The sequence below is a fragment of the Cervus canadensis genome, chromosome 29 (genome assembly GCF_019320065.1).
Source record: "Cervus canadensis isolate Bull #8, Minnesota chromosome 29, ASM1932006v1, whole genome shotgun sequence".
Taxonomy (NCBI): Eukaryota; Metazoa; Chordata; class Mammalia; order Artiodactyla; family Cervidae; genus Cervus; species Cervus canadensis.
Genome location: NC_057414.1, coordinates 377,279 through 608,192, shown reverse-complemented (window position 1 = coordinate 608,192; position 230,914 = coordinate 377,279). Strand labels below are relative to the sequence as shown.

At 38.2% G+C, this 230,914-nt stretch overlaps 1 protein-coding gene across 2 annotated transcripts; it reads right to left on the bottom strand.

The window, feature by feature from the left end:
- Window positions 1-25,453: 25,453 nt before the first annotated feature.
- NOX4 (NADPH oxidase 4) lies at window positions 25,454-199,390 on the bottom strand. Of its 2 annotated transcripts, XM_043452306.1 has the most exons (18): window positions 199,255-199,390; window positions 198,441-198,536; window positions 164,276-164,386; window positions 162,398-162,482; window positions 158,003-158,100; window positions 152,783-152,810; window positions 143,445-143,517; window positions 141,258-141,338; window positions 125,664-125,880; window positions 123,323-123,487; window positions 123,144-123,206; window positions 102,525-102,585; window positions 74,931-75,012; window positions 50,053-50,172; window positions 48,309-48,417; window positions 43,830-43,898; window positions 42,347-42,447; window positions 25,454-27,583 (listed from the first exon to the last, which is right to left on the bottom strand). In XM_043452306.1, the coding sequence occupies exons 1-18, from the start codon at window positions 199,309-199,311 to the stop codon at window positions 27,463-27,465; spliced, it is 1,737 nt and encodes a 578-aa protein (XP_043308241.1). In that variant the 5' UTR covers window positions 199,312-199,390; the 3' UTR covers window positions 25,454-27,462. The 2 variants fall into 2 exon arrangements, with proteins under 2 accessions (XP_043308241.1, XP_043308242.1); XM_043452307.1 differs by lacking the exon at window positions 199,255-199,390 and having other exon boundaries at window positions 164,276-164,382.
- Window positions 199,391-230,914: the final 31,524 nt, after the last annotated feature.

Genomic DNA, 230,914 nt, shown 5'->3' with positions numbered 1-230,914 from the left:
TCATCCCTAAACGCTGTCTTTTCATTCTCTCTCTCTTGAGATGGCCATGCTTTTAAAACAGAATTATCCAATCCAAGCTCCAGAAATCCACCTGAGTCTGACACCTAAACCTCTACATCTCTGGAATGGTATTTAAGAGAGGACCCACTGACCTGTATGGTACCTTTCAGTTAAAATGTCCTACAATTCCTATAAAGCCTGCCATGTAGTGTTCAGATTGTTTATGAATGCACATAGAAATTCAGAGAAAAGTAAAAATCATCTTGCTATATACATTGGTCAGATGATTTTGGCTAATTTTCATCTAGAACAAATAAAAATTTACAATTATTGATGTAATGCCATCAACTCTCAGAGATTACTAATAGTTAATAAACTCAGTTTATATAGCAACATTCATCTTCTAACTCACTTTAGCTGTCAGTCATCATTTGCTGGCTTATCTAATTTCTGATGCCCAGAGGAGAAAATCAGGCCAGGGATGGGTAGCAGCATGTTTATTTATCAACACAGAGGAAGGTCTGTGGGATTAGAGGGCAAATACTACAGTTTATGTCCTCCACTTGGTACAGAACCAGAACTACAAGATTTAAAATAAATTAGCAATAACATTTGAGGAGGAATTTTGCTGTTGTTGCTCAGTTGCTAATCTGTGTCCAACTCTTTGTGACCCCATGGACTGCAGCATGCCAGGCTCCCCTGTCCTTCTCCATCTCCTGGAGGTGCTCAAACTCATGTCCGTTGAGTCGGTGATGCCATCCAACCATCTCATCCTCTGTCATCCCCTTCTCCTCCCACCTTCAATCTTCCCCAGCATCAGAGTCTTTTCTAATGAGTCAGTTCTTCGCATCAGGTGGCCAAAGTATTGGAGTTTCAGCTTCAGTATCAGTCCTTCCAATGAATATTAAGGATTGATTTCCTTTAGGATGGACTGGTTGGATCTCCTTGCAGTCCAAGGGACTCTCAAGAATCTTCTCTAACAACAAAATTTGAAAGAACAGAAACTAGTAAAACAGAGCAAAGAGTGGCAAAATAAATTTTGATGAGGTCTGAAGAAAATTCTTGAGAAACAGGAATAGTGATTTTGGTTGTCTTTAGTCTGATCTCAGAATGCAAAATAATTATTTAGCTAAATTTGATTTGAAAGAAATTTTCAGTCCAGGTGACATTTTAAATCATTTTTACAAAGCATCTTGAATCAAAATCTACCCAAGGAATTTTCATTGCTGCTGAAGGGATCTGTACGAATTCATTCTCTTCCTTATCACAAGGCAATTCCCTCTTTTATCACTGAACTTCAGCATAGAATATCATTTTGTTTCTCTAGAGGCTCAGGTTATCCACTTGTGTAGCAACAACATCTGTGATAAAACCACCACCACACTGACTCCGTGGTTTTCTCAATAAGACACCAAAATTACATAACTGATATTTTAAGATACTTGGCAGTTTCATTAAATGCTAATCAGCATTGTATTCTGTGGCTTTATTTTATAGTGTGGATTTTATAAATTGCTTCGTTTGGGGCTCTGCTGTTTTCCCATCACTACATTAGAAGTCACATTTTGTTACAGAGAAAGAAATAAGCAGCTGCCTCTCCTTTTGTTCCTCTCTCTGTGCCTTAGTTTTTTCAAAGACTATTTTTAGTACCCAACCTTTCCAACAAGTCAAATGTATAATTCTCCATCTGTAGAAATAAATATGTGATGGGTACGAGTCATTTCAACAGTGTCTCTTGCTGGCTGACAACTGGCTTTGATTGTGAATGTTTTAAAATAGCCTTTCCCTTGTTTATATGGGCTTTGATTTGTAGGAACAGTTTTCTTTGTCATCATAAAAAAAGGCCTCATTGGGGCCACCTATTGTGAGCTTGTGTTATTTTGGAGGGCATGTCAGTAGAACAAAGGTCCACTGGCCTTCTGATTAGACTCCTTCTGAAAGCTGCTAAAATGCAAGTAAGAGTTTTTTAACTTTGTGTTGCTTATTTTCAAAAGCATTTGCCAGTTTGTAGAATATATTGAATATAAAATTGCCTTTGGCAACCACTGGAGGACTTAAGGGCTTTCAAATCCTTCAGCTATTTAAAATTGTAAGAAATCTTTTAAGTATTTTCTTTTAAATCAAAACCTTATTAAAACTCTAGATAGCCTACGTTTATCTAATTGTTTCATGAGTTCTTTTCTTAATAGCAATATTCTTATAACTTCATGTTAATCTACCAATTCTTGTTATGTTTTTTAATCATTTTTAATGGTGATTTCTTTTTTTTTTTCCTTTCTTTTTTTTTTTATTAGTTGGAGGCTAATTACTTCACAACATTTCAGTGGGTTTTGTCATACATTGATATGAATCAGCCATAGATTTACATGTATTCCCCATCCCGATCCCCCCTCCCACCTCCCTCTCCACCCGATTCCTCTGGGTCTTCCCAGTGCACCAGGCCCGAGCACTTGTCTCATGCATCCCACCTGGGCTGGTGATCTGTTTCACCATAGATAGCATAAATAATTTCTTCTTTTAAAATGAATAGTAAAGATGTTAATGCAGTGAGTGGTTATGATGTTCCAAGAACTGTGATAAACACAGCATATTAACATATGTTAATTCATCTAATCTTCATGTTGTCAGTATGAGAGTATTATTCATATTTTTAAATGAGGAGACTGTGGCTTAAGCAGAAGATTTGAGACTGTGGCTTAAGCAGAAGACTTGCCTTCCCTATTTACATATGCGTTCAGTATTTTAGGTAATTTAGTTGGGATTTGAATCCAGTTCTTCTTCATGATTATAAATTTCATTATTTGTTATCAGTTATGTTGACATGTCATACTTTATCAACTGTCTTTCATGAATATTTAGACTTCCTCTAGCTCTAAATTATTGCTATAATGAATATCCTGATGCATTTTGTATCTTATTTCACTTCATTTGTTTTCCAGGAGTAGAATCTCTGGGTCAAAGCATTTGAATGAATTGTCATATGCTTTTGAAAAGGGTTGCGTTGATCAAAAAATGCAAAGAGATGGAGTCTAAAAATAAGAGATCAAAAGGAATGAAGAAGAAAATGCAAAGGTGAGGAACTTAGAAGAAGAAAGAAGTGTTGCAAGTCTCTCTGAGAGGAACTGAAGACTTAATTGCCACTTCACTTGGTGCTTCTTCTCATGAAACTTTTTCAAATAATAACATTTATGTAATGAGTATTTTCTCTCATTAAAATCAGAAGAAAATACAGACTGAGGCCATTTCAGAAAGGTAGGGAGAAAGGTGCATGTAAATTGGTTCTCAGGTAAGATATTTTTAGAAATGAGTACATCTTGGCTAGGTAGAAACATGTGCGTACCTTTCAGAATCATATAGGAATGAAAACAGCAAAACCAGGAATCCATACTTGGAAGAGTAAGCCCAAGGCATCAAAATAGTCTGAATCAAAACAGAGTCAAGGTCAGTGATTATGATAGACAGGAGATCATGTGACAGGGTAGGGAAGGCTGGAAAGGACCTGAAAATCAAGCCCAAGACAAGTTTGAACCCTTGTTTTTACTGCTCTTTGAGAAAGTTCTGCATTCTGCCTGGAATTTGGTCATGCGTGCTTAGTTGCTTCAGCCACGTCCGACTCTTTGTGACTCCCATGGACTGTAGCCTGCCCGACTCCTCTGTCATGGGATTCTCCAGGCAAGAATACTGGAGTGGGTTGCCAGGCCCTCCTCCAGGGGATCTTCCTGACCTGACCAAGGGATCGAACCCCAGTGTCTTATGTCTCCTGCATTGATAGGCAGGTTGTTTACCATTAGCACCACCTGAATTTGGTCAGTCTTCCTTATTAAATCATGTCATTTTAAAATATTCTTACCAGAGGAATTATAAAGATAGATGTGTCTGTGTGAGTGTTCACATATGTGTGGAGAGAAAGAGGGAGAAAGGGAGACAGAGAGAAAATACAGAAGGAATGAAAACATTTCTCCTCTCTCTAATACTGGAGAGAACTTTGTTGCTGATTATATGGTTTCTATTGCTACTGCAGGGGGCTCCCTGTGGCTCAGTGGTAAAGAACCCGCTTGCCAATGAAGGAGATATGGTTTGATCCCTGGGTTGGGAAGATCCCCTGGAGAAAGAAATGGCAACCCACTCCAATATTCTTGCTTCAGAAATCCCATGGACAGAGGAGCCTGGCAGGCTGCCGTCCATAGGTCACAAAAGGCAGATATGACTTAGCAACTGAGCAGCAACATTGCTAGTGCAGTAAACAACCACAAACACAGTGGCTTAAAATGCCGCAGGTTTATTATCCTGTGATTCAGTAGACCAGAACTGCGGGTTCTACTGTTACAGGTTTCAAAGGGCTGAAATCAAAAGGGCAGTGAGGTTACGGTCTTTATGAAGACACCAGGAAATAGCTCATTTCCTTGCCTTTTTCAGCATTCTGAAGCCACCTGCATGCCTCGTCACACGGCCCCCTCCCTCCCTCTCTAAAGACAGATAGCATTGCCTCACTTTGATCCTTATTCTGTAATCACATCTCTCTCTCTCTGACTGACTGCAACAAGGAAAAGTGTTCTGCTTTTAAGCAATCAAAATAGTTTGGGTCAACCTGGTACTCCTAGAGACTCCTTCAAGGTCCTTCACTTTAATCATATCCCCAAAGCCCTTTTTGCTATGTTAGTAACATGTACCTAGGTTCTGGGGATTAGGGCAGGGACATTTGAGGGGAGATGGAAAAAAGCATTATTCTGTCTACAATATTACCTAAAAACTAACAAGAATTGGTCAGATGATAAATTGTTCTTCGCATGTGATTAACATGGCACAGGCTGTGATTTTCAATACATTAAAGATACAGGAAAATCCTTAAAATGCATGGGATCTGAAGTCAGATTCTATGAATTTGAGTCCTGGCTCAGTCTCATTAACTGTATGACCTTGTATGAATCATTTTACCTCTACACTCCTTGGTTTTTGCATTTTTAAAATGTAGATTATAATAGAATGCTCCTTAACATAGTCTGGAGAATAACACAAGCATTTATTAACAGCAGGAAAAGGATGACAAACCTAGACAGTGTGTTGAAAAGCAGAGACATTACTCTGCTGACAAAGGTCCGTATAGTCAAGGCTATGGCCTCCCCAGTGGTCATGTACGGTTGTGAGGGTTGGACCATAAAGAAGGCAGAATGCCAAAGAATTGATGCCTTTGAATTGTGGTGCTGGAGATGACTCCTGGATCAAACCAGTCAATCTTAAGTATATTCACTGAAATATCGCTGAATATTCACTGAAACAAATGATTCTGAAGAGGAAGCTCCAGGATTTTGGTCATCTGATGCAGACGGCTCATTGGAAAAGTCCCTGATGCTGGGAGAGATTGAGGGCAGAAGAAGAAGAGGGCTTCAAGGGATGAGATGGCTGAATGGCATCACCAATGCAATGAACATGAACTTGGGCAAACCCCAGGAGATGGTGAGGGACAGGGAAGTCTGATGTGCTGCAGTCCATGGGGTCACAAAAAGTTGGACATGACTGGGCAACTGAATAACAGCTTAAGTACTCAATAAGTGTTATTTATCAAATTCTCATAGAGCACATTAACTTAGCACAAATTAACTGTCTTTAAAAAAAGAGAGACAATATATAATCATACATTTTGTTTCTGCAAAATCATTTTGCATAATATGAATGTAGTAAATCTATTTAATGAAATGATATCATGATAAATGGTCTTCCCCAGGTGGCACTAGTGGTAAAGAATCTGCCTACTAATGAAGGAGATGCAAGAGATGTGGGTTCAATCCCTGGATTGGGAAGATCCCTTGGAGTAGGAAATGGCAACTGCCTGGAAAATTCCATGAACAGAAGACCCTGGCAGGCTACAGTCCACAGGACCATAAAGAGTTGAACATGACTGAGCACACACATGCATCATGATAAATAGAAGTGTATACCTTAAGACAGAGAAGCATTTGGGATATAGAAATATATATCATGCCAGTAACAAGCTCACAGTTCATAAAACACTTGTGGCTATTAAAACAACCTGTGAGTGTGGTACTGAACTTGAATCTAATAAACATCTCAACTGCCCCAGCAGGAAGGACTTCTATTTGAGTTGGACAGTAACGGTTCATACTTTGCTTATTCATTCATTCAATGAACAATCATTTGTAGGACTTCTACTCTATTTTGTTACTGTGCTAGGGATACAAAGGTTAATAAGATTTGATCTCCATTCTCAGTGAAATCAGAATAAAATACATAAATTATTACATAATAAGTATTTCATAGATATTGTAGGTATTTTAAGAATACTATAATAATACCATTTGCTGCTGTTGTTTCATTGCAAAGTTGTGTCCGACTCTTTTGTGACCTCTTGAACTGAAGCCCACCAGTCTCCTCTGACCATGGGATTTCCCAGGCAAGAATACTAGAGTGGGTTGCCATTTCCTTCTTCAGGGGATCTTCCTGACCCAGGGATGGAACCCGCGTCTCCTGCATTGGCAGGTGGGTTCTTCACCATTGAGCCACCAGGGAGAAGATACAGTTAATATGATCTTGGGAGATATAGAAGACTTCAAAGATAAACTGATCATTGAATTGAACTCATCAAAATCACCCGTGAGATGAGATGGTTGATGGTCTCAACAAAATCATGGCATGGATAAAAGCACGTGTGGACAAGTGATGGCCCATGGCCTAAATCCTGCCTGCCATCTGTTTTTGTTTGTTAAATATTATTGGAACACAGCTGTACTCATTCACTTATGTTACATACTGTCTATGGCTGTTTTCATGATACAGTGATAGAATTGGATAGGTGCAGAAGAAACCATATGGCTCACAAACCTACAGTATTTACTATTAGGCCCTTTATTGAAAAAAGTTAGCTGTCCCTGGCCTTAAACCAAATCAAGAAATTCAGAGTAGCTGAAGAGAAGGTAGTTATAAAATCATGAAAGAGTTCCACCTTAACAATTGTGACAATAGTTCATAAGCGCTCTTGCTAATTTCACTTTTTTGCCAGTTTATTAAGATATAAAGATCTTTGGTAGTGATATAAATATAAACATACTTATAGATATAGTTACAGGTATGTATATGATATTAATATCATACTCAATATTAAATTTTGTGAATAAAGTATATGAAACTCTTGTTGTTTTTGTTGTTTGTACATGAAACTGCCAAATAGGAAATCCTCTATTCTTTTGCCAGAAACTCTATAAACGTCCTATATCTCAGTTTTACTCTTTTTTTTTTTAACCCCTGCTGTTTCTATGTACGTGATCTTCCTATCCCATGTCTCTATAATCTTGAGATCTCAACCCTTCTGAACTTCCCAGGGCCTTTGCTTCATCAGTTTTCCTCACCCTTCCCTGCATCTTCAGCTCTTCCCACTCTGTAGGATCCTTATCCCTTCCGTATTTAGACATGTTCATCTTAAGAAGAAAGTTGCTCTCCACTGGTATCATTTCCACTCAACTTTCCCCCTATTTCTTATGTACAGTCAAGCTTCTTAGCTGTTTTAAATTTGTGTTCTCTTTGTCTCTTATGTACTACTCGACCCACCCCAGCTTATTTTCTGTCCCCATCTCTCCATGAAGCTTCTTACCAAGGTCACTAATGGTCTCAACATTGCCATATCAGAGGGCTTTTCATGATGCATTTGCTTGATATTTGGGCACCATTATAACTTTTTATTGCTCTCCTCTTGAACCATTTTCTTGTGGTTTCTGGGAGACAATCTGCTTGTGATTTTCTTTCTTACTTCCCAGCTTTTCTTTCAAGAAAAGAAGGTTCAACTCTTCTTCCTCTAAATATGGGGGGATTCTTAGTTGGGGTTCTCTGACAAATGGACTAAGACAAGTTTTCATGCAGGAGTTTTGCTAGGGGGTACTTGTAGGATTACCACCTCTAAGAGAGAAAGGGAAGTAGGATGTGGAAATAAGAGAAAATGTAATACAACAGAGTGCTCAGTCAACCTTGCAGGGAGCTCTGCAGCTAAGATGAATACCTATTATCTCTCCATCTATCTATCTATTTGTTTATTATAAGGGATTGTCTTATACAGCAACACAAGACTGATGAAATAAATCTGAAATCCTTATGGCAAGCAGTTAGAAAGAGAAGATAAGCAAGCTGGAACCCAAACAGCATGAGGTGAAACTTGTTCACAAAGGGGAATCTATTACTCAGCAAAGTCCAAAACCCTATAGAAAAAGGCTTTACAACTGATTGCCAGAATAATCTCCTTCTTGATTAACACAAAATCAACTGATTAGAAAGTTTAATCATATCTGCAAAATCCCTTCACAGCGGTACTCAGATGAACATTTGACTGACTAACTGGAGAGAATGTATGAATGCTACAAAATACTCCCTCCAGTTCTCTGAGAGAACATCCCTTTTGTTCCCTCTCCTAGACAGGGCACTTGGAACTGTGGCTCATCATAGCCAAGTTGACAGGGCAAACGCCATCACACCTGGTAGGACTAAGCCCTTCATGCTCAGGACCATTCTCAGGCCACAGCTACTGGACTTGCTCATTCACCATCAAATTGTCAAGCCAGAGGCTTCTTGATGGCGGACCACTGGATCCCATGGTCATATGCCCCTGTTCCATCCTTTTTTGAATACAGTGTTAGTATCCTATGATTCCCCTCTGGATTCAGTGATACCAGTTCTAAAACTACATCTCCTACAATTAGCCTTGACTTCCAGAGCACAGACACCCCTGAGCATCTCAAAAATATGAGTGTCCTTCTCATCAGCAATTCTTTATCATCTTGGCAAACAGATTTCTGGAAGCCTTGCCATGCAATGAAACCAGAGGTGGTTTTCTCAGCCTCATCTGTGACATCCATTCTGACCTGCTCTGTGATCGTCCCTTCACCAACAGCCATCGAAGTTCTGACATTGCTCTTTCATCTAGTGTAGGCCATAAATCTCTGCTTTAGTTCTGGTCTAAGCCATCATCATCTGTTGCTGAAACTACTACAATCACCTCTTGACTGGATTCTGCCTTCTTCATCCACCTTTTCCTAATACACATAGTGACTGAAGTGACTGTTGTCAGCATGCTTATAACCCTTTAGGAGGTTAACAATTTCCTCCAGTTAAATTCCAAATACTCAACAAAGAGCTCCCTGATGTGGCCCCTGCCAGTCTTTCCAGTCTATCTCATGCAAGTCTGCACATTACCTGCAGTGCTCTAACCACATAGCATGTTTTTAGCTAATTAAACATGTGATTTGTTCTGCCACTTTAGGACTGCCCTCTCACTTCTCCCCACACTTTTCTCAAATTCCTACTCATATTTTTAGATCTCTTCTTTAATGCCACTTTCTCCAAATTGCCTTCCCAATCTAATTCCAATCTTTCTTTCCTAACCTCTTATCACATATTTTACTTTGCTCTCATAGAATTTATCATACTTTTCATTATATATCTATTTGTGTGCATTAAGTTTAATGTATTTTCTTCCACCAAACTATAAACTCCGTGATGACAGGCCTGCAGTGACTTTCAGACATGATATTTCTAGTGCCTGACCCCTGGTAAGCATGTGATGGAGGGTAAATGGAAGAATAAGAGTGCAACTCACAAAAGGTTGGATTTCAGCAAGTAGAGAAAAATAAAAATAGAAGAAACAGTTTATCCTTAGAAAGTAAGATCAGCTTCACTTCAGCATACTGAGAAGTTCCATAAAGTAAGGGCTGCTGATAGCTCTAGAAAAAGTCATGCCTGACTAAAATGAAGAAATACTCCTAATAAAAGAAGATGGAGAACTGAACTTGGTGAAAAGAGTGACCCTGAGAAGATAGAAATGCTTGCAGAAAAGATTCTCGGCAGGAACTGAAAGCATAACAATGTGATAAATCTGCTAGTGGTTCTAGAAGACCACATTCTAAGATATAGATGGTGAACATTCCTATTGGAGATTCTATTGCATGACAAGTTATGATGAAAAGGCCATTAATGACAGACAATAGTGGAATCATGTATTTAAAAAAAAACACTTTAATTCAGAACAATTTTTGATAGAAAGAAATGGATGAAAGCTTGAGCTGAAATTAGGCATCCCCAAGGTTGGATTTGTGCAGATACAGAAATGAATAGACAGAAGTTCTGCGCTTCAGATGCTTAGAGTCCATGAAGAAATGTAAGAAATATACATACAAGCTATACACATATAGCAGATTTGACTTATGGTCAATGGAAAAGAATTAACAAGTTGAAAGATTTTATGGACTTAATATTTAGATAGAGTTTTATCATATGATATGTCAGCATCTGGTGTTTAATGCATTTGATCTCATTCCGCTGTCACTAAAATTCTGAGTTTAGTATTATCTTTACTTTCCTTGAAAGATAAGGAAACTAGAATGCCAAGAGGCTACGCCCAAGATAGTACTGCTAGTATGAAGTTGTGATCCAAACCCACATCTGACTCCAAAGTTCATGTACTTTCTAATGTTCCATGTTGGCATAGCTTATTGCCATTTGGGTTACTGTGTGTTGTGCATGTGTGTGCGTCTGTGTGTGTGTTAGCATCTGTTAGTATCTGTTGCATCATGTGTAGTATCTGCTGTGTATGTGTTAGCATCAAGAAAAATTCAAGGAATAAAATGTATTTAAGCTAATCTTTCTGGTTATTTAATGACTAGTGTGTCTTGAATCAAGGTTTGAAAACAAAACAGAAAGGAGTGTGTTTGAGAATGTTGAATTTGTTTCCTTTGATAAGAAGAGGTATTTCCAGCACAGCAACAGTAAACAATACTCTCCTGATCCTCAAACAGCCATAGATCACTGCGATGAGCATCCTGGAAAACTCTCATTAAGATGTATCTCGTGAGTGCCCAGTTCCTCTGTTGTGTTCGACTCTGCGACCCTACTGGCTGTAGCCCTCCAGGCTTCTCTGTCCATGGTATTTTTCAGGCAAGAATACTAGCGTGGGATACCATTTACTTCTCCAGGGAATCTTCCTGACCCTGTGATGGAACCCATGTCTCCTGAGTTTCCTACATTGGCAGGCAGCTTCTTTACCACTGAGGCACCTGGGAAGCCCGATACGTCTCAGGTGCTGCCTAAAAGAATTTTGAGTGTAGTTGTTGGTATTAAGTAACAGAGAAGGAAGAGAGATAGTGATATTAATATTTTAATAAAATGCTTTCACATACACATGGAAAAATCATTTCTGTTATGTGAGCAGTCTCAAATTTAATGCTGTTTTATATTTTGACCACTGAGTCAGTGAGCTGGTGTTGAGGTTGTATCTACAATTAAGATGGTGGATATGGAACAAGAAAAGGACAGAGGCAAGAAATTCCAAAGAAGGAAAAAAAACCTAAGAGGACCTGGTGCCATAAGGAAGAGAGAAAACTAATCAAAATTAATATTCAAGTTTTTAAGTCTGATACGATCTTTTTCTTCATTACTCAAAAAATTAATGTGTAAGTGCTAAAAACATAATCTTTTGATCATATAAATTTTTAACTGATTCCTTCTAGCTTTTCTTTATAATAGCTTTCTTTCTTGAGGACATCCAGTTTAGAATTCTTTCTGTGCTTATGAATATGTCCTAACAGTACCCAATATTTCCTATTAGTTATGCTTCTTAGTTGTAATAACACAATGAGAATTAGATTTAATTTAGCAAACAGTTACTGAGAACGTATTGAGGATCAGATATTTTGCTAAGACCTAGAATACAAAGATGATTAAGACCCTAAGATTGTGCACTTCATTGGAGAAATGAACAATTAGTGGAGCTGACAGGGAAGCTGACAAATAACTACAAAATTGCAATGGAAATGTAATCACCTCAGAGCAATATTTTAAAGCACATTTTCATAAATAAGATAATACAGAAAAGGCATGAATTATCAGTGGTCTACTACCTGATTTCTTCATATTATTTATTTTCTCCCATAATAATTACAATAGTTACCTCTTTATCTATTTTATGCTAGACATAATTCTAAACAATATTATTTTATAATTTCTGGTTCTCACATACCCTAAAAGTGGATTTTCACCTTAATTTTAATAAGGAAAAAGCGTGAACAAAATACACTGCCCAAAAGTCACAAATCTAGTAAGTGTGTGGAACTGGGAATTTTAATTCATACCTTCTTGCTTCCAGACTTTCATACTTATCTTTCTGTACTTATTAAAATTATTGCTATTATTAATAGCAATGAGTGCCTACTCAGTGTCCCTAAATACTTCACCTCTCTTAACTTATCTAACCTTCATTCTACAAATAGGAAAACTAAAGCTGATAAAAGCTTTCTTAAAAAACGGCCCACATTACAGAGCTCACATTAGTGGAGGTAAGATTTTAACTTAAGCAGTAAGAGTCTAAAATTCAGGGGGTTTGTCTCAAAAGGAATTCTAACTCCATATTGCATTATATGGCCAATGCTGGAATTCTGTAGGTCCAGAAAGACACCAATCTATGAAGTCAGCTGAAACGAATCATCAGCCTTCCTCTTGATAGGAACCTAAAGGCTCCTTGGTAAGGTATAATGCCAAAAATACAACATCTGATAAGCAAGCAAAACAGATCACCGTGTTGTGTAATGACTAAAACTACTGTCTCAGGTATAGTGAGTCTTCTGCATTGAAATAAGTCAAATATTGGTGGGAAAACTGGTAAGTAGTGGTTTTCAGAAGTGTAATAAAGAGTGGCTAATGGGGTAGAACCTGTTTTTCTTGGGAATGTAACCTCTTCTGTAAGTCACAGTTGGATTTAAGAGATCTGACTTAATCTTAAATCAAAAAAGAGATTTGACTTAATCACTTAAAGTGATGGGCTGCAGGCTGGATGCATGAGACAAGTGCTCGGGCCTGGTGCACTGGGGAGACCCAGAGGGATTGGGTGGAGAGGGAGGTGGGAGGGGGGCTCGGGATGGGGAATACATGTAAATCCATGGCTGATTCATGTCAATGTATGACAAAAACCACTACAATATTGTAAAGTAATTAGCCTCCAACTAATAAAAATAAATGGGAAGAAAAAAATAAAGTGATGGGCTGGAGAATACAGGGAAGATAACAAAAAGAAAAAGGAATATCTTAAAGAATAGCTAATTCTACCAACACAGATTACATTCACCACAGTCCACTCAAAGGAAATATGAAAACAAACAGGTTGAAGAAGAGGATGAGAAGAAAAAGGAGGGAAACAGACAAGGAGTATTAGTGCTTTGGGGAGTATTTTAATACTTTTCAAAGAGGATCAATCAAAAAATGGCTGGAATCCCACATTGCCTCTGCTTTGCATCCCTTATTTTTGTATGTCAGTTTTTGTTCAGTTCTGTTCAGTCACTCAGTCATGTCCGACTCTTTGCAACCCCACGGACTGCAGCACGCCAGGCCTCCCTGTCCATCACCAACTCCCGGAGTTTACTCAAACTCATGTCCATTGAGTCGGTGATGCCATCCAATCATCTCATCCTCTGTCGTCCCCTTCTCCTCCCGCCTTCTATCTTTCCCAGCATCAGGGTCTTTTCCAATGAGTCAGCTCTACACATCAGGTGGCCAAAGTATTGGAGTTTCAGCTTCAACATCAGTCCCTCCAATGAACACTCAGGACTGATCTCTTTTAGGATGGATTGGTTGGATGTCCTTGCAGTCCAAGGGACTCTCAAGAGTCTTCTCCAACACCACAGTTCAAAAGCATCAACTCTTTGGTGCTCAGCTTTCTTTATAGTCCAACTCTCACATCCATACATGACTACTGGAAAAACCAGAGATTTGACGGACAGACCTTTGTTGGCAAAGTAATGTCTCTACTTTTTAATATGCTGTCTAGGTTGGTCATAGCTTTCCTCCCAAGGCATAAGAGGTCCATACAGTACACAATATTAGAAGAGGAGAGAAAGTGGTATTAGTAACTGGGCCAGTGTCTAAGTCCAATTTGGAGTTTACTGGTAAACCTCGTTTGGTACATGAGGCTTAAGAAACAGTCCCAAATGGAGCCTTCAACTGTTAGTAAAGGATGAGTCCAAACCTGGGGCACTTACTGCTCTTAATCTGTCAGATGGAAAAAAAGAAAGTAAACAGAGAAAAGAGATAAAACAAAGAAGACAGCAAGGGGGTCAGCTCTATGAATGGAAGGGAGACCTGAGGGTGGGGGAAAGGTCCTACATCCACTTCCCTCTCAGGCACATAGAACAGTGAGAATACAAGGTATAATGGTCTCAGTGTGCATGGGAGATTGATTCCAAGAGCCCCCATGGACGCCAAAACCTGCAGATGCTCAAGGTCCTTATGTACAATGTGGCACAGGAACAGAGTCAGCCCTCCAAATCCATGGGATTCACACCCACTGTTTCAGCCTAACTTGTATCGAAGTAATCTGTTTAGTTAACGCCTCAGTTACAAAACCAGTGGGCACCCACCGTACCAAGAGTCAGGCAGGTTGTGGCAGAGGAGCCCAGCGTGACTTAGGTTTCATGATCCTTATTTAGAACTCACAAGCCTCGGCACGTAAGTGCACTCACAGGTAAAAATTATTACAGCAAAAGGATGCAGAGCAAAATCAGCCAAGGGAAAAGGTGAAGTCCAGAGGAAACCAGGCACTTGCTTCCAAGAGTCGTCTCCCAGCAAGATCATATAAGACACACATAAGTTCTCCAACAATAAGTTGTGACAAACTTTGTGGAATGTTATGAGCCAGTGAAGGTCATTAGAGAGTGTCCAAGGTTTTATAGAGGGTTGATCACATAAGACCTCTGCCCAGTACTCACCAAAATTCCGGGCCCTCGGAAGGAAAGCAAGTGTTCACTACAAACCTCATTGTTTGCACAGAAGTTTAGTTACACTGAGTTCCTCTTAGCAGTTAGGGTAGTGGGAATGCTCCTGAAATTTAGGTTCCCAGATGGCCAATACTGCAAGAAGGACTTCATATGAAAAACAGCAGCCTCAGGCCGGCCAAGTTAACCTTTGCTGAACATAAATTATGCACACTTTTTACACATAATAACATATCTATTGGGGTCACGAAGAGTTGGAACATGACCGAGCAATTATGCACAAGAACTAATAATAAATGAGGCTTAATAAAACCTTCGTAATCTATCCATGATGTGCCTTCTGGAGAATATACATGTGTTAGACAACCTTCATTCAGGCAAGAGTTATAGTGCTGCTGGCTGTGAATTCAACACTAATGAATCAATGATATATATCAAAGTGTCTTTAACCAGAAAGACACAAACATACAGGTCATGTATTGACTGGTTGATAAAAATATTGGGATCAGATGCTCACAAGAACTAAATTGGGAGCAAAGGTTTGGTATTCACGAATTCAGCGTGTGTGCTTGTGTGATCTTTATAGAACAGAACTAGCAGGGAAAGAAAAGAAGACTGGATTGTACTTGCAGCATCACTTCCTATGTAAATAAACTACTGAACAGCCTGACATAAAGACACCTGATTCTGTAGTACACTGGTATGTGTACTTAGAACTACTGCAACGACAGACAACAGCTGCAACCCGGGGCGCAGAGGGGCTGTTGCTGAGCAGAGCCAGTGCATGGATGATTTGCCCAAGCACAAGGGAAAGGAAAACTTGGAACCGAGGATAATAGGCTAATTCAGAAGGTGACTGGGAAACATACAGAAGCAGAGCCTGGACCCAGGTAGTGCAGTGGTAGAGAATCTGCCAGCAATGCAGGAGACACAAGAGACGTGGGTTCAATCCCTGGGTCAGGAAGATCCCCTGGAGTAGGAAATGACAATCCTTTCTAGTACTCTTGTCTGGAGAATCCCATGGAGAGAGGAGCCTGGCGGGCTACAGTCCAAGTGGCCACAAAGAGTCAAACACGACTGGGTGACTGAGAACACAGAGCATGTGCTGAGTATAGCATAGAACGCCAAGGTTCTAAAGTCTATAGCTGAGCTGAGGAACCAACAGAAAAAAACGAATGAAGGATTCTTTTTTTAACTTTTTATAAATTTATTTATTAACTGAAGGATAATTGCTTTACAGAATTTTGTTGTTTTCTGTCAAACATCGACATGAATCAGCCATAGGCACATATCCCCTCCCTCTTGAACCTCCATCCCATCTCCCTCCCCACCCCACCCCTCTAGGTTGGTACAGAGCCCGTTTGAGCTCCCTGAGACACACGGCGAATTCCCGGTGGGCATCTATTTTACACATGGTGTAAGTATCCACGCTACTCTCCATACATCTCACCCTCCCCTCCCCTCTCCCCAGGTCTGTAAGTCTGTTCTCTATGTCTTGTTCTCCATTGCTGCCTTGCAAAAAAAATTCGTCAGTACCATCTTTCTAGATCCCATAAACATGCATTATATACAATATTTATCTTTTTCTTTCTGACTTTTGGCTCAGCTGGTAAAGAATCAGCCTGCAATGTGGGAGACCCGGGTTTGATCCCTGGGTTGGGAAGATCCCCTGGAGAAGGAAATGGCAACTCTCTCCAGTATTGTGGCCTGGAGAACTCCATGGACTCTATAGTCCACGGGGTTGCAGAATTGGACACAGCTGAGCAACTTTCACTTTCACTTTTTCACTCTGTATAATAGGCTCTATTTTCATCCACCCCATTAGAACTGACTCAAATGCTTTCCTTTTTATGGCTAAGTAATATTCCATTGTGTATATGTACCACAACTTCTTTATCTATTCAGTTGTTGATGGACATCTAGGTTGCTTGCATATTCTAGCTATTGTAAACAACGCTGCAATGAACATCAGGGTACATGTGTCTCTTTCAATTTTGGTTTCCTCAGGGCATATGCCTAGGAGTGGGATTGCTGGGTCATATGGTGGTTTTATTCCTAGTTTTTTAAGGAATCTCCATACTGTTTTCCATAGTGGCTGTATTAATTTACATTCCCACCAACAGTGCAGGAGTGTTCCCTTTTCTCCATACCCTCTCCAGCATTTATTGTTCATAGACTTTTTGATGATGGTCATTCTGATCAGTGTGAGGTAATATCTTTGTAGTTCTGATTTGCATTTCTCTAATAATGAGTGATGCTGAGCATCTTTTCATATGTTTGTTAGCCATCTGTATGTCTTCTTTAGAGAAATGTCTGTTTAGATATTTTTCCAATTTTTTGATTGGGTTGTTTGTTTTTCTGATATTGAGTTGTATGAGGAGCTTGTATATTTTGGAAATTAATCCTTTGTCAGTTGTTTCATTTGCTATTATTTTCTCCCATTCTGAGGGCTGTCTTTCACCTTGTTAACAGTTTCTTTGCTGTGCAAAAGCTTTTAAGTTTAATGTTTCAGGCTAAAGCTGGATTCAATGAAACAGGCGAGGAACGGACTTTATATTAGACAACTGAGAAGAGAAGTTGTAGTCACAGTTCAACCTCAGAGAATGGTCAGGGCTCCCAGGGCTCGTCTGCCAGCTTATCTAATGTGGGATATGCTTCCTGTCACTAACAGACAAGGGTTAAAGGGTACAAGCAACTACTCCAAAGGCAAAGCTCAACAGAAGCCACACAGTTGTAGAACATTGCTGGAAATGTTATCTCCATCTGCTTTGGGAGATGAAAATGTATTTTTCCCCAAGTATCCTATTACAGATTTAAGTAAATAACTAACCATTTCTCACCACCACCATAAAAGAAACCCCAAAGTGAAAGTGTTAGTCGTTCATTGGTGTCTGACTCTTTGGGACCCCATGGATTATAGCCTGCCAGGCTCCTCTGTCCATGAATTCTCCAGGCAAGAATGCTGGAGTGGATTGCCATCCCTTCTCCAGGGGATTTCCCTGACTCAGGGATTGAACCCAGGTCTCCTGCACTGCAGGCAGATTCTTTACCATCTGAGCCACCAAGGAATCAAAAGAAACCCAAGGCAGAGAGCTATTCTAAAACTTGAAGTCTAAATCTGCCTACTAATCAATACCTCCTATAGAAGTCTTCTGTCAGCACAAACCTGGAATTAAATTTCAGAAATCATCTTGTCAAAATGTATATCAGGTGACTTGGAAATCTGTCACAATTAACAGTCATTCTAAGTAAAAAATATTATTTATACAATACCATGGGGTCTATATCTGAGATGCAAAAACAGATTTGGATATTGGCTTACATCACCCAGTAGATGACATATTTACCACCAAGCTGCAAACAGGGTCTCTGCAACACAAGCCACTTAAAAAGATTTCTTGTATATTTCATTGCCTAATAAAAAGCCTGATGAGAAACTTTTATTGTCACACATTTTCATATTTTTGAGCTCTGGCAAACACATTCCTGACAGCAAGGTAATCAATATGAATAAGGAAAGGCATTTTAAAGGAACTTTTAATCTTCAGAATTGAGGTTTGCATCAAAGTCTCCTTGATTTGCACACCCTCCCAAAGCATTTTTTCCCAATTATCTTTTGTGTTCTTTCTGGCCGCTGCTGATGAGTAATTTTACAACACGAATGCTATTAAAACATGCACTCATGACCCCATTGTGATACAAAGCAAATAATGCGCATGGGGAATGCAAGCACAAAACTGCTAATCTTGCTTTTTAAATGCGTCTGAACTTGACCTATTGGAATGCTCATTATAGAATGCATGACCGCTTGGCAAAACACAGGAGGCAAGACACCATCTCAGGAAGGCAGATACCCTGAAAATAAATCCCTTGAAGGATTGTAATGTGGTAGGAATTGATTGAGAAAAATGCAGTTCCACGTAGTGAAGTAGCCTGCTTAAATCTTACAAACAAGTCGCTACTCTTAAAAGCTCTATAAATGAGGGCACTGTGGCAGCTGATTTGATGCACAAATGACTTTTAGGTGAAAGAAAACAATGAATAACAATGGAACATCAAGAACACACACTTAGAGATGCAGACAGCATAACGTCTTTTGTTGTCGTTGTTGTTTAGTTGCTAAGTCATGTCCCATTCTTTGCGACCTCATGGACTGTAGCCCACCAGGCTCCTCCGTCCATGGGATTTTCCAGGCAAGAATACTGGAGTGAGTTTCCATTTCCTTCTCCAGGACATCTTCCAGACCCAGGGATTGAACTCTCGTCTCCCGCACAGACAGGCGGATTCTTTACCACTGAGCCACCAGAAAATCCTTTACTCTGAAGCAAATATTTTTTATCCTAATGCAAGAAGGTTTTCCAATTTTGCATGCCTTAGAACCTAAACGTGACCATAATCATGCATGCTGAAGCATTTTTACTCATTCTGTCCACTCTAAAATGACAGGCTCACAGCCAGCACAGAAACACGAGATGGAATAAATCTTAGAGAAAATTCTGGTCTGCATTTTTCTGATGGGGAAATCACACAACTAGTTTTCAAATGTCACTGGAACACAGGTGTCTACAACAAAGCAAACCACTCATATTCCACCTACGTAAACGTCAGACATACCTGTGAGCTTTTATCCTGTTATTCTTTATTTCGTGTAATGCGTAAATTAAAAAAAAAAAAAAACGGAAATGATGACATATTGGGGAAAATAAACCAAATTCGTTAAGCAGAACTTTCTGTATGGGTGTAAATATTTACAGTACAGTCAGTGTTTAGGCAAATAGAAATTGTCAATAATCAAGTATGAAAACTCATCATTAGAATTCATAATGAACATATATTTTATTAATTTTTCTGAAGAGAAATATGCATAGTTTCAACATCTCAAAATTATATAAATATTTCAGTGTTTAATGAGCATAATTATGAGCTTGGAGAATAATGCCAAAACACAAAGAAACCTAAAATAAAATCCAAACTGCAAACCCAGCATAGTAGGTTTAGAGACTAGAATTCCATAATCCCCAATTATACATCCTGCTGAACTGAAAGTTACAAGAGTGGTGAGAAGCTTGGAATTATCCTACATTCAAAATCTTTCAAAGGAACATTTCTTAAATATCACTCATTTAATATCTTCACAAGTAAGACTAGTGTGATCATTTGGTTTTTCATAGGATGAGAACACACTAACATACTCAAAATCCTGGGAAAAAATTCTTGATTATTACTGCCAAAGGCATGAAATTCGTTTACAATTAAAGGAATTTTAGGAATATTTACCCAACCTTTATTTGTTTAGCAAAACAATGAAGGTTTTCTACAATGTACCAGAATTCTATACCAATAAACTTACATATATAAATAATTGTATTTTTTGCCAATTCTTTCAGTGTTGAATCTGACGTAGTGCTTCCTCTCCAGCACCGCATAAAATCACACTTCCGTTCAGCTCAACAAGAATCAAGCGCTTAGACTTATGAGTATCTCACATTGTCATAAGTGAACTATGTTTTCTTCAATTGTGAACCTGCCACTACTGAATGCTTATTAATGGAAGTTGAAAAGTATCATTACACATTATTGTAGAATGTCATTTCACATAGGCAATTTTTCCTTAAATCCATCATAAAAATATTCTCTCACATACATATGCATATACATAATTTAAATACAAATATCTACAAAGCTTTGATGAAAATATATAATACGATGTCTTTGTTGAGCATAAGGAAAAAGATAATTTTATTTCCATCCAGGAAAAAATAGCTACAATGCAGGTGCTTTGTATAATTATTCCTACAAAGCTTTTTTAGAATTATTTCTAGTTCTAAGATTAAGGCCTTGTTTTAATTCACTAGGATGTCTCAAAAGCACCTGATTTTTCTCCATCAAACCTTAAATAAGCAAGTAACTGGTATCACCCTCCAACAATTCCTAGTTCAACTCTCATAGATAAATACAGCTGTCTCCAGCCACACTGGGCCTGATCTAAAATACTCAAGAGGAATTCAGAAGACAGTTACACAGGATAAAGAGGTGGCTTTGTTTATAGAAATCTCAGGAGAGACAGTGGTGCCAATCTGCTTGTGGGTACTTCTTTACATGCCCAGAAAATATAAATTCTTTCAGTTAACAATGGCTGTAACTCAGAAAAGCCTGTGTTTTTACATAGAGATGTGTTTTATTTTGACTGTACTATCAAAACACCTATTAAGGAAGATTTGCCCGGAATGTATCCTTCTTCACCACCCTCTCCTCCTCTCCTCCGCATGCTTGCCATAGTGCGTCCTTGTGAGTTTAGCAGAGGCAGATATTATTTCTATTTTTATGCACGTGGTCGAATACTGTTCAGGGCTAAAGGCTACAAGTCTTCTGGTTTCTAACCCAGGATCCTGTTCACTCTTCACACTGGAGGCGGCTGAATAAAATGATAAAATTAGCAGTCTCAGGGAAGAACAGAACTGCTGCCAATTATCCCCACTTTTTAAAGTGATGTTTACTTTTCCCAACTCTGAACTTAAATTTTAATGAAAAGAACAAGACCATAAAGACACTTTTCTCCTAATGTCATCTGGTGAGCAAATATTGGCCACCTTTAAATAAGAATATAATTGTACCTAGTGGGTACCCAGGTATGTGATTCATGATGCCAAGCTGACTCAAGAGCTGGTATTTTCCTGAGCTGGACAGTCTCTGGGGGTTTGCAGCTTAAACTGTGTAGCACATCTAATCACTGAACCTGGCGTGCAACCCAGGTCAGTTCCAGCACGTGTGTCAGAAGGCATTTTGCCTTCCTTAAGGCTCAGCTTCCCAGGTGGTGCTAGTGGTGAAGAACCCACCTGCCAATGCAGGAGACTTAAGAAACACGGGTCAGATCCCTGAGTCAGGAAGATCCTCCAGAAGAGGGCATGGCAGTCCACTTTGGTATTCTTGATTGGTAAACCCCCATGGACAGAGGGGCCTGGTGGGCTACTGTCCATGGGGTCACAAAGAGTCGGACACGACTGAAGCAGCTTAGCACGCAAGGTTCAGCTGGAGAGCTGAGTATGTATATAGCAGCCAATCCATTGGCTAAGGAGAAAGTGGTTAAATATTCCAAGGTATCCACTCCAGCTGAACCTTATGTGTATATATATACACACATACACATACATATGGGCTTCCTGGTGGCTTAGATGGTAAAGACTCTGCTGGCAGTGCCAGAGACCTGGGTTTGATCCCTGGGTTGGGGAGATCCCCTGGAGAAGGGCATGGCAACCCACTCCAGTGTTCCTGCCTGGAGAATTCCCATGGACAGAGGAGCCTGGCAGGTTACAGTCCATGGGATCACAAAGAGTCAGACATGACTGAGAGCATTGTGCTTGTGTATATATAAATATATTCTGCACTGTATATATACAGTAGACAAGCTTGCCTCCCATATCATGCCTTGTGGATATTTCTCACCACTAAGATGAATTTTATAGTTATCATAAAATGATAACTATCTTCAGATGAATGTGTGATGTAGGTGAACAGATACACTGTTGACACAGCAGAATGTCTTTCTCAGCATCTGCCTTTTTAGGAAGATTTCACTCTCTGGGTAGAAGGATAAGCGCTGAGAAATATGACCTTGCAGTGACAGAATGTCAATGCGCAGCATGGGCAGCTGAAGCAGTGCGTGGCAGCCTCCCTTTATTGCCACATATATACTAAAGCATTTATGTGGCGCTGGTCCTCATCAAAATATCGGGGTTGTCTCCAGGTCAACTGGCAGCTCATCAAAGCTCTAATTCTTATAGAAGCCAAACAGAATTCTGATCAAAAGTAAAGCTTCTACAAAAATTCAAGTAACAATGAAAATGAGAGGATTCTTAAAGATGAACCAAACACAACATTCTTTACATTTTTCCAACAGAGTAATAGCTAGTTTCGCCACACATCTGAGCATCTATGCTATGAAAATAAAGCATTAACATGTCCTGATCTGTTAAACAGTTTTTCTTTCTTTGATTCCCTTTTTCCTCCCTTCCAGTTTTGCTCCTATGAGGCATTTCCTGCACTTACCAATTCTTAAATTGCAGTACTAAGACTACTGGGGATTCTGCACCAGTGTAAAATACAATAAAAATCTATTTTTAGATTCTATAAACAAGAACATCAAGCTTTTGTATAGGAGAAAATAAAAATTCTGTGTATTAGCCTCAGAAACATTACTGGTGTCTGTTCTAAAACAATGCTGCTTAACTCTGCTAATTTTAAATGATTCACATGACCTTTTTTCCTCTTTTCCCTTATTGGACATTTCTTTGCTAAGTATTGGAAATCTGCTTTTTTTCTTTGGAAAACCTCACCTAGCTAGCTAGCTCTTGCAACTCTGTCCTTTGAGAATACTACAGAATGAAATAAAGAAGTTGGGGGTAATGGAGGGGAGATTTAGACAGAAGGAAAAAGAGTTCTCATTGTTCTGTGGTAGTAGAACTAAATGTCCATCTCATTATGCTTGATTTCATTTATTTCCTGTCTCAGGAGTTTACAAAAAGCTGACTCTCTTCTCCTGAACAAGAAGTGTGTTATGGTCATGTGAATAGAGAACCAAAGTCATTTGTTTTAATATCAACATTTCCCTGGGTGGTTAGAAAGCTGCTGAAGTTATGACTTTGGTCTATGACTTTAAATTTAAAATTACAATATTAGCATTTCCTAGAAACTATACTACTATGTATTTCTCCATTACAAACTCCTGGAAAACATAATCCCTTTACCACTGACATATTTTAAAACTGCTCTCTGGAAGTAGGCTCTAATCAGCAAAACATATAAGACTAAGTAAGAAATTAGAAGAGACTTAGGGGAAAAGACTGATTTTCTGTATCTGAATGTGGAATTAACACTCATACATTATTTTCCACCTAACACTAAATAGAGTTTATGGGGAGGTCCAAGCCAACAGATGTGACTTATTAAATGTATATGTCACAGGGAGGGGGGAAGCCCCTTTCAGTAGCAGGGATTACTAAAGTCTAGTCTATGACAAACTCAATGGATGACTTGAAGTAAGTTTTCATCTCCCTTTGGGTCTCAGATTCTTCAACTGCACAATCAGAGTAGTTCTAGCTTCAGCAATCAGTTGCTCAGTCGTGTCTGACTTTTTGTGACCCCATGAACTGCAGCATGCCAGGCTTCCCTGTTACTCTCTCCCAGAGTTTGCTCAAACTCATGTCCATTGAGTCAGTGATGCCATCCAACCATCTCATCACTTTATGTTTCTATAATATATTAAAGTATCCTGGATAACACAAGAAAAGGAATCTGCTTATCAGAGAAGCACTTTAAAATGTGTCTCATGGGGTGTTTAGAAAAATCACTGTTCCACTGAGTTTACCATCCTTAAAGAAAAAAGAAACATATTTTTTTTTACTTAAAATTTTTTCTTCTTAATATAATAAATATTGTTTATCACCAACTTGATCTATTGATGACAATCCTGGCCCATTTGCTTCCAGCAAGCCTCTTTAATGATGACTTATAATTTAAATCCAGTACCTGCTGTTAACGCTTTAAACAAACTCTGATTTGGGGGTTATGAGTAACATGGATCCATTGATTAAATCAATTCAGCCTATGCTTTGTTTACATTGCTTTATTTGTTTGTTTTAAATATTTATACTATCACAATGCCCGAGTGGTGTTTAAAGTCAGTAATTAAAAAAAAGAAAAACAAAAAACTATCAATCATCTAAACTTTAACTTGAATTTAAAAAAACAACAAACAATAAAGACAAAAATGAAAAAACACCCCAAGACAAAAACAGCAAGCTCTAAATGTATGTGAGTGGGGTCTGTGTGTGTATGTGTGTATGAATCTGAGTTTAGTATTATAAAATAATTGATATGTAAAAATCACAGCATTCCCTTACACAAAACAGGAAATCCAAAAAAGATTAAAAACTGAGTGGAAAATTCCATTGGATTCATGGTCTGGGGGCATATAGAGAGAATTTCCTTTCCTTTGTCTACATAGTTCATTTCTTAGAACAACCCTGTAAAAAAACTGATAGTTTCTTCCAAAAAAAATCAGAGAACTGAAAGGTATAGGTTAAAAAAAAAACCGTAAAGATGATTCTTCTGTTTGTGCGTGTGTGCTCAGTAGCTCAGTCATGTCCGACTTTCTGCTACCCTGGGGACTGTAGCCCGCCAGGCTCCTCTTTCATGGCTTTCGCCAGCTGAGAATACTGGATTGGGTTGCCATGATCTCCTCCAGGGGATCTTCTGACCCGGGGATCAAAGCCGTGTCTCCTGTGTCTCCTGTGTTCCCCGCATTGCAGGTGGATTCTTAACCCACTGAACTCCCCGGGAAGCCCTTATTTTGTTCAGAGTTTCTCAAACAGGAGCCGTTGCTTTCGGAGATTGTGGGCCCACCAAAATTAAATGTAATGTTTTGTAGGTGTGTCATAATATTCATTTTAATCAAGTTCTCAAAAATATACATTGCTAAAAAGACTAATAACTACAGATCTGATACAAATGAGAAATCTTCATCCCAGAGTGAAGAGCAATTTTCCGTAGTCACACCATTAGCCAGGGACATTAACGCCCCAGAACCCAAATGCCTAAGTTTACGCTGCTGCACACTCAACTTCATGCCATCTTGTGAATAAACTCTGCTGCTTTATCTTTTGCAAACCTAAAGTCAGCTTACAGAGATTTCAAGGATACCATTTCAATTTTAACATTTATTGCCATTAAAATTACTTTTTAAAGATCAGTCTGACAAGAATTAGCCCCAGAGAAAGAATTCCTCTAAACAAAACAAAGCTCTCATACACACAGGATGAAGTCCTAGTTTCTTTCCTACTTACAGAAGCAAAAATTACCTATGTCTAACACTCAGTGTTTGAACATCCACTGGAATTTAAATAAAATAGGCAAAGAGTTTCATCTAGTATAGCTGACCTACTTGGAAAGATCATTCTTCTTCTTCCACCAGTTTTACTGAGATGAGGTTTATTAACATAATCACATAAATTATAATTAGTAAAGAATATTGCATACAAGCCTGTTCTAACTCATTTCTTTTTACCAGTTTTCTCCTGTTATGTGTTTTTATGAAAATTATTTTTATTTTAGGAAGTTGCCAAGATGTACTGGTTATTAAATATGCCTTCAGAGCTAAATCTGCAGGAACATTGCACATTTCCCATATCTTTTTCTGACTCACTTTCCTTCCAGAGAGAACAAAAAGAGTTCCAAGGAGAGGAAGAAATAGCTGTAATATGTTTATGGGCATTTAATGCTAGATGGTTTAGCATGCTTGATTGCTATTGGTAAGTCAGAGCAAAAAGATGACAGCAGAATCTATCATGTTATGTTATATCATGCAAAATTTTAACAAAGGCAAGACAAGCTATGTTGCTGATTTCAGCAATGTGCTATATTTGATAGCAATTCTACAAAAGAAAACCACTAAATTGTAAAAATGCCTTAATTCTTAAGGTAGTGAAATATATTTTCTGAGCTGAGAATATAATGGGCAGGGAGCATAACCTGATAGGATCACACAGCACAGTCCCTACAGGGACTTTAAACTCAGTAATTCTTTATCAAGACCCAGAATGCCAGACAGTGCAACACTAATATTCTTGACTCAGAACTTAAATTTCCATAACTGATTAAGTATTTCCTCTTGTATAAAGAGTAAAATACAGGTTTCCTATTCAAGGAAGTGACCACACTTTGTCTTCATCATAAACCAATGTGTGAAAAAGAGAAAGAATTTATATTTCAGTGACCATTGGCAGACACAATACCCTTTGGTCTTCAAAATGCAGACTAAGAGACTAAAACCTAAAGATAAAGTACACTGGGAAAAAAGGAAATAATAATGGAGGTCAAAATGCTGAAAAAGGAAAAAAGTTATCAGTCTGTATGTCCCTTTATAATTTACATTAATGACATTTCCTCATTAAAATGCAATAGTGATAGATTAAATAAACTGGGAATGGAAAGGAGTGATTAAATCATCGTGTCTAACACATGACAAGGGAGGGCAGATTTCCCTAGACAAAGGAACAAAGATGAAAGAAAAATATTTTAAAAAATCAATAGATATTATATCAGCATCTGCAAAAGGTTCATTGAGCATAAAGCCTACAGATATCAAGTAGAGGTATTAGCATCAGTAGTGAGCAAGCAACACAAAGTACCCGTATCAACTCAGAATCCTGTGCTGTATTTTCAGACACCTAATATATTGGCCTGGAGCTTCTCTAAATCAATGCTTCTCTGTTTATACTCATGTAGAAAATGTAATCTGAGTTTCTAAGCATTTTTAATTTTGTTCAATCTCGCATTTGTTCAACCAAAAACAATTTAAAAGAGAACCAAGGCTACCAGCCTCACAATGAGCAAGTGCAACTCCTCGCTAGGGAGTTCTTAAATCTGCCATAAAAATCAACAGTGTGCACCTAATAGTTTTCTTTTAATCTGAGCAGTGAAAAGTGAATAATCACATCAGATATCCTTCAGGGCCTCTTTGGTTTCCAGATTAAACATGTAATGTGACCTGTCATCCTGCCACATTCTCTCCGCATTTCCATTTTAAATAATCATAAATAAGAAAACCTTGCTACTGTTTGGCATGACACAGCTGTTTGATTCAGCTGCATTTCAAAGCCTTAGAAATTGCACTCATTCCTTCTTTAGAGACCTTGTTCATCTCAGAGGTTTTTCAACTGAAAGATTCTTTATTGTACTCAAATCTTGTCCCATAGGAATTGTTTTGATTACTCAGCTTATGAAGAGTCTTAGAAATCGAATTGGGTCCACAGCAAAAAACACCAACTGTTTTCCTGGAAAGACAAAGAGAGAAAATGGAAAATCAGATGGAAAATTAGGCAGAACATGACAAGAAGTATGTTTCAGCAGTGTGTTTAAAGTGTTAATAAAGTTAATTTGTTGATGTATACATCTTTGTATATGAATAATTTTCCAACCACTGTATTACCAAATGTAAGAGAATATATTTTATTTACCTCATGCTTTTTATGCTAGAAATCAAGATAATTCAAAAAATAAAACACATATTTGTTAATTATCAGAGAGACTGAGCAGTCTGCATGTCACTGATGAGGGCAGAAATCAAGTCAAGAGCAGCAACTGATAGATGTCAACTGCCTCACATGTGACATATGAACAGATTCCCATCCACCCTGGACCATATCAGTTCTTCTCATATTAGATGCTTTACAGACATTTTTTTTCCTCTAAAGATCTCATGGATTTTCACCAGACATGGTGAATAAGACAAAAGACAAGGAAGCTATTACCAATTTGGAAGAATAATTTTAAGTGACTAATTTATGTCCACATTAAAACAATAAGAATATTAATCTGGATACATTTTCTTTTATTTATGTTCCACAATAATTGTAACAAATGCCAAGCAGGTTTTATTATTCCCCAACATTTCAGGAGACAAATTATACATATTTCTAACAAATAGAATAAATACATTCCATGAAATGACTACTATTTCACATTGATTCCTTTCAAAGTTTGTTGATTTGTATTGAATTCTTCCTAGGATATCAAAATGATTAACAATTGTAATCATAGCTTGGATAAATACTGTATGTATTCATTATCTGAGAATAATTGTTGCTGAACAGAAAGAGAATCCATTTAAACGGGTACATAAATTTATAATAAATACTGAAAATACAGGTTTATTGAAAACTTTTAACCTTGAAAAATGAAACAAAGAACCACAAAATAAATTTCTACTTGCACCCATGATGGAGTAATAGGGACTAGATTTTCCCTCTTGCACTTAAAAAATAGGACAAAACAAAGAACATATAAAACTATTATTTCAGATACTGGCCAATAGGCAGCACAGAACTGTTCATCCCTAAGAAAAATAAAAAAAAATAAGGTGAGCCCCAAAATTGTTTCTACTTGTTGCCTGAAGGTGATTTAAAAGATGGAAGGGGGTGGAAGGGGGGGAGCTCAAGAGGGAGAGGATATATACGTAATTATGACTGATTCACACTGATGTACAGCAGAGACCACCACAACATTGTAAATCAATTATCTTTCAATTATAAAGAAAATTTAAAAATAATGTAAAAAATGATTAAAAAAAGAAGCTGAAGCTCATAAGAGGGAAACTCATGCAGAGGCTGGTGGTCTTACTGAGTTAAAGAGAAAGGAATGGAGTTCATGAAGACTAAAGCAGCTATACGGAAAGTGCTGCTGCTAAGTCACTTCAGTCATGTTCGACTCTATGCGACCCCACAGATGGCAGCCCACCAGGCTCCCCCGTCCCTGGGATTCTCCAGGCAAGAACACTGGAGTGGGTTGCCATTTCCTTCTCCAATGCATTAAAGTGTAAAACGAAAGTGAAGTCGCTCAGTCGTGTCCGACTCTTAGTGACACCATGGACTGCAGCCTACCGGGCTCCCCCGTCCATGGGATTTTCCAGGCAAGAATACTGGAGTGGGGTGCCATTGCCTTCTCTGATATAGAAAGTGAGAAGATATCAAAAGAAAGAAGCTCTGGAGATCTGCAGGGAAGTATCTTCAAGTCTTTGGCTCAGTGCTAATCTCCTTGTGAAGCTGGGTAAAGAACTACCAGGAAGAAGGCCAAAAAATTCTGAGTTTATACAAGGTTATCAACAATTCATATTACCACAAGCTAAAGTGGAAATACGTACATGTAATATATTGGCAATGGATAGGAGACTTTAAAAGGTATTACCTCATTTGCAAAGTGTAGGCAGGATTTGCTAAAATTAGCCTTAGACTGGGCTTCTCTGGTGGCTCAGAGGGTAAACCGTCTGCCTGCAATGCGGGAAACCCGGGTTTGATCCCTGGGTTGGGAGGATCCCCCGGAGAAGGAAATGGCAACCCACTGCAGTGTTCTTGCCTGGAGAATCCCATGGATGGAGCAGCCTGGTAGGCTACAGTCCACGGGGTCGCAAAGAATTGGACATGACTGAGGGACTTCACTTACTCACCTTACATTTAGCCTTAGACTGCAGGGTGTTCTGGATTCATACTGTGTGTGCAGGTGTGCTCAGCTGCATCCAGCTCTTTGCAACCCAAAAGACTAGTCCATCATGCTCCTCTGTCCATTGGATTTACCAAGCAAGAGTACTGGAGTGGGTTGCCATTTCCTCCTTCCTGACATTACTAACACAGCTTAAAAGCAAGCTCTGGAAAGATCAAACTAAATCCAAGTAACAAAAGTGTTTGCCAGAAACAAGTGCAACAGTATTGAAAAGAATAAATAAATGTTGGCATTAGACATCTAAAAGTACAAAATTGTTGTCGTTGAGTCGCTCAGTTGTGTCCTGCTCTTTGTGACCTCCATTAACTGCAGCACACCAGGCTTCCCTGTTCTTCACCATCTCACAGACTTTGTTCAAACTTGTGTCCATTGAGTCAGTGATGACATCGAACCATCTCATCCACTGTTGTCCCCTTCTCCTCTTTGCCTCAATCTTTCCTAGCATCAGGGTCTTTTCCAGTGAGCTGGCTGTTTGCATCATGTGGCCAAAGTTTTGGAGCTTCTTCAGCAACAGTCCTTCCAATGACCATTCAGGGTTGGTTTCCTTTAGGACTGAGTGGTTTGATCTCCTTGCTAGTCAAGGGACTCTCAAGAGTCTTCTCCAGCACCACAGTTTGAAAGCATAAATTCTCTGGTGCTCAGCCTTTTTTAATTGTTCAGATCTCACATCCATACATGACTACTGGAAAAAACATAGCTTTGACTGTATGGACCTTTGTAGGCAAAGTAATGTCTCTGCTTTTTAATACACGGTTTAGGTTTGCCATTGCTTTTCTTCTAAGGAGCAACTATCTTTTAATTTCTTGGTTGCAGTCACCATCTGTGGTGATTCTGAAGCCCAAGAAAATAAAATCTGTCATTGTCTAGTCTTCCCCCACCTATTTGCCATGGGACTGGAGGCCATGATCTTCATTTTTTGAATGTTGAGTTTTAAGCCAGCTCTTTCACTCTCCTCTTTCACACTCATGAAGAAGTTCTCTAGTTCCTCTTTGCTTTCTGCCATTAAAGTTATCTGCATATCTGAGGTTGTTGATATTCCTCCCTGCAATCCTGATTCCAGTTTGTGAGTCATTCAGCCCAAATCAAAAAATTACCAGGAATGTATATAGCAAGAAATTATGAATTGTAACTAAAAGTGTTAGGGGTTGAATCTTGCCCCCTCCCCCAAATTCACAGGTTGAAACTCTAACCCTCAGTACCCCAGAATGTGGCTATATTGGGACATAGGGCCTTTAAAGACATAATTAGCTAGAATGATGTTATTAGGTCAATGTTATTGCAATCCGACTGGGGTCCTTACGAGAGAAGGCATTAAAGGTACACTAGAGATGCACATACACAGATAAAAGAATGACCACATGAAGAGACAGCAAGAGGGTGGTCCTCTGCAAGGCAAGGAGGGTCTCAGAGGAAATCCACCCTTGTTTTTGTTGTTCAGTTGCTCAGTCACGTCTGACTCTTTGCGACTCCATGTATTGCAGCACGCCAGGCCTCCCTGTCCCTCACCATCTCCTGGAGCCTGCCCAAACTCATGTCCATTGAGTCAATGATGCTATTCAACCATCTCATCCTCTGTCATCCCCTTCTCCTTCTGCCTTCAATCTTTCCCAGCATCAGGGTCTTTTCCAATGAGTCAGCTCTTCGCATCAGGAGGCTAAAGTATTGAAGCTTCAACTTCAGCATCAGTCCTTCCAATTAATATTCAGGATTGATTTCCTTTACAATTGACTGGTTTGATCTCCTTGCAGTCCAAGGGACTCTCAAGAGTCTTCTCCAACACCACAGTTCAAAAGCATCAATTCTTTGGTGTTCAGCCTTCTTTATGGTCCAACTCTCACATCCATATGTGACTACTGGAAAAACCATAGCTTTGACTATATGGACCTTTGTTGGCAAAGCAATGTCTCTGCTTTTTAATATGCTATGTTTCTCATAGCCTTTCTTCCAAGGAGCAAGCGTCTTTTAATTTCTTGTCTGCAGTCATCACCTGCAGTGATTTTGGAGCTCAAGAAAATAAAGTCTGTCACTGTTTCCTGCTAGCACCTTAAATTTCAGTCTTCAGAATGGTGAGAAAGGAAACTAATTTAATCCATCAATCCTGTGGAATTTTATTATGGAAGGCCTAGCAAACTAATAAAGAAGAAAAGATCAGTCAAAAATGACAGAAATGATGGAATTACCAGATATGGTCATTGAAACAGTGACGAGAAACATGCTTCATATGTTTAAGGTTAAGCATCAGCTTGATGAGAAAGGAAAAAGATTTTTTAAAGGCCTAAATGGAAATGCTAGAGATTAAATGTAAATTTAAAATGATAAATATACTATGGGTTAACTAATGGGTTAACAGAAGAATATGCACTGAAGGAGAAAAGATAAGCAAACTTGAAGATAGAGAAGCAGAATCTATCTAAATGGAAGCACAGAAAGAGCAAAAATTGGGCAGAGAAGTAAATGGAGCCTCAAGGTCAAAAGGGACAATACCAGGCAATCTTTCATATATGTAATCATAGTCTCAAGTAAGACAGAAAGGAAAGAAAAAATGAAGAAATAATTGCCAAAAGTTTTGCAAATTTGATAAAACAAACAGATCCAAGATCTAATGAACCCTAAGGAGGATATCCACACACACACATGCACATACACATAACATTAGAGGCAACAAACGAAACTCTGAAAATCAGTTACAAAGAGAACAACACAAAAGCAGCTGGCAGGGGTAGGGGTGGAGACACATTTACAAATAATAAGTAGAAGGTGAAGGAGATGAAGGATAGACTTCTTGTCACAAACTGTGTAAGTCAGAGGCAATGAAGTGAAATCTTCAAAGTGCTGAAAGATCAAATAAGGTCAACTATTCTATCTCAAGCAAATTCTATACCAAACAAAAATATTGTAATTTTCAAAATTAAAGATAGAATACAAACTTTTCTATCAGAAGGTGAGGGAATTTATCACCAGTGAATGAGCCCTTTAAGGTATATAAATGGAATTCATCAGAAATCAGATAGAAATGTAAATCTATAGCAGAAAGTAGCACAACATTGTAAATCAACTACACTGCAATAAAAATAAATTTAAAAAAATGAATTGTAATAAAAAACTATTGTAGGTATGACATTTTAGAGTAAATATATTATGAAATAAAACAATTTGTATGTAGCTAGAAAAAAAAGAAATGTAAATCTACCCAAAGCTATGAAGGACACCATAAATGGTGAATCTGTAAATAAGTATACTGAATATTTTGTCTAATTTTTAATCTCTTTAAAATATAATTGATATTTAAAACAAAAGTAGTAATAAATTATGGCATTTATAGTATATGTAGAAGAAAGATGAATAAGAACAAAAGCCAAAGAGATGTAGGGGGATGGAAGTACATGAGGTGGGATAATATTGTTTGAAATACACTGTGATAAGCTAATGCTATACAATATAAAGCTAGAGAAATGCTTCTCCAATCTCAACTTCATTAGCATCACCTAAGATATTTCACAGACCACAGATAGCAAGGCCCTATTCCTAGATGCTCTGATTCAGCAGATCTTGGATAGAGCTCTAAGAATTTGTTTTTCCAACAAGTTTCCAAGTTATGTTAGTTCAAGGATTGCACTTTGGGAAAAAATTCCTTAAGAAAGTAACTAAAGTCAAACAGAAAAGTAAGGCTAGTGTGCCACTACAGGAGAAAAAAATGGAATCATAAAACAGTAATACATTGAAAAGAAAGTAAAGAAAGGAGGAAAGAACAAATGAGATAAATAGAAAGCAAAGGTAAACTGTTGGAAAGTGAAAGTTGCTCAGTCATGTCCCACTCTTTGCGACCCCATGGGCTATACAGTCCATGGAATTCTCCAGGCCAGAATACTGGAGTGGGTAGCCGTTCCCTTCTCCAGGGGATTTTATAAACCCAGGAATTGAAGCTGGTTCTCCTACACTGCAGGCAGATTCTTTACCAGCTGAGCTACCTGTGAAGCCCTGACTGTAACTCAATTCATGGAAGCCAGAATACTCAAAGAGGAAAAGACAGTCTCTTCAATACACAGTGTTGGGAAGACTGGATATTCACATGTAAAAGAATGGAATTGCACCCTATCTCATACTACCCCAAAAATTAACTCTCAAGAAATCAAAGACTAGACTCCAGGACCTTCAGTTCAGTCACTCAGTCGTGTCTGACTCTGTGACCCCATGGACTGCAGCACGCCAGGCCTCCCTGTCCATCACCAACTCCCGGAGCCTGCTCAAACTCATGTCCATCATGTCGGTGATGCCATCCAAGCATCTCATTCTCTGTCGTACCCTTCTCCTCCTGCCTTTAATCTTTCCCAGCATCAGGGTGTTTTTCAATGAGTCAGCTCTTTGTATCAGGTGGCCAAAGTATTGGAGTTTCAGCTTCAGCATAAGTCCTTCCAATGAATATTCAGGACTGATTTCTTTAGGATTGACAGGTTGGATCTCCTTGCAGTCCAAGGGACTCTCAAGAGTCTTCTCCAACACCACAGTTCAAAAGTATCAATTCTTTGGTGCTCAACTTTCTTTATAGTCAACTCTCACATCCATACATGACTACTGGAAAAACCATAGCTTTGACTAGATGGACCTTTGTTGGTAAAGTGATGTCTCTGTTTTTTAATATGCTGTTTAGGTTGATCATAGCTTTTCTTTCAAGGAGCAAGTGTCCTTTAATTTCATGGCTGCAATCACCATCTGCAGTGATTCTGCAGCCCCCAAAAATAAAGTTTGTCACTGTTTCCATTGTCTCCCCATCTATTTGCCATGAAGTGATGGGACTGGATGCCATGATCTTAGTTTTCTGAATGTTGAGTTTTAAGCCAACATTTTCATTCTCCTCTTTCACTTTCATCAAGACCTTAAACCATTAAATGTTTGAAGGAACACAGGGGAAAAACTCATTGATAGGGGTATTGGCAATAATTTCTGACACCAAATAATTTCTGGTGAAACTGACAACAAAATACAAGCAATAAAACCAAAAATAAACAAGTGGGATTACATCAAATTGAAAAGCTTTGCATATAGTAAAACAAATGACCAACAAAATGAAAAGGCAAGGTAGGGGATGGGAGACATATTTGCAAGCTACATATCTGAAATATATAAAATATAGAAGAAATTAATATAATTTACTAGAATAAAATAAATAATAATCATAATCCAAGAAGAGGAAATGCTTTCAGCTTTGCACCACTGAGTAAGATATTAGCTGCAGGATAATCATATAGGGTTAGAGTGTTGAATTATGTTCCCTCTTTATCCACTTTTTGGAGATTTTATCTTTTGCAGAGAATGTTGAATGATACTAAATTCACTGAATGATGCTGAATTTTGTCAAAAGGTTTTTCTGCATCTATTGAGATGATCATATGATTTTTATTCTTCAATTTTCTAATGTAGTATCACATTGGTTTATGATATACCAACCATACAAGATATAAAGTTATTGAACCATCCTTGTATCCCTCAGATAAATCCCACTTGGTGATGGGGCATACTCCTTTTAATGTATTGCTGAATTTGGTTTGTGGTGTTCAGAAAACTGTCCAGTTACATGTAAAAAGAATGAAATTAGAGCCATTCTCAAACCACACACAAAAATAATCTCAGATGAAAGACCTAAATATAAGACTGGAAACCATAAAACTCCTAGAAAAAATAAGCAGTACATTCTTTGATATAAATCATAGTAATATGTTTTTGGATCTGTATCCTAAGGCAAAGGAAACAAAAGTAAAAATAAATGGGGCCATATACTAGCAAACACATGAAAAGATGCTCAACTTCACTCATTATCAGAGAAATGCAAATCAAAACCACAATGAGGTACAATCTCACGTGGGTCAGAATGGCTGCTAACCAAAAGTCTACAAACAATAAATGCTGGAGAGGGCATAGAGAAAAGGGAACCCTCTTACACTGTTGGTGGGAATGCAAACTAGTACAGCCACTATGGAGAACAGTGTGAAGATTCCTTAAAAACTGGAAATAGAACTGCCATATGACCCAGCAATCCCACTCCTGGGCGTACACACCGAGGAAACCAGATCTGAAAGAGACACGTGCACCCCAATATTCATCGCAGCACTGTTTACAATAGCCAGGACATGGAAGCAACCTAGATGCCCATCAGCAGACGAATGGATAAGGAAGCTATGGTACATACACACTATGGAATATTACTCAGCCATTAAAAAGAATTCATTTGAATCATTTCTAATGAGATGGATGAAACTGGAGCCCCTTATACAGAGTGAAGTAAGCCAGAAAGATAAAGACCAATACAGCATACTAACGCATATATATGGAATTTAGAAAGATGTAATGATAACCCTATATGGAAGACAGCAAAAGAGACACAGAGATAAGAACAGACTTGGACTCTGTGGAAGAAGGCGAGGGTAGGATGATTTGAGAGAATAGCATTGAAACACGTATATTACCATATGTGAAACAGATCACCAGGCCAGGTTCCACACATGAGACAGCAGGGCTGGTGCACTGGGATGACCCTGAGGGATGGGATGGGGTGAGAGGTGGGTGGAGGGTTTGGGATGGGAGGACACAGGTACACCCATGGCTGATTCATGCCAATGTATGGCGAAAACCACTACAATATTGTAAAGTAATTAGCCTCGAATCAAAATAAATTAATTAATTAAAAAAATAAATGGGGCCATATAAAGTTAAATACTTCTGCACAGCAAAGGATACTATTGACAAAATGAAAAGACAGCCTACTGCATGGGAGAAAATAATTGCAAATGATGTGACTGATAAAAGGTCAATATTTAAAATATATTAACAGCTCATAAAATGTCAAAAAACAAATAACACAATTAAAAAATAGGTATAAGAACTGAATAGACATTTTTACAAAGGCAAATGTTGGCCTGGATGTGGAGAAAAGCAAATCCTTGTACACTTCTGAGAATGTAAATTGATATAACCCATATGGAAAATCATATGGAGGTTTCTCAAAAAAATTAAAAATAAAACTGTCATATGATACAACAGCCCCTCTACTGTGTATATATTCATGGAAAATGAAATCACTTGTATTGAAGTGTTATCTGCATCCCTGGGTTTATGGCAGTATTATCTAGAATAGTCAAGACACGGAAACAGCTTTAGTGTCCACAGATGGATGAATGGACAATGAAAAATGTGATGTGATGTGATACACACACACACACTGAAATAAAATCCAGCTATAAAAAACAAGAAAATCTTACTATTTGCAACAGTATGGATGAAACTTGAGGGCATCATGATGAGTAAAATAACTCAGACAAAGAAAGACAAACACTGTATGATCTCACTCATCTGTGGAATTTAAAAACCCCAAACTGATAGAAAGCAGGTTGGAGGTTGCCAGAGGCAGGTGGGGGAGGTCGGGGCTGAGTGAAGACAGACAAAGGGTTACAAACTTATCGCTACAAGAGGAGTAAGTTCTAGATGTAATGGACAGCATGGTGACTATAGTTAGTAATACTATACTGTATGTTTGAAAGTTAGGAAGATAGATCTTAAAAGTTCTCACCACACAAACACAAACTTATGTGAGGTGATATGTTAACTAACTTTATTTGGGTAGTCATTTTGCAACAGACAGATATCTAATTGTTACACTGTACACAACTGTATGTCAGTTATTTCTCAATAAAGCTGGACAAATGAACAATTTTTTAATCCAGAGCCAGAACTACCGAGCCCACATGTCGAAACGACTGAAGCCTGAGTGTGCTAGAGCCCATGCTTGCAACAGGAGAAGCCACCGCAAAGAAAAACGCATACACAACAACCAGAGAAAAGCCCATGCAGCGGAAGACCCAGCACGGCCAAAAATAAACAAACAAATGCAAATTTTAAAAATAAATAAACAACCAGTGGGACAGAATGAAATCACATGAAAAATTTAGAAACATTTTGATGTATGTAAAGATAAAAATAAAACACATCAAAATCTGTGGTATGTCACTAAAGTGATGTTTAGAGGGAAATTTATAGTACTAAACATTTTTATTATAAAAAGACAAAGATCTAAAATCAGTGAGCTATGGTTCCATCTTAAAGTGACTAGTAAAAGAAGAGCTAATTAAACCCAAAGGAGCAGAAGAAAATAAGAAAAAAAAAAAGTATGAAAATAAATTCTTACACTTGATAAAATGTAGGTTACTATTAAAACCAGGGCTAGACACAATAGATTACTTAAAATGAATAAAACTGTACTACTGAAAAAAATATAATCATCAAAAAAACAGTAATAGTATATTTGTCATTAAGATGAAAAGGGAATGAGACATTTTGTTTCATTTTTGAGACAGTATCTGTTTGTATACAGAGACATCTATTTCTGCTTTATTGACTATGCCAAAGCCTTTGACTGTGTAGATCACAATAAACTGTGGAAAATTCTGAAAGAGATGGGAATACCAGACCACCTGACCTGCCTCTTGAGAAACCTGTATGTAGGTCAGAAAGCAACAGTTAGAACTGGACATGGAACAACAGACTGGTTCCAACTAGGAAAAGAAGTACATCAAGGCTGTATATTGTCACCACGCTTATTTAACTTATATGCAGAGAACATCATGAGAAACGCTGAGCTAGAAAAAGCACAAGCTGGAATCAAGATTGCTGGGAGAAATATCAATAACCTCAGATATGCAGATGAAACCACCCTTATGGCAGAAAGTGAAGAGGAACTAAAGAGCCTCCTGAAAGTTGGCCTGTGAAGAAAGCTGAGTGACGAAAAACTGATGCTTTTGAACTGTGGTGTTGCAGAAGACTCTTGAGAGTCCCCTGGACTGCAAGGCTATCCAACCAGTCCATCCTGAAGGAGATAAGTCCTGGGTGTTCATTGGAAGGATTGATGCTGAGGCTGAAACTCCAGTACTTTGGCCACCTCATGCTAAGAGTTGACTCATTGGAAAAGACCCTGATGCTGGGAGGGATTGGGGGCAGGAGGAGAAGGGGACGACAGAGGATGAGATGGATGGATGGCATCACCAACTCGATGGACATGAGTTTGAGTAAACTCTGGGAGTTGGTGATGGACAGGGAGGCCCTGTGTGCTGCGATTCATGGGGTTGCAAAGAGTCGGGCACGACTGAGCAACTGAACTGAACTGTTTTTATACAATTTGTATACAGTCTCTATCAACACTGCATTATGACGAGAAGATACCATTTGCTTTCTTGGCTTTCATAGGCAAATGTAGATTCACATTTTCAAATTTTGCAGATTTCCTAAAGGCTTATCTTGAATACTTCACAATAAAACATTATTTTTAAAGCACCATATATGATTTAAAAAAAAAAAATTTTGTCATCCAATTGTTAAGTAGTTTAACTCTAGGAGATCTTTATGTTATTTGAAGGGTTTTCCCATGTCACTTTCACTAACAGTGACATCCTACAACTTTTCAAGATCTACAATCTATCTTTGTAATTCATTTGCACAAATTTTCATTAGGTTACTGCAGTCCAACAACGATTTAGAGATTTACCTACAAAAACTTTGTAGAGATGGGTAGAGACAAACTTAGGCGCCAGGAGACAATGTTGTTTGGGGACAGATGTTGGCAACTAGTTCCATAAATGTTCAACGTATTTGTAAATATTTTCCTATCATACCAACCGTTGTTTTTCCATGCATTATTAAAGTATATGGTCTCATTTAATGAAAGTTTATTCACTCCTAGAGATTGTTCACTCCTTGTATTATAGATTCAGAAGGTTTGAGGGACATGACTCAGGGACACAGGAGCAAACGTCAGAGACCAAACCTAGGTATACTTAATTTGTTTTGTTTTCAAAATATCATTAAGTAGTAAAATACAGATATGTCTCAGACATTTCATCCAATCACAGAAGAGTTTTCTCTACTCCAAAGGTCACATAAAGTTAACTATTTATCTCCCCCTTTGCATGATGTGTACATGCAACTAAGTTAAGATATGACATATATTTTTATTATAAATGATAGGAAACTGAATCTCTTGTGTAATAAATTATTTTAAAAAAGACATACAAGGAAGTAACCACTCTCAAACATTTGTGCAAATTTCTATGCCTCTCTTCTCTATTTTTACTCCTTTATATTCTCTCAGGAATTTAAGTCTATGAAGTTAACCAAAATTTTACATCTAAAATGGAGACTTCTATTTAAATAGTGCCTTTTCCCAGTTAATGAACCCTTAAAATATTGATCCATTCTTATCCTAGTAATGCTACATAAAAATCTTTCAAAAAATAATGCATTTTAGGTGCCTGTCCCAAGCAAAAACACAACGTGAAAGTGTTGTACTAATACAAAATGTCAACAGTACATGGTACACACCTGCTCTTCTTAAATCAGCTTTGTTTTTTTAAGAAAATGAACAAACAACCAAACAAACACAAAATCCCTCACAATATGAACAGTGAAACAAAGCAGAACTCTGGAGAACTAACCAAAGAAACCAAAAATCCCACTGTAATTTCTCGCTGAGCACTGAAGAATTGCTGCTTTTGAACTGTGGTGTTGGAGAAGACTCTTGAGAGTCCCTTGGACAGGCGGAGAATCCCAACCTGTCAATACTAAAGGAACTCAGTCCTGAATATTCACTGGAAGGACTGATGCTGAAGCTGAAACTCCAGTACTTTGGCCACCTGATGCGAAGAGCTGACTCATTAGAAATGACCCTGATGCTGGGAAAGATTGAAGGCAGGAGGAGAAGGGGATGACAGAGAATGAGATGGTTGGATGGCATTGCCAACTCAATGGACATGAGTTTGAGCAAGCTCCGGGAATTGGTGATGGACAGGGAAGCCTGGTATGCTGCAGTCCATGGGGCCAGAAAGAGTCAGACATGACTAAGCAATTAAACTGAACTGAACTGAAATGTCATTAGGGAAGAAGGAGTCTGTGGTACATGGGAAGACTCAGGTGAGTATGAGAAGATTATCACATCTAAGGTGGATGATTTTGAAGAAAGAATGGAAAGAATATTACCCAAAACTGAGTTGACTTTTTTCTTTATCCAATACTTCACCTTTAACTAGAACCCTGTATATTACAAAGGACCTCTGCTTTCTAAAATATGCTTTCATCTTTAACCCACAGTTATTTCATGAAGGGAAGGAAATGCAGAAGTGCTTTCAAACATGGATGCAGTTTGAATTACATGGGTCACTATTTTCCTTTATAGATTTTGCTTAAGGGGTTTCAAACCATGATTCCTAAAGCAAAGTCTCTGAAGATGACCCCAAAACACCATGACGAATCAGAGATTATTTCAATACATCATATTCATCCATAAATTTATAAACTGGAGTTAAAAAAAAAAAACTTTTCATCTAACAGACTGCCTCATTCAATTAAAATCAAATATCCTTTTATATTTATCAAAATATACCTTCAAAATTATGAATTAATCAGCTATATATTAATAATTGTAAAAAAATGATCTGATTCCTTAGAGTCACAGGAAATTTTAAAAATTAAATCTTCCATTTATATACATTCTTATTGTGTAAGTGTGTTTAGTTTATCAGCAAAAGTATGATTCATTAAAGTGCAAAATTATACTGAATTTGGTAAAATTCTGCAGGTTAGACAGGGTAGAAGTTCTAGTTCCAGTAGACAAAAGAGTGATATAAAATTTCCAACTGACCATGAAAGTTACAAAAGACACAAATATATGAGGTTGGTTTCAAGAAACTATGATATTTAGATTCCAGCAGATATGTTTAAAAGTTACATTAATTTTAAAATGTCAATATCTGCAATATGTTAGAAATTGCAGCCTTTGGAACTATTTAAAGTTCTGATAAAACTTTTTCAATGCCAGCTTTAAAATGTGTGAGTGGGTATATGGTTTTCAAAATGCTTTTAGAATTTGTATAGATCATTGCCCTGCACTATGGTAATTTTACAGGTTACCAAACAGGCTCCCTATTCTGTACCCCAAAATGAATGCTTTCTTTCAACAGTAATCTCTTCAGAGCATAGACATACAGCCCATAACTCTAAGATTTTTTTATTGAATTATAGCTTTCAAGAAAAAATGTTTGGAAATATTTCTGATTTAGAGAAATATTAAAATTTCTAAGAGTTTTAAAAACTAACAGTTTTTTAAAAATGTATTCATTCTGGTAAAAATGTACCAAAAATCTAATCTTTAAGTGCCCCAGAACTATTTGAAGAGCTCCCTTGTTTGCTAATGTGATTTACAAAAACTTCCCCAATGATGACCTAATTTGTGCTAAGGGAATGAACACTCTTTTTAATATGGATCTATACAAATTTAAAAGTAGGTATGACAGTTTGGCTCATAAATACTTTATAGACTATTTTTAAGCCAAATTTTAATTATTTGGCATTACAGATACTTGTGGTTCTTGCTTTGCTTCCATCTTCAGTAGTGATAATTGAGTATTTAAGTGACTCTGTAATTTGCAAACCCATTACTAAGTAATCTTTAATATTTTAATTTGATCATTAGCCACATGTCAAATTTTTTGAGGAATAGTACTTACCCTCTGTTACATTTTGCTATTTCATCAAACAGAAGTTTCCACCGAGGACGTCCAATAAAAAGTCTTGAATTCAGTGCTTGATATTTTTCTCCAATTATCTTCTGCCAAAAAGAAAGCACTGTTTTATATGATACAGAATTGGGCAAATAATTCATTTCTATAACATCATCTTTCCTGGTGCTGTGGCTTCCTACTAAATTGCCATGACATAAAGAATATAAGTGTCAAATGGCAACCTATTAAGTATAATCATTTAGAAGTACCATTTCCTCCCTCTTTCCCTTTAAAATCCATTATCTTCTTGAATATCATTAGTACAAATGACTGACTTTCCTAGACTTCAGTTAGTTGCTTGAAGCAACTGCAGCATTAAAGAATGCATTCTAATTGCCTACTCTCAAAGAGCACGCAACACATAAGCTTTGTTGAAGCATTTTTGTACTGCAAAGTTGTCATATTTGGCTCATTATATGAGTAAGATACTGCAAATTGTCATCATAAATTTGGGGAAATGATCCTGAACATGACAGTCTATTACAGCAGAGTTCCAAATTTGGAATCTATCAAAAAACAACTTCTAATGGACTGCTGTTTGCAATTAACAAGAGTATTAGATCTGAATAGATGGTAAAGAGAGTCAAGTAAGAAAGAAAAATGTCCGAGTCCCAGGGAGACAAACTGAGAACAAGATGTAATTTATGCTTCATATCTTAATCACTGCAAAACCATGAGGCATAATGATACTGATTTGCTTCATGACAGTATGAAATAAAATGTTTTTACATACCAAGTAGGGTAGAAATCTGACTAAAAAAATAGGCTTAGATTAGTTTTGAAGTAACAGATAAGCATTCATATTTTGCATTCAAAGAATTACAGAAAATATAAGATGGAAAATACAACAATAAAACTTGTGAAAGCATTCATGCCCAGGTTTATATGGCTATACATCTCCTCAAAGTTGTCTCTATACAGTTTCCTCATCTATGATATGGGGATCACAATATCATTTACCTCTTGTATCTGTTGGAATTACATGAGATAATGTGTATGAGATGTTCAATACAGCATCTAGCAGTGAAGTAAATAATGCATGATGGATGTTTCGTTTTTTAGTTTCCTTTGAAGAGAAACAAGCTTAATTGTGTATGACCTTATCTTCTCTTGCCACAGAAAACCTCCCCTCGATGAACACGATCACAAGACTATTCACTTGTGTTCTCATCTCTAGGGAGGTGACGGTGAAAAGGAGAAACATGAGCTCAGAGGTCCACTTCAGTCCCAGGTGAGGACAGATGAAAGGCAGAAAACGGTTGACTTCAAGGATGAGCCATGAGTTTGCTGGATACATTCCAAAAGTGGCTTTCCTCTGGGAATCGTCTCTTCAAACCACCTGCAGAAATTTTCTTCCAGCACAGCCCCTACAGTAAATCTTCTGTTCTCAGGAGGCTTGTTTAATTTACAATAACATCCAGGCACATACCTGTATCCCATCTGTCTGACTAAGGTACAGCTGAATGTTGACATAATCAGGTCTGTTCTCTTGCCAAAACTGAGAGGACATAAAAGTAAATAGACATTAAACTGTGTTCTATATTCACAGACTCTCTCCTAACCTAACGTATGTGATTCTGCAATCTGTTAAGATGCATCTGGTCTTACCACAGCCAACATCTACGAGCAAATGTGGATACATACACACATATACGTGCACCACATACATGGCATTCTAACATTAATAACCTGTCCCTGACAGATTTAATCAGTTATGATGAAGGAAATGGATGGGATTAGTTCTGCTATCTTCAGAGACACAAAATCAAATATGCTAAATACTATAGTAATATTCCTGTAAATCCTCTCATTTATTTCTTGTTTTATTTGCTGAGCCTCTAAATTTTACTCAAGATTTCACTCAGAAAGAACATGTTTTTCTTTATAAAAAAGTCAAAAGTGATACACAAAATGCATGCTAGGCATCACAGAAACCAAAACAAATGAAAATAAGGTAGGAATGGAGCCATTCCCACCTTCCTCCTATGCAGCACTGATTTTTCCCTTATGTAACAATGTATGAGGCAGAGAGTGTTTCTGCCAAAATAAAAGCATCTAGGAAAGCTCTCAAATACTTTGATATCTTGAAAAATAAATGGACCAAGAAAAATATCTGAAGAAAAGTGAATTCAACAAAGTGGGTAAAAGGGTTTTGACCCAGATGCTTCTTTCATCCAGAAGGCAAAATGAATCTGCTCATGACCCTGGCCTTGCTCTGGCTGAATCCTGACTTGTGAAATCTACATTTAAAAAAATATTCTTCTTCTCAGGGTCTCCTTTCACCACCCTAAAACAAAGAAATGCTGAAGGAGAAGGAAAAGAAATCAGTATCAGAAGAGAAGGAAGGAACACAACCACCATGGTGCATCCTGGAGAACAGAGATGAGCGTCTGATGTGTAGACCCTGAGGAAAGGCCTAGAAGAGACCCTCATGTTTGCAGCAGCCAAATTATTTCCTGAGCATCAGTGTGCACAGTAGGTTTGCTGGCGATGGGACGGTTTTGCTGGACCTTATTGCAGCAAATGAACCAACTGATTGCAAGTGCTGTTTCTATTATTCATTGGAAAGACTTGCTGAAGCTCCAATACTTTGGCCACCTGATGTGAAGAGGTGGCTTATTGGAAAAGACACTGATTCGGGGAAAGATTGAGGGCAAGAGGAGAAGAGGGCAAAAGAGGGTGAGGTGGTTGGATGTCATCACAGACTCAACACGAATTTGAGTAAACTCCAGGAAATAGTGGAGGACAGAGGAGACGGGTGTGCTACCATCCATGGGGTTGCAAAGAGTTGGACGTGACTTAGTAACTCAACAACAACAACAATTGTTTCTATACAGCGTGAAAATAATGATTTTTAAGGGATATACTTGGACTCAAACTGAAAGTTTTAGGAATGCAAAGAAGTTATTTTGCAAATACAGAGTGGCCAAGTGAGGTTACAGCACCCCTCTGGCACCCTTTACAGTAGTAAGGGCACCTGGCAGGGGACTACGAGACTTGTTTGTATTGCCATCACTGTCTGACCTTGAGACTTCTAGAGAGGTACCCAACTTACATAGGTCCCTGTTTCTTCATTAGGACAATGACCTCATCTCACAGGTTTTCTCCAGAACTAAAACTACACATTCTCTGATAGGTGGCAATGCTAAATTATAAAATCCCAATAAAAACCTATTTTACTTTGAAAGTAGTAAGTGATGATTCTCAGAACCCACAATATTCTTAAAATATAATCATTATGTTCCATGCCACAGATGCCTCAAATTATATCCAAAAACTAAAGTCATTCTAAAGTTAACTCGAGTTTTTTTTTAAAAAAAAAAGCCCTTTAGGAATTGAATCAGGGTGCACAAATCTTAACTGTGAGGGGCTGGAGGAATTTCCAAGTACCGGTAATGGACAGCCCCTCACAAAACACATGACTTGCATTTATTTTTGTCTTAAATGTCTCCTGGGATGCTGCTCTGAGATCACACCAATAACTGCTGCATCAATAACGTGTTCAGTGCCCACAGAGGGAAGAATGCAAATTTAAAGAACACATTTAAAGAATGCAAATTTAAAGAACACATTTTTAATATCAATGTCTCCACTTTAGCTTATCCCTCATTGTAGACAAAAAATAGTATCTACTAAAACACACACACACATACTAAATTTGGTAACTTTGGTAACTTTGGTAAATTTAGTAAATTTGGTAAATTACTAACTTTGGTAAACTTAAAGAACACATTTAAAGAATGCAAATTTAAAGAACACATTTTTAATATCAATGTCTCCACTTTAGCTTATCCCTCATTGTAGACAAAAAATAGTATCTACTAAAACACACACACACATACTAAATTTGGTAACTCATTTGCAAATGCAGAAAATAATAAAAGCCTTTTCTTTTTAACATCATCCTCAGAGGATCGAAGGACCAGTGTCCATCCTCTTGACGTGAAAAATCAAAACAGGTGTGCAGAGGTGTGTGCAGAAGATAATCAACACCACACTGTTTACACTAGTTTTAAGCATTTATATTATTTATTCCATGGACTCCTAAGGATTAAACATATCCACCAAAAAACTTGAGAAAAAAATTTAAGATTCAGCTACTTTGACTATCCAGCCATTTATATATTATTTCTTTTATTCCTTTCCTGCTCTGCTACTTGCCCCATAAAGCATCTATTATTTAAATGTGCTCTTGGATCCAATTATAAGCTCTATACTTTTTCAAGAAAGAAAATTTCAATCTAGAAAAACAGACAAAGGTAGAAATGGGAACTCCAACAGAAATACAAGTGGTTGACAAGCATAGGAAGAGAGGTCCAATCTCATTTGTTTCGAGGAAAAATACAGTGAGACCCCCTAGTTTAAGAAATGGCTAGATATGTAAAAGATCAGTAATATAACGTTTGGAGTAAATTTCTCTTATATCCTTTGGTGGAAATGTAAATTATTTTAGCATCTTTGGGGGCATTTTGTCAGTATCTATTATAAATTTAAATTCTTTCCTGAAGTCCTCACAGCCTCCAACTCAGGAAGTCCAGTTAGACATTAATCTAGAGAAAACACACTTGAAAGTGGTGACGATGCTCTTCTTGAAAGATTTTCCCCTCTTAACCTTAAGTACAGAACTACTACCTCTTGGTTTCCTACCACCTCACTGGCCACTCTGATTAATCTCCTTTCCTGACTTATTACTCATTTTCTGCTTCTCTGGAAGCTGCAGTATCCCGAGAATTGTATTTTCACATTCACTCTCAAGATGACCTACAATCATATCAGTCTGCTCAAATCCTTTCAGTGGCTTCTCATCTCTCTGCTTTTTTTCTCCTGACTTAGCAGGCCCTTGGTGAGTCCCAGGAATCGGCACTTTTTTTTTTTAATTGTGGTAAAATACACATAGCATAAGATTGATCATTTTAGCTGTTTTTAAGTATATAGTTGATTAGCATTAAATATATTCACATTGTTGTGCAACCATCATCACCAATCTGTTTCCAGAATTTTTTCATCTTCGCAAACTGAAACTCTATATCCATTAAACAGTAACTCCCCATTTGCCCTCTGGGAAACCTCTGGCAACCACCATTCTATTGTCTGTCTCTATGAATTAGACTACTCCAGGTCCCTTATATAAAAGGAATCACAATATTTGCCCTTTTGTGTCTGGTTAGATAGAAATACACTTTAAAAAAGCAATCTGCAGAACAATACAAATAGTATGATAGAATTTTCAGAATGCTCATGAGTAACATCTGGCTACGTGGATTGGACGTTGTTGCTTCATGTAGATTATTACAAAAATCTGTAGCAACAATGCATATATGTACTACCTGAATAACTTAAAAAATAGATATATTAACAGAGAAGTAAAAGTTGCAGGTAAGACAGATGAAAATGCCTGCTTTCATCTCTGAAAGGAATACAGCTTAGAATTCGGGATTTTTGAAATTCTGTATACTGGGCCAAAAGTTGGCTGATGATCCACTTGGAATGTTGAAGTTGGAGATATGAACTATGAGAATAAAGGCTGAAAAGTGTAACAGTAATTGTCTGCAGATGTTTTCTTCCATCTGTCCTCAGTCACAATCCCATTTGCATTCACATTTGCATAATATGTTTCCGATATGCATGTATTACCAACCATATGCATTCATTTCCATGTTAAAACATTCTATGTTAAAACATGTCCTAGATATACAAATTCACAGATACCAATATCTGGAAAGATGTGCTCCAAATTATTAAAAGATTGTATCTCTGTTTTTTTTTAAGCTTAAGGAATATTTTCCCTCTTCACTACTCCTCTGCATATTATTCTATAGTGAGCACCTATTACTTTTATAATTTGAAATAAAATGGCTACTTTTAAAATTAAAAAAGACTGCAAAAGTAAAAACAAACCTAATTTTACCTTGTTATACAACACACAGAGTAAGTCTGCAAACCAGCGGAAGGACTGGATATCTCTGCATACCCAAATAAAATACAATCTTCTAAGCTTGTATGGTTTCCAGTCATCCCTTTAAAAATGAAATAACACAGGACTGATTATGATGGCAAAAGAATTAAGAATCCCTATATCCTTGAAATTTTGCTTCTCATTAGTAAGTAATCTACAGAGAAAACAGTCATTTATATTCTAGTATCTGATACACCACTTACTCTAACTCTCAAATTAATTTAAAATGTAATATACTGAGTCAGAGACATAATCCATGAATTAAAGTGTTCATGATTGTGGATACTATATGCATATTACCTATTTCCAATTGAAGGCAATAAACTAAACTCTTGGATCAGCTCTGCATCTCAGGAAAAAAGTTTACTTATTTTTCTGTTAATTCTATCACTCAGAAGGGCGCCAATGGTCATCTTGCCCTGGGTTCCAGGCAAAATGAGCCAAAACCATTCCAGAAAGCTGGTTGTTTATCCCCTTCTTAATAATCATTAAAGAAAGAGATTTCACAACCACCTACTATGTAATGCATTCCAGCAATTCACAATTCCAAGTCTGGATTCCTCCTTATAATTATGAAGTAAGCTTGAGGTTAACAAAATATTATTCCCTTGTTTAAACTTTAGGTGTCCAAATAACTTGCAGTATGTTTTCAGAAACAACTAATTTCTGGTTTGGAATATAGTTAATTTTTTGAGAACCTCCCAAAAGTCCCAAATTTATATCAAGTTTTTAAAATTGAAATATCATTCAAACACATCACTTGAAATTATTATTTCTTTTTTCATACTTCATAAAACAAGCTTTTAATGAAAACTGTGTTTTCTTGAAAAGTGAATGGAACAGATTTTGTTTGTGGTTTCATGAGAATCCCTGTCAATTAAGTTTTGCTTGTAAACCAAAACTAAAATAACTGAATAAGTATATCCTGCTTAAGCAATCTTACCTCTGAAATTTCTATTCTTCAGTCTGTTATAAATCTGCTGAGTAACAGACTCAGGAATGATGTGCTCATTTGTCATCTCCTCAGAGAGGATTTCCTGACGATACCTCTACAATAACCCTGACCCTTTATTTCTATATTCCATTAATCTTTCTTCTCTTCACCACACTTCTAATATTTTCTGAAATGCTGTTGTTTGTGAATTTTTCACTGGTTTATTTTTCGCCTGCCCTATTTGAAAGTAAACTTTTCAAGGGCAGAGACACTACTCACTCATTGCTACATTAGCAGTAACTACAAGATCAATTGCACATAAATGCTCAAAAATATTTGTTGACTAAATGAATTAGTAATGCCACTTACCCCTGATGAGAAAGCAGAGAAATAGGGGCCGGTGGAATGACTTTAATAGAGGAAAAAGACAGAGTAAGGCATAATTGTGGTACGGATATATTTTACAAGAGAACATGCTGAAAGCCATAGACCACGTATTGAGAAGTACTCATTTATTCCCCTTATCAACCTGTAATAGGGTTTTTGAACAAGTAGAAGAATTCTGTAAGGAGTTACGTCTCACTAATAGAGATGTCTGAAATAGACAGCTCTCTGTGTGGACTAATATAATGGATCAAAACAACATACAGCAGAGTGTTAAAAAAAACAAAAAAAACAAAAACAACATACAGCAGAGTGTTAAAAAAAACAAAAAAAACAACATACAGCAGAGTGTTAAAAAAAACAAAAAAAACAACTTACAGCAGAGTGTTGAGGACTGATGCAAACGGAGTGACTCCAATGCCTCCAGCCACGCAGAGGCTAACCTCGTAGTTCAGTGCCTCTTCAAATGGACTTCCAAAGGGACCATCAATATACAGCCTGTGCAGAAGGCAGTCAAGGAGGGAGAAAAATGAAAATGAGTTAAATTAAGTGGCTACAATATGTGGCAAGCATGCTAAATCTAGTGTCTAAGCTTTGTGATGGCCCAGGCCTCATTTCATTGTTTCTCATAGAGATAAATCTAAAGGAACAAAAAGTGTTGCTTATGAACTATCAATATAAAAACAAGTACACCGGCTTCAAAGCATTCCTATTTTGAGGGAAATATCAATTAATGTGAAGGGAAATGTAGATAGGACCATGAGGGTGAGCCAAGGACTAGTTAAAGCTTTGATTTATTTTATTACTATATATTGGACTAAATTAAAATATCTTTTTTTATTGTGTCTAAATTCAATAATGCTATTGAATAATGCTGTAAGTCAAAAGCAAAAATATTTCTTGAAACCTTTATTATGTAAACAGAAAAGAAGCTGACCCTGTTTCCCTTCTTGCTCTGGTCAGGTTTTAGTACAGAGCCTACAACAATCTCAAAGGAATCTCTTATTACTTTGTATATTCAAATATATGTGTGTGTGTGCATGTGTATGTCTATGTGTGTGAAATCCTTCTTAACCACAATGAAACTTGCTAACTGCTCACTCAATATTCATCCTTCCATTCTTTCTTATTTTTTTAAATTGACATATAGTTGATTTACACTGTTCTGTTAGTTTGTGTGTTTGTGTGTATAGCAGTGATTCAGTTATACATATCCATATATCTATTATTTTTCAGATTATTTCCCTTTATACATTATTGTAGAATACTGATTAGAGTTCCCTAGGCTGTATAGTGTAGGTCCTTGCTGGTTATCTATTTTATACACAGCAGCGGGTATGTATTATTCTAAATTCCTAATTTGTACCTTCTCCCCCTCTTTGGTAATCATAAGTTTGTTTTTTATGTCTGTGAGTCTATTTCTGTTTTGTAAATAAGTTCATTTGTATCATTTTTTTTAGATTCCACATATAAGCATTATTATACAATATTTGTCTTTCTCATTTCGCTTTAGCATGATAATCTCTAGGTCCATACACATTGCTGTAAATGGCACGATTTCATTCTTTTATGGCTGAGTAACATTCCATTGTATATGTATATATGTAATTATATAAAATATTACATATATGTATACCACATCTTCTTTATCCCTCTATCTGTTGATGGACATTTAAGTGTTATTGCTTAGTAATAAAACATTAATGTTACTCAGGGAAGCAAAGTGCTCAGCTAAAATATTACACGTCCAAGACTGACTTGCATCAATTTTGGCTGCATAACTATGTTCAGCCTAATGTGATTTAAATGGAAGTACAGTTAGAAAAAGTGCAGCCCTGTTTACAACAGCCAAGACATGAAAGCAATCTAAATGTCCACTGACAGAGGAATGGATAAAAAAGATATAGTACATACATACAATGGACTATCACCCAGCCATTAGAAATAATGAAATAATGCCATTTGCAGCAACATAGACGGACCTAGAGATTGTCATACTGAATGAAGTAAGTCAGACAGAGAAGGAGAAATATTGTATAATATCCTTTATATGTGGAATCTAAAAATAAATGATACAAATGAACTTATTTATGAAACAGACTTAAAGAATGAGCTTATGGTTGCCAGGGGGGAAGAACAGAGGGAAGGGATAGTTAGGGAGTTTGAAATCAACATGTACACACTGCTATATTTGAAATGGATAACCAACAAGGACCTACTCTATAGCACAGTGAACTCTGCTCCATGTTATGTGGCAGCCTGGATGGGAGGGGGCTTTGGGAGAGAACGGATACATCTCCATGTATGGCTGAGTTCCTTTGCTGTCCACCTTAAACTATCACAAGATTGTTAATCAGTTATACTCCAACAAAAAATAAAAAGTTAAAAAAATACCAATCACTCCATCCCTCCTTTTTTTTCTTCTTTTCTATTGAAATGTCCAGGTGGCAATTTCAATTTCAATAAAATAACTGCTGTGCTCCTTGATGAAAGTATAACCTCATAGCTAAGACCTATAAACCGGCTAACCAAAATTTCTATAAATGGATTTTAGTGTAACAATAAAAAGAGGTATTTGCAGATGCCAAACAAAAGAAAAATTGGAAGGCTCCTTGAAGGAAGCTGTCTGCATCTCTTTATCCCTGTCCCCTTCTTCCCTCCTTCTTGGTGCCTGAATACATGTTGACTTGATGGCCTAAACACTTATCTTTGATGACTGTAAAATTGCCATACCCTCTATGGACTGCCTAGTTCTAGATACCTTTATGTTTAAAAAGCCACATATATATATAAAACACTGCCATTTTAAAGTTGCTTTCTTAGTAAAAATAACTTTCTTAAAAAATAATAACGGTCCAAAAAAGCAAATTTGTGTAGTCAGCCTAATGATATAAACATCTTTATTGTTAATATTGTTAATCTATCTCATTATTGTGGGGGGTTTCAGCCAAGAACGTAGAAAGGTAAAGAAAAATTATTTTTCATTTTCAACACTTCTTAAAAGGTACAACAAAGGACATTTTATTTGACCAACAAAGAACAGAGTAAGAAATCATGAAGTTACCTCTTTCCTACTTAGCTGCTTTCCAGCACACACACGCACCCTCCCCATACCCTAAATAACTACTCTCTGATATTCTGAAATAACTCTGGGCAAGAAGACAGGAACATGGGGTTCTAGTCATTCACTAGCATTGGGATCACAGGCAAGTTACTTATCCTAACTCTGATTTTCTTCAACAACAAAAAAAAAAAAAAACAACGAACCAGTACCAATTAGTAGACAGAAAAGCCTATTAAGAATTGCACAGGGCCGCAAATAGCAGACATGCTTCAATTTAATGGCATCAGCGAGGGCCTCCAGAGTACCATCAAGCCCTTGGAGAGTCCAACATCAACATAAGAAATGAACTAAGTTCAGTGTGAGATGAGAGACGCACATAGGAATTTGATCTGAAGGAGAGTAAATAAATGGGGGGAAATGAATGTGCTCTTATGTAATTCAACATATAAAAATGGAAGGTTTACTCTGAGTAAGGCACATTACTATCTGCTGCAGCAAAAAAAGAAATAGGAAAAAGGAGAAAAAACAGAGATTAGCAACTGAGTAATCACAACTTCAGTCTTTAAGAAGGTTATAAAGAGGGAAGTGGTCAAGACAAAAACACACACAAGTATGAAATAAAGCACAATTTTAGAAGCGTGTTATATAGCCATATTACATACATTCAATGCTTTGTACTTTTCACATATAATGCTATACCTGTAACATTTTGTGATGTGAGTACAATATTATTATCTCCATTCAATAAATGAGGCACTTGAGACCACAAGGGGCCATGACCAGTCTGAAGTTTATGCCTCCTAGATGGAATGTTGGGGTGGGGATGGGGGACAGGGTGTAAGAAGACTAAAAAGTGAAGAAAGATGGACCGTATCTAGTTTGTAAAGAGAACCTGTTAGGTTGTGCAACTCAGATCTAAATACAACTTTCCGCTCGGAAACAAGAGGTGCTTTGGTGACAGTCATGGGTCATATGTGAGAATTTTCTGGAACTAACCCTGCCTGTGTCCAAGGAGCAACGCAGGCGGACCACTGCACCCAGCTGCTTTGAGCAGCCTGCGCTCCATCAGGCAGGGGATAAATGTGAAAAAACACACAGACACTCTCTCAACGAGTGTGTGAAGCAGAGGGTGTCACCCAGCACCCAGTTCTCCAGGAACCAAGCCATAGCCACCGCCGTTGCTGACGACGGTGCACCCTGAAAGGAGCTCAGGGTCAAGATGGAGATGAGGAGCACTGTGCTCTGGGGAAACAGGCCAAAAGGAAAGAAATCCTTCATATGTAGTTAGAAGTATTTCAGGAGAGATTTTTATGAACCTGGATTCTTGCATCTTCCTACACTAGAAAAAGCACTAAAATCATTCATTGGTATATCTGTTCCTCAGGCCTAATGGCAAGCTTCTACTGAGATGTGTGCTCGATTACACCGACCTCTTCACCAAAATCACAGGCATACTGGCCTCCACCCCTACCTCTCTGAAATAGTTTCTCAGAGCTACCTTAAAGGCTGTTTGCTGGGCTACTTTCCTCACTAAGGTACTGAATTAACTCAATTCCCAGCTCTTACGTTGTACGATTTTTGTTTTTTTCCCAGTTGACAACAGTCTTCGCAGGGATATGAAAAGGAGTCTGTTTTTCTCAGCAAAAGTGATCTGGGGTTGAATTTTGGAATTGTTCAGGGATGTTTAAGTTTTGTAGCCATGCACTTACAAGTTAAAAAAAAAAATTATTATTATGGAAATTCCAGCAAGGGATGAGGATGGGGGTGGGGAGGCTGAATAGTTTTGTTGTTATGATTCTGAAATGCTCCGTCCCCAGTTTCTCTGTGAACATAAAATTACTGTTTAATTACACATTTTGAAATGTGCAAGTTTCTTAGTAACTAAAATTTCACATTAGAGAACAGACTGAATATTGAAAATATATTCAATAAATATATTTTATGTGATGTGTTAGCCTTAAGCATAAAAGACCTGGTGACTATTAGCTGTGCCCAATGAAAGAGAAGGCTGAGAGGACAGTATATAAGGGTCAAAGCATATATGTTTTTTCTTAATAGGCATTAGGTAGATAATAACACTGAACAACTTTATAGCTCCTTGAAGATTATGAAACACATCTCTATAAAGCTCTGGTTTGATCTCAGATCAATCCTGAGTTTGGCAAAAATGAGCATTTCTCCCTATATTCTCTTGGTTGTTGTGAAAGGAAATGTTATTTTTTTAATGAAATTTCAGAGTATAACAAACCTCTGGGGCAGTGAAGTTTCTATAAGAGAATAGCTATCACTGAAGTAAATTAGACGTCCCAAGGATTATTCTTCTAACCAAAATAAATGTATAGGCCTGATCTTTCTGCTTATGTAAAGATACTGCAGTATAAAACCAATAGCCTTTTCCTTGACTTTTCTGACAGTAAAGCTATGTAACTGGCACAGTGTTGCATGCCTTAGATGAATTATTTGTGATTATTAAACAGGAGTTAAATGGTATTATTCTACTTCACTGAGTAGGAAGCTGAGGTTCTAGAAGTTTAAATAATTCCTCCAGGGCACACATTTAATAAGCGGTTTACGTCTACCACCAGAATAAACTCCATCTCTGTTTATGAAATCCAACAAACCAAACTATCTTCCTAAAGGGACATTATTCTAATTCTGTCAACCAGAGAAATAATAAACTGAACCTTTTTCTATCAAATATTAACTTTCTTTATGCCTGAGAATATTTTTACCTTAAAGTCTACTATATCTGAAACATTATTTCTTTGGTTAGAATGTCTCTGCAGTATTCTTCACCTTCTTCAGCTTTTCAGCCTGTCTTTTATCTTCATGTTCTGAGTGGAGCTCTTGCAAATAGCTTATCGCGCCTCTTTGATTTTCTCATTTCAATCTGACAGTCTCTCCCTTTGAACTGTTGAATTTGGTTCAATGATGCTGAATTACCACACTACCCCCTTGTACTGTTTGTCTAACTTTTTGTTTCTTCTCCTCTCCTTTCTTTTCTTGATTACTTTTATGTTAAATGTTGGTCTCTGCTTTTACTTTTCTGTAAGTAAATAATGACTTTTCCTAGAGTGAATTTATTTTTATTATGTTGCTTGGGATTTATTGATAGCCCCAGATTTGAACTATTATTTCTTAAAATATTACATCTCCTTTCACTATCTCTTTTTTTATCTTTTAAACCTCTAATGTAAAGTGAACTTCTCACTCTATCTCCCACATCTCAACCTTTCTTTCATATTCCCCATATCTTTGTCTCTGTGTACCACATTCTGGATAATTACTTCAGTTCTATTTGCCAATTCATTTATTCCCTCCATGGCTGCGATAAACTGCTCAAGTTTATGATATTGTTATCTCTCACTTCTAGAAGTACTATTGGCTCTTTTTCAAAAATGTCTTGAGAAATTCGATTATCCTTTGTCTCAATCATTAGTTTATTTTTTATGGAGGAGAAAGAGTGGCTTTATTACTTTCCCAGGCAAAGGGGGAACATGGTAGGTTAGCACAGGAAGAACTGTGCCCCTCAATTATTATTTTAATACTATTTTATTCTTTAGACATATTAAACATTTGCTTCATACTTTTTAAATATACAACTTTACTAACAAGTACTCATGGTGATTTGTTTCCACATTTTCTAAAAATATGAGCTTCTTGGTGCCTCATGTGTAGGAATCCTTTGAGGATTAAAATGTAACCCCCCAAAAGAGGATTTCCATTTTCCTCTTCCAGGCCACAAGAGAATGCCATGAATCTGGAATCACTTTAAACTAAATTTTTGTCTCTGTTTTCATTGAGCTATGCACGCATTGTGAACTCACTGTTCTAACCCAAGTGAGATGGAGCTTGTGTTTATTAAGTATCAGGGGAGATTTCTTTTCCAGTTCCTCTCAGAATCAAGGACAAAATAAGTCAATTGTCTTCACTACCTCCTTCTGCAGAGCCAACTATCTAATTTCTACTTTATTCACTGAAGATGTTTTACTTGAGGAGTCTGGGCCATTTGCAGGAATCTCTGACCTGCCCTCCAACCCGATTCAGAAGCCACACATTAGCTCCTGTCTACCACATGCATGGCCTAACCTTTGAGGGATAAGCTATGAGTTACAGCATTCACTTCACTTATTCATCTAGATAGGATATTCTTTGTGGCTTATGACCATAAGCAATTATTTTTATCTCTTACCATATTAAACATGTATTAAAGTTATTAATGTGTGGGTGCTTAGATTTGTAGGCTTTCTATATACTAGTCAGATTATTATTGAGCATAAACTATGTTATATAATGTTTATTTTTTACTCTTAAATTCACACATACATATACATAAGGGGCTTCCCAGGTGGTGCTGGTGATCAGGAACACGCCTGCCAATGCAGAAGACATAAGAGATGTGGGTTGGATCCCTGGGTGGGGAAGATCCCCTGGAGGAGGGCATGGCAACCCACTCTAGTATTCTTGCCTGGAGAATGCCATGAACAGAGGAGTCTAGCAGGCTACAGTCCATGGGGTAACAAAGTGTCGGACAGGCCTGAAGTGACTTAGCATGCATGCATAGACACAGACATATAGCTGGATCCCCACTGATAGACTTAGCTCTTGTAGAAAGTAAAGGAGAATTTTTTTTTGCCCTTTGTTTTTTGTGCTGGTTAATGTAGCCTTGATCTGCTAATATGTGACTTGAAATGTTTATTAATAATGAGGAAATTAGTTTCAATAATATAAAATAAAAGCTATAAAACTCTTCAAACTGTCCACACACTAGGCAGTTACCTGGAAGCATGAATCATAAGCTGACAGTTCCTAGTGAATTTTCAAGTAAAGCACCTAACCAAATTTCACACCCCAGTCCAATGTATATTTAAACCCAGCTGCAAGCCATATTAAAATAAAATTACTTCTGAAAGCTTTTGGAAAGAAGATATTCAGTTAAAATCAACACTTTATGATTGAATTTAGATCTTTAGACTTGAATACTACATCAGCCTTTCCAACAAAGAGTGCTATTTTAAAATTTATATTTAATATGAACTGTTATTTATTAAGATGATATCGAATCTTTTTACTTGTCTGCCCACTTACATGCCTTTAGGCGCAAATATTTTGCAATTTCTTTTTCTCAAACAAATCATCCCATCCCTTTCCTAGCTCTCCTCTTTTTTCCATATGGCAACTTTATGTTTCTGCTGAAAGCAAGGTGTACAGAAGGTCTTTATCTTAGTTGCTGGCTAATTTTAGTTTGAATAAACTTTTAAACCTCAAATTTATTTGTACTGTATTTTGCTTTGCCATTTCTTTTCTATTAGTGCAGAAAGCTCAATCCAGTTAAGAAGTAGACCATAGTTTCTATCATTATTATACATGTTGTCTTCACAGCCAAAAAAAAAAAAAAAGAGAGAGAGAGAGTGGAACAGAAAATATGGGACAAATAATCAGTATAAAATAATGCTATAAAATGTAATTCAAAGTAAATTAACTAAAATCTCAAGTCCAGTAAACTACTGACCATAGTTAATAAGACAATAGAATAAGACAATAAAATAGTGCAATGGGTCTTTCAAGAGGTTCACCTAAAACATAAGGGTACAAAAAGTTGAAAATTAAAGAATAAAGACATAAGAGGGAAATGTATTCAAAAGCAAAAGATCTGTAGTTAATATTTAGTTCAGATGAAACAGACTTTAAGGAAAAAAAAAACATTGCAGATATGGTGTTAGTAATCACTGATAACTCAGCTGGGTGGAGCGGACTTTCGCATTTTCTTTTGCTATCAAAGATGGTGACCATGAGGAGAGAGACTTCTTTATTCTCTTCTCTTCTTTTCTGTTCAGTAAGCAGAGCATTTCTCTTTTCCCTGGTCACAGCTATGATAAAACTTGATCTTGAAAGGAATGAAAAGCCCTTCATTAGCCTTGGACTAATATGTGGTATGTTTCCATTAAAAGTGTGGTTCTTGGGCCCAAAGTATCAATTCTACATGAGAACTTGGTAGAAAGAGACTCAGATCCAACTTCAGACTTACTGAATCAGAATCCGTGTTTTATGAGGGCTCCTGGGTGGTCTGTAACCACATCAATGTCTGCGATGCATTGCTCTTGTGCTTCCCCGGTGGCTCAGATGATAAAGAATCTGCCCACAATGCAGAAGACTCGGGTTTGATCCCTGGGTTGGGAAGAGAAGGGCTACCCACTCTGGTATTCTTGCCTGGAGAACTCCATAGACAGAGGAGCCTGGCGGGCTACAGTCCGTGGGGTCGCAAGAGTCAAACATGACTGACTGACAAAGCACAGACACTGCATCTTTCCAGAGAACTCTGTTAATGTTGATAATAAAGTGGGATTTTCCATCTATTTGTCTTTTGTATTCTGTGAATCTTCTTTGAGACTTTGTAGAAAGTGATGAACTAGTTCTTTCAAGATCTGGAGAGTAATGTCTGCTATCTGAATGTGAATCTTCCCCAAAATTGAATGGTTAATAAAGAATGCAAATAAAATCCAACATAATTCACATTAGCATTACCAGGAGCAGAGAATAACTGTCGTAGAAAAATGAGCACTAAATACCAACCGAAAAAAATGTGGGTGAAAAGGAAGACAGGCAAGTAATGTTACATATATATCACTGTAGACTCTGAAACAAAACCAAACCAAAACAATGAACATAGAACTATATTTAAAAATAAAATCCAAGAAAGAATTCAGAAATACCATCAATAAAATCTCAGCCTATAAAGTTAGACAGCTTTTGGGAATTAAGTGTAAAATCATCATATTTTGTGAGTATATGGACTTTAATGTTTGGCTCATTTCCTCTGCCATCATTTTTCTCTTCCTTAGATGATTCTGAAATACAGAATCCCAAAATATTGAATTTCAGTGCAGGACACAATTTACCAGCTGCAACATTTTTCAGACGGAAAAAAATAATCACTGTACTATATGTTTCTATCATTCTATCTTCTATGCTTACTCTTTGATTGATTAGAAGCTATCAATTAGAAACACGAGGAAAATTTTATTGGGTTGGCCAAAATGTTTGGGGTTTTCCAAAAGCTGTTGTAGAAAAACCTGAACAAAATTTTGGCTTACCCAGTATAAGTAGTATAAATAGGTATAACAAAGTACTGGACATGAAAGTGCTTTGAAAACAACAAAACACCACAAAATAAAACATATTTTTATAAGTACAGCTAGCCTTATTGTCTAGGAATCACCATGTTTTCTCCTTGGGCTTTACCACTAACTCAAAAACCCAGGAAAACCAGGATGTTGTGCTAAAACAGCTTAGCTGAGTTGCTATCTCCAGTTGCTGGCACACAATAGGTACCAAAAATTTTTGGTTGAAAGAAGTACTGAACAAACGAAATATGCTCCACATCTTCATTTGCCTTTAACCTTAGAGACTTAATACACTTGTGACCTCATTCACTAGAAGGGAGAATGCTCACTGCGGGGTAAAATTCTCGGTTCTCAAAACGTTCACAGCAATTTCTTTCAGTACAGAGATTTCAACAGCAAAAATTAGTCTTTTAAAATCTGAGTAGGAGGGAAAATGCAGCTTAAAAGACTTATTTAAAAAAAAACTTAAGGAAGTGAATAAAACTTGTTTAATATATAGAAATATAGTAAATTAGAATGTAGGCTCTAAATCAAGTTTCAATTATAGCTACACCAGCTAGTAGCTGCAACCTTCAGCAAGTCATCTATCACTTGGTACCTAAATTACACTCTGTAAATAGAAGGCGATGTGAATAATACACGCCCCACTGATCATTATAAGGCTTAAATGGGGTAACTGAGGTAAGGTAAAGACCACTGCTTGTCTGCCCTTTATCCATTTTCCTGTCCTCATTCCCAATTGGTGGTGGTGTTACCGTAATGCATCCACTTAAGACAAAAATGACTATATTAATATTTTCCACCTTTTCTTAAAAGACATAAGACCCACTTTAGGCTAATAAGATATAAGATGTTTGAGGCTGGGGTCCTGAGAAGTTCCTTGGAAAGGAGGACGCTGACTCAACTTGCCTGAATCTTTCATGCTTTTCTTTCTCTGTCTGGAAAGAGAATATGATGGTGGACACTGAATGAAGCATCTTACAATCAAGAGAAGGAAAGGGGAAAGGAGTTGCAGACACCTGAGATGTAATATGCTGACTCTGAATCAATATAAACCACCACTTACCTTTTTATCTCAATTTTTTTGTTTCTTTTCTGGCCTCACCGCCCAGCTTGTGGGATTTTAGTTCCCCAACCAGGGACTGAAACTGGGCCCTCAGCAGGGAGAATGTAGAGTCCAAGCCACTGGACTGCAAGGGATTTCCCTAAGCCACCAGTTATCTTGGCACTTCTTGTCACATGAGAAAAATAAGCCCCCATCATTTTAGCTATATTTTTGTTTTATGTAGCTGAATGTAAATGTACGTGACAAAAGTTTTAACATGGTGCCTGGACATAGTAAGCATGTGATAAATATTAGGTATTATCATTGATAATAAAAATCTATAATTTATATCCATTTAATGCTGATGCAGATGTACATTTTGGAAAATAATTTTCCTTTTTATCTTCATCTGATTAGGTTTTACTTTAAAAGTTATTCCAATTTAGAAAAAGTCAATAACTATCTGAGACCCTTACCTCTTGAAACCTAAAATACAGTATTATAATAATAGATACTCCACATTGAACATTTATTTGGAATTTTCCAGGCCAGAATACCGGAGTGGGTAGCCTTTCTCTTCTCCAGGGGATCTTCCCAATCCAGGGCTTGAATCCAAGTCTCCCACATTGCAGGTGGATTCTTTACCAGCTGAGCCACAAGGGAAGCCCAAGAATACTGGTGTGGGTAGCCTATCCCTCCTCTAGCAGATCTTCCTGACCCAGGAATAGAACCAGGGTCTCCTGCAGTGCAGGCAGATTCTTTACCAACTGAGCTATGAGGGAAGCCCTTACTTTAATTCAGGGACTATTTAAATGTTCTATATATACCTTCACTCCTAATCCACATCACAACTTTCACAGTAAGGTATAATCTCCCTTTTACTAGAGAGGGACTGCTACTGCTAAGTCACTTCAGTCGTGTCCGACTCTGTGCGACCCCATAGACAGCAGCCCACCAGGCTCCCCCATCCCTGGGATTCTCCAGGCAAGAACACTGGAGTGGGCTGCCATTTCCTTTTCCAATGCATGAAAGTGAAAAGTGAAAGTGAAGTCGCTCAGTCGTGTCCAACTCTCAGTGACCCCATGGACCACAGCCCATCAGGCTCCTCTGTCCATGGGATTTTCCAGGCAAGAGTAACAGAGTGGGGTGCCATTGCCTTCTCTGACTACAGAGGGAACCAAAACTCAAAAATCTTGAGCAATTTCCTCTAAGCCACACATCTATTAAAAAGAAAGATTGTCACTCAATCTCACTCTTGAGCACATATCTGGAAAAAGACATAATCTGAAAGAATATATGCCCCCAGTGTTCACTCACTCTTCACAATAGCCACGACATGGAAGCAACATAAATGTCCATCAACAGCAGAATGGATAAAGAATATGTGGTACATACATAAAATGGAATACTACTCACTCATTAAAAAGAAACTAAATCATGCCATTTGCAGCAACATGAATGAACCTAGAGATTGTCATACTGAGTGAAATAAGTCAGACAGAGAAAGAGAATATCATATGACATCCCTTATACGTGGAATCTAAAAAAAGAAATGATACAAATGAACTTATTTAAGAAACGGAAACAGAATCAAGACTTAGAGAATGAATATATGATTGCTGACGCTAAGGGATAATTAGGGAGTTTGGGATGGACATGTACACACTGACATATTTAAAATAAATAACCTACAAGGACATACTGTGTAGCACTGAGAACTCTATGTTCTCATAGAGTTATGAGAGTTATGTTCACATAACTCGATGTTATGTGGCAGCCTGGACGGGAGGGGAGTTTGTAGATATACAGCTGCGTCCCTTTGTTGGCCACCTGAAACTCTCACAGCACTGTTAATCTGCTACACTCTAATACAGAATAAAAAGTTTTAATTAGAAACTTAAAAAATTATCTATCAACATTTTTCTTAATAACATTTTTAAACAAAAAAAAAGGAAGAAAGATTATTATTCAATTTCTGATAAGACTGACTCCAAAGCTCCTCTTCTTAATGATCGCATATTAATGATTACAATAAATTTTAAATTATTTTGATTAGGGATAAGACATAAAGTGTTAGTCGCTTGGTCGTGTTGATTCTTTGTGACCCCCTGGACTGTGGCCCACCAGGCTCCTCAGTCCACGGAATTCTCCAGGCAAGAATACTGGAGTGGGTTGCTGTTCCCTTCTCCAGGGGATCTTCCTGACCCAGAGACTGTACAGGCAAAACAAAATATGAAAAGGGCACATTGTGTCAAGGAACTCCTGGAAAATCCTGCTTCGCAGGATGGAAGAGTTTGGAGCCATCCCTCATATGACAGTTTTTTTCTGGGGAAATGATGAATGTGATTAACTGTTTCCCTGAAGAGGATAGGTGTCATTTTAGAGCATACATTCCCAGGAAGTAATCATATCCATAAAAACAACAAGAAGTGGGAGGGAGTTAAAAAAATTGAGAAAGTCCTTGAAATCTTTCTTTCTCTCTCTCTTTTTTTAAATTAATTAATTTATTTTACAACACTGTATTGGTTTTGCCATACACTGACTTGAATCTGCCAAGGGTGTACATGTGTTCCCCATCCTGAACCCCCTTCCCACCTTCCTCCCCATCCCATCCCTCTGGGTCATCTATCTTTCTCTAATGGTCCTCAAATATTAGTTTGCATCAGAAATTTTTGAAGGGCTTGCTAAAACAGAGTGCTGGACTCCATGACCAGATTTCCTGGGTCAATAAGTCTGGGGTGAAATCTGAGAACCTGTATTTCTAACAATTGCCCAGGTTACATTGATGGTGCTAGTAAAGCAGGTGAGAAGGGTACAGAGTGAGCTTGTGCAGGTGGGAATTTTAAATATGGTGACCTGGGCAGACCCTTAACATTTAAGTGAAGGCTTGGTAGGAGGTGGCGGGTGGTGGCCCACATTGTTTAGACATTAGGAACAGCTTAAGGAAGGAAATTTCACCAGTAGAGGGCTAAGAAATCTCTGTAATTAATGAGTGATGAATACTAATGCAATCTCATGCATAAATAAAGGCAACATTTTTTGAAAAACTGCTTTGATTGATATCTGTTTCTTGGAGTTCTGAATTATACAAGCAAGGTTTTCCAAACAGAAAAATTAATTACTTTAATGGCTCCAAGGAGAAAAATTCTTTGGCAAGAAATTCCCATAAAACAAGCATATTATCAAAATTATATGACCATAAACATTAAGAATTGATTAATTTTTAACTGCTTTTAAACTCTTCATTTACACTGTAGGTTCAGAAGGAAAAAAGGAGAAGTGGGCAGTAGAGGATGAGACGGTTAGATAGCATCACTGACTCAAGAGACATGAATTTGAGCAAACTCCATTTTGGGACAGGGAATGCTGGCGTGCTGCAGTCCACGGAGTCACAAAGAGTCGGACACAGCTCAGAGACTGACCAACAAATAGGTCATAAACTGGTCCTAAAATCATGGTTTAACTCTGATAACTCTGCCAATACCCTTGAGGAGCTACATATACATCACCTTATGCAAAAAGGGCTTCCCTGTTGGCTCAGATGGTGAAGAATCTGCCTGCATTGCAGGAGACCCAGGTTCGATTCCTGGGTCGGGAAGATCCTCTGGTGAAGCGAATGGCAACCCACTCCAGTATTCTTGCCTGGAGGATCCCATGGACAGAGGAGCTGGCGGGCTACCAGTCCTTGGAGTCGCAGTTAGTGGGAGACAACTGGGCAGCTGATACTTTCACCGTTTGCAAAAGGCAGGCTGTTTCTATCCAAGGGTATTAAGATAGGATTCTAAGATTTTTCACAAAGGAAGAACTTCAGGCCACCTTCTCTCTCAGCTGATAAGCAATTTCTGCGTAAAACACAAACAGGGCTTCCCAGGTAAAGAATCCGCCTGCCAATGCAGGAGATGCAGCAGACAAGGGTTTGCTCCCTGGTCCGGAAGATTCCATACGCTGTGAAGCAACTAGGCCCTGAGCCAGCGCCCCGCAACTCCGGGGCTCCAGGGCCCCTGCTCGGCACGAGACGGCGTCCCCGGGAGCAGCCAGCGCACCGCACCTAGAGCGCTAACCCGCTCCTACACCCGGAGAAGAGCCAGGGCAGCGACCAAGGCCCAGCACAGCCACAGACAGACAGACGCGCAGATTATGAGAAAGAGACAAAACCTGCAAACAACTGAAGCCCTAGGAGACGTCTGACAGCCGAGAACGCAGACGAGGCCGAGCAAAGAAAGCAAAGAACTCTCACAGGCGCGAGAAGGGGACTCCAGGGTACTTCATCTCCCAGAAGGTGTTTACTGCCTCAGCCTGCTCTAAGATTTCAGCTGCCTGACCTCCCAGCGACAGCTCATCTTGGCTCCGTCCTTGAACCGGTTCTGACTGGAGTCCAGAATGAGTTCCTCTCACTCAACACAGAGGCGTCCTTATTCCTTGTCCGTTGGTCTTGCAGGAATAGCGTTCCTTGACTTATCAAATGTGCGTGGAATCTTTACAACTGCAGCAGTGCCTCACTTCTTGTAGAATTTTTTTTTTTTTTTTTAGGTCCAGGTGATTTTGCAGTCTTGACGGCAGCGTTTTTACTTATGAATCCCAGCCCAGGGGCTGGGATCTCCTATTTATGGATAGTTTAAGTCCAACAATGTGCTCACCTAGATTTGAAAATACTCAAGAATTAAGAATCCTTATTGCTGCATTCTACACTCTAGCTAGAATATCCTTTTTTTTTAGATCTGCTGCCAGCCAGGTTGGAATATCATCTACTATATAAAAGAAAAAACTAAGTTTAAGGATGAGAAAATGAAAGACAATAATCCTTTAATATTATGGATATTATGAACAAAGGATCCTTTATCACCTCCCGACTGAATATGAAACATCATCTCTCAATGAAACACCCACTTTCGTGGTTCCATATGCTGTTATGCTCTTTGTTCAAGCCAAAAAGCCTCTTCATCTGGTTCCATAACACTTGTCGAGATTTCACTCAAAGGGAAAATTAAACTTTACACGAATTATCTAGCCAGGAAACTACTTTATCTTCTCTTCTCTCATTGAATTTGGTGTACTTTTCTATCATTACAGGACTTATCATATTGCTATCATTAATTTCTCCATTAAACTCTGATTTCTGCTTTTCTCCCACTGGACTTCAGGTTCCTCAAAACTATTTACTACATCCTAATCACTTTTGTATTTTCAGTAATTCTGAGTGCTTCTGATGCATGTAATTTGTCAATAAATATTTGAAGAATGGAGACATGAACTGTTGCATAAATGAGAGGCAGTATAACACAATTAGTTACAATTTGGGGGGCAGACAGACCTGGGTTTGAGATCCAGCTTTGCTGTGTGATTTTGGGTAAATCACTTAACCCCTATAAATTTTAGTCCCTTAAGCTGTGAAATCTGTATAATTGGGGAAATGGTCCTACTTAACTCATGAGTGAGTGAGTGAAGTCGCTCAGTTGTGTCCAACTCTTTGCGACCCCCATGGACCTACCAAGCTCCTCGGTCCATGGGATTCTCCAGGCAAGAATACTGGAGTGGGTTGCCATTTCCTTCTCCAGGGGATCTTGCCGACCCAGGGATCGAACCCAGGTCTCCCACACTGCAGGCAGACCCTTTAACCTCTGAGCCACCAGGGAAGCCCAACTTAACTCATAGGGGGATGGTAAAGATTAAATGAAATAAGACATATAAAGCTCATAACACAATCCTGGCAAGTAGAAAGCATTAAATGTTGTTATTTTTATTATGAATGAGCATAACTTAGTTCAGGTGACAAAAATATTACAGATGTGCAGACTGAACAAAAATTACTAAAGAGGGAGAGAGGGTCTTTGGAAGAAGAGGAACTCAAAACTTTCTTTGGGAAGAAAAAGGAAGGCAACCTGGAGAATAGATGACATCCAGAAAGGTCATCTGAAGCTCTGCAATTTAACTGTAGTACTCTATATCACTATTTTAAGCCATTTATAAGCAGCCCATTGGAAATTACATTGGGTTAGGAGATTGCTTTCATTGTCCAAATAATCAAAGTTGTCCTTTGGTGGCAAACCATGCCAAAAAGAGCTTTGAATTTTGTCATAAATAATATTCCCCTCTCTAAGCACTTCTGACATTAAGAATTCCATAGAATTTGATATTTATGAGAACCAAATAGAGATATGCAACATTTAATTCCTATTTTTCACCATATTTTTATATATATTATGATTAAACTTTCAGTCATTGAAATATGTTTTGCTAGCCCAATTGTTAAAATGGCTGCAGGTCATTTACAAGTAAAATTCTGCCTAATGACCTCAACCATCTACATGCCCAGCTGTATTTGCAAGGATAAGAATATTTATAGCTACCCTCTATTCTAAATACATTATAAACCTAGATCCTAAACAACGATGCCAGCTAAGAAATGAGCAACCAAACTTAAGCTTCACTATCTTCATTTCTTTCCTCTAAGCTATGAATCAACATTTATTTTGTATTAAGTATGCATTCATTTCCTTCTTGTCACTCATCTACGTCTGACACATCTATCCTACTCTGAGAATTTTCATGGTGCAATGTCTTCTCTGACATTCTGAAGAGAATGGATGTGTCTAGCTTTGGCAATGGGTCAAATTTGAGTTCAAGAATGTAAGAATGTGATTAATTAGCATTGTTATATTTTAGAACAATGGTCTCCAGCATTATTGTGGGTAATTTTTTTTTTAAGTGACTTTTCCTTAGAAAATGTACACACACATTTCAAGAGCTAGTTAGTTCTTCCATGATTTTTTTCTCCTAAATAAAGGACACCCTTTTCCATGTTTTATTATCCATTAGGTGACTCTTGATAAGATGTTTAAATTACAGGGACACTATACTCACTAGAGACCCATCCCCCCAATCCAAACTACACAGTCCCTTTATCAGTCTATATTAACCAATGCAAAGTGAGTCTCACTCAAAGTAGTCAGCTACATTATCCTCTATAAATATCTCTCTGTGAGATCACATAATATAAGGCAAGTAGGTCACTTCTTAACCATATTTTAGCTCTTAAAACGTATCTCTCACTAATGGAGTCTATATTCAGTGAGTCAGTAAAAGAATCAGAAAAATCATACTGTAAATAGGTATACTGCACTGTGAATAAAAGCAAGAAATACTAATGGTTTGATTAAACTTTCAGCATTCGAGAAATTTTTCTTTGACAGAAAATTACAAATTCCTTGATTTTAATTATCTTCAATAATGAATAACGAGAGTATATTTGAGATTGAGCATAAATGAGAGAACAAATCACAGTATTGAAAACCATGAATAATGCAAAATTGATTTAAATTAGGCCTAGACATACACACATTCTCTGCCCACTTGTATTTACTAACTGGCTCTTACCACAACTTTCTCTTCTTCTGCCCCAACATTCTTTTTACTTTTTAAAAAGTCTTTATTAAATTTTTTACAATTTTGCTTCTGTTTTACAGTTTGGTTTTTGGCCACGAGGCATGTAGGATCTTAGTTCCCCAACCAGGGATCAAACCTGTACTTTCTGCATTGGAAGGTGAATTCTTAACCACAGAACCACCAGGGAAGTCCAGACCCCAACCTTCTTTACATGGGTATTGTTCACATGTCTGGAGCTTTTGTTCCTATGCCCTTCTCTGGACCATCTCTACACTCCCTAGGACAGCACAAACTGAATTATATTATTCCTTCTGTGTCCTCCAGCACCTGCTAGAATTCGGCCAAAGGAGACATTAAATCAAACCAGCTATGGGAAGATGAAAATGCTTAATATTCTGTAACTTAAAATAAATGAATTGTATTTAATACAGACTTTTTATATAAATATTTCCAGGTGCAGAAACCTTTAATTAGCATGTTTTCATTGATAGTTCAGAAAACAGAATCTCATAAAGGCGTTAAGTGGTCACCTAAGAGGTATCTCAACTGGAATTCCATTATCTCCACTAGCTTTGTTCGTAGAGATGCTTTCTAAGGCCCACTTGACTTCGCATTCCAAGATGTCTGGCTCTAGGTGAATAATCACACCATCGTGGTTATCTGGGTCATGAAGATCTTTTTCATATAGTACTTCTGTGTATTCTTGCCACCTCTTCTTAACATCTTGTGTTTCTCCTAGGTCCATACCATTTCTGTCCTTTATTGTGCCCATCTTTGCATGAAATGTTCCCTTGGTATCTCTAAATTTCTTGAAGAGATCTCTAGTCTTTCCCACTCTATTGTTTTCCTATATTTCTTTGCACTGATCCCTGAGGAAGGCTCTCTTATCTCTCCTTGCTATTCTTTGGAACTTTGCATTCAAATGGGTATATCTTTCCTTTTCTCCTTTGCCTTTCGCTTCTCTTTGTTTCTCAGCTATTTGAAAGGCCTCCTCAGACAACCATTTTGCCATTTTGCATTTCTTTTTCTTGGGGATGGTCTTGATCAGTGCCCCTGTACAGTGTCACGAACCTCCATTCACAGTTCTTCAGGCACTCTGTCTAATCAGATCTAATCCCTTGAATCTATTTGTCACTTCCACTGTATAATCGTAAGGGGTTTGATTTAGGTTATACCTGAATGGTCCACTGGTTTTTCCCTACTTTTCTTCAATTTAAGTCTGAATTTGGCAATAAGGAGTCATGATCTGAGCCACAGTCAGCTCCCGGTCTTGTTTTTGCTGACTGTATAGAGCTTCTCCATTCTTGGGTGCAAAGAATATAATCAATCTGATTTCAGTATTGACTATCTGGTGATGTCCATGTGAAGAGTCTTCTCTTGTGTTGTTGGAAGAGAGTGCTTGCTATGACCAGTGAGTTCTCTTGGCAAAACTCCATTAGCCTTTGCCCTGCTTCATTCTGTACTCCAAGGACAAATTTGCCTGTTACTCCAGGCATCTCTTGACTTCCTACTTTTGCATTCCAGTCCCCTATAATGAAAAGGACATCTTTTTTGGGTGTTAATTCTAGAAGGTCTTGTAGGTCTTCTTAGAACCATTCAATTTCAGCTTCTTCAGCATTACTGTTGGGGCACAGACTTGGATTACTGTGATAGTGTTGTGAAGATCCCCTGGAGAAGGGAAAGGCTACCACTACAGCATTGTGGCCTAGAGTATTCCAGGGGGATATAGTCCATGTATAGTCCACGGGGTTGCAAAGAGTTGGACACGAGTGAGCGAATTTGACTTTCACTGTGATACTGAATGGTTTGCCCCGGAAATGAACAAAGATCATTCTGTCGTTTCTGAGATTGCATCCAAGTACTGCATTTCAGACTCTTTTGTTGACTATGATGGCTACTCCCCAAAGCTAGTGGAGGTGATGGAATTCCAGCAGAGCTATTTCCAATCCTAAAAGATGATGCTGTGAAAGTGCTGCACTCAATATGCCAGAAAATCTGGAAGAATCAGCAGTGGCCACAGGACTGGAAAAGGTCAATTTTCATTCCAATCCCAAACAAAGGCAATGCCAAAGAATGCTCAAACTACCAAACAGTTGTACTCATCTCACACGCTAGCAAAGTAATGCTCAAAATTCTTCAAACCAGATTTCAACAGTATGAACCATGAACTTCCAGATGTTCTAGCTGGATTTAGAAAAGGCAGAGGAACCAGAGATCAAATTGCCAACATATGTTGGATCATCGAAAAAGCAAGAGAATTCCAGAAAAATATCTAATTCTGCTTTATTAACTACTCCAAAGCCTTTGACTGTGTAGATCACAACAAACTGTGGAAAATTCTGAAAGAGATGGGAATACCAAACCACCTGACCTGCCTCTTGAGAAACCTGTATGCAGGTCAAGAAGCAGCAGTTAGAACTGGATATGGAACAGACTGGATCCAAATCAGGAAAGGAGTATGTCAAGGCTGTATATTGTCACTCTGCTTATTTAACTTATATGCAGAGTACATCAGCCAGTATGCTGGGCTGGATGAAGCACAAGCAGGAATCAAGATTGCGAGGATAAATATCAGTAACCTCAGATATGCAGATGACACCACCCTTATGGCAGAAAGCAAAGAAGAACTAAACAGCCTCTTGATGAAAGGGAAAGAGGAGAGTGAAAAAGTTGACTTAAAACTCAACACTCAGAAAACTAAGATCATGGCATCTGGTCCCATCACTTCATGGCAAATAGATGGGGAAACAATGGAAACAGTGACAGACTTTATTTTTTTGGGTTCCAAAATCACTGCATGTGATGACTGCAGCCATGAAACTAAAAGATGCTTGCTCCTTGGAAGAAAAGCTATGACCAAACTAGACAGCATATCAAAAAGCAGAGATATTACTTTGCTGACAAAGGTCATCTAGTCAAAGCTATGATTTTTCCAGTAGTCATGTACGGATGTAAGGGTTGGACTATAACAATAGCTGAGTGCTGAACAACTGATGCTTTTGAACTGTGGTGTTTGAAAAGACTCTTGAGAGTCCCTTGGACTGCAAAGAGATCCAACTAGTCCATCCTAAAGGAAATCAGTCCTGAATATTCATTGGAAGGACTGATGCTGAAGCTGAAACTCTAATACTTTGGCCACCTGATGCAGAGAACTGACTCATTGGAAAAGACCCTGATGCTGGGAAAGATTGAAGGCGGGAGGAGAAGGGAACAAAAGAGGATGAGATGGTTGGATGGCATCACCAACTCAATGGACATGAGTTTGAATAGGACTCAGGAGTTGGTGATGGACAGGAAGCTTGGCATGCGGCAGTCCATGGGGCTGCAAACAGTTGGACACGACTGAGCTATTGAACTGAACTGAAGCAGTACATCGCGTCAACATCTACCAGTAATTCAGAAATCCTGAACAAATTGTACTTCTCTAAATATTAACAAGGTTGTGTTGTTGAAAGCATCTTGACATCAAAGCTATCCTGCAAGACAAATGAATAATCTATTTTCTACAGTATTTGAAAGCATGTAAATCTAGGTAATTTTATATGCAATTTTAAACAACTGCAGCTAAAATGCAGTATTTACTATGTATCAAGCTCAGTTCAAAATATTTTTCCACTACTTCATTTGATCTTTGTACCACGCTTGAATGGTAAGTATGTTTATCTTCCTCCTTTCCCACAGGTGGAACTGAGGCATAGAGGATCAGGTCACCCAGGCCACCAAGTCAGCAGGTCAAGCAATATGTTTGAGTTTGCACACTTAAATGCCGTAATATGGTGTGTGTGGCATCCATGGATGATTTTTATTCTTTTAATCTACAGATATCAAAAAGAATCTCTACTCCAAGGGTTAGACACTGAGAAAGCACTGTCACATGATGTCTGCTAAACAGTAGAATGGATGACATCACTGTCAGAAAAGTAATCTAAGAATAAGCAGAATACATGTAAAATGATGTAGCTGAGGACACCTAGGGAAACAGCTGCAGACAGACTACCAGCTGAGAAATCGCTGTGAGCCCCTCTTTATACAATGGCATCAGGCAGACAGTAAGCCTAAGAGGCAGCAAAACAAGCATCATTGGTCTTCGCAAATAGTAGCTGTGGGCGAAAATATGGATGGATGTGCATGGACCACTTCGGGCACCTCCATGCTCCCTGCCAACATGCACGTGAAGAGCCCTGTGCCCATACGAGGCGGGCACCTCCATGCCCCTGCCAACATGCGTGTGAAGAGCAGTGTGCCCATGCGAGGCGGGTACCTCCATGCCCCTGCCAACATGCACGTGAAGAGCCCTGTGCCCATGCGAGGTGGGGCACCTCCATGCCCCTGCCAACATGCATGTGAAGAGCAGAGTGCCCATGCGAGGCGGGCACCTCCATGCCCCTGCCAACATGCACGTGAAGAGCCCTGTGCCCATGTGAGGCGGGCACCTCCATGCCCCTGCCAACATGCACGTGAAGAGCAGAGTGCCCATGTGAGGCGGGCACCTCCATGCCCCTGCCAACATGCATGTGAAGAGCCCTGTGCCCATGCGAGGCAGGTACCTCCATGCCCCTGCCAACATGCATGTGAAGAGCAGTGTGCCCATGCGAGGCAGGTACCTCCATGCCCCTGCCAACATGCACGTGAAGAGCAGTGTGCCCATGCGAGGCGGGTACCTCCATGCCCCTGCCAACATGCACGTGAAGAGCAGAGTGCCCATGCGAGGCGGGTACCTCCATGACCCTGCCAACATGCACGTGAAGAGCAGAGTGCCCATGCGAGGCGGGTACCTCCATGCCCCTGCCAACATGCACGTGAAGAGCCCTGTGCCCATGCGAGGCGGGTACCTCCATGCCCCTGCCAACATGCACGTGAAGAGCCCTGTGCCCATGCGAGGTGGGTACCTCCATGCCCCTGCCAACATGCACATGAAGAGCCCTGTGCCCATGCAAGACGGGTACCTCCATGCCCCTGCCAACATGCATGTGAGGAGCAGTGTGCCCATGCGAGGCGGGTACCTCCATGCCCCTGCCAACAGGCACATGAAGAGCAGTGTGCCCATGCGAGGTGGGTACCTCCATGCCCCTGCCAACATGCATGTGAAGAGCAGAGTGCCCATGCGAGGCGGGTACCTCCATGCCCCTGCCAACATGCACGTGAAGAGCCCTGTGCCCATGCGAGGCGGGGCACCTCCATGCCCCTGCCAACAGGCACATGAAGAGCAGTGTGCCCATGCGAGGCGGGGCACCTCCATGCCCCTGCCAACAGGCACATGAAGAGCCCTATGCCCATGCGAGGCGGGGCACCTCCATGCCCCTGCCAACATGCACGTGAAGAGCCCTGTGTCCATGCGAGGCGGGGTACCTCCATGCCCCTGCCAACATGCATGTGAAGAGCAGTGTGCCCATTCGAGGCTGGCACATGTATGTCCAGGCACATGTATGTCCCCATGTGTACTGGGAGGAGATTGGAAGATTATTCCCAGAGATTAAACCTGAATTAATATCTGAAACAATGAAACAATAATTCAGATTCTATATTTATTTTGTGATCAGAATTAAGTAAATATTATCATATCTAAGTAAACAGGGAAAAATTATCCTAAAGGTGAAGTTCAGCAAATTCTTGAATAAACTGCCAAGCTGATCAAAGAATGAATCACTTAGCATCATCATGAGGTTTGATTATGTGCAAACCAAGCTCTAATTCTTTAACTTGGTGACCTTTTTTTTTTTTAGTTCAGATAATAGTTTGTTGATTCTTAGCCTGTTGCATACTAGCTAGTAAAGAGAGTCAGATTATTAAAAAATTAGAGGGTACTGCAAGCTTCCGCAGGAAGGATCAAGATGCCAGCACACATCAGCTTTTAGGGAGGAAACAAAACAAAAACCTGGTACTTTATTCTCTGGGAAGATGAGGCACATTAAGAAAAAGTCTGACCCATTTAAGAAAGAATTACCAAGATGTCGCTCAGTCGTGTCCAACTCTTTGTGACCTCATGGACTGTAGCCTACCAGGCTCCTCCATCCATGGAATTTCCCAGGCCAGAATACTGGAGTGGGTTGCCATTTCCTTCTCCAGGGGATCTTCCCGACCCAGGGATCAAACCTGGGTCTCCCGCATCACAGGCAGACGCTTTACTGTCTGAGCCACCAGGGAAGCCCCAAAGAATATGTAGAAATTTTAAAAATAATATCTAGCATGTTTCATTTTAAAAACCATTTATTAAATATAAATAAATCGTTACATTAATGGATAGAAAACAGGAAACTGATGAGGGACTATCCACAAAGTATCTAACTCTGTTGATGCAGAAACCAGATGAGGGATCATTCCAAACTATCTGACTCTGTTGGTACAGCATCAAGCAAAAAGAAACATAAGCAGACACTGATGCAGATCCCTTGTGGCATGCACTTGGCAACAGCTCCCAACCACAGCTGGGATACATGGGCAGCAAGCTTTTATCTCTGACCCACCTGTAAGGACCCTGAGACATTACAGTGCTGGAGAATGCCCTAGTTAGTTAGGTTAGGTTATTCATGCTTTTTCAGAAATCCTAAAAAAGGAAACATTTTGTTTTTGCCCTCCCAAAGCTTGCCCATCATTATATCCATTCCCTTCACAATATCTAGGGGGCTCTTATTGTACTTACTTGGGATAATTTCTAGATTGAATGAAGGGCAGAATCTCGGAGTCTTGACTAGATGGTGGAAGTAGTAAGTCTCGAAATCGTTCTGTCAAAAGAAAAATAAATATCAAGTTATAAAAAAAAGTCATAAAATAATCTCAAAATAAAATTATTTCCTATTCTTTAAGTTTGCCATTCTGACTTCATTTCTTGTATTAGAAATTTACTCACCATTTTATGTACTACTAAAATAGGTCTTTATTTCACTTTAATGATTGCATATTTCTCTGAATAAGATATCATAACAACTGTGCATATAAGTATAGCAAGTATTCATTAATATAAACTAGTACTAAAATTTTATAATTGAAAGGTTAAATAACCTTTATAAAATAAAGATTATTTATTATATATGACTAATAAATATACAAAGAGATGTAAAAATTCATTAGTAACCTGGGAAATGAGAATTAAAACCATACACCATAAGAGAGCATTCACATTGTGCGGCATTCGATTGATAGAAATTTATCTCACAGGACCAAATGTTAGGACTGTATCAACATAAGCTCTTACATATTTCTGGAGGATATGCAAGTTGATGCAATAGTTTTGGAAAACAAATTGGTATTATCTTTTAAGCTTAAATTTTGCATAACCTATTCAGTTCAGTTCAGTTCGGTCGCTCAGTCATCTCCGACTCTTTGCGACCCCATGAATCGTAGCACGTCAGGCCTCCCTGTCCATCACCAACTCCCGGAGTTTACTCAAAACTCATGTCCATCGAGTCGGTGATGCCATCCAGCCATCTCATCCTCTGTCGTCCCCTTCTCCTCCCGCCTTCAATCTTTCCCAGCATCAGGGGCTTTTCCAATGAGTCAACTCTTCGCATGAGGTGGCCAAAGTATGGGAGTTTCAGCTTCAGCATCAGTCCTTCCAATGAACACCCAGGACTGATCTCGTGTACAATGGACTGGTTGGATCTCCTTGCAGTCCAAGGGACTCTCAAGAATCTTCTCCAACACCATAGCTCAAAAGCATCAATTTTTCGGTGCTCAGCTTTCTTCACAGTCCAACTCTCACATCCATACATGACCACTGGAAAAACCATAGCCTTGACTAGATGGACCTTTGTTGGCAAAGTAATGTCTCTGCTTTTTAATATGCTATCTAGGTTAGTCATAACTTTCCTTCCAAGGAGTAAGCGTCTTTTAATTTCATGGCTGCAATCACCATGTGCATTGATTTTGGAGCCCCAAAAAACAAAGTCAGCCACTGTTTCCCCATCTATTTGCCATGAAGTGATGGGATCAGATGCCATGATCTTAGTTTTCTGAATGTTGAGCTTTAAGCCAACTTATTAACCTGGTAAATATTCTGCAGAAACTTTCAAATATGTCTCAGCAAGAAAAATAACATTCATGGCAGCTCTGTTCAGGACACCATAAATGGAAACAACTCAACTGTTTATGAACAGAAGAAAGGATAATTTGTAGCATATTCACACAATGGAATATTCTTTGAAATAAGACAATGAATTCAGTTACAAATAAAAACACAGTAAATCATATTAGTAGGATCTTGAGTGAAAAATAGTATCAGCAGATTACACACAGAAGAATATTATTTTTTGAGTTAAAAGTAACTATGCAATGTGTTGTTTGGATATGTTACCCAACAAAGCAAACCTGGCAAATCTGGGAAAAAAGGTATAATATACCCAATTTGGGATAATGATTACATTTTAGAAGGAGTAAGGGGAGAAATAGGAGAAAGCAAAAAGAAAAGTGTATGCAATTGTTAATAATGCCATATGTATTTGTTATAGCATCATAAATCAGTGGATGAGTGCATGAGAGCCAGGAATTATCCAGTGACAACATTGGGTCATGAACCAAGAATGTGATTAATATATTTCTGTGCTCATGAATTCATAATAAAGGAAAGAGGGAGAAAGGGAGGAAAAGAAAGAGGAAGAGAAAGAGACAGGTAGAGAGAAAGGAAACAGAAAAGAAGAGAAGGAAATAAAAGAGGGCAAAGAAAAGAAGATTCCTCAGTTCCATCTTGAGAAACATTTATAACAAAAAGCTATCTGTATTGACAGAGTAACCTATCACTCTAATACTGATCCCACATTTCTAGGATTAAATGGTCATTATCTCTAGAGTCATCCATAGGGAAGACTTTCTTGATCCCTCCTCTTTCTCTCTTTCTGCCAAATCTGGAACAGATGGCCCTACTGGGTACTCATAGGACACTCTGTGCTTACATGCTCATGGAATCTATCACATTACATTTTTATTAGTATATATATTTGTCTATCCACCCTTGAAATTAAAAGATGCTTACTCTGGAAGAAAAGCTATGACCAACCTAGAGAGCATATTAAAAAGCAGAGACATTACTTTGCCGACAAAGGTCCATCTAGTCAAAGCTATGGTTTTTCCAGTAGTCATGTATGGATGTGAGAGTTGGATTATAAAGAAAGTTGAGCGCCTAAGAATTGATGCTTTTGAACCGTAGTGCTGGAGAAGACTCTTGAGGGTCCCTTGGACTGCAAGGAAATCAAACCAGTCAATCATAAAGGAAGTCAGTTCTGAACATTTTGGAAGGACTGATGCTGAAGCTGAAACTGCAATGCTTTGGCCACCTGATGCGAAGAATTGACTCATCTGAAAAGACCCTGAGGCTGAGAAAGATTGAAGGCAGGAGGAGAAGGGGACGACAGAGGATGAAATGGTTGGATGGCATCACCAGCTCAATGGACATGAGTTTGAGCAAGCTCTGGGAGTTAGTGATGGACAGGGAGGCTTGACATGCTGCAGCCCAGGGGGTTGCAAAGAGTCAGACACGACTGAGCGACTGAACTGACTGACTGATCACCCCCCTCCTAGTAGATGGGTATTGTACCACCAGGATACAGAACATTACTTGATATATATTAAGTTGCTGGATATATATTAGTTGGAAGGCTATTTTCAACTTCCATTCTTACTGGATACATAAAATTATTTGTTCATGTTTATCTTAATGTTTTTTCGAACAGCTGCCTTGGTCATCATTCATCAATCATAAAAAGCCAGAGACCTCTTCTCTAGCCTTGACAGAGTCACGCCATCAGGCCGAGACAGAGTACAAAGCTGAAACTCCACACTGCAGTAAATCCATCACTAACTGAAGGTGAGCAATTTCAACAAAGTGCTTAAAATCGACAATTGATGACAGTCAGTGTTTCCAGGCTACTAAATAACTCGATGGTAAACATTTGTGAGCAATGAATAAACATTTGTAAACTTATGTGAGCAGTGGTTACCAAGTATGGCTAAGAAGCAGGATATGGATTATATCTTCATATTTATTAAAATATATGGAATCAGATGTGACTTCTACTCTGCATTTTGTTTCCACTGCTCTGACAGTTCTTATAATACACTTGGGGAGGAGCTAAGAAAATTTAAACAGAGGCGGCTATAACCCTATAGGCCACAGATCCAAGAAAGTATACTTTATTTTTCTCCTTCAGGTACACTTACTCTTTGAGTGTATATTTTTTAAATTAAAGTCTATCATTAACTGATATGCTACCATCTTTATCAACAAAATCAGTGCTTATTTCAGTGAAATGACTACTAAATTTTTCTGATGACATGACCTTTGCTTTTCAGTCTACTACTCAATTTATGTGGCATCCCATTTAATGAATGATTTGCAGTGTTTTTTGCCCTCCAATTATGCCTTTCCTAAAATAGGTCTTGAAAAATAAAACCAAAACCCAACAGCAGACATGAACTTTACACATCAAGTGAAGAATTGTTCAAACAACAATATTAAGTATGATTTATTCCTGGGTGCTAAAAACTAATATAAGTTAAAGTTTGCTGAGTGATTCCCCAGCTGAGTTACATGCAAAGAAAAAAAAGATAATTAATCCAAAGAAGTATAATATAACACAGCTATAGATTATCCTTGTTTACGTAAGCACAAAGCCCATTTGATTATAAATCTGGAAGAACATGTCTGGAGATGACATTATATTAATAGAATGAAAAAAACAGAAAATCACCACCCTAGATACACAGCAAAAGTAGCATATAAGAGATCATTTATAAAGCTACCCAAATTATGAAGTCTATAGTTAATATTCCTATATCTGAAGCGCCCTTTAATCTGAGTATCATAAATGTAAGGGATACCAAGTGAACATGCAGATCCTTGAGTAACTAGGTAAAAAAAATTCACATACACACAAATAGAAAATATACAGAGTACCTGAAAATTATCCTTTTAAAATTTCTATTTTTATCACTATATGTATAAATTCTAAATGTGAATAATTAACTTTTCCCCATAAAAGTATGATGACAATTTTCCTTTATGAGAATAAAAATAAATGATAGTTGTCCTCAGCAAAGTTCAAGTATATGAAAAATTGTTTCTAATGCTTACACTGATGCTTCTTTAGTCTCCTAGATTTCAACTATTTAATTAGTATTCCATCAGTTATCTAATGCTAAGGAAAAGACAAAAGTAAACTCATGTTGCTTTGCTTAAATAGCAAAAATTTTAAAATAATACTTCTTCCCTTGGAGCAAAATATCATACCAGCTGAACTGCTTTCTCAGTAGGCCCAAAGTCTATTTCTTAAGAAAATGGCAATTATCCAAAAACTAGCGCTCAGTTCCTTCACAGGGCTTCTTAGAACAATTTCATTAAAGCCACTGAAAAGAACTACAGGATTTTCTGCAAAGTGATATTTTGATGAGCTGATTAATGATCTGATAATGTCTGACCATGATTTTCTACCAGTGGGGGACATATCTTAATTAACACAAGCTTTCTTAGCCTTTCACCCACTCTTTCTTTCTCTCATTCAATCAACAAAGGAATTCTGAGGAGATTAGGCTTGGATGACATGCTGCACACAGCTAAGGTAATTTGGATTCACTGGACAATCAATCGTGAGACAGTGTACATATTTACTCGTAAACAAAGACGAGAAAAAATAATCTTTCCAATTCTAATTTAAATTTTTTTGTACACTTACAGTGACTCAAATTCTTTATTTTCCTTCTGGTGGAAAATAAGCAATCTGCAATCCTCCCCAACGTGCAAAAAGGAACAAACGTTCCTTTTTGACAGCAAACTTTGACAAAAGTTTGCATGACAACAAAACAATATGAAAATATATCCTGGAATGAGAAAAAAAAAAAAAAAGTCTTCTCCCTACCACTGCAAAAAACAAAAAAAAAAGGAAAAAAAAAACAAAGGAAAAAACAGAGTCAGCTGGTAGCCTCCAGCTATCAGTTACATCCGAGTCAGCTTCAGGTGCCAAGGAAATGCTTTTTACAAAGCAGCTCAGAGCCGGGACTGAAGAAGGCAGGGTTGGCCGCGCCATACACAGCAACGCTGATGGGTTAACATTCGTGGCAGAGCTTCCCCCGACTCTGGCTGAGGCTTTGTAGAGACGACATGCTGATTCAGCTGCGTGCTCCACCCAATCCCACTGCCTTCTTCCTTTCACAGGTGTTGATCCCTACTAAGCATTTTGCTTCACAAATTACTTCTCCGAGTCCGTTTCTGGTGAAGCCAACCTCTCCAGGTGGGCTTGACAGTCTTCCGCTTTGGACACAGTGTTAGTTGCTCAGTTGTGGCTGACTCTATCCCACCAGGCTCCTCTGTCCATGGAATTCTCCAAGCAAGAGTACTGGAGTGGGTTGCCATTCCCTTCTCCGGGCTGTCTCCCTGACCCAAGGAGGGAACCAGCATCTCCTGCATTTCCTGCATTGCAGGTGGATTGCTTACTGCTGAGCCACCGAGGAAGTCCCTCGTACTTAGAGCCTCTGCCATGCTCTTGGCTACTACAGGGTGAGACGGATGTATGTACAGTTAAGTCAAAGTAAGTCATTTCTTTTCCAGAGGTGATGTAACTAATGTAACCTTCACTGCAATACAGGTGCTCACTGTTAAGAAGACATGCTGTCAGATAAGCCCTCAAACACACATATCCTGTGACAAGTAATACCATCTAATCTGCTGGTGGGAGAAATGAACAAGTGGCCTTTCAGGTCACATGGTGTACTAGCCAGTTGCACCATGCCCCACGCTGTAGTCCCTAAGATGCACATAACCATCGAGCGTTCATGTGCCAGTGGGCAATGCATAAAATTATAATTAGATTGATATGAAAAATGTATAGGAAATAGAGATTAAACACTCTAATACAGCCTGAAAACTTTTTTAAAAGATTTTTTTCATGTGGACCAGTTTTTAAGGCTTTATTGAAATTGTTACAATATTGCTTCTGTTTTATATTCGTCTTTTGGCCGTGAGGCATGTGCTAGGTCAGGTCAGCTCCCTGACCGGGGATTGAACCCACAACCCCTGCAGTGGAAGATGAAGTCTTAGCCACTGGATCACCAGGGAAGTCCCTGAACACGCATAGAGTGGTTTTGTCCTTTATCATGAAACGTAGCAACTCATTTCAACAGTAATAAGCTAAGAAAATATAATGATTAATTTAAAAGTAAATATTAAATTTGTCTTTTTCAAGAAAGTTGGTGATGAACATGTAACCAGAACAAAATGTTTATATTTTACCATCCATCCTGAAAACCACAATGATTTCACTGAACACATGAAAACACTCAAGTTTCTGGATGAATCAACATCTCATTCCAAAGTTATTTATTATTTTATGTCCAATGATAATAATTTAACACAGAAATATGTAGAAAGTACAGTAGGTGATCAATGTTAGGGAAAAAAAAGGACTTTACAATAACTGGGATCCAGGTGGTCTGCTCTTTGTGCATTGTGTCAAGCTATTCATCAACAGATAATGAGGCTGTTCTAATTTTATAGAATTGCTCAAAAACTCATCATGAGTACATGAGGTGAGTAGGACTGAGAAGGTGCATTCTGAGTGTCCCCAAACAGCGTAAGCTCTTTTACATTCCTTCCACTGTCTATCTCAACATTCTCTGCCTGAAGGCAAAGTTTATCTCCCAAGAGTCTCTAGCTTGCATTCTCCTGTTAGGAAGACTAGGTACTGGTTTCCTTTCCCCCATCCTCTCCTATCTTTCCTTTCTACACTCAACTTCCTGTTGTGTCTTCTTCCTCTTGCTTGTGTTTTAAAAATGAAACTCAATCCCTCCCCATGAAAATTCTTCTCTCTCACTTGTCTAGTCACTCACCCCCTTTCTCACTCACCCCCTTTACTACATCACAAAAATCCAGTAATAGTTCCCAAAGACATCCTTCTCTTGAGTAAGCTGGTCAAGTCCTTGTTCTGGTTAATGAGGTACGGACTTGGGGTGAGGTCTTCAAACACACACACTTTAACAATTTTTATGCAAATAGAAAAAGAATGCGGTCTACCTGTTAAAGAAGAAACAATGGCATGAATGAAGAGGTAAATTTAAGACTAACAATAAGACAGGAGAAATGTTCGTTTTTTTACCTGAAAGTACAAAACACCAAGAGCAAATTAAGAAAAAATAACACAAAAGAGGGGGAAAATATTGTTAAAATATGGACAAGAAGATTCTGACAGTGGCTAAGTATAGTTATTTAATTCATGCATTCTGAAATTAGCGTGGATTCAAAGACCCACTGGCCTATGATGACAGAGACTAAAGCCAAAACCCTATTAACTTCCTATAAGACCTTACTGGTTTACTGCAGTAAGTTTTTTGCTTCCTCAGAAAATGGGGTCACCTTAGAGTTAACGTTTAGTTCCCCCAAAGTTGAATATTTCTCTTTCACCCACGCACATTCACCTGTCAAATGGTTATGGAGTAAGAGGATCATTTTACAGTTTAATTTTTGACATGTAGAAGGCTGTCCTTTTCCTCAAAGGAACTTGACCATCACTTTATCAAGAGGTTCAGAATCTATGAAGCGACTGAGATCTAGGAAATGGATGAAGGGTTGTGACTCCCTCTGCAGATGACTCGGGTTATACCTTTGTTTGCAAATCCTTGAGTTTTCATTCGTACAAACCAAGTACAACTTTCTAGGCTGCCCATCTATTTGAGTCCTAAGAGAACCATGGTCAGTTAGTCAGCTCCATAGGTCTCACCAGGTGAGTCCATTCTGACCATGGTTCCAGACAAGCTGCCCATAATGGTAACCACACCCATCCTGACTCTATCAGTTAAGGGCTATCTCCTAACTCCTGCCTCTCTGGGACCTCACCATCTCCATCAAGTTCAAGAGCACACTTTAATGACAGCCTCTCCTGCTTGCCATTCTTGGCCTGCAAACTGTCACCACAGACACTATCAAGGGTCATAGAATGCCTATCATCAATGTATTTCTCAAAGCTGTAGTAAAATAATCCTTCATGGGAATGTCATTAAGGAGTTGATAGTCATCATATAATATGTTCCCTCCAGTTTTCCAGTCTCTCCAAGGTGTTGGATAACTTCATCTATAATATACTTAGGAAGTCTAGAAGTATATATACTGAAGAATCAAGGATAAATATTGCTAACGATTTGAGATGGAAGTCGAAAAAGGCATTAACTTTTAATTTATCTATATCTGGTTTGTATTTTAAAGAGAATTTATATCAGAATAATAATTTTTTTAAAAGATAGATGTGTATACTATCACATACACATACCTTCAAGGGTATTTGTCATTCACACTCCCTCCGTTACAACTTTTGTAACACTCTCCACCCCACTACCCGCTGAGGAAGACGTAACACTGATGCAGAAGCAGCACAGATGCATGCACACACACACACACACACATGCTTCTTAAAAGAGAAGATACAAGTTGATTTTCCCATAATATTTAAGATGGACTATATAAATACACAAGCAAAATTTGCACATCTAACCTTATTTTTAGAGCAAACATTTATGATCACGTAGTAAAAATCAGGCACCAAGTTAGATCCTCAATATACTAAAGGTCTAGTAAGGAAGATATATGCCTTATCAAAAGAGATGTACACTGCAAAGAAGTGAGTGACAAATGTGTACTCTAATGGTCTAGAAGAACAGAACCACCAACTTTGCCCAGATACCCTGGGAATAAAAAGCAAAAGAGGCAGGGAGGTTTTATAAAAAAGTGAAATAGGCCAGCAAGAAGTCCTTCTTATTTATATTAGATGAAGTGAATAATTTTGCTAGCATTTTTTTCTGTCTTACATATAATCAGTTACAGCATCCTTTATTCATTTATTCACTCACTCAACAAACTTCCATTAAGTACCTATTATTTGTCACACACACAGGAAAAAAAAAACAAATTCTACTTCTCAAGGGCAGCCTTGTTTTTTCACAAGGAAATGCCAGGACAACAAAAGAACTGCAAGGCAATTATAGCCACAATGGGGCTCAGGGCAGGCCAACCCAAAATGTGCCACTTAGGCATGTGGATTATTTCAAACCAGAACAATCAAGGATGAACAGACTCAGGAAGAGCTTTTTACCTCCCCCCTAACCACGTAAAAGAATTTAGATACGGGGCCTTACCAGGAAGAGAGGTATTACCAGAGATACACTCTTACATGTGACAATCATCTGCATGGCATGGAAATCATTTATTTACCAAACATTTGTTCTTCCCATCTTCCTATAAATTTTCTCCCTCCCCTTTAAAGACGCTACACTTCCTTTAGTTCAGCATGGAATTTAAGCCTCAATTCCTGACTGCCAGGAACTGAGCTTCATTCTTTCTTTCATACATATGAAATAAAAAAAATTCTTTTCTCATTAATCTGGCTTAGGTTAATTTAAATATTCGGCCAGCCAAAGAATCTCTAAGGGAGTAAGAAAAAGTTTTCCTCTCCCTATCTACTTGAAAAAGAATTTAGAATATAATTACAAAATTCCTTAGAGAGGGTAAGAAAAAAGCTGTTCTCCTAGGGATTCAAAGAAATTAATGGTTTGTTAAAATCTGGTGTTTTATTTTCTTAGGAAAACAAATATGCACACTAATCTTAGAAGAAACAAATTACTTCAAAAATGAGAATTAAAGGGCAAATTCAGAAGTACATCCAAACTAACTAGAAAGATACAGAGTATACATTTTCCTTTTTTGAAAAGTTTAAATCAAGTGAATGTTCTTTATTACCATAGTAACTCAGAATTGAATAACAATAGTTGCTATTTAAAATATTGCTCTCAAAGCAACATCAAAGGCATCAAATTAATACTATTTTAGATAAATCAGAAAGTCTACTTGCAGAGCAAGAATATTTTTCAATTAAAGATATAGACGAATCTTCTATTGATAAAAGACTCAAATTGAAATGGACTGCAATTCTAGAAGTAAAAAATAATTAGCTGCATGCTCTGGTTATATAAAACTACCTTCTTCACAAATATTAAGGCCAATGTCAAAGGAACACACAAAAAAACAGAATCTATACTTGTGTTACTCAAGGAGGGAAAAAAGCAAGTCTGCACTTGTAACCTTAGAAGATAAGAACATAGGGCACAGTACATACAACCAGAGCTAATAAACAAATAAATACCCTAATAGGAGCTATAAAGAAAACAAACACGAAACTCCCATACTTGGCATTTATTCTCCACAATATTCCCTGGGAGATTTTTCTCAACTATATCTCAGTGACTCTGTTATCATTTTTACTCAATGTAGAATTTTATCTGCATTTTAGGATATATTTCTCTGCAAAGAATTATACAGCTTTACATCAGCAATGAGCTGGGAAATGAGAAAATTATATCAATGCAACACGTTCAAGGTGAGCAACCTAAAAACCAGACTGGTGACTAGCTGGTCCAGGGCCAAATGACTAGCAAAAGGCAAAGAGATTTATTTTATTATTATTTTTTTAAACTTTTTATTTTGTATTGGAGTATAGCCTACTAACAAACAATGTTGTGATAGCTTCAGGTGAACAATGAAGGGACTCAGCCATACATACACGTGTATCCATTCTCCCCTAAACTCCAGGCTGTCACATAAAATTGAGCAGAGTTACATATGCTATACAGTAGGTCCTTGTTGGTTATCCCTTTTAAAGCAGTGTGTTCGTGTCCATTTCTTCCCTCCATCCAAAAGAAGCAACTCTTTAGCAAATTGACAAGTGAGGAGTATCCTCCAAGGAGAAAATGAAGAGGGTCATGTAACATATGCAAAGAGCAGAGTATATTCTAGCAATTTCCAGCCAGCAAGAATTTCAATGTTCATTTAAAGCAAATAATTAATTCTTAAGTTAAAAAAATTTTCTTTTACTTAATGTTTTCTTATTTCTCTATTTCTGGCTTTTAAGAACCTAATTATTTATGTGTTTATTCCATTTTAGGAAGTTCTTAAATTGTTTGATCCTAAAAGAATAAATGAAATGAACTTGGCTTAATAAGGTGTTCTTGTAACTACTTGTGTCTCAGTGACATTCTTTTTCTCTTGCTTTGAATTTATTAGCTTAGAAATTATGGCTGTAGATTCATAAGGAGATTGAAAGATAGAATAGACAAAGAGTATGTAGGTCAAATTATCTGAATGTTTCATGTTGTTAGTAATGCTTCAAAATGTGATCAAGAGCACTGTGCACATCAGTTGGTCTTAGCATTGGAAAAGCCTTCAGCTGTATACCCTGAGACTTCAGATAAAGTGGGTTAATAGTAGAAAGGAACCAGAGAGTTAGACTAAATAGATATGTTGTAAGAGAGCCATAATAATCTTATTTAAATATTTTCCACATTAAGATAAGGCATATAGTACTGCTGTGTTACTAAGGCAAAGAGATTTAAAAAACAGAAACAAACAACAAAAAAAAAACAGAAACAGAAGCAAACCTTAAAAACTCACAGTCAAGTGTTCTTTCTACCATATGCCTCTGCCTCATTCTCCACAGAGAAAATACTGCATTCCCTTTCTGCCCCCACCTCCCCCATTTTCTTCTTGCCTGAGGATTACATAAGAGAAAAACGCAGCAGGGTCATATATACAATCTGTGTGTCTACACATCTGGTACTTTCAGCACTGTAGTCTGAAGGTAGGCAATGCAAAAACAAAGAAAAACTATTTAATGGACACCTTTATTTTCAGAGCAAGCCCAGTAATAAAAGTCTATTCCTTTTTAACGTTCATTATTCTAGCTCCCATTTGTTAAACATACTATTTAAAAAAAAAATCAAAAGCAGCCTTTGAAAGAACTGCAAACAGACTTGCTGGCCTCTAAACACATCAATGAAGCCACGTCTATTACTGGCCTTCTTACAGAATGTGTATTCTCTTCTATTGCCACTGAGGCTAAACTACAAAAATTGACAGGGTGGGGAAAAAAAAGAATGGAGGTTCAAGGAAAGTGAAAGCAAGTAACAGAGGCATTTTTAGATGCACACATTATTGCTACTAAGCTTTCCACAATCTTCCTCTCAAGAAAAATGTTTTCTTTTCATTTGTCACAGCAAATGCACTTTTTTGACAATGTTGGCATTCAACAAAAGAAACACCTCAAAGTGATCAAGGCTCAGCTTGATACTAATTCAGTCCTTGCTTTCTGGGTGCATATTCAAAAAAGAATAGGCAATTTTACCCAAGATCCAAAGAAACTGGAGGGTTCTTTTTTATGAAGTCCTACCCTAAAACCTGGGGCACACAAAATTAATGGTGTGAAATATATGGGCCTTTGAAACCTATCAAAACCAACTGTTCTTAAACACAGGATCTCCCGGTCAAAGACCAAGCCTATGAAATGATAGATTAGTGAAGAGCAACAAGCAATTATATAAATTCACTTCCTTCATTAGGCTCTTTCCTTGGACAAATTTGGGATTCCCCCATCTCCCTGTTTTTTGTTTTTTTTGTTTTTCTCCTGCATTCCCGATCCCAGCACTTCTCCTTCCTTTAACCAAACCTTGACCAAGATTTCAGGGCCAATTTGGATTCCTATCCCTTGAAGAGGCCTTCACAAAATATGCCTACCAGTAAAAACTTTGTTTTTATTTTTATTTTGTGCATAATAAGGTTAGGTACTGAAGCAGGCAGGCTAGAGTACATGGGGTCGCAAAGAGTCGGACATGACTGAGCGATTGGGCACACGTGCACTTAACATATCTGGAGATAATTTTTGGTCATCGGAGAAAAAGATTTAATTATTTAAGATGCTTTAATTATTTACAAACTAACACTTCACATTGATTTATGGAGCTTCTTTTATCATGTGATATGTATTTCCACGGATTAAATTCTGTTCTAAATTATTTTCCTTTTTTAATATATTTCTTGTCTTTTTTGCTCTAGTGGCACAGTGCTTAAACTAACTGAACTATATTGGAGACAGTGTAGTAAATTATAAAAAGCACGTTCTTTAGCATAATATGAGCCTGAGTTAAAATCTCAGCTCATCCACTTAACAGCTTCAAGTTCCTAGACATATGGGGCTTCCCTGGTGGCTCAGATGGTAAAAAACCTACCTGCAAGGCAGGAGACCCGGGTTCGATCTCTTTGCCAGGAAGATCCCCTGAAGTAAGAAATGGCAACCCCCTTCAGTCTTCTTGCCAGGAGAATTATATGGACAGAGGAGAGTGGCGGGCTATAGTCCATGGGATCGTAAAGAGTCAGACACTACTGAGCGACTAACACTTTTTTCCTAGGCATATGATTTTGCTTTGTAAATTCTTGGCTTGTTTCTAAAATCAATTTCACTTTATAACATGTTTTAATAGAGCCAGTTCTATGCTGCTACTCAAATTTTTCTAGACTTTCTTGTTACTCATTTTTTATTGTTTTTGTGGGTTTTCTTCAAATAATTAATATTATTTTTTATCTTGAGTTCTCATTTTAACTGAAATTATATTAAGGTTGTAAATTATTTGGGGAAGAATTAAGAGTTTTAAATATCTTACCTTTATATCTAGAGAAACTGCATGCCCCTTTCAACTATTTTATTCTTCTAAAAGTCTTTAATTTTCTTTATGTCACTTGATTCTCAATTCTCATTTAAGTTATATCAGTTTTTTTTCCTCTTGATTTCCTTTTAATATGAAAAAACAGTGAACACAAAATGGCTGCCTTCAGAAGACTCAGGAAATTTTTTTATTGGAAGTTTACATAATAAAGACCAACTCCTCTAGCTACATAAACAATTAATACAATATGTAATAAATACAATTAAGGACTTTTTAAAGGATGACTGAAAACTGTTGCCTCTGTTTCTGCCCTGTGGAAGAAGCAAGAATAGGAGTATCTATTCATATAAAGGGATTCCTAGGCCTAAAAAAGGAAACAGATACATTATGATTTCCTTTCAGTTTGCTTCTTAACCCTGGTTGTCTTTTTTACTGTGCTCTCTGCCAACTCTGAAAGTCTATAAGGTTGAGTACTACATCTCAACCAGCAAAGACACAATATACCAAACCACCACGGAAAAGTCCACCATTCCAGCAGCAGCAAAAGCTTCTCACTGTCATTGTGCAAGTCCAATGTCAGACAAATACATCACAAATGAGGGAAAGGAGCTGGGGGGAGAAAGGATGACAGATCAGTTGACGATTCCTGAAGGACAATCTTAAAATGTATTTTCTTATTTGCTCCAGTCAGCGGCATAACTCTCTGCTAGGTAATGTCTAGGACATACACACTTTTCTGCATGGACCTTCTAGCCTTTCCCTTCCTTCTAATTATTTGGTAGCTCCATCTCAAGACATTTTACTAGTTTCTTAATAGAGTGCCAACAAAAAATAAGATCGCCTTCTCTTTTTCAGTACTCTGTGACAGATCCTATCTTAACTCTTCTTCCCTAACTCTATTACCTACTCAAACTATATTTCTTGGTGTTCCTTAGCATTCCATGTCCATAATTTGTCACCCCCAAATTGTCTCAAAATCTCATTTCATGGAAGTATTTAGTTTTTCCATTCTATTTATATTTGTTTATGAAATCCTGAACCTTCCTCCCTTTGTTAAAGTTCAAAAATCATAATAAGAGCAATAGTATTTTTACCAGACTCTATTCCCAAAGTTCCCTGACTCAATTGCCTTTGAATCACTGGAAGATAAGTATCTTCTTTTGGCATTAACGTACTTAATGTCTTAGGTGTGTTCATTTGGATGACTTAAAGAACACTGTCTGCATGATTATAATCCATTAAGTTACAATTTTGCTTTAAAAATTACAGTTTTACAAATAGGAAACAGGAACCATATTCATTTAGCGTCCTTTATAAAGTGCTTAACAATTACATCAAACAAATGAGTACTTAAAAATGTTCCTCATGATAATGAAAATGTAACAAAATTTTTGTCTTTTTGGCTTTTAAATTATTTAGTCCGTTACCACCAGACTAGCTTGGCAAAATGACATATTCTTTCTTGACCACCCAGGACATTATTGTCATATTTTTGACATTGCTTAAGAAATTATGTTACCAAGAAAATTTCTTATTATTCTTTTCTTTGGCTGCGCTGTATAGCATGCAGGATCTTAATTCCCTGAACTGGGATCCAACTGTGCCCCCTTAGTGGAGCAGAGTCTTAAACACTGGGCTCTGGGGAAGCCCATCACTATTCTTATTTTCCTTAATACTATATAGTAAAATCAAGCAGAAAATAGTAGATAAAAGAGAAGCCAAACTTAGGAACCGAACAGTTCATAATAAAAACATAACAATCCATGCAAACAAACCACTTTGCTATAATAATTCTACTTCCAGGTCCAGAAATTGAATAATTTGCTTATTTTCAAAAATAAAAAGTAATATTTTTATTGGATTAAAGAGGGAAAAATTTTGTATTTTTCCCTATCTTTGGAGTTATAAAATAACTGAACTAGAATGGAACTTAATGAGTAGTGAATTCCAGTCATTTACTAAGCAATCTCTATATTTTCTGTGGCATTATAAGAGAGCTGTCATCTACTAAAAAATGACAGCATAGATTTCATGTTCATAAACTGAGAAACCAAGGGGAAAACAATTTATCCTCTCTCCTGAGCACAGATGGGCATTTAAATGGTAATACAAATTTCTCATTTCCCTGACAGAAAAACTTCCTTGAATTCTCAGACTATGAAATATGGGATTTAAGTGCAGCTCATATTTATTGAATGATTTACTATATTATGATGGCAAATGAGTTATGTTAAATTACATCATATTAACTAATTGTCCTCAGTGATTTCTACATAGATTCACATGAGGCTAGAGTTATAATGTGTTTCATAATACAAATAATACATACCTCAAGACAGATATTTACCCAGACAGATAGATATAGAAGTAATTGCCAATGCATTTGCTACTTATCACCCACCACTAATAAAAGGCCAGACCAATATAAATTCAATCCCTCTCAGAGTTCTGGGGCAATTTAGAAATAGGAAGAATTCAGAAATAGGCCCATTTGCTATGTGCTTCTCTTTGAACACAGATTCTCTCTACTTACTGGCCTCCACTTTACTCAGTAATTCACAGCAATTTCTACCATCCCCAAACTTCTCTGCATTTTCTCCCAAAGATGATTTTTATAAGGTTAGCAATAATGCCTTCCTACAGCTACTGTTCAGTCCGACTTCTTTGGTCACAAAACAGCATTCTTATCTCCTCGTTTTGCTTGACGGGCTTCCCAGGTTCTTTACTTCCCAGCAGTAAAGAACCTGCCCACCAACACAGGAGGAAAAAGAAACATGAGTTTGATCCCTGGATCAGGAAGATGCCCTGAGGGAGGGCATGGGAACCCACTCCAGTATTCTTGCCTGGAGAATCTCACGGACAGAGGAGCCTGGTGGGCTTCAGACCACAGAGTCACAAAGAACAGGCCAAGCTGAGGTGACTTACCATGTACGCACAGCTTGCTTGACACCATGACAGATCTTGGTATCTTCGTTTCTAACCTAGTCTTTCTCCTTTCCAATCTGTATAATACCAGTAGGGTGACACATACAAGTACAAATCTGATTTCCATTCCTGTTTTAAACCCTTCGGTTTTTCCCCAACATCTTTAGAAAAAAAGGCCACACTTTTTAGTAATTTCTACAAGCTCCTCCATGACATGACCTCTGGATGCCATCCCAGTCTGCTTTCCAATGGCATGATACTGTCCTGGATTTCCATGATAATTCACCCTTCTGAGCTGTCATTCAAGCTGTTTCTCCCCCTGGAACAATCTCTCACTCTCAGACAAGTCCTGTTTTTTTTCCATTACACTCATTTTGGTGCCAAAAGCCTCCCAAATCTCCCTCCCAAGGCACCTTATTGTTGTTATTTGGTTGCTAAGTTGTGTCCAACTCTTGGAGACCCCATGAACTGCAGCACACCAAACTTCTTGTCCTTTACTATCTCCATTGCTCGCACTCACGTCCATGGAGTCAGTGATGCCATCTCATCCTCTGCCGCCTTCATCTGGGTGGCCACAGTATTACCTTTACATCTCTGACCACTGCCCCACCGCTGGTGATTTTTCAGGAAGCAGAGGATACACCTTCCTGCTTGCTTACCTGATCTCCCCTCCCTTCCTCCTCCCTCCCTTCCTCCCTCTTCCTTCCTTCCTTCCTCCTTCTCTCTCCTTCCTTTCCTTCCACCTTCCCTTCCTCTCATCCCTTATCAAATATTCACATTTATTTAAAACAACCATTTTAATGGGTCCTTGAGTACAACGGTGAGCAAAAAGAGACACAGGTCCCTACTATGATAATGATTTCAGTATACTGGAGAAAACTTGTTCTACCAATGATCACACTTTGAATATACAGTTACCAGTGGAGATAAGCACTCTCAAGAAAAGAAATATAGTTGACAGCAGCATATAAGAAACAACAAACCAAGACGTCTAGAAGGCTTCGTAGAAGAAGTGGCTCCTGAGCTATGATTTAAAGATACTAGGTGCCTACGTGGGTAGGGGTGGGAGAGGGTGGTGGAGACTACTGTGGCCATATGGATCAGAATTACGTAAAGGGGGGAGGCAGCAAGGGAAGCAAGAGGGACAGAAAAGCCAAGGGTACTGTTGTGCAAAGAAGAAAAAATCTCAATCAAGATGAAAGGTAGGTCAGGGACTGTGCAAGGAGGCCTTTCCAGGCCATTGGAAGGATTTTTTTTTTTTTTTTTTTGCTTTATCCTAGGAGCAAGGGAAGCTATTAATGTGTTTAAAGTAAAAGCAGGGATTTAATTGGATTCATGCTTTGAAGTTTCTCTGGTTACAGTGCAGAGACTGGATTGGAGGTGACAGCTATAGTGAATTTAATCAGGAATGGACCAATGCCGGTGAAATCTAACTCCCCACCTGCTCAATAGCTAATCTGAAGAACTGGACCATGCCTGGAAAAAACTCACAATTATTCTGACTTGTCTCACTTTAAATTTTGAACCACATATCTCAGTAGGCTGCTCAGAAGGACCATCATGCTTCACTCATTGATTTACTACTTCAAATGACACATTACACTTTCTTCCTTCTCCACAAAATTCAAAATTCAAAAAATTCCCCATTCTCAGAAACAACCTTACTATTTATTTCACCAAGAACACGGAAGGAATCAGAAGAGAAATCCCATTCCACTCACTTCAATCAGAAGAGATGCTCTATAACCATCTTCTCTGTCTTCCTGTAAAGCATGAACTTGCCCAGCTGCCTTGTCAGAGATCAGCTCTTCACTTGTACATTGGAATCCAGTTCTCCTAGAATCCATTAGGAGACCCTTATGGACTTTGCTCCTGTAATTATACCCTCTAACTCTCCAGCACTATCATTATTTACATCTCTCAGTTCAGTTCAGTTCAGTCAGTTAGTTGAGCCCAACTCTGCAACCCCAAGGAACATGCCAGGCTTCTCTGTCCATCACCAACTCCCAGAGCTTGTTCAAACTCATGTCCATTGAGTTGATGATGCCATCCAATCATCTCATCCTCTGTCGTCCCCTTCTCCTCCTGCCTTCATTCTTTCCCAGTGTCAGGGTCTTTTCTAATGAGTCAGGCCTTCGCATCAGGTGGCCAAAGTATTGGAGCTTCAGCATCAGTCCTTCCAAAGAATATTCAGGGCTGATTTCCTTTAGGATTGACTGGTTTGATCTCCTGGCAGTCCAAGGGACTCTCAAGAGTCTTCTCCAACACCACAGTTAAAAAGCATCAATCAGGAAGTTTCCACAAGACTCTTATCCTTATATTGCCATCTCTACTTCAATCTTATTTTTCAAATTGTCCTCAGGCATATATAAATATAATTGTTCACATTCAGTATATGTACATATATATAAAAATATATAAATTGGGCTTCCCAGGTGGTGCTAGTGGTAAAAGAAACTGCCTTTCAATGCAGGATACATAAGAGATGTGGGTTTGATTCCTGGGTCAGGAAGATCCCTTGGAGAGGAAATGGCAACCCATTGCAGTATTCTTGTCTGGGCAATCCCATGGACAGAGGAGACTGGCGGGCTACAACCGTATAGGGTCACAAAGAGTCGGACACAACTGAAAAGACTTAGCATGCATATATATAAACAGATAAAAATGCATACATTTATTTTCTACTCACTCTAAACTTATATCTGCCTTCTCCCTATGTCTTCCTCCCATTCAACTACTGCCCTATTTCTTTACTTCATTTTACATCCAAACTCCTTAGAATTTGTCCAGGGATATGCTGACAAATATTTAATAGCCAGGTCTTAAAAATTCTTCTAACCCTACTTTACGGTGTTTGTCAATTTCTATGGAATGAAGAGTCACATTGTGGATGACTTAAAGCTATGAAACTTGACTTCACGGAATGCAGAGCTGGAAAAGAAGCACCCAATAACCCAGTAAGCTCATAGGAGCTGACTCCAACACACCAGATCTGTCTCTATTTACCATCTCCAGTTCTTCTCTTACTGTTATTGTCTTTTGTTCCCAGAACTCCATTAAATCACGATTCCTAAGGTCCTTACTTCGGCCCTCATTTTACTCCACTTTTCAGCAGCATTTGTCCCAACACCGTCCCGTGGTGCCCAGGACTCAGACTTGCCTCAGGTTCCTCTTTTTCTTCAGTGACCACTCTTTCTTAATCACCTATGCTGAGCTCAATGTGTTGATATGTCTCAGGGCTTAGTTAGATTTCTTCTCTGTCTATACACATTTCTTAAACTAGTTGCTCTTGATCAAGAATACCACTCTTACAGGCAGTTTTGAGACCTCATGGAGGCAACTTGGCTTTCACAGTTATGATATATTACTGACATTTACAGAGTAGAGATCAGAAACAGCAAACATCTTATAATTTGTGGAGAATACTGTGCAAAAAGAAACTGTCAACCCCACATACGCTTTTCAAATGACTTTCTGGACTTTCTTGTAAATGAAAAACTCGTTTATAATTATAAAGACTTTGCGTGATTTAAATATACACTGGAATTTCTAGCACTGTAACCACACTGAAAAATAAGTAATATTGTACCCAATTGTGCTTAGAACTTAACCAAAATATGTTTACCATTTTGAAAGCACACCACATAAAGAAGCTGGGCCTCAACAGTATTTGGCATTGGGAGCCTGCATTTGGAACTGTCTTATTCATACTCATTTTGTATGTGGCTATAAATCACCTATTTCATTTTGACTTCCAGTGTAGTCATGCCTAAAAATTTAAATACTGAATGTAAATCATTTACTATAAGTTATTTACACAGCTCCTTTATACTGTTAGAACATTTTATTGATTTTTTATAAATCATTTGTGTATATAATATCTGTACATTTAATTTTAAGAATGTAAAGAAGCATATAAAATGTTACAAAACACGATGCTGGATCGTACATAATTGAGAATTACTGCCCTAGGTGATCCTGACCAGAGTCAAGGATTTAAATCCATGAAGGTACTAATGGTTCCCAAGTTTAGATCGCTCACTTAGAGCTCTCAAATTTAAGATGTATGAAACTGAACTCTCAATGTCCACTCTTATCCTCCTAATACGCCACAGTGTTCTTTATCTTAACAAGCAGCAACACAGTCCACTTAAGGAAACTGAAAACCTTGACGTTATATACAATTCATAGCTTTTTTATAACCCACCCCCAAAGGATCCACAAAATTTGAAAGATACATCTTCAAGATCCATCCACTTCTCAAGCTCCAGTCTCTATCACCCTGTGCGTAACTAGCATTTCTTCTCGTTTAGAAGTCAGCAAGAGCTTCTCTCTTATCTCCTGACTTCCACTCATGCCCACCCCATCATATTCTTTTTCACCACTTTATTTTTTATTTATTTATTTATTTTTTTTAGCCTGAATTTCAGCCAGTTTATTTGTGCAGGTATAGGCATGATCTAAGAAAAAGTGATTCCACATATAATTAAGTGGATGAGGGCTGCTTAATATATATATATATTTTTTTATTTTTTATTTTTTATTTTTTTTATTAGTTGGAGCTAAAGACTCTACCAGAAACTAGAGCTAATCAATGAATATAGTAAAGTTGCAGGATATAAAATTAACACACAGAAATCCCTTGCATTCCTATATACTAACAATGAAAAAACAGAAAGAGAAATTAAGGAAACAATACCATTCACCATTGCAACAAAAAGAATAAAATACTTAGGAGTATATCTACCTAAAGAAACAAAAGACCTATACATAGAAAACTATAAAACACTGATGAAAGAAATCAAAGAGGACACAAACAGATGGAGAAACATACCGTGTTCATGGATTGGAAGAATCAATATTGTTAAAATGGCTATTCTACCCAAAGCAATCTATAGATTCAATGCAATCCCTATCAAGCTACCAACGGTATTTTTCACAGAACTAGAACAAATAATTTCACAGTTTGTATGGAAATTTCACCACTTTAAAATATGAGTCATACCCTAATCAGAATCCTCCAATGAGTCTCCATAACATTTATAATAAAAACCGAAGCCTGCAAATGCCTATCATATCCAGTTTTGGGGCACTTCTTAGACTTTATTCCCTAAAACATTTCCACTTAGTTCCAGCAACACTGCACTTCTCACCAGTCCTTGGACACGAACGTTTGAGTGCTTAAAGCCGTTCTCACTCCCTCTCCTCTCTCCCATATATCTGTCTCTCCCCTCAGTGATTCAGGGCTCTGTTCAGAGAGGATCTGCTGACCTCCTGTAATAGTCTGGGTCCAGCCCAATCCAGGAACGGTTCTGTATCATTTAAATGGAAGGAATCTGAGAGAGGGAACGAGTGACTCAGATGAGTAAGAACTGGGAAGCTGTATTAAAGCAAGGGGAAAAATCCAAAGGGTAACAGGAAGCTATTACCATCCGTATATGAGCTGGTGGGACACGGTGGATAGGTGAGGCTACCAGAGACCATAAACCAGGGCCATGTGGCAGGAGACAGAATCTCCACTGAGGCATCTCAAAATGATGTTATACTTCCTCCTCCGTCAAAAAAGTTTGACCTGTTTTTTTTCAACCTGTTTTCTACAATGCTCAGAGGTATCACCATTTGCTTCTTCCTCCCTAAACTAACAACAAAAAATTTTGGCTTGCCAAACACTAGGTAAAGTGACTAGAACAAAATAATCATTCAGATGTAGGCTTCAAAATCATGCTTTTAATTTAATCAGATTAAAATCCAAGTCCTTCTGTAGCCCATAGAGTCTGACCACCCCCACTATCCTCTCTGATCTCACTTCCCACCACCATCATTCACTGACTGTATTCCAGTCCCACTGGGATCCCTGCCTTCCCTGAATATCCAAAGTTACCCCCACCTCAGGGACTTTGCACTTACTGTTTCCTTTGCCTAAAGGTACTTTTCCCTGAAATCCACCTGATGTATTTCCATCTACTTACCTGTCTATTCAGAAAGTCTGTATCTAAAAGAGTACTACCCCTATCTAAAATAGCACTACCACCCTTCACCATTCTTACACCCTTACCTTTATTTTTCTCATAGCACTTATCATTATCTAACACACTACATATTGATTTGCTGTCTTGTTTCTGGGAGGTCTCTGTTGACTAGAACACAGTCTCAATGAGAGCAGGGACCTTGTCTATTTCGGTCAATGTTGTATCTATAGAACCTAGTGCAGCGTCTGGCATAAAGTAAATGTTTAATAAATACTTATTAGCTAAGATTTACAAATAGTTTAAATGCTGTCTTCCACAAATGACTAACCATTATAATTTGCTAGTCGTAGAAACAACAAAAGCATATTTCTAGTCACTATAGATAGCTTTTTTTGGCATATCCTTCAACAGGAGTACTTTTATTGTTTTGCATTTTGCAGCAACCAAAGCTATTCATAGATATATTTAGGGTAGGGTAGATGTCATAATTTTTCCAGAACATGTCATTATAAAACACTATAAAACATTATTATAATTTAGAGTAGTCATAATCTGTCAAGAGGCTCCCCCAAATGAAAAAAAATACTTAGAATATATTACACATATTCTGTTTTAATCTTTTCAAAAGCAATGATCTAGATGAAGAAGTATAAAACATGCCTGGCTAATATGAGTGGAAGAAAACAGAGACAGACAGTTACCACCTCTTTCTTGGACCAGTCTCTAACGAGACCGCTATCTACTTACAGTAGCGTAAGTGTCAATGTGTCATGTGAACAAGGCAAATCCAAAATGTTACATGGCCCTGTTTTCCCGCTTTCAATTCTCAGGTTAATCATATCTTTAGATCACAGCAAGATTTACAAATAGACAGGATGGGAATTGATAACCAAGATTCAAGGAAAAACCATTATGTGATACACACAACTGGCCTTATGTTGAATGTCCATCCAATTATCATCAATCCATTAATTACTTAATGGAACAATGACAAGATTTTCAGATTAATTACATATTGATATTAGGTATATAATGTTTTATAGTAAAAGTCAAATCTCTCTAGAGTAACCTGCTACTTAAACCATTAAAATAACCAATGGTGAGGTATTATCCAGTAGTAATGATACCTAACGAAGAAAGTAAAAAGATATTTGGGACTATGAGAATGATAATCATGGCAACTGGCAATCAAAATGTAACCATACATTTGAAATTGGAAAGCAGGACTGATTCTAGAAAAACAGCAGGTATTAATTCAGTTCAAAGAGAAATCTCCTCAGATAATTCACTCCACCCCTCTATCATCATCATTGCAAGGAAAAACCTGAATTGCAGAATTAAAGAGGTTTGAAGAGTCTTCTACATGTGATGAGTCTCTCACGTACTTAGGAGATGCAACCAGCGTGCACGCTCAGTCGCTTCAGTCCTGTCTGACTCTTTGCGATCCCACGGACTGTAGCCCACCAGGCTCCTCTGTCCATGGATTCTCCAGGCAAGAATACTGCAGTGGGTTGCCATGCCCTCCTCCACAGGATCTTCCCAACCCAGGGACTGACCCTGCCTCTCTGTGTCTCCTGCACTGCAGGCAGATTCTTTACCACCCAGCTACTGGGGAAGCCCCAAAGGCTGGACAACAAAACGGAAACTTTGCTGCCTCTTTGCCCTGTGCCATATAGCTGCTTCATTTACTTCTTGGGTTCTCTCACAGCTGGGCATAGCAGATTAGACTCAGATTAGACCCATGAGGTGGTACCAAACCTGTCCTTTAGAGATGCCTAGGCGGGACATATAGGACTTCCCTGATAGTTCAGTTGGTAAAGAATCCACCTGCAATGCAGGAGACCCTGGTTCGATTCCTGGGTCGGGAAGATGTGCTGGAGAAGAGACAGGTTACCCAGTCCAGTATTCTTGGGCTTCCCTTGAGGCTCAGCAGGCAGAACATATTTCAGGGAAGAACTAGTCACAGTAAAACATTTCTCAGTCAGTTTAAAAAGTAAACCTCTGTTATTCAACTTCTTAAGCATCTCTTTGGTATATTTGCTATACCTACTGCTTTTAATATGGAGTAATACATAATAATCAATTCTTTTAGAATAAAAATCAATAATCCTTGATTTCAGCAATGCTATTTCCATTTTTCCTTCCATAATTATTTATATAAGACAGCTAAAACATTTTCTGAACTAAAGTGGCAGTGGCAGAATTATTTAGTGGTTCTCTGCATGAATGCCTGACATTTTCCCCCAAACCAACAAATATTTAAAGTCAACAACCAATAAAGTCTGTTAATTGAAAAGCATTTAACTGGAACTGAACTCTCTGAAGAGAATGAGCATGTTTCCCCCTCCATGGCACTGTACATTGAAAAAGAGGATAAAATTAAAACTATTAAGAACTCCTAATTGAAAAAATTAAAATAAATGATGAGATAATGACAATAGAAAATAACTTTATGAAGAAACTCAGTAATAATAGCTAGTAATAAGCCATGATAAACTTCCTCTTACCCTGATGAATTAAATTATGACTTCATTGTGCTTGTTTCCCCTCAGATATAGAATTCTATCGGTTATCATTCATTGCAAAAGTTAATTCTTACTATATTGGGATTCTTACCAGAAAAGAACTTCACTCATTTTTTATTTGTCAAACAGTGCAAAAAAACCTCTTTACTTATATCAACTAGTTCTGGGATTATGGGAATTACTATTTCTATACAATATCACTATCCTTCTCACAATGAACTACCATACTCTCTTTCGAAAGCTATCAAATAAATAATATGAACTGAAGCTTGATTTTTTTTCATTGATTCCAAATAGGTCATCACTGCTCAAATATCTTTGGATTAGTTTCGTCGTCTGCCCATTAAATTCTATGTTGCATATTTTCCCCATTCTCTTCTCATCTCCAAGTTGAGTGCTCTTTCTATAGACAAAGAATTTTATACACACTATTATTTTTAAGTGTATCACACAAACTTTTTCAACTTACTTTTCTAAAATATCCCTTCCTTGATACAAAACATCTTGTCTTTTCCTGATTTTTACAATAACTAGTCCCCCTTTATAATACTAATTTCTTAAACTGCGCTTGCAAATACATCCTCAGTTTCCAGCCTCACTCCTCCACTGATTCCTTCTCCTCTACCTTCCAGGACCAATAAGTCTTCCCTTGATCCTAACCCTGTCCACTAGCAAGTCATCAGCCCCACTTTCCCTATGATGCTTCCAATCCTTCAAATGTTTCCTAACACCTCTAAGCTGTTCTAACACCTTGTCAAGGCATTCAAGATCTGCATCAGGTTGACTCTAAATGGTTTTACCATACTACTCCCCAAAACATTATTTTTACTTCTGATAGCCTTATTTAAGAAACTTACCTTTCTTGAATAAGGGCAAATTTACCTTGCCTGATTTTTGACAGTGCTATGGGTCACCTTCTTTCTTCACCTGCCTGATTTTCAAGTTGGGCTTACACTCTATCTTCACTGTGAAGCTTCTCTTATGGCCCTAGATCACACAGACTCTGCCTTTTTCTGATTCCCTATAGTTTTCACAAACCAACTCCTAGTTCAGGACTCAATTAAAAAATTACTCTTCATTTACACTGGCATCCTCTCCTTTGAGAAACCAAAATAAACGATCAGCCAACAAGTTACCATTTACTGATCACTCACTTTTCAGTCACTCTGTTGGGCCAAGGGAATATAAGAATGAATAATATTTCTTTTATTTACTCACAGCTGTTAATACAACGCACCTCTCAGATAATAAAAATAAATCAATAGAAGAGCAAATTATCACCAACAGATTGACTATTATAAATGACCACCATTCCAAAGACACTGTAGAGTTGTTATATATATATATATATATATATATATACATACACACACACACACACACACAGATAGTACCATGCAAAAGGTCATCCAGGAACCAGATGTGTGTGATTGCAAATTAAAAGATGCTTGCTCCTTGGAAGAAAAGTTATTACCAACCTAGAGAGCATATTAAAAAGCAGAGACATTACTTTGCTGACAAAGGTCCATCTAGTCAAAGCTATGGTTTTTCCAGTAGTCATGTGTGGATGTGAGTTGGACTATAAATAAAGCTGAGCGCTGAAGAATTGATGCTTCTGAACTGTGGTGTTGGAGACGACTCTTGAGAGTCCCTTGGACTGCAAAGAGATCCAACCAGTCTATCCTAAAGGAAATCAGTCCTGAATATTCATTGGAAGAACTGATGCTGAAGCTGAAACTCCAATACTTTGGCCACCTGATGTGAAGAACTGACTCACTGGAAAAGACCCTGATGCTGGGAAAGATTGAAGGTGGGAGAAGGGGATGACAGAGGATGAGATGGTTGGATGGCATCACCAACTCAATGGACATGAGTTTGAGTAAACTCCAGGAGTTGGTGATGGACAGGGAGGCCGGGCGTTTTGCAGCCCATGGGGTCACAAAGAGTCAGACACGACTGAGCCACTGAACTGAACTGAACTGAATCCTAGGAGTTGAATATTTTGAAAGTAAATACACTAATTTTAAAAGCACATTTACTAAAACATACATTTCAATGTTCTCACTGTTGCCAGTACATCTGACAAGCAGATAGAAATCTATGATTTACAATCACATGAACAACACACTATTAACAATTACCAATATCCAAGGTATTCCAATTCCAAAAATACATCTTACAAGAAAAAAAAACACTTGAATATCAAACATGTACAAGCAAAGAAGGAAAACAAAACAACAGCTTGAGAACATACATACATTCCTAAACATGTTGGTTGTTCCATTAGTTAAACATTAAAATTATTGTATAACCTACTATTTTCAAAGCATATATTTTAAAACTCTATGTTCTACATACCTGTCCAGTCTCCTACTATCTTAAGGTGAACACCAAATGTTGCTTTGGTTTCAGTAGGACACTAAAAAAAAACAAATAAATACTGGAATCAATTCTGAATAATAATTATGTATTACCAGACTGTGATTCAATTACTACTTTTATTCTCATAGCATATCTCCAAAATCAATAGAAAATAGAAAGGAATGGACTAAAAATCTATACAGATCCTTATTAGTGGGGGAAAAATAAAGCAATGCCAAGCAGTCAATAAGACAATACCCATTTCTCTAAAAACCCATACATATTTATATAAAACAAACAATACACATAGCCTAAAACTGCTAGTGTATCTAATCACAATCTTGCTTAAGTATCCTCTGAGTTGAAATATTTATGAGGACACAGCTTTTAACCATGAAGGAAGAAATGGAGACTAATGATTTTGATGTCTTTTTCTTCACAGATATTATTATACATTTCACATCCTGATAAATTCCAGTGAAATGAAAAAAAAAATTATCAGCATGACCTGAATTCGTTATGTCCAGTGAAGGAACTCCTACGGAAAGAGTTTTATTTCACTCTCTCCCTTAATTCTCAAAAAAATCTAGAGTAAAATGGTAAGGGTACCTGGAAAAGGGAGTGAACTGTGGTACTGGAGGTAAGACAAAGTATCTGTGGTCCCATGTTTAGGAAATATAGAAAATAGCCACATAGCAAAAATGAGAGAATAATTTTCAGTTCACAATAAGAAAATGCAGAATCTCCTTTTAAGAATCCCAATCTCTTTCCACAATTCTAAAATTCAAAATTTCTCAAAAATGAGTTTTTTTAATGGCCCATTTGGTGGTACTATCCAACTGAATTGATGGGAAGGTAATGATGTGAGGTTAATGAACTTTATACAGAAGTAATTTCCTAATGAAATACCCATTTGTTTAAGATCCTGTTAAAGATCTTATGTAATATATTAAATACGTATACTTTTTATTTTTTAAAAAGCCTCATATCCTGTTAAAGATCTTATGTAATATATTAAATAAGTATACTTTTTATTTTTTAAAAAGCCTTGAAATTCTGAATTCTGAAAATACATCTAATGTAAGAGTTATGGGTAAGGGATCATGTGCATGTGACTACACAGTGTTCGTTGAGTACCATGGGCCAAAGGCACTGCCAAGTTCACTTCTAAAAGCTCATGATAACCCGGGTGAGTTGTCTTTTATAGTTAAGAAAACTGAGTAGAGTAGATCCAAGACCGAGTTTGGATCCAGGTGTGTCTGACTATACACTTAACTGTGGCAGACCACTGTCTCCACTAAAGCAAAGATATGGAAAATGGGTAAGGATTGCATGAGAAATCAAATGGAGTAGAAGGAAAAAAAGGATTTGTTGAAGATGAGTAGAATCAATATGTTGTTTAGTCAATAAGTCCTGCTCAACTGTGACCCCACGGACTGTAGTCTGCCAGGCTCCTCTGTCCATGGGATTCCCAGGCAAGAATACTGGAGTGGGTTGCCATTTCCTTCTCCAGGGCATTTTCCCAACCCTGGGACTAAACCCTGGTCTCCTGCGCTTCTCCTGCATTGCAGGTGAATTCTTTACAGCTGAGCTACTGGAGAAGCCCTTAGAATTAATGTACAACAATATAAATTAAAGAAAAATATGGGCCGAAGTTAAAGCACAGATAAAAGAAAATGGCAGAGGCTCTGAGGGCCCCGTAATACAGAATGGGTTACATGAAGCAAGTTGAAGATCCTCAAGCTCACTGTGCTGACCAATTAATAGGTCTCACAGGGATGCTCTAGGGAAAGAAATAAAGGAAGGCGAAGACACCATGGAGATATGTAAAAACTCATCAAAGAACGATAGACTGGAAGTCAGTGAAAACATTAAATAAATAGTCAGGTATTAATCATCTGTTCATGACAAATTATAAACTAAAAAGCACATGTCCAGGGTTGAGATCTACTGTAACATGGAATTTCCAAGCCACAATTTGACAGTTGGTGTTTCTAATAGGATTATTACTATGAATGGTAGTTTAAAATATCGAAACACATCAAAATATTATAAAAATTATACTATTTAAACATTATTGATACTATTAAAATGATCTTATTCTATTTATAATTTTGAATCTAAAATTTAATTATTTAAATTACATTCTAGTTTTTAATAACTCCAATCAGTTTTGTCATTAGTAAATCTCCAAACAAAATGATGTGATCTGTAAAGACCACCCACCACTTTGGCTTCACACTACTTAATGCTGGCCAGAGCCTCTATGGAGTAAAAGCTGTAGCCGCCAGAAAGCAAGGCTCTCAGCAGAGTTCTAGGCTACCAATCTGACTGTCCACATGTCTCCTGATGTTTCCCCTGCTGTGAATTAAATCTCAGGTTATGAAAAGAAGACCTAAGCCAAGAAGACAGAACAGGGAGCAACATAGTTAGTCTTTGTATGTCTGAGTGCGCATCTGGCTTGATTTAAGCTTATAATGTATTCTAAAGGAAATGTGCATTTTGCCAAATATTCACTATCTCTGTTCTATTCTTTCAGTGCAGACCCTGTGAATGATAACTACATATGATTTTAACATTCCCTCATGTCTTGTAGTAGCCTTTAAACCTCCCTCTTCTAATTGCTGGCCAAATGCATCAGGATAGCTTTAAAAGCTGATCTAGTTGTAAATAGAGGAAACTCAATATTGTTTCTCCCAAACTCTTGGGAATAATGCCTTTATAAATCACTGATACTTCCTCAAATTTGCTAGGAATTAAGAAGATAGATTTTAACAGTCTTTTCCCAATTACATCACCCCAAATTTGAAGGAGGCCAGAACAGAATAGCACACAGAATGACTTCAGCATGTGTGTTTTGAAACAATGACTGAAAATCTTAGAATCACATGTTAGTAGCTTTCCATAAATAATGTTCAGATTCATTGATGTTGTCTAAAGCAGTGTAGAGATTCCTTAATGTTGTTTAACCGTCTTTTTAAAGCTGCTTAGAAAACTTCTGAAAGGGAATAAATAATATTCATATCTATGGTTGTCTTCTCTTAGAACATTATAAAGAAATACGGTAATGACAAATTTTTAGTTAAAAACATTGAAGGAAAATATGTGTAATAAAGTTCACACTATTAAAATAAAAACAGACATTACTATTCTTCCTCAATACACAGAAATACACTGATGAGAATATACAACACATTTTAAGAATATTAACTCCTGGGAGGTAAAATTGAAGACAGAGAAAATAACTCATTTCATACACATTTATTTAAAAATTATGCCTTCTAATGTTTATGATTTTAAATATTTTAAAAGTTTAATTTAAAATATAAACATCAAAGCATTGCTGAGCCTTACTTTAGTCTCACTTAAGTTTCCTAGGTGAAGAGAATGGAGTATGGCTGATGTTGACCTTAATGTAAGTAGCAGAATAGTCATCACCTAGTTTAAGGAGAAGCAGATAAAGTGACAGAATTTGCAACAACAGCCCTGAGGAATGTGTGCTTTGATATCCTGGAGAAAAACAACCCTTTTCTTCAAATTATTTGTTCAAAATGGCATTGGGTTTCTAATGTGCTCAAATGACTAATGATTTTATAATTGTCCCACAAAAATATAAACTGATATTACATAATCATCTTACATTTGAGAACAAAATGTAAAAATGATGTCACTGCAGAAGAATTTATCCAACATGGAAAAGAAATTTAAAAGCCACAATGGGGTTTCTTTTTAAATCAAGAGATTTGCAATAAAAAATAAAAATAATTCTAAAATACATATTATAGTAAGCATTAAATTTTCAATGTAACAAATATCTTAAACCAGAGAAAATGATCAGAGAATATGATGTTCTTTAATCATTACTGTCACATCTTTATTTTTAAATCTCTTTTCCAAAGCTCGAGCTTCACATTTTCTATGCCTGCTAGATAATTTCCACCTGAAATTCATTCTAAATTGTAATACATCCAAAATCACTATTATCTTATTTTCCAAATTATCTTTTTCTAATTCCCATAAAGCTGGACACAGAACCTACATCCTACCAGAAAAGAGGTTCAAATCTCAGAGTAATGCTAGGTATCTCTCTTCCTGCCAGAATTCTTAAACTTTCAAGTTCTTTCAAATCATATTACCAAAGAAAAGGTCTGATCATAGCACTCTCCTATTGATTAAGCTTTTGTATCCTTCTATAGGAAAATACATTTTATAGGCTTCCATGGTGGTTCAGGTGATGAAGAATCTGCCTGCAGTGCATGAGACCTGGGTTTAGTCCCTGGCTGGGGAAGATCCCCTGGAGAAGGGAATAGCAACCCACTCCAGTATTCTTGCCTAGAGAATTCCACGGACAGTGGAGCCTGGTGGACTACAGTCCATGTGGTCGCAAAGAGTTGGACATGACTGGGCAAGTAATACCTTCATAGGAAAATCCACATATTCTTTCTTTCTTATAGTCTATGATCAACCACATTTGTTCCAAACCCTTTCCAGTTTTATATTCCATTGTTCCTCTTTGAGTCACTCTAATCCAGCTAAACCAACATGGATCAACTACTATATTTTCTTGTCTCTTCATTTCCCCACATACTATTAAGAATGACTTCATTTCCATTTCTCATACTGAACACTAGCAATTCTTTAAGACTTATCTCAAAGGCCACCACTTTCATGAAGAAATCTCGTTTTCCCATGCTACAAAAATTCTTAACTTCCCTGAAATTCTAAATTATTTGACTATTACATCCTTTGATTCCACTTCTTTAATTTTGTGTAATTTTTTTCTGGTATTAATAGACTTAAGTGTCTTGAGATCAAGAACTACTTCTAAATCATTATATATTCCACAGCATCTTATGCTTAGCAGATATGCATTCAAGTATCAGTTAATGAAACACTGGAGAGTTAACCTGAGAGTGAATAAGGACTTCAACAATGGGCGATTCTTCTAAAATTTATTCAAACATTCAACATATGTTTTAAGTATTAAAAAGTTATAGGAGCTCCTGTAATTTCACAAATGAGGACTGTTCTAAAAGTAAAACAGGAGATAATGAGCCAGAAGTGCAAAATCCATCACAGTTAGTGTAACATCTTGACTCTAAACATTTTGACAAATATAGCATTTCAGTATTTACTGTTTTACTTGAAGGAAAAATTAGTATGTAGTCATATATTTGCATGAAAAAATATGCTAAATATTAAGCAGAAAGCTCCTGGAAAAGTATGTAAATGAGATTTTTGCTAACTTCAATAGAATGTGTGCATTTATCTTAACTCCCTCAAAAAAAACCCACTAATAGTTTAGGAATATAAAAATACAGACAATTCATGGGAATAATATCAACAATGGAGAGGTATAAGCATATTTTGAAAGATAAAACGTGGATGAGATGGTGGTTTGGCAACTGACTGAAACAAATTTCAGAGCTGAAATCCCACTATCTTCAAAAAGGGGATCACCTTGAGAACAAAGTCCATGCTTCCTACATAAGTTTGGGAAAACTCAAGTCTTAGAGACAATAGGAGAAAGCTGAGCTTGGATTTACAATTTAAAAAGAAAAGAGAAGTGTCCATGTCTGTATATGGGATAACCTGATGCCCCCAGCTTACCTCACCCCAAGCACACGCCAGGCAACTCTATCCCCAGAAAACCAAACACAAGTTGGACAAGCAGAGGTGGGCCAAAAAGGGCTCAGGATGCAGGAACAATCCACACCGTGGAAAGGAGTGCTGAGATGTCATTCACGTGCTCAGGAAAGATTTAATACTAGTAGACTAAGTGCCATTTCCCATTTACACCTCCCAAACTGAGCTCTACAACTCCTCATCATTACCTGCTCTCTCCACAGACCTCCCTATCTTAGTTAATGCAACTCCAGTTGCTCAGACCAAACCAAACCAAACCAAACCAAACTTTAACTCCTCTATTTCCTCCACGTACCCAGTCTACCAAGAAACTCTGCTAACTCTAACTTTCAAATAGATCAGGAGCTGACACCAGCTGCACTCTGAGCATCGTCACACCCCGGCTGGAAGGCCACGGCTGCCTCCAACTGGTCCTCTGCTCTACTCCTTTCGCCCTTCGTCTTAACACAGCAGCTGGAGTGACCCTGATAAACAGTGAGCCAGATGATGTCCTTCCCCCACCCAGAGACCTCCAATGGCTCCTTCCTCTCTCCAAGTAAAAACGAAAGCCCTTGCAGTGCTGTAGAAACCTACCAAATCTGACTCCTCGTGATTTCTGACCTTACCTCTTACAACCTTTCCTTTGTCTTAGTGTATTCCAGACACACTGATCTCTGACCCCTCCAACTCACTCACACACACACAAACACACCCACACACACACCCACACACACACACACACACACAGATACAAGTCAACAGATATCAACTATAACTTAAGGTGAGAACTGCCTGGTGTTTGAACAGAAAGATGACATGATCTGGTTTTCACTTCAAAATAATCACCCTGGTTGCTTGTTAAGATTAAATAGTAGGTGAGTAAGGCAGATGGATGGAGAGATGCCCGGAGGCTATTGAGAGAGCAGCAGACAGGACCTGGGTGACAGCCACAGAAGCGGTGAATATACTTCGGAGGTAGAACCAAGAAAATCTGTGGGTGGACTGTGGACTACGCTTTAAAAAAAAATGACGAAAGTCAAGAACAATGTCCAGATTTTCCACTTGAGCAACCTGGGCGACCAAGCCAGTATTAACTGAAGCAGGAGAAGATAGGTAAAGATTAGCTCAATTTTAGAAATGTTAATTTATGACATCTCTTAGACATACAAGTGGGAGTTCCTTGTAGACAACTGAATATGGGTTCTTGAATTTCAGAGGTGGGGCCTGGGATGGAGATATAAATTTGGAAGATGATAGTATACAGATACATCAAGATAAGATTAGATAAGACCATTAGAGAAATGAATCTAGCTGGAGAGGAGAAGAAATTCAAGGAATGGACACTGGAGTGTTCTTATATTTAGAGGTCATGGGATGATGAGGAATAGCAGGAAAAAAAAGAAAAAAAACCTGAGTAAAAGTACCCAGAAACCTAGGACACAAACCAGGTGAGTGAATATCCTGGAAGCCAAATGAAAGCAGTATGTCAATAAAGAAGTGATCAGCTGGGCCAAATGGTGCTGAAAGATCAATCCAATTGAGGACTGGGAAATGACCCTTAGACCTAGAAATAACATGGGCACTGTTGACCTCAAAAATGTTTAAGTAGAGTGGCATGGGCAAAAATTGGTGGATTTAAGAGAGACTAAGAGGAGAAGAATTAAAGCAGTGAGAAATGGGGCAGTAGCTGAAAGGAGATCTTAAGTCAAGCAAGGATCTTATATCGATCATTGTCTCTTTGGTACCTAAGTAAAAGGAAGCATTCAAAAATACCAGTTGAATAAATCAAGCTTAATACTAAACAGGTTTGCTCTGAATACACTGACCTATTTGAATTCACCTATCATGCAGGCTCATATCAGGCACCAAAAAAATATTTTCTCCAGGAAAAAAGTCGAACTAGAAAAATTAGATAATGTTAACTAATAAACAATTAACTTTTCAGAGAATTCAGATATGCTGTTAAGTTTCCTGAACACTAGTGACCTCCTGGAGTGATTTCTATCACCGTGCCTGCTCTATGTTTAAGACACATTGTTGCCTTGCTAATCTATCATCTATTTCAGCTGAGTTTCTAATGTATCTAAACTAAAGATTTGTTAAACCCTAGAGAAAAGCAATTTTTAAGAGTCAAATAGATGAGACCAAGACCCAAGATCAAAACAACTGATGCAGACTTTCTGGTTTTATTTAAATCCATGGAATTAAATACATAATAAAAATAATTTGCCAGTCTTAAGAAATCCATGGCCATTCTTGTCTGGTTTTCACTGAAAACAGGAAAGACTAAACCCAAGTGACTGGATGGAAGATGAAAAACAAAAAGCAGAAAAATGATGGCAAACGCAGGCATGCTATGTAAAAGTACAGACAATAACAAACTAGCAACTAGACTTTCCTGTGACTCATGGAAAAATATGTGAAATCAGGTTATCCAAGCTTAAAAATAATGAATCATACAACTTAGAATACAGATGTCAGGAAAGCACATGTGTAATTTTGGATAAAAACAATAATGAAAGGCTATAGAGATGTTATGAAAACTTCAATCAATTACTACTATAAAAATCATATTCTGTATTATTTGAGAATTCACATAAAATTAATTAATATCTACCTCAGTTAAATACTAAGAGATATTACACTCAGTAGTAAGCAATAGGTTTCATGCTTTCTTAAATTTGGGCTTTTTAAAACTATCTCTGATTTATGCTTCAAATTAGATGAGAACATTCCTTAATGCATTTGTTTTGGTAGAAAATTCAAACTTTGGTAATTACAGAGAACAGCTAGAACACACTTAAGAGATCAACTACTTGGTCAAAAATAAAATGAGAATTCTACCCAAGATTTTAAGCCAATCAAGATTGAAAGATGGAGAAGAACCAGAAAACTTAAAGTTTGACTTCAACTTTGTCACTTTGGTTTCTTTGATCCTTTAAATAATTTATGCTTTAGGTACCTCCTTCCCCCGCAGTAGCCAAAGAAACAAGGAAATCTGCTGTTTGGACTACAATTTTTTAAAGTTCAAGAACTTTCGATAAACTAGAATTTATAAGTGTCTCAAGTTTTAAAAATAGAATTATCTCACAAAAGGTATATTTTAAAACATCTTTTACATATTTAAAGTTATAAAAACATATATACATATATAAATTTAAAAATATCTATCTGCTAGTCACTCAGTTGTGTCTGACTCTCTGCGACCCTATGGACTATATCCCGCCAGGCTCCTCTGTCTGTGGAATTCTCCAGGCAAGAATACTGGAGTGGGTTGCCCTTTCCTTCTTCAGAGGATCTTCCCGACCCAGGCATCAAAAGCGGGTCTCCTGCATTGCTCCAATACTTTGGCCACCTGATGTGAAGATCCAATTCACTGGATAAGACCCTCACACAGGGAAAGACTGAAGGCAGAGGAGAAGAGGGTGACAGAGGATGAGATGGTTGGACGGCATCACTGACTCAATGGACATGGACTTGGGCAAACTCTGAGAGATGGTGAGGGATGGGGAAGCCTGGCGTGCTGCAGTTCATGGGGTTGCAGAGAGCTGTACCTGACTTGGCATTTAAACAACAACAACATCTAAGCGTCACGTATGGTGGAAACTGCTGCGCTGTTCAGGTCCTCCTCCCTTCTCCCTTTGGCCAGTTTTCTGGATTTCATCTCGCCTGTCTCCTAGCTGCTAAAAGTGTTGCCTGCTGAGTTCACTTCTGAGACTCTCCAGAGGAATCACCATTCACAGCAGAAAGCTTCTCCACCCATGTCTAAGTATCAAATCCAATGACTGTAATTTGGGAGTACAAGTTCAGGACTATCATTTTCCCCCCAGAGTTCCTGTGTGACCTGTTGAGGCCTCTGTCGCATCTGCATCACAGCTGAACTTTTATCTTGCCTCCTCTGTCCCTCACTCCTTACCATACGTGGACCTGTGCCTCTGTGTGCGGGCATGCTAAGTCACCCAAGTCGTGTCCAAATCTTTGCAACCCCACGGACTGTAGCCCAATAGGTTCCTCTGTCCATGGGATTTTCGAGGCAAGAATACTGGAGTGGCTTGGCACGCCCTCCTTCAGGGGATCTTCCTGACCCAGGGACTGAACCCATGTATCTTACGTCTCCTGCATTGACAGGCAGGTTCTTTACTACTAGCACCACCTGGAAAGCCCTTGATATAAGCACACTCCCTGACAAATTTCTGGCATGCAAATCTCTACTCCCAATCTGTTTTCCTGGAAACCCAACCTGAAACATCTCATCCTAAGGGCTAGTAAACCACAAGAGGTACCACCAGTCCTTCAAATGACCGTTTCTAAACCACTCTGTGGCCACAGCTCAATCAGTCATTCCATGATGGAGAAAGAAGCAAAAATCAATTAATTTAATTACAATTTGGCTGGCCAGTCATTATCAGAAAAATAAACTATAACTTCTAACAGACTGAGAACTTGCTGTGTACCAAGTACCACACTTAGCACTATGTTACATCTTTCAAACTCATATTCAGAGCTACACTGTTGTTGCCCAGCCACTCAGTCATGTCCAACTCTTTGAGACCCCATGAACTGCAGCAGAACAGGTTTCCCCTGTCATTCACTATCTCCCAGAGTTTGCTCATACTTATGTCCATCCAGTCAGTGATGTCATCCAACCATCTCATCCTCTGCCACCCTCTTCTCCTCCCACCTTCAATCTTTCCCAGCAACAGGGTCTTTTCCAATCAGTCAGTTCTTTGCATTAGGTGGCCAAAGTATTGGAGCTTCAGCTTCAACATCAGTCCTTCCAATGAATATTCAGGGTTGATTTCCTTTAGAGTTGACTTGTTTGATCTCCTTGCTGCCCAAAGGACACTCAAGAGTCTTCTCCAGCATCACAGTTCAAAAGCATGAATTCTTCAGCACTCAGCCTTCTTTATGGTCCAACACTCACTTCCATACATGACTACTGGAAAAACCACAGTTTTGACTATACGAACCTTTGTTGGCAAAGTGATGTCTCTGCTTTTTCATATCCAGTCTAGGTTTGTCATAGCTTTTCTTCCAAAGAGCTAGCATCTTCTAATTTCTTGGCTGTAGTCACCATCTACAGTAATTTTGGAGCCCAAGAAAATAAAGTCTGTCACTATTCCATTTTTTCCCCACTTATTTGCCATGAAGTGATGGGTCTAGATACCATGATCTTAGTTTATTGAATGTTGAGCTCTGGTTATTTTTATTACACATGCTTTATAAAGAAGTAAACAAAAGATAAGTGTGTTAATTATCTTGTCCAAGGTCATAGTACTAATAAGTGGTAGATCTAATCCCAGTTGTTCAGGATTCCAAAAATCTATGGTCTACACAAGACTCTCTGATCGCCATCAACTTTAGTCACCAAACATGTGCCTGCTGACTGTACCCTGAGAGAAGGTAAGTGCTACAGCAAAAAACAACCACAACATTCTGAAAAGACCCACCAAATTAGTATGCCTTCTTTATGTAGCAAAGTCAATGTCAAGTATAAGAAATGATGAAGCACTTTATTTAAGTAATGAAAACTCCAGTCTTTGGGTTTCTATTAAATCAGTGCTCTAAACTTAGCTTTATTTTGACTGAAATTATGAAAAACACTACAGTACTTCTGTACCTTATCTTTGCACTAACATTTTTGCATTTTCAGTTGTAAAAGCATAATCTGCATTTCTATGAAAACATACAAAACCTTCTAGATTTAACACCCAAAAAAGATGTTCTCTTCATTATAGGGGACTGGAATGCAAATGTAGGAAGCCAAGAGATACCTGGAGTAACAGGCAAATTTGGCCTTGGAGTACAAAACGAAGCAGGCAAAGGATAACAGAGTTTTGCCAAGAGAATGCACTGGTCAAAGCAAACATCCTCTTCCAACAACACAAGAGAAGACCCTACACATGGACATCACCAGGTGATCAATACTGAAATCAGATTGATTATATTCTTTGCAGCCAGAGATGGAGAAGCTCTATAGAGTCAGCAAAAATAAGACCGGGAGCTGACTGTGACTCAGATCATGAACTCCTTATTGCCAAATTCAGACTGAATAAAGAAAGTAAGAAAAACCACTAGACCATTCAGGTATGACCTAAATCAAATCCCTTACGATTATACAGCAGAAGTGGCAAACAGATTCAAGGGATTAGATTTGATAGAGAGAATGCCTGAAGAACTATGGGCGGAGGTTCATGACATTGTACAGGAGGCAGTGATCAAGACCATTCCCAAGAAAAAGAAACGCAAAAAGGCAAAATGGTTGTCTGAGGAGGCCTTACAAATAGCTGAGAAACAAAGAGAAGTGAAAGGCAAGGAGAAAAGGAAAGATATACCCATTTGAATGCAGAGTTCCAAAGAATAGCAAGGAAAGATAAGAAAGCCTTCCTCAGTGATCAATGCAAAGAAATAGAGGAAAACAACAGAATGGGAGGGACTAGAGATCTCTTCAAGAAAATTAAAGATAACCAGGGAACATTTCATGCAAAGATGAGCACAATAAAGGAAAGAAATGGTATGGACCTAACAGAAGCACAAGATGTTAAGAAGAGGTGGCAAGAATACACAGAAACTATACAAAAAAGATCTTCATGAGCCAGATAACCATGATGGTGTGATCACTCACTTAGAGCCAGACATCCTAGAATGCGAAGTCAAGTGGGCCTCAGGAAGCATTACTACGAACAAAGCTAGCGGAGGTGATGGAATTCCAGCTGAGCTATTTCAAATCCTAAAAAATAATGCTGTGAAAGTGCTGCACTCAATATGCCAGCAAATTTGGAACACTCAGCAGTGGACACAGGACTGGAAAAGGTCAGTTTTCATTCCAGTCCCAAAGAAAAGCAATGCCAAAGAATGCTCAAACTACCACACAATTGCACTCATCTCACACGCTAGTAAAGTAATGCTCAAAATTCCACAAGCCAGGCTTCAAGAGTATATGAACCATGAACTTCCAGATGTTCAAGCTGGATTTAGAAAAGGCAGAGGAACCAGAGATCAAATTTCAACATCCACTGAATCATCGAAAAAGCAAGAGAGTTCCAGAAGAACATCTACTTTTGCTTTATTGACTACGCCAAAGCCTTTGACTATGTGGATCACAACAAACTGTGGAAAATTATTAAAGAGATGAGAATACCAGACCACCACCTGACCTGCCCCCTCAGAAATCTGTATGCAGGTTGAAAAGCAACAGTTAGATCTTGATATGGAACAACAGACTGTTCCAAATTGGGAAAGGAATACATCAAGGCTGTTTATTGTCCCCTTCCTTATTTAACTTATATGCAGAGTACATCATTGGAAATGCCGTGCTGGATGAAGCACAAACTGGAATCAAGATTGCCGGGAAAAATATCAATAACCTCAGATACGCAGATGACACCACCCTTATGGCAGAAAACAAAGAAGAACTAAAGAGCCTCTTGAGGAAAGTGAAAGTGAGAGTGAAAAAGTTGACTTAAAGCTCAATATTCAGAAAACTAAGATCATGGCATCCGGTCCCATCACTTCATGGCAAACAGAAGGGGAAACAATGGAAACAGTGACAGACTTTATTTTTTTGGGCTACAAAATCACTGCAGATTGTGTGACTGCAGTCATGAAATTAAAATACGCTTGCTCCTTGGAAGAAAAGCCACCACCAACCCAGACAGCATATTAAAAAGCAGAGACATTACTTTGCCCAACAAAGGTTTGTCTAGTCAAAGATATGGTTTTTCTGGTAGTCATTCATAGATGTGAGAGCTGAACTATAAAGACAGAGCCAAAGAATTGATGCTTTTGAACTGTGGTGTTGGAGAAGACTCTTGAGAGTCCCTTGGACTGCAAGGAGATCCAACCAGTCAATCCTAGAGGAAATCAGTCCTGAATATTCATTGGAAGGACCGATGCTGAAGCTGAAACTCCAATACTTTGGCCGCCTAATGCAAAGAACTGACTCACTGGAAAAGACCCTGATGCTGGGAAAGATTGAAGGCAGGAGGGGAAGGGGATGACAGAGGATGAGATGGTTGGATGGCATCATCAACACAATGGACATGAGTTTGGGTAGGTTCCTGAAGTTGATGATGGACAGGGAGGCCTGCATGCTGTAGTCCATGGGGTCCCAAAGAATTGGACACGGCTGAGCTACTAAACTAAACTGAACTGAATCTCCAGTTTAAAAATTAGATGAAATTCAAGCAACTTGAATTTGTGATCAATGTATATTTTATATATTTGAATTCTCCTTATATTGACACACTATATTAAAGTAAGTATTAGACTTTTCTAGCAGGGGAATTTACTTGATTTTCAACTTTCCACAATATTAGAAGTGCTTAGTAGTGTGAACAATATAAAACTTTCAATTGCATATATCTCCTGAAAATACATTTTTATAGTTTCAGTAAATTTCTCTTTAAAACAATAATTATTTTTTGTTGACTCCAAGTTATGTCCTAAACCAACAGGATTTTTGGAAATAGGAATGCGCTGAACATGGCCAGGTGTGAGGCAGGAGACAGCCAGGGTAGAATAGCTGACAACACACCTTTCAGCTGGGCAGGTCTGTGTTTCTGTCTTGCCTGTGTCACTAATCAATTATGTTATTTGATATCTTCGAGTCACATTATTTTCTGCATCATATAGAGTTAACAATACACATCTTTGGAATTGTAGAAGAATTAAATAATGTAATATTTTCAAAGTTTAAGAAGGAACCTCTTAGGCATTTAATTAGTAGGTACTGTTATCCTTGAAAAGACAAGATGTGTGTAAAATTTTAGAAGGGTTTGGCATATGGGAAGTCACTTTGTTTTGCTTTGTTTTATTTCAAAGGAATCCATAAAGGAAGCAGCCAGTGAAAATGCTTGAAAAGCATTCATTTTACATGTAAGTGCCAAATAGAAGTAATTGAACAAAAGAAGGAAATGGCAGGAAAAGACAGTAAATTAACATAATAGCATAATGTAAAATTTAGCCCAGAAATGTTTTTGCTTTACTCAAATTCATTTCCAGGCAGCAAGACGATTCACCTCTTTTCATTTTTATGAAAACAGAAACTCCCTTAGGGGATGGTATGAGTGAGCCAGCTAGCAAAATCCCAAAATCTGGGAGGGCTGTAAGCAGTTTCCTAAGCCTACACAAAATGCATGGTACACAGATGGTCTGATGAAAAGAATCTTCCTTTGCCTTGAAAATTCTTTTGGAAACCAACTATTGTTGCAATTTAAAATATATAATTATTTTTAAACAATAAAACCTTAAATTGAGGTTTAATAGGGCATAATCAAAACATATGAAAAAAAAAACCATGTTTAAAATAAGAATGGATGTGAACATAAAACATACATTTGCAAAGTCAAGATCTATTTTGACCTACAGGTTGCAAGGCAAATCTAAGAAATTCTGAGAGCACTTGGCAAATGTTGTTCAGTCATTCAGTCATGTCCAATTCTTTGTGACCCCATGGACTGCAGCACAGCAGGCTTCCCTGTCCTTCAGCATCTCCTGGAGTTTGCTCAAAGTGATGTTCATTGAGTTGGTAATGCCATCCAGCCTCTCATCCTCTGTTGCCCACTTCTCCTGCCTTCAGTCTGGAAGCATCAGGGTCTTTTCCAATGAGTAGGCTCATCTCATCAGGTGGCCGAAGTACTGGAGCTTTCCCTTCAGCATCAGTCTTTCCAAAGAATACTCAAGTTTGATTTCCTTTAGGACTGACAGGTTTGATCTCCTTGCTGTCCAAGGGACTCTCAAGAGTCTTCTTCAGCACCACAGTTAGAAATGTCATATTACAGAAATTAGGAACAAGTAATTTTCCATTGGTAGCCCTGAGAATGGGGCAGTAGAAGTGAAAAATGACCTGCTGGCTCTGACCAGATGTTCTCAGTAAATTGTTTGCATTTGTCTTTGGTGTTCCTTCCCCAGCCACCTTTGTCACAAGTACATTTCCTGCTCCTCTTCGTAGCTAAATAGTCATCATGACCTTAAAGATTAGACTCAGAATCTGACTGGAAACCTGGCTCTTTGACTGACAGTCATGTCAGCCATGGCATTTCTTGCTTCTCCTTAATTCCTCTTTTCCTTTTCTCCGCCTTTATCTTTCAAGTAAGAGATGGGAGGAAAAGATAATCCATCTTTTAAATATTTTTCAAGGTAAGTCCCAAACACTGATTAGATATTAAGTGTTTTTCACTCTTTCAACAGATATATATTGTGTTACTCTATGTACCAGACACTGAACTATGAATGTATCCTTCAAAGGGCTCCTGAATCTTACGGTCTAGGAGGAAATGTTAGTCATTCAGTTCTGTCTGATTCTTTGCAACCCCATGGCCTGTAGTTTGTCAGGGTCCTCTGTCTGAGGGATTCTCCAGGCAAGAATACTGTTGTTGCTTGCCATGCCCTTCTCCAGGGGATCTTCCTAACCCAGGGATTGAACTTGGGTGTCCTGCCACGCAGGCAGATTCTTCACCGTCTGAGAGACAGGCATTAAACAAGTAATTTAATGGCACTATTTATTGGAGAGAATATGCAGTGTCTTATAAGCGGAAAAGGTCAAGAGAATGTGTGGTATTTGGGGTGTGAATAAATGGAAGACACAATAATTTGTTCCCAGGGCAAAGAGATTAGTTTAGACAAAGAACTTAGAGTGAGAAAGTAAAGATGGGTTAAAAAAATGGATGAATAAAATTTAATGGAACTATTTGTTAAAGAATGTTTGAAAACCATTAACGGGGTTAAAGACATTGTGAATTTTTAAGTGATATATAGTAAGCACTATTTTCCAAACTCTTTTAGATCCTTTTTCCCTTGCTTTTTCTTCAGAGAACCATGTTCCTTTAAGAGAACCAAAGAAGAGGCCTAGAAGCAGCAGAAAGAATAAAGAAAAATCTTGTCTTAATTGAAGAAAGTAAGAGAGAAGAAAAACTATGATGGATACAGAATCCCAGGCATCCACCCTTTTCGCCTCATCCAACACATTCTGATGGAGAAGGAAATGGTAACCCACTCCAATATTCTGGTCTGGGAAATCCCATGGATAGAGGAGCCTGGCGAGCTCCTGTGTCCATGGGGTCACAAAGAGTCGGACAGGACTGAGCAACTGAACAATAAGAACAAAACTTTGAACCTTTTAGTCATATTTCTACACGTTGGGATTTCAAGGCTTCCGCATCCTTCACTGTCTCCCAGAGTTTGCTCAAATTCATATCCATTTTGAGTTGGTGGTGCTACCTAACCATCTCTTCCTCTGCCGCCCTCTTCTCCTCCTACTTTTAATCTTTCCCAGCATCGGGGTCTTTTCCAATGAGTCAGTTCTTTGCAACAAGTGGCCAAAGTATTGAAGCTTCAGCTTCAGCTGAATGAATATTCCAATGAATATTCAGGACTGATTTCTTTTAGGATGGACTGGTTTGATCTCTCTGCTGTCCAAGGGACTCTCAAAAGTCGTTTCTAGCACCACAGTTTGAAGGCATCAATTCTTCGGCGCTCAGTCTTCTATATGGTCCAACTCTCACATCCATACATGACTACTGGAAAAACCATAGCTTTGACTACGTGGACCTTTGTCAGCAAAGTGATATCTCTGCTTTTTAATATGCTGTCTAGGTTTGTCATAGCTTTTCTTCCAAGGAGAAAGTGTCTTTTCAATTTCATGGCTGCAGTCATCATTGGCAATGATTTTGGAGATCAACAAAAGAAAATCTGTCACTGTTTCTACTCTTCCCCCTTCTACTTGACATGAAGTGATGGGACCAGATGCCAAGATCTTCATTTTTTAAATGCTGAATTTTAAGCCAACTCTCCTGTTTCACCCTCATCAAGGGGCTCCTTACTTCCTCTTCATTTTCTGCCATTAGAGTGGTATCATATCTGAGGTTGCTGATATTTCTCCCAGCAGTCTTGATTCCAGCTTGTGATTCATCCAGTCCAGTTTTTTTCATGATGTACTCTGAATATAAGTTAAACAGGGTGACAATATACCGTACTCCTTTCCCAACTTGGGACCAGTCTGTTGTTCCATGTCCTATTCTAACTGCTGCTTCTTGACCTGCATACAGGTTTTTTAGGAGACAGATAAGTTGGTCTGGAATTCCCATCTCTTTAAAAATGTTTCAGTTTTAACTGATCCACACAGTCAAAGGCTATTGTCAATGAAGCAGAAGTAGATATTTTTCTGGAACCCCTTCCTTTCTCTGTGATCCACCAAATGTTTATAATTTGACTCTGGTTCCTCTGCCTTTTCTAAACTCAGCTTGTACACCAGCAAGTTCTCAGTTCACCTGCTGCTAAGACTAGCCTCAAGGATTTTGAGCTTTACCTTGCTGAAAGAAAGTGAAAGCGTTAGTTGCTCTGCTGCTGCTGCTGCTAAGTCACTTCATTCATGTTCGACTCTGTGTGACCCCATAGATGGCAGCCCAGTAGGCTCTGCCGTCCCTAGGATTCTCCAGGCAAGAACACTGGAGTGGGTTGCCATTGCCTTCTCTGGTTAGTTGCTCAGTCTTGTCCAATTCTTTGTGGACCTATGGACTGTAGCCCGCCAGGCTCTTCTGTCCTTGAATGCAATTTGGTAATTGATAGAGTATGGTACGATAGTTTGAACATTCTTTGGCAGTGCTCTTCTTTAGAACTGGAATGAAAACTGACCTTTTTCAGTCCTGTGGCCACTGGTGAGTTTTCCAAATTTGCTGACATATTGACATATTGAGTGCAGCACTTTAACAGCATCATCTTTTAGGATTTTAAATAGCTCAGCTGGAATTTCATTACTTCCACCAGCTTCATGCACAGTAATGCTTCCTAAGGTCCACTTGCCTTCACACTCCAGGATGTCTGGTTCTAGGTGAGGGATCACACCATCATGGCTATCCAGGTCATTAAGACCTGTCTGTATAGTTCCTCTGTGTACTCTTGCCGCCTCTACTTAATACCCTTTGCTTCTGTTAGGTCCTCATTTCTGTCCTTTATCACGCCCATCCTTGCATGAAATGTTCCCTTGGTACCTCCAGTTTTCTAGAAAAGATCTGTAAAAAGAGAAAGTCTTTCCCATTCTGTTGTTTTCCTCTATTTCTTTGCATTGTTCACTTAAGAAGGCTTTCTTATCTCTCCTTCTAGTCTCTGGAACTCTATTTTCAGTTGGGTATATTTTTCCTTTACTTCCGTGCCTTTCACTTGTCTTCTTTCCTCAGCTATTTGTTAAGCCTCCTCAGACAACCCCTTTGCCTTTTTGCATTTCTTTTTCTTTGGGATGGTTTTAGTCACTGCCTCCTGTACAATATTATGAAGTTCCATCCATAGTTTTTCAGATGCTGTCTACCACATCTAATCCCTTGAATCTATTCTTCATCTCCACTGTATAATCATAAGGGATTGGAAAAATAACTCCTGCTTTTTCTTTAAACATTTGACACTTTCTCTCAGTTTGTGTTGTTCCTTAAATACAAATGTTTCTGGCCTAGCCATCATCACATGTACATGCTCTCAAGGGGCAAATTCACACTGCAAATAAAAATTATAACACTTGCTAACATAAACTGACATATGCTTGATACTTTTCACATTCCAGATTGTGTTCTACGTGCTTTATTTGTAGTATTTCATTTGAAATCATAAGGTGTGTGTGAATAGCTACTGTCTTTATAATAATATTACACTAAGAAATGAATGTACAAAAAAGATGAAGTAACTTGACAAAGGTTTCCAAGCTTTCAACTTGAATAATACATCACATTTAACAGTGGTTCCAATAGGGGCTTTCCAGGTGGTACTAGTTATAAAGAATCTGTCTGCCAGTGCAGGAGACATAAGAGACACGGATTCTATCCTGGGTAGGGCAGATCTCCTGGAGAAGTGCATGGTGACCCACTCCAGCATCTTGCCTGGAAAATCCCATGGACAGAAGGGCCTGGAGGGCTACAGTCCATGGGGTCACAAAGAGCTGGACACAACTGAAATGACCTGCAGACAGCACAGCCAATCCCGGCAGAACTCCATCTCTAAACCTTTGCACATCAACATGCTGTTTTCCTGGACCTCCCCTCATAATTTGATCAATTCTAACATGAAAATATGTTGTCCTTATCTCAGTTACTTTTGTTAGAAACTGAATAAAATCTTAACTTCCATCAACAATGGAAAATATTAAATAAATTACACTGTTTCTACTGTGACATACAGTGATTAAAAATAATGAGGCATTTACAAATACAGTAACATGGAAAGTTGTCCACAACCTATTGGTGAGTGAAAAAATAAAACTTTAAAACAAAGGATCCAGCAAACGAATGGCAGACACCCATATATGCCAAAGAATGTAAGGAAATATCGGTAAGACTATTTGTCAAACTTAAGAACAGGACTTGGGAGCGGGGTAATGAGGAAAAGTTATGATGTGATCCTATATGCTTCTGAATTATTTACTTTTTTCATAATGGGCTCATGCCATTTGTATAAGGCAAAAAATAACATTATGGAATGGGCTAACAATATTTGATGATACCATGATTTAGCCAGATTTCCCCGCATTATTTGTTCTATTTTATTTTTCTGACTTTATTTTCCTTTTCCTTCTCCACACACAGCCTAGATGCCAATTACACTGAGCTTTTTCTTTTCTAAACATTTTCTTTTGCTTCCATCTCAACCCACAGTACTCTATTTCCTTAAATTTAATCTCTCTAAAGAAAATCATGCACATTTTATAATTTCATACATATTTTATAAAAAGAAGAGTCCAAATATTCAAGAAATTTTCTGCATTTTGAATCAAAAAGATTTCATAAATTAAACAATATTTCCTGAAGTTTAAATTTTTAGAAAATAATTAATAGTTACTAAGTTTCTGTCTAGGTAATTATATTTCTTGTAAAAAGATGGTTTACTTAAACACTAAGGATATTGTGACAGCCTTGAATGATTTTTAGAATGAGGTGGAGTGCACACACACACAAAGAGAAAGATGCATTTCATTCTAAACATTAGAGAATCAAAAAACAAGTTTCTTACCATTGTGAGAGTAAATGGATGGTTTTCTAATGCAGACACACTGGGACAATGTAGAATAATGTACTAAAAAGCAACAAACAATTTTTAAATGACCAAGAAAGAAGTTCAAATATCTTAATAATGCTAATTTTGAAAAAACAGATAAAAGGTATTTTAAAAGTTGCTGGACATTGACTTACCTGGCCAGGTCTTGCTTTAAAATTTTCTTTGACCATTCGGATTTCCATGACATCTGATGGATGACTTGTGACTGAGATGATGGTGACTGGCTTATTGCTCCGGATACACCTGTAAAGCCTTTCAGCACAATATAGGCACAAAGGTCCAGAAATCCAAAGCCAGGTCTAATGGAGAATTTTTGAAATATACTTTAAGAAATACTTGTGTTATAGGACTCTTTATATCCTGCCTCACTGCTTATTTGACACATTACAGTAATAATACAGCAATGATAATTTAATCTGTATTTGAAATAACAAAGTGTAAAGAAAAATGAGTAAAAAGCAACAGATGCTCACTGCAACTTACTGAAACAAGAGTAAAGTATAAAATAGAAGGGAAAGTAATGTCTGGACCCTACCCTCAAGCCACTATCAAGGGTATAACTACCATTAACAGGTAGTTTATTATTTCATATATCCTTCTGGGCCCACAAGAAATATATGTTGTATAGATACAATATCTTTCTCTAAAGGAAGAAGAAAGAGAAGTAAAAGCTTAAGTAAATCTGGAGTATTTTAGTAAAAAATGTACCAGTCTAATATTTGTTTAAAAAAAAAAAAGAGAACGGTAGGTATTTTTAATGCACACAATATGCATGCATAATATACATATACAAAATGTACACCCAATGTGAAATATGTATATGTACATATTTTTAAATACGGGCATACCACATGTGTTGTTCACAATTTACTTTTACATAATATAACATGAACAGAAGATACCATTTAGAATTTGGAAACCATGACAATTTTGCATGTATGCTGGAGGCATAACGCTCATCCCAGGATAACTGCATAGCCTATGTGGTCAACCTTTCTCCTACAACTACACACTTTATCTCTCTCAACACTTGGAGGCCCCCAACCCAAATGTATTTTCATGGTCACCTTTTAAAACCTAATCTACAGAGTTATTCCAGAAAGTCCTTCTTCCATGCAGATCATGCCTGTTCCTCACATTTATTGGGTTGGCTAAAAAGTTTATTCAGATTTTTGCATTTCCATCTTATAGAAAAACCCAAATGAACATTTTGGCCAACCCAACAGTTAGAAACTGTGTGCAGAGTAAGCATCACAGGACAAGCTCTGAAACTTTGGGACGTTGCTTAGCCTCTGGGCATCACACAAGTAAAATTGGACTCACAATACCTGCCTTCCCTAACATAAAGCATTGTGTGAAGCCAGAAAAGCTCTGAAGATTGTAAAGCTTAAAAGAAATCTAGAGGATTATTATTAATAAGAAAACAAGACAAACACACTCATTCCAAAGGCATCTACAAATCGCTATCTCTTGACTCCCTTTTCTTCTTCTTAAAACAGACATTCAATTTCACTATTTCCCGACTTTCCTTTGGTACAGACACAGAATACAGGGTGTGATACCCATGTGGGCAGCTCCCACGGCTACAAGGGAAGATTATGACTCTTACCAAACTACTAGTTGGGTATTTTGGGAAGAAGTTTTCTAAGAGCAAGATAACTTGGTTTTGTACTCTTCTTCTCCTACAAGTTAGTTTACATACTTTGGTCAGAGTATATTTACATATTTAAACCACAATTTCCTCATCAGAAAATTAAGGTTGACAATAATTGCTTCAAAGAGCTATGAATATTTAAAAAAATGCATATAATGTATTTTAGCACAGCCCCAAGCAGATGGTATTAAGCATTCAATATACTGATTTTACAACTCAGTATTTATAATATTATACATAATATTGTACCATAATAATATTATACCATAATTTCCTTATCAGAAAATTAAGGATGATGGTAATTGCTTCAAAGAGTTATTGTGAATATTAAAAAAGCATACAATATATTTTAGCACAGTTCCTAGCAGATGATATTAAGCATTCAATAAATTTATTTTACAGCTTAGTGTTTATAATATTATACATAATATGATACTATACTATAATAATTATTAGCAGTAGTACTAGGTTTTTCACTATTATTATTTTTCTTATTCAACCTACTTTTCTCAATGCATAAGGAATGTATCTTTGCCACCTTTCTTATGGTAAGCACCAGTGCCACAATTTGCAAAGATCATATGATGAGTTAAACAGGAATTTTCTATATTCTGTAATATCATAGATCTACTCATTGAACTGCAGGCTGCCTATTATGGAAAAACAGGTACTAATTTGCTACTGAAACAGCCTGAAACAATCTCTTCTGCAAGAATAATTGCTTTATTACCTTCAAAAACATGTTTAAATGCAATGCTGATCAATTTTTTATGGGAACATGGACTTTGCAGAAACCAGTAAAGGCATAGGACTAATCTGACCTGTGGAAAATTAGCTTGGAACCTGGGCTCTTCCATACAAATCTTCACAAACGTGTTCTGGGTAAGTTCATCAGGCTTTGAAAATCCTCCAGGAGAAGATTCATGAAAATGTTCTGAGAAATGTTCTGGTAAATGAGTATTCTGGTAGTGGGTTCCATTAAGATTCATGCAGCCAGGAGGGTGGGTATCTAAATTAGTCTGATACTTCAGCAGCCCTCTAAAGTTCAGAAAAAAATAAAAACAAAGATAAAAAGGAACTTGAAATCAGAGGCACATTATAATAAAATATTCTTTTTTCTTGTTGACTTTCACATACCATTTATTCAAGAAGTGCTTCTCATATACCTTATATAACATTAATTGAGAAATCTTAAAAATCTTAACAAATTCATTACCATGGAACTACATTAAAAAATTTGGTTCCCCTCCCCCAAAATATGCCATAAATACATAGTAGGGAAGACACATGCAATCTTTCCAAATATTCTTGCATTTGACAGCTTTATTTCAAGTCTATTAAGCATTTATAAAATCACATAGAAGTTTTCACTTCAATAAACACTATAATATGAGTACTTTCGCTATAATTTCAAACACAAATGGAAAAGTACAGGGTTCACATTTGATTTGGCTAAGACGAGACAAAACAAGCCTTGCTGATTCACAGGGAAATGCTAAACAAACACAGTAACAGATACTGGAAGTGTGTATCTCCCATGGTCTGAAAAAAATTAATACACTCCATCAGACCCTAAACCTGTTTACTTTTCAATTTCTCCATAAACAAGAACCACAGAAAAGGCTCACAATAATGAATCAGGAAGGAAAACCTAAAACCCTAAAATCCCATTCTGATTATTTCATATTTTGTGAGATTTAAGATAAGTCTTCAACTTTCTCTGTTCTGTATTTTTTATCAAAAGGAGTTAAGTAAGATCTACTTCATAGGGATAGTGCATCAAATCATAGATTTATGGTTTTTTTTTTTGCATAAGTAAATCTTGAAGAAAAAGGTAAGACTTTGAAAAGCATTGAAATGTTTATTTTAATTTTGAAAATATGAAAATTTTAGTTTCCAAAATTATTTTTCTTGGTTGGCTAAGAGTGTTTAAATTACCCTTCATGCTGACCCTAACCCTAAACCTTCATGTTTTAAATGACCCACATAATTTCAGTGTATTTTGAAAAGTACATCTTTAAGTTTACCACAGCTACAGTAATTATATAAATGATTTTTGCAAAGATAATATTTTAAAACAACAAAGACTATAACAAGAAAAACGATATGAAATAGATCTAATATATGAAAGTTGGGAAAGCAATGACTAAGTCAGTCTTTGGTGGAATGTACCATCTACTCAACCTGATCATTCTCTCATTTTCTCCTTATGCTTATGTTCAATTCCCTTTCACTCTTCATTTTATTTTACTTTCTTCCCATAACTAATCATCAGAGAACACACAGTACATGCAATGAGCTTCTAAGTAGTGAATGAAATGCATGGACATTGTACAAGTGTGAGAGAAGTACGTAATTCTTTATAAAGTTCTAGTCACATAATACAATTGTTGTGCCATTCTACTTAGAAAATCTGATAATTTGGTACAGCTTTGATTACAAGTAATGAGTTACCCAAACTTGCTGCTCCTACTGAGTACCCTGAGGGTAGTGGCTGACAGGTGGACAGGCCAAAAGTCTGGAGCAGTTTTTCTATTGGCCATAAATTGAACAAACTGGCATAATGCAACCGGCATGATCCTAGGTGGTGCTACCGAGTTCAAGAAATACTCAAATTTGGCTCCTAAACCTTCAGAAACTCAAAATCCAGTTTAGAAGATATCTTTAGAGAAGCTGAACATAACTCAGACCACTGGTGATGATTTCAGTAGAGTGATTTAAAGACAGTTTAGTAATGTATAGTAAGTATGAGGTTCAGTCCAAAACAATTTATATTCATTTCACATTATCCTCACAACAACTACTGTAAATAGGAATAACTATTTATCAATTAAGAAACTATTTTAACAGATTAAGTAACATCCCAGCAAGTAAGTGGCAGAGTCAAGATTTGAATCCAGGTTTGACTCAAATTCTATGCTCTTCATCTCTTACTATACAGCATGCTAACTCACTGGAACACTAGATCCTCAAAACTTTCATTTGAAAAAGATGACAGATGAACAGATCAATATTTACTAAGAAAGTATGTCAGAAAATTTGTAAACATCTATTTCCTACTTGAGTTTCTCTGGTGGCTCAGAGGCAAAGAACCCGCCTGCCAATGCAGGAGACATGGGTCAGATCTGTGGGTTGGGAGGATCCCTTGGAGGAAATGGAAACTCACTCCAGTATTCTTGCTTGGAGAATCCCATGAACAGAGGAGCCTGGTGGGCTAAAGTTCATAGGGTCGCAAGAGTCAGACACGACTTAGTGACTAAATAACTAACAAAACTAAATAACTAAACAACATTAACAACGAATTTCCCACTTAAACTTCAAAATAACATACAAGGTGTTTTCATCCCAATTTTACAGATGAGAAACCCATATTGTTTAGGTCAGAGATTCAGTCAGTAGTAGTCAAAGCATCGGGCTTGACTGGTGGCTCAAATGGTAAAGAATCTGCCTGTAATGCAAGAGACCTGGGTTCAATTCCTGGGTTGGGAGGATCCCTTGGAGAAAGGAATGGCATGGAATTCAGACACTTGATCTCCCTCATTCCAAAAACCTGTATCACACAAAGCAAATAAGTTGGTTAAAGAAGGAGACATCAAAGAAAGGCGTTCAATATGAACAAAAACCTGGAAATTAGGTCAGATAGTGTGTGTGTGTGTGTCTGTGTATGTGTGAGAGACAGAGAGAGTGAGAGAGAAAGAAAGAGAGAAGGGGCTGCTGAACATCAGGCAAAGGAATGTAAGTCATAAACAACATCATTCTCCTTCTCCTAAGTCATAAACAACATCATTCAGGTTGGACATTACCCCGTGTACAAATGGTCCTTATTAGGATAAATGTTGCTGCCATGCAGTACAAATCTTCAGGCCAGTCCAATCAAGTAAACAATGTTGTTCCTGGTATAGAAAGTAGCACAAAATTTTCTAAAATCCCTTTTAATTTGGAGAGCTTTATGTTATTTTAAGCTGTTCTCAAGTTTAATGGCATAGGTTACCTATGACTATGCCCGTTAAAGTGGTATTTTCTTTGTCTCAGAATATAATTATTGTCATTGAAGGAACACGTACAAAGGAGAAAAGATCTACAGACAATGATAAACAAACAAAAATTACCATTCATCAGAAAAAAATTAAGCACAAAATCTTGGGGTTTTTGTATAAATAGTGTGTGTTAGTTACTCAGAGGTGTCCAAGTCTTTGCGACCCCAAGGACTGTAGACCACCAGGCTCCTCTGTCCATGGAATTCTCCAGGCAAGAATACTGGAGTGGGTACCCATTCCCTTTTCCAGGGGATCTTCCTGATCCAGGAATTGAACCTGGGTCTCCTGCACTGCAGGCAGATTCTTTACCATCTGGGCCACCAAGGAAGCCCTTTGGATAAATTAGGTGGTAAAGATACTGAGGAGTTCAAAAGGTAGGACAGTGGCAGGTTTTGAGAGGTAGTACATGCCAGACAGGTGCTTGCTGCTTTAATCTATTTAATCTATTTCCACAAATTTCATAATACACGTGTGTGTTAAAGATTAGTGGCCTCGAAGAAATTCAAAAAAGAGGGGATATAGGTGTACATATAGCTAACTCACTTTGCTATACAGCAGAAACTAACAACATTGTAAAGTAACCATACTCCAATAAAAATTAGAATAAGAAAAGATCAGTCTCCTCATCTTAGAATGAGCAAAAACACTGAGAACTGTTAGGTGGTCTGCCCAAGACCACACTGTCAATCAGTGGTCAAGTCAGCCAAAGGCCATGCTCCTTCCCGTGTACCAGGCTTGCTCTCCCTGCAGAATTTCCATTCTACTTATAAACAATATTCTGAAATCAAAGGCCAATGTATGCAATGAATACAGTTTTATGGCTCTACATGGCTCTATCTATCTAGAAAAGAAAGTAGTATATTTCTAGCTAACCAATAATTTTATGTTATGTTTAAAGTTCAATGAAATGCAATAAACTTACCTTTTCACTGTACTAGTGAAAAGTAGAAGTGTTCATTTCTTTGGTACTAGTGCAGAACTATGGGATGGCGCAGATAGCTATGGGAGTTGGTGATGGACAGGGAAGCCTGTCGTCCTGCAGTCCATGGGGTTGCAGAGTTGGACACGACTGAGTGACTGAACTGAAGTGCAGAACTTCTTAGAACATGCAACCTTAAATAAACATCTCTTTAAAAATTATATTTCAAGCCCCTAAAATACTTCCACTCTGAAGAATTTTGAATTTTGTTGTTGTTCAGTCACCAAATCATGTCCCACTCTCTACAACCCCAAGGACTGCAGCACGCCAGGCTTCCCTGTCCTTCTCCATCTCCTGGAGTTTGCTCAAATTCATGTCCAGTGAATCAGTGATGCCATCCAACTATTTCATCCTCTGTTGTCCCTTTCTTCTCCTGCCCTCAATCTTTCCCAGAGTCAAGGTCATTTCTAGTAGGTCAGCTCTTTGCATCAGGTGAATTTTGAATAGGAATGTACATTAAATATTATAGACACTGGATTGACAGATAAAATCAAATATCATCTTTTAATCCAGTTACTTCACTGTGAAAGCATTTGTTAAAACTGAGTTCAATATGTGGTCTCTATGATTTATTTGAATCCCTAGTACCTATATTTATGTCAGCAGACATAATATACCTGCCTTGCTTTAGAGTTTAATGCAATAACAAAACTCACTTGAAGTAATGCTTTAAAAAATGCACAGCTCTCTTCTCTACCTGCCAAATAATTCTGATCTTCCTCATTGCCCTACAGCCCCACTGAGATATACCTATTTCACACTGATTGTTAGTTAAGTTTTGAGACTGATTAATTTAAATGATATAGCCCCTGCCTTCAAGAAGCTTACGGTTGAGTGTACTGCCATCCAAAAGAACTTTATGTGATGGTGGAAATGATCTAAATCTGTTGTCCAGCCATTAGCTGTTGAAACGTGGTAGTACAGGCAAAAAATTGAATTTATCATATTATTTCACTTTAATTAATCTAAATTGAATAGCCATACCACAACTTTAATGGGTATAATTAGGTATGAAAGCAAGAACAGCAACAAAAAACCAAAATGGGTAATGCTATATAGATGTGTAATGACCTCTAAATGTGTATATAGAGATGATGAACTCTGCTTATGACATTCTGGAAAGGGCTTCATGGGAGAAGCAACTGAAGGAAATGGAGATCCCAGTGTTACAGGATAGGGAAATGGAATTCCAATATGAGCGATTACAATGAACAAAATACACTGTTTATTCCCAAACTAGTAGAAGGGCTAATATCTTGTGCATTATATATTCCCCTTATAACCACACTCACTGCCAAATCTCTTCAACTCTCCAACAAGTTTCTTGCATGTTTTAAGTCTTCAATGTATTTCTACTGAATTAATTTTTCAAAGCAAATAATAACTATATAATTTTTTAAATATGGCAAGTGCATCTAAAAGTTAAAATAAAAGGAACATTCTTATACTGTTGTATCTCTCAAATGAAAAATCATTTGAAAATGAAAAAAGGAAAGAAAAAGATGTTAGTCAATTGGAAAGCAGAATGTCTTGCCAAGTTAAGACAGTGATACAGTAGGGGATGGAGGCACACAGACTGTGGGAATAAGGATGCTTACTACTAATTTTTTCGGGCATTATGCTCCAAAAGAGAGATTTTGAAGTATCTGTGGAATGTCTAGTGTTCTTCAATCATAAGAAATCAATGACTTTATGGTGTATCAAAATATGTGGTTGTGGACACTATTGTTTTTGCACTCATAAGGATTTCAAGATGCACTTTCAACACTCAACAGCGTTTCCACAAAACTGGCTCTGTCGCCATCATCTTCAAATGCTTAACAATTTATTATCAAGGGGCCCTGCATTTTCATTTTGTAGTAAGCCCTGCAATTAAGTATCCTGCCACAGACTGTCCGGCTGGCAAAACAAAGCCTTGGAATCTAAGGACCTAGAATCGAGATTCAAACCTTCCTTAAGTGTGCAAAGTAAAATAGGTCATTCTAATAAGCTTCCTCAGCTGAGAGATAGTACCTGTTATCCTCTACTTAACAGGTTTATAAAGGAAAGGCCTTTGATCTCTTAGGAAAGAAAAAATATGCAAGCATCCAATATTTGTTACTGTTTCCTTTGCTTTCAGGCTTTACTAAAATGGCAGTGTGGGATAAAAGGATTATTCCACATTTCAGAAAAACACTGATGTACTGGAAATATTTCTTATAATAAATTTAGCCGTTGTTCCTTCTCCTTCCTCCCCAACCTTCTTACCCTGTACCTCTAGCCAGAACCATTTGTTATTATAAATAAGGCCCCAGGAGAAAAACTTAGGTTAAAATTACATGAGAAAGTATTCGGTCTGAAGTTCACTATTTCTATCCTCAAAATGGGGAGAAAGTAAACTCACAGTTTAGAAGATTAAAAAATTCATTAATAAGTGTAGCTTGTAGTATAAATTGAGCTTTCCTGGTGGCTCAGTGGTAAAGAATCCACCTGCCTGGTTGGGAGACCTGGGTTTGATCCCTGGGTCGGGAAAATCCCCTGGGGAAGGGCAGGGCAACCCACCCCAGTATTCTTGTCTGGAGAATCCCAAGGACATAGGAGCCTGGCAGGATGCAGTTTAGGGGTCACAAAGAATCGGACACAACTGAGCATGCATGCACATACACACACATACAGTAAAAATCAATTTATGTACATGAGAATGTCTTAAATATATTACTTACATCTATCTATACATATGGCATCCTTATGACAAAAAATACCCCATAATCTCAATTCCCACCTTTACCTGGCTTTCAGGATAAGATATCAACAAAAGTAAATAAATCATAAGACTTTAGTTAGGAATTATTACATAAAAAATCATTTTTACCTAAGAATGAAAATAAATCCTATGAATGGGAAATTAGAAATGGGAAAAATACATACATATCTAAAGGTCATAGTTGTATAGAACATTATATTTATTAACATATGGAAAATATAAAAATATGATGGAAGGGGACTTTGGATTGCATATAACAAAGACTCACCTTCTCAGAAATTTTATTCACCCTATATATTTTAAGTGAAAAATTAAAAACCAAAAAGTGCAAGAAGACAAAGAGATAAAAAATTTTCTCCCACAATTCAAAGAATTTTTAGCCACAGAGGCACACAAAAATCTCCAATAAAAATATGCCAGTCTACAATACAACCAAAATAGTCAAGACTTCAAAGTTAATTCCTCTGGCACATGAATTGATATTCTTGTTGCCATAATAACTTATTATCTAAACAGCACTACATGTAAATGACAGGCTCAGAATGGCAAGCCAAGTTACATTTAAACAAATACACAGATTATTTTTATTGCTGTCTGCAATACTTTAATATTTGAAGAAAATTGTAAGGGCCTAGAAGGACAACACATTCCTAGATAAAGGCCAATTAACACAATTCCACGTAATCCGGCAAATACTGAGCGAATGATGACTTGTGAAAGGAATTTCACAGATAAAGATGAGGAAGAAATAGTCCTATCCTAACCGACAAGGACCTACTGTAGAGCCCATGGAACTCTGCTCAATGCTGTGTGGCAGCCTGGATGGAAGAGGAGTTTGGGGGAGAATGGATGCATGTATATGTCTGGCTGAGTCTCTCTGGTGTACACCTGAAACCACCACAACATTGAGAAGCGGCTCTACCCCCACACAAAATAGAAATCTTTTTAAAAAGGAAATAATCCTATCCTCAAAAACACTCCAATTTACCTAAGATATATCACCCTGCTGTGTTTTTTCTCCTCTTTTGTATTCTAACTCACAGATGTATAATAGGCTGTAGGCTGCACTGGGATTTTCTTCTATTCAACTACAACTTCAGCTATCACCTGACTTTCTCCCTTTTACCTAAGGTTTTATATTCGTGCATATGTGTGTGCTCAGTTGTGTCTGATTCTTTGTGACCCTACGGACTGTGGTCTGCCAGGCTCCTCTGTCCATGGGATTTCCCAGGCAAGAATACTGTAGTGGGTTGCCATTTCCTACTCCAAAGGATCTTCCCAACCCAGGGATCGAACCAGTGTCTCTTGTATCTCCCACACTGGCAGGTAGATTCTTTAGCACTAGTACCACCTGGAAGCCTATTAATATTCTCCTATTGTTGCTGTTTTTCTATCGCTAAGTTGTGTCCAACTCTGCGACCCAATGAACTGCAGCACACCAGGCTCCTCTGTCCTCTGTCTCCCAGAGTTTGCTCAAATTCACATCCGTTGTACACATCAGCGATGCTGTACTGCTTTTGCTTAACCTACAGCTTCCGGGCCTTCCTTTCACGTGGCTTTGCCAAGTTCCCATCTGACATTCTAAGAAGGGCAGGTGCCTCTCCCCAGGAAGAAAATCCCAGAAGCCTCTCCTCCCCCCACACCAGAGTGAGTAAAAGGAGACCTCAGTTCAAGTGCTTCTAAAAGAGATTCTTGGGAACCAGCAACTTCTAACACTTAACTATGTTGCATAATTTCCTCCTCCTGAGGCATAGCAGAAGAAAGATAAACCAACACAATAAGCCTCATCTCATAAGTATTTGTCTGCCCCAGGTTAACTTCTTGACTTTTAATTCCTATGAGGCTGACAATGCCTCTGGTTCAACTATCATTGTTGACAAAGTCTGTGTTCCTTGGGTTTAAAGAATAAATGTTTTTAGAAACATGCTCATAAAAAGCCACTCCTTTCAAAGTTTCTGAAAAAATGATTTAAGCAGAATATAAATCATGCTCTACAACAAACTCATGCCAGTAAGTAGTTCCAAATGGCAGAAAGCTATGTTTGAAAGAATAATTCAGGTATCACTTATGTATAATAATAAAATATGGTCTGAAAAGTCCAGCTGGCTCAGTTATTAATATTTACTATTATCTGGCTCTCACTGTCATCCACACATCTGAGGAGGACCTTCCCCTTTTCTTTTCCAGAATTCTCACATAATATTTTGCCTCTTATGTAAATAAAAAGTAAAATACAATTACCACCCACGCAACACTTCCTAGAGCTAAAGCCAGTGGGAGCGCTGACTGTCTTAAAATTGAGAGGCTAAGGTGCCAAATCTCATTTACAACGCGTTCCCTCCATGTGCCTTTCAAAGGAGTCCGGTGAGGCTCTTGGCTGAGACTCTGTGACATTCATAATTGCTTTTCCCTCCAATATCCCTTTTATCAGCAAGTGAGAATGGCAGTATATCTCTCCTCTTGATGAGTTTTTCAAATGAAAATGAAGAAAGAAACATCCAGTTACATTTATGTCTGGAAAGAGGAAACATTTTTGGCTTTTCAATATTTTTCCTGAATGTTGTCTGAATTGAAATATCTTTAAATACAGTGTAAAAATAGCAATCTCCTATAAAAGTGTACTAAAAATGAGAAAAAAAAAATTCCTTAGGAGAAGGTTTGTCTTAAAGTCCTCAAATCTTTATAATTAAAATCTATTGCCCTCTTGAGGGCTAACAACATTATAAAGATTGTTGCCCTTTCAAGGAATATTCGCTGATCTGCTAAGCAATTTTCATTACATGTTCACCAGATTACTTTGCTGATAGGAAAATCTGGGCTCTTGAAAAAAAAATGTGTGTTTACGTGCACCCCAATGTTCATCGCAGCACTGTTTATAATAGCCAGGACATGGAAGCAACCTAGATGCCCATCAGCAGATGAATGGATAAGGAAGCTGTGGTACATATACACCATGGAATTTTACTCAGCTGTCAAAAAGAATTCATTTGAACCAGTCCTAATGAGATGGATGAAACTGGAGCCCCTTATACAGAGTGAAGTAAGCCAGAAAGATAAAGAACATTACAGCATACTAACACATATATATGGAATTTAGAAAGATGGTAACGATAACCCTATATGCAAAACAGAAAAAGAGACACAGAAATACAGAACAGACTTTTGAACTCTGTGGGAGAAGGTGAGGGTGGGATGTTTCAAAAGAACAGCATGTATACTATCTATGGTGAAACAGGTCACCAGCCCAGGTGGGATGCATGAGACAAGTACTCGGGCCTGGTGCACTGGGAAGACCCAGAGGAGTCGGGTGGAGAGGGAGGTGGGAGGGGGGATCGGGATGGGGAATAAGTGTAAATCTATGGCTGATTCATATCAATGTATGAAAAACCCCACTGAAATGTTGTAAAGTAATTAGCCTCCAACTAATAAAAATATTTAAAAAAAATAAATAAATAAATAAATAGACTCAACATGACATATTTCAAAAAAAAAAAAAATGTGTGTTTATAAAAAAAAAATATTGTTCAACTAACTAAATGTGGAGTTTCTTCTTTACACAAGTATTTGTATTAGTGCAAGTATAATTTTTTTCCTGCTAACATTTATTCAGTATATCTATATTCTGCCTACATTGCTGCATTCACTTATTCAAACCTATGAGACAACTCTATCATACGGATATTTTATTAGTAATCCCATGTAATGGATAAAAAAGAAAGGACAAATTATCTGGCAAGGTCCTACAGCTAGTAAGTGATGTAAGCTCTTAATTGCCATGCCACACTCATCTCCTAAGGAAAAAAATAATGTATTTTAAAAATCCATATAATCACTGAAAAAAAATTGAGTTTAGTGTATATGACATATTCTTTTTTAGGGTGCCAGGCAATAGAAATGCTTATAAATACTAATGGGAAAAAATCAAATACATAGGCAAAAAGAATAAAAACTAGGTTAAGCTAAAGGCATGCTTAATCAAGGTAACTGGGCTTCCCTCATAGCTCAGTTGGTAAAGAATCTGCCTGCAATGCAAGAGACCAGGGTTTGATTCTTGGGTCAGGACGATCCCCTGGAGAAGGAAATGGCTACCCACTCCAGTATTCTTGCCTGGAGAATTCCATGGATGGAGGAGCCTGGCAGATTACAGTTCATGGGGTCAAAAGAGTCGGACACGACTGAGCGACTAAGCACACAGAAGACAATCAGGGTAACTGGATCCTAAATAATATTGTGAGTAATACTTTGAGCAAAGCTAAGATTTCCACTTAGCCAAAATAGACTGCATACCCCAGGAGCACCACATTTAATTTCAATTTCCAGCTTTAAATGGGATACAGGGAAGCCATGCCAATAGCCAGCTTGATTTAGTAGTTAAGAATGTGGGCTCTGGAATCTATTTCAAAAGAGAAATAACTTCATAAAAATTAGAGCTTTCCAAAAACAGAATGGGATTTTCAAAATTAGAAATTTACTTAGATATATTGTAGGGAGACTGAAAGAATCTTGGTCAAAATCATCTTTTGAACTTTCTTCAAAACAAGATTTTATAAAAATAAAATTGACTTTAGAAAATTACATAAAGCAATTGCTCCTCCTTATAAAAGTCAACAATTTCAAATAGCTTCACTGTTGAATTAAAAAACTGTCTACAGTTTCTAGCCCATGTTGATCCTTCAATTTTCTGCACTACTAGAATCCTGGAAAATACAGTATGTTTACACTTGGAAAATATGTAGTTTAAAATTGCCTTTAGCACTTTCAATTGATTTTTTAAAATTTCAAAATAATAACCAATGCTGGGAGACTAAAGCTTATATATTACATTGTTCTTCTATACTCTATTATTTTACTGACCACATTGATGGAGAAAAAGCAAATGCCCAACAAATAGTGAGCTTCTGTTCAAATCTAAAGCATACTCTATCAGGCACTTCAAAATAAATTCAAGAAGCTTGTTTTGAATAGCTGTACTTTACTTGTATAACCAAAAGCTAGAGAGTAAAATTAACAAAGCATTTTATAAATAAAGATATATCTAAGTCTTCAACATTGGCACAAATAATAGCTTCAATAGATTTACTTACAGGTAGACCTTTTGCAATAAAAAAGAACATTTTGAGAAATGTTCCATTTTGAAAAAGCTGTAAGATTTATCAGTAGTAGTTTTTACCCCATACCAGAAGCATAATCTATGTAGCTTTATTAAAAATTAAACTTGACAGAATTACAAACTTTTAGTTAGAAGATGAATAAATTCGACAGATTTGACTTACAGCACAGTGACTACGGTTAATAATACCATATTGTACACTTGAAATTTGCTGAGAGTAAATCTCAAGTGTTCATGCCAGAAAAAGAGGTAACTATGTAATGTGATAGATAAGTATTAATTTGCTTGTACACTTCAAATATATTCTATTTGTCAATTAAAAATTAAACTTCATAAAATATGTGTACTACAGAATGCTTAGAGTATTGTATATTTGTTGCATGACACATTTCAGTATTAGAATAATTGTTTTCTTCATATTTATCTATAATATGCAAAGAACTATTAATTCAGTTGGTATAATAGATTAAATATATAAGTCATTCTGTAGATGTGTTTGGTTATTTCTTTATATAAATTAAAGTCACTTTCTGTTTATGACCCCTGTTCCACAAAAGTAAAATCAAGATTTAAATATATATTGTATTTCCCCCCAAAATGGAGAAAGAACTCTTACTACTCTCTAAACTTCAGAAGTCTAGTCTATTTAAACTCTTGAACCTTTGAAAAGTGACTCTATTTGAAATACAAAGAAACAGATCTTTTCAGAACTTTAATTTAGTACAGCTTAAAGGCAAAAAAATGTATAACTAATTTTACCAGCAAGTTATTATATTTTTCTCTAATCTGTTATAGCTAGAGAGAACAAGCCCAGGTAAATCGAGATATTAAGCTTTAAAAATAAAAACTTAAGACCCTATATAATAGGCTCTATGTTCATCCACATCATGAGAACTGACTCACAGGCGTTCCCCATTATACAGACTGAAGTAAGTCAGAAAGAGAAAAACATAGATATGGAATCTAGAAAGATGGTACTTATGTACCTATCTACAGGACGACTATGGAGCTGCAGACATAGAGAACGACGTTCGGTGGTGAGGGGATGGAGGTGGCGGGACGAATGGGGAGAGTCACATGGAAGCATATACACTACCATGCGTAAAACAGATAACCAACGGGAATTTGCTGGATGACTCGGGGAACTCATAACAACCTAGAGGGGTGGGAAGGGGTGAGAGGCTGGAGAGGGGTTCAAGAGGGAGGGGACACATGTATTCCTACGGCTGACTCATGCTGGTGAATGGCAGAGGCCAACACAATATTGGGAAGCCATTTTCCTTCCATTAAAAATGAGTAAGTTTGGTAAAAAAACTTAAAAGCAAATTTTTAGAAGCACTGAACTCTCTAAAAAATAAATAAAGAAATAAAACACTATGGGTTTTTGTGTCAGAATGCCTGGATCTGAAAGCAGGATACATCAGTTAAGCAAACTTTAGCAAGTTATATACTCTCCCTAAACCTAATTTCTTATGTGAAGGGTGTTTAACAGTATCATTTATCCTTATAAAACTATAATCCTTTAATAGTATTAAGCATCTAAATCATTTTGAATTTATGCTTGGCATACAGTAAACATTATGCAAATGTTTTAAATTAGTATTATCATTAGTAGCACATCTGTTTAGTCATAGTCCATTTTTATGATAATAGCTCTGGACAACCAAGCAAGCCATTTAAAGAACAGAATATAAAGCAGATTTTCTCTACCAAGGGCTTTCCTGGTGCTACAGAAGATGTTAGCCCCACAAGGGAAAAGAACAGAACCCAGAGGTTCCACTGACTGCAGCCCTCTTCCCTACGTGGCAGCCATGGCTAGCTGGAAGTCAGGATTATGTGTGGCCATATATCTGTGTGTGTGTGTGTGTGTGTGTGTTTTAGTTCTCAGTTGTGGCCTACTCTTTGTGACCCCATGGACTATAGCCTGCCAGGCTCCACTATCCATGGGATTCTCCAGGCAAGAATGCTGGAGTGGGTTGCCATTCCCTTCTCCAGGGGATCTTCCCAACTCAGGGATTGAACCCGGGTCTCCTGCACTGCAGGCAGGTTCTTTACCTTCTGAGCCACCAGGGAAGCCCAGCCGTATGTCTAATGCTCTACAATTATATGTTCTAGAACCACGTTACAGAACAGACTAAACCAGGACCTGGGAGACAGTAAATCAGGACATGGAAGACAGAGGTCCATAAAACGCTGACATCTAAACCAGTGGCCTCCCAAATTGGAGGAAAAACATTTTGAACATGCAGCTTGAGATAAGTACATCATTTATGGATCAGATTTACTGTACTGAGAAAGTATATTATAAAACATTCTGGAGAAAAAATTAACAGCAGGCCTGAACTTTCCTCCACATACTGTCTCCCTGGAAACCTTCCGGGTTACGACAAACAAGGAGGGACCGCTGTGTCACCAGTCAGCAATGTTTGCTACCGGAGGAACACATCTGGACGGGGAGGATGCTGACTCAGCTTCCTGATGCAGTGTGTGCTGGCAACTGCGAGCATCCCTTTAGGAAAGCTGGATTGTTATCAAGAGGCTGATTCCTGTGGAGCGTGAGCCTTCCCCAAGGCAAAGGAGCCCTTGTCTACCCATACGATCTCATCTTAAAACTCAGTTACTACATAGGAGGTAATGCAGAGAAGGCAGAAAACGGTTCCTGAACATCTAGAGGGACTCCCACTGAAGAAGCATCTGACATTATCCTGCTGACATTCTGTTTCCGGTCCTGTATCCTTCTACTAAACCAAGTCAATCTGGTGCCGAACAACAGTATCATACTAGTGTGAGTGTTAACACCACAGGTCCACTATGGTGATCATACAGACATGTACATACACAAAAAGCATATTACTTATATCCTCTAACATAATGAATTATTATTTTTTTTTCATAATGAATTATTTTAAGCACCATACATTTGAGTATACTGCTTGGGTCCACGTTCATTTCAGAGTATTTGGGGTATATTCTTTGTAACCACTTGGAAGCTATCGCTTTTCCCTCTGTGATTTTCTGGTGTTTTTCACAGATGTTTTTCTTTGGTCCTTGTAAATCCTTGGCTTTCTCTGCAAATACTAGTGCCCCTAGGACTTCTTAAACTAAAAATTGGTAACTCCATTGTTACAAACTCTGCAGCAGCAAGACATAAGGAATTCCTGAAAATTCAAACATTAAATACACTGAAGTTCTTCACTTCCTGCTCCTTTTCTTTTAAAGTTTATCAAGCTATAACTACAATAGTATACATATATCCCCTCCAATGAAATTTTTTTAAAAAAATTAGAAGAAAAGATATAATTATAGAAGGCTTTAAAATCTACAACATTGTGGGAGAAGTAATTTTGTCTTTCCATTTTAATATACTTTTAGGCTAGTTTCATTAAAACATGCTACGTCCAAAATAGAACAATTCATCCCACTCGACACTACCCTCAATTCCAGTAACCAAACATTTTGCCATTTCCTATGAAAATTTCTATAGGCTTATCTTTCATTACCCCATTTTTAAGCACATGTGGTTTTTAAAACAGTTATTAAACTTACCCTGATACATGTAACATCAGCAACATGTAGAAGACAAAGAAGAGATTATGAGTATACCAGAAGATGTCATAGTTAGAAACTCTGAAAAAAAAACAAAAACTTAATTTCAGTTTCACTTCCTACTCCATCTCTATAAAACAAGCAAGCATCCTTTCAAATACATGTCACTACTGAAAGTTGAAATATGAGTTCATCTGAAATTTATCTATTAATATCAAGATATTAGCATACCATTGCAGAAAACTGAAGAAACTATAAGCAACAGTTTATCATCTTGAAGATTATTTGTATTTCAAATAAAGATACACAGAAAAAATTAAAATCAGGTGTTTATTTTTAAATTATGATGATGTAAGGCTAAGGAGCAGGGAACAGTCTTCTAATGTGTACTACTTCTGCCTTTATCTATCAATATTCTCAATTTTCAAGTGATTTAAAAATAACTAATGTTTCTATCCTAATTTGTATTTTGAGAGCAGTTCAAAGGAAATTCAGATGGAGACAAATTAAATAAATGCTCATCAAAATTTTATATGATTTTCCTAGACAGTATATAACTTTAAAACCTTGTGTTACTGCCCTGGGGGAAGACCAAGATTTTAAAAAGGGAAGGGTACAATCAACACAACCTATAAACTGCTTGAAAGAAGTAAAAAGACTATCAGTTACTTATTTCATATACCTGAGTGGATGTTCAAATATTAGACTCTTGGAGGTGGAGGGAAGCTACCTGAAAAAAGCTTAGATGATCCTCATACAACCCCCAAAACCTTTTAGAACCCCCAGTTTAGGCAATAACCAATACAGTCACATCTACTCCAGTCACAGATTGCTACCACAAACAAGATCCGTGACACCCTTATAACATAAACTTTCTTGCATAGATCTGATCTTTTTAATCTAAATTTCTAAAAGTGGAATTACATCAAAGGACGCACACTGTGTAAAGTTTTTGATATACACTCCCCATTGCTCTATAAAACATGTTTATCAATCAAGAACCCAATCATAGAAGTAGGAGTGCCCGTCTCCCCGAACCCAGACTCGACTTCATACATCTCCAGAATCTTGGAATAGGGTGTTATTTCATTTGTGTGTTACTTGCTTTCAATTCTTCTGTGACTTACCTGTTCACAGTAATTACCCATTTCTACAGCATATTTCTCAACTGTTGCAAGTAAACTATTCAAATTTAAGAACGTACTAGTTCCATAGCAGGGCTTCCCAGGAGACACTGCCAGTAAAGAACCCGCCTGTCAATGCAGGAGACATAAGAGACACAGGTTCGATCCCCGGGTCGGGAAGATCCCCTGGAGGAGGGCATGGCAACCCACTCCAGTGTTCCTTCCTGAAGAATGGAAGAGGAGCCTGGTGGGCAACAGTCCAGAGGCTCACAGAGTCAGACATGAGTGAAGCAGCTTAACAAGCATGCATAGTTCCATGTGGGTGTAATAATTTCCCCAGTAACATGTTTACTTTCCAATTTTTATATGTATATTGACATTCAGGAGTTTTAGTTTTCATATTTTTAGATAGCTAAATATTTCCTATATTTCCCCTTGTCGATTATGAGCACTGATAAATATAACTTAAAGTTTCCTCCAAATCTTCAGTGGTGCAATTTTTCACAGTTAACTTTGTCACTGAGCTAGAATTTCATTCACTTAAGCCTTCCTTTCCTCACAAGCTTGTAATGGCACCTTTATGACTTAGCAGGTTCTCACATATGGCAAAGTCCTCTTCAGGGCTTTCTACCAACTATCACTTAGTTCAAGGCCTTGGTCATTTTTGCAAGTAAGTCCTATTCTGTTTTTATTAATTAAAGTATAGTTTTCTTATATTAGTTTCAGGTGTACATCATAGTAATGCCCTATTCTAAGTTATTGAGGCATATTTTTTTAATGTTTAGTAAACCACATCTTCCTTTTATTCCACTTGGGAATATTTACTTGAAACATCCCCATACTCAAATCCTTCTCACTCAGAAATTTGAAAGATTTTTCCAAAACAGGAAATTATATGTAGAAATGTCTCTATTTCCCTCTTAGTCACACAGGAACCAGAATACTGCATCAACTAAGCATTTGGGTTAATCAAGACATTTTCTACATATGAAAATGAAGATAATCTGAAGGAAATCTAAATAGTCTGACCAAGAAACATCAAAATAATGGCTCTGATGCTCACCGTATCGCATATGTTGAAGCTGTAATCATCAAGAACAGCACCAGTACCATGCAGACTCCTGTCAGGCCAGGAACTATAAAAATATACATAAGTACATTTTAACTTAAGTCATACTGAGAAAAAAGGTACAAAAAATTATTACCTTAAAATTCAAAGTACTAGGCTGCTCTGTGGGAAGCCTAATTGAAATCATCTATCTCCTAGCATGTTCTCCGTCAAAAAAAGCTTTTTTTTTTTTTTTTTTAAATTAGCATTAGTTTCAAGGTACTTAAGACAGAGTAGAATCTTTTCCACCTTTAACAGAAAAGTCCCTTTTGGTATTTTCAAATATTCCAATCAGAATGGTGACTACATTCATACTTTTACAGGAACACACTATAGCAAACATCAATAACTAATGCAACAGAACACAGTTGACATTCAACATCCTAACTGTTTTGGTTTTCTCCATCAGAGTCAATGTCAAATAATTTCTTTTGGACTTCACTATCTCGAAAAAATTTCCAGAAAAAATAAGCAAAACCTGAAACTTTCTAAAAACCACAACTTCAAGTGTAAAACAAAACATGATGGATATGAAGAAAAAAGTTACAGTGCTGATTTTTTAAGAATACTCTCACATTTAGATCTTTAATCCATTTTGAGTTTATTTTTGTGTATGGTGTTAGAAAGTGTTCTAGTTTCATTCTTTTACAAGTGGTTGACCAGTTTTCCCAGCACCACTTGTTAAAGAGGTTGTCTTTTTTCCATTGTATATCCTTGCCTCCTTTGTCAAAGATAAGGTGTCCATAGGTTCGTGGATTTATCTCTGGGCTTTCTATTCTGTTCCATTGATCTATATTTCTGTCTTTGTGCCAGTACCATACTGTCTTGATGACTGTGGCTTTGTAGTAGAGTCTGAAGTCAGGCAGGTTGATTCCTCCAGTTCCATTCTTCTTTCTCAAGATTACTTTGGCTATTCGAGGTTTTTTGTATTTCCATACAAATTGTGAAATTCTTTGGTCTAGTTCTGTGAAAAATACCGTTGGTAGCTTGATAGGGATTGCATTGAATCTATAGATTGCTTTGGGTAGAATAGCCATTTTGACAATATTGATTCTTCCAATCCATGAACACGGTATGTTTCTCCATCTGTTTGTGTCCTCTTTGATTTCTTTCATCAGTGTTTTATAGTTTTCTATGTATAGGTCTTTTGTTTCTTTAGGTAGATATACTCCTAAGTATTTTATTCTTTTTGTTGCAATGGTGAATGGTATTGTTTCCTTAATTTCTCTTTCTGTTTTTTCATTGTTAGTATATAGGAATGCAAGGGATTTCTGTGTGTTAATTTTATATCCTGCAACTTTACTATATTCATTGATTAGTCAGGTAATTTTCTGGTAAAACTCCTAGAGGAGAACATAGGCAAAACACTCTCTGACAAATCACAGCAAGATCCTCTATGACCCACCTCCCAGAAATTGGAAATAAAAGCAAAACTAAACAAATGGGATCTAATGAAACTTAAAAGCTTTTGCACTACAAAGGAAACTATAAGTAAGGTGAAAAGACAGCCGTCAGATTGGGAGAAAATAATAGCAAATGAAGAAACAGACAAAGGATTAATCTCAAAAATATACAAGCAACTCCTGCAGCTCAATTCCAGAAAAATAAATGACCCAATCAAAAATGGGCCAAAGAACTAAACAGACATTTCTCCAAAGAAGACATACAGATGGCTAACAAACACATGAAAAGATGCTCAACATCACTCATTATCAGAGAAATGCAAATCAAAACCACAATGAGGTACCATTACACGCCAGTCAGGATGGCTGCTATCCAAAAGTCTACAAGCAATAAATGCTGGAGAGGGTGTGGAGAAAAGGGAACCCTCTTACACTGTTGGTGGGAATGCAAACTAGTACAGCCGCTATGGAAAACAGTGTGGAGATTCCTTAAAAAACTGGAAATAGAACTGCCATATGACCCAGCAATCCCACTTCTGGGCATACACACTGAGGAAACCAGATCTGAAAGAGACACGTGCACCCCAATGTTCATCGCAGCACTGTTTATAATAGCCAGGACATGGAAGCAACCTAGATGCCCATCAGCAGATGAATGGATAAGGAAGCTGTGGTACATATACACCATGGAATATTACTCAGCTGTCAAAAAGAATTCATTTGAATCAGTCCTAATGAGATGGATGAAACTGGAGCCCCTTATACAGAGTGAAGTAAGCCAGAAAGATAAAGAACATTACAGCATACTAACACATATATATGGAATTTAAAAGATGGTAATGATAACCCTATATGCAAAACAGAAAAAGAGACACAGAAATACAGAACAGACTTTTGAACTCTGTGGGAGAATGTGAGGGTGGGATGTTTCAAAAGAACAGCATGTATACTATCTATGGTGAAACAGATCACCAGCCCAGGTGGGATGCATGAGACAAGTGCTCGGGCCTGGTGCACTGGGAAGACCCAGAGGAATCGGGTGGAGAGGGAGGTGGGAGGGGGGATCGGGATGGGGAATAGTGTAAATCTATGGCTGATTCATATCAATGTATGACAAAACCCACTGAAATGTTGTGAAGTAATTAGCCTCCAACTAATAAAAAAATTAAAAAAAATAAAAAAATAAAAAAAAAAAAATGAAAAAAAAAAAAAAAAAAAAGAATACTCTCAGACATAATCCCCCTTAGAATGGAAAGCATTTTAAAATCAGTGTTTCTGATATTACATAACACTTGTTCTTAAAAAGAAAGTGTGCAAATATGTCATTTTACAAAATTAATACTGGTTTAATAGATTGCTACAAACCTAGTGTTAGCTCATAGAGGACATCCAAAATGAATAGGTGATATGCTATATCAAAAAGTGAAAAATCACAGTAGTCTCATTTCTTATTATCTTATTACTAGCAAATAAAATATTGTCTATAATTTACCTTTATTTACTCTTACAATCATATGAGCAACAATAAGTACTAAATGACCTAGTTAAGAAAGTCCATCTCAAATCTTTCTAGAAAAGGAATGAAAACAACTCTGTCTCCAAAAGTACAGACACCTCCCCACTCTTCTTCTTGACAAGGAAGCAACTACGAAACAGAGGCCCATCAGGGGACGAGAGCCATCAGCAGAAGCAAACAAGCTGGGGGCGATACCAGGGCAATGCTGATATGCATCATTAGGATCACAGAGGGTGTAGGATGGTTGGAAAAAAATACTGGAAATTCCAATACGGTAGAGACAAGTTTCCACTTGTAAAGGGCCACGTGAGAAATAAGGAGTCGGTCTATGGAACTTAATACTTGAGTATGCCCTCCTTTTCACTCTTCCCAGGACATAGATTTGGAAGCCTAATAAAACTTGCCTTTCCCTGATGCCCCAATCCAAATCATCTCCTCTTTAACTTTTTCATAGGGCACTCCCTTTCCTACTGTCTCTCCCATTGCTTTACCTCCTAGGGGTAACAGAAGAGCAAGATAAGTACACTAGTTCACACGAAAGGATTAATAGCATTATTTAAAAAGAACAGCAGGCCTACAAAATGACCAAGCCTTTCCTCTTCCAAACACTTATCCCCCCAAAACACAAACATCCACCCCAAACTTGTCCAAAAATATTCATTAACCACTTTAATACTCAAGGCCTATAAACAATTCAAATCTCCATAAACAGATGGATGGATAAATCATGATTTATTGTGCCTGAAAAATTAATCAGCAGTTTAAAAAAATGACATATACCTACACATATGAACCCAGATGAACCACAAAATTATTAGTATGAGTGAAAAAATCAGACACCCCCCCAAAAAACCCTGAAAGAATATAAGCTCTATGATTTCTTTTATACAACATTCTAGAAAATTCAAAGCATTCTTTAGTGGTAGAAAGCAGATTCATAACTAGGAGGGGTAGACAGCAGGATGCATTACAAAAGAGCACAAAACATTTTTAGAATGATGGACTTATTTGTTATCTTGATTTTGATCATGGTTTCTTACGTATATACATATGTCAAAAGTGATCAAATAACATAGTTTACATATGTATAACTTAGAGTACTTCAGTTATAACTCTAATTTAAAGAAGAAAAAAGAGAGAAGGTCCATCTCTCTGGCTCCAAGTAATTTAAAAAATCCATATCTGCCCAAATGAATAAATAAATGATAGAATCCCAGATGGCTCTATAATGTGAAATTTGTGGTTGGAGAGGCCTTTCAAGTAATTTCATTGAGGCTTCATGAATGTCTACTGTGTCTACATACAAGGTTTCCTGTATATAGTCCTGAACGTGCCTAAATTAGTTTTAGAATGTCTGCAAATCACTTCATCAGGACACCTGAAAAAAATGGAGCATGTTTAGAATAGAGGTATAAGTTCCAAAGGGTATTATTTGAACATCAATTCTTTTAGGTATTAATTTCCAGTCATCAAAAATGCTATAACTATTCCTTGAAGAATCACAGGGCACATTAATGTAAATTTTCTGAGAGGTACTAAAGTCAAGAAACCGGCTTAAATTTGAACAAATACTTCCCCAAACACTGAACTCGAGCATTCCTTTTAGAGCAGACCATGGAAAACATATTAGAAGGACTTAGGGTGAAATAGTTGACCTCAGCCATTTGAAATCAAGATGAAATAGAAGCCTCAAATAACCTAGGGCATATGTGTATATCCTGGAATTATAGCCCTGTTACTGTCCCTTAAGCCAAATCCCAATCTCACTGAATCGCATCTGTAAACTAAGGAGAATCAATTCAATGCTTTTTAATATTCTTTCAGATTTATAAAGTTATCTTTCTTTTCAAAAGAATTCATTTTTCCTTTCTCTCTCCCAGAAGTACAAAAATGTCAGGGTTTGCAATTTATAAAGTAATTGACTTCATAGCAATGAAGAAGAAAAACTGACTTACAATTAGCAACGAGAAGAAAAAAAATTACAATCAAAGTGGTCAAAAAAAATGGTGGGATGGGTAACTTAAAAACCAAAGAGGAGAGAGCAGGGGAGATAAATTAGGATTTAGGGATTAATATATGTACATTACTATATATAAAATAAGTAAACAGCAAAGACATACTGCATAGCAGAAGGAACTATACTCAATATCTTGTAATAACCTATAATGGAAAAGAATCTGAAAAAAAATATATATACATATACACAAACACACATATATACATATACACACACATATATATGCATGTATAACTGAATCACTTTCCTATACACTTGAAATTAACACAACATTGAAAATTAACTATACTTCAGTCTAAAAAAAGCTAAGATTTTCTGTCACTGGAATTAAACAGAGACTGGCCTACAAATTATCTAGAATGTTGCAGAGAATATCTATGTAACAAGTAGAAGGTTTAAAAACAAATGACTTTTCTACAAATGACCCAATTTCATTCATTTTTAAGGCTGAGTAATATTCCATTGTATATATTATATACTACATCTTCTTTATCCATTCATCTGTAACATTTAGGTTACTTCCATGTGCTGGCTAATATAAATAGTGCTGCAATGAACACTGGGCTACATATGTCTTTTTTTAATATTTATTTATTTTTAATCGACTGTTTGGTTTACAAAATTGGTTTGATTTCTGTCATACATCAACATGAATTACCCACATGTGTACATTCTTCCTGGAGAAGGCAATGGCACCCCACTCCAGTACTCCTGCCTGGAAAATCCCATGGATGGAGGAGCCTGGTAGGCTGCAGTCCATCGGGTTGCTTTGTGTTGGACACGACTGGGTGACTTCACTTTCACTTTTCCCTTTCACACGTTGGAGAAGGGAATGGCAACCCACTCCAGTGTTCTTGCGTTGAGAATCCCAGGGACGGGGGAGCCTGGTGGGCTGCCGTCTATGGGGTCGCACAGGGTCGGACACGACTAAAGTGACTTAGCAGCAGCAGCAGCAGTACATTCTTCCTCTCATGTGTCTTTTTGAATTATGGTTTACTCAGGGTCTATACCTATTAGTGGGCTTCCCTCATAGCTCAGTTGGCAAAGAATCTGCCTGCAATGCACGAGACCCGGGTTCGATTCCTGGATGGGGAAGATCCCCTGGCGAAGGAACTGGCAACCCACTCCAGTATTCTTGCCTAGAGAATCCCCATGGACAGAGGAGCCTGGCAGGCTACAGTCCACGGGGTCACAAGAGTTGGACACGACTTAGCAACTAAGCCACCACCACCACCACCACGCCCAGTAGTGGGGTTGCTGGGTCATATGACAGTTCTAGTTTTAGTTTTTAAGGAACCTCCACACTGTTCTCCATCAAAGTGTTAGTCGCTCAGTTGTTTCTGACTCTTTGAGACCCCATGGACTGCAGCCCACCAGGCTCCTCTGTCCATGGAATTCTCCAGGCAAGAATACCGGAGTCGGTAGCCAAGCCCTCCTCCAGGGGATTCTCCTGACCCAGGGATTGAACCCAGGTCTCCCTCACTGCAGGCAGATTCTTTACCATCTGAGCCACCATAGTGGCTGATTTACATTCCCACCAGCAGTGCAAGAGGGTTCCCTTTTCTCCACACCCTTTCCAGAAACTAACACAACATTATAAAGCAATTATGCTCCCTTTAAAAAAGGCCAAGAAAATGACTTTTATCCATTCAGGGACTACTTTCTGGGCATCTGTATTGCACAGTCAAGTGCTAGAGTGAAAATGAATTGTGCTCTAAAAGAAATCTCAGTCCAGTGAAGGAGACACGATAAGCAGGCAGTTCCAACATAGGGTATTAAGTGCTGAAAGAGAGCCAGACATTGAGTATTTTCAAAGTACATCAAAGGGCATCCTAACCTAGCCTTGGATAATAGCTCAGCCAAGTCCCAATAAATTAGCCTCTATTACCACACATATCCCAAGAGTCAGGAAGCACAGATTAGAAAGTATTGGGCTAGTCTAAGTTCATTGGGCAAAGTCACTTAGCAAAATGAAGTACACTGTAAACTCTCAGTCTTCAAGTTATAAAGCAAAATCTATACTTGTTTTCTTAGGGGAAAAATGCTTATTACGTTTACTCTTATTGTTTTTGATCTATGCATATTAGGTTAATTAGTAGCCCGTAAAATGAATGACTGCACTACATTGCCATTTATAGATGAACTGAAAGATCATTTTCATCCCTACCCAGATGTAGTCAGAAATATACCATCTTGTATTCATCATCCTGTTTTTACCAAGATAATTGGAGACATAACTGTGCTTGTTTATGAGGGTTTTTCTAATTGAAATTGGATATTGAGCATTTTATTCTCATCATACAAGTACTACCAAATTTGGAGATATGTAGCATGCATTTTTAAATGTTTGAATAATTCAATCTGTTAAATTTATTCTATAGGTTCTTAATTGGAATGTTTCTAACATTTATTTAGTGAGTCAAAATACCATAGAGGAGCTTTAGCATATTTAGGGGGATTGGGTCTGTGTTCCTGGGAAATAGATGGCACCTGATGAAAGGTATAGTATTTCTTTCATGAAATTTTATGGAACTGGGCCACCAAAGTGATACCGACATGCTGATCTGGGGCAGTTCAAGTTGCTTGTATTGAGAGAAACTCCACAAAATGTTTTCTCTGCATGCTCTGCGGGTGGCCCTGTTCCACTGTGAAGAAACTGATTTCAGGTGGAAAACACCATATATGTAGGTAATAAATTATTCTACAGTATATGGAAGGAAACCAAATATTCATAGTATTTTACCATGTATCTTTAGGGGCCCAGGCCAAGAAGGGACCAGCTCTGCTTAGCGGAATTAGGGAGAAATCTGTGCATAACGGGATATGTCAACTGACACTGAAAGGATGAGTGAGAGTTGAACAGGTGAAGAAAAGAGAGTAAGAGAGGAGTTAAAAGGTAGGTAGTGGTGAGAAGTTATGCTCAGGAGTATAATCAGACGCTCAGTAAAGGTAAAACAGGACTGGGAAGGTTAATAAAACACATTGCCAGGTCCCAACTTGGTCTCTCTCTAGGGTGAAACCAGGAATTTGTGTTTTTAAGTATAAAATTACCTCGATTTGGCCCAACACACTCATAGGAACTTCCGAGAAAGAACACAGGATGATGGTATTTCATGCTAGGGGTAGAGATCACCTACTTATAAGCAGCAATTTTACTAAGTTTCTTAATGTAATATCTTTGTCATATAAGAGATTTTTTATATTTTTATAAATTAAACTTTTTAAAGCATTTCTAAGGTTTCATCTATATTCTATGCAGTAAAAGAATATTAAAACAAAGTTCTTATTTATTTCTCTTAAATTGATCCATATGAACCAAAAAATACATTGATTCATACATAAGGTTTTATTTTTCTGCTTTTCCTCCCTTCTGTTCTCATCCAATTCTTAATGCTTTCATAAAAACATGTTTTCAATGAGCAAAGTTGTAAACAAAACTAAATGGTGTTCCTAAGGAGAAAACTGTGAAATATGTACTTTGCAAATGGAAAAAAATCATAATGTATAGGCAGAAAATATATATTATTAATATGTAGATGTGGCATGAAAGGGAAAACACCTGAATTATTATTTTTCTTCATAAGACTGATGAAAAAAGAAACAGTGCATTTGATAGAGCCATGTCTCAGCCCTGTATCCAATTCCAATCCTCAATGAGGTAGTACAGCCAAGACTTTATGACAGACCAGCTCCCATCCACAATCATCATGTCTCTGAAACAGGTGATTTTTAGCACCAAATACAGTCTCCTTTTCATTATTAAAAATGTAAGATTGAGACAGAGAAAAAATAACTAGAACTGTACTAACATCAGGGCCAAATTCTGAGATGTTCAAATGCACTTTAACAAATAGTCTAGACTGAGATTTTATGGACAACATGTTTAAGAAGGGAAAATAAATTAAAAATGAGAGAGGAGACACATTTCAAGAAAAATAACTTATTTTAGCGACTGTTTCTCCTCTTCCTTATAGGTTTTAAGATCAGAAAATGTCCTACTAAATTACTAAATATTAAGAACTACACTGATACTCAGAGTGCTTGCTGTTTTTTCTCCAAAACTTCAAAAACAGAAACTCATTCCCTCTGTATTATCTCCAATAGTACTTGTCATAACAGCAGGCACATGGCAGGCGCTCCTAAGCCCATGGTCTTATGTAATTTCCGTTGAAAGAATATATGAAAGGCAAATACATTTGCTTAATTTTACTCTTTATTCCTCTGAACCCTGATGGTTCACCCTGGCCCCTTGGTTTCATTGAAACCTTATACTTGAACAGTTGTTTGGAACATTTCCCATGTGGTATTTTGGCATATATATAACCACAGTATACAAGCCGCAATGATAACAACTTACCAGTTGTGAAGAGCAGTTTTCTAGGATCCTGAAAAAAAAAGAAAAAAAAAATGGCTGAAAAATAAAACACTGATGAACATAAAATTCTGCAAGGAGTCTGTAAGCGATAAGAGTCATGTGTTAGGCATGTAGGAAACTGTCCTCCCAATGGAAATAACAGAGATTCAATTAAGTTTCATAATGTTTTTACAATGCTAGAGATTATGGTGGCGGTGGTGTTAGTTGCTCCATCATTTCCTACTCTTTGCGACCCCATGGACTGTAGCCGACCAGGCTCCTCTGTCCATGGAATTCTCCAGGCAAGAATACTGGAGTGGGTTGCTATTCCCTTCTCCAAGGGATCTTCACAACCCAGGGATTGAACTCATGTATCCTAATTTACAGGCAGATTCTTTACTGTCTGAGCCACCAGAGAAGCCCAGAGGAGATTATCATACACACAAAATCCAATTCCAAGGAATTTATCCATTTGAAAAGGGAAGAATATTGGATGAGGAGTCAGAAGGTCCAAGCTTTCATGTTAATGGTCAGTTACAGGATAGCAGGAGTGGCCTGAAGCCCACCCTTTGATCATTCTGGGATTCAATACTTTTAGCTATAATGTGGAAACATTAATATATGCTCTGTCTACAACTGCCAACTACACCTGTGAAGTCGCTCAGTCATGTCTGACTCTTTGCAATCCCATGGACTGTAGCCTACCAGGCTCCTCTGTCCGTGGGATTTTCCAGGCAACTGCACCTAGCAAGTGTCAAAACAGTGAGAATCAAAAAAGTAATAAAATATATGGAGGGGGTTATGTTGTGCAAATTCAATGCAGAGAATACTGAGAACTAAAATGTTTCAAATGCTACTGTGAAAAGTAGTGATAATATTCAAATAAGGAAGACAGCTTCCTTCTAATTAGAAATACATTAATATTGTTACTGGAATATTTCCTTTAAACTACATCCCCATGGTATAATGAACTGAAATCAACTCCCTTCTCTCTTCTGGAAATCTTAGATCAATGCCCAGTAGAATGTGGATTAATTTTTTATCCAAAGGGGCCTAATACTGTATAATTTATGAATTACTTTTCTCATGCCTCCATTGAATCTGTGGCCAGACCAAGCTATATACAAAGTAGGAAGCCATTTAAATAATTTCAGGGACCCTGAATAAGGACCATTTGCCCAAAAATAGCTCCTCATCCAGCTTAGATCCAATGGCTTCTAGTTAGAAACATAGCATTAAAAACAGGACTAAAGGCTAATCTAGAGTATCAAAGTGTCAGTTGCTCAGTTGTGTCTGACTCTTTGCGACCCCATGGACTGTAGCCCGCCAGGCTCCTCTGTCCGTGAAATTTTCCAGGCAAGAATACTGGAGTGTGTAGTCATTCCCTTCTCCAGGGCATCTTCCCGACGCAGGGATCGAATCCAGGTCTCCTGCGTTACAGGCAGATTCTTGACCATCGGAACCACTACTGCTGCTGCTGCTAAGTCACTTCAGTCGTGTCCGACTCTGTGCGACCCCATAGAGGGCAGCCCACCAGGCTCCACCGTCCCTGGGATTCTCCAGGCAAGAACACTGGAGTGGGTTGCCATTTCCTTCTCCATCTGAACTACTAGGGAGGCCCATAATCCTGAGGAACCTAATACATAAACAACTAGGAAAAACACAAGATAGACTGAACAAAGTGGTAATACCAGAAATATGAATAGTTAGCTAGGAAACCTCAGAAGATGAATAAAACTGCTAGGGAATGAAGACGCGGTATAAGAGTAAGAGACTGTTTCACAGATGACAAGATGAGGCCAAATGAGCTATTGCATTAGGAATGTGCCACCCATCACAAACTGAAGAATGAAGGGGTCCCTGGGGATGTGGAGAAAATAAGAGTGTAAGCACACAGCAAGAACACAAAAGCATCCTTTCCAAAGACAAGGCACAGAAGAATACAACTGTTCATATATGTATTATCTCTCTGTGAATGTGTGTGTATTTGTTCATCTTAATCTAGTACATGGCCTGATACCTACCAGGCACTCAAAAATATTTATTAAAAGAAAGAAGAAGGGGAGAAAGACATGACTGAAGAAGCAAAGGAAGGGAGGAAAGATGGGGAAAAAAAGGAAAATGTAAATTAAAATGAATTACTATTTTTCATCCATCTTATCAGCAGTATTTTTTAAAAAACAAGTGAGGTGTAAAAATAAGCATTGCAATAAAATTGGTAGAGTGTATCAACTGGTGAAGGTTTTTTGGAAAGTAATTTGTCCAACAAAACTAAAAATGTGTGTACCTTTGAAACCAAAATTACTTCTATAAATCTGCCTAGCAGAACTGTACAAAAAAAAATAAATTTATTAGCATGCAGTTTATGACAAAAACCTAGAATCAGCTCAACATTCGTGAATAAGAAAATGACTAAAAATAAATTATGGTATATTTGTATGAAGAAGATGAGGTATATGTATACTTTCTGATACAGTAAGTCACAATATATATATTTACAAATTGCTATTGCTAAAGAATATATATCATAAAATACCACTCAAAAGAAGAAAACAAAATCATTACCTGTGGCTATTTTTGGAGGAGAAGCTTTCACTTTGCACTTACTTGGGAGTTCTAAAATATTTTTACATTAAGCCTCTATCTCTCTTAAACTGGAATAAATTTAATCCTAAAATCCTAGAAATCCTAAAATGACTAGAATACTGGCATCTTAAGAAAAAATATATTAAAATAAAATGATTAAATCATTACAGTTATTGAAGACATATGAATTATAAAGCAGAAGAGAGAAGCAAAGAAGGAAAAGGTTAAAAAAGAATTTTCATTAAGATACAAGTAACCCCATATGACCAGGGCAAGTGATGGGAGATAGGGAGAGGTAGGGGGATCTCTCTGGGATGAAATCATCACATGCGGAGCTTCCACTGGCATGCTAAGGAGCTGGACTTCTCCATGGTTCTTCATGCCGGATAGACTCCTGCAAGGCAGGAGACCTGTGTTCAACCCCTGAGTTGGGAAGATCCCCTGAATGAGGGCATGGCAATCCACTCCACTATACTTGCCTGGAGACTCCCCAAGGACAGAGGAGCTTGGTGGTCTACAGTCTATGGAGTCGCAAAGAGTTGGACATGACTGAGTGACTAAGCACAGCACATAACTCTACAATCACCTGGTGAACTTTTTAAAAACATTAGTTCAGTCGCTCAGTCATGTCTGACTCTTTGCGACCCCATGGTCTGCAGCATGCCAGGCCTCCCTGTTCATCACCAACTCCCAGAGTTTGCTCAAACTCATGTCCATCAAGTCGGTGATGCCATCCAGCCATCTCATCCTCTGTCATCCCCTTCTCCTCCTGCCTTCAATCTTTCCCAACATCAGGGTCTTTTCCAATGAGTAAGTTCTTCGCACCAGGTGGCCAAGTTATTGGAGCTTCAGCTTCAGCATCAGTCCTTCCAATGAATATTCAGGACTGATTTCCTTTAGGATGGACTGGTTGGATCTCCTTGCAGTCCAAGTGACTCTCAAGAGTCTTCTCTAACACCACAGTACAAAAGCATCAGTTCGTCAGCGCTCAACTTTCTTTATGGTCCAACTCTCACATCCATAGAAGACTACTGGAAAGACCATAGCTTTGACTATATAGACCTTTGTCGGTAAAGTGATGTCATTTACTTTCGAATATGCTGTCTAGATTTGTCATAACTTTTCTTCCAAGGAGCAAGCATCTTTTAATTTCATGGCTGCAGTCACCATCTGCAGTGATTTTGTAGCCCAAAAAAATAAAGTCTGTCACTGTTTCCATTGCTTCCCCATCTATTTGCCATGAAGTGATGGGGCCAGATACCATGATCTTCATTTTTTGAATGCTGAGGAGTTTTTTCACACTCCTCTTTCACTTTCATCCAGATGCTCTTTAGTTCCTCTTCGCTTTCTGCCACAAAGGTGGTGTCATCTGTGTATCTGAGGTTATTGATATTTCTCCCAGCAATCTTGATTCCAGCTTGTGCTTTGGTCAGTCTGGCATTTCGCATGAGGTACTCTGCATATAAGTTAAATAAGCAAGGTGACAATATACAGCCTTGATGTACTCCTTTCCCAACTTGGAACCAGTCTGTTGTTCCATGCCCGCTTCTAACTATTCCTTCTTGATCTGCTACAGATTTCTCAGGAGTGAAACTGACTTGCATACAGATTGCTCAGCAATGAAAAATATTAGGGGCTGCCTCTAACCCAGGTCAACAACATCACACTGGTATATTAAAAGATACTAGTATAGTTAAGGGATTTATCTAGCGCTACTTGTTATTTTGGTTTAATGATTTATGTCCATGTTTATTTGTCATTACTTTGGCCTTTGATTTGTCTTAGGAGGGAGGTCAAGCACATGATCAGTGGTACAAATCTAGAGAACTGTGGTGATATGTAAGGGGAAGATGGAGTGAGGAGAACAATCTATTAAGTCACTACCAAACTGAGCAGAACAGGGCGGGGCTCTGATCACATGGGACCCTGGACGTTTTGGTGTTGATGCAGTCTTGGCTATGGGAACCAAAGGCAGCCCGAGGTCACCGTGAGAGTATCAAGCAACAGAGACCTAACTAGGGCTGTGCACGTTCTGTTTCTTGGTCCACCTCGGCTCCCTGCACATATAATTTCACTTTATGAGCAGCTTCACATGGAGAAGAGCAACCCTAAGTTAGATACTGCCCCCTATAGAATTCAGCCCAAGGTCACCTATTATAAGGATTACAAAACAAAATAAAGCAAAGTAAAGCATTAAAATTCACTAATATTTTTAAGTCAAATCAACTAATGGTCTAGGATCATCAGTCAACTTTCTATTCTGCCCTTTTCCTCCTCAAGCAGAGTATGAGTTCCTGAAGGATTTTTATCGTGTGTTAGCACTGCCAATAGCCTCCACTGAGTGATGGGAATTAGACAAAACTGTTGGGAAGCAGAAGGCTGCCTGAGTGGCAACCATGTGAATACCGCAGAACGCAATAAGTAGACACTCTCCGAACTTTCAGGTTCAGCAGGAGAGACTGTGAAATAGTAATTACATATATTTTCTGTTGAAAAGGAATAAAACTCAACTTGACAAGTGCATTTTAAAAGCACTCAAAAGGAGCAGCAAGGTACAAATTTTCTGCGAAAATCACAGACCCTCATTAGTCATCTCACGACAAGTGAAAGGAAAATGAGAAGACAGAGGCCACCCACCTCCTCTCGGTATCTTGCTGCGTTCAGTTCGACAAAATCCTCACGGTAGTTCACTGAGAAGTTGAGGGCATTAACCAGGTGGGCGGCCACGTGCACACCTACAGAATCACACCAGTCAGTGGGGTTTTCAGACACACTCAATAAAGGGGAGTTGGTTCCTCTCCTTACACAAACACAGGGTCACACTTTGACAACCATGTAAGCAATAAAATGTTCAGTTAAAAGGGAAGTCTTAAAAGCACAAAGAATCTTACTTATACACAGTTTTAGCATGAGAAATAATGTAAAGAAACAGAATTTTCAAAAGCCAAAATAAAATAATCCTAATAAGTCAAGAGTTAGAAATACACCAACACACACTGATACACATACGCACACATATGTGTATAATAATACAGGAATTTATTTATTCACTTAAGCATCTCCTGAATACAGTAACCACCCCCCCTCCCTTACTCATTGTTTCACTATCTGCAGCTTTAGTTACCTGTGGTCTGAAAACATTCAGTGGAAAATTCCAGAAATAAACAGTTTATAAGTTTTAATTGCATGCTGTCCTGAGTGTGATGAAATCTCTGGCTGTCCCGCTCCATCCCACTTGGGACACGAGTCATCCCTTAGTCCAGCACAGCCCACCCATTGGCCACTGAGTAACGGGCTTGGTTATCAGATCCACAGTCTGAGATACTGCAGTATTTGTGATCAAGTCGCCCTTGTTTTATTTAATAATGGCCCCAAACGACAAGAGCAGTGATGCCAGCAATTCAGATATGCCATAGGAAGCTGTAAAGGTGAAAAGGTGAATGTTTCTTTAAGTGAAAAGGTGAACGTTTCTGACTTAATGAGGAGAAGAAGCTCCCTATGTTGACGGTGCTGAGATCCACAGCAAGAGGGAATTGTCTATCCTGGAAACGGGAGAGGAAAAAGGATTTTGTGCTCATTCTGCTGTTACACCCCAAACTGCAGAAGTGACCAACCGCAGCGCATGTTCAGTTAAGATGGAAGAGGCATTTAACTGGTACAACAAGGTACCTTGAGAGAGAAGAGGATCACATTCATTTAGTTTTTCTTATAGCATATTGTTACTATTGTAACATTAGTAATTATTGCTAATCTTTAACTGTGCCTAATTTATAAACTAAACTTTATTGCAGGTGTGTTTGTATAGGAACAAACAGTATATACAGGATATATAATCATTGATTTCAAGCATTCACTGGAAGTCTTGGAAAGTATTCCCCAGGGATAAGGGGGAACTGCTGTATTATATATTTCCCAATCTTTCGCCTCTCCTATAGCACCAAACCTGTTATATATTTTGTATACTTCACTGACACTCAACCTAACATAAAAGCCCATGAAAAGGCTTTTAACCAGTCAACATTTTTCATAGTCCACAGATTCAAGACATGGTGTTTAAATCCAATAGCAAAAGTGTTGGTAACAACTTCATGGGACAAAAACTCAGGAAGATAATAATCACCATTTAATAACCTGCCTACAATGGTGTGCTAATGAGTAGTCAACTGACTCAGAGCTTACACCAAAGAGTTAGGACATTACTAGAGAGTGAAGAGAAATTCCTTTCGGCATGGTCAGAAAAAAAAAATTATTATGAGGTTAGAGAAGAAAGAAGCAAATGACTTTTTGCACAACACTATAATAGCCTCCTCCCTTCTCAAGCTTTCCTTGTAAATGAAATAAGGTTAAAATTAACGGCACATTACAATGTACTGGAAAGAGCAACATTTAATTAGTTAGAAAACCTCTTTTCTTGCCCACATCACTTGCCTGCTAATGCCTCAGTTTACTCTTCTGTAAAATGGTGATGACAGAAATAAGAGACTTAATAAGATAAATGAACCAAAATTGCTTAGGAAAACATCACAATTTATACTTTAAGGACTGTTGTGATTCAAAAAAAGACATAGCCTGGAAAGTGAAAATTCTACAACCAATCCAACCTAGCATATGAGATGTATGTAGATGGGCCAAGAGTTCTGAATTACTCCCAAAGACAGTTGAAAGTAAGAGAGAAGGGATAGAATGCTAAATAATCTAGGGGGTTATTTAAAGGATTCATAAGCTTCTGTCAGTGCCCAGATTAAAGGAAGGAAAAGGGTCCTACAAATAAATAGACAGGAAACTGAAAGTGAGTTAACTAACATGCAAAGACAGGGTTCCAAAGAAATAAAGGCTGTCTAGGTGATACTCAACTATGGCACAGATATGAAACATTATTGAAACAAAACTATGTCCTACAGCTTCAGCATTTCTAAAATCTATAGGAAAAAAAAATCCCTCTATTATACACAAAAGGCTTACATGTTCACTACATATTTTATGTCTCAAAAGTTCAAAGGCATCCTAAGAGGAAATACCATTCTTTTTAATTCTCCCGAAAAAAGTGCCCTAGGTAAGAGCTGTATGAGAGATATCCTTAAGAGATAACATTCACCTTCCTTAAGAGGTTTTCTGTGTGTGTGCCCAGTCATTCAGTCGTATCTGACTCTCTGTCACCCCATAGACTGTAGCCCACCAGGCTCCTCAGTCAATGGGATTCTCCAGGCAAGAATACTGGAGTAGGTTGCCATTTCCTCCTCCAGGGGATCTTCCCAACCCAGGGGTCGAATCTGTGTCTCCTGCATTGGCAGGCATATTTTATCACTGAGCCAGCTGGGAAGACCCTAAAAAGTTTTTGAGATTGAAAGAATTTGCAGCTTTTGATTTTAGGCAGCAGAGAGAAAGTGATGGGCTTTGTGTGGATTTTCTCATTTAATCCTGTTTTACAGATAATACATCCCTATTTTACAGATAAGAAAACTAGGGTAAGCTAAGGGGCTTTGCTGGTGGTCTAGTGGTTAAGAATCCACCTGCCAATGCAGGGGACATAGGTTCAATCCCTAGTCCTGGAAGATCCCACATGTGCCACAGCTACTGAGGTGTGCTACAAACAGAGAAAGCCCCCAGCAGTGAAGACCCAGTGAAGTCAAAAATAAATAAATCTTTAAATCAAGAAGAAAGGAAAGGTGGCTTAACTATGGTCAGACCCCTAGTGAGCAGCAGACTGCAAACCCTCTGAATCACAAGCTCAGTCATGGCAATACTCTACACTATCTCAGTCTCTAGGTTGTTCTCCAATTGATGGAATATTTGGACACAGCTACTGCTTAGAAAAAATCAAGTTAAGAATGTGCCAATGTTTTCTGATTATCCTCCATTTTTGACCTTTCACTCTCTAGCTTTAATCCAACCCTAACCCTTACCACAAATGGCAACCCACTCCAGTATTCTTGCCTGGGAAACCCCATGGACAGAGGAGCCTGGAGGGCTACAGCTCATGGGGTCATAAAGACTTGGATATGACTGAGTGACTAAGCAAACAAACACAATAGCACTGAGATAATCTACTCATGAGGTTGTAAATTATAATAATTAATTCTGTCCTAAGAACTTCACACGCCTGTTTTCATTTTCTTCTTAAAACCATGAGGTAGGTGCTGCTGGCAATCCATTTTACGGTTAACAACTGAAGATCAGAGAGATTATGTCACATAGTAGGGCAGATGAGCAGCTGGGGATAGACCTACGCAATCCATTGACAGAGTCCATGTGCTTCCCAGGTGGCACTACGGTGAAAAACCTGCCTGCTAATGCAGGAGACAGGTTTGATCTTTGGATCTGGAAGATACCCTGGAGGAGGAAATGGCAACCCACTCTTGTAGTCTGGCCTGGAGAATCCCATGGACAGTGGGGCCTGGCAAGCGACAGTCTAGTTTCACAAAGAATCAGATATGACTGAAGTGACAGCATGCACGCACTTAAAAATGTTTATAACTTTCTGTTTCAAACCTTTGCTCAAGATAAACATTTATTTTAAAATGACTCTTAAAAATCAAAGATTCTCACTTTACATTTTAACTTGGAATTGAGCAGAATAAACTTCCACAATTTTGACATTTGCTCTTCTGCCCAAGTAGTAATATCAAAGAAACATTTAACAAATATAATTTTGAAGGAATCATATTCTATGAATGCACATTTCACATTTTAATTTTCAAGAATTTAAACTTCTATCATGTCATTTCTTTTAAGAGGTTGAAAACTTTTAATCACCTTCTTCCAATCTTTCTAAATGAAATTATTTCCTTTTAGAAAAACAATCATTACCAGCTTAAGGACCAAACTGTGAATACACACACACATATTTATATGCAAGTATATATATATATATATATATACTTGACGTACCCATTTTCTGTAACACCACTAGATAAATTTCTTTACACACGTAGAAGAGAAAACTAAGCTACATAATAAGAAAACCATAAACAATAAAAATGCCATCCATAAAATGTTCTAACATAATACTTAACATCTTTTGTTTTTTCTCACCTGAGAAAATACAGATAGTCACACCACAGGTTATATGGAATGTTCTGCTTTTATCCAACAATCTTCTGGTTCTCCGGCTTGGAACCTAGATTTAAAAAAAAAACTTAATATGATAAAAGTGATGCAGCAAATCAGTTACATGCACAAAGCTTTGGAAATAGGGCAGAGGTCTATCAATTAAAACCTTGATAAGATGAAGTACAATGTCTCTAGTCAGTGGAACACTCAAATCATTAGAGAGAATGTGAAGAGGCTTAGTATTGATATGGAAAGACACGCAAGATATATTGTTAGGTAAAAATGTTACAACACATGAACTACACTATGATCCTATATTGTTTAAAATTAATGGCATTGTATATGTTAACAAACTTGCAGGCATTTGTCTCAAACTGTGGTTGTGCGGGCACAGCAACATTAGGGGGACCCTTCACTGATAACTTTGCATATTTCTGCAGTGTTTTCATTTTACAATATGTGTGATTTCCTTTTGTGGTCAAAAACTAAGATTATTTTAAAATAAAACAATTTCATCTACAGGTTTAAATGCCTGCTTGATCTTGTACAAAAATAAAACGTCAAGCATCTTTGAATACTATGTTTCACACTGGGGGACAACTCTCTAAGTCTTATTAAACGCTGAGAGACTTAGGTGGGCACTTTCCATTTCCTGCCATTTATCTTTTTCTTCATACCAAGCCAATGGCTAGCCACAGGGATCAAAACCTAGCATTTCACAATAGCTGGCAACCTACAGAAAGTGTTATTTCCACAAATTACTGCATTAAGAGTAAAGAGTTTCTAAATAGAATTTCATGAAAAGATTGAGAACTTTAACTGCAGTAAATCCACTTACATGAACTTCACAGAACATCAAAATGACCTCATGTTAACCACTCCTTTCAAAATATCAGTATCGATGCAGTAGTGCCTAACTATCTTAGTGAAGAAAGCAATAAAGACGCACGTGCACAAACACACACACACGGACAAGACAAGACAGAGAACAATTTCAGTTGGATTTTTAACTTTCAAAGAGCTTTTCTCTTTTCTCAAATCCTTTCTTTCACATTCAAATATCATACACGACATCACATCATATCCAAGAACTCTATTTCAAGTCACTGACACAGTTCAAAACAGGAACGTGTTTTAAGAAACTGCCAACGCCAGCAGTCATCCTGTGTATTAATCCAAGTCCACGGGGCCCTTGGTCTTCCCTGCTGGCTCAGACAGTAAAGAATCTGCCTGCAATGCGGGAGACCTGGGTTTGATCCCTGGGTTGGGAAGATCCCCTGGAGGAGGACATGGCAACCCATACCAGTACTCTTGCCTGGAGAATCCCCTGGACAGAGGAGCCTGGCTGGCTACAGTCCCTGGGGTCACAAAGAGTCGGACATGACTGAGTGACTAAGCACAGCATGGGGCTCCAGTGTGCTCACCTGAATTTAATTAAATGAAACTACAAGGCTTCAGTGAGGAATAGTTTAGTGAAAAGAGTTCAGAACTGGGGCTGATCTCAGCTCTACCATTCACTAGTTCTAAGGTCTGGGTCAAGTTAATTAAACTCTCTATGCTTCAAGTTCTTTGTCCTCAATACCCCCCAAATCATACGAGGATCCACAAGTATATATGTGAATTCTATATATGTTAGCACAGTATCTGATACTTATTCTACTGTCCACTGCCCTAACTTACTATTGTAGAATAGTTCAGTGATCACCTTGACAGATGATGAGGTCTTTACTACATCAGGATCATCTTTGAAGAAATCACTCCAGCAGAAATTCAGACCATGAAAATTAAGTAGGACTAATGTGATACTTTTACACTTGATTGCTACGCTGGAATCAGTGACTAGAACTTCTTTTTTCTTACCTTCTGCGATCCTCGAAGATAAGCCAGGAGCGTGCGGCACATGGGTAAGAGGATAAGGCTGCAGTTGAGATTAAGAACAGATGCAGAGGCTCTGCTTAGACACAATCCTAGCTGAACAAATAAGGCAAGAGTCAAAACACAGTCAAGGACACAAGTAGACTACAAACATGCTACCGACCTCACCCTGCAGAATCATGGCAAACGCCAGCTCCTTCACGGGTCTTGAATAACCCTCCACCTTCTCTCTTACCAAAAGAGAGCCTGGTCTCTTTCTCTTCTGCACTGCCAAAAAACGTAGCCTCCTCTCATTTCTAATAGTGTTCTCATCACCTGATTACATCATTTCAGGACAAGGTCAATTTCTTATTCCACTCCTTGTATAATGTTCTGCGTGGTAAGAGCCCTAAAGTTTCAGAATATTCTGTGCATCCACACAGGTACAGAGTTGAATCCTTCGTTCACTGATAAGTTAACAAGAATTTCAAACAAAGGCTTTTTCAATTGTGTACTCTCTAGAGCACTCTGAGCCTCCACATAACTCCCTTCTACACTAGGACCTGCCTTTAAGCTCTTCACCTTACTGACACTACTCATCTTTCAGGCTTCCTCTTAAGCACTCCTCCTCTAAAGTTCTTCCCTGATGCTTCCCTGATGCCACATAAAAAAGACAGTATTCCATATACAACGGAATACTACTCAGCCATAAAAATGGAATAATGCCATTTGTATCAACCTGGACTGGACAGACCCAGAGATTATCACACTAAGTGAAGTCAGAAAGAGAAAGACAAATACCATATGACATCACTTATACGTGGAATCTAAAATATGACACAAATGAACTTATCTATGAAATAGAAACAGGCTTGCAGATAGAGAAAAGACTTATGGTTGCCAATGCAGAGGGGAGTGCAGGAGGAATGGATTGGGAGTTTGGGGTTAGTGGATGCAAAGTATTATATACAGAATGGATAAACAACAAAGTCCTACTATATAGCACAGCGAACTATATTCGATATCCTGTGATAAACACTAATGGAAAGGAATATGAAAAAGAATACACATATTATGTATAGCATATATGCATAACTGAATCACTTTGCTGTACAGAAAAAATTAACATAACATTGCAACTCAACGAACAAAATAAGCAAATACTATATTTTTTTTTAAAAAAAGGTCTTCTCTAACCCAGAACCAAGAGAGATCCCAGATCAACTGTGCTTCATACAAAGCTGATCATAAATACACTATACAACATGTTTTTCAAAGACTCACACCCCTCTGGTATGATCCAATACTTTTCGGCAACTAATTTTAAATCAAATTCCTGCTAGATTGACATCCGATGTTGTCTGATACTACCTACATTCTTCATGCGATCGATGTGTTACATGAAAACTAGAGATGGGGTCATAGTTGTGCACTTGCCTTGGAATAAACACAAAACTACTTTACATTAAGGGTATCAACTAAGAAATAGGTGTAAGTCAAATGCTTTACTTAGCTTAAAATTGCTCATGACCCTGAAATTCCCAACTTAACTCCTGGCAAAGCAGCAACTCTGTTACATGGTGTTTATTGTCAGCACATGAAATATTATTCCTGAAGGGGAGACAGGGTAAGAAGCCAGGTCAGGAAAGCCATAATTTTCATTGAGTTATATGAAAAGTAATTAATCTTTCCAGTTAGGCTATTTCTCCACCATGAGTTTGAACACCTCAGGGATACAGTTCAATGAGTATACCAGTAAATGGACAAAGAGAAACAATCCTCTCTGGACTATCTAAAAAAAAATTATTAAATATAATTTTCTCACATCTGCGAGCAAAATGATCATTTCAGAGGGATAAGTTTTTGTTGTTTAGGCCTCCAGAGAAATAGAATAATTGTTATCTCTTTTTAATCTGGATGCACATATAAGAAAATTTTAGCTTGAGGGATTTTAACGATAATTTTATCTGCAGTTCTAATGTACTAGGACAATAACTCGCTTAAATATATCTGCTAAAATCTATCATGTATGTTCAAGACTTAAGAAATACACATAAATTATTTAAATTTTCTTTGTGGTTCAGTGCTTTAAAGAAAATTCTTACATATTTTGTATTTTCTAACCATTTATTGAATATCTGGAAGTGTTTTATTGCTGTGTTTACATTAAATCACAGTAATTTAATTCAAACCGGCTTTAAGTGTCTACTTGGGATAAATGAATCTTATTTTAGCATTCCACTTCTTCCTTATGATGCTGCAAAATCTAACTGGAAATTTTACCAAGGACTCATTTCCTCATATATGTTTGTTCCTGAATATGGTTAGTTCTTTAAACCAAGATGAAAATTCCTTTTTATTAGGTTATCAGAGTACAAAACTCTCTCATTCAGAAGCAGTCAAGACAGTAAGGAAACGGAGACAGATTTCAGTTAAGTGGCACAATCATAGGAAACCAACTAATCCACTTACTACATGGGTAATATTATACAGCTAAGATTTGTTTTATTTAGTCATTATTAATTCATGATCTTTGTAAGAATCAGCTACTTCAAATTCACTAAAAAGAAATGTCTTCCTAAGTTATGTGTCTAGCCCATTCTATGTGGATGACATGTTCTACCATTCCTGGAGAGCTTAACCTGCTACTCTAGTTTTCGAATTTCATTCAGGTTAGTTATCACTAGATGGCAGCATAACTTTCATGGTTCTAATCTTACCTGTGAAGATCTCAAAAAGTGTGAAAGTGTTCATTGCTCAGTTGTGTCTGACTCTTTGCAACCCCATCGACCATAGTCCACACCAAGCTCCTCTGTCCATGGAATTCTCCAGGCAAAAGTACTGGAATAGGTAGCCATTCCCTTCTCCAGAGAAAATTACTAACCCAGGGATCGAACTCCTGCATTGCAGGCAAGTCTCAAATGTAACTGAAAATTCCATGTGTAAAATTTTAAAACTAGAAATATATTTTAGATGAATATGTATAATACATAGTTTCGTCCTTCCTATGGACTAAATGTTTGTGTCCCCCAAATATATACATTAAAACCCTATCATGATGGTATTTGAAGGTGGAGCCTTTGGTAGGTAACTAGGTTTAGACAAGATCATGAGAGTAGAGCCCCGAGACGAAATCAATGCAGTGAATGAGAACTACAGAATATGAGCACATATATAACAGGGAATGTGATCTAAATAGGAAGATCACGTAGGCTTTCTGGACTAAATGAAAAGTGAACTGAGATCTGAACGGTGAGCAGAAGTCATTTAGGAATGAGAAGAACATTTATGCAAAAAAAAAAAAAAAAACAACCCAGCATGAAAACTGATGTGCGAAAAATGGGAGCATATTGTATACATGAGAAATTAATAGTAGGCCAATACGGTTGGATTGCAAATGGAGAATGGTATAACATAAAACTGGAAAAGCAGGTAGGGCTAGACCTTGATGAACTTTGTAGGTCATATTAAGAATGTGTGTGTTTATCCTAAAAATCAGTGCAGAGCATTATGTCATGAGCAGGGAGGTGGTAAGTAGACATTAGAATTTGGCAATGATAACTCTGAATGAAGTGTGCAGAACTAATTGGAAGAACATAATTTGGGCAATGGCAGTACTTTGTGTAGTTAATCATCACAAAAGTGAAGTTTTGTTTGAGACAAGAAATATATTTTATGGTAATTATATATGAACCTCACATATAGAAAGGATTCAGTTTCAACTAAATAGTTTATTTATCAGTAAGTTTATTTTGCTAAATAATTTCCTAAAACATATACATCTAAAATCGGAGAACTAAAATGGTCTAATCCACATGCCACCATCAACCCAGTGTCTAATCTCTCATGAGAGTCCTAACGAAAGGCAATACACACCCTTTGTTGACTATGTCCAGAGAGAGCAAACAGTTCTACCATCAAACACTTCTGTTTTGTCTTCTTACACTTACATGAAATATGTGTCTTTATAACTTTTACCCACAAGGCCACTCTGGATAAAAATATTCTAAAATAGACATTAAAAAACTGAAGCTAAAACTAGGATGGCTTCAGGACCTCCCTGGCAGTCCAGTGGTTAAGACTCTGTGCTTCCAATGCAGAGGTGTGGGTTCGGCTCCTGGTTGGGGAACTAAGATCATAGATGCCACATGGCACTGCCAAAAAATGGAAAAGAAAAGTAGGATAATTTTCTAGCTCACTCTTGTTTTCTTTGGGTTAAACACAATTCTTTAGGCCTCTAAAATTCTTGCTAAAATTTTAAGACTCCCGCATGAAGAAAGTAGTGAAAAACACTAGACCATTCAGGCATGGTCTAAATCGAATCCTTTATGATTATACAGTAAAAGTGACAAACATTTAATGGGGAAGATCTGATAGAGTTCCTGAAGAACTATGGATTGTAATATTGTACAGGAGGCAATGACCAAAACGATCCCCAAGGAAAAGGAAATGCAGGAACATATAGTTGTTTGAGGAGGCCTTATGAAGGAATATCTGAGAAAAGAAGAGAAGGGAAAGGCAAAGGAGAAAGGGAAAGCTATACCCAGCTTAATGCAGAGTTCCAGAGAATGGCAAGGAGAGAGAAGAAAGGCTTCTTAAGAGAACAATGCAAAGAGATAGAGGAAAACAATAGATGGGAAAGACCACAGATCTCTTCAAGAAAACTGGAGATACCAAGGGACAATTTCAAGCAAACATGGACACAATAAAGGACAGAAATAGCAAGGACTGAATAGAAGCAGTTAAGATTAAGAAGAGATGGCAAGAATACACAGAAGAACTATACAAAAAAGGTATTAATGACCCAGATAAACATGGTTACTCACCTAGAGCCAGACATCCTAAAGTGTGAAGTCAAGTGGGCCTTAGGAAGCATTACTACGAACAAAGTTAGTGGAGGTGACAGAATTCTAATTGAGCTATTTCAAATCCCAAAAGATGATGCTGTTAAAGTTCTGCACTCAATATGACAGCAAATTTGGAAAACTCAGCAGTGGCCATAGGACTGGAAAAGTTTAGTTTTCATTCCAATTCCAAAGAAAGGGATGCCAAAGAATGTTCAAACTATAAGACAATTGTGCTCACTTCACATGCTATGTAATGTTCAGGGTAATGTTCAAAATCCTTCAAGCTAGGCTTCAGCAATATGTGAACTGAGAATTTCCAGGTGTACAAGCTGGATTTAGAAAAGGCAGAACCAGAGATCAAATTGCCAAAATCTGTTGGATCATAGAGAAAGCAATGGAATTCCCCCAAAAATCTACTTTCTACTTCATTGATTATGCTAAAGCTTTTGACTGTGTGGATCACAACAAACTGTGGAAAATTCTTAAAGAGATGGGAATACCAGACTACCTTACCTGTCTCCTGAGAAATCTGTATGCAGGTTAAGAAGCAAGAGTTAAAATCAGACATGGAACTACAGACTGGTTCAACATTGGGGAAGGAGTACATTATGCTGTATATCCTCACTCTGCTATTCAACTTATATGCAGAGTACATCATGCAAAATGCTGGGCTGAATGAATCACAAGCTGGAATCAAGATTGCCAGGAGAAATATCAAACAACCTCAGATATGCAGATGAAACCACCTTAATGGCAGAAAGCAAAGATGAACTAAACTCTTGATAAAGGTGAAAGAGGAGAGTGAAAAAGCTGGGTTAAAACTCAACATTCAAGAAACTAAGATCATGGTATTTAGTCCCATCACTTCATGGCAAATAGATGGAAACAGGGGCAGATTTTATTTTCTAGGGCTCCAAAAATCACTGTGGATGGTGCTGCAACTGCAAAATTAAAAGATGCTTGCTCCTTGGAAGAAAAGTTATGACCAACCTAGACAGTGTATTATTAAAAAGCAGAAACATCACTTTGCCATCAAAAGTCCATCTAGTCAAAGCTATGGTTTTGCCAGTAGTCATGTACAAATGTGAAAGTTGGACCATAAAGAAGGCTGAGCACTGAAGAATTGATTCTTTCAAACTGTAGTGTTGGAGAAAACTCTTGAGAATCCCTTGGACAGCAAGGAAATCAAACCAGTCAGTTCTAAAGGAAATTGACCCTGAATATCCATTGGAAGGACTGATGCTGAAGCTGAAGCTCCAATACTTTGGCCACCTGATGAGAAGAGCTGACTCACTGGAAAAGACCCTGAAGCTGGGAAAGAGTGAAGGCAGGAGGAGAAGGGGATGACAGAGGATGAGATGGTTGTATGACATCACCAACTCAATGGAGCAAATCTGCTCAAATTTGAGCAAACTCTGAAGACAGTCAGGGACAGCGATGCCTGGTGTGCTGCTGTCCATGGGGTTGCAAAGAGTCGGACATCACTTTGCGACTGAACAACAACGATCATCTCAGTGACCCTTTCCAATTTACCAGAATTCAGTAGTTAAGATTATGCTCTCTCTCACTAAGGACAAGTTCTGCTGATTCCAAGACTGTTATATTGTGAGGAACTATGTTGCATAATGACTCATCTTCTGTTTACAATTTTCGCACATGAATTGCTATCAAGAACCCCTTTATCCTGCAATGAAAAAAAATTGGGGTAGGGGAACAGAAGTGTGAGAGAGCAGGTACATAAATGTAAGAATTTATTAATGTTAGCCCATTATATTATATTGGATGTGAATGCTCTATTTTTACTTTTTCCTTCCAATTTTGCCTTAGCTGAAAATTTTACATTCACGTTTTCCTCATCTTCATCCAAGTTTTTGACAGAGCTATTTAACTGTAACAAAATTCTGTTGAAATAGTTGACTCTAGAGAGGACCTGCAAACTACCTTTTCTGGTAAATTAACTTTCAAATGAACATTTTTCTCTCAGCTGGGAATTTTCTCAGCAACTTTAGGGAAATATAAAATGACATTCTACATGTAAATATCAATGCAAAACTGGTGTTCAAAGGGATCTGAAAAGGTCAGAGTAGTATTACTAGTAATTTTTTTTTTACTTGTAATCTCTAATAATTAGTCATTTCCCTAGTTACCTCTTGGTGAGTCAACAATTAGTCATTTCAAGGAAAAAAATAAAAATAAAAATTAGCATAGAGGTTTACAAAAGATTTTTTTATATTCTGCTCTGGTATTTTATGTTTGTCAAAAATTATGTAACTTTGTATTCATTAAGGTCAATTTTATTGACTCTTTTTCTCCAAGGAAATATTTTTAATCAAACCAAATAAAGCTTACACAACACCTAATTCTTAATTATTTTTATAATCTTAGAGCTTAGCTCTTTCATGAGGCCTTACATGTCATACAGGCCAACCTTTTTGCCTCTGTCTGCATTGCTAGTTAGTTCATAAAGACACAGTTCTGGAACCCAGGCCTCCCTTTATGCTCTCTGTTACTTCCTTAAGAACAGAACAGGGATGTGAATTCAAATGCTCTTTCCAAACCATAAAACGTCATTCTTTCAGTTGTTTAGCCTTTTATCCAAACACTGGATTTTCCTGTCATTTTATATAAATTTTTATCTAATATTTCTCTAATCACACATTAAAATTAATTGATGGATTATTTAAAAACAAATGTTATTTCTGTTGTACTTTCTGAAATTCTGATTCTTTAGATCTGTAGGGGTTCCTGCAGTAGGTTCAATCAGGTTTGGTAGTCATTATTTTAGAATCAATTTGAAGACAGACAGACCTGAGTTTGAAACACTTTTACTATTAGGTAGATGAAAACATAATTTCAGTTTTTGCACTGTTGAAATTTGCCATGTGATAGTGGAATACATTCTTAAATAAGTGTGGTTATGTTATAATCATTTTAATGCACATTTCTTGTTTTATGCTTTTTTGCTGGTTACTTATTACCTGCTGTTTATTTTCTATTTAGACTACGGAAATGATGTTAGACAAAAAGCAAATTCAACCAATCTTCTTAATTGAGTTCAAAATGGGTCTAAAGAGGGCAGACAACTCTCATCATCAACCATGCATTTGTCCCAAGAACTGCTAGCAAATTTATAGTGCAGTGGTGGTGCAAGAAGTTTTGCAATGGAGACAAGAGCCTAGAAGATGAGGAGCACAGTAGCTGCCCATCAGAAGTTGACAACAACCAATTGTGAGCAATCATTAAAGCTGATCTTCTTACAACTACAGGAGAAGTTGCTAAAGAACTCAGTGTCGACCATTCTACAGTCATTCAGCATTTGAATGAAATTGGAAGGGTGAAAAAGCTCAGTAAGTGGATGCCTCATGAGCTGGCTGGAAATTTTAAAAAAAATCGTCATTTTGAAATGTCATCTTCTCTTATTCTATGCAACAACAATGAGTCATTTCTGGATCGGACTGTGACGTATAACAAAAAGTGGATTTTATATGACAACTAGCAATGACCAGCTCAGTGGCTGGACTGAGAAGAAGCTCCCAAGCACTTCCCGAAGCCAGTTGCACCAAAAAAGGTCACCGTCACTGTTCGGTAATTCCCTGCCCATCTGATCCACTAGAGCTTCCTGAATACAGCGAAACCATCATATCTAAGAAGTATGCTCAGCAAATCAATGAGATGCACCAAAAATTGCAATGCCTGCAGCTGGTATTGGTCAACAGAAAGGGCCCAATACTTCTCCATGATAATGCCCGATCGCACTTCTCATAATTAATGCTTCAAAAATTGAATGAATCGGGGTACAAAGTTTTGCTTCATCCACCATAATCATCTGACCTTTCGCCAACCGACTACTACTTCTTCAAGCATCTCGACAACTTTTTTCAGGGAAAATGCTTCCACAGCCAGAAGGAGGCAGAAAATGTTTTCCAAGAGTTCCTGAAGCATGGATTTTTATGCTACAAGAATAAACAAACTTATTTCTCATTGGCAAAAATGTGTTGATTGTAATGATTCCAGTTTTGAATAAAGATGTGTTTCAGCCTTTGTCATAATGACTTAAAATTCAAGGTCAAAAACTGCAATTACTTTTGCACCAAACTAAGTGGTGTGGCCTTAGGTAATATTCTTACCCTTTCTGTCTCATGTTCCTCATCTATAAAATGAAAAATGAAATAATCTCCCCAAAGGGTAATTGTAAATATATTGCACATATATTAACTATATATTAATATATATTAATTGTGTATATATATTAAGTACAGTACCTGGCATATAATAAGTTAACAGAAGCTATTCTTATGGTCCCATCTCTGGCCATCTACAAACTAGGTCTAGTTATAGAATTTAAATGCTCTTAGGGCAGTTTCTTAAAAATCACTTTTTCCAAGACTGTCTTTTCATCCTCAGCTCTGCTTATAGTTGGAGCTATAGAAGATGAGTTTTATTCCACTCAAAAGTATCTAAAGACATAAAGAGCATCCTAGGTAACTAGTAGGTGTGCAATTAATGTATGGTGGATCATGAATGAGTGAGCCTCTGAGATGATCCTTTAATGCCCTCATTTTGGAAATAAAGAAAAAAGAATTGAAACCAAAAAACCCACGAGATCTATGTAGTTCACACCTAGGATCAGAACTCAGGACGTGGTCTTTCCATCAAACCACATTTCCCGGGATACCAACTCTGTCTCCACTTCCCCAACACCCACCACTCTAGGCACTGGGATCTTCTGTATCGAACTGAGCAACACCCAATTTGAAGAAAACCCTCAGGGCTGCTGTAGCTCTCTGATGAGCCTGTATATGTCATCCAGTCTAACCTTCTTGCTGATCCAACTTATACTAGAAGCCTGTAAATAAGCCAAATTGCTGAAACCGTAAGGGCACTCAGTTACACTTTCGCTTTATATAACTCAGTTCAGCTCCTGGATGCATTATGCTGACCAGCGATTGCACACTTTATTGCATATCTCAGTTCCCTCTCTGCAGCTTATGCTGTTGCCTTTCTTCTACTGTGATGGCATTACACCTCTTCTAACTACCTCTGTGCTATCAGAAGAACTCCTTATTATTCCTCAAGTCTCAGCCCAAGGCTCATTTTCTCGTGGAGGCCTTGCTAAGGCCAACATCCCCAATAGTATCCTCATTTACATCTCCAAAGTTTTCTCCTTTTCCAATATCCTGAAAAATTGGGGGCATCTTTCTCAAAGTTTCCCTTTTGCCTTTCGCTATACCTATTTTGAGAAGACTCTTGAGAGTCCCTTGGACTGCAAGGAGATCCAATCAGTCCATCCTGAAGGAGATCAGTCCTGGCTATTCATTGGAAGGACTGATGCTGAAGCTGAAACTCCAATAGTTTGGCCACCTCATGCGAAGAGTTGACTCATTGGAAAAGACCCTGATGCTGGGAAGGATTGGGGGCAGGAGGAGAAGGGGACGACAGAGGATGAGATGGCTGGATGGCATCACCGACTCGATGGACATGAGTTTGAGTAAACTCCGGGAGTTGGTGATGGACAGGGAGGCCTGGCGTGCTGCAATTCATGGGGTCACAAAGAGTCGGACACGACTGAGTGACTGAACTGAAACCTATTTTGAAACACTTGACCCAATACATTGTAATGGTTTACCTATTTATCACAAGCTTATCTTCCCCCACAAAGCTAGAAAGTGGTAGTATAGTAAGTGGAAAAGCCCAAACTGACCCTTATTCTTAAGAACCTCAAAAATGCAGGTCAATACTAAAGAAAATTATTTCAAAAAAATATTCCTTGGGGAAAATGTTCCTTTAGCAGTGAAAGCCAAAGAAAGTAGTCATAAGACAAATACATGAGCAAGAAGAGACAACCCCATAAAGTACTCTATATGACTTCCAAGGCAATGGTAGGCATTTTTTATTGCTTTTACAGTAAATAAAAGGGCTCATGGCAGAAAATCAGAACAATTTATTTTTGCTGTATCTATAAATGAAAACTGTGGCTCTAATTTAAATGTCTAGTTTATACCAATAATATATTATGATAGGGATATTAATTTAGAATATGATGAACATTCCATGTTAGCAAGATTGCACTTAAGGACAAAAACATATTTCAAGGAAGAGCTACTTCAAATGTGGATTACCTAACTATTTTCATAAGGTTTCATATGGAAACAATAATGAATAATGTGTCATGACCAACCAGAAAGTAGTTAATAATAATTGAAGGAATTATTTCTCAATAAATCCTAATAAAAGCCACCAATTCAGTACTCTTGGGGTATATCCAAAAACTCATGAATGCCCCTTCATGCCATAATAAAAAAAAAAAAACTTTAATTCATTCCAAATGATCCTAGCTGGTTTCTGTCAACTTACTGCCTGGAGACTTTCAACTATGATGTGATTTTTGACTCAGGCTGACCTTTCTTCCTATCTATAAACTGTCTTTTTTAAAACACTGTCTCTAAAAGAAGTTTGAAAGAAGGATGCTTGGAGAAAATTTTTTCCCATATAACTTAAGGGACCACCAAAAGTTTAATGTTGATTCTGATACTTTATCCAGAAATTTTATGTTTAACTCAAATCTTTCCTTTTACATGTCATCATACTTTATTCTAGAGCTTCCCAGGTGACTCAGTGATCAGGAATCTGCCTTCCAATGCAGGAGAGGTGGGTTAGATCCTTGGGTCAGGAAGATCCCTCTGGAGAAGGAAATGGCAACCCACTCCAGTATTCTTGCCTGGGAAATCCCATGGACAGGGACGCCTGGCCAACTATAGTCCATGGGGTCGCGAAGAGTCAGACATGACTTAGCGACTAAAACAACATACTTCATTCTGCACTTTCTAGAAATGAACTTCCTTCCGTTTCCAGTGAGAATGTGGTCTTTCCTTAGAAATCTACTATGAATCAGAAAGAAATTTAGCTACTACAGAGAGAAGAAAGCAAGACTGACATATAACAGTTCTGTACTGATTTTCTCTGCTGTCTTTCCTGTGCCAAAAGCCTGGACAGCAGAAGAGATTCACTTCTAGACTTTGCGTCTGTCTGGAAAAACTTAAATTCAACATAAATGGTAGTCAGAACTACACACGAAGACATTCATGGGTTTTTAAAGGCAATGCTGTCTACTGAACAGTCACCAATTAAAAGGTATGAAATTTTTACCACACCTAACACCTGTGACCTCTGCCAAGGTCACTAGTCTCCAAAACTGAGCATTGAAGAATTTAACAGAACAGCAATAAAAACGCCCTCCACTTTCCCTCATGAAACTGTTCTAAAAGGTAAAAACATATCAAGTGAAAATTATTTGACCTCTTTAGCTGACAAACATTATTAAAATGGAATTTTTAAAATTCATCTATGACATTACTGTGGATACTCACACCTGTCTCTGCCTCCACTCCTTTCTAAGGCCCAACAACAAAGGCCTCAAGAGTTACAGAGCATTTGATTGTACGTCATTATTACATTTTCTTCCTCCGATACAAATGATCCATGCACAGGGGAAAGCACTGAGGAATGAAATGTATTTTGCAGAGACTGGTTGGCTAAAAAGCTGAGGAAGACTTGTTGCTCCATTATCACAGATTCAGAACATCTGATCACAATTGCTGACTATATAGTTACCTCTAAGCTACTCTTCTTGTATTGTTCTTCCACATCTTTACGCCATTTTCAATTTATCAAAATTCCTCCTAAAATTTATAAGCCAAAACAGATGTACCAATAACCTGAGCATATGCAATAATTTCTGGAAGAAAACAATACTCATGAGTACTTACTCACTCGGTTAGAATTTTAATCAGACTATGCATTACAATATATATTAAAACTCATATATTTAATATAGGATATTCAATATTAAGATTTTTTCACATGTCTGTCAAGCATAATCTACTTAAACATATCTATTTTACAACTGCTGAATTAAATCCTATTTGTTAATAACATTTTCAATTGAATCTATAAATACATCTTTAAGTTCTATCTCTGTCTTCAAAATACTAGCAATCTTAGCTAATTCAGCATCATTTAACCATAACTTTCAACTTAGAATCAAGCTGACTTTCTTCCAGTGTTTCTTTGGAAAAAAAATATATATGTATATATTTTTATGCAGATAGCTTCAAGAAGTTATCAATTCTAAGAGTAAGAACTCTGGATACACTGCATGTGTGCTAGGTCACTTTAGTCATGTCCAACCTTGCGCAACGCTATGGGCTGTAGCCCACCAGGCTCCTTTGTCCATGGGATTCTCAAGGCAAGAATCCTGGAATGGGTTGCCACTCCCTTCTTCAGGGATCTTCCCGACCCAGGGATCGAACCCACGTCTCTTATGTCTCCTGCATTGGCAGGCAGGTTCTTCACCACTAGCACCCCCTGGGAAGCCCAATGGCACAAATACCTAACAGGGTAGGTAAAATAAAGATGGACTGAATGAATGGATTATTTGTTATAGATCATTTACCTAACTTCCTGTTGCACACATATTTAAGTACTAGACTCTTCTGACAAACTCTTCAGTGCTTAATTGGTCAACACACATTGGCCATATTAGTCCATCTGCTGGTAGAACAATACATTAAAGCAAATATAATATGATGTATTGGTGAAGAAAAAAATGTAAATAAAGCTTAATCTTTTTTTCCTAACAGTAAGTAAGACTAAAATATCACAGACTGGACTTTCTTAAGAAAGTAAATAGCAAACAAATGAACCAAGGGTACACATAAATTTCTAAAATAGTCACTGCAGTACAATCTGTGATACAATGAATAAAAGTAAAAAGGCCAACAGTAGAGAAATATAAAAGAAATTATCATACACATTACGTGCTACTATGTAGCCATTAAAAATAAAATAAAGTAACTTATATAATAGAAATAAAATAATAAAAATAATAAATAATAATGGGATACTTTTGAATTAAGAATATACATGTACACAAATGTTAATCTACATATACAGGCATAAACATAGGTATAGAAATTGACATAGATTTTACACATACAGTTGGTTATCTCTTAGAAGTTAAAAGAAGTTTCTAATTTTGTGTTACTGGCATTCAATATAGGGAAGCGGGTATTCTGAAATGTAATATAGTTAATAATTAAGTACCAAAAATCAAATGGATAAATAAAAATTCACAATAAATGAAATGAAATGGGTTAACATACTTTGAAATTCTAATAATATACCCAAAGGACATACCCAAAGGAGTATTCTACACAATGATGTTTTTTACAGCATTTTCTAGGTAAGTGAAGTAACAGAAGCCAACTGACTGTCCAAAAATATGAGAATGTTTAAGTTAAATGGTTTAATTGGATGTCCAAAAATATAAGAATATTTAAGTAAGGTGTGTTTTTATTCCTTCAGTAAAATATTAAAAATAAATAATGCATGTATAACAGTTTGTGATTACAGGGATAAATCTGATGTGATATTTAATGTTATATTTTAAAAAGAGAGTACAAAACTGTTTATTTGAAATGATCACATTGTTATTTAAAAAAACCTGAATTTAAAAAACACATTAAAATGTTAACCATGGGTATGTACGGATACTGATATAAATTACTTTATTGCATTTTCCCTTATATTCTATGACAAATATGAAAAAATATTTAATTAATTAAATAATTAATTTAATGTAAAGTCAAAAGAAAATTACTTTCTTTTTCTTTTTTTTTTAAGTTTTTTTTTTTTTAACACTTTACAATATTGTATTGGTTTTGCCATACATTGACTTGAATCCTCCATGGGTGTACATGTGTTCCCCATCCTGAAACCCCCTCCCACCTCCCTCCCAATCCCATCCCTCTGGGTCATCCCACTGCACCGGCCCCGAGCACCATATCATGCATCAAACCGGACTGGTGATTCGTTTCACATATGATAATTTATTGTCTCAATGCCATTTTCCCATATCATCCCGCCCTCGACCTCTCCCACAGAGTCCAAAAGTCTGTTCAATACATCTGGGTCTCTTCCACTGTCTCGCATACAGGATTATTGTTACCATCTATCTAAATTCCATATATATGCGTTAGTATACTGTATTGGTGTTTTTCTTTCTGGCTTACTTCACTCTGTGTAATAGGCTCCAATTTCATGCACCTCATTAGAACTGATTCAAATGTATTCTTTTTAATGGCTGAGTAATATTCCATTGTGTATATGTACCACACCTTCCTTATCCATTCGTCTGCTGATGGGCATCTAGGTTGCTTCCATGTCCTGACTATTATAAACAGTGCTGCGATGAACATTGGGATGCACGTGTCTCTTTCAATTCTGGTTTCCCCGGTGTGTATGCCCAGCAGGGGGATTGCTGGGTCATATGGCAGTTCTATTTCCAGTTTTTTAAGGAATCTCCACACTGTTATCCATAGTGGCTGTACGAGTTTGCATTCCCACCAACAGTGTAAGAGGGTTCCCTTTTCTCCACACCCTCTCCAGCATTTATTGCTTGTAGACTTTCGAATAGCAGCCATTCTGACTGGCGTGTAATGGTACCTCATTGTGGTTTTGATTTGCATTTCTCTGATAATGAGTGATGTTGAGCATCTTTTCATGTGTTTGTTAGCCATCTCTATGTCTTCTTTGGAGAAATGTCTGTTTAGTTCTTTGGCCCACTTTTTGATTGGGTCTTTTATTTTTCTGGAATTGAGCTACAGAAGTTGCTTGTATATTTTTGAGATTAATTATTTGTCCGTTGCTTCATTTGCTATTATTTTCTCCATTCTGAAGGCTGTCTTTTCACCTCGCTTACAGTTTCCTTTGTTGTGCAGAAGCTTTTAAGTTTAATTAGGTCCCATTTGTTTATTTTTGCTTTTATTTCCAATATTCTGGGAGGTGGGTCATAGAGGATCCTGCTGTGATTCATGTCAGAGAGTGTTTTGCCTATGTTCTCCTCGAGGAGTTTAATAGTTTCTAGTCTTACGTTTAAATCTTTAATCCATTTTGAGTTTATTTTTGTGTATGGTGTTATGACTATACAGTGGAAGTGAGAAATAGATTTAAGGGACGAGATCTGATAGACAGAGTGCCTGATGAATTATGGACGGAGGTTCGTGACATTGTACAGGAGACAGGAATCAAGACCATCCTTATGGAAAAGAAATGCAAAAAGGCAAAATGGTTGTCTGAGGAGGCATTACAAATAGCTGTGAAAAGAAGAGAAGCAAAGGAGAAAAGGAAAGATATGCCCATTTGAATGCAGAGTTCCAAAGAATAGCAAGGAGAGATAAGAAAGCCTTCCTCAGCGATCAATGCAAAGAAATAGAGGAGAGCAACAGAATGAGAAAGACTAGAGATCTCTTCAAAAAATTAGAGATACCAAGGGAACATTTCATGCAAAGATGGGCTCAATAAAGGACAGAAATGGTATGGACATAGCAGAAGAAGAAGATATTAAGAAGAGGTGGCAAGAATACACAGAAGAACTGTACAAAAAAGATCTTCACGACCCAGATAATCACGATGGTGTGGGCACTCACCTAGAGCCAGACATCCTGGAATGTGAAGTCAAGTGGGCCTTAGAAAGCATCACTATGAACAAAGCTAGTGGAGGTGATGGAATTCCAGTTGAGCTATTTCAAATCCTAAAGGATGATGCTGTGAAAGTGCTGCACGCAATATGCCAGCAAATTTGGAAAACTCAGCAGTGGCCACAGGACGGGAAAAGGTCAGTTTTCATTCCAATCCCTAAGAAAGGCAATCCCAAAGGATGCTCAAACTACTGCACAATTGCACTCATCTCACACGCTAGTAAAGTAATGCTTAAAATTCTCCAAGCCAGGCTTCAGCAATATGTGAACCATGAACTTCCAGATGTTCAAGCTGGTTTTAGAAAAGGCAGAGGAACCAGAGATCAAATTGCCAACATTAGCTGGATCATCAAAAAAGCAAGAGAGTTCCAGAAAAACATCTATATCTGCTTTATTGACTAGGCCAAAGCCTTTGACTGTGTGGATCACAATAAACTGTGGAAAATTCTGAAGGAGATGGGCATACCAGACCATCTGACCTGCCTCTTGAGAAACCTATATGCAGGTCAGGAAGCAACAGTTAGAACTAGACATGGAACAACAGACTGGTTCCCAATAGGAAAAGGAGTACGTCAAGGCTGTATATTGTCACCCTGCTTATTTAACTTTTATGCAGAGAACATCATGAGAAATGCTGGGCTGGAAGGAGCACAAGCTGGAATCAAGATTGCCAGGAGAAAAATCAATAACCTCAGTTATGTAGATGACACCACCCTTATGGCAGAAAGTGAAGAAGAACTAAACAGCCTCTTGATGAAAGTGAAAGAGCAGAGTGAAAAAGTTGACTTAAAGCTCAACATTCAGAAAACTAAGATCATGGCATCTGGTCCCATCACTTCATGGCAAATAGATGGGGAAACAGTGGAAACAGTAACTGACTTTATTTTTCTGGGCTCCAAAATCACTGCAGATGGTGATTGCAGACATGAAATTAAAAGATGTTTACTCCTTGGAAGGCAAGTTATGACCAACCTAGACAGCATATTAAAAAGTAGAGACATTACTTTGTCAACAAAGATCCGTCTAGTCAAGGCTATGGTTTTTCCAGTGGTCATGTATGGATGTGAGAGTTGGACTATAAAGAAAGCTGAGCACCGAAGAATTGATGCTTTTGAACTGTAGTGTTGGAGAAGATTCTTGAGAGTCCCTCGGGCTGCAAGGAGATCCAATCAGTCCATCCTGAAGGAGATCAGTCCTGGCTATTCATTGGAAGGACTGATGCTGAAGCTGAAACTCCGATACTTTGTCCTCCTCATGTGAAGAGTTGACTCATTGGAAAAGACCCTGATGCTGGGAGGGCTTGGGGGCAGGAGAAGGGGACGACAGAGGATGAGATGGCTGGATGGCATCACCGACTCGATGGACATGTGTTTGAGTAAACTTCGGGAGTCTGTGATGGACAGGGAGGCCTGGCATGCTGCGATTCATGGGGTCGCAAAGAGTCGGACAGGACTGAGCGACTGAAGTGAACTGAACTGATGGTGTTAGAAAGTGTTCTAGTGTCATTTCTTTACAAGAAAATAAAGGGGGAATGTCTTAAAAGTATAACTTGAGGAGGAGGAATATTACCTTTAAATGAAAATAAGGGGCAATTTTCATTTTGTGTGTGTGTATTTTCCATTGTTTTCCTTAATTTTATACATCTGCTTCATACTGAAAAATGCACATCAAACTTGTAAAAATTATCCTGCAGATATTTCTGTGGCTTAAAGAGGAAGCTTTCAGAAGGAAATTCACCTGCTGACCTCTTTTATTCTAACCTTCAGATAAATGAAAAGACATTCATTTAAAGCACAGGATCAATAGGACAAGACAGGACAGGATAGGAACAGGGAAGAAGGTAAATCATAATGAGTGATACACAGCTACCAAGTAAAAAAAGGGCTCCAGGTAATGTAAAGAAGAACTACTGAGGGCACGGGAGGGCTGAGATAAAATTACTGATTCTTTAACACTTAAGTGGGCCAAACATTAAAGATTATTCAAGCTGCATATTATCCAAGTGCCATATTATATTTCTTACAGTGTGGTTAGTTTATGTGCTGTTAAGACACTTAGGAAACAGTTTCTGAAAAAAAAAAAAAGTATTTCAACATGTATTAAAATATTAGTAAATAAAACCCCGATATGCTGCCCTGTACCAAACAAAACAACAAAAAACAAACCAAACAATCCCCCACTTATACTCCATGCTCCTAACCTTCCAACCTTGGTTCGTCTTTTGGGTTGGTTGGTGTTGCTGTTTAGTCACTTAACCATATCCAACTCTTGGCAACCCCATGGACCATCGCCACCAGCCACCATAGCCTCCTCTGTCCATGGAATTTCCTAGGCAAGAACACTGCAATGGGTTGCCATTTCCTTCTCCTTTATGCAGGTACAAGTTCTCTGTTAATACTTTACAGCCCAGAAAGTTAGAGTGAACTGCTGTAACACATCTTCATTTAACCTGTCTTTTCTGTCATTCATTTCATCGTATTCACCTACCATTTTAATGTTCTCTCCTGGGTTTGTTCGGTTTCCTAGTATTTCAAAATCCGATATTCTTTTGTTGTTGCTGCTTTTACTGTAACTGTTAATATGGCTATCTTTTGTTTAGATGGTTAACAGTATGGGTAATACATAAGAAAAAAGCCATATAAATATAGAAATTAAACAATACTTAAAACACTCACTGCATTCATCCCTTCAGTCCCCCAATATCCCTAAGATTTCTCATTGAAAACAAGCTATTATAATCAAATGTCTTATGTTTTTAGAACTGTACTCTGTGTGATATCACCTCCACTATTGTCATCTACCTAAAACCATTATAATAAAGTAAATACCAAAATTTTATATTTGTTACAATATGAACAAATTTGTAGTCTTCCATCTGAAGAAAACCCAGCAGGCAGTTTTTAAATTACAAAACTAGCAAACTACCTCAAAATATTCACACTGTAATAGCATGCTCTGTGTTCATCATGATGTTTCTTGAAGTAGCGGGGAATAAATGTCTATTACTAAAATGTGGCAAGTGCAAACTATGGAATATTATACAGCAGCTAGAGGCAAAAGACCAAAGAAATGCACAGTCACATAGAGAGATTCTGAAACATAATTTGTTGTTACTGTTTAGTCACTAAGTCAAGCCTGAATCTTTGTGACCCCATGGACTGTAGCCCACCAGGCTCCTCTGTCCATGGGATTTTCTAGGCAAGAATATTGGAGTGGGTTGCCGTTTTTTAATTCTAGGGGATCTGTTCAGTCCAGGGATTGAATCTGCATTTCCTGCATTGGCCAGCAGGTACTTTACCGCTGAGCCACCAAGGAAGCCCTTGAAACACAATACCAGATGAGGAAAAGCAAGAAAGAGAGCAAGTCCTTCGCACAAAGCCATTCTTGTGGATTAAAACAGCAAGCAAAAACTACATGCATAGAAAACACCAATAGAAGGATACATGTCCACACACTATTAGAAAAGCTGCCAACATCGGGAGGAAAATGGGATTGCGGAACGAGGAGTGATTAAGGGGCTAGTAGACAAATAAGCAGTGAAGAAAGCAAGCAGGGGCCTTGCACAGACGCACGAGGACTGGGTGCTGCAGGCTGAGGTGTGCATTTAAACACTCTCCACCCAACAGCAGAAACACAGGTTTATAAAATCCTTTGTTATTCCAGAGAAGATCCACTGCTAGTGTCCTATGAAACTGGTCTTCTTCATATGAACCTCAATCTTTGATTTGCTCAATGGAAAGTTTTAAAAAGATCAACAAATTTGGAACTAAAATTTGAAAACTACTGCCAGTTGAAAAGCCATTAATTGTGACAGTCCCCAGTGGCTCAGAGGTAAAGAATATGTCTGTAATGAGGGAGATGCAGGAGACTCGGGTTCAGTCCCTGGGTCGGGAAGATCCTCTACAGGAGGAAATGGCAACCCATTCCAGTATTCTTGCCTGGACAATCACATAGACAGAGGAACCTGGCAGGCTACAGTCCAAGGGTCATGAAGAGTCAAACGTGACTCAGCAGTCAAATAATTCTGAAATCATAAAGAAGAAAAAAAATGTATACTGTAATTTTCAAACTATCTTCTTAAATATTGAGCGGACCAAAAATAAGTTCGTTTGGGTTTCTCCATACCATCCTATGGAAAAACTATAACTTTTTGGCCAACCCAATTCTTCAGAATGTATACATTTCCACAAAATTAGACATTAACTTCTCTTAGTTTACTTAGGAAACTTTCAGTTATTAGGAAACATTTACAAATACATTTCAATATAAAAACATTCTGAACTTCAACAGTTTTTCCTGAAAGAAATGAGTCTAGCATTTTCATGAATTTGTCTACTATCACTTGGCATCAGAAGGAAGGTAAGAAACACAACTCATTTCTTCCTCATCTTACTTTATGCTAATCTCAAATCAGTAATAATAATAATGATACTAATCATATAAAAGAGAAATAAAGTTCAGTTAAGTTCAGTTCAGTCGCTCAGTCATGTCCGACTCTTTGCGACTCCATGAATCGCAGCACGCCAGGCCTCCCTGTCCATCACCAACTCCCGGAGTTTACTCAAACTCATGCCCATCGAGTCGGTGATGCCATCCATCCATCTCATCTTCTGTCATCCCCTTCTCCTCCTGCCCCCAATCCCTCCCAGCATCAGGGTCTTTTTCAATGAGTCAACTCTTCTCATGAGGTGGCCAAAGTACTGGAGTTTCAGAATTGCCATTTTTTAAGTCAAAATGTTTCAATAATGGAATTTTTATTTAGCTCAATTTAATAACATAATTCTTAGTTTAAAACTGAGGAAAGTAAGGCTTTGAAGATTTCAATTAATTACTTAAAGATACAGTTATTAAGACATAAAGTCAAGATTTCAACTTAGGTCAATTTGTCCCCAAAATTCATGCTCTCTTCACTGTATTTTATGTTACTACCATTAACAATCCGAAATTTTCACAGATATTACTGTACTTGAAATTTAAGCTAATAGTTTCTCTGTGCTAAGGAAAAGGCAATAGCAGACTCTTGGCTTCAACAAGAATTAGAATAAATGCCATATAAGACAAATTAAATTTCATGTATCTAAAATCTGTGGATTGAACAAAGTATATTTTCTCCTTTGCACATAACACACTCAAGCTTTGAAACCAGTACAAGTCTAAGACTAGTTTTCTTCAGGCAAATCAAAATTAAGGAAACCCTGTAGATCCATTATGATCCAGGAAACTAAACTTTTCTGATTTTCATTTGACTCATTTTTCACTCTCTTATGATTAAAAAATGCACAAGATCAAAACAGCTGAGTGGTTCAATGATGGGTTTTACATAGTCCAAGCCAAGGCCCAAATCCCAGAAAAATTTTGTTGCAGGTAATGAATGTAATATAAAGAATGTGAAAGTGAAAAAAAAAAAAAGAATGTGAAAGTGAAAGTCACTCAGTCGTGTCTAACTCTTTGCGACCCCATGGACTTCTCCAGGACAGAATACTGGAGTGGGTAGCCTTTCCTTTCTTCAGGGGATCTTTCCAACCAGGAATCGAATCCAGGTCTCCTGCATTAGCAGGTGGATTCTTTACCAGCTGAGCCACCAGGGAAGCCCAAGAAAACTGGAGTGGGGAGCCTATCCCTTCTCCAGAGGATCTTCCTGACCCAGGAATCAAACCGGGGTCTCCTGCATTGCAGGCAGATTCTTGACCAATTGAGCTACCAGGGAAACTCAATATAGAGAACGCCCAACAACAAATGCCATTTCCCAAGTGGAAGAAGAACTTTCAGACTGAAGCTCTACATTCTTGCGGTTATATGAGTGATTTTTTTTTTTTTTCCAATTTGGAATCCATTATTACATACTGCTGATATTTGCTTGGTTTCCCCTTTAGATACTCTGAGCTATGGGAAAAAAGAAAAGAAAATGTATCTTCACTTTTGTTTGCATAACTTTAAGCACTTTACTAATGTGCTTTGGGGCCCATGCTTTTCAAACCAAGAAAATTAACACAGCTTAAAAGCCCAAAGTAACTTATCAAAAGTAACTTGGCCAAGGAAAGTCAGCGAGAGATAAAAAATACTCTAATCACCCTATCTCATCAGTATTTTCAAAAAACAGTTATTTTCTTGTTCTGCAACTATCTCTTTTTAGGGCATCCTTGAAATCCATATTCCTGCAAGGGGTGGGGTGACAGAGAGTTCACTCAGGATAAAATGCTAATTGGAAGGCACATAAGAGAGGGTATATTGCGGGGAAAGGAAGTCAACAAAGAGAACCAAAATATAACAAGGGAGAAAAAAGAAACTTGTTTGGATCATTACCACTTCAGATCCTTCCAATGAACCTGAGCTTTCTAAGATTATATTAAAGAAAATTACTTGAAATTTAATATCAGCTATGTGAAAATACTATCATATGAAAAATGACTGTAGTCTGAAAGGCATTCACCATAGATCATTTCTTAAATGTATCTTGGTGTTCACATACCCATTTTTAAAAAATCTCAGATGTATAAGATGCTTTCACTTTGTATACATTATTCATCTCTTCTTGCCTTACACTATATTAGACCTCTGGTATTCTTGATACGTGTCTGGAGACCTTTAACAATGTCCAAATCAATGAAAACCATGAAAGCATGAAACTTTTGCCTATAAAATATGTGTTGAAATCATTTATCCATAGATAGAAGTCATTGTCAAATTCAACTTTCCAATTTCTAAAACCGTAAAAAAATTCGATTGGTCATCTTCTTCTTTATGTACTTTTTCTTTAACCCCATTTCCAGAACTGAAAAGAAACTATATTTGGCAAGGCTGTTTATTACATCAACTTTTATCACATCAAAAAGTTGCATTAAGACATGAATACCAGGTAATTTATACTAAAGTCTCACTTTTAGTTCATGTCTTGGCAATTATTAGTTACAAGTCACAGCCCTTTAATAGCCCACTTCAATAATCAACACTGTAAATGTAAAGTATATTAGATGTTGCTTTTCTGTCACGAAAATGAAATCTTCTCATTTCTTTGTCCAAACCATCCTTTACAACTCCCAAAGGAGCTCTGTTAGGTACAAATGGCTGGAGCCTTAAAAGCTGTGAAGAATGAACAGCAGACAGAAACAATATGTAATAATAACCATTATTTTTTACTTCTGTGATGCTTTAAATTCTTCAAAGTAGTTTGCTATTTGTTAAGTCACACCTAATGCTCAGTACAACACTCGAGATAAGTAGCATCATTTCATCATGTTTTAATGGGAATACAGAACAGGTAAGTGGATTTCGGTATATGAATATGAAGGATCAGAGAACAGGGAAGGAAAGCTGGCATTCTGGAACTCTTACTACATAATAGGCTTTGCACAAGGTACTTTAATCCTTGAGCACATTATTTATAATTTCCATGCTTCAGCTTCCTCTTTTGCTTAAAGAAATTATCACGTCTGGCCCATAAGAACAACTCAGTGAATGTCAGCCCTAGCTATTATTGTTATTATTTCTTTTAATTTCCTTTAATGTTCACAGTAATCTTGTGAAACATTCAGCTCAGTTCAGTTTGGTCACTCAGTTGTGTCCTACTCTTTGCGACCCCATGGTCTGCAGCAAGCTAGGCCTCCCTGTCCATCACCAACTTCTGGAGTTACTCAAACTCATGTCCATCAAGTTGGTGATGCCATCCAACCATCTCATCCTCTGTCGTCCCCTTCTCCTCCCCTCTTCAATCTCTTCCAGCATCAGGGTCTTTTCCAATGAGTTGGTTTTTTGCATCAGGTGGCCAAAGTATTGGAGCTTCAGCTTCAGCATCAGTCCTTCCAATGAACTTTCAGGACTGATTTCCTTTAGGATGGACTGGTTGAATCTCCTTGCTGTCCAAGAGACTCTCAAGAGTCTTCTCCAACACCACAGTTCAAAAGCATCACTTCTTCGACACTCAGCTTTCTTTATAGTCCAACTCTCACAATATATGACTACTGGAAATAGGCATTACTTCCCTTGTTTTTCTATTGAAGACTCCAAAGTTCAGTGAAGATTAATAAAAGCTTTTCTGAATAGAATGTGCTCTATCTCAAGCTGAAATTCCACTGAGCAATCATAACCAAGCTGGTGCAAATTTTGTGCCAATTATAAATAGCAATGTAGAGCCTTCCTTTGTCCAGAAGGATCAGGGGGGCAGCTAGAGGTCAAAGGAAAGGAAAAGTCACTCTCTCCTAATGTCATCTGCTATAGCAAATTCCTCCTATCTTCATCTCTCTCTGAATTCAATATTTTTATTGATAAGCATAAATAATTTTTATTACCATTTACTGCTATTAATAGTATGAATACCATTAAGATCAAATAATATTACTTAATATTTACAATAATGCTATCTTTTGCTATGCACATATGCACCAAGGGCTAAACATTTCACTAACATTTTCTCATGAAATCCTCACAATTAACCTAATAGGAAGGTTAAACTTAACCTTATAGATGAGTTAAACTTAGATTTAGAGAAGTAATTTGCCAAAATCATAAAGAGAAATAAATGCCTGAGCAAAAATTCAAACTCATATCCATATAGCTCCAAAGCTTACAATCTTGTGAATAAGGAATTAAGGATGATTGATTTTTCCTCCCCAAAATTACCTATACACTTTTGAAATCAATTCTGTGTTCAACACAATGCTTAGCATGATAAACTAGAAACACTGACTAGAGTTAAAAGACCTACTATCCACATTCCACTTTGCACTGAATACATAAAGAAGGCCTTTCCTTGTATTAAATCTGTCTATCAAATGAGACAAATGAATTAGAACAGTACCTAAGGTACTGTAACATTCTGCAGTTCCCAGCATTCCCTCAGGCTGGGTGCTCTGTAGGAGAAACCATACAGCCTTCAGAACTATGAGGAGATGAATTTCTGTTGTTAAAGTCACCCAGTCTGTGGTCCTTTGTTATGAAAGCCTAAGCAAATTAATGCAGTAGGAATCAGCTAGGATTTCCAGGTGGTTCAGTGGTAAAGCAGCAAAGGCAATGGCACCCCACTCCAGTACTCTTGCCTGGAAAATCCCAAGGATGGAGAAGCCTGGTAGGCTGTGTGGTCCATGGGGTGGGAGGAGTTAGACACGACTAAGCGACTTCACTTTCACTTTTCACTTTCACTCATTGGAGAAGGAAATGGCAACCCACTCCAGTGTTCTTGCCTGGAGAATCCCAGGGACGGGGGGAGTCTGGTGGGCTGCCGTCTATGGGGTCGCACAGAGTCGGACACGACTGAAGTGACTTAGCAGCAGCAGCAGTGGTAAAGAATCTGCCTGCCAATGCAGGAAACATAGGAGAAGTGGGTTCAGTCCCTGGGTTGCAAAAATGCTCCTGGAGGAAGAAATGGCAACCCACTCCAATATTCTTGCCTGAAATATCCCACAGAGAGAGGAGCCTGGCGGAGGATAGTCAGTAAGGTCACAGAGTCGGACCTAACTGAGCAACTGAGATAAAAAACACAGGATAAAGCATACAAGTCTGCTGTAGGTTTAAGAGTAATCCATAAACTACAGTCTTATCCTTACTTATTAAGACAAAACATACAACCATACATACAAACGGTCTTACCTAGAAAGATTAGAAAATTCCAGGCTCTAACACTCCTTGTCTCAGAACCTCCCTGGAGGAGCAGCATGACTGAGAGTGTGGTCTTTAACATGAGACAAAGGTGGGCTCGAATTGGGCTTCTCTAGTTGTTAGCTGGGTGACCATGGGGAAGTTACCTAACCACTCAGAATCTGTTTCTCAATTCTGTAAAAAGTGATCATTCTTATCCTCCAGGATTATTATAACAATTAAATTAAATATGGAAAGATTAAATGAGATTACAAAAGACCAAAGAACCGTGCCTGGTGCATGAAAGTGATAGTCGCTCAGTCGTGTCCGACTCTTTGCAACCCCATGGACTCTACAGTCCAGGGAATTCTTCAGGCCAGAATACTGGAGTGGGTAGCCTTTCCCTTCTCCAGGGGATCTTCCCAACCCAGGGATTGAACCCAGGTCTCCCACATTTGCAGGAGGATTCTTTACCAGCTGAGCCACAAGGGAAGCCCAAGAATACTGGAGTGGGTAGCCTATCCCTTCTCCAACAGGTCTTCCTCATCCAGGAATCAAACTGGGGTCTCCTGCATTACAGGCAGATTCTTTACCAACTGAGCTATCAGGGGCATAAAATGTGATTAATAAATGTTTATAGTTTGTATTAGGTTGAATCACATGAAATGGCTGATTGTTGTCGTTCAGTTGCTAAGTCTTTGGCACCCCATGGATGACAGTACACCAGGCTTCTCTGTCCTTCACTGTCACCTGGAGCTTGCTCAAACTCATGTCCAGTGAGTCGATGATGCCATGTAACCATCATCCTCTGTCACTTCCTTCTCCTCCCGCCTTCAATCTTTCCCGGCATCAGGGTCTTTTCCAATGAGTCCACACTTCGCATCAGGTGGCCAAAGTATTAGAGTTTCAGCTTTAGCATCAGTCCTTCCAGTGAATATTCAGGACTGAATTTCCTTTAGGATGGACTGGTTGGATCTCCTTGCTGTTCAAGGGACTTTCAAGAGTCTTCTCCAATACCACAATTCAAAACCATCAATTCTTCCACACTCAGCCTTCTTCATGGTCCAGCTCTCACATCTGTACATGACCACTGGAAAAACAATAGCTTTGACTATACAGACCTTTGTCAGCAAAGCGATATTTCCGCTTTTCAATATGCTGTCTAGGTTTGTCATAGTTTTTCTCCCAAGGAACAAGCATCTTTTAATTTTGTGGCTGCAGTCACTGTCCACAGTGATTTTGGAGAATAAGAAAATAAAATCTGCCACTGTTTCCACTCTTTCCCCATCTATTTGCCATGAAGTGATGGGACCAGATGCTATGATCTTAGCTTTTTGAATGGTGAGTTTTAAGCCAGCTTTTTCACTCTCCTCTTTTACCCTCATCAAGAGGCTCTTTAGTTCCTCTTTGCTTTCTGCCATCAGAGTGGTATCATCTGCATATCTGAGGTTGCTGATATTTTTGTTCTATCAAAATAGCAATCCCATATGGTTCAGTCTAACACTAACGTTGACTAAAGGCAAAAGAGCCCAGAGGTTATCAGTACAAGTTCTAGAATTAGTATGTCTGAGCTAGAGATCTGGCTCTGTCACTCATCAGCAAGTTACAGAACTTCTCTAATTCAATGTCTTAGCTTCAAAATTAAGAATTAAAGAAAAAAAAAGAATTAAAGATATCTACTCCATAGGATGGATGAAAAGATTAAATAAGTTAATCTAAGTAAAGCTCTCTGAGTAATACCTGGTGCTTAGTCCTCAATGAATTGATATTATTAATAATGAAATGAGCTAAATAAATTTGAAAATCTTGGAAACTAATTTCAAAGTTCAATTCTACACTGTTTTGGATGGTACTGATAAAAGAGAATTATACAACGGACATTTAGCTGAGTATAACAAAGAAGTTAAACCTTGTGCTAAAATTCTAGCAAACATCAGGTAATCAGAAAAAAAAATACAAATACATCTCATAATCCTTACCCACATGTCTGAAACAAGTCTAAAACAACTGTAATCCTGGAAATATACATTATCATGGGTGTAAGTCAATAATTTTCCATAACTTCTTGAACTGTTCAACACCTTTAAACAGGAAAAGCTAGTGACCTACAGAGTATGGAGTTTAATGTATTTTACATACGCCTGTCTATCGAGTTGTTCATTGTAACAGGCTGAATATTGGAGTGAGGAACAATGAACCAGGAGAGTGACCAAGCCACCAACTGAGTCGGTGATAATGAGCTCATTATCAACCTCATTTTCCTATTTGTGAAAATCTAAGTAAAGACATCAAAGTTCTCTTTCAAGTCTAAAATTACATGAGTCTCTATCTCTTATAAATGAATTATGTACATAACTGCCTCAATGTAATGGAACTAATTTGACCTGTCAATAAATAAGAAGCTTAACACCTTAGCAGAATGTTAAGAATAAACACAAACAAACAAAAACCAACTCATTGAAAAGTATCCTTTGAATTGAAACCACGATGTTCTGAGTAATAAAAAGAAAAGTTAATGATCAAGCCCTTTCTGAAACTGACAGGAGGCACATATTGCTTCTCAGCAGAATTACAGCTGCCTAGGCCAGATGTGGGCTTCCCTGGTGATTCAGATGGTAAAGAAGCTGCCTACAATGCGAGAGACCTGGGTTCGATCCCTGGGTCAGGAAGATCCCCGAAGAAGGGAATGGATACCCACTAGAGTATTCTTGCCTGGAGAATTCCATGGACAGAGGAGCCTGGCGGGCCACAGTCAATGGGATCGCAAAGAGTCAGGCATGATTGAGCAACTCACACAAACACACACACACACACACACACACACACCGGTAAGCTGTAAAACCAATGCTGACTTAAAATCTGAGGTTCCTTCACACAGAGATGCCAATCTCCAACCTTAAGAAATTCACATGACATCAGATTTCTGTCTCTGAGAAATGTTAATTCTGATACAATTCCTAGGACACTTGAGAGGGTGAATTGTTAATGTTTCTAAATCACTTGAAGGATAATGATTGACCAAAGAAAGATCATCACTGTACAATTCGAAAAACCTCAATGCTTACAACTTTCTTCCAAATGACACAGGTATCTCAATAAGAATTTAAAAATAAGAAAAAAAAATCTTCATGTCCATTCAGCAGATCTAGAACAATAACTGTGAGATTAAGCAAAAAAATTAAATTCTCTTTATGGTACTCTGAGAAAAACTAGGTTAAAACTGAAAGATCCATATACAAATGTTAGCTTTAGGGAAAAAATAATAAAACAAAGACACACTGGTACCACAAAATGGATTTTTTTCTGGTACCACAAAATGGATTTTCTTCTCAAATTAAAATGCTTATACCAATTAAATTATATCCTGTAATCATTAAAATGTCAGAAATTGAACTCAGAAATAGATGAATATGATATGAAGGCTCCTGATAGGAAAATATCCTGAGTTAAATTTGCCTCAACATTTCAAAAAATTTAAGAAACTCTTAGAGTCTGTCACAACACATTAGCACTTGTTATTAAAGTACTATGTACATTTTCCATTCCTTGAAAAGAAATAAATCAAAAACAAATTTCATCTTAAGTAATCAATGGAGTCCTTTATTTAAAGCACTGTAGATGAAAAAAATTACTGTTTGATTTGTTTATTTGAGTGTTTGCTTTGGTTTCTTTCAAAAGACTTTTATCCCCCTCTTAGCTAATTTTAAGATTCCAATATTCACAGCATGTCATAATTAAACATCTCCTAGGAAGTGCACAGTCTGATTAGCACATTAACTCAGGCATAAACCAGCCGTGACCATGTTGCCTCCAGGCCTGGGTCAAACTAGTCTGGGAAAAAACAATTCTGGTGAAAATTCCTACTAAGACATATTAAGTCCCAAGACTATTTTATCTTCCATCATTTAAGATCTTCTTTTCCCTAGCAGTTCTTATGTAATTGTTTAACCCTTAACTGTGGTCTGAGAACAGTCACTTAGCCTATTAGGAATAAAAATGATAACTGTAGTTCTGAGGATTAAATAATTTTAGCATTTTTCTCAAAGGCTCCCACCTCCCAGAAAGCAAATAAGATTAAATCAGAAATATGCTTACAGTTACACACCAATTACTAGAGCCCACAAGCTCCCATTCAAAATTAACTCCTGTTCAGGAAAGGAGGAGTCAGAGGACTACCCATATCCTGATTTCTTTTTATGTGGCTGACTGGTGGCTAGTTGCTTGCCTTAAAACAAAATGATGAATGCATTTGGCCATGAGGTAATAAAATCTCCCCATGGCCAGCATGTGTACTGTCCAAAATGGTAGCCACTCACCACGTGTGGCTACTGAGCATGTGAGATGTGTCCCAAGCCACCAAGGAACTGGATTTTTACGTTCATTAATCTTACTAATTTAAATGGAAAAAACTGATATTTACCTATGTCAGTGGAAAATTTTTATATCTGGAACAACTTGGATATCTTACAGATGAAAGAGTGAATCCACTTTTTCATCTGTAAAAATTTTATGAAACTTAAAGACAGACCAAGTAATTTTAATGAAAATTCAGTGGCTGAGTTGTGATGTACATAAGTGGAAAATATACACTATATTTCAAAGAATAGGCAAAAATAATGTCAAATATCTCATTAATAATCTGTAAAAGTACTGACCACATGTTGAATGCTTCAATCTATTACAATACCTTGGATATATTATTTTAAATAAAATATACTAAAGTTAATGCCACTGGCTTCTTACGCTTTTGAAGTACTACTGGGAAATTTTAAGTTATATATGAGTCACATTATATATTTTAAGTTATATATAATTTTAAGTTATATATTTGTCAGGCACAGCACTGATAAAGAGCAATACTAACCAGTGACATGACTGAGATGGGCCAGTGAAGTGGTTTAGAAAATCTGTGCAGTATGGAAAAAAAAAGCAAAAGGCCAGACAGCACTGCATTTAAATCCTAACTTTGACACTGACCATCCAAACGGATTTGAGCAGCCATTCATTCAGATTCCTCAGCCTATACTTCCCCAGGTGCAAAGGGGAAGGATAGTTTCCTAGTTAAACACAATATTTGTAAAGTGACTAGTATACCATCAGTTTAAATAAACAGTCAAATAAATTGTTTTTCAATAGAAAGCAGAGATTTTTAGACTACTGCGAAGAATTTACTGCTTCTCAATGTCTAAGTCCTCCTGCAAATGAGCTATATCCTGTGGACACTTTCTTCCTGTAATATTACTCCAACTTGATTATTACCTTACATTTTACAGATGAATAATGACAACCTTAGACTAAATGCTATTATCAAAATGTTCAACAAATGGAAGCTTTGTTTCCATAGTGTTTTAAAGTGGTAGCAATCAAGTTCATTTCCAGAAATACCATCATGATTTTTATGAACTTAAAATTTACCTAAAAGAGACTTATCAGAATACCTATGTCCATTTCAGGATTTCTATCATGGTGGGACCATCTCCTTGTGAATGTTTGGTAGGCTCTAAGAAAAATTGCTCTAAGGCATAAAGTTCATACTATATAGTTATTAAATATGTAAAATGTGGGAGCCTACAATATTTATTTTAAAAATTAATTATATCTCATTGTTCTGCTGTATTTCTTTAAATACAAAAAAATGCTTGCAAATTCTTTTACTACGAAACAGTACCACAATCATCAAAAGATTAGGAAGGATAAGGCTAAGACAAATAAAATTAAATACTCCATTAAGCAAATAGTCAAATTATAGATAGAATTCCTTTTTCACTAAAATGACAGATATCTATTCCAAATAGTGTAGATAAACTTATGACTAAAAAATTCATTTTTCACTAAAATGACAGATATCTATTCCAAATGGTGTAGATAAACTGATGACTAAAAAATTCATATAAGTGATTAATGAAAAGACATGTTAAAGTCATCTTTCTTCTTCAGTCATGATGTCAAGAAGAAAAGCTGTCCTCTTCCACCGTGACTCTTCATAAAATATGGACTCCTAACTACAAGGTTAATGCTCGACTAACTATGATGATTCTTATGTTTCTATGAAAACTAATTTACAATGACCCTGCTTTTCTTCAATCTGCCTCTTGCACATTTTACTCACAGTCTTCCATTTAGTCCTTTTATTATTTTTTTGTCTTCATTCATCTGATCAATATTTATTGATCCCCTGCTTAATGCCAGGCCTATATTCTGTGGGCCTCACCACTGAACCTCACCTGCCTATCATCTTATTCAAACAAAACCACTAAAGTGGGATGATGTAGAGAGAGGTGAAACATATAATTTAATTAGTTGGGTTGTACATGTTTGTGTGTATGTATTCTTCATATTTGACTTGCCACCAAAATATATTTGAAGTTGTTACACAGCATCCAAACTAATAAAAAATTAACTTGTTGTTTTCCAACATAATTATTTTTTAAGTAAATTATAATTTTAGTTTATAATATGTGATAAAGCTGAAATTCCAAGTTCAATTATGTCTTTCCAAGTTGTCTAGTCTTAGATTTTATATTATTACATCTATGTCCTGATCAAAATTCACCATTTTCCAAGGCAAAATTTGTCATCGTAACTCTCAAGAGTTTTCTCCAAGTTGTTCATCAAGTAATATAATGAATAGGTCAGATCTATGTTGCACTGGAAAACCTCCTGTTTGCTAATTTACACCCAATGGGGATTTCTAGGAAACAAAGTAACATGATAGACCACTAAACTTTCATGCATTTCTTAGAGAAAAAAAATTTTAACTTGCTTATTGAATTACAAGTATTTATTTGCTGGAGCTTCCATTAGATTGTAAGCAACTTGAAGACAGAGGGGAGAAATTACTCTTTATATGCCCATTTGAAAAGTAAAGGTTTCATGACAGTTTTCTGTATGGCTGAATGGAGGGTTGGTAGGATGAAAGAAAGAAATGTTCAGATTTAGGAATTTAATCTTTGCAACTATTTTTATCAATCCATTTAAAATACAGATGTTACGTGATGTAGGCTCCTCAAATCGTACCAAATGTACCACTCTGGTGGGTAATGTTGATCATGGGAGAGACTACACATGTGTGAGGATAGGAGAACAAACAGGAAATCTGTGCCTTCCCCTCAATTTTACTGTGAACTCTAAATAGCTCTAAAAAAATTCTTTTAAAAAGTTATTAAACTTTAAAAATACCAACTATGTGAACAACAGATAATGAAAACAGTGCTTTACTCTATAAAATAAAATATAAATGAATTAGTTCAGCCTCAATTTATCACAATCTTAATATGTGCCAAGCACTACTATAAAAGCTGAGGTTTAAAGAGAAATATGATTTTAACTATAAAAACAGGAAATTGAAGACTGGTTCCACTGAATTCATCTGAACTAATCGTAATTGTAAACATTCATTAAACCATGAAAAAGAAAACGATGCACCTCCTATTCAGAAGGCATTTTCTTCTCCAATGAAAAGGAATGACAAAATCTGCTTTTTCGAATGCCCTAAGATTTTTCAATGTCTTATACTTGTTGTTTGTTTCTTAGAAAAAGCTATCCGCTTATACAAAGTACGATGTGCTCAGTGATACCATTTTTGTTCAGGAGACAAGTAGGAAGGGGAAGGAGAGGAAGAATGAAAGCAGAAACATCATGGAATATAAAAAAAAATATAGATATTGACATATGAGACAAATCAGAGCAAAATTTTGCACAACATCGTTCTCCTATTAGACTAGAACAACGGAACAATAATCAGCCACTAACCTAGGGCAACCATTTGAGAAATGCCCAAGAATGAATAACTGTCTTAGATACATACTGTGTGAGAACTGACAGTAAAAGGAAGCAGTGCAGAAATTCTCTGGATAAGCTGATGGGCAAGCTGAAGACTTGATTAGTCAGAATGAAAAGCCTGTCATCGGTTGGTCCCTTAAGTGAAGGAGACCCTTCAGGGCACTTTGCAGCTGGCAAGAAGTAACAACTTTTCCCAGGTATTACTAGCCTAACAGTTCTCTTTATAAGATTATCTTCGGTTCTTAAAAGAGTCAATCATTGTAACTTCCACGAGTGTAAATGATAAATCATTAAAATTGACCACTTTAGAGACTAACAAACGTTCCTGAATAACCCACCGAATGTTTTTTCAGTAAATAGAAAAACTGCCCAAGTCTTGTAGCATCGTCTGCCCACCTTATAGCCACTCCACCAGGTCACCCAAGGCCCACTTACCCCCAGCATCTGGTGGAGGTAGTGATACTCTGGCCCTTGGTTATACAGCAGAAAGGTTTTCCAGAAAAGCAGGACATTCAGGGAGAGCCAGATAAGCTAAATCATATGGAGAAAGAGAAAAAAGAATTAAAAGTAAGTACTACCCGATGAATGGAAACCTCAAGTACATTCGTCGGACACAATACACAATTGAGGTTCAATGGAACCTCAACTAGTCGTTGCAAAAAGCTTTCTCAATTGACCAGCAAGCTTCAAAGCACTCAGAGAAAAACGTATCTGACCTCACTCAGCCCCTGTACACTTAAGATTAAGTATTTGGGCTACAACAGGTATCCTAAAGATCGCAGATATCCCCTGGAGGACAAAACAGGACTAAATGATGAGTGACATCACCAAGTCCCAAGCATTGTATGCTTAAGTTTCAAAAATATCCACTGAATGAAGAATAGATAATAAAGAGGGCTTTGCTGTATAAAATAAAATCCGACAGAAACAATCTGGGAAAAGAGCAAAGCGGGGGTGGTGGTGAAGAAGTTTAAGAGGTTAAAGAAAAAGCTATGTTCACTAACTGGGATCTCCCTTCCTCCGCATCCACTCTCGCATCAAAGTGTAGGCAAGTTCCCGAGGGCTTGGAGGAAGGGCGGGAGGAGATGGTTATTATGTCCAGGTATTCCCGGCAGAAAGTTTGTGTTAGTTGAGGATGTTTTGCACTAGCGGCAAAACTTCCAGCTTCCCACCCGCGCTCGCTCAGAGAATGAATCAAGATCGCTGCCCCAGAAACAAGACGCCGGGAGACCCTCGCCCGCCATCCTACCAGGCAGAGGTGTTTAACCCCTTCGTTGGCCAGCCAGCTCCTCCAGGACACGGCCATGCCGCCGGCCCGCGCGCCGCGCTCTCACCCCGCCGGCCGACAAGCAGCGGCGACCGCGGGCGCAGCGGCTCCAGCGGTGCGGCCCGCGGGGGGGGGGGGGGGGGGGGGGGGGCCGGGAGGGGACGGAGGGTCAAAGACCGAGTGGGAGCCCGGGGCCGGCGCAGCGCCAGCCCGGGCGGGGTCTGCGCCCGGAGCCGGCTCTTCCGGGCGCCGCAGCCGCGGCCGGCGCGGGGTCTGCGCGGCGCCCCTGGCGGCCGGGACCCTCGCTCCGAGCGCGCGCTCCCCGCCGCGCCCGCCCTTTGTCTGCGGAGAGCCTGTTGTTGTGGCCGCCGCCGCGCGGGATGTCCCGGTCTGGGATCCGGGGGGCGGCCCCGCAGCCTCCAGCGGCTGGCCCCGCTTGGAAAGACTGCAGGATGCGGAGGAGGGTGCTCAGAGTGGGGACCTGCGCCGCCCTCGGACACAGGCACACACACAGACACGCGCGCGCACACATACACCGGCCTGCCCCACTTCAAAAGACACAGCAAGATGTGGAGGACGGTGCTAAGACAGAGCAGGGACCTGCACCGCCCTTGGACTCACGCGCGCGCGCACACACACACACACATACACACAGGCCTGCCCCACTTGGAAAGACACACCAAGATGTGGAGGATGGTGCTCAGAGTGGGGACCTTCACCGCCCCTTGGACACAGAGACACACACACAAAGACACACACACACACACACAACGGCCTGCCCCACTTGGAAAGACACACCAAGATGTGGAGGATGGTGCTCAGAGTGGGGACCTTCACCACCCCTTGGACACAGAGACACACACACAAAGACACACACACACACACACACACACCGGCTGGCCCCACTTGGAAAAACACACCAAGATGTAGAGAATGGTGCTAAGTGGCGACCTTCGCTGTCCCTTGGACACACACACACACACACACACACACCCCTACTCCTTTTGACTGGTTGGACCTTCGCCGCCCCTTGGACTCACACACACACACACACACACACACACACACACACCCCTACTCCTTTTGACTGGTCGGACCTTCGCCGCCCCTTGGACACACACACACACACACACACACACCCCTACTCCTTTTGACTGGTTGGCCCTTCGCCGCCCCTTGGTCACACACACACACAGACACAAACACACCCGTACTTCTTTTGACTGGTCGGACCTTCGCCGCCCCTTGGACTCACACACACACACACACACACACACACACACACACACACCCCTACTCCTTTTCGCCGCCCCTTGGACTCACACACACACACACACACACACACACACACACACCCCTACTCCTTTTGACTGGTTGGACCTTCGCCGCCCCTTGGACTCACACACACACACACACACACACACACCACACCACACCCTTACATGCCTTTTGAAACTGGTTGGGACGCTTCGCCGCCCCTTTGGACTCCACACACACACACCCCACACACACACACACTACACAAACCCCTACTCCTTTTGACTGGTCGGACCTTCGCCGCCCCCTTTGGACACACACACACACACACACACACACCGTCACCACTAACTCCTTTTGACTGGTTTGGCCCCTTCGCCGCCCGCTTGGTCACACACACACACAGACACAAACACACCCGTATTCTTTTGACTGGTCGGACCTTCGCCGCCCCTTGGACTCACCACACACATCACACACACACACACACACACACACACCCCTACTCCTTTTCGCCGCCCCTTGGACTCACACACACACACACACACACACACACACACACACCCCTACTCCTTTTCGCCGCCCCTTGGACTCACACACACACACACACACACACACACCCCTACTCCTTTTGACTGCTCGTCCCCCCCACCGCCTCAGAGGTCCCTCTCTAAGGCCGCCGGCGGAAACCCGAGCCGGAAGTAGCCCCCTGTCTGCCGGCGTCCCCGGCCCAGCCCGCCCTCAGCGCCACAGCCCTGACCTCAGCCTCTCTCCTCGCCCTTCCGCCCCCATCCCTAAACACCTACGCAGAGCTTTAGAGGAACTTCTGAGTCAAGAGTCTGGGGAGTTAATGGTTAAAACTGACGGAATTTTCAGGGGCTTTTAGGGAAGCTCCGATTCTCTCTATTCAGTGCGCTTTACTACCTGCTATCAGAGTCTGTTAAGGAATAAGAATCCCGTCAGACTTGTACCAGAGGCCCGGTGAAGGGTAATTAAAGTATGGAATTTTCCCAGGCTACCTATCCTACACTACAGCCTATCAGTATTAGGGAAGAAACAAAAAATCATGCACGTGAAAGAATGTCCGATGAAAGTAAGTGTTGGAGAAAGGTCTATTATATCAGGAACTTTCTCACCTCTAGCCACTAGTGGCAGAAAAAGTAAACCACTAGCAGCCTAATCTCATGGCCCTCAAGCTATCTTTCTCTCTTTTTTTTTTTTTTTTAAAGCGAAATACATTTTACAAACATGCAATAATATATAATTGAAACTAAATATTCCACAAAAATCATAATTTCTTTACCTCATGGAATGTACTTATCTCAATTAATTTTGTGAACTGATTAATGACTGTAATCCTCAGTTCAAAAAACAAATCTGTATCAAATCCCAGTTATAATTCACAAAGTGCTCTAATAGTCTTGTCATCTCTTTTAACATATAACTTTACTGTTTTATGCATGATCTAATCCTGAAAACTGCCTCAAATCTTTTTGGAGCTAGGGAGCACATTATTTATAAATAACAGCCAGTTTTTATCAACCATGTGATACCTGAAGGACCAGAAGATGAGGGCAGGGAAAACCCAAGGAGCGTCACCACTGGAGGCAGGTTGAATTCTGAGACACATCAGTATTCCTCAAATTTCACCCTTAAGAAGCCATCTTCCAGCCTCAATTTCAACAGATGGGAGGTGAGGAGATTCTGGCAAAATGAGCTGGTTCTTGTCATGAGTTGAGAGGAGTGAAGCAATTGAAGAACAATAGAATAAAAGACAATTTTTATAAAAGTTTAACTACTTCCAGAACAAAATAAATGACAAAAATAATGAAGCCAGCTCTCTCTATGTACTTACTGTGTCAGCCACTGTCCTGGGTACTTCATGTACAAAATCTCACTTCATTCTCGGAGCTCTCCATGTGGACATGAGCCGCCTCACTTCTGAGCTGAGGAAACTGAAGCAGAGACATTACTTCGCCAACAAAGGTCCATCTAGTCAAGGCTGTGGTTTTTCCAGTGGTCCTGTATGGATGTGAGAGTTGGACTATAAAGAAAGCTGAGTGCTGAAGAATTGATGCCTTTGAACTGTGGTGTTGGAGAAGACTCTTGAGAGTCCCTTGGACTGCAAGGAGATCCAGCCAGTCCATCCCAAAAGAGGTCAGTCCTGAGTGTTCATTGGAAGGACTGATGTTGAAGCTGGAACTCCAATAGTTTGGCCACCTCATGCGAAGAGTGGACTCATTGGAAAAGACCCTGATGCTGGGAGGGATTGGGGGCAGGAGGAGAAGGGGACAACAGAGGATGAGATGGCTGGATGGCATCACCGACTCGATGGACATGAGTTTGAGTAAACTCCGGGAGTTGGTGATGGACAGGGAGGCCTGGTGTGCTGTGTTTCATGGGGTCACAAAGAGTTGGACACGACTGAGCGACTGAACTGAACTGAACTGAAGCTAAAATAGATTAAGAAATTTGCCTGAGGGAGAGGGGTAAATGAGCAGAATTGGTTAAAAGATACAAACTTCCAGTTATAAGTTATAAGATGGATAGTTTTTTGAGATATAATATGCAGCCATGGTGATGGTAATTAACCACACTTTGTTACATACTTGAAAATTGCTTAGAGAATAGATCTTGAATGTTTTCTTAATACACACCAAAAAGGTAGTTATGTGAGATGCTGGAGGTGTTAAGAAGGCTTGGATGATAGTCATTTCCCTATATATAAGTGGGTCAAATCAACCTGATGTATGCTTTAAACATAGACAATGTTACATGTCAATTATATCTCAACAAAGCATTATGTTAACTGGAAGAGTAAGAACCTCACAATAAAGATGAAAAAGAGAGAGAGAGAGAGAGAAGAGAAACCTATATGAAATGAAAAAAACAGGGTTTTACTTACAGTTCCAAAAAGCCCATAATCAGATACTTTTGTGAAACTCTTTTGTACCATGATAGAATGCTCTACAAGCATTGATTATTATATTTATCACTATTATTTTATAGGAACTCTGTAAAAGGGGATTAGGTCCTAACTGCTTCTGTTGCCTTACAAGGAAATGACACTGCAAGCTATCTCCAAGGAACAGAGCTAGAGCTATGTACAAGAAGGTACTCTCATGAATGAGGTTCTTTTCAATATAATTTTCTCTAGGCCATATTGTTTAGTGCAAATAGATTGTCTTTCCCAGGGTAAGGAAGACTGTCCTTGAAAATAATGAAGAGAGAATCCTATAGCTATATCAGTATTCTAAAAATCATAATTTGAAAAAATCACACTTTTACCTGGAAAAAAACTTTACAGGAAAAAATATCAAATGACAAATACCTTTGCTCTTGGCTGAAATAATAGTAAAATAGTAGTGATCATCCTACACTGATTATAAATTCTATTTGTCAGTTAGAGATGTTCTTGATCTATTATTTATTACTTAAATACAGAAGCTTTCTTTTTTGGTAGACAGCATCCCTCAAAATATGAAATCCACTGAAAAAAACTGATAAAAGTTTTCCCTTTCGGTCTGCTTTACCAGTTAGCTCCCTTATGTGTCGGCTCAAAGGCATACCTTTGCCGTGAAGCTTTCCCTGGCCCACCCTGCCTCTGTGTTCACACAGATGCATCCTGTAGTCTATGCATTCTTCAGTGTGTTTATAATACTCCAGACATGTGATCATTAGTCCATTTTCCACATATTATTTTAGTTGTGTGTGTGTGTGTGTGTGTGTGTGTGTGTGTGTGTTTGTCTCTATTTCCCTTCATCAACTGACCTCTTTAAGGGCAGAGATCTTGTTTATTTCAGGACTTTGGACAAAGACTGTCATATAGCCAGAACTTCAGAATGCTTGATAAATGAATAGCATTAATAGTTAAGCATATTATCCTTATTTTTGTGGCTCCCTCAAACCAGTTTCTCAAGTGTAACTTTCCAGTAATGAAAGAAAATTTTCTGCTTATGTGCTCAGTCATTCAGTCATGTTTGACTCTTTGCAACCTCATGGACATTAGCCCAACAGACTCCTGTGTCCATGGAATTTTTCAGGCAAGAGTACTGGAGCAGGTTGTCATATCCTCTCCCAAGGGGCCTTCCCGACACAGGGATAGAACCTGCGTCTCCTATGTTTCCTGTATTAGCAGGTAGATTCTTTACCGCTGTGCCACCTGGGAAGCCCCCATACCAATATTTGATCTTAGCCCAAAGGCCATTTCTGATTAGCTTGATAATTATCATCAGAAAATAACTAGTGGGGAAAGGACTCTTCCTATGGGTGTCACCTATACCACAATCATAGGATATGCGATTGGGACCAGTGGGCACCTATCTTAGCTTCCTGGGGTTGTGGTAACAAACTGTCACAAATTCAGTGGATCTGGACAATAGAAATTTATTCTCTCACAGTTCTGGAGGTCAGAAGTGTGCAGTCAGAGGATTGGGTGAAAATCAAGGTGTCGACAGGGCCACAGTCCCTTCAGAGAGTCTTGGGGAGAATCTGCTCCTTGCCCCTACCTGATTCTGCTGGAGTATCTTTTTTTTTTTTTTTTTTAATTAGTTGCAGGCTAATTACTTTACAATACTGTAGTGGTTTTTGCCATACATTGACATGAATCAGCCATGGATTTACATGTGTTCCCCATCCCAACCCCCCCTCCCTCCTCCCTCCCCATCCCATCCCTCTGGGTCTTCCCAGTGCACCAGCCCTGAGCACTTGTCTCATGCATCCAACCTGGGTTGCTGATCTGTTTCACCCTTAATAGTATACTTGTTTCTATGCGTATCTTGATTTAGGGCCGCATCACTTCACTCTGCCTCAATGATCACACAGCTTCTCCTCTTCCAGTGTGTATATGTCATTGTTAGGGGAACCACTGACCAGAACAGCCCACCCTGGCCAGACAAGATGATAGTTACTTGCATGAATTATATTGCAACAGGAGGTCCCAGTAAAGAATGCAGAACTAACAAGCTACCACCAACCAGAAGAATTCAGGAAAGGTCAAAGGGGAGAGGAGGGATTGACATTTGCCAATCCAAATGTCCTACCAACTTCCCAGAATCCTTCTTGCTGGAATCCATCTTCACTAAGCAATGCATACAACACAAGGAAGGACCCTGAGTCACAGTGATTGCCCAGAGACAACCCAGAAACTAATCCCATTACCATAAAACCTGAGACTGTGATCAGTGTGGCAGACAGTCCTCCTGGGTTCCCTTACCCCGCTTCTCTCTGCCCCAGCACCCTTCACAGTAAAGTCTCTTACATTGTCAGCACGTGTGTCTCCTCGGACAATTCATTCTCATGTATTAGATAAGACTCTTGGGCCCTGGAAGAGGTCCACATCCTACAACAAAATCACCCCCTGCCTCTCTCTTATAAAGACTCTTTCGATTGTATTTAGGGCCCCTAGATAATTCTGATTTTTCCAGTAGTCGTGTGTGGATGTGAGAGTTGGAACATAAAGAAAACTGAGCACTGAAGAATTGATGCTTTTGTGTTATGGTGTTGGAGAAGACTCTTGAGAGTCCCGTGGATAGCAAGGAGATCAAACCAGTCCATCTTAAAAGAAATCAACTCTGAATATTTATTGGAAGGACTGATGCTGAAGAAGCTGAAACTCCAATACTTTGGTCACCTCATGCGAAGAGGAAAAGACCCTGATGCTGGGAAAGATTGAAGGTGGGAGGAGAAGAGGACGACAGAGAATGAGATGGTTGAATGGCATCACCGACTCGATGGATGTGAGTTTAATCAAGCTCTGGGAGTTGGTGATGGACAGGGAGGCCTGGCATGCTGCAGTCCATAGGGTTGCAAAGAGTCAGACATGACTGAGTGACTGAACTGAACTGAGATAATTCAAGATAATCTCCCCACTTCAAGATCGTTAATTATATCTGCAAAACCCTCTTTGTCTTATATAAGAAATAGTATTTACAGGATCCTGGGATTAGGATGTGATATATCTGGGTGGTCACTATTCGGCCTACTCTAGCCCTAAAGTAACTTGCGTGCATGTGCTACATCACTTCTGTGGTGTCCAGCTCTTTGTAACTCTATGGCCTAGCCCACAAGGACTGTAGCCAGCCAGGCTTCTCTGTCTGTGTGATTCCCCAGGCAAGAAGACTGGAGTGGGTTGCCATGCCCTCCTTCAGGGGATCTTCCAAACCCAGGGATTGAACCTATGTCTCTTACCTCTCCTGCATTGGCAAGTGAGTTCTTTACCACTAGCGCCACCTGGGAAGCCCCTAAAGTAGCTTAATTGATGCTAATTTTCTTTCCCTGGTTAGATATGCCAGTCTGAGAGAAGGAATTTTGAGGAAATTCACATTAAGATATAAAAGTTGGAACTTTTACTTAACTTTTCTGTCAAGAAGTCAAAAATTATAGACGAGGAATCATGCCAGACAGAACTCAATAAACTTTCTTAACCTTTATGAGTTGACTGAATTTACTGTTTTGGGTATCCCTGTCTGATTTATGAGGAGTCATGAGTATTAAACTCAAAAATGGAAAAGAGCCTGTGTATTTTTCTTACAAATAGAAAAGAAGAAGGTAGGAAAACTCTATCCCACCAGGCAGTGTAACTGGTAAAGTGGGCAGAAGAATCCTAGAAGTGTGAATAACTGCCAGCCAAGTTAAAGAGAAAAGGCAGCTACAGCTTGTCCCTGGGACCCTTGTCAAGGAAGAAGGGTCCCTCAGGGAACAAGCAAGAAATGGTCCAAAGGCTTAATATTAGCAAATCTGGCGACAAGTTCCAGACAGTGACTCATTGTCATTTTTACACAAAAACAAGTGTAGACCATCTTCTGATTCAGGCCTTTAGGAATGTCTACTGTGTACTCACACCACTGGGTCAATTCCCTGAGAAACAACTGAAGAAGCTGGAGAGCCTCTTACACCCTCAAGGGTAAGATACAGTTTTGGAAAGTAAAACTTGCTAATGTGAAAGCAATTTAAGAATGCCAGACTGAAGAGGCTCAGTAAAAGTTTGTTGAATAAAAATGAATAATAATAAACTCTTATTCAGAACTGCTCTACATAGAATACTTCCCCAAACTTCTGAATGTCATAGATGAACAAAATCTCAAAAAGCAAAAATAAATGGAAATCAACACAGATTAAACAAATTTTTACTGCAAAGACAATTTTTAAAATGAAAAACAAATAAATAAAAGTACCATTTCCATGCTTATTAAAGAAAATTTGTTTTTTTTGAAAATTTATTTTTAACACAAAAATAACTGTAAGAAATACTGATTGCCTCTAACTTCTATAGAAACTCATTACATTTCTTCTGCCCCCCCCAGTTATTTTTTATTTCATCTTCAAATCTCTTCTGTAAGATGCGTAGGCCCTTTCTTAACTTCATCCTAATTTTATACATAAGGGAATTGAATCACAGGGGCAGTAACAAGGTCACTGAGGCATTTCCTTCCTCTACACCCTTTAGTCATTGCTGAATTAGAATTTCCATGTGTTCTGAGCCGTAAAACTTTTGACCCCCAAATGGAGCCATGGTTGGCATGACTCTCTCCAACAATCTGAGGTCTGTAGGAAATTACTAGTGTGCTAAGACAGTACACGTTCTCAAAAGACTGTCTTGTCTATTAGTTATCATTAATTGTCTTTTTATCATGTGGCATTTGCTGAATGCAGCCATTAACGAAATAATTCCTGGATGTGTGTGTGCTATTTTATTGTTCTTTAAGTTTTAAATAGAAGTGTCCCAGGAGCCCCCCACCCCCCAAAAATGATCTTAGCACCTGCTTCCATGTTTCTGATTGCATTCTCAAACATCTTTGCAATGTTGAGGAAATAAGATGGGACTTCTTTCCTAGTCTTCCTTCACTTTCTAAACATACCATAAAAATCTTAAGCTACAACTATTACAATCCATGTTGAATAGTATGTTTTAAAGTCTTAAAAAACATCTGAATAGGAAAGGCTTTGGAGACCATTCTAACTTCTACTTAATTTGTTAGAGGGGAGACTAAAATCCTTTTCTCAGCCCTTTGAGCTCACCAACCCCTGCCCCATACACACACATAGTACTGGGTAATTGCTCAGTCTGATAGCATATATTTATATATTTTTATGAGTTTATTTGATTAATGTCTATCTTACATTTCTGTTTTTGCTCATTCTTATTATGCTGAGGCCAAGTACAGGACTTGAAACATGAGTAGATGCTCAGTAATTATTTTCAGTGAAGGAAATTAAAGCCCAGAGGAGAATAAATTTCCCAACTTCTCTTCCAATAATCTTTACACACTACTTCCTTTTCTACACTGACATGGAACTTCAGACTTCTTTAATTCTTTCTCTCTCCCAAATATACTCTTTTTTCTCAGAGTCTCATCCATGTGTGTGTGGTGTTCTTGCTTCCTGGCACACCCGACCTACTGATGCTCACTTAGTCTCCAAGCTCAAGATTAGTATCCTTTCTTCTTAAAGTTTCGTGTGGATTCTTCCCAGTGGGATCAGGAACCTTTTGTGAGCCTGTAGTCCCCTGCGTGTAGCCCTGTCTTAGGATAGATAGATTACCTGGACAAGGGAATCTTTCCCACCCAGGGACCAAACCCAATTTTCCTGCATTGCAGGTGGATTCTTTATCATCTGAGCCACCAGGGAAGCGCCCTCAGAATAGTTATCAGGCTGAATTTGATGATTTATTTTCTAGGTTCTTTCTCCAACTAAACTCTGAGCACACTGAAGACAGGAAATTTTTCTTCATTACCTAAAGCCTGGCATGTAGTAAGAGCTCAAAATATATTTAGTGAATGAGTGAATGAAACTCTAGCATGCAATAACAATTTAGATTATTTTCCAAGTGGAAAATCAGCACTTACAGAATTTTATTCTAATTGCCCAGAGTGCAGTGTGGATGAAAAATGTTGGCTGTCTTGTCGGTATACAAAGGATGTTGCAGCCATCAAGCTAGTAGCCTCTGTGCATCCTGAGGGGATTCAGGATGTAGAAAAGCAGGCTACTGTCCCTAGGTAGTTAGTTGTTGTTGTGTCAGTTGCTCAGTTGTGTCTGACTCTGTGCAGCCCCATGGATTGTAGCCCACCAGGCTCCTCTGTCCATGGAATTCTCCAGGCAGGAATACTGGAGTGGGTGGCCATTTCCTCCTCCAGGCGATCTTCCCAACCCAGGGATCAAACCCAGACCTTCTGCACTGCAGGCAAATGCTCTACCATCTGAGCCACCAGAGGGTGCATATCAAAGCAATGATTTCAACGAACCCAGAATCTGTATCTTCCCATACATAGAAAAGCACTATGTCGTTAACTAGAGATGTCTGATTTTCTTTAACTGAGAGTAGTCTTTTCCTTTTCCACTACCTGTTTTCTGTTGTTGTTGTTTGAACTCTATGATCCTGGCTCCTTCCTTATCTCCTTTGAGCAGTCCCTCAGAGAGCTCTGAAAGGCTGTCTTCCGGGCTTCCGTCCTCAGAAAATCCACTGAATAAAACATAATTCCCAACATTTAGGTTGCATGTTTTCTCTTTCTAGAGTAGGAAAGGTTTTATGCTAGACTGGATGGAAAACAAGTTCAGGAACATGAGAGAAAATAAAAATTGACTTTGGTCTTTTCTTCCTCCTCAACAGCTTTCTGTGGAATTTAACCTTCAGACTCTGCCTGCTCTCTAAGAATCTGAGACTGGAAATTTCAAAAGCACGACTCACTCTTGCTTCTACTGACAAAGAAACTTAAATGTCTCTATGTCCATATGCAATTATGTATAGCCTAGCAGATTTCATGCCCGCTAAGTCACTTCAGTCATGTCTGACTCTTTGAGACCCTATGGACTACAGCCTGCCAGTCTCCTGTGTCCATGGGGATTCTCCAGGCAAGAATACTGGAGAGGGTTGCCGTGCCCTCCTCCAGGGGATCTTCCCAACCCAGGGATCGAACTCGCATCTCCTGGTTGGCAAGTGGGTTCCTTACCACTAGTGCCACCTGGGAATCAATTCTTTATCTGGAACCTCTTTTGAATCAGTTTCTCCCTGAAGGCAGCACTATGCCTCCACTGATCTTTCATAGTCTTTAATTCAGATTTACACATGTTCAATTATTTACATATGTTCAATTCTGAACTGTTGTTCATGGGGTTCTGAAGGCAAGAATACTGAAGTGGTTTGCCATTCCCTGAATCAAGATTGCTGGGAAAAATATCAGTAATTTCAGATATGCAGATGACACCACCTTTATGGCAGAAAGCAAAGAAGATCTAAAGAACCTCCTGATGAAAGTGAAAGAGGTGAGTGAAAAAGTTGGCTTAAAACTCAACATTCAGAAAACTAAGATCATGACATCCAGTCCCATCACTTCATGGCAAATAGATGGGGAAACAATGGAAATAGTGAGAGACTTTATTTTTGGGGCTCCAAAATCACTGCAGATGATGACTGCAGCCGTGAAATTAAAAGACGCTTGCTCCTTGGAAGAAAAGCTATGAACAACCTAGACAGCATATTAAAAAGCAGAGATATTACTTTGCCAACAAAGGTCCATCTAATCAAGGCTATGGTTTTTCCAGTAGCCATGTATGGATGTGAGAGTTGGACTACAAAGAAAGCTGAGTGCTGAAGAATTTATGCTTTTCAACTGTGGTATTGGAGAAGACTCTTGAGCGTCCCTTGGATTGCAAGGAGATCCAACCAGTCCATCCTAAAGGAAATCAGTCCTGAATATTCATTGGAAGGACTGATGCTGAAGCTGAAACTCCAATACTTTGGCCACCTGATGTGAAGAACTGACTTATTTGTGAAGACCTGGGGAAGATGCTGGGGAAGATTGAAGGTGGGAGGAGAAGAGGATAACAGAGGATGAGATGGTTGGATGGCATCAGCGACTCGATGGACATGAGTTTGAGTAGGCTCCGGGAGTTGGTGATGGACAGGGAAGTCTGACATGCTGCAGTCCATGGGGTGGCAAAGAATCAGACATGACTGAGCAACTGAACTGAACTGAATTCTGAACCATGATGCAATTATTTGCCACCCAATTATTTCTGTATCAGTGGGATTTCATTGGAGTGGCTGGTTCTGCAGATCTTTTTCTATTCTACTCTTCTTCATTTTTGCAATGAATCATCTGAGTTTCAGCTAAATCAAACATGCCCACCTAGCAATGACATGGCTCAACCTCCCTTGCAGTCAGTAGTAGGTACTGACTGTTTCTGCAAATGTGATGTGAACAAAGGGATATATGCCTCCCCATCACAGAGGAAACTGCTTTCACTCCATTTTCTTTTTCCCTTTTCCCACAGGCTGGAAATACACCTCAAACATCAAGGTAGGGATAATACTTCGAATGATAATAAAGAAATAAGATACCAGGAATTTGGATTACCTGAGTCACAGTTGCCCACCTGGAGAGCTTTCTTCTTGATTGTTGTAAGAGAAAGAAATGAAATCCTGACACACTGTATTTTAGGTTACATTTACTTAGCTTGTACACTATTATTATAGAAATTGGCTCCTGAAAGTGGAATACCATCATCATAAAAATCAAAATATGTGACATCAGTTTAGCAAGTTGTGTAGCAGGCTGAGAGATGTTCAGGCTAGAAAGAAATGCCTTTGTTAGGCCACTCAAAAATGCATGCTAACTTGGAAACAGACCACAGGCTTGTAGCTCTAGAGGAATAGGCTTTAAAAATGCAGATTTTTGTGCAAGTTGGCTGTTACTTGGAATTTTTAGCAAAGTGCTTCAAGAGACATGCACTAAAGTTAGACAAGAAATGGTCCATTTGCAAATAGAGATGAAAGAGACTATAGTTCTACTAATGGAAAGTCTTCCTACCCTTGACCTGCTTTTTAATGGATTAAAATGCCATTAATTTGGGACCTTACAAGGCTGGAAAAGTCAACTGGTTCTATTCCACAAAGAGCATGATATAACATTTTCATCAGATTCAGCCAGAGGGAAAATATCCATTTAAGACTATTAGCTTCCCAACCATCTTGCCAAAGCTTTAGTTTCAGATGGCATTAGGGTAGCTGACATTAAGTTAAGGGAAAGAAAGCTGAGCAGAGCAAACAACACAATAAAATTCTAAAAAGCTTCCCATAATCTCTATGGAAATTCGTCCAAAAGATGTCTTTGTGTGTGGCTATTCTGCATGGAACTGTCTAGAAACAAAAAGCATACTAACCTTTTTATTGTGATTTTTCAGTTTTATTGAGATATAATTGGCATACATCACTGTATAAATTTAAAATGTACAGCATCGTGGTTTCTCTACCATATACTGGGAAACAATTACTGCAGTAAGTTTAGTTAGCATCCATCATCTCATAGAGATACAGAAAAAGAAAAAGAAAAAAAAATTGTGTGTGTGGATGGGGAATACGTGTAAATCTATGGCTGATTCATATCAATGTATGACAAAACCCACTGAAATGTTGTGAAGTAATTAGCCTCCAGCTAATAATAAAAAAATAAATAAATTAAAAAAACAAAACAAAAAAAAACAAACAAAAAAATAAAACTCTTAGGCTTTACTCTCAACTTTCGTTTATAACATACAGCAGTATTAATAATATTTATCATGTCCTATTTATATTCCTGGTACTTATTTATCTTATACCTGAAACTTTGTACTTTTTGACCACCTTCATCCAATGCCCAACCTTTCTTCCCATTGTCACCCCGCTTCCCCACTTCTGCAACCACAAACCCAATCTTTTTCTATGAGTTTATTTGTGTGTGCATGTTTTATTTAGATTTTATGTATAAACGAGATTATTCTATACTTGTTTTTCTCTCTCTGACTTGCTTCTCTTAGCATAAGACCCTCAAGATCCATCCATGTTGTGTCAAATGGCAAGATTTCTTTTCTTTAAGGCTGAATAATATTTCATTGTATCTATCTACTGCAACTTCTTTATCCATCCATCTGTCAATGGACACTTAGGTTGTTCCCATATCTTGGCTGTTGTAAATATCGCTGCTGTGAACATGGGGGTTCAGATATCTTTTTAAGTTAGTGTTCTCATTTTTCTACTAAGGTTTTGAAGGAATGTTTTTGCCAAGAAACCACAAGCTTGGTACACAAGAGCCTATGATTGTTAAATTTCGAACACAATACTCAGTCTCCTAAAGCTGCCCTAAGTAAAGCACACTCCTTCTTGTTGCTTTCTGATGTGGATAGTGGGCAGGAAAAAAAATCTACCACCCCCCCCCCCACAAAATCAAAATTACAGGGGCCAATGAACAGGGGAGATACTTCAAGTCTGGCAGACTCAATAACCAAGGAACCTACCTCCACAGCAGGAAGCTTTCACAGTTCCTGCCCAGGATAATTTAACATCTGCTCTGGACAAAAACTACTGTGAGCTTTTCATTTTTACATTTCTGAAAGGATGGTTTTCTTTATTTTTTAATTAAAAAATTATTTGTGGTAAAATATACCTAACAAATGTAGCATTTTAACCATTCTTAAGTGTAGAATTCAGTGGCATTAAGTACATTCACATTGCTGTGCAAATATCACTGTCTGTCTCCAGAACTTTTTCATTTTCCCAAATTGAAATCCTGTATCTATTAAATGATAACTCTCCATTCTCCTCTCTCCAGAATCTGCTAACAACCATTGTCCTTCCTTTTTCTATGAATTTGACTCTTCTGAGTCCCTCAAATAAGTGAACTCATTTAAAAATTGTCCTTTCACGTCTGGTTTATGTCACTTAGCATAAGTCAGAGACCTGGGTTCGATCCCTGGTTTGGGAAGATCCCCTGGAGAAGGGAATGGCTACCCACTCCAGTATTCTGGCCTGAAGAATTCTATGGACTGTATGTATAGCCCTTGGGGTCACAAAGAGTCGGGCATGGATGAATAACTTTCACTTCACTAGCATAAGTCAACCTTAGCAATGTTCATCCACATTATAGTATATGTCAGAATTTCCTTCCATTTTATGGGTGAATAATATTTCTATGTGTGTGTTCTTGACTGTAATTTCCATAGGTGATGTTGTAGTCCTTCTCAAGGTACTTTAACTGGGGAGCTTTTAATTCTACCATTGTATATTGGAGTTATATAAGTTGTGTTTAGTGATAGGTTATATAAGTTGTGTTTAGTGATAGGTTAATTAAAAGGAGCCACTTCCAGAACCTGATAAAAAAGACTTTGAACCTGGGTCTCCTGCATTGCAGGCAGATTCTTTATCATCTGAGCCATCAGGCAAGCCAATAATAATAATAGTAATTAATTGCATTTGTGGGAAGTTCTACTGAGATAGGTAGACAACACTGTAAGATATAAAATAAACAAACTTTCTTTATTCTAGAGTCCTAGGGAATCTTTCCTCATTAAGAAATATTTAAACTGATATTTGAAGGGCAATAGCCAGGCAAAAAGGAGAGCAGTCAGATAAGTCCAGACATAAAAATAGCAGGAGCAAATTCCCTGTGGTGGAGAAGAGTTCTCCACCCAAATAAGTAACTGACAACAAACCAGTGTTCCTGGATTATACACGGTGAAAGTGAAGGTGATGCAAAATGAGACTGGAGATATAGGCAGAGCCAGGTCACTTGGAGCCTTAAAGACAAGCATATTATGAATTTGGGACTCAACAAAGATACACGGAAAGAGATAGAAGCATTTTAAGTAAGGAAGCAATGTGATCAACTTTGCTTGTAACATATTATCATTGAGGAGCTTGGGAGGTGGTCACTGTGAATACGGGGCTTCCCTGGTAGCTCAGCTGGTAAAGAATCTGCCTGCAATACAGGAGACCCCAGTTCAATTCCTGGGTCGGGAAGATCCACTGGAGAAGAGCTAGGCTATCCACTCCAGTATTCTTGGGCTTCCCTGGTGGCTCAGCTGGTAAAGAATCCACCTGCAATGTGGGAGACCTGGGTTCAATCCCTGGGTTGGGAAGAGCCCGTGGAGAAGGGAAAAGCTGCCCACTCCAGTATTCTGGCCTGGAGAATTCCATGGATTGTATAGTCCACAAAGAGATGGACACAACTGAATGACTTTCACTCACTCACTTGCTGTGGATATAAGACCAGATCAGAGGCTATTGTAGCAGATGGGTGAGAGATGATGGTGAATTTAACAGGATTTTTATAGTTTAAATGGAAATAAATGAATAGATTTTTAGTATATTTAGAATCTGTCTTCTGGAGGAGGGCATGGCAAGCCACTCCAGTATTCTTGCCTGGAGAACGCCATGGACAGAGAAGCCTGGAGTGCTATAGTCCATGGCGTCACAGAGAGTTGGCCACGACCGAGCAACTAAACACAGCACAGCATAGCACAGAATCTAGGAACTACCAAAATTGTGATTCTCTTGGACATTGATGTTGAAGAAGTGTGAGATTTCTCAAGTCATACTATATTCTCAGTCTTCAGCAGCTATCAGGTATGGATTACATTTACTAAGCTAGATTGCACCATAGACGTGATCACTTTGGAGAAGGGAGGAATTAGGATTTCAATTTGGAATAATGAATCTGTGCTGCCTATCCAATACCTACAGAAAATATTGAGTAGCATTTGGACACAGAGGTCTAAATTTTAATAGACATAATTGGGAAATATAATATATACTGCTTTATGTATTATAAAGTTAGCAGTTCATATCCATATGGTATTTAAAATGATGAGAGTGGATTAAGTTGGTAAGGTAGAAAGCATAACAAGAAAAGAGAGGAAAAGATAGAAAGAGTGAAAGGGGATGGGGTCAAGCCCAGGATAGAGCACTGAGGCTATTTAATATATAACCCCCATAGAAATGAGAAAGGAAGAGAGAGAAGTGACCAAAGAGAGCAGAGGTTGGTGGGGGTAGGGGTGGAACAGAAGCACTCAGTGTCAAAAAGCCAAAACAAAATGGTACTTTCAGAAATAGTGTATGTTCAACTATATGAAGAGCTGCAGAAAAGTCAAATATGGTGCAGACTAAAAGTATCTACTAATATAATCAACCCAGAAGTCATTGGAGAGCTTAGTGTACTAGTTTTGGTTGAATAATAGAAACCAAAGTGAGTGGACTGAGAAATTAATAGAAGATAAGAAATGGAAGGACTTCCCAGGAGATGCTAGTCGTTAAGAACCTACCTGCCAATACAGGAGACCCAAGAGGTGCAGGTTTGATCTCTGGGTTGGGAAGGTCTCCCCTAGAGGAAGGCATGGCAACCCACTCCAGTATTCTTGCCTGGAGAATCCCATGGACAGAGGAGCCTGGAGGGCTACACTTCATAGGGTTGCAAAGAGTCAGACTTGACTGAAGGTACTTAGCTTGCAAGAAATGGAAACGGATACTTTTTCAGATATTTGGCTATAAAGGGCTGAAGAGAGACTGGAGAGTAGTTGAAAGGGGTGAGAAAATTCAGGGATGTTTTTTCTCTAGTGGTGGGAGAGGGTGTTTAATGGTAATGTAAAGTATCCAGTAGAAGGCAGATAGTACAAAAATAATAGGAGAAATTAAGAAGTTAGTCAATAGGAAAAGTTCCTAAAAAAAAAAAAGAGTATGAAATTCATAACCCAGGAAGAGTTTAATTGGAGGAAGAATACATCCTTTAACAGAAGGGAAGGAGGAAAAGGAGGTGAAGACACAGGAAGATTTATGAAGTTGGAAACGGGAAGTTGAAGTGGTCTCCCTGTGATGGCTTCCATTTTTTCCTGCAAAAGAGAAAAAGTTTTACCTGTTGAAATTGCTAGAAGTGAGACAAGAGATCAAAAGTTTAGAGAGAATAGAGAGGGTTTAAAATAGTAGTTGTAGAAAGTAGGAAAGACAGCTAATCAGAGAAACACAGGAAAACTGCCAGTTAAAACTGGCATGAATTATAGTCATGAATTATAGAGCAATTTCTCTGCTTCATTGTGCCATTGTAGTTAAACAAATTTCAAGAACATGGAGCCATTGACCCAGGGAGAGAATTGTACTAACTAAGGTATGATATTTTCTGGGCAAAGGGGCAAGGAAATATAGAGATGGCAAAAGTGCTTGAAACAGGGGACCATAAGAAATGAAGAAGAGGCTGGTGGATAAGGAAAAAATAGGACAATTAACTGGATACTGTAGAATTCTGGATAGTTGAAGAGGTGTAATAAAAATAATTAAAAAGCTAATCCCCCAAACAGTGGAGGTTGTGGTCAGAGGATTACAAAATTAGAGTTTTTCTACTTAAAGCAACTTTGAGTAGTGTATATGCCCAGTTGGTGAACATGGTATGGGTGGTAATGAAATGGAAAAGAATGGTCCTGAGTAAGAGAAGGGTCTTCTGTCTCTACTCCTTTATTTTCCTTTTAAAATGGCTGTTTTACTTTATGTTTTACTGAAAGTAGGAAAAAAAAAAAAATGTTACAAACTGAATCTGCCTAAAGTCAGATAATTGGTGATGCAAATACTTTTTCCCTTACCACTGTTACTGACTGAAGGCGAGTTTTGAGACGCTTTAATGAAGCATTTAAGATACGGATCACCTTGGTGACAGTGCTCTGAAAGGGGTTTTACATCATCAGCCCTCCCAAATCTAGTGGTAGAAATAGCTTCTGATCTGTTCTTTGGAAAACTGACAGGTGAGGGGTGATAAGTGAGAAGTCTGGGACACCATATAATCTATTTGGGTATTTAAAAAAAATTTTTTTAAAACCTTTATATTCTATATTGGAGTGTAGCCGAGTAACAGTGTTGTGAAACTTTCAGGTGGACAACACAGGGGCGGAGCCGTACATACACGTGTGTCCATTCTCCCCCAGACTCTTCTTCCATCCAGGCTGCCACGTAACACTGAGCAGAGTTCCCTGCGCTATACCATGGGCCCTTGCTGGTTATCCCTTTTGAATACAGCTGTGTGTACTTGTCCATGCCGAAGTCTCTAACTACCCCTTTCCTCCCTCTTTCTCCCTCAGCAGCCACACTTTCATTCTATGTGTTATTTATGGTGTGTTGTGCGTGTGTGCTCAGTCACGTTTGACTCCTTTGCAACCCTACGGACTGTAGCCCCCTAGGCTCCTCTCCCCATGGAATTTTCCAGGCAAGAATGCTGGAGTGGGTTGCCATGCCCTCCTCCAGGGGAGACTTCTGACCCAGAGATTGAACCCGTGTCTCTAATATCTCCTGCATTGGCAGGCGGGTTCTTTGCCACCAGTGGATTCTTCACCACTGAGCCACCTGGGAATATTCTCTGAGAGTCTGTTTCTGTTTTGTAAACAAGTTCATTTGTGTCATTTCTATTGTTTCTTTTGAGATTCTGCATGTAAAGGATGTCATTTGATACTTCTCCTTCTCTGACTTATTTCACTCAGTATGACGGTCTCTAGGTCCATTTCTTATCTTTTCCCTTGTCTCACGACATGCTCATTAGCTCCTATCCTTCAGCAAAAGTTTAACAAACAATGAGAGCTTATGTTGAGATGATGCCAAATCATCCTTCCCAGGATGACCATTTGTCCTGGAATAGCGCTGACCCAGGAGGAGAAAATAAGTATCAGCTAGGAGTAGTGACGGTTGTTCAAGGATTACTTTCTGAAGGTGGTGACGTGTGAGCTGAGTCTTACAGGGTAAGTACTAGTTAACAAGGTGGAGGAGTTGTAAGGAAAAGTTCCAGACAGAAGCTCAGACGTGTGAGAGATAGTTAAATCTAGTATCCACTGATGCACTCTTCTTCCATGCAAGATAAGCTTTATACTAGCCACCCTAAGCAACACAAAGATGTCTCAGAACAGTGCTAAGTTGAGGATATTTAATGTGAAACCTTGCTATTATATCTGGACCTGACACTTCCTGGATTACAAGCTTTTAGGACTTGGATCAGGCTTATTTTGAGCTCCTCTGTTCACTTTGTACCCAGAATGATACTTGGCATCTAGGAGGTATTTATTATATAATTGTCAAATAAATGAATGAATAAATTCAACTGCTAGTCTAAGTCCCAGCATAAATTATATTTCAGGGTACTTGTGACTAAAATATTGCATTTGGAACTACTGCAAAATTAGGCTTATTTATACCTTCAAACATTGATCATACAATCTTTGAGCACCTCTAATTTCAGAGAACTTGTTATATTTTGAAAGTAATTGGTTTGGACATTTCCAGGTGTTAGAAAGATCTTCCTGATATTGTGTCAAAATCCGCTGACTTTAATTATCATCTTAATTCCCCTGTCTTATCTCTGGAAGGCGGCTATGCTCACCCTTATACCACCAATGCTGGTTCTTGTCTTATCTCTGAACTTGAAAGCAGTAGAGACTACAGTTAATTCTTCTTTAACATGGTAACAGTTCAAACTTGAGCGCATACATGCTAAGTCATTTCAGTCGTGTCCGACTCTTTGTGACCCTATGGACTGTAGCCTTCCAGACTCTTCTGTCCATGGGATTCTCCATGCAAGATATTGGAGTAGGTTGCCATGTTCTCCTCCAGGGAAGATTCCCAACCCAGGGATCAAACCTACATCTCTTCTGCCTCCTGCATTGGCAGGCAGTTTCTTTACTTCCCAGCATCACCTGGGAAGTCCAGTTCAAACTTAAGGTAGGAATATTATCTATCACCTTTCCTTCTATGCCCACCTAGCTTCCACAACAAGCCTCTTTCTCCAGGCTAAGTATAACAATTCCTTCTTCCTTTCTTCAGTCACTCTTTACTAGCTGCTATTTATCTTTAAGGTCTTTGAGCTTAACTGCTACTCTCTCAGAAAAACCTAACACAGGTTAGATCCCCTTATTAAAAACTTCTATACCACCTTAATTTTCTCCTACCTGGTGCTTTTTAGGTTAGAAACTGTTAACGTCTGTCTTCCCTGCTAGATACAAAGTACCTTAAGAAAATCGGCCCGCTAGAGGGAAAGACAAACAAAAATCACTGGGAAGAGAAAGATTAAACTCAAATGAAATAGATAGTTGTTAAATGAGTAAACAAAAATAAAATTAGAAATGGCAGAGATCATAATAAAAATGAAGATGCTTGATCGAGATAATGGGAAACAAGGGTCAGGAAAGACCTTTCTAAAAACCTAATGTTTAAGCGGAGAGACCTCAGGGTGTGCATGCTAATATGACTAGGGAAAAGACAACTGGAGGGGATATTCAGTGAAGAGAGCGTGTTGTGTTATTTGATGCAAGTATAATGTTAGGGAAGCACAGGGATCTTGAAACAATAATTTAATTTACTAGTGCAATGAAAACTGATACCAGTTCTACAAAGTAGAGTCACAATTTATAATTAACATAAAAATATTGAAATACAAATAATTGGACTTTTGCTTCCAGCCAAAATGTTGAAACAAGGAATAGATTTAGCTTTCCTTTTTTTAAAACTTATGTATTTTTAATTGAAGGATAGTTGCTTTACAGTATTGTGTTGCTTTCTGCCCTGCATCAACATGAACCTACCATAGGTATACACATATCCCCTCCCTCTCAGACTTTCCTCCCACCTCCCATCTGAATCAACTGAAAAACCACACAAGATATACAAGGCAATGCTTTCAAGATATTGAACATGGGGTGAGGAAGGGTAGTGATCCCTAAAACTGGGGGAAAATGCAAGGTCAATCCCATGATTGCCCCAGCCTTTCCCTTTAAAAAATTTCTAGGTTGAGATGTGGGGAGTGAGGACACTGATGGAGCCCAAGAGACTCCTGAATTGACAGGATGAAGCTGAGAGTCTGGGAGAGCAGGGGGTTTCACATACAAGAGAAGATGCATTAATTTCAGAAATCTTCAGTGGCCGCCCATGAGTATTCATCTGTGTGAAGAAACCTGCCTGAGAACAGAAAAAGAGCTACAGAAAGATAAAAGGGAGAAGTATTCACTAGTCAAGCAGAGCCAGGAAGAGTGCCTCTTCCCACCATCCTACCTGGAAAATAGGTAATTCACAGGATTTTGAGTAGAGTATGCGAAAAGATCAGCCATGGATTAACCTTAGATTAAATGTCATTTTGATATACAAAACAAGACAAAATCAGTCAAAAAAGATCACTCTTCCCTTGTAACTTAACTGTGACCTTGGAAAAATCTCAAGAATATATTTAGGAATATAAAACTGTCCAACATCAAATAAGGTAAAATACAAAGCCTAGCATCTAATGTAAATTACCCAGCTCGCTCTGCACAGCAAACATACATCCTTTGTAATAATAGGTTCAAGGTTAGCCAAGATTCACAGACATAGATACCATACCATGTACCTGTGGGGTCACTCAGGAATACTCAACACGGCAAATTTAAACGTGGGAATACCAAATATGTAGTGTTCCTTCAGGCAATCTTTGGAAAAAGAATATTTTTCAATGTAAAATATAATTTTGCTATCAGAAATAAATAAATAAATAAATATCCAGGCATATGAGTCTATTCCTAGCAAATATACTTTTCACAAATGAAAGTTAAACAAATATTTTGTCAAATACACAAAACCTGAAAAAGTTTACCATCACCAGATCCACACTACAGTAAGTGTTAATGGAGGCTTTTCAGCAGAAGGAAAGCAATACCAGATAGAAGCATAAATCTATACAAAAGAATAATAATCACTGCAAGGGAGACTCTGTGGGTAAGTATATAATTTTTTTTCATATTATTTAAATCTCCTTAGTATATAAATTGGTACTTTGAACAAAAATATGAATAATGTAGTGTGGAGTTTACAGCATATGTAAAACACCAGTGAAATATTATGACACATCAAACTTTTTTTATTATTATTCTTCTTATTATGGTGACCTGTGATACTACTATTGTAATTGTTTTAAGGCACATGAACTGTGCCCATATAACATGGCAAATTTTATCAATAAAAACTGTGTATGTTCTGACTGCTCCACTGACAACCCATTCCTGCTTTTCCTCTCTTCTTAGGCCTCCCTATTCTCGAGACAAAACAGTATTGAAGTTAGGCCAGTTAGTCACTCTGCAATGACCTCCAAGTGTTCAAGTGAAAGGAAGAGTTACACATCACTCATTTAAACCAAAAACCAAGATAGGCCTAAAGCTAGGCCTCTTGTACCAGCTAGCCAGGTTGTGACTGCAAAGGAAATGTTCTTTTTTTTCTTTTTTTAATTTTTTAATATACTTGGTTGTATCAGGTCTTAGTTGTAGAACATGGGCTTAGTTGCCCCATGGCATGTGTGGTCTTAGTTTCCTGACCAGGGACTGAACCAGCATCCTCTGCGTGGAAGGCAGATTCTTTACCATGGGACTACCTGGGAAGTCCCAGGAAATGTTCTTGAAGGAAATTAAAATTTACTCTAGTGAACACACACATGATGAGAAAACAAAGTAGCCTTACTGTGGATATGCAGGAAGTTTTAGTGGCCCGAATAGAAGATCAAATCAGCCAGTGTTCCTTTAGCCAAAGCCTAACTCTTCAATTCTATTGAGGCTGAGAAAAATTTGAAGAAGAAAATTTGCAGAAGAAAAATTTGAAGCTAGCAGAGGTCCCAGATGGCACTAGTGGTGAAGAATCTCCTGCCAATGCAGGGATGGAAGAGAGGCAGTTTGGATCCCTGGGTCAGGAAAGTTCCCTGGAGAAGGAAATGGCAACCCACTCCAGTATTCTTGCCTGGAGAATCCCACGGAGAGGAGAGTGGTGGGCTACAGTCGATGGGGTCGCATAGAGTCAAACACAACCGAGTGTCTGAGCATACACACAGCAGAAGTTATTAGTTCATGAGATTTAAGGAAAGAAGCCATCTCCATAACATCGAAGTCATAAGTGAAGCAGCAAGTGTTAAGGTAGAAGCTAAAGCAATTGTCCAGAAATTGTAGCTAGAATAATTAATGAAGTTGGTTACACTAAACAATGGATTTTCAATGTAGATGAAGCAACCTTCTATTGGAAGAAGATTCCATGTAGGACTTTCATAGGTAGAGAGGAAAAGTCAATGGCTGGCTTTAAGGCTTCAAAAGACAGACTGACTCTCTCGGTCAGATGACTTTAAGTTGAAGCCGGTATTCATTTACTACACTGAAAATCACAGAACCCTTAAGAATTATGTAAGTCCACTCTGCTTGTGCTGTATAAATGAAACTACAAAGCTGGGATGACAGCACATCTGTTTACAACATGGTTTACTGCATATTTTAAGCCCCTGATGAGACCTACTGCTCAGGAGGAAAAAAAAAAAAAAGATTCCTTTCAAAATATTACTGCTCATTGACAATGCAGCTGGTCACCCAAGAGCTCTGGTGGAGATGGGATTAATGTTTTCATGTCTGCTGAGACAGCATCTGTTTTGCAGCCCATGGATCAAAGTGATGTCTCTGCTTTTTAATATGCTGTCTAGGTTTGCCATAGCTTTCCTTCCAAAGAGCACACATCTTTTAATTTCATGGCTGCAGTCACCATCCACAGTAATTTTGGACCTGCACACAGGTTTCTCAGGAGACAAATAAGGTGCTCTGTAATCCCACATCTTTCAGAATTTTCCACAGTTTGTTGTGATCCACAGAGTCAAAGGCTTTAGCATAGTCAATGAAGCACAAGGAAATGTTTTTCTGGAATTTCCTTGCTTTCTCCATGATCCAATGAACACTGGCAATTTGATCTCTGGTTTCTCTGCCTTTTCTAAACACAGCTTGTACATCTGGAAGTTCTTGGTTCTCGTAATGTTGAAGCCTAGCTTGAAGGATTTTGAACATAACCTTACTTGTATGTGAAATGAGCCCAATTGTTTGAACATTCTTTGACATTGCCCTTCTTTGGAACTGGAATGAAAATTAACCTTTTCCAGTCTTGTGGCCACTGCTGAGTTTTCCAAATTTCCTGGCATATTGAGTGCAGCACTTTAACAACGTCCTCTTTCAGGATGATGTTTTGTCAGAACACTTCACCATGACCCAACTGTCTTGGGTGGCCAAGAATGGCATGGCTCATAGCTCCATTGAGTTATGCAAGGCCCTTTGCATGATAAGGCTGTGATCCATGAAAGGGCGTAGTATATTGTAAACATAATTGTAACACGCACTGGGAAACCAAAAAATTCACGTGACTCACTTTGTTGAGATATTCACTTTACTGAAGTGGTCTGGAACAAAACCCACAATATCTTGGAGGTATGCCTATATAAATGTCACGAGGAGTTTAAAGATGTGTGTACAGGTATGTAGGTGACTTTGTGTTAAAAGCCGTCCTTAAATCTATCCCTCACTGCAATCCAGTATCCAAATGGATGGGCTTCTCTCACTTTGAACGACCTCATGTAATATTTTGCTTTGCTCTAATTACTTTCACTTAATCTTCTCTCATTTTCTGCTATGCCCAAGTTAGTATTTTGCACATGGTAAGTATTGGAGAGTCCATAGTTAAGTTCAGTAGAAGTTAAGCTTCTAGAAGGAGTTATTTTCCCCCACAAATAGCAATGATGAGGCTTTAAAAACAAAAATGATTTGTTAGAAAATCAAGTTAAATCAAAGGTCAAAGAATCTAAATAACTTGGAAATAAAATCTAAATAGTTAGACATCCACTCTCACATAAACCAATTCAGACTTTGTATCTGCCTTTATAGTTTATACAGAGGGAGATTTATTTTTATACTAAGCAACCATTCATTTAGAATGTGTACAATTAGGGAGATCAAATAAACATGCTTTTCAAATGGTACAAGGCAATAGCTATTGATATACAAATTAACTTTCCCCTAACCCTGAAGACACTGTTAGATGTAAGATCTTAATAGCATGTGGATTTACAGACCATGAGTCCAAACCTTTATTACACAGTTGGCATGTCTGTACTACAGATGTGACATGCCCTGCAAATGAGCCCTGGCTCTCTGAAAAAAATGTTGTTCTCTGGCCGACCTGGGGACAGAGAGCCCAGAGCTTCCAAATACACCTGATGGCAACTTTAATCGTCAACATCTCTGAACCATTTTTTCTTTTGCCTCCCTAAGATTATTCACGTTGAGAAAATAAAAGTAGTTATGCATATTTTAAAAACCTACTTATTATTGTTATACACTCAGGACTGTGCCAGACTGCAGCTACTGAAATAAGACATAACCATATGCCCAATGACATGTCATAGATTCCCATTCTCTCAGACTTGACCAGAGACTGCCAAAGTAGGGACATTTCTTAGGAAAGATTTACGAGGGTGAAGTCAGGGAGTGAGGACAGGAAACTAATATCAACAATCTACCAGGCACTGTGCCAGGCTTGTTATAGATGCTCTAGTATATAATGCTTACAACATGCTGTAAGGTAGCTATTATTAACCCCATTTTATGGGCAGAAAAATTGGGGCTGTGAAACGTTAAACCACTTGCCAAATTCACAAAGCAGCAAAGTATTATTATTTAAACTCAGAGTTGTATGACTGCATAGGGTTTCCACCATACTATACAAACTCTCAGACAGAAAGCTCCAGCACAGAAAAGAAAAATTAATATTTTCATATTATTCAAGAAGCATAATTCAGATCCAAATTCAGATCATGATGTCACTGAGGACTTTATGGGAATATGTCTCTTATGCTGCTTTTATTTTTTTTTAATGGTAAATGCCATGATTCTGCTTCTCAAGAAAAGGAACAATAGAATCAGAAACAATAAGCAGAATATATTTGTAAAGAATAAATCACTCTGAGCAAACCTAATTACTTTCTTTCTTCCAACAAAATTACATGGCCAAAAGATAATGGAAGTACAAAAGACACAATCTATCATGATTACTAATATAACAAATAGTGTCTCTTAGACATTAACCAGCACAATTAATTGAAAATAGTCTCAAGCTCGAATAAAAATTGACTTCAAAGGGATGAAAGGTCAGTGTCATATAATGTCAGGGGCCAATGTGGGCTGCCTGCCTCACTCAGCCCCAACTGCCATTTGTAATGTTTCTTGGAGAAGCAGCAATTGCCTGGAATGACAAAGCAAGATGAAACCGTCTGTCTAGTGCTGGTTCTGCCTTTCTAGGAGACGCAAATTGCATTAGATGAGGATGAAAGTGGGGTGGAGGCATGGAGAATTTACACAGTAGCAGCTGTAAAACAAATATATGGTGGTGGTGGTGGTTTAGTTGCTAAGTTGTGTCCAACTCTTGTAACCTCATGTACTGTGGCCTGCCAGGCTCCTCTGTCTAGTGGGATTCTCTAGGAAAGGATAGTAGGTTGCTATTTCCTTCTCCAGGGGATCTTCCCAACCCAGGGAGCAAACCCTTGTCTCTTGTGTTGCAGGTGGATTCTTTAGTGACTGATCCACCAGCAAACTCAAAACAAATATATAATGATTCAGGAAAGAAGTGTGTAAAACCACTTGAGAGAGCCATTGTAACCTCATTACTGAATTAAACTGAATTTTGCAACATAATCTGAAGAAATAATTTATCGGTCAGAGTCAGCTTCGAAAGCATAGGAAAAGGAAACACTAAGACAGAACATGAAAAATTTTAGACTTAGCAAGGCTCAGTAACCTGTCCAAGGGCGCACAGTCATTCAGGGGCTGAGGGAGAACTAATGCATGGATATGTCAGTGTCTCCTGATTTTTAACCAGCTGCCATCCATCCTCTGTTGTCACTCTGCGTAAAGATGACCAAGGTTCACTCACTTTCTCTACCTTCTTTATGCCAGATTCTGCTAGGTCTCATAAATCAAAAGGGTGACCTGGGGTGGTTGGTAGTAGAAAGGTGCACAACCTCCTGTAATGAGGATAATCAGAATCTACAGAGTGGTGAATAGACAACTTCCTGCTTTCTTTCTAGGAACCTGTGGACTCTTTTAAGAAACAGATCTTGGTTTAATCTGAAGGCATGAAGAGTCATCTGCAATGCACCTTTGGGCCTCTAGCCAGGACAGAGAGTGTCAGGCTTGCCAAAGTGACCACACTCTCAGGCTTATTCTAGGAGGCACCCTTCTCGTTGAGATTCTATACAGAAGAATCATTTAAGCTACTTAGGGGATGACAACAGGAGCATTCCTCATAAACCAGGCAGAGCAAAGAAGCCTATGTTTGCTGTTGAGAGATGAAAAACTATATATACATATATTTATTTATTTATTTATCCCAGGATGTAGCTTCTATTCGCCTGGGTTGAACATAGGCCAACTCACCAGGCAAAATGTGAAGTGTACAAAATGTTCTTCCATATCCCTGAGACAGGATTTTGTCAATGAGTGTGATAGACTGAGACTACTACAGCTCCTGGCAGAGGAAATGGCAACCCGCTCCAATATTCTTGCCTGGGAAATCCTGTGGATAGAGTAGCCTAGGGTCTATTGCCCATGGGGTCACAAAGAGTTGGACACAACTCAGCAACTATACAACAACTACAGTCCCAGATCAATGCCTTTCAAAATTGTGCAGATTGAGAGTGCCCCAAAGTAATATTATTAATACTTCTTATAAAAGAACATGAAAGATTATACTTTAATTGCTATCAAACCATGTAACTTTCTACCAATGCAGATACTGTTTTATACTTGAGTTTAGTATTAATATATAATGGCAGATGGCAATGGTCTAAGAAAAATGAAGAGAAAATGAAAAGATAAGAATGTCCCACAAACCTAGAATGTTTCATACATTTTTCTGGAAAAAAAATAATTTTTCCATCTTAGCAGTAAGATGCATCTACTTTACATTCTGTGTATGCATATTATTTGAGTAACACTGCTTGGACCTAGGAAGTGCTTAACTTGTAAAAATCCTACTCCAGGATTTAAACCTTGCTCACTCCTAAAAGAAATCTGTCAGTGATAGCCTCTCTGAGTTTGCAGTCCACTCACTCTCTTCATATCTCAGGGTAGATAAAGTCTCTTCTAATTTTTTCCCAAATGATTTATTTGTTTATGTCAGCTGTCCTGGCTCTTTGTTGTTGCTCAGGCTTTTTTCTCTGGCTGTGGCGAGCGAGGGCTGCTCTCTCTGCAGCACTTGGGCTTCTCATTGCAGTGGCTTCTTTTGTTGCAGAGCACAGGCTCCAAAGCACATGGGCTTCAGCAGTTGTGGCGAGTGGGCTCACTAGCTGTGACTCCCGGGTTCTAGAGCTCAGGCTCAATATTCGTAGTACATCAGCTTAGTGGCTCCGCGGCATGTGGGATCCTCCTGGATCAAGGATCGAACCTGTGTCTCCTGCGTTGGCAGGTGGATTCTTTACCACTGAATCACCAGGGAAGCCATCTTCTAATTTTAAGATAGTTCTGCTGCTGCTTCATTGATCCTAAATAAACATTTTTGGATTGTTTGCCATCGCAACATTTTTTTCTAGAAATAACTATTTGTGTTATGTTAGTATGCAGCAATGTGACATGTCTCAGAGTCCACGTCACCTTTTAGTGGAGAGTTTGGAGAAGGATTTTCTGGTAGAAACTTCGTAAGTAAGGGTTATTGTTTAAGACTAGTCCTTTTCTAGCTAATGCAAACTTGGTGACAAAGACAGAATCCTGTTTACAAATACCTGTGTATCAGAAGACAGTTTAAGTCCTCTCTCAAAGAACACTGAATCTCACCAACTTTGAAGCTTGGAGCACATTGAAAGTATTCTCTAGGATTCACGTTCTCTGAGGCTTGCATTTATTTGGGCAAAGTAAAGTTTTCCAAAGAGGAGAACCGCTCTCCAGATTTTCCGTGGGCTCCACACATACCTCAGACTTGTTTCCAAATATACCCTACTTCCCTCATCATCATCACAGTTTAGTGAACTCATAAACATATGAAAGGAGCACCTCTCACTAGGACCACCAGTCTTCTTACAAGGAGATTATAAATATCATTAGCAGGTGTTGGTGCTGCTGAGCTTGACTCTGAGCTCTACCATGCACTTTTCTAAAAAAATATTTTACTGGATATGTTGTAGGATTTCATGACATATTGCGTTACTTCCTAGTGATTAAACCAATCAATGTGTGCTAAGTCGCTTCAGTCATGTCCGATTCTTTGTGACTCTATGGACTATAGCCCACAGGCTCCTCTGTCCATGAAATTTTCCAGGCAAGAATACTGGAGTGGGTTGCCATGCCCTCCTCCAGGGGATCTTCCCGACCCAGGGATAGAATCTGTGTCTCTCATGTCTCCGGTGTTGGCAGGTGTGTTCTTTACCACCAGTGCCACCTGAGAGGCCCTGATTGAACCAATATGTTCATTTTAATCTCAAATCAAACACCCCTTGGCCAGTGAATCCTTACCTAACCTACCATGTGCTTCTAAATCTATCCTGTGACTCTCTCCCATTAATCACACTTGCAGTTGCTGGTTTGTATATAAACATCACAGATGTGCAAGTACCATCAGATTCCTTTTTCTCACAGGTTATTCTAAAATACCGAGTATAGCTCCCTGGGCTACACGGCAGGTCTCACGTACGGTTAGAATAGGACTCTGCACTGAGCTGCACACCACTGCATGGCCAGGATCGAGCAGAGTGCCCAAATCTTATTTGGCATCGAAAACATGTTGAATAAATGATTTTATTGGAATCTTCAGAGAAGTATTTGTCAAACTCTTTGTTATCATATTCCTACATTCATGAAAGGAATTCCAGAAGAGCTTTGTCTTAACTCATTGTGTCCCCTGGAAAACTTGATTTTAAAGCTCATTTGAAAACAAACACAAAACAGATGAATTGGATAAAGAATATGTGGTATGAATATGCAATGAAATATTAGTCACAAAAAAGAAGGAAATAATGCCATGTGCAGCAACACAGTTGGACCTAGGGATTGTCATACTAAGTGAAGTAAGTCAGAGAGAAAAAGACAAATGACATCACTTATATCTGGAATCTAAAAAGTGATACAAATGAACTTATGTACAAAACAGACTCATAGACTTAGAAAAAACTTATGGTTACCAAAGAGGAAAGGAGGGAAGGATAAATTAGGAGGTTGTATTAACATATACACACTTCATATATATAAAATAGATAGCCAACAAGGACCTACTGTAGCACACAGGGAACTATATTCAATATTCTGTAACAATCTATATGGGAAAAAAAATCTGAGAAGGAATAGATATATGTGTGAAAATGTGTTAGTCACTTAGTCATGTCCTACTCTTTGGAATCAAGATTGCCTGGAGAAAAATCAATAACCTCAGATATGCAGATGACACCACCCTTATGGCAGAAAGTGAAGAACTAAAGAACCTCTTGATGAAAGTGAAAGAGAAGAGTGAAAAGGTTAGCTTAAAACTCAACATTCAGAAAACTAAGATCATGGCATCCAGTCCCATCAGTTCATGGCAAATAGGTGGGAAAACAATGCAAACAGTGACAGATTTTATTTTGGAGGCTCCAAAATCACTGCAGATGGTGAGTGCAGCCATGAAATCAAAAGACTCTTGCTCCTTGGAAGAAAAACTATGAACAACCTAGATAGCATATTAAAAGCAGAGACATTATTTTGCCAGCAAAGGTCCATCTAGTCAAAGCTCTGGTTTTTCCAGTAGTCATGTGTGGATGTGAGAGTTGGACTACAAAGAAAG

Bases quoted from the DNA above. Each gene is read 5' to 3' on its own strand.
- NOX4 (XM_043452306.1), bottom strand. From the start codon at position 199,311: ATGGCCGTGTCCTGGAGGAGCTGGCTGGCCAACGAAGGGGTTAAACAC. The intron at 152,811-158,002 runs GTGGGTGGCCTC...TTTTTTTTTCAG, and splicing joins CAGCAAGATACCGAGAGGAG to GATCCTAGAAAACTGCTCTT. The intron at 48,418-50,052 runs GTAAGTTGTTTT...TCATTTTTAAAG, and splicing joins TCAGTCCTCAACACTCTGCT to GGATGACTGGAAACCATACA.